Source organism: Dipodomys merriami, unplaced genomic scaffold (genome assembly GCF_024711535.1).
Source record: "Dipodomys merriami isolate MVZ:Mamm:240054 unplaced genomic scaffold, mDipMer1.0.p SCAF_15, whole genome shotgun sequence".
Classification (NCBI taxonomy): domain Eukaryota; kingdom Metazoa; phylum Chordata; class Mammalia; order Rodentia; family Heteromyidae; genus Dipodomys; species Dipodomys merriami.
Window position 1 is genome coordinate 4,359,914 of NW_027202826.1, and position 280,683 is coordinate 4,640,596.

The window sequence follows — 280,683 nt, forward strand, 5'->3', positions numbered from 1 at the left end:
GGCCGATCGCTTAGCCCTTGCAGGAAGCTTTTCATTCGTGACCTATTTTCTATCACAGAACCCAAAATCCCTGCTTACAAGGAAAACGGAATTCGGCCAAGGGCCCAAATAAACAGGCTAGGTTTAAAACCCAGACGGGCAAAAGCAATGCAAGAGCTTCACCTGGGCTTGCCATAACCCCTGAAAAGAAACGTCACGTGCAATGAGATGCCATGGGACGGGCAGATGAGCACCGGTTAATAAACATACTAAAAACGGACACTCTCCCCACCCCCACCCCCGTGGCTGAGTCCAGTGTGCCTCCTGCTTCCAGTCTGTGTGCTGCTAGAAAAAGTGTGACTGGTCATGAATTTATGTGGAGCAAAATACAGTTTAAATACATTGAGAGAGCGCGCGCTGCTCACTAAAGAAATCTCCCCATGAATTCTTTCATAATGTAAGGACCCCGTTTTTAATTTCTTTTTGATGAAAATCAAGATTCTTCCTATCCTATTTGCAGAAGGAGAGAGGAGGATTTACAAGTACAAATGCAAGTGAGTTCTGCTCCACTGCCAAGGTTAATTGCCGTCCTCCTTCCAAGGAAAGCGAGGAGCCGAAGCACCACAAGCTACCCTTGCAAGTATCAGCTTGCCTGGCCCTCACAGGGCTCCCGTAGCAATTTCCACATCTCACACCAGAGCAAGGAACATTAGGACCACTGAGGTGGAAAATCAGGGACCCCACAATAAGAAAATGGAGACCGCAGTGCGCAAATAATAAAAGGTGATGCTGACATTGATAGGAGACAATCAACTCGCAACACTCTGATGCTGTAATAACTGGTTGTGGAAACAAGAGAGCGGGGAAGAAAAGGCTCAAAATAGGAAGAGAGGTGGAAGGATGAAAGAAGACCAAAACACGTGAAGTAAGAGGATTAAAGGAGGAAAATTAAATAGGAAGGAGGGATTCAAGGTGGGTCTCAGTGGTACAGTGGCAGCATGCATGCACCCAAAAATCAAAATACTTTGTTGAGTAAAAGCCATGAGGAGAAAAAGGGACAACGGACAGACTCTGAAAATTTAGAAAAATCCCCTTTGTCCCCGGTCCCAGTGGCACCCACCAGCGCCAGGTTTCACCATTTCCACGCCACCCTTCCTGTAGTTCTCACCCCATCGCAATGGCCGTTCCATGTTACAATCAAGGAATCCCCAGCTGGTTCTTCTGCTCCCCACAACCACAAGTGCAGAGCCCGATTTTAGGGCCCCGGCTCCCAGCAGACTGTCATCCCCGTGGTCTTAAAGCACAAGAGGGTACACATGCACCCAGTCATGCTCACCTGCTTCTTGAATATGTGTGTGAGCAAACACTCTGTAATCATTCTCAACCCATTTGTGCTAAGCTATGTGTATCACACCTCTTAGCCAGTTCAGGCTGTGGTTACAAAATGCCTTAGACTCCGAGGGTGGCTTACAGGGCAGACGTTCACCCGTCGCAGTTCTGAGAACTGCAAAGTCTGAGATCAAAACATCAGCATATTGGTCCCTGCTGGTACCTGTAAGATGGCATTAGCTAGGAGTATGGAGCCCTTACAGAAGTGATTGGAGACAGCTTGCTTCCTCTTCTTGTTATGTTTCTGCCATGTGAAGAAACCATAAAAAGAACCCTATTAGGCCAGGACTCGGATCTAAGACTCCTAACCACCAGGTCTGTGAGAAATAATTCCCTGTTCCTTGACACCACTCTAGGATCTTTTCCTACAGCAGTGTAAACAGATACTCTTTTAACCTACAGACAAACATCTTTGCCTGTCCAGTCCATGACAGAAGATCCATGGTGTGGGATATCTCCATTCCTGGTTGCTTGGCCCTGTTGCTCTGGAGCCTGTGGCAGGCAGAACACCTGGCGGCTATGCATGCTGAAGCAACCAACTCAACTCATGGTGGCCAGGAAGCAGGGGGAGGAGGCGGGTCAGGGACTTCCTGCCCCTTAAGGGTACCCAATGACAGGACACCCTCCCACCAGGCTCCGCCTCCCAAAAATAACTAGCCTCCAGCCTGTTGGCCTCTGGGGAACATTTCAGACCCAAACTGTACCTTTGTTTCTAATGGAACTTATTTAATTGTAAGCTTATGGATTTTAATTCTTAATAACAGTGCCTGTGTGTAACCACCGGTTACCATAGTTCCCAAAAATCTAACCAGAGGCTCTCAGCAGCCAGCAACCAGCCTATAGCTGCCCTCCATCACCTCCCCCGACCCAGGCCTCACTCCTTAGGTGACTGCCCCAGTGAGTGAACTTGTGGGAACACGGCAGGTCTGTGATGGAGGTGTTTCCTGGTGTCCTCTTGAGTTATAAGGACTTGAGAACTGACACCCAGTACAGACAGTGACAGGGCACTCACAAGCTGTCCCCACAACCCGTTTGAGTGAGGAGCACATACCCCCAAACTCAACGTGCATTCCAAGCACAGGGACAAAAACAGAAACCTCAAGTCCGTCCGCCTGGGCTACACGAGGCTGAAAGGCTAACGTAACTGGCATGTGTCTCTCTGAATGACTGGCCACTTGGCTGTTGCATAGACAAGACATCCCCCCCCCCAAACAGCGACTCCAGTGCCAACCGTCAGGTTCTCTCCAAGAAGGATTCACGTAGCCCTGGCGTCGGGGAAGAAAGAGCAGGTTGCCCTGGACTAGCGGTGGCGCTTCCTCAGATTTAGTTTCCAGGCACACACCATGTGGATAAAGGACAGCGGAGCCCATAAATCCTCCCATCAAAGCAGCATGGACTTTTCATTTACAAATGTGGCTCCTTCCGGGGAAAGAACAGAAAGGACTTATTAGTGATCCGACCTGGGAGACTTAATCCACCTCATGTCTCTTTCTTCTGGCTACTGTATAATTATGCCCCAGATTTCTGATGATAGAAAGCTTCCCTTTAACTGCTAGACAATTTTAGAATCTCCCCCCACCCCTTCTCCTATCCCTCCTTCTCCAGTCAGCTTTTAAAAAGAGAGGAGATGGGAAGCAGGCAAAGAGACGTATGAGAGTGGGTACCAACATGGTCATGCTTTCAATCATGGAGGATGCTTGTACAGAAGCTCTGGGTGGCAGGCAGGTGCTAGAGAGCCATCCATACCTCTGTGTGTATGTGTGAGTGAGAGAGAGAGACAGACAGACAGAAAGACAGAAAGACAGAGAGAGACAGAGACAGAGACAGAGAGGCAGAGAGAGAGCACGCATGTGTGTGCCAGTCCTGGAACTTGAACTCAGGCTCTGGGCCCTGTCCTTGAGCTTTATCCCTCAAGGCTGGCATACCACCACTCAGTTCCATTTCCAGTTTTTTTTGGTGATTAATTGGAGATAAGAGTCTCACAAAGTTTCCCGCCTGGGCTAGCTTTGAACTATAAAGCTCAGATATCAGCCTTGTGAGTAGCTAAGATTACAGGTATGAGGTGTCAGCCCAACCCAGTTCTAATGTGCATCCTTCTGGCAATGGGACAGAAGCCATCTGAACGGTCCCCTTGGGGACAATAACAGGCAATGAAAAGAAGCTCATGCAAAGCACGCAAACCCCACATGGACCAGTTTGGTTACATAGCCCAGCCTTGTAAATAACCCCACATGTCACAACCTGCTCTTAGCGTCACTGAGGCAGCTGCTGAAATACAGACAGAGATGGCACCAATCAGTGGCAGTGACGACTGGCCCCAGAGAAATCCTTCCTCAGATGGAGGTTCAAAGCCAGCCCAGGCAGGAAAGGCCATGAGTCTCTTATCTCCAACTGATCACAGAAAAAGCTGGAAGTGGTGCTTTGGCTCACGTGGTAGAGTGTTAGCCTTGAGCAAAAAGAGCTCAGGGACAGCGCCCAGGCCCAGAGTTCAAGCCCCAGGACTAGAAAAAAAGAAGAAGAAGACACCCTCAGCTGCCACAGAAGCAAGGTCACTGCTGACAGGGCTGTGGACCGGGGCAGCTGGTGGGTGCACTCCGGTGAGCGGTTTCAGAGCTGAGCCAGGGGAGGGGGGCCTGGAGTGAGGAGCTAACTCAAGAAGGGGCCGAGACCCCAGCTCCACCCACGTGACTCAGAGGCCTCCGCCTGCTCCTTGCACAACAGCAGAAAGAAGAGGAGAGAGGTGAGCCGTGTGTCTCCTGCACACAACCCGATTGCTCTGCCCCTCTGCTTTCTGCTCTCAGCCTCCCGCAAGGAACTCGAGGTGGGAAATGCTGAGAAAATACAAGGCTCGAATTATTATTCCGTCCTGCTCTCGGTCGCTCTGCATTCGACATCGAAGGCCTGGTCCCATGTGTTTTCCCCAGTTCAATCAACTGTGCTGAGAACTGTCACAATAGCCTTGACGATGAGAAAATAAAATCTGGGGGCGAGCTGGAACCCTGACTTGCATGGTAATTCTGGTTTGCACCTGGGACCCCCAACTTCCGTCCCCCACCTTGTTGACAATGTTGGCAAACCTTTTCATCTCCCTTAATGGCAAAGGAAAAGCCTGGGTCTGTTTTTCCAGTTTGGATAATTGCTTGTGAAATGTTGTCACAATCTTCCAAATGACTATATTTCTTTCATGTCAGACACTGTGATCCCTGCGAAGCCCGGCTTCGGGGCTTGTTAGGGTTCCGGTCTGCAGAGAGCGTGGGTAGTTACGTGCAGGGTTTGGTTTGGTTTTGTTTGTCTTGTTTTAAGACAAAGCCAAAACCAAATAAGTCACAATGATAACTTATGACAGGCAAATCAACACCTGAATGGAATGATAACAGCAGCCCACAGTCAGAAGAGAATGTGCCAGAAGAAAGGGAAGGAGAGTTATTTAAAACTGATCCTCCCTCCCTCCTTGCCCCCACCCCGCCACCACCCCGGGAACCCAAATCACATCATGGTTTCCCTTTGGAAAAGCAGTTTTCAGAAGCCCCAATTAACCTTAATTGAATTCTGCCTTAGTAATATCTGGAATTTTAATTCACTGAGAAGTTGATCATAAATCTCCATTCATAACACGGCTCCACCATTAGCGAATCCCTGCGGCACCTGGCTTGTCTTGTAAGAGGCTGAGCCATTTTCTGGGTGAGGCCACAAACAGAAGCACCAGCCACACCCCAAGAAAGAAATTCTTCTAGCCATGTTGGATAAATCTCCTGTCGTTTGTTTTTCTACTTTTAGAAAATCAACTATCAGACCACACATGGCAGGGCACCCCTGTAATCCCAGCTAACCAGGAGGCAGGGATAAGGAAGATTTGGGGTTGAGTCCATACCAAGCAAAATTATCTGAGACTCCTTTTCAACTAATAAGCCAGGCATGGTGAGTATACCTGCCATCTCACTGTGATCTGAGGCTGTAAGACCCTATTCCCAAAATAACTGAGCAAAAAAGGGCTGAAAATATTGGCTTATGTGGTAGGATACCCCAAACTCAAACCCAAGTGCTACCACACATAAAGAGAAACCATCCGTTCTCCTCCTTTTTTTCTTTTTCTTTCCTTACTTTTGGTCAAAAAGGGTTGTCATAGTAGGCCTTCCAGATCATCTGACTAACTCGAAGGGTCTTGACAGGGTAGAGAGGCTACCAGAGCCTCCAGATTCCTTTCAGAAGCCAGGGACTGAGCAGAAAAGCCCAAGAGTGTGAATTTTGAAGAAGAGAAAAGAAAGGAGACTTTCTGGAAGGTTCTGATTTGGATCATCTACCAGTGCACCAAACTTACCAACTCCTTCCTGATGAAAATCTAAGGACAAATCCGTGGGTCAAACAATCAGACGGCTTCACTGAGCAGAGGGGGTGTTTGGATTACGTCAGTTCATATTTACCTTGAAGCCATCAAGCAATGCCTGGGATCTGACGTGACGTGTGGGAGAAGCTGTCTTACCTGGAGGCGCAACTCTCCTCTTCGTGTTCCTGGGTGTGTTTATGCCCTGCTTTTCCTCCTCTTGTTTAGACATTCACAAGGGACGTGCAAGAGATACCATCGCAGCCTAAGAAGCCATCAGTGGAGCTGGGAATGCAGCTCTGTGGTAGAACTCTTGTCTAGCATGCCCAAGGCCCTGGTTCCATCCTCAGAAATACACACACACACACACACACACACACACACACACACACACACACACACACACACACACACACACACACACACACACACACACACACACACACACACACACACACACACACACACACACACACACACACACACACACACACACAGAGATGGAACAAAAAGTCTATAGCCCAGTCAGGTAAGGAACTAAACAAACAATTAAAAGTAGAGTTTTTAAAAATCTTAGCAGAAGCAGAGGGAAAATTAGTCACTCTTCTAAAGATGCCCAATTCTCTCTTCTCACTTCAACCCTGTCACTTTTAGGGACTACTGAGTCACTCTTGATTAAACTGACCAAACAAGCTACAGAGACCACATGATGCAAACTCCAAGTATCCAGTCATCCCTTCAAGCCCTAATTTAATTTCAAAGCCATGAGGAACCCACAGCAGTAAACTAGACTGTAATACATTTTCCTGAAACTTAAAGGGAAATTATAGTTGTGAATATTTGTCTCTGTGTGTTGTGTGTATATGCCTCATATACAATTTGAAGCTTTCTCGTCTAAACTATTCTTTTCCAGGAAAGAAACTGAAAGAGAGAGAAAGAGAGACAGAGACAGAGACAGAGAGAGACAGAGACAGAGAGCACTTGTTGTTAAGAAAACCAATTAATTTTGCCCCCTGCTTGCTCTATAGCTTTTCAAGCCTTCTCTGTCAATGAGAATAAGAATGTCAGTGATTACTTGACAAATGAGATTACATCAAAATAAAGTTTCTGCAGAGCAAAGAACATGGTTACTAAACTAAAAAGACAGTCAACAGACTGGGAGAAGGTCTTTACCAGCAATATATCAGGCAAAGGCCTAATATCCAAGATACACAAGGAACTCAAGAAACTAACTTCTAAAACTAACAAACAAATCAACAAATGGGCAATGGAGCTAAAAAGAGACTTCTCAGAAGAATGGCAAATAAACACATGAGGAAATGCTCAACTTCTCTGTCAATAAAGAAAACACAACTCAAATGATCTTTGAGATTCCATCTCACCTGAGTTAGATGGTCAACAGCATGAATTCCAGCATGAGACAAAGGAACCCTGGTGCATTTTTGGTGCGAATGTAAATGAATACAACCACTCTGGACAGTAGTCTGAGGCTCCTCAAAAAAACAAACTTCCCTACCACCCAGCTATACCATTCCTGGGCATCTACCCAGCACATCACAAGCCATGTTCATTGCTGCACTATTCACAAGAGCCACGTTATGGAAACAGCCCAGATGCCCTAGAGTAGACAAGGGAATCCAAAAGACGATGTACATATACACAATGGAATTTTACTCATTTATTAGAAGAAATAGATTACGTCATTTGCAGGGAAATGGATGGACCTAGAACAAAGTATGCTAAGTGAGGCAAGCCAAGCTCAGAAAGGCAAACTGTCGTATGTGGAGGCTAGTGCTAAAACATATCTGGACATGTAAGCCACGTAGGGCTCTAGGCACATACACACACAGTCAGAACCAAGGGGAGTATCTGAGGGAATTCTCCTGAACATTTAAATACTATGGATAGAAATAAATTCCAGGAAACAGAAACTTGGGTTGTTTATGTTGCTGTTGGTGGTTGATGGTATACGCTTTTGTTCTTTTGCTTTTTCTGCCTCTTGGGTGAGGGGGATAAAGAGGGGGGACAGGAAGGGCTGGAGCAAGGGTGAACAACAGCAAGCATGGTATTCAGTGTACGCTACATGGCAAAAGAACTGTGCAAGTTGTGAGCAGGAGCGGGATAAGGACCTTGAGGGAAAGTAGAGGAAGGGGTGACATTGTCCAAAAGAGAGATGTACACACGGTGATTGATGAAAGCTAAAGAAGATGTGTGCAGCCCAGAGGCCAGGTGCTAGTCACACTAATTCCCTCAGTGTACCCCATGTGGGGTGTGAGGGGTGTGCAGGAGTGGCCCTTGTGTCTGCCCAGCACGGAGGTCGGCATGGCAGGCAGAGGCCCGCATCCACGCGCATTACCAGCTGTGTCTACAGAGGGCAAGGCCGGAGAGGGACGCACATGCATTACTTTGGAATCACTTTTTAATATTTAAGCCAACACTCCCCAAGGGTGCTCAGTGAAATGTCTCTGTCGACACTACCCTGAGCCCAAGGCCCACGGAGTGCAGGCCTCTGCACACTTTGCCCTTGAGGGGCGCCGGCTTCTCCCCGGGTGACAGGGACCCACGAGGAAAGCAACGGTGGCCACCTCCAGAGGATTTTCGTATCAAGGGTAGTCAAGAGGGCTCTAATTATCTAAAGATTTGATCCAGGGGGGAAAAGGTTTTCCCAGATCCAGTAGAGTTGACTAAATCTGATTTCTTACATTGTGCTACCGTGAAACCAAGAAGAGATGAGCGTAAGCTCCGGGCCTGCAAGGTCGACCGTGTCGCTGTGATGGGTTGGACTGCCCCTTTGGGTCAGTTGGGAGACTAGAGCGCCAGGGGGTTCCTGAGGCAGAGCCACACACCCCACAGATGGGGTGCAGAGCAGAAACTCACTTCTCACACTTGTAGAAACCCAAGACCAAAATTCCCTAAAAACCCCAACACCAGAGGTCTCTGGTAAGGCCCGGCCTTCTCTTCCAAGATGGCGCCTCACCCACCACATCCTCCAAACAGAGACGCGCTGGTCCCCGTGTGGCTGGCAGAGGACTGGGCATCCAGCACACTCTTAGCCGTGTCTCAGGCCATTAAAGCACTTGCCTAACAGATCCCTCGTGCCCCGCCCCCCCCACGAGGCCCCGCCTCCCAACCTGTCACTGCTGTGACGTTTCCTGATGCAGAGAACAGGTGCTCAGATCCTCAGGTGTGAAACCTCCTGGCAGGGCCTGTGCTAGAGAGTTCTGAGGCTCAAACACACCCCTGCTGCTATCCCATTTCTCATCCTCCATTCTATAACCTGGCCTCAGATGACCCTCTCTTCCTTTACATAGCCAAAATGTGTCTTCTCATGACCCTTCCCCGTGGAGTCTAACCTCTGACACTGGCGGCACATCCTACAGCTACCCAGCTGCTCTCCGGCAGTGCCGTGCACGTAGCCACCCCTCTGTTGGCATTTTCAGAACAAAGAGGCAGGACTACCCTGGCATTAGCAGCACCCTGAGTTCACAGGAGGCAGCATGCTATATGGTAGCCCACAATTGAGCTGATAGGATCTATACAGCATCCTAACATTATCCGTGCAAACCCGCACCGGTCACTACCGCGTCCCAGATTCCTTCAGGAATCCAGTCCTGGGGTTTGAACTCAAGGCCTCACGCTTGCTAGGCAAGTGCTCTACCACTTGAGCCATGTCTCCAGCCCCTCCTCCCCTGTGCTTTTGGAATCTTTGTGGGAGCGTGAAGTTGTCGAAGACCCTGCCCACTCTTGTTTAACTTCCCCTTCTCACAGGATGTGTGGGTACACTCTTATAGGATGTGTGGGTATGCTCTTATCCCTGACTGATGGTGTTTTAAATTTACCCAGTGGTATTTAAATTTATCCAATAGCCTTTTAAATTGATCCCATTTATTTAATTTACTTAATCTAACTTAATTAAACATCATCTCCACCTGATGTTGTTTAACTTCGCCTAATGATATTTTGCATTTATCACAGTCCGAAGTTAATTCGAATCAATGGAGCTGGTTTGGGGCAGTGCTTCTCAAAGTATTGTCCACGGACCGGCCTCAGGACCGTGTGCAGGCTTCGCAACGCGACATTTCCAGGTCCCAACCCAAAGCCTCTGGCCAGGAGACGCCGTGGACCGCCGCCACCCAGCTTGACAAAGCCTGCCTGTGATTCCGAGTTCATTTAAGAACCACAAATGCAGGCCTGGGAGATCGTCCTGGACAGATCAAGGGGTAACCGATGGAATTCCGCGGGAGCTTCTCAGATGAAAACCAGGCTTTCTGGGTACCGGTTGCACAGATTTGCAGGAGGGCAGCCGGGAGAGCAGGTAAGAGCAGTGGCCGCACCCCAGCTCTCCGGTTGGCCAAGGTACAGATACGGCATCTGTTCCCTCCGCACCCCAGGGGACGCGGGCTGCAGCACGATGTGGCACTCACTGTCAGCACCCAGGTATTTTTAGGGCAGGGTTTTCTGCTTCTTATGTGAAAGAAGTCCAAAAGGTTGAGAATGTATGCCAAAGACTGCCGTGTAAATGCCTTCTGATCTGAGTTTTCCCTTCACAAAGGGAGACCTAAGCAGAAATAGAGATCCATGGATCGCACCACGTCCTCACAGGGGCAGCCGGCCTGGCCTGCGGGAAGCCAGGCGAGGCCGGCCGTGTGCTCAGTGCTCCGTCTGAAGCCCCGACCCCGCCAGCGGCTCCAGCATTCCCACACACCCGGGCACCTCCTTCACCTCTACAACACGGCTGGAGGTCACATTCTTAATGTGTTTTCTGAGGCGCTAGGGTTTGACCTCAGCACCTCAAGCCTGCTAGACAGGCACTATACTACTTGAGCCATGTCACGGCCCTTTGGGCTTTTATTATTTTTCTTTTTTCTTTTTCTTGTTATTATAAAGGTGATGTACGGAGGGATGACAATTACGTAAGTCAGGCAAAGAGTACGTTACTTTCTTTTTTTCTTCTTCATTTTGCCAGTCCTGGGGCTTGCACTCTGGGCCTGGGCGCTGTCCCTGAGCTTCGTTTTGCTCAAGACTACCACTCTACCACCACTTCTGGCTTTTTCAGGGTAGTCTATTGGAAATAAGAGTCTCACAGACTTTCCTGCCTGATTTGGGAGAACTCAGGCTTCTGAGCAGCTAGGATTACAGGCGTGAGCCACCAGCATCTGGCTGGTGGACAAGAAGACATTTCTTTTTGGACATTGTCATCTTTCCCCTCCATCTCTCCCCGTTTTTCCCTCATGTCTCTACCCACAAGATGTATAATAGTTCCTTTCCACCATAGTGTCTAGTACCACTGCTACATTTGTTCATCCTTTGTCCTTCCACTTCTGTCCCTCCCATTACCCTCCCAAAGACAGATAAACCAACAAAGAGACAAAAAGAAAACAACAACAACAACCTTCTTGTTTCCATTTCCTGGAAGTTATTGTTCACTTAGTGTCTTGCGAATGTGCAGACCAGCCCCGTGCCTAACAGGTGCCTGCCACCAGGCTCAGACTTTAAAACCCAAGAGTATACACACATTCTCAACAGAGATGTCTCTCTTATCCTTCCCAAAGCTTCAAAAGAGCTCTTGGCACAGTTAAGAACAACACGAAATCTTGGGCTCACGGAGTGGCTTAAGTAGTAGAGTACCCACAATGTGTGAGACCTTGAGTTCACACGCCAGTTCTGTCCAAAAAATAAAGACTATGAAATGCTTTCTCGGATTTTCTTCCCTCCCTTCTGACCTTCCAGATTCAAAGTGATTTACCCAGTACACAAATATTCATTGCGCTTCCAGGAAGTGCCAGCCACGCAGCCAGAAACTAGAGATAGAGAAAACAGTCCAAGAGTTGGCGATCTGGTGCAGTGGAGTCGACAGGCATTTGAATCGCCTTAGGTGCTCGTTGAAGTATTGATTCCCAAGCCCCACCCAAAACCTGAGGCCCTGGGAACTTTGAATTGTGAGCCTCAGAGATCACAGGAAGTCTGTGTCCAGGAGGAAAGCTTCCAGTAGCTTCCAACTCAGCCAGATGGCTACTGTCATGTGGGTACTTCACATTTTAAAGAGAGTTAATGATTGAGTTCCGGTTCCTACCTTGGAATTAGACCAACAGAAGAGACCTTATGTCCTATGTTGGGATACCTCTGAGTTGGTGTTTTGTCATTAGATCTCAGCACTGTTAAATCTCCTTCCAGATTCTCCAGTGAGCCATGTGAAATGACCAGGCCAGAGAAAGGAACTGCTTCCTGGGTGCTCTGGTCTTCAGCAGCCTGGGGTGTAGTCATCTTTCCAGAACATCACTTCCACACAGAAAGTGGTACTCCAGACTCACACTCATGTAAGTGGTCATCCAAGTATGGGCTGGGAAGCTATCCCAGAATACAAACTAGCAGCAACAAATATCCCTGAAACTATTTACCTGTGTGGACTGCTTCCTGGCAAGACAGAGAAACAAGGGAGTCTGGGAAGCCAGACTTGCTTGAGTCCTGGCCTGCCTACCTACTAATCGTGTGGCTTTGGATGAGCCTTTGGCCTCTTGGTACATCAGCCTCAGCATCTGCAAAATGATAATAAGAGAAGCCTGCATCCCGGGGATGTTGTGAAGATTAAATACACTAATCTATATAAAGACGTGGATGGGAAAGGGAATCCAGAAACAGCAGGACAAAGGATGAACCAATGCAACAATGATACTCGCTGGACACTATAACTGGGGGAGGGGGGAAGAGGGGGTAAAAGGGAGAAAAATAAGGGAGGGGGTAACAGTGTTTAAAAAGAAATGTATTCATTACCTTACTTAGGTAACTGTAACTCCCCTGTTCTTCAACTTTCAATAACGATTTTAGAACATGGCTCAGCCCCAGTAAGTGCACAATTAGTGTTAACAATCAAGCAGGCCAAGCAACCTCTCTCAACCTCAGAGCCTCATCGTCACCCCTACTAAGTGATAAAAGGATACCCAGGTTAGCGAATGTAAGGATTCATGGTGACATTGCTGGGACTTAGTGGGTATTAGCATTAGTACGTATTTGGCCTTTAAACAGCAGTCCCTGGTGAGCCGAGTCCCCTCCCCCTCCCTTGTCCACATGACAGAACTGTGTGGCTCCAGTCTGTGGTCCTGCGCCCACCTCGCCAGCCTGTGAGCAACAGGACTCTAACATTTTATGTCTTTCATGGTCTTTCTTTCTCTTCTCTCTTTCAAGGTTGCAATGCTTAGTTTATTTTCCTCTGTAGAGGAAAAAATGAGTTGTTAATTGGCATGCCTGGGATCTCCCCATGCCTAGAAATTAAACGATACACCTGGGTCCCAAGAAGAAATGGGTATTGATCCCACGTTAACTGTCCAGGTTGCTCTCTGCCTTCCAACAACCCTGCCCCCTCTCCCACAGGGGAGAGAAGCCAAGGTGAGGGTCGCCTCACCTGATAGAACCACACAAGCCTTCCTTTGAAGAGCAAGAGCCCTCAGAGAGACGGCATCATGCCTTCCCTCGTATGCAGAAGCTAGATCTAAAATGTAACTGGGCCTGATAACCTATATAAGACCCTAGGCATTCACAGTCAGTCTAAAGGGGAGGAACCCAAGGTGTAACTCCTCTGAACATTTAAAATACTGCTCATCAAAATGAACACCAGAGAAACAGAAATGTGAGGGGTTGGGATGGTGGTGGTGGTGTCCCAGAAGTGGAGGGAAGAAGGGGGACCAACACAGCTGTGGTAATCAGTAGCCATTACGTGGAAAATGAACCATGTAACCTGTGGGCAGAGATGAAAGGGGAGGACTGGGAGAAAGCAAAGGAAGGGCTAACATTGTCCCCAAAAAAGAAATGTACTCATTACCTGACTTATAAAATGGTAGCCCCTCTACACAACATTATATTTAAAAAAAAAAAAAAAAAAGGCAAGTGCACTACCAGGGGCCGGTGGCTCACACCTGTCATCCTAGCTACTCAGGAAGCTGAGATCTGAGGATTGTGATTCAAAGCCAGTCAGGGCAAGAACATCTTCCAGACTCTGGTCATCAGTTAACTACCCCACAAAAAAATAGCAATTGTGCTGTAGTTCAAGTGGTAGAGCACTAACTAACAGGACAAAAGCTCAGGGACAATGCCCAGGCCCTGAGTTCAAGCTCCAAGACCCAGCACACACACACACACACACACACACACACACACACACACACACACACACACACACACACACACACACACACACACACACACACACACACACACACACACACACACACACACACACACACACACACACACACACACACACACACACACACACACACACACACACACACCACCCTAAAGTGAGATCATTTCAATATTGCACTTGGAGGAAACTATGAAAATCCTCTAAAGTCAGTGTTATCCATTCAGATTTTTATTCACTTCCAAATACCTAAGGTTGTACGTGTCTCTGATGAGTACGCCCCCCATTCAAGGCCAAAGAAGCTGATTTTGCTCCCTGACTTTCTGAATTTAGAAGCCTGGTCAGTGAAAAGAGCCCAAGATCTAAAAAGGAGAAGAAACAAGAAAGAGAGCACACAGCAGGAGAGGCGGGGAGGAGTGGTGGCATTGGAGGAGTCTTTGTCAGCATTCATCCATCTATCCGTCTGCAAAAGAATACTACTGCTGGCTCTCAGCCCATCTTTGGGATGCCTGCCCAGGTAGACTTTTGATTTCTGTTTTGTTTTGCTTTGCTTTGTTTTATTTGAAACTGATTCTAATAGAACTTACTCCCAGAGGGAACATAACCAGCTTTATTATCCCAGGTTACTGCAAGGCATTGTTCCATTAAACAATGCAAGCTACAACTCCAGATGAGGTCGATTCATTGCTCAACTGTCTGGCTCAATGAGGCAGATCCCAGGCCTGGCCCACGACCCACATCCCCCGTCAGCCCTCCAGGGCCCCTTGCTGCTCCTGGACCCCCAGCCCAGCCCCATCTTACCCCCCGCTGTGCTTCTCTACCTCCGTGGGACTCAGTGTCACTCACTTGGGCCTATGTGTGCCACCAACACTGCTTTTGAATGACAAGCACTTTAAAGCCTGCTGAAAAGCTGCCTTCAAGTTGCGTGTCATTTTGGTAAGAAGTATCATTATAAGCATGTGTGTTTCTTCTTTTCGGAGTCTATTTCGGGTTCAGCTGCTGGATAGTACCCATGCTATCGAAGAACTATAGGAATTCCTGAAGCTTTGCCTTTGTTGTGTTTTTGAGAATACTAGAGTTTGAACTCACAGCCCCAAGCTTGCTAGGCCAAGTGCTCTACCATTTGAGCCAACATCCTCATCCCTAAGTGACAGAAAGGCCTGGAACCTGCTGTCTAGCTACTCTGGAACTCTAGGACCCCCAGGCCCTAACAGCTCACAAAGCAGGCCTTTTGATTCCAGCCACAACTCCAGAAGTAGGCCTGAGTCCATGACGGGCAGATCCAAGCCAGACACCCGCAGTGGCCCATCGCCAAGCGTCCCTGAGGACCGCTCACCACGCGGAGAAGTCTGTGCACTTCATCCATCAATATCACGGAGATGGCTCATGGCTGGTAAGGAAAGTTGAGGAGTAGCTTTAGGATCAGGCAGACTTCGACAGCCACTCATCACTTCTGTGATTGTGGAGGACATGACCTCTCTTAGCCTCCACTTCAGTAGATGGACCCGTGGAGGACCCGGTGGTACCCAGCTCTAAGGCAGCCAGTGATCAGAAGTACCTGCCAATATAAAAGACGGTGAGCTATTTCTATGGCAAAGCAGCTTGCACCCAATATGGAAGGAAGGTTAGTGTCCTTGGCAGGTGTCCGGGAGGCTGAGCTTGCACCTAGTTCTCCACTGTACGGCTTCCTGCTCCAGGCCAGGTCACCGCCCACTTTAGACCCCATCGCTGCCTGCGACTCCTGGACTCCGATTTACCAACCAAGAGGCCACTGCTCCCCAGGGCACCAGCAAAGAGGAAAGCGGGCAGAAGTCCCACCTCTACTGGGCCGGGCTACGTAGGGGTACGTGTCACATTTCCCCTAAAAGATGAAGACGCTGGGCGCAGGTGGCTCACGCCTGTAATCCTAGCTACCCCAGAGGCTGAGACCTGAGGATCAAAGTGCAAAGCCAGCCCATGTAGGAAAGTCCATCTGACACTTAATCTCTAATTAAACACCAAAAAGCCAGACGGGGAGCACAATAAGCCCACATACGAGCCCAGGCCCTGAGTTCAAGCCCCAAAATCAGCATCTTTAAAGTGAGGTCAGGAGAGCAGTTACAGCATTGGCACCGTCAGCGCACGCACAGCCGCGGGTCGCACACGCGTTGCTACAGGAGTGGAAGGCCCCACCTCCGTCCGCGAGGCTGTGTGCCGCCCGGGTGGGCAGCCCCCTGCTGTGCGGGAGCCACGGAGATTCTGGGGTGCAGTGGCACACAGCGGAGCGTTCATGACCACACGTGTGCACATGCGGCCTCGGACGCGGACGCTCCACCAGCCCTTCACACCAGGCCCAATTTTCTCCAAAATTGAGCTCCTTCTTCCCAGCAGAACATCTTACTAAGTCTGAATTATTCATCTTAAATAACGTTCCGAAGACAGACGCGAAACTCGAGTGGAATCGTAAGCCATGGCTTTGGCCCTTCAAGCTCCCCACGAGAGTCTGACAGGTCAAGGGAAATATGGGCGTCCTGGCACCAAATTCTTTCCATTTTCCCTCACTGGGGGGATGGGGGGGTCCCTCTATTCTCCCAACATTCTCACAAACCTGCACGCGTGCATGCACACACACACATGCGCACACACACACACACACACATGCGCACACACGTGGGTTTCTACGGCTGTGACAAATACCTGAGACAGGCAACTTTAAGGGATGTATTTGGGCTCGTGGTACCAGAGGCTTCAGACCATGGCAGGCTGGCTCCATGGACATCATAGCTAGCAAGAGCCGTGATAGACGGGAGGGAGGGAAGGAGGGAGGGAGGGAGGGAGGAAAGGAGGAGGGAGGGAGGGAGGGAGGGAGGGAGGGAGGGAGGGAGGGAGGGTGGAAACCTCTTCCTGCAGGCTCTTTGGACAGGCCCTCACAGACATGCCCAGGGATGAGCTTTCCTACCCAGATTCTCTCTCAATTCAATCAAGTCAAAAATGCAACTTAACCACCACACCCCAAAAGGATGGACCTTCTCAGTCCAGGGGACACAAGTCACCCTGGTGACGAGACAGGACATAGGTGAAACTTGGTATGAGGGAGGTCTACCATGGTGACAGGAAGCGGCTTCTCACCAGCGGACACCAGACGGTGGGGCTGTGTAGCCAGATCTTCGATTGCCTAAAGGGGACCGCAGGGTAGGTCCTTATGTAAAAGCTCCTGTGTTTGATCATTTGGGAACTACTTCAAAATAAAAACAAACATGTGGGGCTGGGGGTGTAGCATACACAGAGCTCTGGGCTCTAGTCCCTAGCACTGCAAAAATAAGAAATAAAAACAAAAACAAACATTCCACCTGCCAAACAGAACGGGGCTTTCTGGCAAATGGCCTCCACGGTCAGGCTGGCCTGGCGCATCGCCTCTCTCCAAACCATGGGCTCGTCCGTTTCCTCTCCTCACCTCGCACAGTGAAGCAAAGACCACGTGACTATGCACAGACACATCCCCTGAACCCCCAGTCCTCCCACCCCCCCCAAAGGGCCAGATGGAAATAAGAAATGTGTGTGTCTCTGAGTGTGTGCGCACATGCATGTCTCTCAGCCATACCACAGTCATATGCAGAACTCTACCCAATTCTCTCTCTCTATCTCTCTCTGTGTATCTGTCTCTCCCTTTTCCTTCTGTGTCTGTCTGTCTGTGTGTGTATCTATGTCTCCCTGTCTCCTCTCCTCTCTTCACCCTCTCTCTCTCTCTCTCTCTCTCTCTCTCACTTGCTCGCTCTCTCCCTCCCCCCCCCCACACACACAGATAAGAACCATCAGTAATGATGGCCACACACTGATTTGCCTCTCACTCATCCAGATACTCGGTGAGCAGCAGCCTACAAATGTGAAATAATGGTCAGAAATTAGAACCATTTTTGGTGCCTGTGTTACAATTTTTCTGAGAACAAGGCAAGCCAGCTTTTAGCAGGATCAAATAGAATTTGAAAATCACCCTGCTTTCTGTGGCCAGGGCTTTAGGAATATCACAGATTTCTTACCATTCACAAGCAAATGGGTCAGAAGATTCTCTGTGCTTATGTCTTCCAAAAGGGGCCGTTTGAAACCAGAGGAAAGGAGGCTACCAAGAAAAAGTAATAATAATAATTTAAGGGAATGGGAAAGTCGGACCCTGAGATACTAAGGGATGGAGGCAGAGTAAGTTTCGTCTACCGCGTGCGTGAGCTCCAGCCCAAGAGAAGTGTATTTCAAGCAGAAAGCTCTTTTCAAAGCACAAATACTGGAAAAATAGACCAAGACATCAGCACATTCTAAACACAGCTGTGTTTGCCCACAGCTCCTGCCTGCCAGGCTGTGTTTGATTTAACCTGGCAGCTCTGGGGGGTGAAAGGCTCTCGCACCCAATTATCCGATCTCTGTGGTTTCTCTTCTCCCGCCATGGTGACTGTGAGTGCCAGATCCAGCATCCACACTGCAGCCAGCACACAGCGTCAGAGATCTGTGGAGTTCTACACTAGACGTGGTTTTTGAAGGCCCTAATTAGTATTCATTCCAGAACACTCCACTGGTGGGTGTGTAGCGGGCTGCATCATAGCAAGGCTGGGGAGTGACCTCCCCTACACACACACACACACACACACACACACACACACACACACACAAACACACACATACACACACACACACACACACACACACACACACCTACCTCCAGGATCATCTATTTGCTAGTACTGAGCTAAGGGAAACCGAGCATAGCACTTGCCAGGTATGTGGAGTCGCAGAGTTCTACAAGTCACAGAGTCCCACAGATTCTTTTTGAGCGCTCAGAGTCACCTAAGAGGAGGGGACGCGGAAGTGGCTGGGGAAGTGTCAGACCCCCGCTGGTCGTGGGGATAATGAGCTGGTGTCCTGGCTGGGCTGGTGGCCTTCCCCTGCGTCCCCCAGGCTGGCGGGGCTGGCTAGGGCCGGAGGGGACAACGGATTGAGCAGCAGCCGCCAACAGATAACAACAAAAGCCATTATCTCTCTCCGGCTGGGCTGCCAAGTGCCCGGGCTAGGATTGCCTGGTGTTTGCCGTTTCCATAGCAGCGCTGTTTTGTTCTAGCTGGCAAAGTACACAGAGAGGAGAGGATCCTCGTTACAGCAAATGACGGGGCAGCCCGACTCGGGGCCTGGGGCCTCGCAGCTGGCACTGCCCTTTGTGGGTTCGGGGTGAAGGTGCTCTTCCGGAGATGCCTACAAGCCACAAGGCCTAGCTCTGGGCATGACCCTGGTGCCAGGGCTCTGGGCACCTCAACCCCACTTCTCAGAGCACTGGCAGGATGCAGGACACTCAGGGTGGCACTCGATGCTGTGAGACCCCCCCCATCCCCACCCCCAACAGGAGGAGTGAGGGAAGGGAGCCGGGCACTGGAGCTCTCCTGCCTGCCAGCTCTCCACGCCACATGCCCACGGGGTGGCCTCTGAACTCTGTTCTCCATGCACTCAACGCACCTGTGCCAGGGCCTGAGGACTCAGAGGAGACCGCCGGGGAAAGGCAGAGGGGCCAGAGGTCTCAGATCACTATCAGCTGGATGTGTTCCAACCACCCACTGGGTGAGGGAAAGGAGCCTCAATCCACCAAGGGTACTAACTACAGCTCTGCTTACGTCCACTTCCCTCCTCGCCACTGGAAGAAGCCGAATGAGCTGTCTCGTGGGAGGCAGAAGTCAGGCCCATGGCTCGATAGTACCCTAGCCAACACCTCAGCAGTATGTTCAGAGGTTGACGTCCTTTCCTTTCAAAATTATTGATGATGTAGGCCCTCCCTGTCATCGTCATCATCATCTCAAGCTGACAAGCAGGGTACATTAGAAGGGCCACTAGTCTCTGTGTCTGCTAAGTTCATAGATATGGGGCTAAGGGTGAGAAGTCAAGCCAGGCACTGGTGGCTCACATCTGTAATCCTAGCTACTCAGGAGACTAAGATCTGGAAATCACAGTTCAAAGCCAGTCTGGCCAGGAAAGTCCTTGAGACTCTTATCTCCAGTTAACCAACAAAACACTGGAAGTAAAAATAAGGCTCAAGTGGTAGAGTACCAAGCACCTGCTTTGAGAAAAAAGGAAAAAAAACAGCCAAGAGAAAGGATGAGGCCCTGAGTTCAAGCCCCAGCACCGACACTAAAGACCTGCTAGTTTGGTAACATTGTTCTCCCACCCCGAGTACAAATGGAGGACTTAATGGAAATAACTTGGCACTTCTTCTCTCCCTGTTCTAGTATGCAGCCACTGAAATGTGCCTTCTCTGATATGTGGACCATGCTAAACACATCCTGCCACCTAGTGCCTGTCTGGAGATATGTACGTGTCTACCTGCCACCTTAAATGTTTTCCATGCAGAATATATTGCAGATCCATCTAGATCTCAGTGTTGATGTTGAAAGGAATCAGAGGACAGATCTGAAACGGAAGGAGTTGTAGGAAACCCACACGTGGAAACCCGCACAGCAACTGCAGGTCAGCTGCAACAAGAACTGGGCTCGGCTTTGACCGAAAGTCAGCCTCTGTTAGTCTTTGTTTCTCTCCAAGCATGGCCGCCTCCAGGTACTTAGCAGGCATGCACCATTTTGTATTAAATTAACCATGTTCCCTGGTCCTCAGCATCAGAACGAAAAGAAGAAGCTGGAACCCAGCTAGAGTCCCTGAGGCCCAGCTGCTCTGCCTCCCTCCACTGAGGCCTGGTGGGGAGTCCTGCCACTGAGCGCTCCCTCCGCCCTCCTGCTCCCCCCTCCACCCCGATTTTACAGGTCACTGTCTGTTGCAACCCCAGGATGCTAGAAGCACAGCAGGTCAGTCCTTGAGAGTAAAGGCTGCAGCTCTGCCCTGGGATCCAAGACAGGGTGAAGACCTGTGTCCCTAATTGTGACTTGAGAACAGAATGCTTGTTCCCCGGCTCCCTGGGAGGTGACATGCCACTTCCCCTGTTATTCTGTGCTCCGCACGGCCCTCAGAGCTTGCACAACACCCTCTTCAAGGCTGCTTTGGTGGAAGAAAATAAAACATGACAAAAAGATCCCCAACATCAGGGCTCTTCGAGTTCCACATTAACCATCAGGGAGCAAGGATTCGCAGCACAGCACCATGCTCAGAATGTAATTAGCACCTCATTCTTTTTGTGCAGGTACTGGGGCTTGAACTCAGGGCCTCATGCTCTTGTTTGGCTTTTTGCTCAAGGAGAGCACTCTACCACTTGAGCCACAGCTCCACTTCCAGGTTTTTGTATTGCTTTTTTTTTTGGGGGGGGGGGTTCATTGAAAATAAGAGTGTCAGGCTTTCCTTCAGGCTGGCTTTGACCACAGTCCTCAGATCTCAGCTTCCTGAGTAGCTGGGATTGCAGGCATGAGCCACCCTGCCGTGCAACTAGCATCTCCTTTATTCTTCGCTCTTACAAATGGACAGAGCTCAGAGGAGGTGCGGCTAGGCCTGGATTCCAGAGCTAGAATTCACAGCTAGAAAGTGAATGGAGCTTTTCCAGGCTCCAAGTCCCCGGCGGGCCCCTCCTGTTACAGTTAAGTTACCCTCCAGCTGCAGGCAAGAGACAAGCTTGCTGCAGAAATGACAAATGAGACTACAGAAGGCTCTGGCTGTCACTTCCTGACAGGCGGGGAAGGAAGCATTTGAAAGACTCAGAAGGTTTGGTGTGTGGGGTTTTTTCTCCAAATCTTTTTTGAATCAGTAAAACATTTACAGGTTTTAAAACTCAAAACCATCTAAGAGGCTCAGAATGAAATATCTCATTCCAGCCTTCCCTTGATCGGCTGGCTAAGAAGCTAACCACTCTTTTGGATTTTAAAGTCTCTTCCAGCATTTCTTTATGCAAATAGGGCACACATGGGTGCATGTTTATCCTAGTTTTCACAAAAACAATGCACTCTACATAGTGTCTGTGTAGGGGGAGGGGAGTTTCATTTGACACTTTATTTTATCAAGCACTGTCAGAATTCCCATACAGAGACTTTCTTTAAAGTCCGCTGTCTGGTCTGAGATCAGGAGGATTGCAGCTTTAGGCCAGGCCAGGCAAAGAGCAAGACTGTATCTCAAAACTATCCAGAGCTGGCCGAGTGTGAGTGGCTCATACCTGTAATACGCAAGAGGCTGAGATCTGAGGATTGCAGTTTGAAGCCAGCCCAGGTAGGAAAGTCTGTGAAACTCTTTAAGGAATCACAAAAGGTCAGAGGTGGAGCTAAAAAGGACTAGAGCTATTGCTCAAACAATAAAACACCTGCCTAGAAAATGTGAAGCCCTGACTTAACCCCAGTCCCATGAGAGACAGAGACACAGACAGACAGACAGGAGCAGAGAGGGACATTCTTTCCGGCTGCAGTACTGTCTGGCCAGGCCTGCGCCCAGTGGCTCGTCAGCACAGACCAGCAGCTTTAGGGCCCGGCCAGGCCCCCAGCAGCTCCTCCCACAAAACAGGAATCTGTACCATCTTGAGTGCAAGCGCTGGGCAAAATGACTGTGCATTGTGTGTGTGTAAGTGAACAGTCACCATCTGTCAGCACAACCCAGGAGGCAGGCGGGTAAACCACTTATCTCCATGTTGAAAGATCACCACCTATGGACTTCAGCGCACTAAGTAAGGAGCGTGCCAGCATGGGAGTTATCGGCCCCACGTCAGGACGACGGGGGCCGTGAGCTGGCTGACCACACCGGACCCTGGGGCGGACACCTACCTCCATCAGACCACGTGAGCATGTGTCACAGACTGACAGGTGACAGACTCCTGACTCCCCTCCGCACCCTGGCTGGCAGATCCCCTGCAGCCGCTCTCCTTCCTTCTGGCCCAGCCAGACCCAGGCATGGGTCCAGCCTGCCCTCAGCCTGCACAGCACTGGGACTGGGTTCCTTATTAGAGATCAGCTCTTCTGCAGGGGTTGGTACCAGCTCTCTGGCCTCGTCCTCAGCAAGGCCTCTGTCAACCCTGCCTTAGCCGTCTGTAGCCCTTCTGCCATTGTTAAGTGTACTATGAGATCGGACAGCATCCGTCATGAAGACTAGAATAAACCAGGCTCCCGGGGCTCCTGCCTGTCACCCTGGCTCCTTGGGAGGCTGAAATTGGGAGAATCATAGTTGGAGGCCAGCCTGGGCAGAAAAGTCAGACAAACCCATCCTCAGTGGAAAGCTGACGGAGTGGTGCACACAGGTATCTGCACTGCTTTGAGGAGCCTAACATAGGTGGACCATGTCCAGACACTGAAACTCTATTTCAAAAATAAGTAGCAAAGCAAGTAAACAAATCAACAACAATGACAAATAACTACCCATACCAAAGTCCCTGCGGTCTCTACAGCCACTAGGAGGCGCCCTGTGCCAATAATCTGGGTGGAACTGAAAGGCGGATTCATCCTCAACTGAGTCTCAGAGGGAGCCAAGTCCTGGCCCGCACGGTGGCTGCGGCCTATCCCGAAGACCCAGCCATGCCATGCCACATTCTGTGGGTCAGGAGACCCACAGAAACCGAGACACGTAGCGTACGGGTTTCTAAGCCAGGGAGTTGCAAGAATGCCACCCCTCAGCAGTGGACAACACGAAAAGCCATCTCCCCCACCCCCCGCCCATTCCCATGTCCATCCTCTCAACCTCTTCCAAACTTCAACTTCCTGGGGGACACCAGCGGCTCAGGCCGGCCATCCCCGCTGCCCAGGAAGCGGAGATCTGAGGATGGTGCTTCTGCTACTGCAGCTTTCACAGAGCCAAGCAGAGGCCGCTCTGCCTCCACCGCTGCGGGCCGGAATCCCCCAAAGAAGTCTCCCACCCCTAGCCACCACGGGAGGACGGCTCCCTGCAGCTATATTCCCTTGACTGGGCCTCTCGAGAATGCCTACTGACACCATCTTTTATGTCCAACTTACAAAAGCATACTCAGACACAACTGAATCCTTGGTTTGTTCTCTTTCTGAACAAACAACTCCATGAACAGTTTTCCTCTTCAAAACTAGTTGGAGCTGGATGTGGGGTGGCTTAGGTTGATAATCCTAGCTACTTGGAAGGCAGACATGGAAAGCGGTCTCAATCATGGTTCAAGGCCAGCCTGGGAAAAAAGTTCAAATGACGTCATCTCAACCACCTGCTGAGTGTGGTGGTAGGAGGATCATGATTCTAGGCTGGTTTGGGCAAAAATATTTGTGAGATTCCCCCTTCTCAAAAGGAAAAACAGGGTACAGTGCTATGTGCCTATCAATCATCCTAACTATGGCAAGAAGTGAACATAGGATGCCACCTGGCATCCTAGCTACGGTGAACATAGGAGGATCTCAGTCCAGGTCAGCCTGGGCAAAAGACCTTACCTAAAAAATAACCAGAGCAGCTGGGCGCCGTGACTCACACCTGTAATCCTAGCTAATCAGGGGGCTAACATCTGAGGATTGTGGTTCAAAGCCAGCCCAGGCAGAAAAGTCCCTGTGAGACACTTAGCTCCAATTAACCACTCAAAAAACGAGAAGTGATGCTGTGGCTCAATGGTAGAACACTACCTTTGAGCACAAAGAAGCTCAGAGACAGCGCCCGGCCCTGAGTTCAAGCCACATGACTGACAAAAAAAAAAAAAAAAGAGCAAACCCAGTATCACCAAAAAGAAAAACAAAAGGAATATCAGCCATATTGGTTAGGATATCACCCCTACCACCTCGGTGAACCTTGATTATCTCCTTCAAGACCTTATGTAGGGAGAAGGAAGAGGGGGGTTTGCTGAGCTTGGAACTCATGGCCTTGAAAGCCATCGGCCACCGAGTTGGAGCATGGACACACCCGTCCGTGGCCACAGCCTGGCTAGCTGGCGGTGGGGCTTCGGGGGACCGGATACAGTCCACCACAGAGGAAACCTCCCCTGCGCTCTGCCGGCTTCTCCCCAGCCTCGCCTTGCCCTCAGGAGGGGCAGGAAGAGGGCACCCCCCTTCTGGGTGGGCTCACACGAGGCGCTGGGCACAATCACGGGCCTGCGTGCGGGCCCCTGTGTGTGGCATGCAATGCTGCAGCCCTGTCACACAGAAGATGTCTCCCATGGAAGAAAAATGGCAGTGAGGAGGAGAAGACGAAGCCTATTTGTCACTGCCTGCAAAGCCTGATGGTGCGGCAGCCTTCCCTGGGGATTAATGACAGCTCCACCGCGCCCTCCTCTCCCCCCTTATTATACACAAACACGCTGCTGCAGCAGCTGCAGCCGGGGCACAGATCACACCCACCACACCCACAGGGGGGTGGACAGGACATCCCGGGACCACGCTGGCCCACACAGGGGGTGGACAGCACATCCCAGGACCACGCTGGCCCGTGCTGGGGTGGACGGGACATCCCGGGACCACGCTGGCCCTTCACAGCTCCAGCAGGGCTGCAACCCTGCCACATGCTCTCAGAAAGAGAAAGGTGGCCGCACAGCGCCAGGGAACAGAAAATGAACCCCTGGACCCCTCCTCGGGACTCATCTCCACGAACACTCAGCTCTGCGTGCCAGCCTGGATTGTCTCAGGTGGCCACGCCAGCCCAGCACTGGGAGCGTCTCCCTGGCCTCCCAGCTACACTGGAGGCTGAGGGCAGGAGGATGGCGAGTTCAAAGCCAGCCCGGGCTACACAGGGAGACTCAGCCTCTTTAAAACTAAAAATGAAGCTCAGCAAAAGTGGCTCATATGTGTAATCCTAGCTACTGGGGGGAGGGGGGGGGAGGGCGCTAAGATCTGATGTTGGTGGGTCAAAGCCAGCCTGGGCAGGAAAGTCTATGAGACTCATGTCCAATTAAACACCAAGAAAAACTGGAAGTGGAGCTGTGGCACAAGTGGTAGAGCGCTAGCCTTGAATTGAAGAGCTGAGGGACAGCGCCCAGGCCCAGAGTTCAGGCCCCAGGAGGTACACAGATAGATGGATATAGAGCTAGGTAGGCGTAGATATTGATACTGATATTGATGATATTGATATTGATACTGATATAGTTATGAGGGGCCAGGCTGGATTTCTCCTCGCCCGCTGCCTGAGTAGGATCAAGGATCAAGATGGAATGAAGGCTCGCCCTTCCCGGGGGCCTGGCCCTGACCCGTTCTAGCTGTCAGGGAGGGCGGCCAGTGAAGAAGTCATTTCACCAGGACATCCGGAGTGGCTGTTTTCTATTTATTTCCGTATGCCCTGCGTTGCTGCAAGACTGGATTTGATCTGCCTGCAGAAAGATCTATTTTTTCTTCATTTCCGCGCCTATTGGCTGGCTGTCTCCCGGAGCTTCCTCCCCGCTCCATCTTCTCCACCTCCTCCACCTCCTCCACCTCCTCCACCTCCTCCACCACCTCCAGCTCCTCCACCTCCTCCAGCTCCTCCACCTCCTCCAGCTCCTCCACCTCCTCCACCTCCTCCTCCTCCACCTCCACCTCCTCCACCTCCTCCAGCTCCTCCACCTCCTCCAGCTCCTCCACCTCCTCCACCTCCTCCACCACCTCCACCTCCTCCACCTCCTCCTCCTCCTCCAGCTCCTCCACCTCCTCCAGCTCCTCCACCTCCTCCACCTCCTCCTCCTCCACCTCCACCTCCTCCACCTCCTCCAGCTCCTCCACCTCCTCCAGCTCCTCCACCTCCTCCAGCTCCTCCACCTCCTCCAGCTCCTCCAGCTCCTCCACCTCCTCCAGCTCCTCCACCTCCTCCACCACCTCCACCTCCTCCAGCTCCTCCACCTCCTCCAGCTCCTCCACCTCCTCCAGCTCCTCCAGCTCCTCCACCTCCTCCAGCTCCTCCACCTCCTCCAGCTCCTCCACCTCCTCCACCACCTCCACCTCCTCCAGCTCCTCCACCTCCTCCACCACCTCCACCTCCTCCAGCTCCTCCACCTCCTCCACCACCTCCACCACCTCCACCTCCTCCACCTCCTCCACCTCCTCCAGCTCCTCCAGCTCCTCCACCTCCTCCAGCTCCTCCAGCTCCTCCTCCTCCTCCAGCTCCTCCACCTCCAGCTCCTCCTCCTCCTCCACCACCTCCACCTCCTCCAGCTCCTCCACCTCCTCCACCACCTCCACCTCCTCCAGCTCCTCCACCTCCTCCACCACCTCCACCTCCTCCACCACCTCCACCTCCTCCACCTCCTCCACCTCCTCCACCTCCTCCAGCTCCTCCAGCTCCTCCTCCTCCTCCAGCTCCTCCACCTCCAGCTCCTCCACCTCCAGCTCCTCCTCCTCCTCCATCCCCTCCTCCTCCTCCAGCTCCTCCAGCTCCTCCTCCTCCTCCATCCCCTCCTCCTCCTCCTCCTCCTCCAGCTCCTCCAGCTCCTCCTCCTCCTCCATCCCCTCCTCCTCCTCCAGCTCCTCCTCCTCCATCCCCTCCTTCTCCTCCAGCTCCTCCCCCTCCTCCATCCCCTCCCCCTCCTCCAGCTCCTCCTCCACCTCCTCCAGCTCCTCCATCCCCTCCTCCTCCTCCAGCTCCTCCTCCTCCTCCATCCCCTCCTCCTCCTCCACCTCCTCCAGCTCCTCCAGCTCCTCCATCCCCTCCACCTCCTCCAGCTCCTCCAGCTCCTCCATCCCCTCCTCCTCCTCCAGCTCCTCCAGCTCGCTCCCTGTAACCGGCCCGGGAGGTTCGGCCTCCCCCGGGTTCCGACGTGACGCGAGTGCCCTCTGCTGGTCGGAGTGGAGCCCTTCCGGGGCCGGGGCGGGGCCGGGGCCGGGGCGGGGCCGCGCACGCGCTGGGAGCACTGTCACAATGAATAATTTATTGAACCGCTATTGTTTGTTGACCGCCCTTCCATTATTGACTCCCCAGTTACAAGCGCACTGGCGGGCGCCGGGGTGCCAGCCTCCCTCGCCCCCCGCCGGGACAGCCGCAGCCCCTCCGCCGGGGTCAGGGGTCAAACTGCAAACTGCGGGCGCGGCGCCGTCTCCCTCGAGCCTCTGACTGAGGGCGGGAAATGGAACGCGCTGCCGCTGCGCGATTGGTGCGGAGCGCTGTCAATCAGTCCGGCCGCTCCGGGCTTCCGGACGCCTCGGGAGGAAATGCCCGCCCTGCCGCCCGGAAGTCGGCGGGGCCTGCTTTGCATGGTCGAGCTAACGGTGCCCTTCACCTGGATGGGGGGGAGAAAATTCTGGAACTCCAGTCCACGGCCCTCCCAACCCCTCAATGCATCCCGCACTGCAGGACTGCAGGGCTGCAGCGGTGCGTGTGATGTCCGCCCAAGAAGGAAACAGAGCGGAGGCGGCCCGACGCCGGGGAGGACGGACGCCGGGGAGGACGCGGGGAGGACGCGGGGAGGACGGACGCCGGGGAGGACGCACGCCGGGGAGGACGGACGCCGGGGAGGACGCACGCCGGGGAGGACGCGGGGAGGACGCACGCCGGGGAGGACGCACGCCGGGGAGGACGCACGCCGGGGAGGACGCACGCCGGGGAGGACGCCGGGGAGGACGCACGCCGGGGAGGACGCACGCCGGGGAGGACGGACGCCGGGGAGGACGCACGCCGGGGAGGACGGACGCCGGGGAGGACGCACGCCGGGGAGGACGCACGCCGGGGAGGACGCACGCCGGGGAGGACGCACGCCGGGGAGGACGCACGCCGGGGAGGACGCACGCCGGGGAGGACGCACGCCGGGGAGGACGCCAGGAAGGACGCGGGGAGGACGGACGCCGGGGAGGACGGACGCCGGGGAGGACGGACGCCGGGGAGGACGGACGCCGGGGAGGACGGACGCCGGGGAGGACGCGGGGAGGACGGACGCCGGGGAGGACGGACGCCGGGGAGGACGCGGGGAGGACGGACGCCGGGGAGGACGGACGCCGGGGAGGACGCGGGGAGGACGCACGCCGGGGAGGACGCTGCCGGGGAGGACGCCCCACCCCACCCCAAGCGTGAGACTGACGGGTGAGGTGACCACGACGCTGGGACGAAGGACAGTCTCCCCCTCCCCCATCACACACACACACAGAGACACAGACACAGAGAGACACACACAGAGAGACACACACACAGAGAGACACAGACAAAGACACACGCACACACTAATATAGTTTCCTTCCAAATAACTTATTAGGAATTTATGTCTGAATGGGGGGGGGGGGTAATCTATTACCAGATGTTGGAAGGAGGAGGGAAGCAAGGAGAGGGAAGAGGAGGAAAGGGAGGAGGAAGGAGGAGAAGAGAGGAGGAAGGAAGGAGGAGGAAGAAGGGGAAGCAGCAGCCAGCCTAGTCAGGAAAGTCCAAGAGACCCTTATCTCCAATAAACCAGCAAAACACCAGAAGTGACACCGTGGCTCAAGTGGTAGAGGCCTGGCCTTGAGCACAAAAGTTGAGGAACAGCACCCAGACCCTGAGTTTGAACACAAAAATAGATCAATAAATCAGAAGAAAAAAAAACTAACAGTAAATAAAAGTAGAAATGTCGTAAACCCATCAAAGTCTTCTTCAAGCTAAGTATTATTTTGCACGCGCACTTTCCATCAGTGCTGGTGCGTGTCACACACCCACGAGGGGCCCGCTGCGGTCACTGCCACGTGTAACGGCAAGGATGCTTTCGGGGAGGAAAGATATTTTGTAAGTGGACTTACAAATGGATGCTCTCCTCCTCCCTCGTTTTTAAGGATCCCTCTGGGTGACCATGGAGATGGACACCACGCTCAGAATCACCCCAAGGAGCCAGCAGAGCACGCGGCATGATGCCACCTTCCCCCAGGCAGAAGTCAAATCACGTGTCCCCCGGCTGGGTGTGTGCGTGGCCAAGGCCAGTGTCCCCGGAGCACAAGACGATGTCAGGTGCTCATGTAATGGTCACAGGCCACGTTTCCTGTCTGTGGCAGATGCAGAGTCCTTTCCTTCCCACCAGAGCCTGATCCTCAAGCCACGCCATGGCCCAGATGCCGACGCTGGAGACAGTTAGCGTGGGGATGCCACGGGACTGACTTCACGCCGCGCAGCTGACACAGACCCTCAGGCACCCACTCAGAGGGGCCTCGGTTTCGATTTCATGCTCCATTATTGCCCCTTACAACCCCTAGCAATGTTATCTTTGAACTTGCCTTACAGAACAAAGTCCTGAAGGATCACAAAGGAGGAGCATTAGTGGAGGGGAGGCCGGACATGCACGCAGGTGATCACCATCCACACACCTCGCCATCCACGCACCAAGAGCCTCGCGTTCTGCTGGGACAGCCACGCACGGGAGTTGAGCATGGCTCTGGTGAGCTCACACTCCCGGCCTGGAGGCCAGAGTTCCCTTCCAAACCCGTGGGCTTGAAGGAAGCTGCCCATGTTGCAGGCAACAAGAATGGCCGGGGGGCTGGGAAGGTGGCTCCGTGGTAGAGTGCTCACCTAGCATGCATGAAGCCCTGGGTTCAGTTCCTCAGTACCACATACACAGAAAGAGCCTGAAGTGGTGCTGTGGGTCAAGTGCTAGAGCACTAGCCTTGAGCACAGAGAAGCTCAGGGACAGAGCCCAGGCCCTGAGTTCAAGCCCCAGGTCTGACACATACACACACACAAAAAACAAAACCGCCAAGAGACCACTCTTTGCCATTCTTGCTCCAGAATCATCCCACGATCGGCCCGCTGCTCGGGTTTGGAGGCTTTGTGTGAAGGTTCACACATCAAAGGCTTGCTCCCAGGGCCGAGCTGGAGGTCTTTAGGTCATTGGTCACCAAAGGGGAGAATGAGGCCCCATCCTTCCTCTCTTTTGCTTCTTGACCACAAAGTGAGTGGTTTTGGTCTGCCATGGTGTGTTGCTTCTCCACAGGCCCAAAGCACCGGGGTGTCAGCGGACTGAAAACTCTAATGCTGAAGGCCAAAAGAAACCTTTCTCTTTATTAGTTGGTTTAACTGAGGCATTTGTTTTTAGTTGACTTGCCTGGGGAAAGGTGACTAACACACAAGCCATCCTCAAACTGACCACATGAAGGACATGAAGGGAAAAAAAGTAAAACCAGGAAACGCACGATTCCTTGTCTGAGTGAGTAGGCAGGAGGAGGATTAGAATGTTGAATATCCAGTCTGATTTTTCTTCCCTGAACCACAAAAGGCAACAATATTTATCACATCCTTAAAGCAAAAATCTCACAAGTCGATAAAAGGACAAACATCCCAATAAAACGGAATTCAAACACATGGAGGAACTTCAAAATGGCCAACAATGAACACTGTAAAATGTTCAGAAACTCAAAGCAACCAAAACAGCAAGTTCATCCCTAATCTATTCAGGCATACATTTTTGAAGGTTAACTTAATACATCTTTTCTTAAACTTTTCTTTTTTGGGGAGGGGGGGGTGCTGGTTATGGGACTTGAATTCAAGGCCTAAGCTTGTTTTCAGACAAGGCTAATGCTCTACCACTTGAGCCATACATAGCTCCATTTCTGACTTTTCTTGGTAGTTTCAGTTGAGATAAGAGCCAGCCCAGGCTGGTTTCAAACTTTGATCCTCAGATCTCAGCCTCCTGAGTAGCTAGGAGGACAGGCGTGAGCCACTGGCACCTGGCCCAAATCGTCTTAATTGTCCATTCATCTCTTAGACGCTTGTTTAATGGTTGATAGAAGTGCTGTCCTGACCTGGTGTCCACGTACGTGAATATGGAGGCTCACCTGCCCAGCCGTGTCCTGATAATAATTACTTCAAACCGGGCTGAGACCTCTTTACCCGTCTTCCCACTCATTCTCCACAGCTAGCCTGGCACGTTTGTCACTCTTTTCCATCGAGATTTAGAAGCCAAGAACAAGAGTGAATTCTCACCTGACAAAGAGTTTACAGCGTTTTTCCCAATATACTACAGGGCGTTTATTAGGAGATGATGAAGTATTTATAACCAGTAACTAAAAGTGAGCTGTTCCTATTCCAGTCAATGCAGGGTCGGAGAGGCAATCCGGACACTTTTTACTGTGGATCTGCTCCTTCTTTAATCTGTTACAAAAGCTCCTTCACTAATGTGCTCAGGCTGGCACTAAACAAACCTGTTTGTTGTGAGAAGCATCTGAAGTCACTACACACAGGTTTCTAAGGCAATCATAGAAAGACCCAGAAATGTTCGTGGACTGCTGACAGGAGTACATGTAAATTGTCTTTACAATTAAAAATCGAGGCATGGCTCAAGTGGTAGAGTACTTGCCTCACAAGCACAAGGCCCAGAGTTCAAACCCCAATACAATTAAACACACACACACACACACACACACACACACACACACACACACACACACACACACACACACACACACACACACACACACACACACACACACACACACAGATGGCTATTTGCTGCTCCAGCAGCTCAAGCCTATAATCCTAGCTATCCAACAGGCTGAACCCAGAGGATTACAGTTCTAGCTCAGTTTCAGGCAAAAACAGTTCTCACGATTGATTTCAACCATTACTAGGTATGGTAGCCTGAGCCAGGTACCCAAGCCACTGTGGAAAGTAGCAGTAGAAGGGGTCTGTCCAGGCTGGCCTGAATTAAAAGTTCCATCTCAAAAATAACCAGAGTGGATGGGCACCAGTGGTTCATGCCTATAATCATAGCTACTCAGGAGTCTGAGATCTAAAGATTGTGGTTTGAAGCCAGCATGGGCAGGAAAGCGTGTGAGACTTTTATCTCCAATAAGCTACTCAGAAAAAGCCAAGAGTGGTGATGTGGCTCAAGTGGTAGACTGCTAGCCTTGCTCACAAAGAAGCTCAGGGATAGCACCCAGGCTCTGAGTTCAAGCCCCAGGACAGGCAAAACTTAATTAACCAGAGTGTAAAGGACCAGAAATGTTGTTCAACTTGCAGAGTGCCTGCCTAGAAAGCTCAAAGCCCTGTAGTTGAAACCCCAGTACCACCACCAAAAAGGAGTAGGAGGGGGAGGAAGAGGAGGAGGGAAGAAGGAGGAAACTGCCACATGGAGGAACATTTAAAAATACACATTTGAACCTAAAGATTCTCCTTGTAGTTTTCTATCAAACAAGTCAGCATGCAGTAATCATGAATGTACAACATAAAGTGATAGCTACAAGATTGTGCATGGAGTGGGAGGGGTGAGTTTTGTTGTAAAAATTATCCAAATCATAAAATGAAAATGTGTTGTAGGGCCAGGCACAGCATGCCCACAATTACAACTACTCAAAAGACTGAAGCAGGAGCTTACACACCCACTTGCACACACACTCATACACAATTTAACTACAAGAGAAAACAACAAAGGCTTACAAAATAGTATACACAACATGCCTGAAGGCCCATTTGTATTACCCAAGTTCCTGCAATGTGCTTGTTCTATTATTATAACAATAATAATAAAAGTTCCTATTGAGAGATAGTAAGTATTGCCTAAAAGACTGTTGAATGACTGAACTCAAGTTTTCTTTGCTTATGTATTTCTCCTGCTTTGAAGACTCTTCATAGATGCAAAGTTGTAATCTGGGAAAGAAAGACTTCAGGTATAATTCGAACTCAATCTGAGACCTGAACAAACAAGTAAGAAATGGGCTCCGAATGTCTTCACACACACCACACAACATGCACACATAAACACAGAACCCAGCACATGCTCACATCCGTGGAATGAGATGATTCAGAAACAGTGGTTTAAGGGTGGTGGCTCATGCCTGGAAACCTAGTTACTCAGGAGACTGCAGACCAGTTTGAAATCAGACTAGGCAGAAAAGTCCATGAGACTCTTATCTCCAATTAGTCACAAAAAAGCCAGAAGTGGAGCTGTGGTTCAATGGGTAGAGCACCAGCGTTAAGTGACAAAGCTAAAGAACAGCATCCAGGCCCTGAGTTAAAGCCTCAGTACTGGCACAAAAGAAGAAGAAGCTGCGGGAGGGAGGGGCGAAGGGGAGGCGGGGGGGGGGGGGGAGCTAGGAAGTTGTCTCAGTGGTAGAGCACTTGCCTCGCATGCATGAGGCCCTGGGTTCGATTCCTCAGCACCACATAAGCAGAAAAAAGCTGTTTCTCAAGTGGTAGGGCGCTAGCCTTGAGCTGAAGAACTGAGGGACAGTGCCCAAGCCCAGAGTTCAGCCCCCATGACCAACAAAAAGGAGGAGGAGGAGAAGGAGGAGGAGGGGGGGGGGGCGTGGGGGAGGTTGAAGGAGGAGAGAGTGAAGGAGGAGAATGAGAAGGTTTAGAGTGAGGTGTTGCACACCTGTAATTCCAGCACTCTGGAGGCAGAAGCAGGAAGATGGAAATTTCAAGACCAGCCTGAGCTACAGAGTGAGACCCTGCTCTCCCCCCAAAAAACAAAACAAAGGGAGGGGAGGGGAGGGACTTTGAACAGTCACAGATTAATCGACCTCCACTGAGACCAACAGACATCTGAGTGTTCTACATTCTAAGCACTTAATGATGGAAAATGTAGTAGACATCATTTCTTGCACAGACTACATGTGTGGTGCGTTGACATAGGTGCCAAGCAGATTCAGTTCTCTGAACTCATCTTCGCTAGATGAATCTCTTTCCACCTGTAGTTGGAAGGAGGTGCAGTTCTGTCCAGACCCAACCTCTCCGGTCCACAGTCTCACCCAGCACACTTGGGAAGAGTGATGCTTTGAGAGCACTAGTGAGAGAGGAATACTAAACACACCAGATGGCCCTGAAACGCGGCTTGTGCTGCGGCTTACGCCGGCTGACAGCAACGCACATCTTTTCTGAGTGGCTTGCACACAGCTTACATGACAGAAAATGCACATTAAAGCGAGATTGACTCCCGTCCAGGAGGTCTCCTTGCCTTCTCCTCGAGGACTGGGGGGAACCCTCATCTCTGGGGACAGATTCCAGTGCCAGCCCCTCCTGCAGCTCTGTCCTCCCCTGAGAACATCTTCAGGCGGCACGTGGAACGTGCATTTCAGCCAGCCCCTGTCTCCACACGGCCTGGGCTGGCAGGAGAAGAGGCTGCCTGTCACCAACTCTACTCCTCTTTCCAGTAATGAGTTCTGAAGGGTTTCTTTTTATCAAAGAAATAATGAATGCCTCTTGCAAACTGTCGGGGAAAATGTCCTATTTGGAAGTAATTGAAAATATGTTTTGCAGCCACTCACAAACCCTTTTCCAAATCGCTTTCCTTTCTAATTAAGTCACAGGGCTTGGCGCTGCCGCTCCGTGGGTACACAGCGCCACCTTGTGTGTGCAAGCCGAAAGCGGGCCACGGGGCTGGCACGGCGTAATAACAATAGCGAGAAACACAGTAATAAATACTAAGGCCACAAAGCAACTCACTGCTAGATGGAAATGTGAATTTAGTGTCACGGGACTTTCACAAACACTTGAAATGATGAGTTTTTTTTTCTCCTTAAGTATCTGGGAAATTTTGAATACATTTAAGACATGTTTTGTGTAAAGAAACATGGCCACTGCCGGTGGAGGAGGTGAGGGCTTAAACCCCTGACAAATGGCTTTCTCCAGAGGTCAGAAAAAGGAAGGCAAACTTTAAATTTAAAATTGAAGGGATTTCCAGCTCTCAGGTGTAAGTTCTATTACACTTCACGTCCCAATATCACACCCGTGAATCCTAGCTACGCAGGGGCTCAAGATCTGAGAAGCTCGGTTCAAAACCAGCCAGGGTGGAAAAGTAGCTTCATCCATATCAATTTAAATGTTCCAGAGTTTTCTTTTCAATTTCACTTCTTACGATATCTTACTATTAGAGTCTCCAGTTATGAAAGCAAAAGGGCAAACACACACACTACTGAGATACCGAGTGCCTGTGGCCTAAGCTTTTGGCTTCACAGTAAATCCGTCTCTGCTGAAGTGACAGCGAGCTGGGATTTTGCGGATAATACAAGAAAATCCTCTGATCCCTGTCAAGTATGGGGTCCAGGGGACTCTGAAGCTTGGTCCAAATGCAGACATATTCAAGACACTGGCCAGCTTCTGAATACCCTTACGTTTATCCCAGAGGTCAAGAATGGACCACACCCTCCTAGAACAAGAAGGTCACGGATGCCTTCGGAATCAGCCTGCCATTACATGTGACCAGCTGCCTGGGAAAACGGGGGGGGGGGGGGAGAGAGACAGAGACAGAGACAGAGAGAGAGGACTTATATAACTGTGGGGACAGTTAAGCAAGTCCAAACTCCAAAGGACAGGTGTGGGGCTGGAAACTGCAGCTCTTGTGGAAACTTTGGTGTGGCTCTGAAGACTGATTAGGCCAGGCCACACACACGGCCAGGACAGCCTGCTTCATACCCACTGACCATAGATGTTGCCTAGAAAATCCCTCCCCACAACACGCTCCTATTGGGATGAACAACTGTGTACAGGTCTCACCAAGCTGACGCTAACAGGGAGGCCATGCACCGACAAGCCGCCGCTCATCCCGCCGAGTGCACTGCCCCAAGAGGGTCGCAAGGACATAAAACAACAACGGAGCACAGGGCCGGGGGGGAGGGGGTCTTCCAGTAACACAGCAGAGCTCAGCTCAGCTCAGACTGGCTTCCTGGTGCTAAAATGTGGATAATGGTAAAATACCTGCCTTGCACCTGCTGGGAAAACTTTAATAAAAGTATTGACCTGGTAAGCACTTAGGACAGAGTCAGGCCCTGCAAGAGCTGAAGCACTAGCTCCTCTCTGGCATCGCTCCGTCGAAGCCTGAGAGGATGAGAAACCTAACCCAGGAGAGGATGTGCGTGTCCGGCATGGAAAACATAAGCACCAAGGCACAGTGGTGTGAAAGCGCCCGTCACCCCTGGACAAGAGCAATTCACAGGGCACAGCCAGAGCACAAAGCTGTGGGGAAGAGCAGTCAGATCTGAACAGTTGGCTCCAGTTCATCCACAAGAGGCTGAGAATAGCACAGAAGAGCATCTGCTTTAGCCTGGCAACACAGCAACAAGAGAGACCGGAAGAGCTGGAGGTACTGCTCCAGTAGCAGAGGGCTTACCTACCAAGCGAGGAGGTTCAGTCTCCATCAGAAAGGAGGAGGAGGGAGAGGAGGGAGAAAAGAGGAGAAGGGAGAAGAGGAGAAGGATGAGGAGGAAGAAGATAGACAGATGGACAGACAGACTGATAATAGAGATAGATGATAGACAGATGGATAGACAGATAGATAGATGGATGGATAGATAGATAGATAGATAGATAGATAGATAGATAGATAGATAGATAGATAGATAGATAGATAGATAGATAGATAGATAGAATCTACAAGTCCCTATAACGTCCAGGCTTCACTAGTATGAGTCTAAATGAGGCCACAATTGAATAATTACCCCCCCCCCAGCCTTAATGCTCTTAGTATTCACTGCTTGAGCAACAGGCTTCCTCTTCCTGTGGTATCCAGGACAGGTTCCAGGGCCTCCCATGCATGGAAAAACCCTCAGGTGCTCAAGTCCCTTACATAAAATGGAGTAGAATTTGCATTGATCTACCCACATCCTCTTATGCCCTGTAATCATCTCCAGATTACCTCGAGCATGCACTAGGATGTAAATGCTATTCAAATAGCTGTTGTGTTCTATTGGCCCAGTGGCAACAGAAAAATTCTGTACACATTCAGTAGTTTTGGGGGGAGGGGAGTTGTTTTGTGGTTTTGGTGCCAGTTCTGGGTCCTAAACTCCGATCTAGGCACTGTCCCTGAGCTGTTTTGGAGCCACAGCTCCATTTCTGGCGTGTATGTGCCTCACTGGAGATTAAACTTTCCTGGGCTTGCTGCCGGGGCTGGCTTTGCGCTGCCTCTGCATCCTCGGATCCCAGCCTCCCGAGTAAGTAGGATTTTAGATGTAAACCGTTAGTGCCACCTCAATACAGATACATTTTTTAAAAAATGTTTTCCAACCAGTTTGGTGAACCCATAGATAAGAAACCGTGCATCTCTAGGTGAAGAGGCACACTGTATTTCCAAGAATTCCCTACGGGGATTTAGAGGTTTTTCCATCAATCCTGGAGGCAATTTATTGCTACCATCAAAGGTGGAGCAGAACTTCCAGAACAGACTCCATCCTTGCTAAGAGATATCTAAAATCCAGTTGTGGTGTCTTATGACCTCAATCCTAGCTACTTGAGGCACATCTGGAAGAAACAGGGAATGAAGCTGGCTGCATTAAAAAGTGTGACACCCTGAAGAACAAGAACAGCAAAAATAGATGGGGACCTCACTCCAGTTTAGAGAGCGTGAGGCCCTGAGTTCAAACCCCAGCACAACCAACATGCAAAGGGACAGAAGACAGGGAAAAAAGAAAAAGAGAAAAGAGAGATCTGTCACCTCCTACTGAAGAGAGAGAGAGAGCTCGGTGCAAGACTGCCCAAAGTCACAATCATCTGGATCCCCAAGGATGCTAATCTGATTGTACAAATATATTCAGCAAACCAGAGAGCTGATTGCCTCCAAAGCCCATGCGCTCGATGTATTGGCCACAGTGACAGTGTTTAACCTTAGGCATACAGCACCTAGCCAGGTAGCACCGGGGGCCCTGCCCCGTCATGAGGAGGATTGCAACCTATGAACTAGTCCGGCGGCCTCGGGGAAGGCAGGGCCCTATTCAGGGGCCACCTGAGGAGAGGGCCCCGAGGTCATGCCACCATTCCAGTCCTTCTCCCCGCCCTCCCCTCCTGCACCACCATGGCCTCCCCGCAAGGCTGAAGGCATTGTTCGCCCCATCCAACCCCTGAGACATGGCAAGTGGCCGTGGACCGCAGCCCTTAATGACGGAGCTCACGTGGGGGGGGGGGGGTCCACAGGACCTGCGCCCCGGGAGACAGCACACGGCCACAGTGGACGTGAAGGGACACTATGGCTGCGGGCCAGGAGCCTCCTGGCTCTGATCTCCACCTCAGTCCTCACGCAGCTCCCCCATACTACGTAAATGATGACTGAGAGAAAAGATCAGGCATCTCATCTCACTGAGGGCAAAGGCCAAAGAAAGAATTCACCCCGGTTTCAACAGCATGAGAATGAAAAGTAGAACACAGCATTCCAGCCCTGGCATGCAACGCTTCTACAAACCTGTGGGGGGCAGCAGCCGTCCCACTGCCCCTTAGGTTTGGGAACCATGGTAGAGGCTCAGCTCCAGCCATTGCAATACTATTTCACTCAGGAGGAGTGAGAGAGAAAAAAAATAAAGCTACTTCTCAGGAGCCGTGTCTATCTGTTTATATTTATTTATATGCTTTTGTTTCTATCTCACAGATCAAAATTAAGTCACGTTAGAACTTCCAAAGGAGGCTAGGAAGGCGCGAGTCAGTTGAGGGGGTAAGATGTGCAACAGATGAAGGAGGGTGAACACCGGTGGAACTCAGCTCTCGGCCTCCCGTCATCAAGTAGTAATCTTTTCCGGTAGAGGACGGCAAGACCGAGGCTAGCCGGGGCCTTGCCCAGCCGGGGTGTGGCTCACCAGGGTGCTCAGCACCAACCACGCAGGGCCCGGTGCTCACAGACTGCCAGACACAGTCGCCGCTCTGAACAGCAAAGCCACCTGCTTAGTGCACCGGCTGCATGATCAGATTCCATATTTCATGCAAAAACAATAATTTGTGTGCCACACAAAGAAGGGAAATGTACTGTAGCATTCACCTAAAACTTTGGCAGAGATTATGTCTTAGGTAGTAGAATCTCTTTTTGCTTTTCATTCCTTTCTCTGGATAACGTTCTTTCAAGGTATAGTAGTCAGCCAGTAATTCCCCTGAAGAGGCCAGCCTTACCGTGCTAGCATTCATTCATTCTGTGATTCATTCATGGCCAACGCGCAGCAGGGACAGCAGCAATAATGAGGAATCACACCTTGGCCCTTCCCCCTTGCTGCTGAGTGAAATAGAGCACAGAAGTTACATCATGACCTTTCTTAACATTTCCAAACTGTGCTTTGTGGCCTGCACAGAACCCAAAAATAAATGTAACCCACAAACATCTTTGAAGACTAGCCAGTCAAGTGCAGACCCAACGGAGTGAGTCAGGGGAAAGGGAAGAGGGGAGCTCTACAGTTTGGCTTTATAAGGAAGAAGAAGAAGAAAAAACGGATGCTTTTTGTCCCTGAGGCCCCTGGTGAAATTCCCCGTCTGTGGGTGTGACTGTCACCCTGGGCTTCCAACCCACAGGTCTGCTCTGCAGCTCAGACTCCATCCAGCCCTTCACTGGCCAGGCTGGAGCTATAGGAAGGACGGTGGCCAGCATGGTTCAAAAAGGACAGCGCAGTTCCTTGGCTCCCAGAGGGAGTTAATTACTTACCTCACTACTACTCCACACAGCTTTTGTCCATAAAGGGCAATTGCTGAAAAACTGAAAAGCAGTTGTTCTTGATTTTTCCTTTTATTCTTGTGTTTCTTACTTTAGAGCCAAAGACTGACAAGCCAATTTAAACATATCAATTTTTCTAGTACAATACCTAAGGACACATGATACACACACACACATGCACACCCACACACACTACTCACAAAGAGTAGTCCAGCTATAACCAGCTACATTTACTAAAGTCTTGTGTTCCACAATGGATCTAGACTAGACCACAGACTAAATCACTAACCTCAGCAAAATAAAGGAAGGGCTGGTAATTACATGCACTTGGGTCTAATCTATACCCAGCCATTGATCAGCACAAGAACAATGGTGGATCCTATAAGCCCCTGTGTAAGAGAGCAATCTGTCACTGGTTTCAATAAAAAGGCCCTCAACTTCTGTAAGCTTCAGGCTCCACAAAGCCTGGATTCTCTCCAAGTAAGGCAATGGGTCACATGTTCTTCCATTTTCTATTTGGTTCCCCCCCCTCCTTTATTTTAGACTGTGATTAAACCACATAATCCAAGGAAGGCTTTATGACATACATCTGTCACTCCAGTCCTCAGGAGGCTGAGGCAGAAGGATCAGGAGTTTAAGATCAGCCTGGACTATGAAAAGAAAAAAAAAACAGAGAGGGAGGGAGAGATAGAGACAGAGAGAGGAAAGGAAGGAAGGAAGGAAGGAAGGAAGGAAGGAAGGAAGGAAGGAAGGAAGGAAGGAAGGAAGAGAGGGAGGGAGGGAGGGAGGGAGGGAGGGAGGGAGGGAGAAAAGAAGGGAGGGGGAGAAGGAAGGATGGAAGGAAGGAAGGAAGGAAGGAAGGGAGGGAGGGAGGGAGGGAGGGAGAGAGGGAGGGAGAAAAGAAGGGAGGGGGAGAAGGAAGGATGGAAGGAAGGAAGGAAGGAAGGGAGGGAGGAAGGGAGGAAGGGAGGGAGGGAGGGAGGGAGGGAGGGAGGGAGGGAAAGAAGGGAGGGAGGGAGAAAAGAAGGGAAGGGGAGAAGGAAGGATGGAAGGAAGGAAGGAAGGAAGGAAGGAAGGGAGGGAGGGAGGGAGGGAGGGAAGGAATGGAGGGAGAGAGGGAGGGAGGGAGGGAAAGAAGGGAGGGAGGGAGAAAAGAAGGGAAGGGGAGAAGGAAGGAAGGGAGGGAGGGAGGGAGGGAGGGAGGGAGGGAGGGAGGGAGAAAAGAAGGGAAGGGGAGAAGGAAGGATGGAAGGAAGGAAGGAAGGAAGGAAGGAAGGAAGGAAGGAAGGAAGGAAGGAAGGAAGGAAGGAAGGGAGGAAGGGAGGGAGGGAGGGAGGGAGGGAGGGAGGGAACACCGTGTAGTTTCTTGCCATTCCTAGCTCCTAGATGTATACATTTCATCGTGCTGTAGCTGGAGAGAGGAGGAAAGAGCACAGGCTGTGTCAGACCCAGCTCCAGGACTGTGTAGCTCAGTGGTGGAGAGTTTGCTTGCATGTGCCAAGCCCTGGGTCCATCCCTAGCACCACAAAAGAAAAAATAAGATTCATCCCTGGTTAAGCCCCAGAATAGTCTGGACAAATGGCATGAGAGCCCAGCCTTCTCCACAAGTGAGCTGGACGGCAACGCGTCTGCACTCGCACAGAGAGCACACTCGCATTTGTGTACACAAGCAGGCATAAGTGTACATATTGTTTTAAAAACAGAAGGTAAATGTGGCTGACCATGCAGAAGCCAGAAGCCAGAGAAGGGAAGCTTACTGGTGGGGCAGGGGTTTGTGCCAGCCTGTCTTTGATCATAGAAAAGGGACGGAAAGGAGACTGATATTTCTAAGCTGGCAGGAGGGTGCCAGCGAGTTTAAAAAGCAGAAGCAGGTTGGGCAGAAGATAAAGAGAGCAGGAAACTTGGTACAAATAATTCATGTAAGAAGTCAGCTTGGAAAAGTGTTTTGAGACCAAAAATAAAGAGAAGACTTTGGAAAGATGTGTTTGAGGACTGTGGGCAGACATTGCCGGGAACGAAGCGGGCGGGAGGTGCATTGAGATCTCGAATCAACTCGGAACCTTAGGGAGATGAGTTTGAGGACGGACAGCAGACGTTGCGGGGAAGAAAACGGGGCTAGAGGCCCCGCTTCCTGGCTAGCACACACGAGGCTCCGAGTCTACCCTGCCTTCAACATCGTGTCCCCACTGATTCCTTCTAAACCTGCTCTCATCCTCTAAAATTAAAAATAACTTGGAGCCTAGGGGTGTAGCTCAGCAGTAGAACACTTGCTGGGCATGCATGAGGGCCGGGGTTCAATCCCAATACTGCGTCAAAAGAACAATAGAAAATGAAAAAGGGTCTTCTGCTAGAACTCTTTTCCTTGCTGATTGACACAAGAATTCCTCCAGGAGGGGCCTCGGGATCTCAGAGGTGGTGACTGGCCAGCCAAAGTGGGAGCCCAACGCTTGACAATGTGGGGAAAATTAGAACTATCAAAGGGTGGCTGTTGTTCAGAGTCTGAGAAGCAAAACATCCGTAGAAGAGTAAAGAGTAAATGGAGAGGCTGAATGCCGCAGGAAATCAGAACCCCTGCTGGTGTTGTTTTAAGATGTGGGAATCGCCAGGGGTGATAGAGATGTAAGTGTGCTGGGACACATTTTATGCATGTATGGAAATCACAGTGAAACCTCCTTGTTTGACTAAAACAACATCTTTTAAAAGAGAAGGTGAGGATAAAGAGCAACACTTAGTAGCCCTAAGTTAAGGACTTGTTATCTGAAACAAAGTAAACAAATGTCTTCAGCAGCTAGCGCTGAGGAAGTTGTCTATCTTCAGATCCCAGAACACCTCCTTCCTAGGAGCCAAGGCAATGATGACCAAAGAGTCACAAACATACAAAAAATACCAGGTCAGCCAGAACCAACTGGTTGATCCATGATCAATACCAAGAGCCATCAATATGTGGTTAAGCAAGAGCCAACGATTGACCCACACTGAAGCCTTGACAATCAGAAGGAACAAGATTTATACCTCAATATTGTTGTAACGATATTTCAACATCCCTGCCAGCCTTATGGGATGGTAAATAGATATTGCAAAGAGTAATAACCTGACTGCTAGAATCCTCCACGTGTGGGAAGGAGGAAGCCGGGCACGCCGACACCCTGGGAGAAAGGTGTTATAAAGCCGGAGTCCAGAAAGAGATTAATGCTACAGTGTTATAGAACAAAACACTCCAAGGATTGCAAGCTGATGGCCTGGCGCCCTGTTATTGGGAGCTTGTAACCTATAAAGAAACATAACAGGTAACAAGTAACTTGACATGAGAAGCTGTGAACTACCTGCCTTAAGAAAAGAAGGATTCGGAGTTAGGCATGGGAGCATCTATTCTGACCCTTGGGAGGTAGAGGCAGAAGAATGGAGAGTTCAAGGCCAGCCTGAGCTATGTAGTGAGACCTTGTTTCAAAAAAGGGGAGGGAGGGCTGGGAAGGTGGCTCAGTGGTGGAGTGCTTGCCTGGCATGCATGAAGCCCTGGGTTCAGTTCCTCAGTACCACATACACAGAAAAAGGCGGAAGTGGTATTGTGACTCAAGTGGTAAAGTGGAAGCCTTGAGCAAAAGAAGCTCAGGGACAGTGCTCAGGCCCTGAGTTCAAGTCCCAGGTCTGGCAAAAAAAAAAGGGTAGGGATGGAGAGAAATGGGTAGGGAAAGAGATAGATGATAGATAGATAGATAGATAGATAGATAGATAGATAGATAGATAGATAGATAGATAGATAGATAGATCATCAATTGATCGATCTAGGGAAGGAGGGAGGAAGAGAAAGAGAGAAGGAAAGAGGGAGGAAGGAAAGGAAGGAAGGAAGGAAAGAAGGAAGGAAGGAAAGAAGGGAGGGAGGGAGGGAGATAAGGAGGGAGGGGAAGGAAGGAAAGGGAAGGGAAGGGAGAGAAAGGAAGGGAGGGAAGGGAGGGAGGGAGAAAGGAAAGAAAGAAAGAAGGAAGGAAGGAAGGAAGGAAGGAAGGAAGGAAGGAAGGAAGGAAGGAAGGAAGGAAGGAAGGAAGGAAGGAAAATAGTTCTACACAGTCAGAAAAGGCAGACATCCTCCTCTCATTTCTGAACCCTCTCATTCTGACTAACCAATGCATTTTCTAGATGAATTTTGAAAAGGTCTGTTTCAAGTTAGCAGAGTGTTTCTGGGGAACAGACACGGGTGTGGAGGAAGAGTCTGGCCTGTGTTTGGCTTATCTTCAGAGAGTGCCCATCTCAGCCTTCCTCAGCCACGCCCCCGCTCCCTTCCAAACGCACACGTACTTGTCATAGCCACAGCGAACTGTGCTAGGTTTGGGTTAAAAGTAATGGATAGGACTGAGTGCTGGTGGTTCACACCTGTAATCCTAGCAATTCAGGAGGCCGAAATCTGAGGATCACAGTTTGAAGCCAGCCTGGGCAGGAAAGTCTGTGAACTCTTACCTTCACTGAAACTACTAAAAAGCCAAAAGTGGTGCTGTGGTTCAAGTGGCAGATCACTAGCCTTGTGCAAAAGCAGCTCAGGGTCAGTGCTCAGGTCCTGAGTTCAAGCCTCACAACCAGCACCAAAAAAAAAAAAAAAGAAGGAAGGAAGGAAGGAAGGAAGGAAGAGCCTAATGGGTAGGAATTCCATTTTTGTTCTTTTGTCTCATGGGAGCTATAGGTGACACTTGAGCTGTTCACTAAGCTTTCCAAGCAAATTAATGCGTATTGACCTGTTTCTGGTGTGCTCAATGAAAGTCCCGGACATGAATGTCTGCTTCCACTTCCCCCAGTGCTTCCTCTGCTCACACAATGGGTGTCTAGGTAGCTAGCACCTTCCTCCATTCCCCCAAGAAACTCCAGGCCCTCTGTCTACCCCCCAGCTAGTCAGCTGAGGTCCTGATAGGCACCTGCCCTTAAATGTGTAGCCAGCCAATGAGCTTCTCCTCGGCGCTACATGCTTAGTCCACATCCCAGACCCGCAGCGCTCTGGGTATCATTTTTGCAGTCTCCCTTGCCACAAGCCAGCTTCTCACACACACCACCCCAACCTTATCACTTCATCATCGGGACATTCTCAGTGGGCTCTTGTTCGAGCCAGATCCTTTCCTGTCCCTTGTCCCAGCATCCTGGCTGGCTGGCTGGAGACCAAGGTCATTAGAGCATACTTTGGGGTTCTAGAAAGGAAGGTATCTGCAAGGACACTGTGAGACTGGCCTTTGTCCTTTTATGGCTTGCTATGCACACCAGATTGTCCTAAACTCATGGTTCTGAAATGTGTCTAGCAACGCATCGCCTAGTGTTAAATCAGAAACAAGTGGCAGCTAGCCTCCCCTGGCAGGGAGTGAGTGTTCACGGCCCCATCCCCACGCAGCGCCTCCCCAGTTTGGCTCTGTTCAACTTTCCATGGATGCTACTGATGCTGCTGAGTCTGCGTGTGCGCCACGCACAGGTGGAGGGAAGTGTGTGTGCACTGCTCTCCACGGAAGGTTGCAACCACAAACACTTCCATGAGGCAAGTGTATTTTCACTTTTGTGGAATTTGAGCATAAGAGAAACACATTACTGCGTTCTCTTGGTTTTGTTCTTGGTTTTGTTTGTGGTACTGGGGAATCAACTGCAGGCCTCACACTCGCCTGTGAGGTGCGATCACTCCAGCCACATCTCCAGCCCCTTTTTGTGTTGGCTATTTATGAAGTAGGATACTCCCAGACTGCGATCCTATCTGTGCTCCCCCTCGCTGGGATACAGACATGCGCCGCTAGGTCCAACTGCTTGTGCCCGCCAATCATTGGCATCACAGAAACACACCCAGCCCCAGCTGCACGGTTCTCATGAACCATGACCTCCCTTGTGCTTGGGGTGGCTTTGGACTGAAAGGCCCCATCCCCACCTCCTGAGTAGCCGGGTTTACAGGCTCAAGCCACCATGCCAGTTGCGTTTTCCTATGTTTGAGGGAAACCCCAGGGCCCCACCTTTCACCTGTAAGCAGAGAGAAGCCATGCTTTGCTGCATAGTGCACCAAAGGCGCAATGTCAGACACTTTAACAGCAGCCCAGATTCTATTCATAAATAAGGAGCTCTCTTGGTATATTCCATACGCCTTATTATTTGTACAACTAATAAACTTTTTAAGGACAGCTGACAGGAAAGATAGTGTTAAAGAATAATAAGAATTGGCAGGCACAAGTAACATTACACAAATCAATGGACGGTCATATATGTACCTAAGTTTGTTACCTCTTCTTTGTACTCTTCTTAATGACGTTGAATGGTTTCGAAATATTCTCAATGAACTTTCACACTGGACTTAGTTCTTATGTTTACTCATCAGAATCACATCATTTTTTTTTCCTGCTAAGAAGTCAAATAATATTAACTGTTTCATTCTGACTTCATGAAAGTTGAGGCTGGAACTTCCTATATTTGTGGCAAGTTTATCCCAATACTTTGTATTAATGCATAATTTACAGATCACAGAATTTTTTCAGGCTGAATTATTTGTGGAAGCTTTTGGTAATCTTTCAATTAGTATAAATCAAAAGAGAAAGCAAAAGTAAATAAATAAATCAAAGAGAAAAGTCTCTCACAAATCTTTTCTGGAAATCACTTGGAACTTAAATAAACAAAAACTATAAAATGGTACTGAAGAAAATAAGCAAAGAAGCTACAACTTTTAAGTTCTTGGATAAGTATTTGTTACCATGGACTCAGAGTAAAGTGGAGGATGAGCAGGCTTTGAGAAAAGAGACTTTGTTGAGAGATTATGAAACTTGTTCAAAACATAATTGTAGAGAAAGAACTGAGAACCCAAGTATGGCAGTACAACCCTATAACCCCAGCACTTGGGAAGCTGGGACAAGGGGATCACAGATCTAGACCAGCCTAGGCTACATAGCAAGACCCTGTCTCAAAAAAGGAAGGGAGGCAGGAAGGCAGGAAGGACAGAGAAAGAGAAAAGGAACATCTTTTTTTGTGTCAGTGGAAGCTATTTACAAGCTATTTTTGTGTGTGTATCTTTCATAGGGCTTGAACTCAGGGCCTGGGTGCTATCCCTGAGCTCTTTTGCTCAAGGCTAACACTCTACCACTTTAAGCCACAGCTCCACTTCTGGTTTTCTGGTGGTTAATTGGAAATCAGAGCCTCAGGGACTTTCCTAGATTTGAACCACAATCCTCAGATCTTAGCCTCCTGAGTAGCTAGGATTACAGGAATGAGCCACCAGTGGCTGGCAAAAAGCCAATTTTTAAGTCAAATTTACAAAATAAATGTGTAATAAAATAAGAATATCCTCTTCTCCTCATTTGTTCCTATTCTCACTTCTCAAAGCTTCTTCTACATTTTCACATGGATCCTTCCAGATCTTTTTCTAAACAGATACAAATAGCTTCACATGTAAACATACCTCCAGTGCTTACTTTGCATATTGTTCTACAACTTTTAATGCATCAAGTTCACACAGCTGAAAAGACCTGTGACAGAAACAGAGCTCCCAGTCTGGCTGGTTCTAGAACCTACTTTGTTGCCAGTGCACAAATAGGTGCCAAGGACACCACGCCAGTTTGGACAGCCTGTCTAGAGTTATATAATACCTACACCAGCTGATTTTTTTTCCCTCTTTCAGTGAGGAGAAGCCAGAGGCTCCTCAGCTCACCAGCGGGCTCTGCCCCTGAGATCCGCCCCCATCCTATCTGCTGAATTCAGAGCTCCGACCAGACAATCCTGACTACAGACTAGAAAAAACCACTTAGCCCTCTCAGTACAAGAGAGGTGCAAGAGCTGGCGCAGCTGTGCACATCCGGAGCGCTGGTGACATGGGTTGGTGCAAGCAGAAGGATCCCTGCTCAGGCATAAAATGAGATCCAGCTCAAAAAAAAATGGACTGGGGGCGGGGAGGTTAAACCTGTGGCTTAAGCAGCAGACTACAGGTCTTGCAAGCAGGAAGCTCCTCATTCAATCCCCAACTACCTAAACTCAAAACAAAACAAAACAAACATCTGCCACTCATCTGCAAAAGAGCTTGGGAAGTGTTAAGATGTGTGTGTGTGAGTGAGTGTGTGTGTGTGCGCGTGTGCGCGCTAGCACTTGAACTCAGGCCCTGGGCGCTGTGCCTGAGCTTTTGTGCTCAAGGCTAGAGCTCTACCACTTTCAGCCCCAGTGTCATTTCCAGCTTCTTTAGTAGTTAACTGGAAGAAAGCATCTTAAAGACTATCTTGCCTGGACTGCCTTCAAACCTCAATCCTCAGATCTTAGCCTCCTGAGAACCTGGGATTCCAAGTGTGAGTTACCAACAGCTAGTGGGAGATGTAGACTGTTTAACTCCCCATCAAGGCCAGGAGAAAGAAAAGTCAAATCATCACCTTTGGAGTAAATTGAAAAGAGTACCAGAAACTCAGTACTATCAAGATAAATTGTGTCTTGAGGCCATATTGGAACTTGAGGAAAGGGGAGGAAACATACTGCTGAACCTGAATTTATTTAAAATATAATTTTGTTCATTGTGCTTTTTTAAATAAATGTTGATCCAGAAGAAAAAAATTTAAAAACTAATAAATAGACCAGCTGGGTACTGTAATCCTAGCTACTCAGGAAGCTAAGATCTGAGTGAAGATCACGGTTCAAAGCCAGCCCAGGCAGGGAAGGCCGAGAGATTCATATCTCCAATTAACCACCAGGTAACTGCAAGTGGAGCTGTGGCTCAAAGTGATAGAGTGCTAGCCTTGAGCAGAAGAGCTCAGGGACAGTGCCCAGGCCCTGAGCTCAAGCCCCACAACCAAAAAAGAAAGAAAAGAAATATACCAATGGTAAAACTTACAAAAATGACATTTCAACTTGGGAAAGTGATTGTGGTAAACATCTTAGGTAGAAAAAGATGGAAACTTTCTAATATTTTTTCCTAAAACAAGAGCATTTTCCCTCAAACCCATTGATCTCCTTTCTTTAATATAATCTTCACCTAGTTTTAATGGAATTTTCTCCCTTATAAAAAATATCAAGGCTTGTCTTCTTGGGCAGAGATAATAAAAGTCCCCTAGAAACTGAAGTCACTATATCTACCATGATTAACATTGTTATAGGTAGAATTGTGTCCCCCAGAATAGGCTGACGCCTTCACCCTTGGTACCTGGAAATCAGATCTTTGTGGCTGTCAGCAAGGTGACATGAAGTGATTAGGATGGCTTTGATTCGGTATGGCTGCTGTCCTCCAGGAGGGGACACTTGGTCAGGGACACACAGGAAGACCACCACGTAAAGGCATAGGAAGGAAAGCCAGCCACGTGCAGACCACAGCAAAGATGAGTCTCTACAACACAGAGAGGTTCCCAAGAGACTGGAAGAGGCAGAAGAGGCCAAGAGCCAGACACCAGGGGCTCACGTCTGTAATCCTGGCTACTCAAAGGCTGAGATCTAAGGATCAGAGTTCAAAGCCAGCCCAGGCAGGGAAGTCCAGGAGGCTCTTACCTAATTAACCACCAAAAGGCTGAATGAAAGTGGAGCTGTGGAGCTCAAGTGGTAGAGCACTAGCTCTGAACAAATAAGCTAAGAGACAGTGCTCAAGCCCTCAGTTCAAGCTCCAGTACCAACCCCCCAAAAGACACCGGGGAATGTCCCCTCCCTGGATATCTCTGGAAGAATCATGACCCCACCAACACCTTACTTCTCAGCTTCCAGCTCCCAGAACCATGGCAGGACAACTTTCTGTGCTCAAGCCATCTAGTTGTTGAGGTCTGGGAAAGTGATACCGAAATCTGCTTAAGATTTATGCTATTTACCAACAGCCCACCTTCCAGGCTCCGTGCTGTGTGCCTTACTTATTCTACTTAAGGCCAGCAGCCCACAGAGAGACAGCACTGTACAGCTGAGAACAGGGAAGTCCAGGCTCCGAGACACAAGTTCCTGTAGCTGGGGAAGGCTGGAACCTCTCCCCCCCCCCGTCCCCACACCACCCTCACCCCCACCCTCTGTAACCCAGGTTTCAAGGACACAGCAGTGGCCTGAGAACCTGATTCAGCAGAACAGTGTTCACAAATGTCACACACCGGTCACCATGCAACCTTTAATCAGGTGAGCGAGTCCTTCACCCTCCCTGGCAGATACGTCAACAGCCCTTAAGCCCTGAACATGTTGCTTAGCACCCGAGCACCACAGTCTACCAGCTGGCCATCAAACCCTATGGGGCTTGGGGTGGTTCTGTTTCTTTTAAGAAACTTTATGTACACACATCACTGCCCAAAGGGAGTTTCACCATAAAATTTCCCTGCATGCTTACCATGTACCCCCACCCACCTCGCCCCCATTACTCTCCTTTATCCCACCGTACACCCCCCTCCACCTTTTTTATGGTGTTGGTCCTAGGACTTGAACTCGGGGCCTCAGTGCTATCCCTGAGCTTCTTTTGTTCAAGTCTAGTGCTTTGCCACTTGAGCCACAGCACCTCTTCTGGCTTTTTTTTTGGTAGCTTAGTGAAGACAAGAGTCTCACAGACTTTCCTGCCCAGGCTAGCTTTGAACCTGAAACTCAGATCTCAGTCTCCTGAGTTGCTAGGATTGCAGGCGTGAGCCACTGCACCCAAACCTCTAACCCCTTCGTAAAACAACGTCAACAGGCGCCACTATTCCACCTTCACACAAGGCAAACAGAGGACTTTGACCACATTCACCTCTTTCTCCCCCTCCCCACCACTGATCCCAACCTTCAAGAACATCTGTTTAACTAGCCTGTCATTTTTTTAGTATATATTAATTGTACCAAAGGTGAACCCTGTGGAGGAGGAAGTTATCAGAAATTAACTTCTGAGCTGACGTTATGAATTTATCATCACATCTATTGCTGATAGACTTTCACACAGAGTGGCCTGCAGCAGTAAATGATCAGTCACCAACAATATTCCAACATATAACTTCATTTTTCATCTTAAAATAAGGTTTGCTTTCAACCTTCACAGCCTCCAAAGGCTTCAAGAACTGCTGGCTGGTAAGTAATAAAATTGCTGCCAGAATATGGCAAGTTGGTATAGTGTCAGTATATAAGGTATCGTATAGCACAGTGTATAGTACAGTATGTATAGTGTGTATATATATACATATACTATATACATGGTATATAAAGTATGTATAGTATCAGTATTGTATAGTATCAGTATGACATGCAATTAAGAATTCTGGAGCCAAATGGGCTGGGTTCTGGGGTGTGCTCACAGAGGAGAGTAACAGCACACACCTGTAATCTCAACACTCACCATGCTTAAACTTAAATGTTGTTAAGTTTGTAGCCAACCTGGGCTCCATAATGAGACCCTGTGGCTGGACTGCAGGTCCTACTTGACTCTTAGATTGGGGGCAACCTAGTCCACCTCCCTCTGCACCCCTGCAGGAAAGCTGCCCCCCTCCACCATGCACTGTTGTCCATGCTGCACCAACGGACTAAAACTTCGTGCAAGCAAGACAATCTATGAGTTCAAAATCGTGTGGCCTATCTGACCCTTGCAACAAGGCTAAGCAAACTGGACATCTTCCAGAAGGGAAAACCCAGCCTCCAGCTATGGCCCAGTCTCCATAACTGGGGCTCAAGTGCTCAGCAAGCAGCCATTGGGACTGGACACCGCAGGGTGGCTGCTGGGCATGCGTGTCTGCAGAAGTAATTAGGAGTGCCTAGAGAAACACCTGCTCTGGGCCCCACCCATTGCAGCACTCAGGGCCCTGCTTGAACACCTCCACACAGAGAGGCCACATCTGGTGCTGCTTGTCAGTCTGGGTGAAATCTTACCGGGGCTCGGGGTCATTCCTCAGTAATCACCCCCCACCCCAGAGGCTGGTCAGCTACCACCCGGAATATTTGAGTGTGGTAATTTGCAAGACTTATGGCAAACAGTTTTTCAGAAATGTGCTCTCAATTTTCTTTTTTTTTTAATTTAATTTTATTTTATTTGTGAACATACTGTACAGAGGAGTTACAATTACATGGGCAGGATAATGCGTACATTTCTTACCAAGCATTGCAGCCTCCTCCTTTGTTTACTGTGCTCTCAATTTTCATTGGGCAAATTCCTCTTTTCCCTGACAAGGGCTAGAGCCTATGGAGCAGGTACATGTTTTAATGGGCAGCATAAAAGTACCATTTTTTCCTCCTCAGGTGGATGCTTTGTACTGAAGAGCTCCCAAGCCCTTTTTTTTTTGGCTACAGCAAGTGCTCAGTGTGAATTAAAGAGAGGAAAACTCGCAGGCCCGGCCTTGCTCAGTCATGGCCGCATCCTTTCTCAGACTCATCCCATCCACTCCAGCAGCCTCATCCCTGGGGAGGGAGCTGTGATTGAATTTCTCGCCCCCTAGGGTTCTGTTTCCAACCTGTCTCTTCTGTTATATTGGACACGTTCCTTTCCAAGATTTAATACAATAAGATGAAAATGGCCAGAGGCAGTCTTTCTAGTCTCAGGAAGGAAAGATTAATGGCAGAAACAATCACTAATGAAAAGTTAGGGGGAAATAGAGTAGAGGTAAATATCACCCATGTGAATGTGAGCAGTGTCTGGCTGCTCTTTAGAATCAGAACAATTATAGCTACTATTAATTGTTTTGTTTTTATGGCAAGAACAAAATAATCCACTTGAAGCCAGCCATCAGGCAATTTGAAGGTTACGGTAAGAGCAAAACCTTCATTCAGCCATAGCCACTTACAACGTAGCTATGACGTTTTAAGCACTCACTTATCCATACCTCTGAGTGCAGCGGCTGCACCTGCACCTGAATCTGTCCATCTGTGTTGCAATCGCCCAGCCCCATGTTTGCCTTCTAACCTGACCATGGGCCAGGGGAGTGGGGCACAGGCCTTGTTCTTTGGATGGTTCAGCACACAGCCTCGTTGTTGAGCAAACGAAGGTCAGCTGTGTTCAATAAAACAATAGAACCTATGTGATGGGAAAATGAACTCTGTTCTCCTAAGGTCTGCTCTGAGCACCAACAAGATAGATTGGACACTGTAAGGAGTTACAAAGTTATAAGAAATTTGTCTTTTAAGAGGAAAATAACAGAAGACTCCTTTAAAACATGCTCTTAAAGGCCAGGATCATGGGTCATACCTGTAATTCCAGCTAATCAGAGGTGGAGACAGGAGGATCGTCATCTGAGGCTAACCCAGGCAAGGTGAATGATTTTCTAAAGATTCATACCATCTACTCAGGAAGCTGAGATCTGAGGATCACAGTTCAAAGACAAGCCAGGCAAGAAAGTCCAGGAGACTCTTACCTCCAATAAAGCACCAAAGAAAGCCAAAAGTGGAGCTGTGTCTCAAGAATACTAGCCTGGAGCAAAAGAAGCTCAGGGACAGGGACAGGCCCTGAGTTCAAGCCCCAAAACTGGCTCCCATACACATGTTTACACACATACATACACACATACATACAAATTTAGACTTTATCTAAGACAAGAAACAAACAACAAAAATAAATAAAGCAAAGGTACTGGAGGTGTGGCACTAGTAGTAGAACACCTATCTAGCAAGTGTGAGGCCCTGAGTTCAAACTTTAGTACAATGGGCTGCACCACAGAGAGTGTTTCAGTGGAAAGGTGGCAACAGACTGTTCTTATAACCATATATGTTGGCTCTAGTCTGTAATCCCAGGATACTCCCTCAAAACAAAATAAAAAGATCTAGGGATATAGCCTAAGTACAATCACCCTGGAAAGCAGGGTAGAGATTCCTCAAAAAACTAAACTCAGGGGCTGGGAAGGTGGCTCAAGTGGTAGAGCGCTAGCCTTGAGCTGAAGAGCTTAGGGACAGTGCCCAGGCCCAGAGTTCAGGTCCCACGACCGGACCCCAAAAAAAAACAAAACTAAACTCAGAACTACCTTATATCCAGCAATACCACTCTTGAACGTTAATCCTAAAGACTACAGATCTTGATACAGTAAAGCCACAAACACAAGCATGTTCATTGCTGCACTATTCACCACAGCCAAGAATCAGACCAGATGCCCCTCAATGAATGAATGGATCAAGAAAATGTGGTATATCTATACAATGGAATTTTAGTCTTCCATCAGGAAAAATAGTATCATGTACTTTTCAGGGGAATGGATGGACCTAGAAATAATTATGTTAAATAAGTCAGACACAGAGAGACAAAGGGTACATGTATTCTCTCATATGTGGGAGTTAGATCTAAATTACAAGCACATAGCGTCATATGAATATGTACACAAACAAACTGAATATAGTGTGCACTGGGGAGGATTCCAATGGTGTAACTCCTTTGAACAACTGTTTAATAAAATGAATGCCAGGGAGCTGGAACATGTGTTCTCCTGAAGGGGGTGAGGCCAATGGGGAAAGGAGAAAGGAATGGAGAGAGGAGGGGGGGCAAATATGGTCGTGATATTCGATATAAATATGTGAGAATGGGAGCAGGCAGCTTGAGGGATTGGAGAGAGGAGGGAGAATGATGAAAGGTTACATTGATCAAGCTGCATGGTACTTATTCACAACCTGATTTATAGACTTGTCACCTCTTTGTACAACTACTTATTAATTTTTAAGATGTGTTATACTCAGAAACTGACACGTCGAATTGAAACCCATTTGTACAACTAAAGATCATTTTTAAAAGTTTAAATAAGAGAAAACACATATTTTACTAAGTACTAGCAGCACCAGGAATTTACGTTTGCATTATTAAATCCATGAAATGATGCCAATTATTTATGACCTTTCTTCTGATGTGGGGTGACGCTATGTCCCTACCTTTGGAAGTAGCGTTCAGTTCAACAAGCCTAGATCAGATAAAAAAAGAAAATTAATATTTACCCACAGTGCCTAGGTTTAAATCCAGACTCTACTACTTAAGTAGCTTATGTAATCCTGAGCAATACATTCTTGGTATTGAGTTTTCAGTCCACAATCTGATGGTGATTATACTACATCCTTGGACGGTTGTGGAAATTTAAAGAGAAAACAATGTTGAGTTCATAGTACATGCTCAATAAACATTAGCTGTCCTACTTCCCAAGATAGATACGGCTTGACTCTTAAAGCTACTATGTACAAGCTATGTTTTTCGCTCTACGGTCCCCCGAGCCTGAGCAGCAGCCCCATCCCACAGCTGATCAGCTGACAGACATGAACTTCCCACTACAGCCTGCTCTCTGAGAAGCTGGAACTCACAATAAACAGAGCAGTAATTGTGAGGTGGCTTATCGATGTTGCAAATGAGTTTTAGAGCTACTTTTGCTCCAGATTCAAAGATGGCCAAACGAATGTGACTGAGCCCTGTGGGCACCTTTTGATGGGGAAGCTCCATTGGCACTTCCTGGAGCAGGAGGGGAAAGCACTCCCTGGGGATAGAGGGCCAGCCTTTCCTGCTGGGCCTGGAACCCGGGCCGGCCGGGTCCTACAGGCCCATTGTGCAGATGAGACATTAGATATCACACAGCTTATCCAGCTCTTCTCAGCTAAGAGCAGCAACACCACAGCACAGATTCGCCTGGTTTGAGACCCCTAACACTTCCATGAATACGTGCTGTCTCTCCATGGCATGATCTCAAACCTCTGGCTGAGATTCTAGCAACATTTGGGTTTGGTTTGGTCTTACACCAAGTCTGTTCGTTCCCTCCCAAGCTCTGGGAAATATTGCTGAGAACCTGAACTTTCCTTCTCCGGAATTCTCCCCGGGGAATCCGGGTGACAATGCACTCACGTCCCTGTTGGCAACTTGAACCACTTAAACTTACAGAGGAGCAGAGAAGGCCTTTGACACACTTAGAAGAGGCATCAGGGAAGGCCTGCCGCCTTCCCTTCCTGGGCTCAGAGGACAGAATCTCCCTCACACACCGTCCAAGGAAAATTCCCAGGACAGGGGGGTCCAGAGGGGCCTGAGCCTGGCAAGCAGCTCTGGGCCTCCTTTTTATTTTTTGGCTTAATTTTGTATTTTGAGACTGATCCTGTTTACCCTTCAACACAGTTTTCTCCAGAAGGGAATTTTTTTTCCAACATTTATTTATTTGCTTCTTTATTGGAGGTGCTGGGAATTGAACTTAAGGCCTTGCCTTACATTTAAGGTCATTTGTACATCAAACTATGTAATAATCAAGTCTTCTGGACATTTTAAATTCCACTTAGGTGTCTGTTCTAGTTCAAAACAGCTTACAGGACCTCTTCCTATTACCTAAAGTTTTTGTTTGTTTGATGCTGTTCATAATTTTTTTTTTTTTTTTTGTCAGTCATGGGGCTTGAACTCTGGGCTTGGGCGCTGTCCCTCAGCTCTTCAGCTCAAGGCTAGCACTCTACCACTTTAGCCACAGCGCCACTTCCGGTTTTCTAGTGGTTTTTTGGAGATAAGAGTCTCACGGACTTTCCTGCGCGGGCTGGCTTTGAACCTCGATCCTCAGATCTCAGCCTCCTCAGTAGCTAGGATTACAGGCGTGAGCCACCTGCGTCCGGCTGTTCATAATCTTACCTGGTACTTTGCCTACACTTCATTAATCACTGTCCTTTTTTTTTTTTGAACATCTGTTCCTGCTAGAGACTCAGTTTCCCTATGGCCCCTCTGTTCCCTGCACCCTGTTCTCAGGGCTCCCCCGAGGACTGGGGTCCCATGGCTGTGAGGGGCCAAAGGTAGAGCCCCCTCCCTCCCTGACCTGCTGTTTGCTCAGCATCCTCCGTTCCTAGCATGGCGGAGAGCCAGCCAAGTCTGATTCCATTCTGACCACGTCCCTCCCTTCTCACCCGTTCCTTGCCCGTGGCCACGTTTTCAATTCATAGGTTGTGTTAGTAAGGGTTCCTATTTAAGAACACCCATGATATGCCGTCACCCCTGTGTCACTTACCCTCCAGTGGCTTTCTATCGCTCTTAGAATAAGATCCGCACTCCTTCTATACCGGCGTGACTGACCCCTGCCACACTGCCTCTCTCTGTGCCCCAAGCACACCGAATGCTGTGCCATCTCCTCGTCATGCCCTGGCCCAACTCCTCCTCTAGGGACCTCGCTCCCCTTCCACAACTTCAGGTCAAATGTGACACGTTCCTCTGCGTCCTCGTTCCTTCCTGCCCAGCACTGGCCTGGCAGCGATCCTGTTTTCCTGATTTCTCATCTCTCCTCCTTCAACTACAGCACGGGCTCCCGGGGCACCCGGTCCGTGCAAGCACTGCGCGACCCCAGCCAACAGCAACGCCGGCTGCAAGGCGACAGGATTCAGGGTGAAGATCTGTGGGATGAGCAAAGGAGTTCCTGCGTAAACATCTCAATAACCCCTGCCCAAATCAGACTTAGTGGCCATGAACCTGAGCTCCCCAGGCCTGCTGCCTGCAGAGACACCAAGTTCCCTGTCATCAACTATTCCCCCAAACACCAACAAACAATCCTTCCCTCACCAGTAAGCCACGGGCCATGAGTGAAAGACCTCATCTCTAGCACCTGCTCGCCCTCAGCCGCGCCCAGCATCGAAGCCTCCTCTTCCCCCAGGTGCTCTGGTTCACCTTAGTTTCCACAGAGCGTGTTTTCTGTCTTACATGGAAGCTAGATCTAAAATACAACCAGGCATGACAGCATACACAGGCACGACGATGCGTTTACACACAAACTGACTGAAGGAGGGTACACTGAAGGGAGGAATTCGAAGGCATAACTCCTCTGAACAACCAAAATACTATTCACCAAAACAGATTCCAGGAAATGGAAGCATGGGGGCTTTGGGACGGGACACAGGACTGAGGCAGGGTGAGCGAATGCAGTCATTGTAGTCAATGTACATCCTGTAGAAAATGAACCATAACCTGTGGGTAGGCACAGGAGGGGAAAACAAGGGAAGGGTGGCATTGCCCAAGAGCACTGTCCTCACAGCTGACCTGTGGAATTGTAGCCCTTTTTTGTCATCCTTAATATGACCATTTTTTAAAAAAGAGTTACGAGGAGGCAGATCCTAATTCTTCTTGAAAACAGGTGAGGGTTTGCAGTAGAGTGCTTGCTTAGCATGTGCAGGGCTCTGGATTTAATCTCCAGCTCCGCCCAAAAGAAAACTATTAAAAATAAAAACTTACCTTCTCAGAAGAAGGTTCTTTGTCTTCCTAGATGAAGACCATGTGAAGGAGAGTTTGTTGTTGAAGTTGTTGCTGCCGCTGTCTTCCCCGTGTTTTCCTATGCGTTTGTTCTTTCTCTTTTTAAGACAGAGTAGTGTCTCTTGGTATAGTCCAGCCCAGCCTTGAATTCCTGACCCTCCTTCCTCAAATGCCTCTGGTGGTCGTGAAGATTTTTGCGTCATCGGGACATGGTGGCTGACCGCCACCCTTCCTCTCCGCTGCGGGATAATTCTGCAAAGCAACCCACCTCCACAGGTGACCGTGACCAGCCTCATCCTCACAGCGCCACAGCCGCACCTTGTGATGTTGTAGCACAGCTGAGGGAGAGACCTTTGCTTTGCTTCAGTTTTGATCTAAGCAAAAGGTGCCTTCTGGAACAACTATTCTGATAGTCTTTGGAGCACCCTACATTCTCCTTGCATTGGGTGGTGCTTTGCCAAAGGTCTGCATTAAGTTCCGGACCCTGCCTGGGATGGTACACTTCCTTCCTTTGATCAATCGCATGTAGGTAACATATTAGTCTTATATATCTCTATGACACGGATAATTGTTATGGAACAAGTACATTGTATATGTAAGGACTCAGCTGGATATACACAATCCTTCCTCTCACTGTATGCTTTAATAGAAGCCTCTTCTCTCTAATGTAGGAGACAGTCAAGCATTTCTAGGACACCATACCAAAATGTGACGCGTCCGAGGATCCAAGTTCCTTCCCACCTACGAAGTGTAATTCAAAATGAATCCAGACACCCAGTCCACATTCATGAACCATTATAATTAGAAGGAGCGCACCTTTCTTGAGAGGGGGGGTCTCAGAACTACCACAGAACACCAGCTCTTACACCTTGTCAGCTAGAACTGACATGTTCCACCGTCCTGAAACATCTAGAAACTGTACTCACTTAACTGCTTAAGAAACTCAAGGGAGGAGAAAAATACATGACATGGCTCCCTCTGCCACAGGCACTGGTAACACCATCTTAGAGCTGCGGCAATTGAGGCTCTGCTGATGAATAAATTGCCCACACCCACGAGGCTGAGATGCAACTCAGCTGAGAGGAAACCTCCGCGCAGGCCCAGCAACTTCCCAGCACCCAGCAGTAGGCCTACTTATTCCAAGGCTCTGGTCTCAGGAACATGATGCGAAATACTTGGAAGCCACAAATAAACAGACAGTTGGAGAAAGAGAGACAGAGGGAGATGGAGAGAGAGGAGAGAGAAACAGAGAGCAGGGCACAGGTGGCTTGTAATTCTAACTACTCAAGAGTCTGAGACCTGAGGACCATGGTTCAAAGTTAGCCCAGGCAGGAAAGTCTGTGAGACTTTTACCTCACAGAAAATGGAGCTGTGGTTCAAGTGATAGAGCACTAGCACTGAGCAAAAGTACTTAGGGACAGGGCCCAGGCCTTGAGTTCAAGCCCCAGGACCAGCAATACTTATACATATACATATATATTCATATATATATATATATATATTCATATATATGTATATATTCATATATATGTATATATGTATATATATGTATATATGTATATATATGTATATATATATATATATATATATATATATATATGGATTAAAGTCCTCATAACGTGCCACCTACAAATGGGTGCAAACTAATGTAGACAGAAGTAAAAGTTTATGTCAGGGCTGGGAATGTGGCTTAGTGGTACAGTGCTTGCCTAGCATGCATGAGGCTCTGGGTTTGATTCCTCAGTACCACATAGACAGAAAAGGCCAGGAGGGGTGCTGTGGCTCAATTGGTATAGTGCTAGCCTTGAGAAAAAGGCAGTTTAGGGACAGCACCCAGGCTCTGAGTTCAAGCCCCAGGACCAGCATACACACACACACACACACACACACACACACACATACACATACACACACATACACACACACATACACATACACACATACACACACACATACACATACACACATACACACACATACACATACACACACATACACACACACATGCACATACACATACAGTTTGTGTGTGTGTGTGTGTATTATCTTGCATTTTGAAGGCACTATGACAATAAATCTACCAGATGGAAACTCCTATTGGAAAGTAGCAAAACTCTAGTAGTTTACTCAGTTGGTGGTTTTCTTTCCTTGTTTCTATTCGCTTTCTTTTTGCCTCCTTTGTCTATAATGAAATCGTTTTCATAGTTCCACCGCAGTACTGCTAAAGGAGAAGAGTTGACTTTCTCCTGTTCATGGACCTGCGCTAGAGTTTGCAGGTGTATTACATGTATTATTGCCTGAACGTCCACAAGGACCAGCACTTGTTTCTTTTATACAGCAGCCTGTGTGAGTCTGTGTCGTGCCAAGGATGAAATAAGCTGTGAAAACCCAAAGGCCCCGCCCCGCCCCCGCGTGCAGCCTGTGTGGGTGACTTATTAGTCCATGGCCTTCCTGATCAGGATTTTACGATCCCACAGGCTCCCTTGTGTGAATGCTTCCACAAGTCCACAGCAGCTTTCCCGCCACGTCTGGACTCATGCCCTCATCATTTTCCGCCTTGCTTTTTTGTCAATCTTTTTTATGACCCACGTCCTTTATTTGCATCGGTAGGTGTACAAGGGGGTTCCATTCTGACGTGTCCACAGAGGCACATGGGCGCCTTGATCAGACGCCTGCCCTCCATCCTTCTCCCTCATCTCTCCTCCCCTTCACAAACCAACCCCAACAAGCCTCCACTGCCCTTCCACGCCCGGTCACCTTGACCTTGCTGTACACTGCGTGTTTCACTGGTCCAGGTTCACTTCCTTCACGGTGACGGCGATGGCACCACATGTGTCCTGGTCATCTATCAGCATATTCATCTACACAGGCCCTTCCTGAGACCCCGACTCCACCTGCGGTCCAGTGTCCTTGCCTCTCCTTCTCTCTTCCCTTGGCCCTGAAGACAGTCTGCCTCCACATCCTCCCCTCTTTCTTCTCCTCCCCTTTCTTCCCCTCCCTTACCCTCCCCTCTCCTCTCTTCTTCTCCCTTCTCTCTCTCCTTTCAATTCCATTCCCTTTTCCTTTTTATTCTTTTCAGACAGAGTCTCGTCCGGGCTCTTCAAGCCTCCTGCCTCTGCTTCCTGGCGCTGGGATTCCAGGCTGTGCCACCAGCTCTCCTTCTCAGAAGCAGGGAGGTGTGCAGAAGTGCAATGCCCTGCCCCGCCTCCATAGCTTCCCAACCCCGACACTCTTTCTGCCATGTGGTTCCTCTCCACCAGCCTCTGCTCCTTCTCCCAAACAGCCCACACCTTCCTTTGCAGCAGGACTGCGTGCAACCTCTGTGCTTTGTCTTTCCCTGGGTCTCCAGAACCTTCTATCACACACACACACACACACACACACACACACACACACACACACACACACACTGCCACCTGCCAAGGTAGCCAGGGCCTTGAACATGCTAAATTGGTGCTCTTCTACTGAGCCCACGCCAGTAGCCCCACAAGTCAGCCCAGTTTCCACCTGGAGCCCCGCCCCAGCTGACTGACGCCGGCCAGAGCCTTATCAACAGCCACGAGTACTTGATGTTCCCAGAACACCTTCTGTGGCTGCCAGCCCCTCTTCCGGAGAGCCTCCCACCCCTTGCCACTGCCAGCCACTTTATTCCGAAGCCTGTCCTGATTCCGCCACATAAAGGATTTCCTCGTCTGCCTCCTCAGCACTTCATCCATATTGTGATTTCTGCATTTACTATCAGATAATTAAAAGTATACCTTCTAGACTGCCAACAAGCTTTGTTCAATTTTTAGTACAAATAGGTACTCAACAATGTGTTTGTGAGGCAGGGGGGTAAATTGAGGAAAGCTCTCTACCACTGAGTTTTAACCCCGGACCCTGAGTAATTTTTTTTGAGACATGTTCTGTCTCCTTCCCTTTCTGTATGTGTGTATAGCTATGTGTATAGACACATGTATACGTTCTATTACATGTATGCATTTCGTGTTACATAGACACATGAATGTATACGTGTGTACGCCTGTACACACATTTGCACGGGTATTGCAGGCCGCCTGGGCTCAGCCTCCGCCTCTGCTGGGATTACAGGCAGGTGCTGTACCAGGGCCTCATCTAGCTTTGGTTTCAGTGACTCAGGTAAGATGGTATCATAGATAAGGAAGGAGGCTGACTCACTTAGTCCTCTGGGCATAAGATTTAAAACCCACGTCTGAAAAAATGTTTTGAATATCCTTGGTGACCAGAATCTTCCAAGTTCACAGACAATCAGCAAAATCACGAAAGGCATTTCTAATGCATGAGCATTCAGAGACAGATTGGCTGGTGTTTCCCCACCCTTCCACGCATTTCCATTTCTTCTATCCAGTCTGAGATATTTTCTCCACCCATCCTTTTCAGTGCCATGAACCTGATCTTCTGCCTTTTCATTGGCCAGAGACACCACAGCGGGCTGGGGCAAAGCCTCCCAAACAAGAACAATGAAGCCAGGAGTTCAAACTCTGTGGCACTAAAACAACACAAGAACGCAGCCCAAACCAAATGCTGGAGGCCATGGACCAAGTCACTCAGTCCAGAATAGCCTCTGCCACGCTCAACGAATCCAGGCTTCTGTCCTCTGACTGCTCAACTTTTATCTTACCTAACGAGCTGTCTGTCCAAAACACACCCAGGGTTTTCCTGCTTGTGTGCTTTCTTCGAGCGCAAGGCGGCAGCACTGGGCTCCTGGGAACGCACAGGTGTAATCCCAGCACCTACTTGGTGGCCTAGCTCAAATGCCAAATCTAGGAAACTCTAAAGCTCTTCAGTCTGCGGCAACTTCTGCCACCAATCCTGTGAAATCAGTCATAACCTACCTTGTAAAGCTTTCTGGTCTAACTGTTCTCATCACCCTCCACTTCCTCTACAAGTAAGGGATGGCTTAGTAGCCACCATCATGCCCCACCGCGCTTCATGGAGGACCAGATGAACTCAAGACACTCTGCCATGTGGTAGAGACGGTGCTCCCTTTTCTGACACTGCCACAGACAAACGCTCACAGACACGGATCCTGACACAGACACGTGCTCACATGGATCCTGACAGATACACACTCCCACACACAGATCCTGACACAGACACATGGATCCTGACACACACGTGCACTCATACAGATCCTCACACACACATGGATCCTGATTCATTCACTAACACAGACATGTGCCTATACAGATTCTCACACACACATGACACACATGGATCCTGACAAACACATGCTCACACACATTCAAACACAGTTGTACACACACACATATGGATCCTGACACAGACATATATGCTTGCATGCATGGACATTCACACAGACATGCACTCACATACAGGGAGTCTCTCTCTCTGTCTGTCTCTCTCTCTCACACACACACACACATACACACACACACACCAAGAGATCCTGACATACATGCTGGCACATACAGTTGCTAACAAGCTCACATAAATGCTGACACAGACACATGTTCACACATATGGACACTCAGACATGTGCTTGCACACAGGGAGTCTCAAAGACACACACACACTGACGCAGGGCCCCTACACTGACGCACGGCCCCTCACACTGACGCAGGGCCCCTCACACTGACGCACGGCCCCTCACACTGACGCACGGGTCCTCACACTGACGCACGGGTCCTCACACTGACGCACGGCCCCTCACACTGACGCAGGGCCCCTCACACTGACGCACGGGTCCTCACACTGACGCAGGGCCCCTCACACTGACGCACGGGTCCTCATACTGACGCACGGCCCCTCACACTGACGCAGGGCCCCTCACACTGACGCACGGGTCCTCACACTGACGCACGGGTCCTCACACTGACGCACGGGTCCTCACACTGACGCACGGCCCCTCACACTGACGCAGGGCCCCTCACACTGACGCACGGGTCCTCACACTGACGCAGGGCCCCTCACACTGACGCACGGGTCCTCACACTGACGCACGGCCCCTCACACTGACGCACGGGTCCTCATACTGACGCACGGCCCCTCACACTGACGCAGGGCCCCTCACACTGACGCACGGGTCCTCACACTGACGCAGGGCCCCTCACACTGACGCAGGGCCCCTCACACTGACGCACGGGTCCTCATACTGACGCACGGCCCCTCACACTGACGCAGGGCCCCTCACACTGACGCACGGGTCCTCACACTGACGCAGGGCCCCTCACACTGACGCACGGGTCCTCACACTGACGCAGGGCCCCTCACACTGACGCAGGGCCCCTCACACTGACGCAGGGGTCCTCACACTGACGCAGGGCCCCTCACACTGACGCAGGGCCCCTCACACTGACGCACGGGTCCTCACACTGACGCAGGGCTCTCCCACGGACCCCGCGGGCGCCCGCACCTGTGTCCCCCGCGCCCCGCGGCGCCTCCCCGCCCCACGTGCCGGCGCGGAACTGTGGGATCCCGGCCGCGGGCGCGCCCATCCCGGCGGCGGGGGACGCCGGCTCCCGCACGGGGCTTCGCGGGCGCTCCCGGCGCCCCGCCGGCGTCCGCTCGCCCCATCCCCGACCCCTGCGTCCCAGGCCCGCCCAGCGCGGAGGGCCCGCGAGTCCCGGCCGAGGGCGCCGCCCCGCCCCGCCCCGCCGCCCGCCCCGCCGGCCCCGCCGCACTTGGTAGCGCCCGCCGCCCGCCGCCCGCGCGCTCAGTGCGCCGCCGCCTCAGCCGCCGCCGCCTCGCCGGCTCCGCGCCCGGGGTCCCCGCGTCCCCGCCCCGCGCCCTCCCGGGACGCGCGCCGAGGGGGCCGGAGCCCGGCCGCCGCCGCCCCGCCGTCCCCGGCCGCGTCGGCCCCGGCATGTATCAGAGCCCGCGGCGGCTCTGCTCGGCCCTGCTGCGGAGGGACGGCGCGGGCCTGCGCCGCCTGCCCGGCCCCGGCCTGCCCGGCCCCGGCCCGCGCCGCCAGGCGCCGCCACCCCCGGCCCCGCGACTGCTGACGGCGGCCCCCGGCGCCGCGAGGCCCCGCTCCCCCACAGGTGAGCTGTCGGCCGGCCCGGCCTGGCCGCGTGAATGAGAAGCCGGGGCCGCGGGGCCCGGACCCCCGGTCCCCCGGTCCCGGGCCCCGGTTCCCCCCCGGCCCCCCGGTCCCCCCGGCCCGGGCCCCGGTCCCCCGGTCCCCCTCTCCCAGTCCCCCTCCCCCATTCCCCCTCCCCCGGTCCCGGGCCCCGGTCCCCCCCGGTCCCCCTCCCCGGTCCCCCGGGCCCCCGGTCCCGGGCCCCGGTCCCCCTCCCCGGCCCCCCGGTCCCCCCGGCCTGGCCCCCGGCCCCCGGTCCCCCCCCCCTCCGGCCCCCGACTCCCGGCCCGGCTCGGCCGCCGCGCGGGCGGATTCGCTGTGCCCGGGTTCGGAGTCGCTCCGGTTGCGGAGAGCGGAGCTGGCCCCGCCGGCCCCGCACCCCGAGCCGCCCCGGCCGCGAGGAGCGCGCGCATCCGCCGCGGCTCTCACACCGGGCGACGCCGCCCGGAGCCCGCCGCGGGCCCCGCTGCCCGGGAGGAAGTCGGCGCAGGCCCCGCTGCTCGGGAGGAAGTCGGCGCGGGCCCCGGTTCCCGCTGCCCCGGGAGGAAGTCGGCGCGGGGCGCGCTGGGTTCCCGCTGCCCGGGAGGAAGTCGGCGCGGGGCGCGCTGGGTTCCCGCTGCCCGGGAGGAAGTCGGCGCGGGGCGCGCTGGGTTCCCGCTGCCCGGGAGGAAGTCGGCGCGGGGCGCGCTGGGCTCCCGCTGCCTGCGGCGGGTGTGGAAATGCTGCTTTGCGAATGCCCCGGTGCCTGGGGGAGCTGGGTTCTAGAACACTCTGGGGTTTCGTCGTGGCCTTGTCAGGGAAGCGATCCCTGCGTGGGGCTGAGCCCGGCCTGGGGGCTCTGACCCCCGCGTCGGGGGCATTTGCTCCGGGATGTGTTTGCAAATGGAGACGTTGGAACCAGGGGTGATGAGCGCGCGGTCCCCCGGCTCCTGGAAGCTGAGGGTCCACGGCTGCGCGGTGTGCGTGTCGAGCCGCCACCACAGTCCTCGCTCTGCTTTCTCTAGAACAAGGAGCGTGACATCCACAGGGGTTTACCTTGGTGCGTGGCTTGGAGATCAGAGGGGCTAGCACGCGCATCGCGTTCTCTGTTCAGCCCCTAAGTGGGTGTTGGGAAGACGCGAGGCTCGTGTGAGTAACTGTTGGTCCGCTCACGCAGACAACTTACAGTGAAGCCTAATCAACTTTTAAAAAGTCGACATCCTGCGGTTTTGCAAATAAATGAAGGGCTTGAGCGGGGACGGGGGAGCGGGGACGGGGGAGCGGGGACGGGGGAGCGGGGAGCAGCGGGGACGGGGGAGCGGGGACGGGGGAGCGGGGACGGGGGAGCGGGGACGGGGGAGCGGGGACGGGGGAGCGGGGACGGGGGAGCGGGGACGGGGGAGCGGGGAGCAGCGGGGACCAGCGGCTCCGTGCTGCAGCCCTGCAGTGAGTCCCCAGTCAGAGGACGTTTACGGTTCTTAATGATTATGGTAGACAGCTCGTTACTATGGCTACCAGACAGCTTTCCTTTTCCCTGCCGCTCCCGGTGGGAGGGGGAAGAGGTGTGTGTTCACCAATTCATTGCTTCAGCCCCCTTCATCCGGGATCCTGACACATCTAATGCCGGCAGACGTGGGTGCCTGATAGGAAGCGCAAGACTCGCACTTGAGTTTATCTGGAGCACGTTTGATTCTTCCTGATTAAAAACTGTTCAGTAGCATCGGGGTGGGGAGAGAGTGAGGTGAGTCTTTTAGCATATGTGCTACGGAAGTGTCAGTGATGAGTCTCTGTAGACGTGAGGAACTGTTTGGAAGCCGGAGAGTGCCTGCACCCTGGATGACAGGTTGAAGGCCAGCCTGGGCTACGCAGCTAGACTCAGTCTCAAGGGGTTGATTAGGATCCAAAGAGATTAGTATAAAGCATTTACTTAGGGAAAAGCAGGAACAACATTGGAAGGGTCAAGGCGTGGCTGAGGAAGGGAAAAGAGGCACTTTGAGTAGTATTTCCCCACAAGTCTTAAACCAACCTTAGCGTATTTAAAAGTGCAGGTACTTGGGCTGGGAAGGTGGCTCAGTGGTCGAGTGCTTGTCTTGCATGCATGAGACCCTGGGTTCGATTCCTCAGTACCCACCGTAAGCAGAAAAAAACAGAAGTAGTGCTATGGCCCAAGTGGTAGAGCACTAGCCTTGAGCTGAAGAGCTGAGGGACAGCGCCCAGGCCCAGAGTTCAGGCCCCACAACTGACAAAAAGTGCAGGTTCTTGAATTCCTCTGTATATCTTTCAGTGTGACTGATTCTCCCCCCCCCCTCCCCTCCCCCTTGATTCCATTAATGAAAAAAATAAAGTCCAAATTTACTTTTATATTTTGAGATAGGAATCTCTGCCATGTAACCCAGGTGCCCTTACATACCCGGCAGTGTTGCAGTTTGAACTCAGGACCTGTACTTGCTAGTCAGGAACGTTGCCATTTGAGACACTTGTGAGATGGGGCTTGATGGAGCTGGCAGCTGCTCTGTTCACACACACACACACACACACACACACACACACACACAGTCTATTGAAGGAGACAGTAGTGAGTCCCCACACCTGTCCCATTTGGTAATCTCTTCCTTATCTAACATAGGCCCTGTGGCCACTGGCAGTTCAGGAAGCTGAGGACAATCCCTCCAGGGAAGGCAACTGCAAGGTGAATAGAATCTGAAACTCCAGCAGAGATAGCAGCAGGTCCTTGCGAAGCCTGCGGGTACTGCACCCAGGGCACTGGATGGACTGCGGGCAGGAGTCCTCCCAGCCCTCCTCCCCACGCCATCCTTCCAGCCCTCCTCCCCACTCCATCCTCCCAGCCCTCCTCCCCACTCCATCCTCCCAACCCTCCTCCACACTCCATCCTCCCAGCCCTCCTCCCCACTCCATCCTCCCAACCCTCCCCACTCCATCCTCCCAGCCCTCCCCACTCCATCCTCCCAGCCCTCCTCCCCACTCCATCCTCCCAGCCCTCCTCCTCACTCCATCCTCCCAGCCCTCCTCCTCACTCCATCCTCCCAGCCCTCCTCCTCACTCCATCCTCCCAGCCCTCCTCCCCATGCCATCCTCCCAGCCCTCCTCCCCACTCCATCCTCCCAGCCCTCCTCCCCACGCCATCCTCCCAACCCTCCCCACTCCATCCTCCCAGCCCTCCTCCTCACGCCATCCTCCCAGCCCTCCTCCTCACGCCATCCTCCCAACCCTCCCCACTCCATCCTCCCAGCCCTCCTCCTCACTCCATCCTCCCAGCCCTCCCCACTCCATCCTCCCAGCCCTCCTCCCCACTCCATCCTCCCAGCCCTCCTCCCCACTCCATCCTCCCAGCCCTCCTCCCCACTCCATCCTCCCAGCCCTCCCCACTCCATCCTCCCAGCCCTCCTCCCCACTCCATCCTCCCAGCCCTCCTCCCCACGCCATCCTCCCAACCCTCCTCCCCACGCCATCCTCCCAACCCTCTTCCTCACTCCATCCTCCCAGCCCTCCTCCTCTTGCCATCATCAAGAGTTGGCTGAGTCGCTGCTGAGCACCACATGTTGCTTTTTCCCTGCACAGTTTTAGAGGCAAAGAGGAGGCGGCTTTATTTCGTAGGTCCCTTGACTATGTGAGTAAGCGGCTTAGGAGAAGAAAGCTTGTAATTACCCAGCTTGTCTGTGGGCGGCTCGGGCATTAGGGTCTCATTGCCCCGAAGGATGTGGGGGAGCAGTGTAAGTGCAGAGCACGGGCCTCGTGAGTCACTAAGCCTCCAGCACCCATACACACCGGCAAACCATTTAGCTCGGCCTGCCTTTGCTTCATGCCAGACATCACCAGGAAAGAGCAAGTCAGGTGACCTGGCAGTGCCCGTCTACAGCTTTCCTGAGTAACCACTCACTGCTGACCACCGTCCAGTGGTTCCAGGGTAGGAGTGCACCAGGAATGGAGATAAAAAATCAGCCTGGGGCTGGATGTGCCTGGAATGGGGGGGAGCCGTGGAGAGCACCTTCTGACAGGAGAGATGGCGCTCAAGCCCCTGTCATGGGGATGTATCCTGTGGAGAGCTTGTGCCATTCAGAGTGAGTGAGCACGCGGGCTGTTGGAGGCGGGCTGATGTGGAGGCGTGCGGGGCTGTCCGGGCTGAGCTGGGCCTCGGCAGAGGGACGGCAGGGCGGGAGGGCTCTTCCCCGGGCTGGAAGCAGCAGCTCGGGATGGGGATATAGGACCGGTGGTGCTGTTGCACTCGGTATTGCACTTCATTTTGCTTTTCTGTTGTTCATTTTTGGTTGCTCCCAGCTCCTCCACAGTGCCTTCTCCCGGGATCAGGCCCGGGTGGGTGACGTCTCTATACATTTTGTTCTCCTTCCACTAGGGAAAGAGCTTGGGAATTTTAGAAGTCCTTCCTAAGTTTCTTACTCAGGCCTCCGGCGTTTAGGGTGTGGTGAACTGTGCAGAAAGGGAACACTGAAAACCACTTGTATTCCATCGTTAGCAGTATGAGAATCCATGAAAATAAGTGCTTCGAGGCTGGTGGTAGCCGTACATTGTAACCCCCACATTTGGGAAGCAAAGCATGAGGCCAGCTCAGGCCCCGAGGTGGGACTCAGAAAATGACTTGGGCTGTGGGTGTGGCTCCGTGTGGAGCCCTTGCCTGGCACTCGGCAGGCCCTGGGTTTGAATCCAGTGAGACCTCTTGGGTGCAGCCTTCCTCACTGTGTTTCGTGCTGGGCACCAAGCCTAGGCCCACAGACAGCGAGACAGGTGCTCCGCCCCTGGGCCCTGCGCCTCCCTTGGGCCCCCTGGAGCATGCTGGGGGCAGGGCGGGGGACCCCTCCCCTCAGAGCTAGCTCTTGAACTGGTCTGCATCTCTTTTAGGCCCATACCGCCCACTGCCAGAACCTTCTCAGAAGCGTGTCTGTGTGAAGGGCGGGCTGTGAGGATGATCTCTTTCCAGCTTCCTTGCTGAATGACTGCTCTAGAACTCCCGGCTTGGCCGGGCTGAAGCGCCTTGGTGGAGCAGCGTTTTGCTTGGGTACTTGTCCTCTGCCCCCCAGCTCCTCGGCTAGTTCAGACTTGTGCTGTCTTCCTGGAATTCCTCACAGATTTGCTTATTGCTGGCAGAAACCTTCTTGTTTGGGGTTTTCTTGAGATAGGCTCCCAGAAGCTCGGGTGGGCCTGGAACTCCCCATCCTGGGGACTCAGGCTCCAGACTGCGATGGTTACAGGCATGTGCCACCACGCCCAGCTCTGTATTTTATGAGTGCAAATACTTTACTCCTAAAAGAGCTCGGGAAACAGGAAGAAAATGTATGTTCCTATTTACTAGTATGATCAAGAACCAACAGACCCGATGAACTATTGATGATGTCTAAGATATCAACTCCATTTTAAGAATGGGAATTGGCACTTGGCATAGAGATTTTGAAACCATTGGCATTTCTACTTTAGGCTTTTTTTTTTTACCTTAATTCAGCAAAACTCTGGAAATCTGTATATAAAAACTTTCTCCCCTCCCTCCCTTTTTTTGGGACAGTCATGGGTCTTGAACTCAGGACCTGGGCGCTGCCCCTAAGCTCTTTTGGCTCAAAGCTAGCGCTCTACCACTTTGAGCCACAGCCCCATTCTGGTTTTCTGGTGGCTAACTGGAGATGAAAGTCTCACGGACTTTCCTACCTTGTAGACTGGCTTTGAACTGTGATCCTCAGCCTCCTCAGTGGCTTGGATCACAGGCGTGAGCCACCAGCACCCAGTTCTCCCCCACCCCTTTTTGTGGAGGGGGCATCCTCAGGCTTGAACAGGCCTGGGCACTGACCCTGAGCTTCTTTTTGCTCAAGGCTAGCACTCTACTACTTGAGCCACAGCACCACTTCCGGCTTTTTCTGTGTATATGGTACTGAGGAATGGAACCCAGAGCTTCATGCATGCTAGGCAAGCACTCTACCACTGAGCCACCTTGCCAGCCTCTCCCGCATTTTTAAGTGACTGAGAAATCTTTTATTGACTTTTCTGATGCATATATAAATTAACCATAATTTTGTTTTAATAAAAACTTACAGAACAGGTTGGTAAGCCGTCTGTAAAAAGCCAGCTACAGGGGCTGGGAAGGTGGCTTAGTGGAAGAGTGCTTGCATCCCATGCATGAGGCCCTGGGTTCGATTCCTCAGCACCACAGAAAAAGCCAGAAGTGGCACCGTGGCTCAAGTGGTAGAGCACTAGCCTTGAGCTGAAGAGCTGAGCCCAGGCCCAGAGTTCAGGCCCCAGGACTGGCAAAAAAAAAAAAAAAAAAAAAAAGGCAGCCCCATCTGGGCTCTTGGGCTGTATGTTGTAGTCTGAGAGCAGCGTGGACGCACATGCCACACACGGAGGTTCTGTAGACACTGAGATTTCAACGGTGCTGTCCGCCTCCCGGTCACTCAAAAGTGTGCAAGAAAGTTCATGGTTCCCAGCTCGCCAGCTGCGCCAGGCGGGTGCTGGCGCCGGGTGTGGACGCGGCTGTGGCCCCCTGAGCCGGGGGAACTCGGCTTCCGGCTTCCGTTCGTGGCTGTAAAAGCAGGGCAAAGCTCACGTCCTCACCTACGGATGAGGTGCCAACAGTTTTTTTTTCTTTACATCTCTGAGCATTATTCTGGAAAAGTCCAATTTGTGGGACAACAGATGGGTGAAGGAGCATCTGAGCACCCATCAGATGTGTTCAATTAAGGGGGCAGGGGGTTCACTCAGAGGTTTTCTAAGTAAGTCTCTTGACTGAAGGCACAGCTCAGCCTTTTCTGGAAAACAGTTTCGCATGCTTGGCTAGTGTGCCCGCCCTGGCAGGGACAGGTCGCCCGGCTCCCCGTCCTGGGTCTAAATGCTTGTATTTGTAGACACAGCGATTGAGCGTTGACCTTCACTCGATATCTCTGCTAATGCCATATGACTGGCGACACTGATTTGAACACTGTGTGCTGCACCAGCGTGCTGTCAGGGCCGAGGAGCTGGAACTTGACCTCTGTCTGGGCTGGCAGGAGGGGGGGCGCACTGGGGCCGTCCCGGCTGCTCCCTGCCGGGGCCGGGCCGGGGCCGGGCCGGGGCGGGGCGGTGCTGTCCAAGGTGCACCTGGCTCCAGGCCTCAGGACCCTGTCCACAGAGCCCTGAGACCGTGCAGGGCTGGAAAGTTCTGGTGAAAAGACACTGAATCAGTCTTCATGTTCTCTCACATGTGAACATTCAGCTCTGAGCCCAGAAAGCCGTAGTGGCTCAGAAAACGTCAGAACAGCTAACAGAGCTGTTAGACCGTGTGGCCTGACCCAAACTCCCAGTGAGCAAGTGAAGAAGGGGACGTTTATCCCCACGGGGAAGGAAGGGAGGTAACTGTTGTCTGGGCTCTGTCCGAGGTGGAGCTGGGGCCTGTAGCCAGTCCCTGCGTTGAAGGCCTCCCGACACCCAGCTACAGCCTGAGCTAAGGAGGACAGTAGTGGCTTTAGCTACCACTTCCACACTCAACGAGCTAAGGCTTCCCAACATTCCTGTTGTCTTCAGTCACCGGTGCTAGATCTCTTCCTGAATTGGAACCCTGCTGGGTGCCGTGGCCCACGCCTATAATCCTAGCTACTGGAGGCTGAAATGTGAGGACTGCAGTTCAAACTCAACTGGCAGGAAAGCCCTGACTCTTTATCTCCACTGAACTACCAAAAAAGCCAGACATGCTCCTGTGGCTCAAATAGTAAAGCGCTATCCTTGAGCAAAAAACAAAATCTCGGAGACGGCACCCAGGTCCAGAGTTGAAGCCCCAAAGCGAGTGCACATGCACACGTGTGCACACACACACACACAGCGCCTAGGATATGGGGATTCATATCCCAAACATCCATCCTGTGTAAGGTGTAAAGATAGTGCCACTGCTTGCACCTTCAGCCCACTATGTGAGTTTTGATTTTCTCACTCGTGTACACCAGTCTCACAGGAAGGTAGAGTTGTGTCTAGCCAGTGCCGCTGCAGAACAAGTCAGAGCCTTATCTGTAAGCTTGCTTAAGCAGCCTGCAGGCTCTGAGAGAGCACAGTCACAGACAAAGGCAGTCTTGTCAGCTCAACACAATTCCCCAGCACTTAGTAATCTACCCTTTGTATCTTTTCCTTCTTAACTTTAACTTTGATTTTGTCATGTGTAAGAAAGAGGAGCCAGACATGGAGGGCTTCAATAGTTGACTCCTTCGATCTATATCAACTAAATATGCATATAGTCTACACCCAAATTGTGTTACCAAGGTTTTTCTGACTTTCTACTCATTTGGCCACATTTATTAAGGACTAACGAGATTAACTTTCTGAGGCAGTTCAGCGCCTGGCCAGTAGGTGGCAGCATTGGACTGCCTTTTCATTGATGCCTTGCTGTGCTGCTTACCTTTGAGAATTCTGGACACACTATCATTCTTCAGAGTTTCCTTGCATCAGCGTTGGATTGGCTTCGTCAGCTTCCCATGTGCATACCCAAATTCTCTGGTCCCAAGCTCAGACTTGTGAGAAAGGTGACGGCAGATGCGGCAGGCAGAGCCAGAGGAGCGCTGTGTGGAGAGCGGCTTCTGTGTCTCTAAGTGCCGTCAGTTCGGGTCTCAGCTGCCGGAAGCGTGGTCAGTGATCTCGCTAGTGAAGGTCTTCTGTTGAAGTCAGCATCGTTTCCCTCATAGCCAACACTGGAGAAGTTGTTCTGTGACCTGCAGGTGCTGTTAGGTGTAGATGGCGCTGCTGTAGAAGTTAGTGTAGGTGGCACTAAGATGCAGCCAAGGCAGAGCTCCATGCAAGGCCCTGGCTTTCATTCCCCGACCCCAGATTCACCATCATCCTGGACAACAAAGCCAGATGCTAGGTCAAAAATGAGATGTTTTCCCTTTGGCTTCATGTTAAATTTCAAATTAAAATTGAAGTGTGTTTCCTTTCCAGGAGGTTGTCTGCTGTCAACCTTAAGGAGGCTCGAGGCTCCTTCTAGAATGGAAAGTCTCGCTTTATCCTCCGAGGGCCTTTATATATTCTTACCTGTTAAGGGCTTTTGTGCACAAGTTCTCCATTCTGCCAGTTTCACAGCTTTTTAAGTTTAAAATAACTAGAGCTTTCCTTTTGTGGTAAGCAGAGTTACTGTGGAATTTTGCTGTCTTTAACTGCATGTCAGAATCACCTAGCTCCAGGAATATAAGATACACATGCTACTAAAAGTATTTTTTTAACCCAAAAGGGAAACTTGCAGCATATACTTTTCAGTTCTAAGAAAGTAAGAACAGAGTTTGCTTACCTCACTCTCCTGTTAAAGACTTAAACTCGGATGAGGTGTGGCTCTGTGGAAGCCTGCCTAGTGTGTGAAAGGCCCTGGGTTCAGTGTTCAATCCCTAGCAGAAGGCCCAGGGTGTGTGTGTGTGTGTGTGTGTGTGTGATAACTGGGGATTGAACTCAGGACCTGGTACTGTCTCAAGGCTGGCACTTAGCACTTGAGTCACATCTCCATTGGAGATAAGAGTCTTTCGGACATTCCTGCCTTGGCTGGCTTCCCGACACCAGTCCTCAGACCTCAGCCTCCTGATAGGCGAGGATCAGGTGTGAGCACCGGCGCCCGGCTACACACACGCCTGAGTGTCGCAGTCTGTGTGTCCATCTCTGGAACACTGTCTTGGTCTCTGCAGCGCTCACAGCCTGTGTCCGCTTCACTGGAGAACATTTTTTTATTTGAAAAGTCGCTCTGGGCCTGCGGTTTCTGGGGGCCGGGGGGAGCGTGGGGGCTCGCGCTGGGCGGCGTGGGGGCTCGTGCTGGGGGCTCGCGCTGGGCGGCGTGGGGGCTCGCACTGGGCGGCGTGGGGGCTCGCGCTGGGCGGCGTGGGGGCTCGCACTGGGCGGCGTGGGGGCTCGCGCTGGGCGGCGTGGGGGCTCGCGCTGGGCGGCGTGGGGGCTCGCGCTGGGCGGCGTGGGGGCTCGTGCTGGGGGCTCGCGCTGGGCGGCGTGGGGGCTCGCGCTGGGCCGCGTGGGGGCTCGTGCTGGGGGCTCTTGCTGGGCGGCGTGGGGGCTCGTGCTGGGCCGCGTGGGGGCTCGTGCTGGGGGCTCGTGCTGGGCCGCGTGGGGGCTCGTGCTGGGGGCTCGTGCTGGGCCGCGTGGGGGCTCGCGCTGGGCGGCGTGGGGGCTCGCGCTGGGCGGCGTGGGGGCTCGCGCTGGGCGGCGTGGGGGCTCGTGCTGGGGGCTCGCGCTGGGCCGTGTGGGGGCTCGCGCTGGGCGGCGTGGGGGCTCGCGCTGGGCGGCGTGGGGGCTCGTGCTGGGCCGCGTGGGGGCTCGTGCTGGGCCGCGTGGGGGCTCGTGCTGGGCCGCGTGGGGGCTCGTGCTAGTGCTGACCACCAGTTGTGCATTGCGCGTGCGGGTGCACACGCGTGCGCTGTGCGAGTCCCGACTCAGAGGTCACACCTCGTTTGTCGGTGTCCTGACGGGCACGCGCGCTCCCGCAAGGCGGGCTCGGTCCGCGCGGCTCACGGGGCGGCACACCGAGCAGCGCGGCCCGCTCGTGCGCACGCGCAGGCGCTAGGAGGAGGCGGCCGGCGCGCAGGCCCCGTCCTCGCCGGCCACGTCTGCCGGGCGGAAGCCTCTGGCCGTTCAGGGCCCCCGCCCCGGGCCTCCTCCCAAACTCCGGAGGGAAAACCGCGCGAGACCCCCCAGAACCCGGCTCAGACTGGGCTAAGGAGATTAGCTCTGCCAGTGGCCGCGCAGCGCCCTCCCTGACAGCGCCATGAGCCCGCGGCCCAAGCACGGAGGGCGGACGCCCTGCCCTTCACCTCCCGACGCACCCCACGCACCGCTGCTGCCACCTCCCGACGCACCCCACGCACCGCTGCTGCCACCTCCCGACGCACCCCACGCACAGCTGCTGTGACCTCCCGACGCACCCCACGCACAGCTGCTGTGACCTCCCGAAGCACCCCACGCACAGCTGCTGTGACCTCCCGACGCACCCCACGCACAGCTGCTGTGACCTCCCGAAGCACCCCACGCACAGCTGCTGTGACCTCCCGACGCACCCCGCTCACAGCTGCTGTGACCTCCTAATACCCTCTCCACGCACAGCTGCTGTGACCTACTTCCTGACACACTCCACACACAGCCCCGTCCGGCGCTTGGCTGACCATGCCGGACCATGTGCTTGCATGCTGACACTCAGTTTTGCAGGGCCTCCTTGTTTTTTGTTGTTTTGTTTTGTTTTTGTCAGTCAGGGGGCTTGAACTCTGGGCCTGGGCGCTGTCCCTCAGCTCTTCAGCTCAAGGCTAGCGCTCTACCACTTGAGCCACAGCGCCACTTCAGTTTTTTCATGGCTTATTGGAGATAAGAGTCTCTTGCCTGGGCTGACTTTGAACCATGATTCTCAGATCTCAGCTTCCCGAGTAGCTAGAATTACAGGTGTGAGCCTCTGGCCCTCCTTGTTTTCTTGTTGTTTGTGGTCTAGACCAGGACTTGAGCGCCTTTGCTCTCACGGGCTGTAGCCCTCCACCCCTGAGCCGCGTCCCAACCCCTCCGCTTGCGCTTGTGTCTGTAGAGTCTTCTCAACCACTGTCTTTGGTGAGATCTGGGAGGTGAGGAAGGGGGTGGCAAAGGCGGGGTCAGCTCATTGGTTGATGACTGTTCTTGATGAGTTAATAATAAAGGGGTAAAAAAGCAGCATTGGAAAGCACTTGTGTACCTTGCCTACCTCCCTGCTTCCCTCCTCAGCCCCCACCCCCAGGCCCCACCCCAGAGTTCCAGGGAATCTGGGAAAGTCAGGACATTTTTCCTGGATGGAAAACAGCTGAACTCCCTCCCTGTACCAGCCCATTTTCTATACTATCTTGTGCTGGGATTTGAACTTCGCACCTCATACTTGCTCAGCTGGTGTTTACCACTTGAGCCCACCTCCAGCCCTACTTTTACTATTTTGGAGATATAATCTAGCAAGCTTTCTGCACAGGCTGGCCTTGAACCACCTATCACCACGCAGCTCATTTTCTAGATTTTTCAAGGTCTAGCACTTGGTGTAATTGCACTGCTCAGTAATGTTCACGCATCCCACAGAGAGCCCAGTCCTGAAGTACCAGACAAATGGGGTGCAGGTTTCAATCGTGTATCACCCCACAAAGGCGGTCAGGACTGAAGACATGACAGCCTGCCGCCGCCTCGTGTTGTACTCTGCAAACGAATCAGGTTCCTGTGAAGACGGGAGGGAAAGGATGTGGCTTTGGCAGGCCAGGTTTACAGAATATAAAATGCAGATACAAGGTGTCAGGAGGAGCGCGTTCTCCCTCGGAGGAATCGGGGTTTGTTCGAGGTGCGCTGTGGGAAGGTTACCTGGTGGTAGGTGGTAGAAGGCGGGAACCTGGCCGGGGTGGAGCTGGACGCGGGCGGTGGGGAGCTGGCCGGGGCGGAGCTGGACGCGGGCGGTGGGGAGCTGGACGCGGGCGGTGGGGAGCTGGCCGGGGCGGAGCTGGACGCGGGCGGTGGGGAGCTGGCCGGGGCGGAGCTGGACGCGGGCAGTGGGGAGCTGGCCGGTGGGGAGCTGGCCGGGGCGGAGCTGGACGCGGGCGGTGGGGAGCTGGCCGGTGGGGAGCTGGACGCGGGCGGTGGGGAGCTGGCCGGGGCGGAGCTGGACGCGGGCGGTGGGGAGCTGGCCGGGGCGGAGCTGGACGCGGGCGGTGGGGAGCTGGCCGGGGCGGAGCTGGACGCGGGCGGTGGGGAGCTGGACGCGGGCGGTGGGGAGCTGGCCGCGGCAGAGCTGGACGCGGGCGGTGGGGAGCTGGCCGGTGGGGAGCTGGACGCGGGCGGTGGGGAGCTGGCCGGTGGGGAGCTGGACGCGGGCGGTGGGGAGCTGGCCGGTGGGGAGCTGGACGCGGGCGGTGGGGAGCTGGCCGGTACGCGGGCGGTGGGGAGCTGACCGGTGGGGAGCTGGACGCGGGCGGTGGGGAGCTGGCCGCGGCGGAGCTGACCGGGCCTCCGCCTCCCCAGCCTCTCCCATGGGACACGGCACGAGCCGGCTCTACAGCGCTCTCGCCAAGACGCTGAGCAGCGGCGCCGCCGCCCCGCACCCCGAGTACCTGCTGTCCCCCGACCCCGAGCACCTGGAGCCCATCGATCCCAAGGAGCTTCTGGAGGAATGCCGCGCCGTCCTGCACACCCGGCCGCCCCGGTTCCAGCGGGACTTCGTGAGCGTGAGCAGCGTGAGCAGCGAGTGCCCCGGCAGCCACCCGCCCATCAGGGTCATGCAGTGGAACATCCTCGCCCAAGGTGCGCGGCCCCGGGGACAGGGGACAGGGGACAGGACAGGGGACAGGGGACGGGACAAGGGACAGGGGACAGGACAGGGGACAGGGGACAGGACAGGGGACAGGACAGGGGACAGGGGACAGGACAGGGGACAGGGGACAGGACAGGGGACAGGGGACAGGACAGGGGACAGGGGACAGGACAGGGGACAGGGGACAGGACAGGGGACAGGACAGGGGACAGGGGACAGGGGACGGGACAGGGGACAGGGGACAGGGGACAGGGGACGGGACAGGGGACGGGGGACGGGGGACGGGACAGGGGACAGGGGACAGGGGACGGGACAGGGGACAGGGGACAGGGGAGGGCAGCCAGGCACGGACAGGCCGAGCGGCCTGCGGGGCGGGCAGCTCAGAGGATCGGCCTTCCACCTCCAGCCGCCAGCCCCGGCATGCGGCCCGAGGCGCATTTTCAAGGGAGGCGGGGGCCTGTGTTGCGGCTAGACCCTCTGCAGATCCATGCGCACATGCTGCTGCTGCGCCGCTCCGTCCACCACAGCACTGTCAGATTTAAACGCCAGGCGTCCGTCTGCGGCGCTGCTTCGAGGAGCAGTTGAAATTTTAGGGGAAAATTTAAAAAGCAAGGACCTATTTCATGTGTTCATGTGTCAGTTTCCTGGGAAAGGAGGGAACATGCTAACTTGCTGATCTCTTTCGTTCTTCCAGGCAGGTGTCGTGCATTAAGTAAGAAAGGCTGCCCATGTATCCTGAGCAGGGTCTAGCTACGTCGTCCGTTCCCACACACTTAGCTGACACAGATTTAGCTGACACAGTCTTCCAGCACACGAATAGCTGTAACATAAAGGAGGCTGTCCCTGACCCCACGCAGGTCGTGGATCTGCCCCGGCTGACAGCTGACCGGCTTTTTCTTTTCAGCCCTTGGAGAAGGCAAGGACAACTTCGTGCAGTGTCCGGCGGAGGCGCTCAGGTGGGAAGAAAGGAAGTGTCTTATTCTGGAGGAGATCCTGGCCTACCAGCCCGACATCCTGTGCCTGCAGGAGGTGGACCACTACTTCGACACCTTCCAGCCGCTGCTCAGCCGGCTGGGCTACCAGTGCACCTTCCTCCCCAAGCCCTGGTCGCCCTGTCTGGATGTGGAGCACAACAATGGGCCCGATGGCTGTGCCTTGTTCTTCCTCCAGAACCGGTTCAAGCTCATCAACAGCGCCAACATTAGGCTGACAGCCATGACACTGAAAACCAACCAGGTGGCCATCGCGCAGACGCTGGAGTGCAGGGAGTCTGGGCGGCAGCTGTGCGTGGCGGTCACACACTTGAAAGCGCGCACCGGCTGGGAGCGGTTCCGGTCGGCTCAGGGCTGTGACCTTCTCCAGAACCTGCAGAGCATCACGCAGGGGGCCAGGACCCCCCTCATCGTGTGCGGGGACTTCAACGCGGAGCCCACCGAGGAGGTCTACAGGCACTTCGCTTCCTCCAGCCTCAACCTGAGCAGCGCCTATAAGCTGCTCAGCGCCGACGGGCAGGCGGAGCCGCCCTACACCACCTGGAAGATCCGGACCTCGGGGGAGTGCCGCCACACGCTGGACTACATCTGGTACTCCCAGCACGCGCTCAGCGTGCGCTCCGCTCTGGACTTGCTCACCGAGGAACAGATCGGACCCAACCGGCTCCCGTCCTTCAATTACCCCTCAGACCACCTGTCCCTCGTGTGTGACTTCAGCTTTAAGGAGCCGCCTCATGGACTTCTGTAAACCGGCTGCACACCGTCTTAACCACTCCAGTCTTTAACTGGGGTGTTGCGGGGAACCAGACAAGAAGGGGCCGGGGAGGGGCCCGCCAGGTCCTTGGAGAAGACCCGCCGCACTCCGCCGGGCTGGCCCCCCTCCCTTCCCTCACCTTCTCAGGCAGCCGCTGGGGGGCATTCAGGCCTATTTTGAAGCTTTTTCAGTTTGAGGATGCTGTAAAACTCAAAAGTTGCTTGAGTCCTTCATAATTAACAGTGAGTATGCAGGAACAAGTTCTAGAGAGAGCGTTTCCATTATTTATTCATTTTCTTGATGTCAATAAGATATGCATGGCAATATTTATTTTTTTATATCTTCTTGTAAAACTTAAGTAAATCATAGCATTGTGCAAAAACATAAGACACAGACACAGTGATTTTCTTAAATCTTGGCGATGCTGTCATTTGCTGGTTTAACAGTGTACACAGCCCTGTCTCCATGAGAGCAGGCTCGGCTCCCCGATCACACACAGCCCTGGTACCTACACGGATTCAGATTGTTTCTTAAACAGATTCCAGTTCTCCATTATTTAGTGACTGCTGTGTATTTAGACTTCGTTAGGATAATTTGGGTGTACATCTGTCGATTACTTGATCTCCCTATTTGTATATGGCTTCTTTCACAGTAGGGGATGTTGCCCACTTACGGCAGTGCCTAAGAAAGCGGTAAGAGACTACAGATGAAGCCTCTTCTAGACAAAACCTACTGGCGATTCACTGTAAATAGTGAAGAGGAATAAATACGTCTTCTAAAGCTAGTGCTCTGAATGGCTTGGGTTTGGGTTTTGGGGTTTTTTCTAATGGCACCAGGTTGGAAACATTCTCGGATGATGATTTCCTGCCCTTGCCTGACACCAAGACAAACGTGCTGCTCCTGAGCATTTGGAAACTTACAGGACTACCTCAGTCATCTGATCCTTCTCTTTGTCAAGACACTCGAAACCAAAGCTTATTAATTATTGTGAAACATTACAGCATATTCTGTGTATAAATTTACTAGATGGTAACCTATCTTTTATCTTTGCCTACATGTTTTATACTGCAACACAAATCCTAAGGGACTCGTAATGTGGCTGCCATCTGATTCTGGTTCCCATCAATTGGTAAACCTTACAAAGCACCCAGTCAGTTGTCCATCATTCTAAAATTGCATTTGTGAGAGCGTAAGGACCACAGAGTAGGCTGCCTGGGACATTAGCCTTCACAGACCGCCCCTACCTTTGCTGGGAGGGAAGGCGGAAGGGGCATGGTCTAAAACTAATCTGGGAGCCAGAAGATTAATTCAACTTGTAGGTCGGGTCTTCAAACAACAGCGGGCTGAACTGAGTGCAGTTACTCTAAAACTGAAACCCTAATTCTGTTTCTTAAATAGGATTTAAACTTCAAACTCATTGCTGCACTGTTGATAGATGATAGTCTTTTTTCCATTAACAGTAAAACTATTTTTAATAGTTTGGGAACTGTCTTGATCCTCCCAAAACAAGGGTTGACTTCATTATAGCCCTACCATTTTGAACCAAGTATGGCCTTTTCTAGGTTACTCAACTAATGTGGCTCTATTTTAAATGGCAATCTTTGTAACAGGAAATTGGTCTCCGTTAAATGTATTTTCAATTTAAATTCTGCTCTCTAACAATCAGCCTGCTCCTGTGACTAGCAGCACCGCTGGCATTGGGATCTTGCTTTCTGAAGCAGTGTCTTTGAAGAGGCAAGGCTCGCTGTGCTGTCCCATGAACCACCGGCTCGAGCCACCGGGCTCCCAGAGATGGAGGAGGAGCAGGAGCAAGTGCCAAAGTACACAGGATGAGGTTTGGGGTCTCTCAGACAAGAGTCTCAAGATTTGCCCAAACTGGCACCCGTGAGAGGTTTGGGGTTTTTTGCTGTTTTGTTTTGAGAGGAGAGGGTACTGAGGATTGAATTCAGCCTCATGATTGTTAGACGGGTATTTTACCACCGGAGCCACTGCACCAGTAGGCGTAGCCATTTGCAATACTTAATTATCTCAGACTATACTTTCCCAATGAACATCTTATAAACAAACACGCAAGTTCAGATACAAGTCCCTAAATACTTAGGCTCTTCTGTGGCTTCGTGGCGGTGGTTCTCAACACCGCTGTTCAGTAGCGCTGCGGATGTCTGGTCCCTGCCCCAGACATTGTCATTTGAGCACAGTGAGTGACTGGGGACCCCGGTGACACTGATGCATGGCAGTTGGTTCCTCATGGCCTAGAACTCACACCATCTGCCTGTTGTGTGCTCTTGGGACAATGATGGAATCCGTTCATTCAAATGATGTTGATAAAGCCAATTTTCTCCAAGTTAAACATGCTGTAGTAGGGAACAGAATCTCAGAAGGTAACTTTGCTGTCAGGTTTCAGACTACTAAGCAGCAGTCAGGTTTTTGTTTTTTTTTCCTTGGTCAGCCATGGGGGCTTGAACTCAGGGTCTGGGCACTGTCCCTGAGCCTCTTTGTGTTCAAGGGTAGCATTCTACCACTGTGAGCCACAGCACCACCTCGAGTAGTTAAATGGTGACCGGTTTCACGGGGCCTGGGCACTGTCCCTCAGCTCTTAAGCTCAAGGCAAGCGTTCTGTCACTTGAGCCACAGCACCACTTCCAGTTTTCTAGTGATTTACAGGAGATAAGTCTCAGACTTTCCTGCCTGGGCTGGCTTTGAACCGCGATCCTCAGCTCTCAGCCTCCTGAGTAACTAGGATGACAGGCAGGAACCACCAGGCCCAGCCTGGGCTGGCTGCGTCCAGAAAGACTGCGCTTGAATGTTCGGAAAGGTAGCCAGCAGTGATCGTCTGTTTACTTCTGTACTTGAGCCTTTCAAAGGCCTGCAGTCTCAACACAGGAGCAAATCCAATGTACTGACTCTTGCACAGAGCAGACAATCTCACCATTAGGGCTGCCTTCCGTGTCCTCAGTCCCTACAGCCTAGAATCGATTTTAATTTGGGGGGACAGAGTATAAAGTACATGAGCCCTCATTCCAGAGGACTTGCAGTTCTGTGAACAGAAAAGCTGTTAGGTGCAGGGAAAGAGAAGCTGCTTTGATAACTAGTTCCACTTGGGGTGTGCAGTGCCGAGAGAGCAAGAGACTAAAACAAAAGGGGTGTGGCACGCTTTGTAAGCAACCCCAGAGGCAAGATTTTGTCTAGAAAGTTGACCTGATCATTAACCTGGCTTGTTTCTAGCGATCAGAAATGTGTGTCCCTCCCAAGTGCAGTAGGCAGTGGGGTTAGCCCCTCGCAGGGGACCAGGTCTTCAATACTCATCACTTATCACGCTACCACCAGTGCACTCCCTCTCACATCGCAATCAGTAATCTATCTCAAAGGATTATGGGAGCATGGCCACATGTCCTTCTTGCTTGTTCCCTACCAATAGTGCTGCTATGGTGGACTGTGCTTTCTCTTCCCCAGTGTCTGTGTACTTACTCCTTCCAGTCTTCATATTCAGAGTTCACTCCACGCCGAGTGGTTTTGAAGCCCATCTCAGGAACTTGTTTCAATGTCTCAATACATTGAAATGGAACTCGTATCTAGACAGAGGAAAGAGGCGTCCACGAGAGGCTGTCAATGGAATGGCATCATGAGGAATGGGTATCTGGAATAGTGGGGAAAATTACCTATTACCTTATGTCTGAAGCCCAGAAATGTTTGGAAGAGAAAATAACTTCAGAGTGATGAGCACAGTCCAGGATTTGTATGCCGCAGCCTTGCCTTCATCAAAATGCCACTGCATTTGAAGTGGCCACAGTGCTGTGGTAGAATTTGTGGTTTAGAAAGCTCATGGTTCAGAAGATACATTGGCAGCAGGCATTGTGAGAACCGTAAGGACAGGGAGGAGGGAGGACTACAGAAGACTCAACTGACGGGACCTGCTGGCGAAGAGAGAAGCCCCATCCCTCACCCCAGTGTCCTCCTGCAGTACGTACAGATTGTTGAGCTTAGATCAACAGATTTTGAAGGGAAAAGTCTAATTGGACACAGTAGTTAACAGTAAGTTAGCAGTTAGATAAACCTAAGACTGGAGAGTCAAAATCTAGCCTGGAATACCAATAGATTTGGTAGTAAAAACTGTATGTATAGCAAAAACTAACTACATTAAAATGCAATCATCTTGGTAAGTGTTTGTGCCAGGCATGCATCCCTAATCCCTAACCGTCTGTCTGCATCTGTGCCTGTGTGCGGGGGTAAGTTTCAGCTCTGCATTTGTGCCTGTGTGCTGGATAAGAGTTTCGGCTCTGCATCTGTGCCTGTGTGCTGGACAAGAGTTTCGGCTCTGCATCTGTGCCTGTGTGCTGGATAAGAGTTTCGGCTCTGCATCTGTGCCTGTGTGCTGGATAAGAGTTTCGGCTCTGCATCTGTGCCTGTGTGCTGGGATGAGTTTCGGCTCTGCATCTGTGCCTGTGTGCTTGGCTCTGAGCCTTGAGCTTTTGCTATTTTTTGTCGGTCGTGGAGCTTGAGCACTGTCCCTGCACTCTTCAGCTCAAGGCGAGTGCTCTACTGCTTGAGCCACAGCGCCACTTCCAGTTTTCCAGTGGTTTATTGGAGATAAGAGTCTCACGGACTTTCCTGCCTGGGCTGGCTTTGAGCTGGAATCCTCAGATCTCAGCCTCCTGAGTAGCTAGGATTACAGGTGTGAGCCACCAGCTTTCTTGCACCTGGCTAGCATTCTACTGCTTGAGCCATACCTCTAGTACAGCGCTTTGCTGGCTAACGGGTCTCATAGACTTCAATGCCAAGCTATCGTAGGTAAACCTCAATCCTCCAACGTCTCAGTCTCCTAAGTAGCTAGGATGTGACTACAGGAATGAGTTCTAGTGCCCAGCTTACTCCTTAATTCTTACAAGTCCAATGAAATAAGCCTCACAGACAAAAACCTTTCTTAGGAAACCAAAAAACAGTAGATGAGTTATTTAGGCGTAAAGTAAAGCAAAGAAGGGTATCATGGACAATCAAATGAATTTTTAAAAGTAGAATGAAGATCATATGAAAACAATGGAACTGTTTTACAATGGAAACAAAGCCAAGGCCCTGAATTCTCCATACAATACACCCCCCCCATGTGTCTCAAGTGGTAGAGCGCTTGACTTCATGCATGACGCCCTGGGTTCAATTCCTCAGCACCACATTAGCAGAAAACACCAGAAGTGGTGCTGTGGCTCAAGTGGTAGAGCTCTAGCCTTGACCTGAAGAGCTGAGGGACAGCGCCCAGGCCCAGAGTTCAGGCCCCACAACCAACAAAAAAAAAAAAAAAAAAAAAAAGTTGCCCAGCAAATGGGCAGACTGGTCCTAAAGACCTAATGAGGCAGGAAAAAGCAGCGCTTTAAGCCATGTTCACACAGCTTTTCTCCAATGTTAGAGTGATGATAGTTTGGAGGGGCTGAGTACTAATCAGAGAGGGCACACACTGAGATATTAGCAGTCATCAGTACAACCTGTCATCATGTATGCTGCCAAACGCAGGCTTTAAATGTACTTGTTCTTTTAGAGCAAGAATACAACATAGAGAAGGATTTACTTAAATGTTAATTTTTTTATTTTGAAAAAAATCTGATTTTCTGAATCAAAGTCTACCAGAGTTAAATTTTGAATATTTTGTTTTCCACTGATCTTTCTAGATACAGTGCTCAGAACTGTGCAGTTAGCATCCAATACCACATTTTCTAAGAACTCCTTCATGGCATTGGTGATTCTGATTTAAACCAAAGAATTTAATCATCACAGAAAATCTAAGCAACAATGGGTTTCAAGAGTTAAAAACCAAATCTCTTTTAAAAACAGATTTTTTTTAAATTTCTGGGTGACTCCTGTGTGACAATTCCAACTGAATACAAGACACATTATTTCACCTTTGATTAAAATTTAAATTTATCTATAGCTGTCTTCTACATATAAAGTCTTAGCAAGTGTTAAAAAAATCTACAAGTGCCCGTCTTTGCTCAAGAAGTATGGTCTAACAGTCTTTGGGGCTAGGAATGGGGCTTAGTGGTAGACTGCTTGCCTGGTATGCATGAAGCTCTCAGCACCAGAGAAACAAAAAGCCGGAAGTGGCACTGTGGCTCAAGTAGTAGAGTGGTAGCCTTAAGCAAAAGCTCAGGGACAGTGCCCAAGCCCTGAGGTCAAGCCCCAGGTCTGGCCAAAAGGAATATTGGAAAAGACAAGACTAAAACAAGACCAATTTTGAAAGCTGGGAGATTTATTTAGGAAATGTTTCTAAAAGGTTATGGAATAAGATTAACACCCAAATGGGACAAAAATCAGTGAGTTTTCTTGAGGTATTTATTTTTAAAATACCATGAAGCATGTTTATGTAAAAATAAACAATTAAAAATGCAACTATTGTAAAAAGTATTTGTCAACCTAAGTAGAATATTAAATGCACACTTACAGCCCCCAAACAATAACAGTTCATCCAAATTTCTAATAGACTTCTCTTTAGAGCAGAAAACCATTAAAATTTAGAATGCTGACATAATTGGAAGTATGACATTAGGTAATGCCATGTAACACTTCTGATACTTTTTCTTAATCTGTAAAAGGTCTAGAATATTCTTTTACCCTGAAAGGTCTGATTGGGGGGGGGGGGGGGGAGAGCTGGGGAAGGTCTCATCTGAAAGGTTTTTGTCCGTGCTATGACTCAAACTCAGGGTCTTGTGCAATGTGAGGTAAGTGCTGTTCTGCTAAACTGCTCTGAGTTCACACTCTTCAAGTATGACCAACTAAAATAAACTCATTTTGGTAGGGAGACCATTATAGTTAATAAAAAGTAGAAGAAAACAGCAACATGCAGATACCAGTCAATGTTAACAAAATGGAAGAATAGGATATGTAACTAAAACAGCGTTCTCTATTTTGGCTTTGGAATATTGCTAAAAATGTCACCAGACAGAGCACTAGCCTCAGGGACAGCATGCTGGCCTTGAGTTCAAGCCCCAGACTGTATACACACCACACACACCACACACACACACATACATACACACACACACACACACACACACGGCCTTGAGTTCAAGCCCCAGACTGTATACACACCACACACACCACACACCACACACACACACACACACACACACACACACACGCACACACAGAAATCACCAGAGACCAAAACTCAAGATAAATTTCATATCTATATTTCAGAAAACCTACTTGAATACACTTTGAAACAAGAGTACAACAAAATAGAATATACTTCAAATGTTGAATATACAAACTATTATAGTTCAAATCTGAACACTGGTACTTTCCCTCTTAAACATCAACTAAAAAAGAAAGAAAGGAGGAGGAAGGAAAGGCAGAAAAAAGAATGAGAAAGAAAACAAACACCAGGTATTAGGACTACCTGACCAAAATTCATGCTGAGCCTGAACTTCCAAGGGACCGGAGACCTGAAACTGACAGCGTGGCAGGGGCTGAGGAGGGACACAGCCAGGTTACAGGAAAGGCCAGCGCCAACTGTTAATTTGTCCACAATTAAGAAACTGACAGAATTAAACTACCATATAAAATGTTACATGTAAATTCTATAACAATACTGTGCTAGGTACAAGATTTTTAAAATTTTTCTTTTAATAAAAAAGCTTTACACAAACAAGCCATTAGCTTATTTCAAGGAAAAAAAAAACAAAAATTAGTCTAAGGCCTTTGTTTTAAATCAGCTTAAGCTATATGATATATATATATGTATAGATATATATATATATATATATATATAAATCGCACTAGATCTTTTTTGCTATCCTCTTTCTTAAGCTTTTGGATCCATTCTTCGATTCACATTCTATAATACCTATTATTAAGCAGAGTCTTCACATAGCACCAGTTAAGTGAGTACTGTGCGAACACAGTAATAAATGCTGGTATGCATATGAAATGCATCAAGAATTGCTCTATGTAACAAGATCACCCATCCCAACCCCTCCCACTGAAAACCATACAACCTCTTACAGATGTTAGTGTTCCAAGTCTTAGTGTAACTGACAGTGTAGTGAGCTGCTTGGTCCCTTTCAGTCCTTTTTCTTATTGGCAGGTTCAGTTGTTTCCTACTGTAAGAGGCAGTTTTCTGTCAGCATCTTAATTCCCCACTGAAACATGGGACAGGGAATTTACTTCCAGGAAGTCTGATTGTTTCTCATACATATTAAAAATGTTTTAAAGTCTTCCCTTGACTTCTTGACACGCGCCCTCGCCACTGTTCGCGTCCGAGCTAGCACTGACATCACACTCCGAGGCCAGCGGCACTCATTTCTCACACGTCACCAGTCCTTCAGTTTTCATCGTCACAGGAAGGGCGATGGCCGAGGGCGTACTGACCACCACTACATGCGTCACTGTCTTATTTCCATCCGCTGGTTTTTCTTCTACCAACTGCAAAGTTTTCACATCATGTTCTTGCTTTTTCGCCCCTGCTTCCGATTTAACCTCTGGCCCTTTTATGACAGCACTGATCACTCGAGGAGGAGTCTGGCCGGAAGCCTGTTGGGCAGGCACTGAGAGTCGCATGACAGGGGTGCCGTGGGCTATTGAAACAGGGGTCAGGGCTCTCACGGCCAGGGGGGTTCCAACAATGTTAATGCTCCCTGAGCCAGTCAGATTTGACTTTGTCTGTAGTTGACACTGTGCAAGTTGTGCAGCTGGGATGGTGATGATTTTGGCAGGCTGCATGGTGATTTTATCTCCGCTTTCAGCAGAGGTTGGCATCACGGCAGGGATTGTCTGAATGACTACCTTGGAAGGGGCTGACGGTGTGGGACTAGTGCTGGTTATTAATGGTGCGCCTGCATTCACAGACTGCACTGCTACCGTTGAAATCTTCTGACCCAGTGATGTCATTACAACAGGTACTTGCATTGCCACACGAACTGTCCTAGTAGATGAAAAAGAAAAAAGTTCATTACATTTAATGCTGAATTAGAATTTCTCTTGTGCAAAAAAAGACCCAATAAAAACTCTAAAATGGAGCCAGGCACCAGTGGCTCAGAGCTTGTAATCCTAGCTATGACAATTGCAGTTCAAAGCCACCCCGGGCAGGAAAGCTCATAAGACTCTTCTCTCCAATGAGATAAACTGAAAGTGAGCTGTGCCTCAAAGGGGCAGAGCATTAGCCTTGAGCAAAAAAGCTCAGAGACTGCACCCAGGCCCTGACTTCAAGCCCTACAACTGACCAAACCCAAAATAATAATAATAGCAGCAGTTGTAGTAGTAGTAGTAGTAGTAGTAATAATAATAATAATAATAATAATAATAATAATAATAATAATAATATGGGCTGGGATATAATAATAATAATATGGGCTGGGAAGGTGGCTCCGTGGTAGAGCGCTTGCCTTGCAGGCCTGAGGCCCTGGGGTTCGCTTCCTCAGCACCACATAAGCAGAAAAAAAAAAAAAAGCCAGAAGTGGCGCTGTGGCTCAAGTGGTAGAGCGCTAGCCTTGAGCTGAAGAGCTGAGGGACAGCGCCCAGGCCCAGAGTTCAGGCTCCACGACCAGACCAAATAATAATAATAACCTAAAATGCATAAAACTAGTGCTCACAAACTTGTATAGATGTACGAATAACGACTGAAACTTACAATATAAAATACCATGACGCAAACATTGAAAACCTCACATTAAGTTGGGTCCTGATGGCTCACACCTGTAATCCTAACGACTCAGGAAACCGAAATCCGACAATCATGATTGGAAGTCAGCCTGGGCAGAAAATTACCTAAAACTCTTATCTCCAATTAACCAGTAGCAAGCAGGAAGTTCAGGTGTAGCTTAAGTGGCAGAATGACAGCCTTGAGCAAAAAAGCCAAATCAGAGTTTGAACCCCAGTACCAGCACATACAAAACACATTGAAGTCAACCTTTAAAAACATAAAAACCAAATTCAGCTTAGTCATAACATCTACTTCAACAGCACAATATACATTGAAAAGATCAAGCACTTTTCCAAGTCCTGACAATGGTGGATTCTTAAAATGTGTGTGTTTAGGGGGAAAAAAAACATTTCAGCTTTACCACCAAGCTATTTTGAAACACAAACGAAAACTCAAAAGTCAACACGCTCTGCTGAATGGTTTGCCCCGGTTACCTTGGAGCTGCGGCTGCTGGTAGAGATGCAGTGGTGGTGGGGGACCTGGACGAAGCATCTGGCCCAGGAGAAGTGAGGTTCACCACTCTAGCCACGCCCTTCTCTGCCCGGGAGCAGTTTATAGAAGAGGAGCTTTTTCCACCTCGAACAGAAGTCGCCGCTTTCAGGAGACTTTCTGCCGACAGCGACACTCGTTCTAACGACTTCTCATCCGCAGCAGCTGCTAACTCTTCACTGCAGGGCTCATTCTTGTCATCATCTATGACCACTATGTTTTTCGGCATGTCTTTGAACTGATACACAAGTCTCTGTCCTTCCACTTTTGCAAGAATTCCCCTTTGGTAGTAGTATCTGGAAAGGAAAACATTATTAAATGAATCCAGTGTATTATGCCTCCCTCTCCCCCACCAAAACAAAAGCCCACATAGAGCAAATACTACCAGAAGCATTGATTCACATTTGAGATTAGGAAAGAGCTCTTACTGCTCTGAGTCTGTTGAAAGGCAATGCATCTGGAATGCAGTGCCAAAGGCTTTCATGACTCAGGAATATATAAAAGTCACGTAGCTCCTGTTAATTCTCTTCATTGCTTTGGCTTTTAACAGTCTCACAAGGTAGCCCAGGCCACCCTCCAATTTTTTATTTGTTTGTTTATTTATTTATTTATTTTGCCAGACCTGTGCCTTGAACTCAAGGCCTGGGCACTGTCCCTGAGTTTCTTTTGCTCAAAACTAGCACTCATCATTTGAGCCATAGCAACATTTTTGGCTTTTTCTGTGTATGTGGAACTGAGGAACTGAACCCATGGGCTTCATGCATGCTAGGCAAGCATTCTCCCACCGAGCCACATTCCCAGCCCCTGACAGACTCCAATTTTAAATCCTCCTGCTCTACATCCCAAGTGCTGGGATTATAGGTATGCACCACTATACACAGCTTATTCCCGTTCTTACAGAAAACAATGTACAGACAGAATGATTTACTGAAACCTGTGGAATACGTGAATACTGCCACATGAAACCCAGTGTGCAAACCCCTTTACCATGGTCCACTACAACCAAAGTTACAGATTTTTCCAACTGACAAAACTTGGAAGACTTTTTCATATCAAGACAAATCCATTCATAACATTCACAGGAATCAAAAACAGAAATAATTTTAAGAACTATTTCATTTGAGTTAGATTTTTTTTTTTTTTTTTGGTCGGTCGTGGGGCTTGAACTCTGGGCCTGGGCGCTGTCCCTCAGCTCTTCAGCTCAAGACGAGCGCTCTACCACTTGAGCTACAGCGCCACTTCCGGTTTTCTGGTGGTTTATTGGAGATAGGAGTCTCACGGTCTCTCCTGCCCGGGCTGGCTTTGAACCGCGATCCTCAGATCTCAGCCTCCTGTGTAGCTAGGATTACAGGCGTGAGCCACCAGCGCCCGGCTTTGAGTTAGATTTTTTAAGGCAACAATTTAATAATTTCTCAGGAAGAATCCTAAGAACCAAAATCACATTTTGTAAAAAATTTAAAAAACATTTTAAAGCACTTTTCAATACTGCTGAACTGCAGTCATGCTCTTTCGCTGTCTACCAGACAACCTGAAGAGCCGCGTGCGCTGTATTTGAGAGCTCACCTCAAGGCCCGTCCCATGGTCTCGTAGTTCATGTCTGGCTTGTTCTTATGTTTCCCCCAGAGCTTAGACACAGCTTTCGAGTCCACAAGCTTAAAGATGCCTTTCTCTCTTTGAGTCCACTTAATATACCGGGGACAAGTATTTTTATCTTGAAGTAGATCTAAAAGAAACTCCCATAGATAGGTCGTGTTTCCTTTAAAAACAACAGTAGACATGTATCATTTTAAAATCTGTTGACAATTTTTTTTGGGGGGGGGGGTCCGGTCATGGGGCCTGAACTCTGGGCCTGGGCGCTGTCCCTCAGCTCTTCAGCTCAAGGCTAGGGCTCTACCACTTGAGCCACAGCGCCACTTCCGGCTTTTTTCTTTTTGCTTATGTGGTGCTGAGGAATTGAACCCAGGGCCTCATGCATGCAAGGCAAGCGCTCTACCACTGAGCCACCTTCCCAGCCCCAATTTATTGACAATTTAAGAGCAAATCTTTTTATAACAAAAATGCTCATTATACTTATATGCTGGCTTTTACAGTTTCCAGTTAACACACTAAGAGAGGTCTTGGGTTTAGTAGAAGGTACTGCCACCTTCTAGATTGTGAGTTCTTTCAAGGCAAAGGCACAAGACTTAATTCAGTTAAATACAATCACATTTATTATCACAGATCTGAACTAAGTTAAATTACTTTGGACCTTTATTATACTTTTAAGCCCAAATTCAACATGAAGCTTATTATAAGGTACTGAGTTGTAATAATACAGTACAGCAATATCCAATGCAACGTGTGAAACATTCTGGCATATACTTTTCTTTAATTCCCTAGGGTCACACTCTAAGGTCTATGCCTTCGTTCTAACTGCTTTCCATCCTTGAAGCAATCTAACCATCTTCCTTTGGACTGCTAATAAATATACATAAATATATCAATAAAATGTATGGCCTCTGTAAACAGATTTTTCTCTAAATTCTTAATCTCTTTCTACTTTGTTTGCAGTAAAGTAAGATAAGTAGGAGTGGGAAGGTGGCTCAGTGGTAGAGTGCTTGCCTCACATGCATGAGGCCCTGGGTTCCATTCCTCAGCACTATATAAGCAGAAAAAGCCAGAAGTGGCGCTGTAACTCAAGAGGTGAGCGCTAGCCTTGAGCTGAAGAGCTGAGGGACAGCGCCCAGACCCAGAGTTCAAGCCCATGACCGACAAAAAAGAGAGTATCACTGTCTATTAAAAACAAAAAACAAAAAACAGACACTTGTTGGGTGCTTGTAGCCCACACCTGCAATCCTAGCTACTTAGGAGGCTGAGATCTGAAGACTCCAAGGAAGCCTATCTCTAGTTAACCTGCAAAAAGCTAGAAGTGAAGCTGTGGCTCAGGTGACAGAGTGCCAGGATAAATGTAACCATGAAATCCTGCCCACCCCCACCCATCTACAACTAATGTAAGCTAATTAAAAAAAAAAAAAAAAGTCCATGTGTGTGTATCTAAGCTTCGGCCAGAGTGGTGGAAACAGTCCATGTGTGTGTATCTAAGCTTCGGCCAGAGTGGTGGCTCATGCATGTAATCCCAGCTACTTGGGAAGTAGAGGTAAGAGGAGCAAGAATTTGAGGCCAGTCCTGGCAAAGACAGAGAAAGTTTGTCTCAAAAACCAAATGCAAACTGGCTACTGGTGGCTTACTCTTATAATCCTGTCTACTTGAGAAATTGAGGATGGAAAGACCAAAGTTCAAGGTCAGCCCAGGTAAGATCCCTTCTCAGTGACAAGTTGCACACGATGGCAAACACTTGTTACTCTAGCTATAGGGAGACCTGCCTGGGGTCAAGCCAGGCTCTTGTGTCCAGGCAGAATGCATTTGAGACCCCATCTCAAAAAAACAACAGCTAGCATCAGGTAGCTCAGGCCTATAATCCTAGCCACTCAGGAAGCTGAGATCTAAGAATCACAGTTGCAAACCAGCCCAGGCAGGAAAGTTTGGGAGACTCTTATTTCTAAAATAAACTATTTAAAAAGCCAAAAGTAGAGCTGTGGCTCAAGAGGTAGAGCAGTACCCTTGAGCAAAAGCACGGCCAGGTACAGTGCCCAGGCCTTGAGTGCAAGCCCCAGGACTGGCCTACATACAAAACAAATAGAAACCCAAGGGCTGCAGCATAGCAAGCACAAAGCCCTGAGTTCAAAACCCAGCACTGAAAAACAAACACGGAAGAGCTCAGGACATGGCTCAAGCAGCTGAGTGCTTGCCTTGAATGAACAAGGCCCAGGGTTCAATCGCCAGTACTACCTCCCTTCCCCTACCAAAAGAAAAGAAGAAATCTGGGCAAGTAAAGAATTTAATCTCTTAATGGGGACTAGTCATGAAAAGACACTAGGCTTTTCTAGCTGGTTTTTTAATTCCCTCAGAATCTTATTCTAGAAGCACAGTTTCTTAAATTGAGTCCTGAGAAGAAAAAGACAATTCATATGCTCCCAATGAGTCGCCACGCCATTTCTGTACACTATACACCCTTAAATCCAGACACAAGGCACGGGCTTGCATGGGAAACCTCCAAAGCAAGCCATCACTGCCTGGTCTCTTTCAGCTGGAACACTGATACTCTCTCTCCGGCATTACCTTTCCATTCTAGATTTATCCTAAAATTCAATACATTCATTAATAACCCATTGTTGAGCCCAGTGTGCAGCTCCTGACCTAAAAAGATTGGCCTTCAACCTCCCAATATTACAACATCTGTCAGGATCTACTGCATCATCATTTTGACCAAACAGTACAGAAAATATGTAGCTTGAAACTTGTTTGTTTTGTTTATAGTAAGGAGATAATGATGTCTTTTGTGTAGGTACACTAAGTGAGCAGAGGGCTGGGGGTATAGCTCAAGTGGTAAAGCATTTGCCTAGCAAGCACAAGGCCCTAAGTTCAAACACCAATACTACAAACATAACACACACACACAAAAACATCTGTATAATTTTATCCTGGAAATTTTTGTATAACACAATTTGTTAATTAGCCTTATCAACATTCATTATCTTTGAATACTCTACACAATCTTCCATCTCTGACAATTCACTTCTAATTTAAAGAAAAATAAGCCTGGCTGAGCCAGTGGCTCAGCCCTGTAATCCTAGCTACTCAAGAGGCTGAGATTTGAGGATCGCAGTTTAATGTCAGTGCGGGCAGAAAACTCTGTGAGACTCTTATCTCCAATTAATCACAGAGCAAACCAAGAGTGGTGCTGTGGCTCAAGTGGCAAGAGTGCTAGCCTTGAGCAGAGGAGCTTAGGGATAGCACCAAGGCCCAGAGTTCAAGGCCCAGGACTGGCAAAAAAAGAAAGAAAGAAAAACTCAGAAAAGGAAGCTTTCTTTGTCAAGTAAGGATTATGCCTCATCATTATTTTGCAACAGAAGTAACATGTCTAGATTTTGAATCCAGGCTTAACTAGCATTAACTTGAATCTTCACTTTACAACAATTTGGCTTTCTAGCATTTGCTAGTACTACACTAAAGTTTCCAACAAAAGTTAAAAGACAAAATCTAAGATATTAGAAATGAGAAATGTCCAAAGAGAGACAAGTATATAAAAATATCTGGGGGCTGAGAAGGTGGCTCAGTAGTAGAGTGCTTGCCTTGCATACGTGAAGCCCTGGGTTCAATTCCTCAGCACCATGTAAGCAGAAAAGGCCGCACTTGCCTTGAGCTGAAGAGCTGAGGGACAGCGCCCAGGCCCAGAGTTCAGGCCCACAACCAACAAGACAAAAAAAAAAAAAAAAAATCTGAAGTCTGTGTCAAATGCAATCATCTGTCCCTAGAAAAGTACTCAATGCGAGAAGTGGAGCTTTCTGGCCTAACTAAACACTCAATCTCTTTTATAAATTTATTGGGCTTTAAGAAAGCACAGAATGGAAGAACCTGCTGCAGTTTTTATTTTTACTGAGGATATACATAATTAAGCAAAAATGTAAGTTTTGACTCTGAAACTTTTAAACTAGATAGTTAAATTTGGCCTCAATTCCCATACAGATTCAAGCATGTTAAACAATTATGTATGAGAAAGCAAATCTCCTCCTTTAATTCAAGTGGCTCTATGGGGGGATGTCACTAAATACAGGGCATGGTACAACTGTAGCTGCAGACTCTGAACACATTCTGATAAAACTCCTCACATGTGCCTGCACTAGAAATAATTTCTTTCTTTCTTTCTTTTTTTTGGTCGGTCGTGGGCCTGAATTCTGGGCCTAGGCACTGTCCCTCAGCTCTTCAGCTTAAGGCTAGCGCTCTACCACTTGAGCCACAGCGCCACTTCCGGCTTTTTTGGCTTACGTGATCCTGAGGAATCGAACCCAGGGCCTCATGCATACAAGGCAAGCACTCTACCACTGAACTACCTTCCTAGCCCTAGAAATAATTTCTTTACAAATATAAAAAGGCCCCCAATTAGAAAATACAATTTCATATCCAAAATAACCTTTAATTACCTTTTCCTTCTCTGGGCTTCTTCTTGATTCCTAACTCAGGAGACCCATTGGGAATTGGTGATTGCTGGGTCTTTGGTTTACGGCCAACTGAAAAAGATATTGGAAAAACAAAACAAAGCAAAACAAAACATCAGCACTCTGATAACACATTACTCATTAAAGAGACAGTAATATGTGAACTAAAATACTCAGTGTAGATATGAAAAGTAGCTCTTAAAAGGAGCCAACACATGTGCAATTTTAAAATAAGGCAATTCTAATCCCAACGTACACAGCAAGTCAGTTACTACTAACCTTAGGTCCATGTTCAGAACTTCCATTTGCTAACGTTACATTAGTACAATAAAAACAACTCCTGTTAGCAAAGTTTTCTGTAGTACAGCTTTTCCTATTTATTGCAGATTGGATAACCTGTGAAGCCCTTTCAGTCCACAGGAAGTAAAAAATATTAAACAGTACTACTCTAAGCTAGTTAACTCAGAATTCAAGTGTTTAAATGTCCCCACTTTAATTTGTAAGGGAAAAAAACCTTCCAAGTGATTAGATGTCTCAAACGCTTGCCATTCTCTTCTGTTTGTCCTCATTTCTGTCACATCATCATCCACAGTAAAGGGAAAAGCAAAGGCTCTACTCTGTACGACGGAGGGCCTAAGTCTGAAAAGGTCAGATGGATGAACACTGGCAGGTGAGGAGAGCCTCACAAAAGGAGTTGGAGTGTTCGAGCCTATCACATTTTCAGGTTAACTCTATTATTACTGACTCAGGGATTATCTCATATGTCCTACATTAAAACCTCAATTTAGAGTATGTTTTTGCTAGACTCTCACTTTGGAACCAAAGGGAGCCTTAAACACAGTGAGTTGATTATGCTTAGCATTAAACTCCTGATCTTCCTACCTCAGCCTTTAGAGTGCTGGAATGGTGAGATTACAGACATGAGCTACCGCACTCACTGAAATGTCTTAGGTTTTTATTACAAGATATATAATCAAGGATTTCATTCTGCTACTTCTGACCAGTAAAATCTGCTTGGCAAAAATTAAAACATCAAGTTTACCGGTTTCCCTGTTAGAATTGACCTTAATTTCTCAGATTCAATAATATTTATATGTATGAAATAAGTCAGTAACAAAATTAACATCACCACTATCACCTAATAATTCATGAACAAAGGCCCAACAACCAAACATTTAAAAAAAGAAAAAGAGCTAAGCAAGCATGGTAAGTGTCTGCTTGTAGGACAGCCGCTGGGGAGGCTGAGGTGGAAGGATCATATAAGATCAGCACACTCCCTATTAGAAAAAAAAAAAACAGAATGCCAGGAGCTGGTGGCTTATGCCTGTAATCCTAGCTACTCAGGAGGCTAAGATCTGAGGATCACGGTCCAAAGCCAGCAGGAAAGCCTGGGCAGGAAAGTCCGTGAGACTCTTATCTCCAATTAACCACCAGAAAACCAGAAGTGGCACTGACTGAGGCTCTCGCCTTGAAGAGCACAGGGATAGTGCCCAAGCCCAGAGTTCAAGACCCATGATCTACCAAATAAAAATAAATAAATAAATAAAAAACAAAGAGAGAGAAAGAATAAGGAAGATTAGCCTAAAACGTCTTAATTTTCTTAGAAAATAGCCTTTCTTTCTTGAAAAATTCAGAACATTATTCTTCAGTAGAAAAAAGGGTTTCTATAGTCAAATAGATTTTTAAAATACTGAATGCTAGCCAGGTATTGGTGGCTCACAACTAGAATCCTAACTACTAGGGAGGCTGAGATCTGAGGATTGCAGTTTGAAGCCACCCCAGGCAGCGAAGTCCACAAGACTTTTATCTGTAATTAAGTACCAAAAGTCTATAGTGTTGCTCAAATGGTAAGGGTGGTAACTTTGAGCAACAAAGCTCAAAGACAGCTCAACCAAGCTCCAAGTTAAAGTTCGAGGACCAAGACCAAAACAAAAGTACTGTATGCTATCCAAATCTAGAGTCATAACACACATCAGTGTATTAAAGGTTATAGAAATAAAAGAGCAGCTCTGCTATTAAAAATAACAATAATCTATTTCTGCTTCTTCGGGGATCCCTGACACTGGAAAGAGGTCCGTGGGGCAGGGGTGAGCACCCGGACTGTAGGTGATGGGCTAGCGTAGCTCTTACAATGCTGCTTCTGTCCCCACCGTTGCCAACACCTGTAAAAGACATCCACATCCGAGTCCAGACCCAAATGTTAGTTCACCTGGGGTTAAAAGCATGGCTCAAGTGGTAGGGTGCCTGCCAATAAGCATGAAGCATCAGATAATGAATTTGAGTCCGTCTCCCACAAAAAAAAAAAAAAAAAATTAAAATTGAAATTAAAAAAAGGCAGAAAGAACCAAATGTTACTCTGTCCACAATCAACAACTAACCAAAATCTTCAAGATTAAAGCTGGGACTGGACCGAAGTTCAAAAAAGTCAGCTGAGCAATAAATAAAAACACTTATCTCCAATTAATCAGCAATAGGCCAGAACTGGAGTTGTGGCCCAGATGGTATAGCTCCAGCCTTGGGGGAGGTAGGGAGAGAGGTGAGAAAAAAGTGAGGAAAAGCCAAAAGCTCTGAATTCAAGCTCCAGTAGTTTATAATGTAGTGACTGGCCATGTAAACTGTCCAGTTCATTTACCCATTTATTAATTGTATTATTTATCCTTTCAGTGATTAATTTTTTAAGTTTTTACTTTGTTTTGTTTTGTTTTTGTCCAGTCCTGGGGATTAAACTCAAGGCCTGGGCACTGTCCCAGAACTTCTTTTGCTCAAGGCTAGCACTCTACCACTTGAGCCACAGTGTCACTTTTGGCTTTTTCTGCTTATGTGCTACTGAGGAATCAAACCCAGGGCTTCATGCATGCTAGGCAAGCACTCTACCAATAAGCCACATTCCCAGCCCTTTTTAAAGTTCTTTATGACAAAGATTTCAAGGGACAGTAGGTAAATAAGACTTTTTTTTTTTTTTGGGTCCGGTCATGGGGTCTGAACTCTGGGCCTGGGCGCTGTCCCTCAGCTCTTCAGCTCAAGGCGAGCACTCTACCACTTGAGCCACAGCGCCACTTCCGGCTTTTTTCTGCTTATGTGGTGCTGAGGAATTGAACCCAGGGCCTCATGCATGCAAGGCAAGCACTCTACCACTGAGCCACCTTCCCAGCCCCAAATAAGACTATTTATATGTACCTCTTTGTTTTCAAACCTTTACAACAGGAAACCACATATAATCCCTGTGTTATATAGAAGAAGGCACTCTGTGCTTTCACTTTTTCTTTTTAATGGTGCTAGAGACTGAACTGAGCCTTGCACAATGCCAGGCAAGCTCTGTACCACTGAGCTATGCTTTGCTGCCTTGATGATTTTCACGCTAAAATGCAATGAAAGAGATAGTAAAGACTGGAATGAACGGACTGGAGGCTCATGCCTGTAATCCTGGCTTCTCAGGAGGCTGAAATCAGGTGTCACTAAGAAGCTAGATGTCACTACTGGCATTCTGAGAAGGGAAGAGTATTCGCTTTTTTTAAATGTCCCCTAAAAAGGGGAATCTAAGACTACGAAAGATAGAGAGTAAAATTTCTTTCAAGTAGTCAAGCTGGCTTCCGAGGTACAAGCCTGTAACATCGGCTCTCAGGAGCTGAGGCAGAGAAAGAGCAAGGCCAGAGGAGGTCTAGGCCACCCCATACCTACCGAGATGAAATCCACGCCTCATGAAACAAAAATCAAGTCCAAACAGAACAGTTTAAGAGTTACCAACTACACAGGTGTAGCTCAGAAATTAGGAGGCAGAATGTAACAAATGTGCAGGGACTCTCTACAGTCTGCTACATGACCAGTACCTGTACCTGTTCCAAAAGGGTCACCGTAAGGGAAGAAACTACAGGGCTTAAACGCAATCTTCTTTAAACAGTATTAACATATTACAGCACTAAATAAAAAACACCGTAATTTGTTATTTCTTGGAGACTAGCTAACATCAATGTTACACCGACAGCAAATTATTTCCTATGTCCCTTGATGGGGACCAAAAACAAAGACATCAGAAAAACATTTGTCTGCCTTCTCAGAAATTCATGAATATACTCCACCTTTTTTCTTTTTCATTGGTTCATGGCTGTCTGGAGATGTGGGGATAGGAGAGGTATCCATTGGCTCAGACTCTTCAGTTGACACCTCCACTACAGTTTCTGTAATGACATCTGGCCTCATAGCAGCATGGATAAACTCTGGAGTTGATACACAAGGAGGAACAAACACTTCCACTATAAAAAAAAGTTGAAAAATTAACATTTCCCACCCCATTAATGTCTCTAATATGGTAGTTCAATATTTAGAAGATATAAGGCTTACTATGTACTAATTAAATTAGGCTAAGAACTTAATACTACAGAAACCAAGCTGTAATACTAAAAGAGCTGAATATGATCTAAGGTAAACAAGAAAACAGATAATAAAGGAAACCATCTTGGCTGGGCATTGGGTGGCTCATGCCTATAATCCTAACTACTCAGGAGACTAAGATCCAAGGATCACGGTTCAAAGCTAGGTGGGCAGAAAAGTCCATGATATTTTTCTCCAATTAACCACCAAAAAGCCAAAAGTAGAGCTGTGGCTCAAATGGTAGAACACTACCCTTGAGGAAAAATAAGCTCAGGAGCAGCACCCAGGCCCAGGTTCAAGCCCTAGGACAAGAGAATCATTTTGAAGGCCATGAGTGTTCCCCCTGCCCTTCATACTATTAAGTGGATTGTAGGGAAACTAAATTGACAGCTGGCAAAACATCTGAAAATAATTATAAAATAGCTTTTGAATGATTTTCAACATATGTATCATTATTATTTAAGTTGGTTACAGATGTGTGATACAAAATGGAAAATTCACAAATACTCAACAAAAAGTATGCACCTTTAGCTTATTTTCAAATATGAAAAAAAAATTTCCTTCAAGATTTTCTTGCACTGAATCTTGTAAAACTGCTTTCAATTGGGGGGAAAATATCCAGTTCTTTTTTTTTTTTTAATTGTGATTGTTAAGAAGTTTTACAAAGGGGTTACAATCTTAAGTCACTAAAGCAGTAAATACACTGCTAATATTCACATTGTATAATATTGTCCCTCGGGCTTCTAACATGTATGAGTCATCAGGATATGACATTTCTACTTCAAATTAGATAATTAATATACACTAACATGGATATACTAACAATAATGCCATAATTTCTGAATGCATGGGATCCCTACTCCAATTAAGAAATTTGAATGTTCTTGGCATTTACTGCAAATTCATGTAAGAAAGGCCAACCAATAAAGCAAGACAACTAATATTTGAACATTAAAATAAAATTAAGGCAAACTACAATTAGTATAAATTAACTGTTGAAGTCAGTCAAAAAAGGGACAAAAGGGTAACCCAAGGGCTAAAAGGAGCATGAAGAAAATGGTATATGTATGGTATATATCTAACATGGATGGTTCCAGAAGTTACTGCCTATCCTACTTTTAAGAACTGCAAAAACTTACAAGTTAGCCAGAATTAAGGAAATAGGACAACACAAATAGCTATTTAATAAAAATTGTATGAGTATGGGCTGGGAAAGTGGCTCAGTGGTAGAGCGCTTGCCTTGCATGCCTGAGACCCTGGGTTCGATTCCTCAGCACCACATAAGCAAAAAGAAAAAAGCCGGAAGTGGTGCTGTGGCTCAAGTGGTAGAGTGCTAGCCTTGAGCTGAAGAGCTGAGGGACAGCACCCAGGCCCAGAGTTCAGGCCCCACGACCGGACCCAAAAAAAAAAAAAAAAAAAAAATTGTATGAGTATAGTGGGTCCTTCTGTATCATTTATTATAAAAATTAAATACAATACTTAAAGTTGTGATGAGATCTTAACAAATAAAGATTAATACATAATATACTCAATAGTAACATTCTTACACTAAGAAAAAAGGTACTCTAATCCCTGGATGAAGCAAGAGGATCCTAAATTCTAGGCCAGCCTGAGCTACAGAGGGAGTTTCGGGCTACCTTAAGCTGAACTGCCTAACCCTGTCTTAAACAAGATAAAGGAAGTCTTCATACTAATATGAAGCAATGTGATGTGTTTAATATAAAAACGGATGGTTCACATACCAGGACTTCTTGAATCTCTCAAGCAGGTAGGAGATTCCATATGAAGCAGCGCTTCAGCAGCTTCAATTGTCTTATCTGTACAGTGTGCATTACTGCTGTGGACTGATGCTTCCACTGGGGAGAAAATAATTTCTACTCAATTAAAAATGAATGAAGCACAATACGATAACCAAAACATCACTGAAATATAAATTAACTTCCATGTGAATCACTCTGTAATATTTATTGAAATAATTTAAAATTTATTAAAATAACAAAAATCATTTGTAACCTAATTGTTGATTTAAAAACAACCAATGAGACACGTGTAGTGCTATACTCCTGTAATCCTGGCACTGGAGGATTTAGTTTGAGACCAGCCTAGACTATCTACAGAAACCCTCAACAAAACAAAACATGGTAAAGTTAACTAGAAACTAATGAGAAGTTTCTACATCATATTCAAAGGAAAACTAAAGACCCTTGAAATTCAAACCCTGCAACAATTTTAGGCCAAAACTAACTGGGGCTGGGGGGGGGGGGGGAATAGGGGTGGCAAGGGATGGTTATAGATTAACTTAAATCCTGGGAGCTCAATTATGTATTCTGATGTGTTACCACTAAGTAAAAATAGGGATGAGATATCTAGCAGAATTAGCCACCATTAACATATTAAATAGTTCAAATCTCCAGGTTCTTCTGGATGAGTAAACAAACTCTAGGCAGGGCATTAGCAGCAAAATTCAGGAACTTTCTTCACAATAACCTTGGTCTTGTTAGAACCTCATTAGCTTTCACTCGGATTTTACCTATACTATTTTTACTGGAATATTTTTCATTCCATTAGGCCCTTGCTAATTCTACTGTCCTTGTATCTTTCTCTTTGCATTTCCTTTCTGCTTTGCTGTAATTGCAACTGACAGAAAAACATGCAAGCAGCGGTTTGTACTCTCAGGTCCCACAGCTTGGTTTCTGGTCTCTGCTACTTAGACAAGCCTTTCACCAAACAGGATACTAATAATACTCACCTCAAATTAGCTGTGGAAATAAAGTGATTCCCAAAAGAAACTTATTAGCATAAATGGTGAGTTCCTTAATCCAACCTTCTATGGCTACAGTTCCTAAGGAAGGTGAAGGTGTTTGCTTGGGGGGGGGGGGGGGGGGGAGGAGAACTCTGCTGTGGACCCAGGGCCTCAATCTAAGCAAGTACTACTCTGCAACCATTCACACTGTTCATATTGGTAAGGCACACAGATATTTATTTCATGTATTTTGGATAACCCACTGGTCTTACAGGAAAAGTGGCAAGTCAAAAACATACTGATTAATTTTACATTGTGACTTAAATTACTGATTATTTCAGAAGTCCTAACTCATTAAATTCATAAAGTTCTAATTTAGTAGATTTTTCTCAAGATGGGCCCTTAAGGAATTAAATGTAAATGTTTATAAAATTTCATAAAATCATACTATAAATTTATAAAAGCTACACTGAATCTTCCAAAATAGTTCTTTGAACTGGAGAAAAATAATGCCCAAATAAGTCTTAAAATTCACCAAATGCTAAAGCCTCAGCCTTCACACTATTCATTTGGAAAGCATTTAAAACTCCAGGGACTGTTTTACCACCTGCTGCATATCATCCACAGTCTTAACCAAGGTACTAGTCTCTCCAGTTGCTCTTTCCATTTATGGAAATCTGCTCAAAGCTAACTGGTTCCCAACAGGCAGCCAAACCTCTAAGTCAATCTATCTTTAGGTGACCCTGCTTACTCTTATCTGCAGCTACACTGGAGCTTCAGAGAGCAGCCCTTCTGGCTCTACATTCAAAACTTAGTATTGAGTAAAATGTATTACTAACATCCTCAAGTATCATTTTCAAAGTACCTCCCTACAATACTCACATGCAGGTGGAAATCATTCTCTGGTCTTGAAAGTTTAAAATACAACGTAAGAACCATTCTCTCTAAAGTATGCTTGGTGTTGCAATTCAGTTGCTGTCTTAGGTGCTATTAATAAACCATACGGGATAAAGTAATTCCTTACGTAACTGTAGTAAGATATACCCTAACAACTCTACTACAAAGTAACTGAGTTTCATGTATTTGGTATCTGCGTAGAAATAGAACTTTACCAGACTTCTGAATATTTAAGTTAAAAACAGAATAAAAACTGCCCAGTTACATATTAAATGTCCTAAATTCTTAAGTAGCTTGACGTATGTCTTCAAACGCACGATTTTATGTTAGTACCAATTTTTTTTCTTTCTTTTTTGGTCGGTTGTGGGGCCTAAACTCTGGGCCTGGGTGCTGTCCCTCTGCTCTTCAGCTCAAGGCTAGCGCTCTACCACATGAGCCACAGCACCACTTCCGGCTTTTCCTGCTTATGTAGTACTGAGGAATCGAACCCAGGGCCTCATGCATGCGAGGCAAGCACTCTACCACTGAGCCACCTTCCCAGCCCCAAGTACCAATTATTTTTAAATGTATTTTTTCTGACCTCAACTTTCCCTCCCTGTTAAATTCAACATTATATCTTCTAAATATTTTATTTATACTTGTTCATGCCTTAAAATTAGGATGGGAATATATCTAAAAATCCCTCATGAATTATCAACTAACGATCGAATATGAATGCAATCAATGGGTGGCTGCTGAGTATTGGGCCCTGTGCTATCAATTTTGATACCAGCATGAGTGGGTTCTGGGCCTTCAGAGAGCAGCAGGGAGACACAGACTAGAGGAAGGAAGGTGAGCAAATGCAGTAACTATAGTCAATGTACAAATCAGGGACTGCAGAGAGCAGCAGAGAGGGAGGAAGGTGAGCAGTCACTATAGTTAATGTATATGTATTATGTAAAAAAAAAATGTAATTTCAGGGGAGGGATGGGAAAGGAAAGATGGGGGACAACAAAGGAAGGGATGACATTGAACAAGTCGCATGGTACTCATAACCTGACTTATGGAACTATAACCCCTCTGTACAGCTACTTAATCATAATAAATAATAATAATAATATTCTAAAAAGAATTCAGAGAGCATCAAAAAGTGCAAGGCAGGCCGGGCGCTGGTGGCTCACGCCTGTAATCCTAGCTACTCAGGAGGCTGAGATCTGAAGATGGCGGTTCAAAGCCAGCCCGGGCAGGAGAGACCGTGAGACTCCTATCTCCAATAAACCACCAGAAAACCGGAAGTGGCGCTGTAGCTCAAGTGGTAGAGCGCTCGCCTTGAGCTGAAGAGCTGAGGGACAGCGCCCAGGCCCAGAGTTCAAGCCCCACGGCCGACAAAAAAAAAAAAAAAAAAAAGTGCAAGGCAGGCATAAAATAAGTGAACTTGCTATATGAGAGCAGTGAGTTCTTCCCTTTTGGGGATGTGTACTACACCTCTGTGAACTGGTGCTTTTATTTACCAAATCTGGGCTAAGCATGAACAAAAATCTGTCAACCTCAGGTCACTTTTACAATAATGCAACAATGACAGTGTAAAATGGTGTAAAAATGAATAATGTATCTCCTTATACTTTTATTTTAACTTAAGCAGAATTGGAGAAGGGGAGGGGGAATGATACTACAGAACTCAGCTATGACCCAACCAACAAGTAACTTCCAATAATGGAAATTTTTCTTCCAAAGTGGCTCAAAGTGGTCGAGCACTAGCTTTGAGCAAAAGAGCCTAGGGACAACGCCTAGGCCCTGAGTTCAGCCCCACAACCAACAACAACAAAAACAAATGCTTTAAAGCTGGGCACCAGGGGCTCATGCCTGTAATCCTAGCTACTCAGGAGGTTGAAATCTGAGGATGGAGATTTGAAGCCAGCCCGGGCAGGAAAGTCCTTGAGACTCTTGTCTCCAATTAATCTCCAGGAAAATGGAAGTGGCATTGTGGCTCAAAGTGGTAGAGCGCTGTATAGACTTGAGCACATAAAGCCCAGGGATAGTGTCTGGGCCCTAAGTTCAAGCCCCATGACCAACCTCCCTCCCCCCAATATCTTCTATTCATTTTGATAGTTTTCAGAAATTTCAAAATTATTCATTCTATTTAGATTAACAATTCAAACAAAAATTTAAAGCTGCACATTATAAAATGTAAACAATTTAACGGTGCTGTACAAAGTAGCTGAAAAGTAAAATCTGTTCCTCTTAAAATTTGATTAACAAGTACTCTATGTAGACTTGTGTAAAAACTTTTTTCGTGCCTATCCTGGGGCTTAAACTCGGGAGCCTGGGTGCCCCAAGCTAGCGCTCTACCACTTGAGCCACAGTTCCACTTCCAATTTTTTTGGTAGTTAATGGGAGACACAAGTGTTGTTAACTTTCCTGCCCAGAGTAGCTTTGAAACATGATTCTCAGATCTCAGCTGCCTAAGTAGCTAGGATTACAGGTATAGGCCACAAGTCCTCAGCTTTGTGTATAAAAATTTATAAGACAAATAAATGAGCAAATTATTTTAGGGAAAAAAAAACAAGTTACACGTAGTTAGTTGGCAGTGCTAGTCAATGCTCCTTGAAACAGGGGGTGCATCAATAAATTCTACAACTATTTCAATTTTAATCATAGGGCCAAAGATAGGATTTGCTTATGTCTTCATTTACTATTGGTAAAAATAAGCGTGTTCCATTTCTATCTTTCTCATCAGCTAATGTTTGTATGGTAGACTATTCTTGATTCACTTAACAGCTGTTACAAAATACCAAACTTGGTAATTAAGTCTGACAAGAGGCATACCTCTCAGCTTTGCCTAAGAGACTGCTGGCAACAGATCTAGTCCTTAACAATGTTCTCAAGTCAAAAATAAAATTTAATAGCAACTTAGTTTGAAAGCAATGGGGGGCAGAGGGGGGGGGGGGAGAGACCAGAAAACACTTCATTGGGTGCTACATCATACACCAAGATTACAAATCCACCATTCAATCTCTGTGCTCATTTACCTCAGTTTATCCTCCAGAGATGAGCCTCAAGACTACAGCAGAAATAACAAACAATACACATGAACAAAACAAAAATTAAAGTCTGAGGTACTCTTTCTTCTCCCTTAATCTTCAATTAATACAGCTATATTTTAAAGTGAAAAATGGGAAAAGAACAAAATTATTTTCTAAATCAATAAACTTCAAAGGGTTGTATTTCTTAGTAGATACATTTTTAAAAGTGCAAAAGTCAAATGAACACCTTCTCTTTAACCCAGTATCCAAAATTTTGCCATCTCAATATGTAACCAATGGAAGAAGGTGGCTCACGCCTATAATTCTAGCTACTCAGGAGGCAGAGATTTGAGAACCACACTCCAAAGCCAGCCAGGCAGATAAGTCCATGAGATTCTTATCTCCAATTAACTACCAAAAAATCTGGAAGCAGAACTATGGCTCAAGAGGTAGAGTGGTAGCCTAAGCAAACAGTGCCCAAACCCTGAGTTCAAGCCCCAGGACTAGCACACACATATAACCCCCCCAAAAAATTCCACTTTGCTTGCCACAATTCAAGTATTGAAAAGCCACTTGGGACTAGAGGCAATCATACACGTGACCTTCGCAACACTTAATTCAACCTTTCTCAAACTTTTTCTGGACAGAAAACTCCTTTGCCATCAAATTAAGGAGAGATTCAAAGAGATTTTTGAGACTATTAAGTGCTTAGATATTTATTTAAACCAAGAAAGCTGTAAAACACTAATACATTTTAAAAATAAATCTAATACTTATTTAAATATTTTATATAAATAGCTTTTTAGGAAAAATTTTAAAGAATAGCTTTTTGTTTTCCATTTTTGCACATTTTTTTGATGGTGCTGGGTTTGACAACGGGGCCAAGTACTGGCTAAGCAGGTGTTCTACCACCGAGCTACATCTGAAACCCTGTGACTCTTCTTGATATTTGATTTAATAGAAGGTAGATGGAGCCAGTAGCTGGTGGCTCACACCTGTAATCCTAGCTATTCAGGAGGCTGAGACCTGAGGATCTCGGTTAGCTAGACCAAGCAGTAAAGTTCACGAGACTATCTCCAATCAACCAGCAGAAAATTGGAATGAAGCTGTGGCTCAAAGTGGTACAGCACTAGCCTTGAGCAAAAGAGCTCAGGGACAGCACCCATCCCCAGAGTTCAAGCCCCATGACCACCCAACAGAAACAAAAACAAAACAAGAAGGTAGATGAAGTTATTTATCTCCTCTTTTATTCAGTATGGTGGTGGAAAATCATGATTTAGCCTCTAAAAAACTCATTCTGAGCAGGGCACTGGTGGCTCACAGCTGTAATCCTAGCTACTCAGGAGGCTTAGATCTGAGAATCATGGTTTGAAGCCAGCCAGAATAGGAAAGTCTGTGAGACTCTTATCTCCAATTGAACACCAAGAAAGCCAGAGTGGAAGTATAGCACAGGGATAGCATCCAAGCCCTGTGTTCAAGACTCAGGACCATGGGGCAGGGAAGGTGGCTCAGTGGTAGAGTGCTTGCCTTGCATGCATGAGGCCCTGGGTTCGATTGCTCAGCACCACATAAGCAGAAAAAGCCAGAAGTGGCGCTGTGGCTCAAGTGGTAGAGTGCTAGCCTTGAGCTGAAGAGCTGAGGGACAGCACCCAGGCCCAGAGTTCAGGCCCCACAACCGACAAAAAAAAAAAAAAAAAAAAAAAGACTCAGGACCAGCACGTGCACCCACATCCACACACAAGTCTGTGTCGGTGCCGGTGACTCTCACCTATAATTCTAGCTTCTGAGGAGGCTGAAATCTAAGGTCTGCGACTCAAAGCCAGTCCAGCAGATAAAGGCAAGGAACTCTTATCTCCAACTAACCAGCAAATAGCAGAAGAAGCAGTGTGACTAACGTGGTAGGACCCAGTTCAAAGCCCATTGCCAGAACTCACACACGCACAAAGACAAGCAATGCCTTAATACTGTATTATTTAATTAGTTATTCTGAAGATCCTCCCAAAGCCTGTGAAAGACTCTCAACTTCCAGAATCCCTAGAAGCTGGTGTTTGAGAAGGATAGCTGTAGTTCACCCTCAAATGTGATCATTTGTTGAATGCCAGTAGCTCACACCTGTAATCCAAGCTACTCAGAAGGCTGAGATCTGAGGATGGCAGTTTGAAGCCAGCCCTGACAGAAAATTCCCCAACAAGGCTGAGATTTGAGGATGGCAGTTCAAAGCCAGTCCAGGCAGAAAACTCCCCATGAGACTCTTAACTCCAATTAATCACTCAAAAACTAGAAGTGGTGCTGTGGGGCTCAAAAGGTAGAGCGCTAGCCTTGAGCACAAAGAGGTTCAGAGACAGTGCCCATGCCCCGTGCGTTCAAGACCCACAACTGACAACAACAAAAAATAATAATTACTAAGTTATTTACTTATGTTTAAGTTTTAGCTCCTTAATATAAACATAAGTATGTAGACAAAAAACTATATGATTATGTTCCTAAAGTACAGTTATTTGTCTACTTACATATAAGGGAATTTTTTTTAATAGTATTGGGCTTCAACTGGGGGCCTTGTATATCTTAGGACCACATTATAGCACTAGATTTTTTTTTAAGCTTTTGTAAATATTTGTTTGTTTGATGTCTTTTCAAACAGTATCTCTATACAATCTAGGTTGGCCTGGAACTCACAATCCAGCCAAGACTTGAAGTATTTACCACCACACATGACTTCTTTGAATTTTTGAACATTTAAACTATAGATTTACATGAAAAAATATTTTAAATAAAGTATGACAACATTCTGCTACTTGCTCTTCTCTACCAATCAAATTTGCTTCTAAAGAAAAGTGTTCTGTATTGGAATTGTGCTGATTTTTTTATACTTTGGTATTACTTTCTAACTCGTGTGTGTGTGTGTGTGTGTGTGTGCGCGCACGCGCGCGCGCGCACGCATGCGCCAGTACTAGGACTTGAACTCAGGACTATACTCTCTCACTCAGTTTCTTCTTATGACTGCCACCCTACCACCTCACAGCCACTCTTCCCAGCCAACTTATTTGTGGATTAACTAGAATTATTACCTCAGACTTTTCTGCCCAGGCTGTCTCTGAACCTTAGAGCTCAGCCTTCTGAGTAGTTAGGATTACAAGCATTAGCCACCAGCACTCAACTTTGCAACTCAAAATTTTATATAAACTTTATAATTAATGCTGCAATGAATTTTGAAGGGTAATTTCTTCAATACATTTTCAAATAAAAATTCCTTCCAATATTTGAGATAGAATCCAGAGCTTCACATGTGCAAGACAAGCAATCTACTACTAAGCTATCACCAACTTTATTCAGAATAAAAAACTAGTATCACTCCTGTTTGTATTTGAACAATTTCCTATTTTTTTTCCACTAATCTATTTTTCACTGCTTTTTTTGGTAGTGGTAGTGGTGTTCAAATCGATGGGCCTTTTCAAAATTGATACAAATTGAGCACCCCCAAATCAGAGAATGTGGAGTCTGAAATCCTCTGGAGTTTATGAAAATATTACAAAATCTAAAAAATCTCTGAAATCCAAAATACCTTTGTTTCAAGTACTGTGGATAAAGGATGCCAAATCTTACTAGATATTCCAGAAACAAGATTTTCACTTGCAAATTTCATGATAAACTTTGACAAACTTACAAAAATACTGTGAAAGTCAATGAAAACTTTCAGGGTAAATTTCCAGAAAAATTACCTCCTCTTTTAATAATTTACTTGGTACAAAATTTATTTTTTAAATTTGAAAAGAAAAATAAAAGGAAAAGGTGAAGGACTGTGTATTTGGAGATAAAATTCTTCTGTGTGAGCTGGTGCTGGGCCTTGAACTCAAGACCAAGGGGCTCTCACTTAAGGCTTGCACTCTACCATTTGAACCACATCTTCACTTCTGGCTTGTTGCTGGTTAACTGGAGGCAAAAGTCTCGTGGACTTTTCTGCTTGGGGTGGCTTTGAATTAAGACATTCAGGTCTTGGATTCCTGAATAGCTAGGATTACAGGCGTGAGCCACTGGCACTTAGCGCAAAATACTTTAAACTGAAAATTCTCCAGAAACTCCAGATCATACATATAGAATACTTTCACAACAAACAGAACTGAATCTAAATTATTAAAATTGTATCACACAGCTGGGAATGTGGCTCAGTGGTAGAGTGCTTGCCTAGCATACATGAAGCCCTGTGTTCGATTCCTCAGTACCATATAAACAAAAAACGCTGCAAGTGACACTGTGGCTCAAGTGGTAGAGTGCTAGCCTCGAGAAAGAGAGTGAGAGTGAGAGAGAGAGAGAGAGAGAGAGAGAGAGAGAGAGAGAGAGAGAGAGAGAGAGAAAGAGAGAGAGAGAGAGAGAGAGAAGAAAAAAGTTCAGGGATGTGCCCAGGCCCTGAGTTCAAGCCCAGGACTGCAATATTAATAGTAATAAAAATAAATAAAATTGTATCATGGACTTACTCAACATGTAAGCCTCAAGTTTCAATATGGCACGCATTTGTATTTTAAGACTGAAAATCCAGGTGTTCCCAGATCAGGCCTGTAATCGCAGCTACTCAGGAAGCTAAGATCTGAGGATCCACTGTTGCAAGCCAGCCCACGTAGGTGAGTCCAAGTAACTTTTCTCTCCAGTTAACTACCAAGCGGAACTGTGGCTCAAGTGGTAGAGCAGAAGAGCTCAGTTCAAGCCCCTGGACCAGCACACACGCACGCACACACGCACACACGCACACACTCACACACACATTCAAATATACATATGACCGGAATTGTAAAAAATAATTTTATTGTTAAAGGTTAAGGAATTCATAAGCAGTGTAGACCAAGATAATGATGGCTATCATTGTGAAGATTAAAAGGTGTTTGTGACTTAAAAAAATAACAAGCAAAAAAATTAACAGGTTTCATTTTTATTTTCATATTCATTTCTCCCTGAAGTCTCAACCACAAATTATTTTTAAATGAAAATGACTTACAACAAATAACTGTTTTTTACTCGAAACTTTTCTGGCAGCATTAATATTGGCAACTAAAGAAATACAAATACATAATACTTACATTTTAAAGGCGGAAAATAAAGCAATATGTTCTTTAGCGCCTTAATATATCCAATATCAGTGATATTAAGTGACTTCTACCTGGCTTGAAAAAGTTAAATGAGCCACATTCAACTGAAAGCACATCTCCTCTACAGATTTTCATGAATATCACTCATTCTATGCTAATCATCGACACATTACTGCCATAACTATAGCTATTTTTACATTAGATTTCTGTCTGTCTCCACACACTTAATGACTTCCCTTAAGGAGATAAACGAGTTCACTGTGTCGATCTTACAAACATAAAATTTTCAAACATTACTCTGCTCATATTGGTGGAAATTAGCAGCAATAAAATTTTAGCGCCATGAATCCTACTTTTTTGGATCACCTTTCCTCTCTCAACTTTTTAAATTCACTGAATAAAACCAGTCTCGAATTTCCTTTTCTACAATCAAGCCTGCATAGGCGCTTCAGATTACATGAGCATGAGTGAAAAAACAATCTGAAAAGAATTATATGCAAAATGTTTACAATATTACTATAATCAAATGAGAAACCTTAACTTGTGTATTCAGCAGTGCATTGGGCAGGGCGAGGAAATGGATTCATTTTAGAAAACCATTTTCAGAGCCTGGCATGTACAGCTTACTGGTAAGCTTACTGTAAGGAGAGCACTATGCGTACAGCATGCAGGCGAGATCCGGGGTGCAGATCCCAAGCACCTCAAAAAACTAATTCAGAACCCTTATAAAAAGACAAAACTTTGTATCGTGAAACTAAAAGGTGCCTTTATAATATCCATTCCAAGCAAAGTATCTACAGGTTACATTTGATCTGTTTCAAGAGCTGGTTAAAAAAAAAAAAAGACATTCGCAAAAAGTAAGCTCTCAACTTGACAGCGTTTCTTTAAGAGTTCTGTCTTCAGGGGCTATGTTAGGACAGTGTCAGAAGTACACCTAACCACTGGAAAACAACACCTTTTGAAAAATACACGTTCAGGCCTCACCAACATCACGGACCCTTGCAGTCGTAAGCATGGAGAACCAATACTACAAAGCCAAATAATACACTAATTCATGCCACAGCATTCCCGAGTAGTACAAAGGAGCCAAGTCCTCACTGGGCGGCTCACGCTGCAGCGGCTCAGCTCTGTGCGGATCCAGAGCCGGTCTGCGCGCTGCAGTGGGCCGTGACTGCTAACTTGGGGCTGTGGCAGCGAGTGCAAGGTGCCAAGCGCCACCGAGTGCGGAGCCGTTCGCCATTACTGTCGGGCAGGACAGCTGGCAGTGCCCGAAGCTCCGGGGTGGTTTTAGGAAGCACGTGTCGTGGCTCCCCGCCGCCTCGGGGCCGCGGCCGCCGGTCATTCCCAGACCCCGGCGTGGGGACAATGGTGGGGGAGCGCGAGGTCCTCCACGGCACTACTGCCGGGGGACTCCTCGGCTCCCCGGTCCCGCGGGGGGCGGCGCGGAGAGGGACGCGGACGCCGACTTCGGTCGGACCGAGGGCCCCGGAGCCCCGCCGCCAGCCGCTAACTCCCGTCCGTGCCCTTCCGCCGCGGCAGGGGCGCCGCACATCCCCCACCGCGGCCACTTCCGTGTTTACACTCCCTCTTCCCTCCAATTCCATGCGTACATTGTCAGCCCCACTCCCGCCCAGCCCTCATTGGCCGTCGCGGGCCGCTAGTCCCGCCCCCGCAAGTCAACGTTCTTATTTGGAACCTCTCTGCCAGCAGATTGGAACCCCGGGCTGTCAATCCCGGGCCTCTGTCCTCTCCCAGGCGCTTCCGCTATGGTGGGAGGTTTGGGGGAGGGGAAGGGGCTACTCGAAGCAGAGGCGAACCTGGGGCCGGGACGCCCTCAGCCCGCTCCTTGACGTCCACCCGTGTTTACAAAGATGAGCGCCCGCGGCCCGGGACGCAGGCACAAAGCATGCTCCGCACCCTCCCGCTCCCCTGGGCGACAGCCCGCTCGGGAAGGGCAGACCCCGGTCCTCCCCACGCCGGCGGCGCCGAGGGAGGCGGGCCCGGACCGCGGCGCGGAGGTTCCACGCCGGCCCTTCCCGGGACCGTTACTCGGGACCGCGTCCTGCGCCGGGTGGCGGGTCGGGTCGCCGGCCCCGTCCACGCGGAAGTGCCGGGACGGCCGCGTCGGGGCGGCCTCCCCGCAGACAGCGTGGCAGGCGCCGCCGGCCGCTCACTTCCTGGTTCCTGGAGGCGCCACCGCGCGCGCCGTCCCCGTCCCCAACTTCGCCGCGCCCCGCGGCGGCGCCGGGCCCGGGCGCGCGGTCCCCAAGGTGATCACTTCCTGACTCGCCGCCTCCATTACGACCCCCCCCCCGCGGCGGCCCGGCCCGGACGCGGCCCGGCCTGACCGCCGCCGCGGGGACGCCGCCCTCGTGCGCCCGCCCGCCCGCCCGCTGCACCGCTGCACCGCGGGAAGTTGCCCGTCCTTACCGGCCCGGATGAGCAGATCCAGCTGGTTCGTGGGCCCCTCATGCAGAGACGTCGCCATGTTTACCCCGGGGCTGCAGCTGCTGCTTCACATTGACTTCCACGGCGGGCGGGGAGCGGGCGCGGGCAGCGGGCGCGGGAGGAGGCGGGACCGCGGCCGGAGACACACGCCGAGGGTCCGCACCACTCACGCCCTCGCACACGCCCCGACGCCCGGATCCTTGCGCGTCCTCCGACAGGAAGCGGCGGCCGGCCCGCCTCCCGCCGCCGGGCTGGAAACCCCACCACCTAACGGCAGGGCCGGGCGACGGCAGGGCCGGGCGGCGGCGGCTCCGCTGGCGACGCGATCCTTCCGCCCCGCGCCCAGACAGGAAGTGCCGAGGGCGCCGCGCCGACACCTGGGGCCGCGGCCGTGCGGGGAGGGCGCCGGAGGCCCGCGGACGCCCGCGCGCCGCCCGGGACCGGGACCCGCCGCCCGGCCCGCGCCCGAGGACGGGGCTCGGTAACGGCGGCGCCGGACCCGGAGAACACTGCCCGGCGCCGACTCCTCCCGGGAACAGCCGCCAGCCCGGGACGGCTGGCCCGGGAGACACCCCGGGAAGACGCCGAGCGGCACGTCGGGAAGGGACGGCGGTACCGGCCCCGAGCACGGAGACCCCGCCAGCAAGATGAGGACCGGCGCCGCGGAGCAGGAAAGCGCCTCCGGTGTCTCCGCTTCCGTACACACAGATTGCGGGGATCAAAGTTACCGCAAACCGGGCGCCGGTGGCTGCTCGGGAGGCTGAGACCTGAGCGTCGGGGTTCGAGGCCGGCCCGGGCCGGGGAGCCCGGGAGCCTCTCACCGCCGATAAACCACCCAAAAAGCCCACGCGGAGCCGCGGCCCGAGCGGTGGGGCGCGAGCCCGGGGCGCACCCTACCTGAGCGCGCTGGCACACGCACGGAGGCCCGGCCACCACGCGGCGGCGCGGCGCGGGCGCGGGCGCCCGAGCGGACTGGGGCTTGTAACTCAGAGCGGGCTCCGCGGTAACGACGATGCCGACGCCGCAGCGGTGCGCGCGCGGCCCGGCCGCCGCCGCTCAGCCCGGTTCTCCCTCACCTGCCTGCGGCCCCACTCACACCCACACCAAGCAAGGGCCCTTCCCCGATGCATGATTCATAAACCCCCGTCACGAGGCACCAGAGCCCACGGCGGGCAGCCTTTTACCGCGACTAACTGGAGGTAAAGATCGGTCCCTGACTGGCAGGCCTGCCAGGTCTCCGTGTGCGACACAGGACTAACCGCCAGCGCGGAGCAGACAACAACTCTGAATTTCCTCTTCGGTACAGTTTTTCGCGTTCTGTTGACTGGGAAAAAGCAATTAGGCCACAGGTGTGCTTTCTGTGGGGCCACAGCAGCAGGCCTCGCTCCTCAGGCACAGGAAAGACCCTCTGACGCGGGATGGGCAGCCCTGCTCAGACTCTGCCTTGAACAGTGTGTGTAGATGTGTTCGTCCCGAGTGTGCGCACCCGCGCTGTCTTAGGTTTTAAGCTCCACGGGAACAGAGCAGCACACTTTTCTCCACTATCCCTATTGATACACACAACACCTCTACACAAAGAGAAATTAGTGCAGAAAGTCTGGGAAACATTCCTATCTACTTACAGTCCTTCTAAACCCACCTTCCCCGGCGTAAGGTTAGCCTTGCTACCATAAGCAATCTACAGAAGCAGACACATTCTAAGTATGAAAACGCCGAGGATAACGAGGCTGCTGGCGGTGTCGCTCGGCACAGCCCTCCAGGAAAGCAAGGGGCAGACGTGGGAACTAAAAGAAGTTCATGTTTTCTGACATACAAACTTCCTTCTTGAGGACTAGCGTGAAGAAAGTAAGAAAGATTATCAGTGGACTTTTCTTTCCTTTTCTTTTTTTAAGCTAGGCTCAGTAGTACACCCTGAAGTCCAGACCCAGGAGTTCGTAGGCACACGGAACACAGTAGACCCCACGCACGCACCTCCTACCTACCTGCCCGTCTGGTCTATCACCTGTCTATGTGTCACTTCGCAGTTCAACTTGCTAGATAGGTACTTTACCACATGAGCTGAGCCCCCCCATGCCTTTCTGATTTTACTTAATTTTCAAATAGGGTCCCCCATTTATGCCTGGACCACAATCCTATTTGTTTCCCGTACTTCTGGGATAACACACACACCTCCACCTTCAGCTTTTTATTAGTGGAGATAGGGTCTTTTTTTTGTGCAGGCTAACTTTGAATCATGATCCTCCTAATCTCCTTCTCCCAAGTAGTTAGAATCACAAGCATGCCGCAACCAGCTAAGACCTCATTTCTTTAAAGATTATATCTGAAGTTTCCAGAGTTGGTCTGCAGATCAAACCCAGAGCCACACTTACACAAGCTAGACATGCACTCTACCACAAAGCACCATCCCAGTCCCTAGAATTTTCTGACAATGTTAAAAAATATAGATGCAGGGGGCTGGGGGTTTAGCCCAGCGGAAGGGCGCGCCTGGCACGTACAAGGCCCTGGGTTCGGTTCTCAGCCCTGGAAAAATATATAGGTAGATAGATAGATGCAGGATTTTTTGTTGCTAAAGCTGGTCTCAAATTCCTGCACTCAAGTGAGCCTCCCACTTAGCCTCCAGCCTAGGAGCTGGAATTACAGGCATTCACCACTGCACCTGGCCAAGGCATGGATTATCAGAGGTTGGTAATGGCAAATTTTTGTTAGTGAAACGTGCAAAATGGCTATTAGATTCTCAATGAGGGCCAACACTCTAAAAATTGTTACCTTGTTCTATACATCACAACATTCATTTTAGGACATAGACCATGCAACTCTTTTTATACATAAGGGATGCATACCTAGCTTAGGTATAATTTAACTTTGATTTTTTTTTTTTTTTTCTGTCCTGGGGCTTGTACTCAGGGCCTGCCCACTGTCCTGAGCTTCTTTTGCTCAACACTAGCACTCTACTACTTGAGCCACAACACTATTTTGATATTTTATTGGATAGAAGAGTCTCGAATAGAAGCCTGCCTGGGCTGGCTTCAAACCGAAATCCTCAAGATCTCAGCCTCCTGAGTACAGGGTTACAGATATAAGCCACTAGCACCCAGCTTAACTTTGATTTTTTTTTCTCTTTCCTTCTTTTTTCCTGACCTGGGGCTTAAACTCAAGGCCTGGGCACTGTCTCTAAGCTTCTCTGTGCTCAAGGCTAGCTCTCCAACACTTGAGCCACAGCACCACTTCTGGCTTTTTCTGAGTAGTTTATTGGAGATAAGAGTCTCATGGACTTTCCTGCCCTGGCTGGCTTCAAACTGTTATTCTCAACAGTCAGCCTCCTGAGTAGCTAAGATCACACACGTGAGCCACTGGCACACAGCTTAACTTTGGGTCTTGTTCTCAGCATTTGACTGGACTCTCAGTCTGTTGGTTCTTTGCTTTATGTTTTATGCTAAGGAGGTACACCCTCAAAAATTCTCACCATCACTCTTAGATTGCCAACTAAATATTACAATTAGTCTTTTCTAGTGGTGTTAGACAAATGATTGTGAAAATCACATTGATGAAGCACTCATATGTGTAAAACACTCTGCAAAGGGTTAAAATAGTGTCCCCTATATTTTAAGTAAAATTTTAGCAACTGACTTCAAGGGTTAATTATCATTAAGAGAATATATGTAGTAACGAGTACAGTGGAATTTTTTAATTCTGAAATTTTACATGAACATGTAAAATTCTAATTTGGCATTTTTATAGAAAAATGGAGAGAGAGTATTCTGGAAAAATGACCAAACTTGTTTAATTCTAAAAGTGATATTTAGGTTGCATAATTTCTTGCTTCTGCTCTTTCAATAATGCCTGTGCATTAGGATGCCTAATGCATCCTACCTACCAAAAATTTCTGTAACATTACTGACCATGCCTTATGGAAATCCTTCTCTTCATTTGATTTTTGTGATGGCAAATTGGCTGTGTGTTTTTCCTATTATTTTCTTCTCAGCTATCTTTATTTGTGTCTACAAGACCCTTAAGTGTGGGCTGGGAATGTGGCTCAGTGGTTGAGTGCTTGCCTAGCATGCATGAAAGCCTGGGTTCAGTTCCTCAGTACCACTTATACAGCACCAGATGGTGCTGTGGCTCAAGTGGTAGAGTACCTTTAACAAAAGCAGCTCAGGAACAATGCCCAGACCCTGAGTTCAAGCCCCAGGACTGACCCCCCCCCAAAAAAAAAAGACCCTTAAGTGTATCTGTTCATTCAAAGTACAATCCTCAGCCATCTTCTCATCTTCTCTCTTCATTCCTTCATTCTCCACTCTTTGTACTGCCTACCCAGAGCTTTTAGGGTTATTTCTGTGTTGACTCAAAACTCTTCATGGCCAGTCTTGACTTAAAAAAAAAAGAAGAAGAAGCTATACATCTTAATTTCCGCCGTGCGGTATCTTTATATGGATAACTCACTTACATGTAGCACTTTCATCTACACAAATGTCCTTTGTTTCTGCTTTCAATAATACCACCTCTGCAGCCTTACTCCTAACTTCAGGAACCCATACCGTTTTTGAGAGATTCTAAACATATAGGAAAGACTGAAAGTAATATTCTGAACAGACATATTGTCCCTTCTGAAAGGTTGTAACTCTTTTAGCATTTTCTCATTTGTCTCTTATTTCCCTAAGAAATAACACACCTATAGATAAAAATATTATACTGGAATACTAATCCTGAGCCCTCTACTCAGCATTGCATCTAGAGTTCAGTGTATATACTTCCAATCTATTCTTTATGTTTTTGAATATATGTACGCTTACATAGGATTCATGTGTTTGTATTATGTACATCATTGAATAATATAAAGTAGTAATTTCCATGTTTTAGATAAATGTCATTATACTATATATGCCATTCTTAATTGTATCTTTATTCAAACTCTATTCAACCCATATTCATACACAGAGATATTAGCTATTTACTTTACAAATTCTACAAAGCATTCCAGTGTATGAACCCTGTTTAATTCATCAAATTTATACTGGAGGTAAATAAAGTTGTTTCTAGCTTTTACACTTATAAATTATGCTAAAATTTTTCTTATCTGTGTTTAGTCAAGTGGCACTGTGGCTCAAGTAGTAGAGTGCTAGCCTTGAGCAAAAGGAGCTCAGGGACAGTACCCAGGCCCTGAGTTCAAATCCCACGACTGGCAAAAAAAAAAAAAATTATGGCTATGAAGACACACATTCTTGTCAAACAAGATCTAATCTAAAATTTCTGCCTCTTGCCAGGCACTGGTAGTCCATGCCTGTAATCTCAGGAGGCTGAGATCTGATGATTAAGGTTCAAAGATAGCCAAGGCAGGCAAGTCCAAGAGACTCTTATCTCAAATGGTAGAGTGCTACTTTTGAGCAAAAACAAAAAAGACTCAGGGACAGTGCCCAGGCCTTCAGTTGAAGCCTAGGATTGGCACCCCCCCCCAAAAAAAAAAAAATCTAGAATCCAATGGCGCACACCTGTAACCCTAGCTACTCAGAAGAATGAGATCTAGGGAGCATGGCTCAAAGCCAGCTCAGACAGGAAAATCTGAGACTCATCTCTAACTAACCACCAAAAAGAAATAAATGAAGCTGTGGCTCAAGTGGTAGAGAAGTAGTCTTGAGTAAAGCTCAGGGACAACACCCTGTCTGAGTTCAAGCCCCAGGATTGACACCAAAAAAAAAAATTTTTAAATATGGATTGAATGTACATATATAGAGAATATAGAGTATTGAAAGGGAGAGATAACCCCAGATATGATTTAAAAAAAAACAAAAATAATAAAATAGCATTACAATGACCAACAAAAAAGATGAAGCATTACAAATAATTATATATATACTAATAAAGTTGACCCAAGTGTTGGAGGCATGACTTAGTTGGTAGAGTGCTAGCCAATGAGCGAAAGCATCAGGTACAGAATTCTTGTCCTTATCTTGGACAAGAAAAAAAAAAGAAAAGTTGATACACATGGAATGTACAAGTTTCTAGAGAATATGAAATTTCCTATACTACACACACAAATAGAAAATAAGTACTGGATGGAAATGTGGCTTAGTGGTAGAGTACTTGCCTGGTATGCATGAAGCCCTGGGTTGGATTCTTCAGTACCAAATAAACAAAAAAGGCCAGAAGTGGTGCTGTGGCTTGTGGTCGAGTGCTAGCCTTGAGCACAGAGAGGCTCAGGGACAGTGCTCAGGCCCTGAGTTCAAGCCCAGGACTGGCAAAAAAAAAAAAAAAAAAAAAAAAAAAGCTCAAATAAATAAATATATTTATATATATTTATATATATATATATATATATATATATATATATATATATAGTCTAAACCATCCTTTCCAATAAAAAAGAGTTGAATAAATTTTTAGAAAAAATCTAGCAAATGTTTATAATCTTTTTTTCTTTTTCTTTCTTTCTTTCTTTCTTTTTTTTTTTTTTGGCCAGTCCTGTGGTTTAAACTCAGGGCCTGGGCACTGTTCCGGGGCTGCTTTTTTGGCTCTACCACTTGAGCCACAGCACCACTTCCAGCTTTTTCTGTGTATGTGGTACTGAGGAATCGAACTCAAGGCTTCATGCATATTATGCAAGCACTTTACCACTAAGCCACATTCTCAGCCCTAAAATCAATTATTTTTTTTATTTAAACTTTTTTTTGGGGGGGGGTCTGGTCGTGGGGCCTGAACTCTGGGCCTGGGCACTAGCGCTCTACCATTTGAGCCACAGCACCACTTCCGGCCTTTTTCTTTTTGCTTATGTGGTGCTAAGGAATTGAACCCAGGGCCTCATGCCTGCAAGGCAAGTGCTCTACCACGGAGCCACCTTCCCAGCCCCCTAAAATCAATTATTATACAAGAATTAATGACAGAAAAATAGAAGAGAAAAATAAATGGAAGGCACCGGGATTATTTTATGAGTTGCATAATATTTTGTTTCTAAAAGGACATAAGGATAATACAAATAGTAAGATTATAGTTTCATTTATGAATGTACATGTGAAGGCCTTTTTATTTAAAAGAAGCAAAATGACAAACATTCTCAAACTACAAGGGGAGGTCAACATCTGAGAATGTTTTACTAATCACAGAAGGGGAATGTATTGAAGAATGCTCCAAAAACATTTCATAAGACTCAATGAACACAAAAAACAAAACAAAACAAAAAACAGAGGAATAGGAAATAATCCCTTAAATAAGAGGACATTACTAAAACTTGTAAGTAACACTAAATTTAAAATGGAAATTTCAGATACTTCCTTCAGCGTTAGAAACAAACCTAGGAAGTCCAGAGGTAACACCACTCCTAACAAAATACTGGAATTCTTCACCAACAGCATAAGAAATAGGGGGGAAAAAGACAACTGGAAAGAAGAAATAGGAGGGCAGTTGTTCCAGCTGAGCTGGTCTTAGACCAACGAGTTCCCAGCTGACCCACAGATGATCACAGATAGTAGAACAGGCCATGTCCAACTCAGCATAACCATATAACCAAAGGCCCAAGAGAAAAAAAATAACTGGTTCTTGTTTGAAACCAATACATTAATATTTCTTATTTTCCAAGATGTACATTTAGAGCAATGATTTTTTTGTTTTTTGTTTTCCGGTCCTGGGGCTTGAACTCTGGGCCTGGATGCTGTCCCTGAGCTTCTTTTGCTCAAGGCTAATACTCTACCTTTTAAGCCACAGTGTAACTTCCGGATTCTTGAGTAATTTATTGGAGATATGAGTCTCAAAGACTTTCCTGACTATCTCAGCCTCCTGAGTAGCTAGGATTACTGGCGTGAGCCAAGCAATTGAACTTCCCAGTGACTTCTGCTTAAATCAAATCCCAAGTTTTTATATGCAATAATTTCATATTGTTCATAGCTGAAAATATTTTATAACTTTCATTTTTCCTAAATTGTAATGTGTTTTTGTTTCCAATTTGATAAAGCAGGAAGTGGCGCTGTGGCTCAAGCAGTAGAGCACTCGCCTTGAGCTTAAGAGCACAAGGACAGCACCCAAGCCCAGAGTTCAAGGCCCTCGACCGACCAAAAAAAACCCCAATTTGATAAAGCATTCTCATTTTTTTCACTGTTTTCTAATTTTATGCATCATAATGAACTATTTTTATACATGATACTGATTTTCTGGGCATTGCTAAAGGGGAGATCACAGCAAAGAACTGACCTGTAAACAACAGAAACATTTTATGGTCCTACTTTAATAGGTCAGACTCAACGTTCTATAGATCTCCAATTCATGAAGTTTGTGAATTCTATGGCTCACTCTTTTGAAGTTATTTTAAATTTTCTGTCTTTTTTCAATTTATAGAAGTGTTTGAGTCCAACTTTTGCCTTAAATGGTAGTCAAAGATGCAAATATGCTAATGACAATTATACTTTCTGAGCTGTTTACCAGTTTGAAGAGTCTACCTTCATTCACTCTATTCAGAGCTGTTCACTGTAAACTCTGTTTCAGTCCTCCAGGTTCTTTTTGTTAGTATCATTTTTAGTAAACTTACTTTCCAGTATTTCAACTTAGCTTTGTTTTGTCTGTTACTATGTTATCCGCTTCCACTAATTTGATTTGCTTTTGCTTTTTGAATTGTTAAAAATACAACAGATGACTGTAAAATGGTTTCTGACAGGCTCTGGACTTACTTCTACTCTGGCAATTTATGATTTGTTTCTTTTCTTTTTGTTTGTTTGCTGGTCCTGGTGCTTGAGCTCCGGGCCTGGGCATTGTCCTTGAGCTCCATTTGCTCAAGGTTAGTGCTCTACCACTAGAGCCACAGCCACTACTTCCAGCTTTTTTTTCTTTGTCCATCATGGAGCTTGAACTCTGGGCCTGGGCCCTGTCCCTGGGCTCTTCAGTTCAATGCTAGCGCTCTATCTCTTGAGCCACAGTGCTACTTCTGCCCAGGATGGCTTTGAACTGCCTCCTGAGTAGCTAGGATTACAAGCATGAGCCATGTGTGCCAGACTTAGTTCATGATTTCTATTTCCATCACTTTATTTTATTTTTTATTTTTATTTATCTATCACTTTTTGCTCCTTTGTTATCTTTTATTAAGTTGAGTCAAGTTCAGTTGGATTTACTCTCTAACCTGCACCCTAGCACAGCATTTTGGAAGCCAGACCCCTTTCTGTTTTCTTTTTCACATTTTTCAGACAAGTTCCTGAGTAGCCCAGTTGCTCAAACTCATACTCATCGGGCCTCAGTCTAAGTGCTCAGAAACTAGGTGTGGGACACCATACTTAGCTTGGAAGCTATGCCTTGTATTGATTTCTTTTTTTGTTAAGCTTACATTCATTACAGGGAGAGGCGTGTCTCTCACTCCATTTTTATTATTTTTATTTACATAACATTATTATGCACATTGTGTCTCCTGTTTGTCTTTCAGATGTTTAAATCAATGTTCTTCCTTCCCATCTCCACATTATGTTTCTATTTTGTTGACATTACTTTATTTAAAGGCCAACACAGTCTAGCACCACTGAAGTTTCTATTCTTACCTCCTCAACCACACCTATTGTCTCTAGAAAACTTAAACAATTCTGGTTAAACTACACTGCTACTCAGTCTTTAAATAAAATGCAAAAATATCTGCTCTCTGGTCTCATTCATGTTGTCTTCTCATTCTCTATTTAACTAATTCTTTTCTGAAAACGTATCAGGTTCTTGATTCAGCAATTCCAGTAAACAACCTATTTTTAGAGCACACTGGAAATATTAACAGATACAAATATAAATACAGCAAGGCAAAATATTGTGAATACATAAATTGAGAAAAATCCAGTGGTATTGCTGGCCCTCTGTGACAGGGAGTTCCACCTCCTTGGATTAAACCACCCATGGATTAAAAGTTTTGGGAAAACAATTGCACCTGTTCTGAACATGTACAGATTTTTTCCCCTTTTTTCCTCACCAATACTCTATAAACACTGCAATACAACTTTTTTTTTTTTTTTTTTTTTTTTTTTGTGAACTCTGGGCCTGGGCGCTGTCCCTGACTCTTCGGCTAAAGGCAAGTGCTCTACCACTTGAGCCAGTGCCATTTGGGGTTTTTTCTGGTGGTTAATTGAGTTAATGAGTCTCACCGACTTTCCTGACCAGCCTGGCTTTGAGCCACAATCCTCAGAACTCAGCCTCCTAAGTAGCTAGGATTACAGATGTGAGCTACCGATGCCAACTCAATGCAACAACTATTTACAGAACTTTTTGTGTGTATGGGTGTGCCTGTTGTGGGGCTTGAACTCAGGGCCTGGGCTCTGTCCCTAAGCTTCTTTTGCTCAAGGTTAGTGCTCTAGCACTTGAGTCACAGCTTCCCTTTCAACTTTTCTGGTAGTTTGTTGGACACAACAGTCTCACAGACTTTCCTATCTGGCTCCAAACTACAATCTTTAGATCTCAGCAGTCTGAGTAGCTAAGATTGCAGGTGCAAGCCATCAACTTCCTGCTTATTTACAGAACATTTATATCAAGGATATTATAAGTAGTTACCTAGACACAGTTTAAAGCATGCAAGAGGATGACAGGCATAGTTTACATGAAAACACAATGGCATTTTATATAAGGAACTTGAGCATTCACAGATTGGGGTATAGAACAATGGGTCCTAGAACCAACAAGAAGACAACTCAAAGTATCTCCTACTTTCTACCCAGTCCTCAAACTGCAGTTACAGAAACATCTAACTGCCACCAGGTGGCACCAAACTACAGCCAGAGTTTTTGTACAAACTGGGATACCTTAAGAGTGAATGCTGGTACCAACTGTACACACACCTCTTACTCCTCACCTATGCAGAATGACTCAGGTCACTTCATTAAATTTACAATAATGCTACATTCTGTGTGATTAAAATTCTTGGAATGTACTTACTACCTCATTTAGAAATCTAGTGTATGGGGCTGGGAAGGTGGCTCAGTGGTACAGCGCTTGCCTTGCATACCTGAGGCCCTGGGTTCGATCCCTCAGCACCACATAAGCAAAAAAGAAAAAAGCCGGAAGTGGTGCTGTGGCTCAAGTGGTAGAGCGCTAGCCTTGAGCTGAAGAGCTGAGGGACAGCGCCCAGGCCCAGAGTTCAGGCCTCACAACCAGACCCAAAAAGTAAATAAATAAATAAAAGAAATCTAGTGTATCACAAGTTGTAGGCACAAAAAGAAAGAAGGGAAGGGGAAGAGAGGAGAGGTTGTTGGTATAACGGAATAAAAAGCTCCCAAGATCAACAGTAACAATAAAGCTCTTCAGGTATCAAAATAAGATGAAGCTACTAGCTTTCAGTAGAGCACAAGTTTTACAGTACCAATCCTTCCCTCAAAGGTAGGCTTATGCCGTATTTTCCTACCCGGTTCCTGTGTATATGGGGTGGGGGTGGGGGGTAATCTAGCTATCTAGAGACAAAACATTTGCATGCATCATGAAATAAAGCTAACAAAAGATTAAGCCTGGTTACTAAAAAAAAACAAAAAACAAAAACTGCTCATCTCTTTTATAGAACACCTTCCTAATTAGGAGAATGAATCAGACGTGTATCAAAATTAATTCATGAATTTACACTTATTATAAAATCTAGTCTGTATACCTATCTTTTTATCCCCACTAATCAGTATGTTAGTTCAAGGTACTCACTCCACTTTGGAACAAATGCTTGCTCCAGGGGTATAATATGAATCACTATCCATTTAAATGTCTATAAAAATGAGAATAACACATAATAGATTATGTCCAAAAAAATTGTTAAGCTCAAAGATCACTTCCTTTTTGATAACTAAAAAGCATTCTTTTATTATAAAGATTGTATTATGTGATTAAAATAAACAACCAGAATAGTAGGTACCTTAAGGAAGAAGAGTAGGAAAACATCTTAGAATTAGATACACAAAAAGGTCAAATACTGGCCAATGTTTTGTTAATTTTTTTGGAAGTAAGTACATGCATATTTGTTGTGTCATTTGTATTTTTTACATGCTATAATATTTTATGACCTATTTTTAAGTATTTTTCATATTTTTACATGCTTTAACTATTTTGTTGTATTTTTAAGATACACTCTTCATAAACCCTCTTACATATATTCAGTTGTACAGGCTGAAAGTAAAGCAATTCCATATATAATTATGCTTATGGTATCCACCATGGTGCTCAAGGCCCAGACCCTGACTGTTTGTGATAGCATTATATTGTAAGTAAACCAGCAAATGTATGTAGTGATGAAGAATACAAAAGGGTTTCATGATAACTTTTCCTTACAAGTTAGTTCTCAAAGACATCAGAACCAAAAGAAATACTTTAATTTATGCTTCATAGTCCAAATGATCAAAACAGCATTCCCACTATAAAGTTAGAGGCCATCAGCTTAAATACCTAACAAAGTCAACTAACATGCATTATGTTCAATCAAAACTGGCTATTGTGAGTCTCATGTAGGTCTTTAAGACCCACACGTTACACAGATGGGAATGAAGAATGGATAGGGACAATGATTCCTCCTCCACTTGAAACAGCACTGCACCAAAGAACCCAACTTTTTAAGCCTAAAAAGAAATCATGGCTGGCCAATTATCTATCTAAATCTCTATCACTTTTAGCTTATTGTAGCTATACATTAAGAACACCTATAGCCCAAACTACGAGTCTATAGACACTAATTTAGTGGAACAAAAATAGTAACTATTATGAAGTTGTGAATGAGGTGCTAAGGAGTTCAGTTGGTTTTAGGTAATTTTATTTACTGAACCCAAAGCCTTGGGCACACAAGGAAAGCTCTTTGTCACTTGAGCCATCCCTCCAACTAACTCTTTTGTTACTATTTTATTTTTGAGACAGGGTTGCATTAAGCTTACTAGTCTGCTTTTGAACTTGCCAACCTCCTGCCTCTAAGTTCCAGATAGCTAGGATTATTAACATAAACCACCATAACTGACTTAGATAATTATTTGAATGTCTTCTGTTTTCAAATATTTTGAAAACAAGTTTTTATTTTTACTTCTTATTGCTATTATAAAGGTGATATACAGAGGGGTTACAGTTACATACATCATGTAATGAGTACATTTTTTTTTTTTTTTTGGACAGTCATAGGGCTTAAATTCAGGACCTGGGCACTGTCCGAGACCTTTTGCTCAAGGCTAATTAGGTTTACCACTTTGAGCCACATCTCCACTTCTGGTTTTCTGGTGGTTAATTAGAGGTAAGAGTCTCACAGACTTGCTGGACGCCAGTGTCTCACGCCTGTATAATCCTAGCTACTCAGGAGGCTGAGATCTGAGGATTGTAGTTCAAAGCCAGACCAGACAGGAAAATCTGTGAGACTCTTATGTCCAACAAACCACCAGAAAACCGGAAGTGGCGCTGTGGCTCAAGTGGTAGAGCAAACTTGCCTTGAGCTGAAGAGCTGAGGGACAGCGCCCAGGCCCAGAGTTCAAGCCCCACAAACAAAAAAACAAAAAAACAAAAAAACTCTCTCAGATGCCCAGGCTCGCTTTGAACCAGGATCCTCAGATCTCAGCTTCCTGTATAGCCAGGATTACAGGTCCAGCATGAATACACTTCTTTTTGGACAATGTCACCCCTTCTCTCACAGTTTAAATGTGTATTTTATTTTTTTAAGTTTGCTTAAAACTCCATTTTTTGTGTTTTCTTCTTCAGTATGATCAATTAGACACAGGACCTTACAAATGAGAGGTAAGTACTCTACTACTAAATTGTATCCCAACCTTTGGGGTTTTTTGTTATCATTTAAAAATTTTTTAATTGTAATTATAAAGAAGATGTACAGCGGGGTTAAGTTAAATAAATCAGGTAGTGTACATTTCTTTTTTCTGATTTTTGGCTGGTTGGGGGGCTTACTTAAACTTTGGGCCTGGGTGCTGTCCCTGATCTCTTTGGTCAAGATTAGTGCTCCAGGGGCTGGGAAGGTGGCTCAGTGGTAGAGTGCTTGCCTTGCATGCCTGAGGCCCTGGGTTCGATTCCTCAGCACCACATAAGCAAAAAAAAAAAAAAGATTAGTGCTCCACCACTGTGACCACAGTTCCACTTCCAGTTTTTGAGTGGTTATTTGGAATTAAGAGTCCTACAGGAACTTTCCTGCCCAGCCTGGTTTTGAACTGTGATCTTAGCCTTCTGAGTAGCTAGGATTACAGGCGTGAGCCCAAGAATGACTGGCATCTGTCAAGTCCTGGGGTCCCAGACAAGGGCTGCCATCTCAAGCTTGCTTCAAACTCTTTTGCTGCTGGGTTTTTTGTTTTTTTGCCAGTCCCAGGGCTTGAACTCAGGGCCTGAGCTCTGTCCTTGAGCCGCTTTGTTCAAGGCTAGCAGTCTACCACTTGAGCCATGGGGCTACTTCCAGCATTTTTTCCTGTTTATGTGGTACTTACTGAGGAATCAAACCCAGGGCTTCATGCATGCTAGGCAAGCACTCTACCACTGAGCCACATTGCCAGCCCTCTTTCAAACTCTTAAAAGCCCAACACACTGAGACAATGCTTGAAAAGACCACAGCAGTAAGATTTTTCTTGCCAGGTGCTAGTGGCTCATATTTGTGCTTCTATCTACTCAAGAGGCTGAGATCTGAGGATCACAGTTCAAAGCTAGCCTGAGTAAGAGACCTATGAGGCTCTTATTCCCAATGAACCACCAGAAAACCAGAAGTGGAGCTGTGGCTCAAAGTGGTAGAACAGTAGCCTTGAGCACACAAGCTCAGGGACAGTGGCCAGGCCCAGAGTTCAAGCCTCTTGACTTCCTTAATCTTACTAGTCTCCTTTTCCCTCTCTTCCTCATACTCCAAATTCTAGCCATACTGAATCTCTTTTGGCAACTTAAATAACCCATTTCGACCTGCCAAATGCTTCAAACCCCTTCCCTTCCTATGTCACACTCTTGGGGAGGCATTCTGTGACCTCCCTGCCATTCCTATGCCATTTTCTCCCATAAAACTTAGCTAATCTTATCATCATAATCATTCCTTTTCATTGTAATAACTTGTTATCTTCTCACAAAACAGAAAGCCCACTGAAGAAAAATAGTGGCTCTTGTCTAACACATGAAAAACCACTTCTACACATGGCACAAGGCAAATCCTCAGAAGTCCTAACAGATGGCTGGCTGAAAAAATGGGATGGATCTGCCTAGGATGTGTTTTAAGTAAACATCCAGAGCTGCACTATTCACATATGTGATCTGTCCTTACCTGAGAACACTTGTAAGACTAGCAAACCAAACAGTGGGTTAGGGTGATGAATGAGTAGGGAAGAGGTTGATATCAAAGAATGTGAGAAATAATCTGGGTGCCAGTGGCTCATGCCTATAATCCTAGCTACTCAGGAGGCTGAGTTCTGAGGATCGTGGTTCAAAGCCAGCCCAAGCAGGAAAGTCCGAGAGACTCTTATCTCCAACAAACCACTCAGAAAACCTGAAGTGACACAGTGGCTCAAGTAGTAGAGTGCTAGCCTTGAGCTGAAGAGCTGAGGGACAGCATTCAGGTCCAGTGTTCAAGCCCGATGACAAAAAAAAAAAAAAAAAAAAAAAGAATGTGAGACGTTAATAAAACTACACTATATTAGAAATTTTTGCTAAGTAAGTTTGTTTTATCTGCTGTTTCCATAAAAAAGTAAGTATCAGTAGGGCACCAGTGGCTCACACCTTTAATCCTAGCTACTCAGGAGGCTAAGATATAAGGATTGCAGTTCAAAGACAGCCTGAGCCAGTAAGTCTATGAGATTCTTATCTCCAACTAATCACCAAAAAGCCAGAAGTGAGCTGTTACCAAGCCCTGAGCTCAAGTCCCAAAACCAGCGCGCGCCCATGCACACACACAATATCTAAGATGACAGGTAAGTTAATCTGTTTCATCAAAGTAACATTTTACTATTTGTAGCATATATATCCCATAATACCATGTTGTAAAACTCAAAAAAACACAGCAAAAAAAATTTTTAATTCTTTTTTCTGTGTGTCGGTCATGGGGCTTGAACTCTGGGCCTGGGTGCTGTCCCTCAGCTCTTCAGCTCAAGGTGAGCGCTCTACCACTTGAGCCACGCGCCACTTCCAGTTTTCTAGTGGTTTATTGGAGTTAAGAGTCTCACAGAGTTTCCTACCCAGGCTGGCTTTGAACCGCGATCCTCAGATCTCAGCCTCCTGAGTAGCTAGGATTACAGGTGTGAGCCACCAGCACCCGTCTATTTTTTTAATTCTACACAATTCACATTTAGTTTCTCCTCAGTCTGAATTAATAAAAATTATATTAGACAAATTGTTGGATAGCAAAATTTAAATTAACTACTGCTAAAAGTCTAAATAATAAAGGAATGAATGCTACTAGTTTTCAAAACAAAAATCTTTTAATGATCTAACCTAGATATACTTTTTCCCCTTTATGTAAAGTATATTTTGTAAATGGTATAAAAAAGTATTTAAAATAATTTCTGCTTTATTAATTGAAAGAGCCACTCCTTACTTTTGGCCACTGTTTTCTCCTTTATATAATCAGTCAGTGAGACACATAGCTGAGAGCAATAAAAAATCAGTGGCCTTTTTTTTTTCAGTAGTGGAGCTTGAATTCTGGGCCTGGGTGCTGTCCCTGAGCTCTTCAGCTCAAAGCAAGTGCTCTAACACTTGAGGCACAATGCCACTTCTGGTTTTCTGGTGGTTTATTAGAGATAAGAGTCTCACGACTTTACTACTCCAGCTGGCTTTGAACTGTGATCCTCAGATCTCAGCCTCCTCAGTAGCTAGGATGACAGGTGTGAGCCACCGACACCTGGCTCAGTAGCTATTTTAAAGAGAGAGATGTTGGTTGGTTGGCTGGTTGGTTTTCACCATATTGAGGACTGATCCCACAAGGGCTCTAAACTTGCTAGACAAACACTTTATTATATAAGCTAATTCCCAAGCCTCTGTTTTAAAATGATAGCTTGAAAAGCAGGAGCTTTGTTTTGTTTTCTTTTTAGAGCAGAGGATGCATTAAAAAATGACATTCTACTAAATAAAACTCTATTCATTAAATGTCATGTTAAATTTACACTCTTCTATATCTCCATAATCAAATACCACATGGTTTATTTGAACACTCTTTTAATATGGTCTAATGGTTTTTTGTTTGTTTTGTCAGTTGTGGGGCTTGAACTCAGAGCCTGGGCACTGTCCCTGAGCTGGTTTTGTTTTGTTTGTTCTTTGGGGGGGTTTTTTGGTTTTTGGTTTTTGTTTTGTTTTGTTGCTAGTCCTAGGGCTTAAACTCAGGGCACTGACCCTGAGTTTTTTTTGCTCAAGGCTAGCACTCTACCCTTTGAGCCACAGCGCCACTTCTGACTATTTCTGTGTATGTGGTACTGAGGAATTAAACCCAGGGCTTCATGTATGACAGGCAAGCACTCTACCACTAAAGCACATTCCCAGCCTTGTTTTTTGCTTTTTAAACTCAAGGTTTGTGCTCCACCACTTTGAGCCACAGCTCCACTTCTACTTTTATAATGGTTCATTGGAGATAAAAGTCTCATGGCCTTTGCTGCCTAGACTGGCTTCAAACAGGGATTCTCAGTTCTCAGCCTTATGAGTAGCTAGGATTACAAGTGTTAGCCACTAGTGCCCAGCTTTGGCATAATGATTTTTAAATGACAGTTAAGAATTTAGAGAGCTTAGTAACCAAAAGGACTTCTATACTGTAATTCACCCATACTTTTCTCTATGTTAGTACCTAAAGGCTATAGATATATTTTAATATATAAGTCCAAGTAAACAGAGATGTTGAAGAAGATTCTAATCATTGAATTGATTTTTTCACACTTGAATTATCTAAAACGAGGCTGTATCTTAAAATTTACAGTGTTTTAAAATGTTAAATAGGGCCATCATTTTCCCCTACTGGTATAAAAGTAATGTTTCTTATGAACATTAAGATACTAAAACATCCTTCCAATAGTGTTTTCTGATTTGAGTCACAATACAATTAAAATTCAAATTATTCTAGAATAAAAACTAGAATAACTATAAAGTTAATATTTTGCCATTTTAGAAAACCTACAACTAATGGAATAAAATAGATAACTGGGAAAAATCATTCTTTAAAACTTTAAGAAAATGCCTATATTTTAGAAGAGGAAATAAAAGGAAGGATAATGGGGGGGGGAGTGGGGAAAGATAATGTGCAGTCAGCAGTAGCTTCAAGGAGTTAGATCTAGAGCTTTATCTAAAGAAACAAATGTCAGGAGCAAGGATAACTCAAATGGCGAACTATTTAGGAGGAAAAATACTATTTTATATTTCTTTTCTCTTTAAGGAGGAATCATTGTCACCCTTCAGACAAAATTATGATAATACGTAGATGAAATAATTGTTATGAAATACAAAACTGCAAACATTCTTAATGAATTAAAAACCAACCTACCAGTATTGTCTTCCTTCTGGCTCAATCTGTTTCACCTGCAGGGATCCTAGGATAGGGGCTCCTTTTCAGGTCCCCAGTTTTTCATGTCGATCTTCTACCTCCCTGTGGCAACAATATTTTATAATTAAGAGTCCTTTTGTGCCACAGGGAGGATTTCTGAAGGTATAACAAATACAAAAGTTATCACAGCTCAGCATGAAGTCAAATTAGTCTTGACATTTTTCAAGAAAGAAATTTGGCTTCTTATTTTTCAAAAGAAAACCTGATTGGATTTTCTTAAACTGCATTTCAAAACCTAAACTTTCACTTTTTTACAGTGCTACATTTTTATTGAATCATATGGAAAATCCCTGCATTTATCTATCCTGTATCTTTAAATACAATTCTGTTGTTCACTAAGAGGTTTTTTTAAAGTTTACCTCATAATTTAACTATAAGAACAACACTGTAGAGTGTGTATGCACACACACATGCATGAACACACATGTACTTGCTTTGGTTTGGGAGTTTCATTTGGAGAATTTTTTGGTAGAACTGGGGTTTGAACTCAGGACCTTGAGCTTGCTAAGCAGTCCCAACCCACTTTTAATGATGCCTCATTAAGAGTCAAAGTCCTGCCAATACTGATCAGAACAGATATAGGCAGCTTAAAAGATTACTTCACAGCCAATGTTTATTAATAAAAATTAGTAAGTCTACTTGTATAACATGAGGTAGTAATCCTTAAAATATATCTTTAATGGGACTGGGAATGTGACTTAATGGTAGACTGCTTGCCTTGTATGCATGAAGCCCTGAGTTTGATTCCTCAGTACCACATAAACAGAAAAAGCCGGAAGTGGTGCTGTGGCTCAGGTGGTAGAATGCTAACCTTGAGCAAAAGAAGTACAGGGACAGTGCCCTGAGTTCAAGCCCCAAGACTGGCAAAAAAAAAAAAAAAAAAGAGGGACGGGGGAGGGAGAAAATGTAAAGGAAAAAAAAAAACAGCAGTCATCTGGGCATGGTGGTACATGCCTGTCATCTCAGTCACAGCCAGGGCAACATAGAGAGACAAATCTCTAAAAAGAAAAAGAAGGAGGAGGAAAAGGAGGAGGAGGGGGAGGAGGCGGAGAGAGGAAGGAGGGGAGAGGGTGGGGGAGGAGGAGGAAGAGGAGAAGATGATCAAATGTTTCCTTGCTAGTAAGATTTCGTTTTGCCAAGCACTGGTGGCTCAGGCCTATAATTCTAACTACTCAGGAAGCTGAGATCTGAGGATTGCAGTTTGAAGCCAGCCTGGGCAGTAAAATCTATCGGATTTTTATCTTCAAAAACCTACCAAAAAAGACGAGTGTGGAGCTGTAGTTCAAGTAGTAGAGCACTATGGAGCAAAAAGCTAATGCCCAGGCCCTGATGTTTAAGCCCCAGGACTGATACACACAAGTGCACATGTGCAGGCACACACACACACACACACACACACACACACACATAGAGCCTGGGCACTGTTCCTCAACTCTTCAGCTCAAGGCTAGCACTCTATCACTTGAGCTACAGTGCCACTTCTGGCTTTTTTCTGCTTATGTGGTGCTGAGGAATCGAACCCAGCAACTAATGTATGCAAGGCAAGCATTCTACCTCTGAGCCACCTTCCCAGCCCTAATTAAAAATTTTAAGACCCAATTATGACTTTGAGGCAAAACTCATCTCTAAGTATGACATCAGTATGGGTCTGACATAACACTTTAGATAGCCGTATTTATTTTTGATAACTACTTTTTTAATTTAAATAACATTAAGGCATATAACACTTAGCATATAACAAAAGAAAATATACTGGAAATTTTACATAAATTGTTTCTTCTCTCTCTCAGGGTCTATGTAACCCAGGCTGACCTTAAACTGGAAATCCTCCTGCCTCAGCCTCTCAAGTGCGAGAATTACAAGCAAGGGCCACCACAACTAGCCAGTATTTCCTAACTGCAATGTACTTAACACTGCATTCCACAAAAGAAAACAATACAGCTGTGTTCCAGGGTGATCACATGCTAAGTGGAAATACAAAGAAAAATAAGCTCCATAACAGAAGACTGGAAAAGAGAGTCTTTAATGCAGCAGCAGCTGTGGAAAGTTTGAAGTAGTTGGGCCTAATGAATAATACCTGAGCACACTGTGGATCCAAGAAATTGAGGGGAAGCTCAGAAACATCAACAGCCAGCCCATGCCTGGCAAAAGGGCAGCAGGCAAAGAGCTAAGAGAACGCAGTGCTTGAGTAGACTGGGCCACATTATGAAAGGTATACTTCTGGATGATTCAATGAGTAAATCCCACTGCTTTTAGCAAAAGAATGGCTTTTGAAATCTAACAAACAGTCCAACTGGATGAAAATGTACATGCCAGAGCACATTGAGTTTAGAAGGAATAACAAGAAAAAGAGTACATACTGAGGGTATGAAGCATTTGATTTTTTTTAAGTAAAAGTAAAATAAAGGAGGAAAATGTTAACAGAGATGTAAACAAAATTAAACAAATGTTCTGCTTAAATGTATAAAAGACCAGTCCAAATTTGAATGTATACAGAAGGTGCTAATGAAGTCAAGGAAAACTGTGTAACAAGAACTGTGCTTTAACTTTTATTTTATGGAATCCTCACAATATTGAATTTCTACTTAGGACACTAGAATCCGAAATAAATCTGCCAAGTGATAAAAAGTGAAATTTGAAACCAGAACACATGACAATATTTTTTCCTTTGCTACTCAAGAAAGTCACTTAAAAACTAAAAAGAATATGTAACTCAAAAAGTAACCAAGGAGGGGCTGGGAAGATGGCTCAGTGGTAGAGTGCTTGCCTTGCATGCCTGAGGCCCTGGGTTCGATTCCTCAGCACCACATAAGCAAAAAAGAAAAAAAAGCCGGAGGTGGCGCTGTGGCTCAAGTGGTAGAGCGCTAGCCTTGAGCTGAAGAGCTGAGGGACAGCGCCCAGGCCCAGAGTTCAGGCCCCACTACCGGACCCAAAAAAAAAAAAGTAACCAAGGAATTCCCTAACACATTTGACTACTCAGACTCTTTTCTGTTTTTCAAAATACAAGCATTCCCTAAGGTTCATTGCTTAACTCTATGTCCTTTTGTTCTCTAACACAGGGAAACAAATATAAAATTTCAGTATCTTCCATCATAGGAAAATCTCTCAAATCCCTTTGCCCTTGGAGATCTGATTTGTTTCCATGGCTTCAAATGAAGATGAGTCCCACATCACCCTCAAATCATCCAATCTCCCTGACTTCAATCACCGGGCTTTACTTAGATACCTGGACATCTTCCATTTGCCCCTCTACATCTATTCTCCACCTGTTTCACCCTTCTCTCTGTCCCAAGAGACTGACTTCATCAACAGGGCTCATTTGGCTTCAGACTGGGCTTGGTTAATGGAGTGTTTTAGCCAGGGGTTAGAGAGAGGGAGGAGAATAAAACCAGGGAACTTAGCCCCTGGACCAATTTCTGTGAAATGCCTGCCAACTATCTGTGTCCTTTTTTGGCATTTTAAGTAGCCCTCCCCTCTTCCTGGACCTGGAGGCAATAGACAGAAACAGGTCTGTCACTGTCAGCAGGAGTGATTCCTTCTCCTATGGGATCACTGTGCTTACCCACAAGTTCCTAACAAGCCCTTGATCACAAATTGCCCTCATCTGGGCATGCCTCCTCTTCTGTAATAGGATTCAGACTGTACCGTTATGTATCTTTAAATACTTAAAACATTCCTTCTTAGATGCTTTGACTCAACTCAAAATGAACCTATTACCAAACTTATCAGCTTCCCTCCTTCAAATCCTAAGATAACATCATCACTTGTGGCCTAAACAACAAGGAAAACTTCCTATATACCTCCCTCCCTTGTTATATCCTGGCCTGCTAGACCTTACATAGCAGTACGCTCCTCTGTGCCTGTTTCTACTACTTTGTTTTAATATTTCTCAGGGGCTGGGAAGGTGGCTCAGTGGTAGAGTGCCTGCCTTGCATGCATGAGGCCCTGGGTTCGATTCCTCAGCACCACATAAGCAAAAAGAAAAAAAGCCGGAAGTGGCGCTGTGGCTCAAGTGGTAGAGCACTAGCCTTGAGCTGAAGAGCTGAGGGACAGCACCCAGGCTCAGAGTTCAGGCCCCACGACCGGACCCAAAAAAATAAAATAAAATAAAAAATAAAATATTTCTCAAATCATCCTTCAATGCCTACAATAGCTAGTCTCCCTGTCTCATCTTTTCCCTACAACTTAACCTATATCCACAGATAGTAATTCCACAGTACTTCCTACCCACAACCTTCTAAGTCGTTCGGCTTATTTCTATGCTTAATTACCAACTCTTGAGATCTAATCAAGTTTGTGTCCTTTGTTGTTGCTGGTTTTGTTGTTGAACTCAGGGTCTGGGCTCTATCCCTTAGCTTTTCCGTTCAAGGTTAGTGCTCTACCAATTTGAGCCACAACTCCACTTCTGGTTTTCTGATGGTTAATTGGAGACCTTCCTGCCCTGTCTGGCTTTGAACCACAATCCTCAGTAGCTAGGATTACAGGCAGGAGCCAGCAGCAGCCAGCTATTTATAAAATGTTTATGTTCAAATCTCTAGCGAATCTAAGATGTACTCTCACCACACCACTCTCCACACTCATCTATAGCAGGCTCCCAGGCTGGAGGGTCTCCGCAGGTACTGGGAAGATGTGGCAGGCACTGGGAAGATGTGGCAAGATCACTATCGTTCACTACCACTCCTCAGTTACTAAGGCTGATGTTCCTGTCACAAGCAACTCAGCACAGGTTTACGTGAATTTGCCTGCTTTTAAACTTTCAAAGTATTTGTTTTCTCCTACAAAATGTAAGCCACAGCTGTGAAAAGAAATGTAGACTTTTAGTCTACAAAGAGGTAAATAAAGCAAAATAGCTACAATTCCTTTAACAAAGTGAGACTCCCTTTTATACAAGAAATAATGAAGATGATTAGATGCAAATCACTGTGTGATTTTAGGACTGCCAGCTGGATAAGAAATGTTTTTGGTGTGGACACATACATGCAGAATGAAAGAAGAAATACTTCACTGGAAACTCAACAATGATGTAACAAATTAGTAAATTTAACACGGAACACTTTTTATAGTGATATAATCTAAATTATAATGTAGGAGCATTCCAGGAAGTGTTTCCAAGATGTATTCAAGAAAATTTTTTTCTATATGAGCATTTGTTATTTGTTTTGTTTTTTGAGACTGGGTCTCGCTGTGTAACTCAGACTGGTCTTCAAACTGGACTTAGCCTCTCAAGTGCTTGGATTACAGGCATTTACTATCATGTCTGGCTCTAACCAGAATTTAATTGCCCTAGTTCACTTTGCTTTTCTTCCCAGTCACTCTCTTTTCCAAAATGTATGCACATTTGGTATTTGGTTACATATGTTCATCACCACACTGACCCAATTACCTAACAGGAAATACCCATCGGCTAAGTCAAGGTAACCTTTATTCTTGGTACATGTTCTAGAAATCTGACACATGAAAACTGATTCAGAGTTGAATTCATTCAAAAGTGCACAATTCTTTAAGATAGAAACAGAAGTTCATATTTCCTGATTTAAAATCTAATCTATGACTATTAGCAATCCTTGTAAAGTAACATTAACTTACAAGCCAGAATGGAACTAAACAGGTAAGATAATCTTTTGAGGTATTTTAATATAATCTTAGAGTAGCATATATGATTTGCTAACATTTCCTTCTATGGTTTAAGAAAAACAAACAAAGCACATTACCAATTTTTTTTAAATCACAAAGTTTGTTGACCCAAATTGCCCATATCCCCTTTGATGGAAATAACAATCACTCTCATCTCTGCCCTGCAAATTATATATCTCCTTCCAAGTCTAAAATGACTGAGAAAATTAAAGTACTTCAGTAGATTATATCCACTGTCCATTGGAAAAAAAAAATGTTCTTAACCTAATTAGTTTAATAAAAGAAACACTGTAAATTATAAAACATTTGGTCACTCTGCTCTGGCATTTTAATATGCTAAACATTCCAATTTTCCTACTATGCAAAAATGCTATTGTAATTGGTTGTTGTTGGGTTTTTTTGGGGGGAGGGGAGAGGGTCAGTCCTGGGGCTTGAACTCAGGGCCTGGCCACTGTCCCTCAGCTTCTTTGTGCTCAAGGCTAGCATTCTACCACTTGAGCCACAACACCACTTCTGGCTTTTTCTGAGTAGTTTATTGGAGATAAAAGTCTCACTGACTTTTGTGCCCAGGCTGATCAAAACCTCCTGAATAGCTAGGCCTGAGCCACCAGTGCCTAATGGTATTATAATTTTTTAAGTTTCCAATTTGCTGCCTAAATTGTTCGTGTGTGTGTTTGTGTGTGTGTGTGTATGTGTGTGTGTGTGTGTGTGTGTCTGTGTGTCTGTGTCTGTGTCTCTGTGTCCTGGAGCTTGAACTCAAGAGCCTGGGTGCTCTCCCTGGGCTTTTTTGCTAAAGGCTAGTGCTCTACCACTTGAGCTACCAGCTTCACTACCAGCTTTTTGGTGGTTCATTAGAGATAAGAGTCTCATGCGCTTTACTGCCCAAGCTGGCTTTGAACTGTGATCCTCACAGATCTCAACCTCCATGTAGCTAGGACTACAGGTGCCAGTCACTGACACTTAGCTGGTCTTTTTTGTTTTTCATCAAAACATCAAAGAAAATTCAAAAACCTCAAAACTTAAGCCTCAACTTAAGCTTTTCCATTTTTTTTGTGAGTTATGAGTGTTTCCTTTGCAATAACATGAACTCCAACAAACTACTCTATGTAATAATAAAAGTAGCTGTTCTACCTACCTTTTTCCTCTAGAAGAAAATTAATCTCCGAATTGACACTTCTATCTTCACAGTAGGAAACTTTCCAAACCCCAAGAAAGTATATATAATAACTACTGGGAATCAAGCATTAGTCAAGACTGTATAGTCATGAAGCCTACGTGAAGTGATTAGCTTCCATCTGATAAAAATGAGCTGATCACTGAGTGCTTCACCTGGTGTCTGGCACAGTCATCATAACTGCTCAGACAAGAAAGGTAACTCTTTTTATCCCTCAACTCAACAAAAAAAATGTTAGGGAAAAACCAGTTTAAGGTGAAGAGGCCAGCACCACAGGTCATGCCAAGATGGCAAATACTCAAAACTTGTCATTGTAATAGCTTGCTACACTTATAGAAATGTATTGAAACATTTAAGAACGTTCTTTCTAGTTGTAAAGCAATTTTAATGGTTCTTGTTTTAACATTTACACAGCTTAAGATAAATTTTTGTATTCATTGTTTATATAAATCACTATGGCTCTTCTGTGAAGATATTCGCATTTTCTTTATGGTCATGGCAAAACTTTATAAAGATTTTCCAGAGAATTATGCATGCTAATCCCAAATTAAACATACCACCATCTCACCACAGATGGAAACACCAAGATGTCTAAGATGACAGAAAAGGAAGAGGAATCTTACTGATCTCTACAAAGATACTTCTGACCTAAGGAACAAAATTCATACTGCTGCACCAGGATTAATTCAAAGAAAATGTTATAAAATGAGAAGACCATATTTATTTTTTAATTAAAACGTTAACTTATAAACTAACATACTGACTTCTTAAAGTAAATGACAACTAGGATTTGTACTAAAAAAATAGCAGCTGAGCACCGGTGGCTCACACCTGTAATCCTAGCTACTTAGGAAGCTGGTATCTAAGGATAACGGTTCAAAGCTAGCCCAGGCAGGAAAGTCCATGAGACTCTTGTCTCCAATTAATCACCAGAAAACCAGAAATGGCGCTGTGCTCAAAGTGGTAGAGTGCTAGCCTTGAGCAAAATTTGCTCAGGGACAGTGCCCAGTCCTTGAGTTCAAGCCCTACAACCAACAAAAAAAAAAAAATTATGTAACTTTTTGTTATATACAGCAATTCACTTAAATAGTTCACTGGCTTCCTACTATACATTATATACGTACATATATATGCATATTATACATATACAACTATACATTAAAAAGAAGTTCTTCAATGCAAGGTTCACCTAGCATAGCAACACTAAAGCTTAAAAAATAAGGGCTTAAAATAATCGATGCTTTGAGATGTCTACCTGGCTCCACGTTCTCGGTCTCAACTTCTTGCTCTTCTGCCACATCTTGCATCATGTAAGTCTCATCATCATAAACCAGAACCTGGGCCGCATAGCCCTGTTCCAATCTGGCACTTGGAACTGGTTCCACAATCACTGCTGGATATTGAGAAACTTTTTCATTTTCCTACAAGAGCACATTTTAAAAACAATCATTTTACTCAAAAATTCTGGATTCATGTATAAATTCTTAAGTTCATATAGTCCCAAGCAACCCACAGTTTCATGTACTATACATATTTTTTAAAAAAGAGATAGACAGGACTAACTTTAATAGACTAAACATTTTAAATATTCAGGACTAACAAATTAAGACAGCTGATTAAAATCATGCATATAATTATACTACTGCCCACTGAAGCAGTAGTAAAAAAACTTTATTTTATGTGTAATTCCAGAGGGAGAAAGATAAGGACAACAAATAAGTGGTAATAGTGGTAGTAGATAGTTCAGCAAGCTTAGTAAAGCCAAACCATAGCCTGACAGCAAAAAGAAAAAGCTGTAAGGACACACGGTGCAGTGGAGAATCCACAGAAAACACCACCGATTGCTTCTGGAAATGGCATAGCAAGTAGAAGGGAAAGAGGAAGAATTATAAGAAAGTCCATGTAAAACTGTTAGGACCAACTCTTTCCCGCCATGATACAATCATCTGCTTTTACTTTATAGAGAGGAAAAAACAAAATATTTGAAGTATAATAGGAACATTTGCTATTATTAATACCAGTTTCCAACATCAAAAAGTTTCCAGTCAACTTTTTCATCCCCTACTTCAATAAGCAGTCAAATGTTACTAGACATTAAAGGAAAGTCATTTCATAAAATACATATATATATTGGGGGGGACAGTCCTGGGGCTTCAACTCAGGGCACTGTCCCTGAGCTTCTTTTGCTCAAGGCTAGCACTATACCACTTGAGCCACAGCGCTATTTCTGGCTTTTTCTGCTTATATGGTACTGAGGAATTGAACCCAGGGCCTCATGCATGCAAGGCAAGCACTCTACCACTGAGCAACCTTCCCAGCCCCATAAGATATATATTTTAATGTTTATATTCCTAACAGAAATATAATGTCTACAAAGCAATTTAGTAAAGAACATCCAAAAATAAAACACAAAATCACCCTTAGAAATTATGACAAAACAGGGCTGGGAAGGTGGCTCAGTGGTAGAGCGCTTGCCTTGCATGCATGAGGCCCTGGGTTCGATTCCTCAGCACCACATAAGCAAAAAGAAAAAAGCCGGAAGTGGCACTCTGGCTCAAGTGGTAGAGCACTAGCCTTGAGCTGAAGAGCTGAGCGACAGCGCCCAGGCCCAGAGATCAGGCCCAACGACCAGACCCCAAAAAAAGAAAGAAATTATGACAAAACAGCTAAAATGAAGAAGGCCAAGAGATAGCTCAATATTAAGGCACCTGCCTAGAATGCATGAGTCCCTAGTTTCAATCTAAGAGGAAGAAGAGGAAAAGGAGGAGGAGGTGGAGGAGGACGAGGAAGAGGAGGAGAAAAAGGAGGATATAGTACAATGTAAGACAAAACTGAGGTAATCATCTGATGAAAAAAGGCGAAAAAAATTTTTAGAAAAATAGAAAATAGGGTTGGGAAGGTGGCTCAGTGGCAGAGTGCTTGCCTTGCATGCATGAGGCCCTGGGTTCCATTCCTCAGCACCACATAAGCAGAAAAAAAGCCGGAAGTGGCTCAAGTGGTAGGGTGCTAGTCTTGAGATGAAGAGCTAAGAGACAACGCCCAGGCCCAGAGTTCAGGCCCCATGACTGATGGGGGGAAAAAATTCATTTCATGCATTGATTTCTATGAATGAAACTGAAATGTAAGATACTGAATGCCTAACCTCTTGATTTTCTACTCCATCGCTGGAAAGATCCAAAACAGAACCCCCACCATCAGCCACTGCTGATGACATTGTTCCCTGAGGAAACTTCAAATGCTATGCATCAGTGTCATTAAAGCTTCATAGATAATGACCAGGCAAAGAGATCTGCATCATTATGTGGGAAAAGTCAGTAGTGATGGAGTATAGTAGAGATCCAGAAATCCAGTCTTCTAAAGATGATTAATTCAAGAGCCTAAAAAAAGGAAAAGTTTGAACAGTTATCAAAAATACAAAGGAATGGTATATAAACCATAACATATTTTGCAGTCAAATAATTTATTAATAGTTTAGCTATGAAAAATAATGGATTTTACATCTCTAACTCAAAAGAGGGCTGTAGTGAGTATTCTAATTCTTAAAATACTAATATGTTAAAGATTAGTAAGAGTTTAATATTCAAGCTCAGTTACTAACTGAACAAGTGCTTATCATGTAAAAGTGAAATTATTAGAGGAGATAAATTGTTACAACTTCCTTTACAAACATACAAATTTTATATAACAAAGAGCCAAGGGCCAGTAGCTCATGCCTATAATACTAGTTATTAAGAAGGCTGAGAGTTGAGGTTCAAAGCCATCCAGGGCAAAAAAGCCTGTGAGGGCTAGGAAGGTGCCTTAGTGGTAGATTGCTAGCCTAGCATACATGAAGCCCTGGGTTTGATTCTTTAGTACCACATAAACAGAAAAAGCTGAAAGTGGCACTGAGACTCAAGTGGTAGAACACTAGCCTTGAACAAAGAAGCTCAGAGACAGTGCTCAGATCCTGAGTTCAAGCCTCAAGATCATTACAAAACAAAAACAAGGATAAAACAAAAAAAGACAACAATAATCCCATAATTCTACTCCATGAAAGCTCCTTGTTACCATATCAGATAGAATTTCTAAAATTTCTTCTCTAAACATACAAACAGTAATAGTAAAATAAACTTTACTTACAATTTGAATATTAACTGGTCTAAGCATCCTTTACGATTTTCACAAGTTGCCAAGAGCCAAAACCTGAACTAGCAGTTCTCTGGAACTACTAGTAGGATGGGAAAAGAGTATTAATATAATTCTATTAAAAAGCATTTTGTCCCAAATAGGGATGACTCAAGATAATAAATGCTTATTAAAGCAAATCATCACTAAAGCCTCATAACACACACTTACATGAGTATGGAAAAAAATCTTTCTAGGCTGGGCACTGGTAGCTCACACCTGTAGTCCTAACTACTCAGGAGGCTAAATTCTGAGGATCACAGTTCAAAGCCAGCGCAGGCAGGATAATCTGTGAGATTCTTATCTCCGATTAACTAGCAAAGTGAAGTGGTGACATTGTCCAAAAAGAAATGTACTTTTGGGCTGGGAAGGTGGCTAACTGGTAGAGCGCTTGCCTTGCATGCCTGAGGCCCTGGGTTCAATTCCTCAGCACCACATAAGCAAAAAAAAAGAAAAAAGCTGGAAGTGGTGCTGTGGCTCAAGTGGTAGAGTGCTAGCCTTGAGCTGAAGAGCTAAGGGACAGCTCCCTGGCCCAGAGTTCAGACCCCATGACCAGACCCCCCCCCCAAAAAAAAAAGAAATGTACTTTTTACTGACTTATGTAACTATTAACACCTCTGTACATCTTTATAAGAACAAGTAGTAGAGCACAAGCCTTGAACAAAAAAGCTCAGGGACAGAGCCCAAGCCCTGAGTTCAAGCCCATGACTGACACAAAATAATACTAATAATAATTCTTTCTAGATAACTTGAGGAGTCAGAAATTTTTGTCACCACTAAATAGCAATTACCAAGTAAGGACACATCCAATATATATAGCCTATGACCAATATTATGAGCTATACTTCAATCAACTAACAGATTTTTAGTAAGTGGTTACATGTATAGCACCTTCTCCCCAGAAGTATGAAATTTAAGTTTAAAAAAGGAAAAGAAACACAAAACCCAACCATAAAACAATGGTAGTGATATGTGATTGTCCATTCAGTCATCTTGCTACTTTCTCACTCCCAAGCTTAGCATTAATGACAACAATATCTGCCTCCTCAAATATCCTTCCTCCTTTTTTTTTTTTTTGTCGGTCGTGGGGCCTGAACTCTTGAGTCTCAGCTCTTTCTGTTTATGTGGTGCTGAGGAATGGAACCCAGGGCCTCAAGCATGCAAGGCAAGTACTCTACCACTGAGCCACCTTCCCAGACCTCCTTCCTCCTTTCTAAAACTAGTGTACTGCTGTTGGTTACTGGTGGCTCATGCCTGTAATCCTAGCTACTCAGGAGGCTGAGATCTAAGAATCACGGTTCAAAACCAGCCCAGGCAGGAATGTAAATGAGACTCTTATCTCCAATTAACCACCAGAAAACCAGAAGTGGCACTGTGGCTCAAGTGGTAGAGCACTAGCTTTGAGCTGAAAAGTTCAGGGACAATACCGAGGCTCAGAGTTTTCAAGCCCCACGACCAACCAAAAAAAAAAAAAAAAAAAAAACTAATCTCCTGAAACATGCACTGGATCCTAGAACTTGCTCCAAAATCTAAAAATAGAAATGATTATTTGTAAAATCCTCATCTTAAATGGAAAAACACTTCCATGGTCCAGTTACTACTCCAATTCCTCCCACTTTCAGATACAGTCTTAGAAAAGAAGCCTTCCATAAGGTCTCCACTTCCTCATTTCTCAGCAACTCTTCCTGCTACAGAAGTTTGACATCTATCCTTGAACAAATTAAATTTTTACTAAATTCTACTTTTCCAGTTCAATGGATACTTTATTCTTCAAAGAACTTGCTACCTCTGAAACACTTGACAGTTTATCATCCTTTTCTTAATTTTGAATTTCCTCCTTCTTCTCTACTCCACCTTGCAGGTCCTACCCTTAATTTCAAGGTTTTGGGAAAAGAGTACAAATGGAAGCCTATATTCCATTTTTCTAGATATTTTCAAGGTACAAATCAAGCGAAAAAATTGTTAGTACTTTTTTTCTTTTTTCCTATGTACCTTATAACAACTTGACTGAGCAAGTTCTGGCTTTGAATTCTCAAGGTTCACTGGAGTTCTGTAGGGGCACTGAAGCCATGCCCCTCCCTTCACATATACCCAACCCCTCCACCTTAGGCTCCACCTCAGACCCCACCTTTGGCTCCAGTGAATTCTCTCATGCTGTGGGCACCCAGCCCATGCATCCCAGCTCCAGCAACATGCCTGCAAACAACTCCTCCTTAAGCCATCCTTTAGACAGAGAAGAACCCATACAGAAGCTATGGTCAAGGGAGGGAAAATTGGGGAAGATACTCATGAAGGAGTACATGGGCAGAGAATTCTGGGATCCAAATACTGATTAAGGAAAAGACCGCGTGAACTTGGTACCTTGACTCCTCCACATCCTAAATACTCTGTAAGGTATGACATCTATTCTCATAGCTTCACCCAACTCTCTCATCTAGACAAGTGCTGGTGACTCATGTGGGCAATCGTAGCTACTTCAGAGAAGGACATTGGGAGGGCTGTGGTTCAAGATCAATCCAGATATACACCTAAGACTCATTTCTCAACCAAAAGCCTGACAGTGCCCATATGTCATCTTGGCTACAGAGAAGGAAGAAATAGCCAGGTGTCAGTGACTCATGCCTATAATCCTAGCTACTCAGGAGGCTGAGATCTGAGGCTCACAGTTCAAAGACAGCCTGGACAGGAAAAGTCCCTGAAATTCTTATCTCCAATAAACTACTAAAAAACTGAAAGTAGCTCAAGTAGTAGAGTGCTAGTCTTGAGCTGAAAAGCTGAGGGACGGCGCCCAAGCCCGGAGTTCAAGCCCCACAACCAAAACAAAAAACAAAAAGAAGGAAGAAGTACAATTCCATGGCAGCTTGGGCAGAAAAATCCACAAGACTCAATCTCAATGGAAGAAGCTGGGTACAGTGGCACATGTATGTCATCCCAGCTACTGTGGGAAGCCTAAATTAGGAAGACCTCAGTCCCCACATCTGGGCAGGAAGCAAGACCTCATCTCAGAAGTAACCAGCACAAAAAATGGGGTGCTAGATGTGTTGCTTGGTTGATCATTGCCTAGCAAGTATGAGGCCCAGAGTTCAAACCTCAGTATCAATGAAAATATATTTTCCAGTTTAAACCATTTTCATGGGCTCTAAAATTTGCCTAACAAAATGATAAATAAATAAATTAAATAAAACAGGGAGCACTGAGCAGAGAGAAAGGTATAATTTCAAGTTCGGAAGAGAAAGATTCACTGAAAAAGTAACCTGAGTAAAAGTGTGAAAGTACTTTGCAGAATTAGCAAAATATTAGATTCAAATGTCCAATTTTCAAAAAAAATCATGAAATAAACAAGTACCATATAAAGGTTTAAAAAAAAATTTTTTTTGTCCGTCTGTTACCTCACTTAATTAACACTTCTTTGTGCTGGTAGCAGTCAAAATCACTTTAAACACTGTCAGGCATACAGTTAATTATTGTCAACCAGTTACCCTACTGTGCCATAGAATATCAGAATTCATTCTTCCTGTCAAATTGCATTCCTGTACCTGTGAGCCATCCTTTCTCCACTCCCTTTCCTCTTTCCATCCTTCATAGCCCCTGATAATACTTATTTTATTCCCTAATTCTATGAAGTACGCCTTCTTAGCTTCCATATGTGAATGAGAGCATGGAAAAGACCGAATGCTAATCAATAACTCTCAATGTGTTATCAACAATCATTCTAGATTTACCCAGGAACTCTTTCCAGACACATTAAGTTCTGCAAACAACTTACTTTAACATTCTCTGATTAAGCAAATTTTCAAATGAAGTAAGAACTAGACAAAAGACACAGATGGGGAGGTTCAGAGATTAGAGAAAAACTAAAAATGAAACTCAAGGTTTATGTCCTGACCACTATCAGATGATCAGAAAGTCTAGAATCTGCTCACAATAACCTTTAATTCATTAAAACACATACACTGGGGCTGGGAAGGTGGCTCAGTGGTAGAGTGTTTGCCTTGCATGCATGAGGCCCTGGGTTCGATTCCTCAGCACCACATAAGCAGAAAAAGCCGGAAGTGGTGCTGTAGCTCAAGTGGTAGAGTGCTAGCCTTGAGCTGAAGAGCTGAGGGACAGCACCCAGGCCCAGAGTTCAGGCCCCACAACTGGCAAAAAAAAAAAAAAAAAAAAAAACACATACACTGGGATGGGAATGTGGCTTAGTGGTACAGTGCTTGCCTAGTATGCATAAAGTGCTGGGTTTGATTCCTCAGTTCCACATATACAGAATAAGCTGGAAGTGGCGTTGTGGCTCAAATGGTAGAGTACTAGCCTTGAGCAAAAGAAGCTCAGGGAGCCGGGCACCGGTAGCTCACACCTGTAATCCTATCTACTCAGGAGGCTGAGATCTGAGGATCTAGGTTCAAAGCCAGCTGGGGCAAGAAAGTCCATGTGACTCTTATCTCCAATAAACTACTAGAAAACCGGAAGTGGCACTGTGGCTCAAGCAGTAGAGCGCTCGCCTTGAGCTGAAGAGTGCAGGGACAGCGCCCAAGTCCAGAGTTCAAGCCCCATGACTGACCAAAAAAAAAAAAAAAAGCAGCAGCAGCAGCAACAGCTCAGGGACAGTGTCCACGCCCTGAGTTTAAGCCCCAGGACCAGCAACATACACACACACACACACAGCCTTAAAGACAGCTTGAACAGGACATGGAGGCTCATGCCTCTAATACCACCTACTCAGAAGGTGGATTTCAAGAAGACTGCCAAGAAGCCCAGGCAAAAAAATCCTGCAGACCCATTTCAAATAATGGGTAGGCATGATGCTACACACCTGTTATTCCTGCTACATGGGAAGAATAAATACAAGAATCATGGCTTGGGCCAGCCCAGGCAAAAAAAATTATACCCTATTGAAAAAATAAGCTCAAATGGTAGAGTACCTGCCTAGTAAGTGTAAGGCCCTGAGCGTGAACCCGAACACCACCAAAAAAAAAAAAAAAAAAACTTTGTTTCAACTCACACAATTCTTTTATAAGAGACTGGTACTAAAGGTGATCAGAATTAGATTCTGCCAGTTATTAAGAAAACCTAAAATCCAGTTAAGTTCTGTTCAACAAAGCAAACCAAGAATCTTTGCTGAGAGAGAAATTTCCAGACCATAACTGCTATTCTAGAAACTCTAGTGCAGAGAAGTTTTGCAGCTTTTCTTTTACATTTTAAAAAGGACACAGGAGGGCTGGGAAGGTGGCTCAGTGATAGAGTGCTTGCCTTGCATGCCTGAGGCCCTGAGTTCGATTCCTCAGCACCACATAAGCAAAAAGAAAAAAGCTGGAAGTGGCACCATGGCTCAAGTGGTAGAGCGCTAGCCTTGAGCTGAAGAGCTGAGGGACAGCGCCCAGGCCCAGAGTTCAGGCCCCACGACCAGACCCAAAAAAAAAAAAAAAGGACACAGGAAACAACATCCTCTTAATATTCTAATATCTGAAGGGGAGGATGCAGTCACAATGATAAATATGTACATCCTATGAAAGTAGGAAAATTGAGGGGTCGGGTGGGCTAACACAGATCAAGATACATTGTACTCAAACTAACATGGCAAAATGTAACCCTTTTGTTATAGTTACTTAAATAATAAAAAGATAATTTAAAAATTGTGAAAAAAAATTCCGGTGTGATAAGGCATTTGGAGTGAATTTATCCTACAGAAAGGTCAACAAGTACCTTAGTTAAGAGAATTAGCTCATCTTGAGAACGAGCTCATAAGAGAATTAGCTCAAACAATGAAGAGATAATAATAGCTAACCTTCATAGACCACTTACTCTGTGCCTGGGGTTAGAGATTTAGTTACAAGAGCCTCAATTCTGCAAAAAAACTCATACGTACTTAACCTACATAATCCCACAAAACAAACAGTATTGCTCTCATTTTACATGTGGGGAAACAGAGGTACAGGATATCTGAAGTAGCTTGCACAAGGTCAACTTGCTCCAAAGCCAGTGAAAGTAAATTTCAGCCCCAGTAGTCTGGCTCCACAGTCTACAAAGTTCTGCCTGGTGATTATGCAAGTTACCTGTGTTGTTTTAACATGGAAACAATGCACTTAGAATTAGCCAGCTGGTCTGTTAAGATTATCTCAACTTTGTTGGCAACATCCAAAGTATCATCAAGAGTGTCTTCTTCTCCACCAGGGTATTAATTGTCCTTGGCCCACCGACGCCACAGAGCTTCTTCAGTCTGTTTGACCCTGTTCGTTGGCTCAAACCCACAAGACACACAGTATGTGCTATCTTCTCTCTTCCTGGCCAGCTTGGGTGGGCAGGGGAACCTGACTGACTGTACAGTGGTTAAGCCTGTTTCAACTGAGGCCCTCTTCCTTGGGGATTCCTATTCGTGGCCAAGCAAGCACTTTAGCATGGCCCTCTTCCAAGAAGAAACTGGCCCGGTGAGTACACACTTCACCTCTGCCCTCTAGGCATTTTGGCTTGAACTCTGGAAGGGGCAAAAGCTTCCTTTGATTTTGGTGCAGTTCTGGTGAAACTTTTTTTTCCTGCAATGCTGAGGATCAAATTTTTAAGACTTCACACATGCTAGGCAAGCCTCTACCATCTAGTCCTACAAATAGATTTTTTTTCTTTTTAAAATTAAAACTGTAAAAGAATCACACAAGACTTCTCCCACTCAAGCATGAGATTTTTCTACCTACTTCCTTATTGGCTTACAACTCAGTCTGATTAAAAATCTTAATAACTACATATATCTTTATCTATGTAACTATATAGATTTTTCTTCCTTCTCCCCCCCCAAAATGAGGAGAGGGGCCATATGTGAATTATGTAAATCATAAATTCTCTCATACAAATTCTAATGGCTTCAGGGAAAAAGTGGCATTACTAACAATACCATTCTCATTTGCTGGTTTGCAGAAAGAAATATTGGCCTGAGATTCTGGTGTTATTTTTGTGTTTGTTATTCTGTTTTTCTGCCAGTCCTGGGGCTTGAACTCAGGACATGGGCACTATCCCTGAGCTTCTTTTGCTCAAGGCTAGCACTCTATCACTTTAGTCACAGCACCACTTCTGGCTTTCTCTGCCTATGTGGGACCGAGGAATTGAACCCAGACCTTCATGCATGCTAGGTGCGCACCCTATCACTAAGCCACATTCCCAGCCCCCTGAAATTCTGTATTACCAAAAAATGAGCCTTTAGGCTTATGCTCGTAATCCTACTGACTCAGGAAACTGAGATCTGAGGATTGTAGTTCAAAGCCAGTCACTGACTCTTTTTTTTTTTTTTTTCATTTTTGCCAGTCCTGGGGCTTGACACTGTCCCTGAGGTTCTTTCACTCAAGGCTAGCACTCTTACCACTTGAGCCACAGCACCACTTCTGGCTTCTTCTGTGTATGTGGTACAGAGGAATGGAACCCAAGGTTTCATGCATGCTAGGCAAGCACTCAACCACTGAGCCACATTCCCAGCCCTCAGTGAGACTCTTATCTCCAATTAACCACACATACACACACACACACACACACACACACACACACACACACACACACACACACACACACACACACACACACACACACACACACACACACACACACACACACACACACACACACACACCAGTTGTGCAACTACGGCTCAAGTGGTAAAGCACTAGCCTTGAGTACAAAAGCTCAGGAACAGCATCCATGCCCTGAGTTCAAGCCCCAGGAGCGGTACCAAAAAAGAAGAAAAAGGAAGCAAAAGCAGAAAAAAGTTTCCCCGTAGAAAGTACTAAGGAAAATACACCTAGTTTCCCAGTTGTGGGCCTGAACTATTTACAAGATTACCTCCCTTTACCAAAGTTTCTCCACAAGGCCCTAAACATAGACCAATTATGGGTGTGTAGACTATATGAGGAATGAATGAATGAATGCTTATTTTCATCTGAAAGACTAAATATCATCCTCTCTATTACATCGGGGACTCCAAATTACTAGACAAAGAGACATTAACTTCTTTCATAGAAGTTAAGTAAATCTTCAGCCTTAGCAGAGATGACTCTTTTTCCACTGGGGATGGGGGAGAGGGGTCTTCAACATCACCGGTTCACCTGGAGATTTTGTAGGAGTCAGAAAATTAAGCACAGAATTATATCATGGCTAGAGACTTCTGTGTCCATCCTGAGGAGAAAAAAGGAAGCAGAATATGGAAGATTCTTGCCAGGGGACGGGGGAGTCGGCTCCCAATCTTGCTCCCACGACCCCACACTCACACCTACACACCTGCAGGGATGCAGCCTCTCGTGTGCTGCGTTTCTACACAGGAACGCTCCACAGTCAGTGCTTAACCTTCGGTTTGGATGTTTGGATGTTTTAGGCGGGCCAGAGGGCTGGTCACAAAAGCATTCTGCCTCCTGTGTGCCAAAATTCCAGGGCTCCAGGAGGAAACCAGGTGTTCGCCATAAACCATATTGTTTGCACAAAATTGTAGGCACAATTACTGGAAACACTATGAGAGCCAAGGACAAATCTTGAAAACTACCCTTCCTTTTTTTCTGTTTTTTTCTTTGTAGTACTGGAAACTGAACTCAGAGCCTTGGGCTTGTACCACCTGGGACATGACCCTGGCCCTTTTACTTTCTTAAGCTTCTTTTCTAGATAGGTCTCACACTTTGCCAAGACCATCCTCAAACCATGATCCTCCAACCCAGCCTCCAAAGTACTGGGATTACAGGTGTGTACCTTACTAAACATAGCCATCTCAGATCAACCATGTTATCTCCCAACCTCACTCACTGGTAAACAGGACAAACAGTAAAACCAATTTCATAGCTACAATTGTCATCGTATATGAGCAGTCATTATTGTTACCCAATATAACAAGACATCATACCTAAAGATCAACTGATGGCAGTGATGAAGAACTCTATCAGAAATTGTAGACAAGGTCTACGTCATCACAGAATTGGTATAACTTCAAAATCCCTTCCAAATTATGGTGTATCTACTTTATTTCAAACATATCTGGCTTCCTTACAGAAAAGTAAACTTTGAATACAATATATATAAAACATTAAAATGACATAAAAGTCAAGTTTTCTTAATAGTCAAATTTGTACTTTGAAAAAGTAGTTCATCTCCAAAAATTTTATTTGCATGTAAAGTTTTCAAAGACTATATTCCACACTATCTAATCTGAAATAATTAAGTTTTACCACATAAAAACAACATCGTTCACTAGTGAGATCATGAAAGGAAAAAAAAAACACTCATATGGCAATTCTTTGGAAAGTCAACCATTCCTCAGGTTCTCAGGAGGGACAAGTGGAGGATCATGAATTAAAGGCCAGCCCAGGCAAAATTATCAGGATCTTACCTCTAGAGCAAAACACAAACATAAGAGCATGCATGCTGGGCACCCTACCATTGCACCACACTCCCAGGCCTTTTTTGCTTTAGTTACTGTTTAGTCTTGTGGCTTTTACATTTGACCTCTTACCCAAGCTTCTCACATAGCTAATATTACAGAAGCACCCCACCATTCAAAGCTTGTAGGTAGAGATGGAGGCTTGCTACCTTTTTGCTGGGGTGACTCTAAACATTGATCCTACTGATATGTGCCTCTCAAAAATTGGGATTACAGGTGTGTGCCACCACACCCAGCTTCTTGGGAAATATCTATTAACTCCAAAAGAGACAAGGGAGAACAAACAAAAACAAAATTTCTTTTACAAATTGAAACATGGAAAATAACCAGCAGAACTGCACTCATAAATCTATCAATTATTGTATTAAATATGAACAGACAACACTCTAACCAAAAGCAGGTTAAAGCATCCGAGGAAAGCAAAAGCTTTACCTAAACTGGGTGCCGGTGGCCTACACCTATAACCCTAGTTACTCAGGAAGAGAGCTGAGGATCATGCTCATCATAGCTCATGAGCTAGCCTGAGCAGGAAACTCTGTGAGACATTCCTCTCCACCAGTCCTAGGGCTTGAACTCAGGAAATGGGCACTGTCCCTGAGTTTCTTTTTTGCTCAAGGCTAGCATTTTACCACTTGAGCCACAGCACCATTTCCAGCTTTTTCTACTTAGATGTTACTGAGGAATGGAACCCAGGGCACCATGCATGCTAGGTGAGCACTCTACCACTAAGCCACATTCCCAGCCCAATTCTTTTTTTATTATTTTCTTGTTGTTATTATAAAGGTGAGGTACAGAGGGGTACATAGGTCTAGTGAGTACCACTGCTGCATTTGTTCACCCTTTATCCTTCCATCTGTGAGACATTCTTTTTTCCAATTAACCACCAAAAACAGAAGTGGAGCTGTGGCTCCAGTGGTAGTCTTAAGCAAAAGAAAAAATAAGAAGTTCAAGGACAGCACTTAGGCCCTAAGTTCATGCCCCCCCCCCCAACAAAAAAAAAAAAGAACATTTATCTACGTGTTGTCTGCAGACACACTTCAGATTAATAAATTTGGCTAGGGTAGGGGAATGGTAGTTTAGAAGATAAGCCATGCATGCATGGAAAGCTGATGGCTTAGCTGGTACCTGACAAGATAGCACTAGGGAGAGACCATATATGTTAACAAGGCCAACTTCTCAGGAGACACAATAACTATGTAACTGTACATACCTAACAACAGAAAACAAAAACAAAACACTGGAAAATTTAAAAAATTGGTATTCACTGGGGGAAAGTAAAGGAGAGCTAACATTGTCCAAAAGAGAAATGTAAGCATTACCTGAATTGTGAAATGGTAACCCATCTGTACAGCACCTCAGTAATAACAACACAGTTGTGTTTTTAAAAATATACTTCAGGGGCTGGGAAGATAGCTCAGCGGTAGAGTGCATGCCTTGCAAGCATGAGGCCCTGGGTTCGATTCCTCAGCACCACATAAGCAGAAAAAGCCGGAAGTGGCACTGTGGCTCCAGTGGTAGAGCGCTAGCCTTGAGCTGAAGAGCTGAGGGACAGCACCCAGGCCCAGAGTTCAGGTCCCATGACCGGCAAAAAAAAAAGAAAGAAAGAAAGAAAGAAAGAGAAAAAAAGATTATAAACATTTGCTAGAATTTTTCTAAAATTTTCTTCAACTCTTTATATATATATATATATATATATATATATATATATGTATATGTATATACTTCAATGAAGATTGATATAATGGCTTGATAGGAAATCATCACAAATAAAAAGTTAACAGTGGCGGTACATACCTAAAATCCAAGCACTCAGGAAACTGAGGCCAAAAAAAAAAAAATTAGACCCTATTTTACCTCATGTACAAAAAATTCAAAATAGATCTGAATGAGCTCAAACTGTAAAACTTTTACAAGGAGAAAATCTTAAGATTTTTGATTATACAGAGTTCTTACAGATTGCAACAAAAACATGATCTATGGAAACAATACTAAAGAAATTGGACTTTACCAAAATTCAAAATACCAAGTAGGCCAGGTGCCAGTGGCTCCCACCTATAATCCTAGCCACTCAGGAGGCTGAGATCTGAGGATCAAGGTTCAAAGCCAGCCCTGGCAGGAAAGTCCATGAGACTCTTATCTCCAATAAACCACCAGAAAACTGGAAGTGGCACTGTGGCTCAAGTAGCAAAGTGCGGGGCTGGGAAGGTGGCCCAGTGGTAGAGTGCTTGCCTTGCATGCATGAGGGCCTGGGTTCGATTCCTCAGCACCACATAAGCAAAAAGCCAGAAGTGGCGCTGTGGCTCAAGTGGTAGAGCACTAGCCTTGAGCTGAAGAGCTGAGGGACAGCGCCCAGGCCCAGAGTTCAGGCCCCACAACCGGACCCAAAAAAAAAAAAAAAAAAAGTAGCAAAGTGCTAGCTTCAAACTGAAGAGCTGAGGGACAGCACCCAGGCCCAGAGTTCAAGTCCCACGACAGACAAAAAAATATATAGATATAGATAGATAGATATACCAAGCAGAAAAATAAGATATCCATCCAGACTAGGAGGAAATATTTGCAAATCATGTATTTAGTAAAGGATTTACATCCAGAATATGCTATGGGGCTGGGAAGGTGGCTCAGAGGTAGAATACTTGCCTAGCATGCATGAAGCCCTGAGTTCAATTCCTCAGTACCACATAAAAAGAAAAGGCCAGAAGCAGCACTGTGGCTCAAGTGGTATAGTACTAGCCTTGAGCAAAAAGAAGCATTAGGGCCAGTGCTCAGGCCCTGAGTTCAAGTGCCAGGAATGGAAAAAAAAAAAAAAAAAAACTGGAAGTGGCACTGTGGCTCAAGTGGTAGAGTACTAGCCTTGAGCTGAAGAGCTGAGGGACAGTGCCCAGGCCCAAGCCCCACCACCGGCCCCTCCCTCTCCCCCAAAAAAACAGAATATACTACAAACTCTTTACAATTAAGTAAGTCAAACCACCAGTTTTTAAATAGGGAAAGACTGGAATAGCTATGTTAACAAAAAAGGTATATGAGGGTTAGGAATGTAGCTTAGTAGTAGAGTGCTTGTCTAGCATACATGAAACCCTGAGTTCAATTCCTCAGTACCACATAAACAGAAAAAGCCAGAAGTGCCCCTGTGGCACAAGTGGTAGAGTGCTTGCTTTGAACAAAAGAAGCTCAGGGACAGTGAGTGCCCAAGCCCTGAATTCAAGCCTCAGGACTGGGCAGAAGAAAGAAAAAAAAAAAAGAGAAGGGATGTGTAAAAAGGTATGTGAAGGTCAACACAGTAAGGCAGAAAACTTCAAATTAAAACTACAATGACCCAGGTGCCAATGGCTCATGCCTGTAATCCTAGCTGCTCAGGAGGCTGAGATCTGAGGATCAAGGTTCAAAGCCAGCCCCGGGAAGGAAACTCCGTGAGACTCTTATCTCCAATAAACTATTAGAAAACAGGAAGTGGTCATGTGGCTCAAGTGGTGGAGAGCTCACTTTGAGCTGAAGCGGGCAGGAATAGCACCCAAGCCCTGAGTTCAAGCCCCATGACCAACAACAACAATGAGTTTGTCATTTCAACTCCACTAGAATGGTTATAATTTTTAAAAACAGACCATAACAAGCAATGATAAGGACATGAAAAAACAGAATTAATTCTGATACATTAGTGTTAGGGAAAGAAAATGGTACAGCCCCTTTGAGAAATAGTTTCTCAGAGGTTAAGCATATGAGGTACTAATTCTACTCCCAAGTATTTGCCCAAAGAGAAATGAAATCATCTTTTCCTAAAAGACTTTCCCTCAAAGATCTAAGAGTATCATTACAAATAGTGCAAAACAATCCACATAACTTCCAACTGTTCAACAGATAAACAAAATGTGGTGTATCTACAGAAAGGATTACTGCTAACAATAACAAGGAACAAAATCCTGGTACATGTTACAATACGACTGCATTTAAAAAATTAGGCCAAATGAAAGAAGACCAGATGCAAAAAAGACTATAAGATTCTGCTTATGTGTAGTATCAGAGAGACAGACAAAGACAGACAGGCAGACAGAGACAGAGACATAAACCTGTGAAGACAAATTGGAAGCCAGCCAGTACTCCTGTAATCCTAGCTACTCAAGAGACCGAGATCTGAGGATCAAAGTTCAGAAGCCTGCCTGGGCAGAAAGTCCATCAGACTCATCTCAAATAAGCCAGAAGTGAAGCTGTGGCTCAAATGGTGAAGGATCACTCTTGAACAAAAAGCTTAAGGCAAGTGCCCTGGGCTCAGAGCTCAAGCCCCCCACCCACCCACAACCACCACTACCACCACCCCACACAAACACACAAAATGGTGATTACCTATGTCTGGGATGTGAGGAGAATGGAGATTTGGAAGCAGGAAAATGTTCTACAGTTACGACAGCTTCACAACTCTATTGTCTGAAAATTACTGAATCACAAACTTAAAATTGAGCAATTCTTAGTATTATGACAAGAAGCTAGCTCTTTAAAACTGCACACTCTCACAAGAAATGACAAGCCCACCACGCCTCGCACATCCTCCAAGAATTCCTCCTAAGAGCACCCAAGTGGACACTCAATGTCCACCAACTGGTGAACGAATGATAAACCCAAGGAAGTACATCCACACAGGGGAGCATTACTGGGCAGTAAAAATTAAAGTTTAAAGCATAAAGGGGAACATGCTGCTAGACCATGCATACATTTTGGAAAGGTACTACTTTCTGCAAGAGGCCAGCCACGGAAGCCCACAACAGGCAAATCTAAACGAGAAAGTGGATGCGTGGCTGGTTACCGCGGCCAGGGAGTGCTGGGGTATGATGGGTGTGGAAGGGGTTCTTTTCCTGCGGCGATCAACATATGCTGAAGCTGATCACGGTGAATTCTCGTATCAGTACTGCTCTTTCCCCCCTCTCTCCAAAAACAACGCACACAACTTGTGAGCAGATAAAACTCAACCACTGAACAGAGAAATCGCAGAGTCCTTCCCACCACACTCAAAACTCCTCGGCAAATGGGTGTGGCGATCCGAAGGGAGGCACAGTAACTAGCCGGTGAGGAAGTTCTGTGCGCGTGACGCTCAACATTCAAATCTCAAAGGCCCAGCCAGTCCGGGCGGCGCGGCACGTGTGTGCGGGGATGCTCCCGACTGCGTTCCAATGGCTCCACGCGGTACACGCAGCCTCCGCGCGTCCCGGGTGCTGGGGAGTTGTTCCACCTCTGGAAGGAACCAAAACACTCTCGCTCCCCCCCCCGCCCCGCCCCGGCCTCGGAACGGCGGACGTCGTTCCGGTTTCGGCACCGGAGGGGGGGGGGGACGGGGGGGGGACACTGCACCAATTTGCCCGGTCGCCAGAGGCTCGGACGCGGAGAAAGCACATCAGATCACCGAGCCCAGGGTCGCGGCCGCCCCGCGGCGCGGGGAAGCGAGCCCGAGTTTGCGCGCACGGGAGAGGGGAGCGACCTCCCCGCGCTCCTCGGACCGAGTCCCGCAGAACTTCCAGAGAGGCTGCGGCGGGCGCCGGCGGGGAGGGACCGGCCCGGGCCGAGCTCCCTCCGCAGGGGACCCGGACGGCGGGCGCCCGACGGGCGCGGGGCGAAGCCCGTTTTGTTTCACAAGCGGATTCCCGTCGCCGCCCGGCCCCCCGGTGCCCGCGGGGATCGGGGCGGGGGGAGGTGCGGCCCGGCGGGGGCCGCGTGCGGAGGGCGAGGAGGATAAAAGAAGGGCAGAGCGCAACCTGCCGTGCGGGCTAGCGGCCGGGGGAGGCCCGCCGGGGCGCGGCGCCGGCCGCAGCCCCTCCCGGGAGCCGGACCCCGCCGGGCCCCGCACGAGCCCGGGCGAGCCGGCGCGGGGCGCTCCCGCTGAGGTGACTCGCGCCGGGAGGTAAACACGGCGGGGCCGGCGGGCGGGAGGACGCGCCCCGCCGCGCGGCCCATCCCCCGCGGGCCGGCCCGCGCCCCGCCGCCCCGCCGTGTTTACCTCTGCCTTCCTGCACGTCCCGCTCCCCGACCGTTGCCCGGGCCGCTCGGCGCCCCTGCCCCCCAGCGCCCGGCCCGTGTCACCGCCGCAGCCTCCGGAAAACCCCTCGCGAAGCCCGGAGCACACAAGGCGGGCGCGGGGCGGGGGCGCGGAGGCGGCGGCGACACTCGGGACGGGCCGGGTCCCGCCGCGCTCCCGGCGGCCGCCGCGCTCTTACCTGCGCTCCGCGTCGGCGGGAAGACCGCGGCGTCCCCGGCCCTCCCCGCAGGCCCGCAGGCCGGCCCAGGCGCCGCCGCCGCCGCCGCCGCTCCGCCGGCGCGGAGTCCGGAGGGAGCCGGGGCCTCCGGCAGCCCGAGCCGCTCCACAGGGAGAGGAGGAGACAAAACAGAGGCGCGCCGCCCCGCGCAGCGCCGCCCCGCGCAGCGCCCCGCCGACCCCCCAACCGCCGCGGCGACGGCGGCGACACAGAGCCCGGCGCGGGGAGCGCGGCGGCCCCCGCCCCGCGGCCGGCCCCCTCCCGCCGCCGCCCGCCTCGGCTCCGCCCCCTCGGCCGCCGCCGCCGCCGCCCGGGCCCCGGAGCCCGCCCCGCCCGCCCCCCGCGCCCCGCCCCCGGGGCGGCCCCGCCTCGCCGGTCACGCCGGGCGGGCTATTTATACCCCGCGGGGCCCGCCGCCCGCGGCCCGACCTGCCTCCGGCGCCCTCGAGTCCCGCTCCCCCTCGGCGCCCAACTTCTCAGGTAGACGCTCGCCCCGGGGCCGGCGCCCGCCCGGCTCCCGCGAGCCTGTCCGGCCGCGGCGGGCTCTGCTCGGCCGCGCGGGGGCCGCGGGGCCGCGCGTGCACCTGCCGCGCCCGCCCGCCGCTCCTGCAGCCGGCCGGGGCGCTCGCCCTCGCCGCCGACCCTCCGTGAGCCCCGCGGCCCCCGCGGTCACCTGGTCCTGCACTTGGCACGCCCGCCCTCCCCCGAAGGTGCGGCTCTGACAGCTGAGGGACGGGCGGCAAAAACTCTGAGACCCGGTCCGGGCGGACCCCGGCTCCGCCGGGGCTGAGTGAAAGCCGGGAGCGGGCGGGGGGGGGGGGGGGCGCGCCGGCGAGCGGCCGGGGGCGGGGCGAGCGGCCGGGGGCGGGGCTGGCCGGGGGAGCGGGAGCGGACGCCCGCCCCGCCCACCGGTGACGCACGTGGTGCTCGTCCCGCCCCGCCCCGCCCGCCGGCCTCGCGCCCCTCGGCGCCGCCCGCTCCGCCTCCCCGCTCGCCGAGTCCGGGGCCTTGTGCACCCGCGGGCCCGCCCCGTTCCCAGAAATTGCCGCCCGCCCAACGGCCCCGCGGCGCGGCGGTTGGCGCCCGCGTTGGCTGGCGGCCCGGCGGCGCGGCCCGCAAGGAGCCTTCGCGGCTCCTCGTGGGTCGGCGACAAGAGGCGGCCGGGGTCCCCGCGGCGCCGGTGCGGGAGCCGGGGCCCTGCGGGTGCGTGTTCGGACACGGGTGGGGGGGGGAGCGCGGCGTGGCCGCCGCCCCGCCCTCCGCACAAAGGGGCCGGGCGGAGCGGACGCCTGCGGGGCGGGGGACCGGGGCCGCTGCGGGACGCCCCGCGGCCGGCCGGCCCGGGACGTGCGGGCCCCGCCGCGTGTCCGGTGTCGGTGTCCTTAACAAAGAGCTGCGGCCGGCCCGGGGCCCCTGCGGGAGACCGTCACCGGCCGCCGGGACGGCCCCGCGCGGGACCGCGAGCCGTCCGCGCCCTGTGGTCGCGGTGCGTGGGGGGGCGGCCTCCGGGGGCTGGGGAGACCCGATCGCGCCGTGGGTGCGGGGCGATCCCGCGCCTGAGGGGGTTCGGAGCAGGTGGAGCCGCGGAGCGCACCGCTCCTGAGGACGGTCGGAGCCGTCGCCGGTGACAGGACACACCGCCGCGCGGCGCCTCCGGGAGCGGGAGCGCGCGGGAGCGCGGAGGCACAGCCCGACTCCAGTGGTGACCGACAGGGCTAACTCGCTGGGTTGAAAAGAAACTTACCTCCCAGCGCCCAGGGGAAGTACGCTGGAAAGTCCCGCGCCTAACACCCTCTGTTTTCCACCCTGCTGCTGGCCGGCAATGAAATGTAGATTTCTACTTCCTCTCGTTTCTGCGGTGCTTAGGTGTGCCCCCAGGCCTGGGGCTTAGCGTCGGGGCCTCGCTGCTGTTGCTTAGCTTTGTCTCCCTCCCTTCTTCCCTCCCTCCCTCCCGGCTGGCACCCCATGTTTTGAGCCACACCTCCATTTCCAAATTTCTGCTGGAGATAAGAATCTGCAGGATTTGACTGGCTTTGAACGAGGATCCTTAGATCTCAGCTTCCTGAGTTAGGATTACAGGCATGAACGACCTGGTTCTCCACTGGGTTTTGGTGAAAGGACTATGGGTAGAAGCGGGGCTCTCCAGGCTTTGAACGCGGGCTCCAGCGGTTTTGCACGTTTCTACTTGCCTCCCTGGCACTCCTGTCTGCCTCAAGGTGAAGAACATGCCTGCTGGTCCACGAAAAGTGAGGCGGGGCGCTGGAACCGGTCTGGAACCACCCTAACCTGGAACCAGTGACCTGTAGTTCAAAGGTGGGGTGCGTTTCCTGGGAGACAAGGTTTCACTCTGTAGCCTAAACTGGTCTGGAACTTGAGATCCCCAGCCTTTGCCTTTCAAGTGCTGAGATTACAAGTGTGAGCCACTAGGCACAGCAAGATTGCTGTGTCAAGCCCTTCAGTTGGGCGGTGTTTGCGTCCCAGAACCGGTGTTGGAGGTCTTTGCCTGGTACACCAGGTAGAGAGTTAAAGGTGCTCAGGACGATTCCCGTGAGATGGGAAGAGACAGCCCTTGGAGAGGCAGGCCAAGTAAGACACCCAGAAGGTTCTACCATAGAGCACGACAAAGGCCTCAGAGCTGTAAGGAAAGGTCTGTGATAGCCAGAAATCCCAGCAGTGATCATGTTCTAACTGCATTGCTTTCACTTTTGTTTCTGTGTCACATCATTTAATTATACAAAGCGTCCATTAATACTTTTCATGAAATACAAAATAAATGTGTAAAGCCAGGTGCTGAGCTGAGTACTCACACCTGTACTCCTAGTTACTCAAGAGGCTGAGATCTCTGGATGGCAGTTCAAAACCAACCCAAGCAGGAAAGGCCATGATACTCATCTCCAGGTAACTACCAGAAAACTAGAAGGGTTGCTGTGGCTCAAAGTGATAGACTGCTAACCTTAAGCAAAAGAGCTCAGAGACGACCTGTGCCCAGACTCCGAATTCAAGCCCCACAACTGAAAAAAATAAAGCTTGTAATCCTAGCTACTCTGGTGACTGATGAGGACCACTGGTCAAAATAGTCTGTGAAGCTGGGTGCCAGTGGCTCACCTGTAATCCTAGCTACTCAGGAGGCTGAGATCTGAGGATCCAAGGTTCAAAGCCAGCCCAGGCAGAAAGTTCAAGAGACTCCAAAGTGGCTCTGTGGCTCAAGTGGTAGAGTGCTTGCCTTGAGCTGAAGAACTGAGGGACAGCATTCAGGCCCAGAGTTCAAGCCCATGACTGACAAAAAGTCTGTGAGACTTTAGGGGGGAGGAGCATCCTGGGGCTTGAACTCAGCTCTTCAGCTCAAGGTCAGTGCTCTACCACTTGAGCCACAGCTCCGCTTCTGGCTTTTTCTGTGATTAATTGGAGGTAAAAGTCTCACAGACATCCTGTCCAGGCTGGTTTTGAACTGGAATCCTCAGATCTCAGCCTCTTGAGTAGCTAAAAATCCTGTACCTCTTCTCTCACAGATATAGCTTCCAGACTTGTCTTCTGGGTACTTATATCCATGTGTATGCATCTAAGAAAACTAAATAGATAGGGTATTATGTAACATTATTTCCCCTGTGTTCTAATTATATAGGAAAGTCCTTAAAAATTTTAGCCTGTCTGCAGCATGACAGGCTAAGTGAAGAAAAAAGCAGTTTTCCTGCTTGTGTATTGGAGTGTTGTGTATTGGAGGAGGTCCTTTCAGGCCCGGGGACCCCTGTGGGGGTGGCTGTGACAAGAACAGAAACATAAGAGAAAACTGAATTCTCTGCCTGGTGGCCAGAAACCAGCAGATGTGCTCTTGGGCCAACCCTAGGGTGTTTGGGTCATCAGTGGTAAAAAGAGAGCACAGCCCGAATAATCGAAAGTCAATAGCCCAAGAGAGCACACGTAAGCCGTGTCCAACCTCCCCCCACACTAGGAGTCCCACACCGTTCCATCTGCGATACACAGTTGATCAGCCCACCACATGAATCCCAGGGAATGGGCCTGGCTAAGGGGTCTGCAGACAGCTGGCCGCCAAGAGCACTCCCACACATGACCCACACAGCAGCAGACTCATGCCTCATTGCAGGTTGGCAAACTCCCTGCCTGCCACTGACTGCAGACTTCACAAGAACAGTCAGAAAAATCTCACCCGTGGCCTCTCAAGAGCAAGTGGTTCTGGTGGTAATCCAGGCTGGTGTTTGCCTGCCCCTTTGTGAGCCTGTACACCCATCCCTCCCCTCCCCTTTCCTGGGCTGTCACAGTCAAGGTGTGTAGAAGTCTCCTATTCTCTGGCTCCACAAAGAAACCTGGTTCTGGGCTGGAGGTGTGGCTCAAGAAGTACAGCGCCTGCCTAGCAGTTAAAAGGTTTGAAGTACCACCCCTACAAAAAAGAGGGACCTACCAGAATACATGTTACTGACTTTACGAATTTATATATCTGACTCAAGTATGCCAAAGACTGATTAAAATAGAATTAGATATACTATAATAGTGCCACAGTTAGCCAGGAGCCAGTGGCTCATGCCTGTCATCCTAGCTACTCAGGAGGCTGAGATCTGAGGATTGCAGTTCAAAGCCAGCCCAGGCAGGAAACTCCGTGAAACTCTTATCTCCAATAAACCACCAGAAAACCGGAAGTGGCGCTGTAGCTCAAGTGGTAGAGCACTAGCCTTGAGCTGAAGAGCTGAGGGACAGTGCTCAGGCCCAGAGTTCAAGACCCATGACCAAAAAAAAAAAAAAAAAAAAAGTGCCTCAGTTAACTGTATTGACCACTTTTCATACAAAGGCAAATGCCTTTGAAAATTGTATGAAAATGATCACATTCATTGAAACCCTAAAGTAATCTCACTATAAAGGTTGTACAGTTCTATGAAGTTAGTAAAATGTTCCCTTAAAAAAAAAGGGGGGGAGAATGGGAAGGGATGGGAAGGGGAAACCAAGGAGGAGGTAACAATGCTTGATAAGAAATGTACTCATTATCTTGCCCATGTAATTGTAACCCCTCTGTACGGTATTTTCACAAAAAAAAAAAAAAAAGGGACCTATTTCCCAAACTCCTCCTTGATTTAGGTAATATCTTGCCTTTTGTGAACCATAGTCATTTATACATTGTATACTAAACAAGTTATAAAAAGATCTATCCACTTTAATCACTACAAACAAAATTTGGGTCAGGAGACATGTGAAGTTTCCAGAATCCAATAAAACAATTTGTGTGTCGGGCTGGGAAGGTGGCTCAGTGGTAGAGCGCTTGCCTTGCAGGCTCAAGGCCCTGGGTTCAATTCCTCAGCACCACATAAGCAAAAAGAAAAAAGCTGGAAGTGGCACTGTGGCTCAAGTGGTAGAGCGCTAGCCTTGAGCTGAAGAGCTGAGGGACAGTGCCCAGGCCCAGAGTTCAGGCCCCACAACCGGACCCAAAAAAAAAAAAATTAAAAAAATTTGTGTGTGTATATGTGCCCATGCATGTGTGTGCGTGCACGCACGTGCACCAATACTGCAGCTTGAACTCGGGGCCTGTTCTTTAGGGTTTTTAGGCTCAAGATTAATGCTCTGGGCTGGGAGTGTGGCTCAGTGGTAGAATGCTCACCTAGCATGCATAAAGTCCTGAGTCCGATTCCTCAGGACCACATGAACAGAAAATATGGAAATGGTGCTAAGGCTTAGTGATAGACTGCTTGCCTAGCATGCATGAAGCCTTGGATTCAATTCCTCAGTACTACATAAACAGGAAAAGCCAGAGTGGAGCTGTGGCCAAAGTGGTAGAGTGCTAGCCTTGAGCAAAAGAAGCTCAGGGTCAGTGCCCAAGCACTGAGTTCAAGCCCCAGGACTGGCAAAAAATTAAAAAATAAAAATCTCTTGGATTAAAAAAAAAAAGACATGCTCTACCACTTGAGCCACAGTTCCACTTCCAGCTTTTTGGTACTTGATTGGAGATAAAGGTGTCACAGACTTTCCTGCCCTGCTAGCTTTGAACCATGATCCTCAGATCTCAGCCTCCTGGCAGTTAAGATTACAGGCGTGAGCCACAGGCGCCCACCTCAAACAATGCCTGTAGCAGACATTATTCTCAGTGCTTCTGTCCAGGCTGGCCTTGAACTTTGATCCTCTAGATTCCAGCCTGGGCAGGAAAGTCTGTGAGATTCTTATCTCCCGTTAACCACCAAAAAGTATGAGATGGAGCTGCAATTCAAATGGCAGAGTGCTAAATATCAGCGCAGAAAATCATATTAAGAAGAAAGTATACAGTTTTGAAGAAACATCATGTACAAGGAAGTTAGGTCCTCATGAGTTATCTGTGGAACTTCACAGAATATTTTCAAGAAAAATAAGTTCATTATGTGATTTGAGTTCTTTATATACTTTAAAGCAGTTTCGTCTTTAAAACAGTGTTTTAGTTGGAAGTTGGTTTGGTTAGCTTACAATTTTCTGCCTAGCTGACAAGGACTGCAAGCTTCCAATTTGCAGTTCCCACATGGTTGCTACAAATGCACATGGCCATGCCCACCTATTTTTTACTGGTTGAGATGAGGGGCTTGTTAACTTTTTACCAGGCTGGCCTTGAACCAAGAAACAAGAAGCTAAGATTACAGATATGAGCCACTGTATGTGGCTGAAATTTTTCTTTTCTATTTGTACATTAATTGCTTTTAAAGAACATTTATTATTATTATTCTCATTATTATTACTGGTCATGGGGCCTAAACTCTGGGCCTGGGCGCTGTCCCTCAGCTCTTCAGCTCAAGGCTAGCGCTCTACTACTTGAGCCACAGCACCACTTCTGTCTTTTTCTGTTTATGTGGTACTGAGGAATTGAACCCAGGGCCTCATGCATGAGAGGCAAGCACTCTACCACAGAGCCAGCCACCTTCCCAGCCCCCATTTTATTATCTTATTGAAATATTTGAAGCAGTAGCTCACACCTGTAATCCCAGCTACTCAGGAGGCTGAGATATGAGGATCTAGGTTCAAAGCCAGCAGGGAAGCAAAGTCCATGAGATTCTTATCTCGAATTAACCACCAGAAAACCAGAAGTGGTGCTGTGGCTCAAGTGTTAGAGCACTTGCCTTGAGCTGAAGAGCTCAGGGACAGCACCCAGGCCTGGTTCAAGCCCCACGGCTGACAAAAAGAAAGAAAGAAAGAAAGAAATTAAGAAAGAAAGAAAGAAAGAAAGCCAGGTGCTGGTGGCTCACACCTGTAATCCTAACTATTCAGGGGCCTGCAATCTGAAGATCCATGTTTGAAGCCCCCCTAGGCATGAAAGTCCTTGAGACACTTATCTGCAATTATCACAAAAAGTCAGATGTGGAGCTGTGGCTCAAGTATTAGAATGTTAGACTTAAGCCAAAAAGCTTAGGGACAGCACCCATGCTTGAGTTCAAGACCCAGGACCTGCAATGAATGAAAGAAAACCTACATGAAGATATTTTGTTAGTGATTTTTTTTTTTTTTTTGGTCCGGTCGTGGGGCCTGAACTCTGGGCCTGGGCTCTGTCCCTCAGCTCTTCAGCTCAAGGCTAGCACTCTACCACTTGAGCCACAGCGCCACTTCCGGCTTTTTTCTTTTTGCTTATGTGGGGCTGAGGAATCGAACCCAGGGCCTCGAGCATGCAAGGTAAGCACTCTACCACTGAGCCACCTTCCCAGCCCCTATTTTGTTAGTGATTTTAAGTCACTAATAAAATTCTTGAGTTTGTAAATGGGATTGATTTGTTGTTGCTTTTATTTTTCTAAAAGAAGTCATGGGCTTTATTGGCTTTATTTATACTAGAAGTATTTATGAGCTCTTAAAATCTGTCATAAGTAAATATATTTGCCATTTTAAGCCATGCTTTTTACTTTTAATTTGGGGGAGGTATTTTTTGAGTCATGAGTTCAGGTCATGTCTGCTTCTTGCCTACTGAGGTTATAGACGTGAGTCACCATGCCCAGGAAAATCTGTTGTTTCTTAATGATTTATTTCCCATTCTAAATAAATATTCATACTCACACTTATTTTTGGTGTTATAATTTCCCAGTTTTGTTTTGTTTTTTTTAAAGAAGGTCCATCCAAATAGTTTTAAACTCAAAGCTTTCCAAATTTGGAGTCTAGCCACGAAAACTGGATTGAGGAATCCACCCATTTCCTTCTTGTTCTCAAACCAAAGTATCTCATTTAAAGGATCCATTGTGTTTTGTGCAGATTACTAAATAACACATTGAAACTCAAGTGCCTTTTATACGTCCCTCCAGGGGAAGCTTGGGTCTGCTGCTGCCTGATGATGTCTCCACACAGGACCTCCCACATGGAAAGCCTGCAGAGCAGCCCCTGTCTGCCTGCATCTTTGCACAGGAATCTGTGCACAGCCATAAGTGACTACTCATTGGTCACTTCCCCAGCTAGGTTTCTTTGCTCAGAATGATCCTCCCACACAAAGCTCCCTCCTAATCCAGTGCCGGTGGCTCACACCTGTAATCCCAGGGACTCACCCGAGATCTAAGGATCTCCATTGAAACCCAGCCTAGGCAGACAAAACCAAGAGACTCTTACCTCCAACTAACCAGCAGAAAGGCCAGAAGTGGAGCTGGGATTCAAGTGCTAGAGTTCCAGCCTTGAAAAAACAAACAAAAAAAAAATCTTAGGAACAATGCCCAGGTTCTGAATTCAAGCCCCAAGGACACTCTGTCTCTCTGTCTCTTTCTCTCTCTCCTCTCTCTCCCTTTCTCCTCTCTCCACACACACACACACACACACACACAGCTCTCTCCTTCCTGTCAGGCCTAGCTAGCCATTAGAGTCCAGAGTCCAGCTCACACACAATCTTCTTGAAGTTTTGGGGTTTCCCAACATACTCCCCATCCCTCCAAAATGGATTACACCCTCTAGCTCCGTGCAAACCTTATATTCGGCTTTAGCTTATAATTATTGCAGACAGTAACTTTGTATAATTATTATAATTATTGCAGACAGCAACTTTGTATCTTCAGAAGGGTTAAAGTCCAGAGTCAACAAGCAAGGCCCAATTAAAACAATGTTTTGTTATATTCAAAACAGTTCCTGAAAATGTCTTAAGAAGATGCCAATGTAGAGAGAAACCTTGTATCCTCCCTGTCTCCCACAGTCCCTGCCACAGGGCAAAGCACTAATGGAAAGATGAGGCCTGCTGGAGAAGGACCCTAACAAAATAACAGTAAAATCTCCAAAGCAACAGGGAAGGTGGCTCAGTGGTCGAGCGCTTGCCTTGCATGCATGAGGCCCTGGGTTCGATTCCTCAGCACTGCATATGCAGGAAAAAGTGGGAAGTGGTGCTATGGCTCAAGTGGTAGGGTGCTAGCCTTGAGCTGAAGAGCTGAGGGACAGCGCCCAGGCCCAGAGTTCAGGCCCCACAACTGACAAAAAAAAAAAAATCTTCAAAGCAATTTCACTCCAGCTAGGCAAGAAGTCCAAGCTAAGAGGGGCACAAGGCCTGAGCCAGACGGGCCATGTCTCTCCCTCCTCATGAACAAGAGAGTCTCTTCCTGTCCTTCCCTCCATCTGCGTCCCAATAGAATGAGAAGAGCAACTGCCCTATCTATCTCAATTCTCCCCTCACTGTGTAAGACTGAATCTAGAATGGGATTGCATGGTACAAACAGATTTAAGTGTGTTTAAAAGACGGGCTCTAGGGGATGGGAAGGTGGCTCAGTGGTAGAGCACTTGCCTTGCATGCCAGAGGCCCTGAGTTCGATTCCTCAGCAAAAAGTAGAGTTGTGGCTCAAGAGGTAGAGTGCTGGCCTTTAAAGGACAGCACCTAGGCACTGAGTTCAAGCCCCAGGACTGGCTGGCGCACGCGCGCACACACACAAACACACACACAGAGTTATTACATGGAAAGAGTAGCAGCTGTAACCTATATAAGTTCACCATGCTGTCATTCAACTGTTGGGCATAATTGTTAGTGCCTTAATGGCACAGTCTACAGATGGCAAGCCAAGATTGAATGCTCTGTGTTTCAAGAAGTGGTCTGTGCCTACCTCAGTGTTGTTTTTTCTTTTTTTTTTTTTCTTTTTTTTTTTTGGGTCCGGTCGTGGGGCCTGAACTCTGGGCCTGGGCGCTGTCCCTCAGCTCTTCAACTCAAGGCTAGCACTCACCACTTGAGCTATAGCACCACTTCCAGCTTTTTTCTTTTTGCTTATGTGGTGCTGAGGAATCGAACCCAGGGCCTCAGGCATGCGAGGCAAGCGCTCTACCACTGAGCCACCTTCCCAGCCCCCTCAGTGTTGTTTTTTCATTTCCTCCCTTTGAACATTACGAAGCAATGGTTTTTATCTTCCCTCCACCATTGTACATGTGCATTGAATTTATTGCTTATTGATAGGTGTTAAGGAGATAAATAGCCTCCTCCATCTTGACCATAGATTGATGTGATGTAAAGTTTCTAGAGAGGGAACAAGGATGTATGTGGCCACACAGTGGCTAGGCAAGATCATTTTTGAAACTGTATTGTGATGGTTAGTCTTTTTTTTTTGTCGATCGTGAGGCTTGAACTCTGGGCCTGGCGCTGCCCCCACGCTCCTGAGCTCAAGGCAAGCACTCTACCACTTGAGCTACAGCACCACTTCCAGTTTTCTGGTGGTTAATTGGAGACAAGAGTCTCATAGACTTTCCTGCCCGGGCTGGCTTTGAACCACAATCCTCAGATTTCAGCCTCCTGAGTAGCTAGGATTACAGGCGTGAGCCACAAGTGCCTGGGTGCTGGTTAGTCTTTTTTTTTTTTTTTTTTTTTTTTGTCGGTCATGGGGCTTGAACTCTGGGCCTGGGCGCTGTCCCTCAGCTCTTCAGCTCAAGGCGAGCACTCTACCACTTGAGCTACAGCGCCACTTCCGGTTTTCTGGTGGTTTATTGGAGATAGGAGTCTCACGGTCTCTCCTGCCCGGGCTGGCTTTGAACCGCGATCCTCAGATCTCAGCCTCCTGAGTAGCTAGGATTACAGGCGTGAGCCACCAGCGCCCGGCCTTGCTGGTTAGTCTTGACTGTCAACTTGATTGGAGTAAGAGACACACACTTCTGGGTGTGTCTGTGAGGGACTTTCCAGAGATTGCTGGCACAAGGGACAGCAGCTGGGCTGGGGGCCTAGATGGAACAAAAGCAGAAGTCCGAGGAAGCGCACCCGGAGGGTCTGCTGCACCACAATCTTCCTTAGCCACACAGCACAGACTCACCCCAGCGGCTCCCCAGGGAGCTTCTAGGTTTACAGCTTCAGATGGGGGCCACATCTGCGGTTCCTCAAGTTCTCATTCCCAGAGTCTTGAACTGAGCTGCTGCATGGTTCTCTAGCTCTCCAGTATACAAACATGGGGCTAGCAGCCTCCAGTAGTGTAAGCCAGTCTAATAAATAGCCTCTAATAACTGCGCAGTTATGTATGTATGCACTTTCCTCTAGTAACTTGATGTACACATAAGAGTAGGATAAGGAATATGTAGTTGACCCCTCTGTACAGTATGTTCACCAAAAAAAAAAAACAAAAAGAATATGTAGTTGAGGCTGGGGGGGCAGGCAAAATGAACTTCCCCTCCCTCCCACACATTCTCTCTCTTTTAAAAACAGACTCCTGCTTTGGTGAGGGTTGATGCATCCTCACTCTGCAGATGAAGTTGCCACCATGTGGTCTGAAGGCCACAACCTCTCTCTTTTTTTTGGGGGGGGGGTCCAGTTGTGGGGCCTGAACTCTGGGCCTGGGCACTATCCCTCAGCTCTTCAGCTCAAGGCTAGTGCTCTACCGCTTGAACCACAGCGCCACTTCCGGCTTTTTTCTTTTTGCTTATGTGGTGCTAAGGAATCGAACCCAGGGCTTCATGCATGCAAGGCAAGCGCTCTACCACTGAGCCACCTTCCCAGCCCCGCCACAACCTCTCTCTATGGCAAGCTGGCTTTTCAGTTTAACACCTTAAAATGTGGGCCAACACAATCATTTTAGAAAGTTTTACTTTGTAGAATAGAAACTAAAAAAGTCCTCTGACCCTCCTCCTAATAATTTACCCAATGTGGAACAAAACCATAAATTATCCTATTTCCTGTCTAGCATAAAGTGTCTAGAACATACTAAAAGACTTTCATGTTTAAACAAAATTGATGACAGGAAGTGTCAGTCTGATTCAAATTATTGGTCCTGTTGTAGACTAGCCTATTTAGAGAAACACACGGAAGGATCTAGTCAGTGAGTGTTTCTTGTTGTTGTTACACTGAGAATTTATGTCTATTACACCACCTCCTCTTCCTTGAGTACCACTCACAGATTCCCACTCCAAGTACCAAATTGTGCTTTCCAGAATGAAAGAGAAATCACATGAATTATTCACTTTCTTTTTCATGTGCAATTCTCCTTCTCAAAATGAAAATGAGTTTAATTATGAATCCCCGTCAACCATCATTCAATTGTCCCTCTGTCCTGCTCCAACCATTTCCCTCTCCTGGCCCAAACTTCCCGTGCTCTTGGTCAGCACCTCTTTATTTTACCATAAGAGAGCAAGTTGTTTAAAACTCTTGACTGTGCGCCCTCTTCTGTTTAATATGTTTAGTGCACCCTGAAGCCTGAGAGCTAGAAATGGGAACAAACCTAAAAGAATCCAAAAGGATTTCTGTTCATTTCCCTGAGAAAGTATACCTGAACACTGGATTTATCTTGTTTTCATTTTCCAAAACCATTGCTTAATATCTCTTAAATTCCCAATACTTCTGATTAAGAGAATATTTATAAAAGCAACACTTTTATAAGTCAACAAAATTGTTTTAAAATGAGAAAAAGGGAGAAAGGGTGAGATTGATTGGAATAAATTGTACACATGTGTGGAAAGGCAACGATTAAATCTTCCCTGTATAACCAATCAGTCACAGTTACAAAGGTAAGGGGCAGCCCACATCAGAGACTGAGTTATGTTTTATTTGGGGGAGGGAGGGCAGTACTGGGCCTTGAACTGGCACTGTTCTTGAGCTTGTTATTGTTTTGGTATTTATTTATATATTTATGTCAGTTGTGGGGCTTGAACTTCTCGGCCTGGGCACTACTCTTCAGCTCTTCACCTCAAGGCTAGTGCTCTACCACTTCAGCCACAGCGCCACTTCCGGCTTTTTCTGCTTATGTGGTGCTGAGGAATCAAACTCAGGGCACTCAACCACTGAGCCACCTTCCAAGCCCCTGAAATTCTTTTCTTTTTTTTGGTTTTGTTTTGTTGCTTTTGCCAGTCCTAGGGCTGGAACTCAGGGCCTGGGCACTGTCCTTGAGCTTCTTTTGCTCAAGGCTAGCACTCTACCACTTCGGCCACAGCGCCACTTCTGGCTGTTTCTGTTTATGTAGTACTGAGGAATTGAACCAGGGCTTCATGCAGGCTAGGCAAGCACTCTACCACTAGGCCACATTCCCAGCCCCTGAAATTATTTTCTTTGTGCTGGCCTTGGGGCTTGAACGTGGGGCATTTGGACTTTCAATCTCCAAAACTGAATAAAATCAGCTGCCTTACTTCATTTTATTTTATTTATTTTTGTCAGTCATGCTGTCCCTGAGCGATTTCACTCAAGTCTAGTGCTCTACCATTTTGAGCCATAGCATCACTTCCAGTTTTCTGGTGGTTACTTGAAGATAAGAGACTCACAGGGACTTTTCTGCCTGAGCTGGCTTCAAAGTGGGATCCTTAAAGCTCAGCTTCCTGAGTAGCTAGGATTACAGGTATGAGCCACTGGTGCCAGCTAGCTGCCTTACTTTATAAGTTAGCTTTTCTCAGGTATTTCATTGCTGCAATGAAAGGCTGAGAAATACATATTAAGACCAAAATTTTATTTTTCTTGCTTTCACTCATGTTCTAATTTGTAGTTCTAGAGCTATTCATGAACTGGTGTTTTTGGTTTGTTTGTGTTTTTTGTTTTTTGTCGGTTGTGGGGCTTGAACTCTGGGCTTGGGCACTATCCCTCAGTTCTTCAGCTCAAGGTGAGTGCTCTAACCACTTCCAGTTTTCTAGTGGTTTATTGGAGATAAGAGTCTCACAGACTGCCGGGCGCTGGTGGCTCACGCCTGTAATCCTAGCTACTCAGGAGGCTGAGATCTGAGGATCGCGGTTCAAAGCCAGCCCGGGCAAGAAAGACCATGAGACTCCTATCTCCAATAAACCACCAGAAAACCGGAAGTGGCGCTGTAGCTCAAGTGGTAGAGCGCTCGCCTTGAGCTGAAGAGCTGAGGGACAACGCCCAGGCCCAGAGTTCAAGCCCCACGACCGACAAAAAAAAAAAAAAAAAAAAAAAAAAAAGAGTCTCACAGACTTTCCTGCCTGGGCTGGCTTTGAACTGTGATCCTCAGATCCTAGCCTCCTGGGATTACAGGCATAGGCCAGTGGTGCCCGGCTTTGAACTGGTGTTTTATTTGTAATCACAGCACATGACAGTTATATTTGTATACGGGTGATTGTATTCATTGTGGAATGTTGTGAAACAAAATCATCTAGGACAAGGCAGACTGAGGGAGAGTAGAAGTTTGATCATTTTCAAAATGAAACGCCCTTGTACAACTATCTGATGCTAATAAAAGTATGCAAAAATCACGGGCTACTTAATACCTTAAAATATCCATAATCACGTATCAGTTCTCACTGTTTCTGTTGATCAGAAGTTCAGGAGTGGCTGGGCTGCTCTGCCCCTCAGTCTTCCATGATGTTGTCGTCAGCGGTTGGCTAGGTGTGTAATTGGAAGTGCAGCTGGTACAGAGGGTCTATTTCCAAAATGCTCAGTCCTGTACCCGGCAAGAGTACATCTCGAGGTGAGGCCTTAGGGCCTTTCTGTGAGGGCCTGCTTGATCGTCCTCAACAATAACCTGCCGGTTTTACCCCAAGCACCCTGCTGATATCCAGAAGTTCAATGAGTTCTATGAGCTACATTCAGAATTGTTCAGCATCTTTCCCACCACCATCTACATACTGGTTATGCAGCCCAGCCATCTTATAGTCAACCTGCATAGTTTTGGATAAAACATGTGTTAATCATGTGATCAATGTTCTTTGGAAAATTAAGTAGGTAATTGAAATAGTATGGATGTTGAATGTCCCCCCGGAAGCCCATATGTTGAAGGTTCAGTTCTCAGAATGGCACTGTTGGAGGGAATGCAGTCTTTAGGCTGGAAGGTGGCTCAGTGGTAGAGTGCTTGCCTGGCATGCGTGAGGCCCTCAGCACCACATAAGAAGAAAAAAGCCAGAAGTGGCACTGTGGCTCAAGTGTGGGGGGGGGGCACTAGCCTTGATCTGAAGAGCTGAGGACAGCACCCAGGCCCGGAGTTCAAGCCTCACGACTGACAAAATAAAATAATAAGAGCAAAAAGGACTAGGGGCATGGCTCAGGTAGTATAGAATGCCTGCCTAGCAAAATTGAGTCCCTGGGTTCAAATCGCAGGACTACCAAAAATGAACTCTGTGTGTGTGTGTGTGTGTGTGTGTGTGTGTGTGTGTGTGTGTGTGTGTGTGTGTGTGTGTGTGTGTGTGTGTGTGTGTGTGTGTGTGTGTGTGTGTGTGTGTGAGTGTATGCCTGCCTATACAGATGCCAGTTATGGGGCTTAACCCAGAGCTTGCATGCTGTTCTTGAGCTTTTGTGCTCAAGGTCAGCACTCCATCACTGGAGCTACAGCTTCACTTGCAGCTTTTTAGTGGTTAATTTGGAGATAAGAGTCTCACAGACTTTCCTGACCAGGCTGGATTGGGACTTTGATCCTCCAATTTCAGCCTCCTGAGTAGCTAGGATGACAGGTGTGAACTGGCAGCCAGGTTTTTATTTATTGTTAAAAATTATTTAGGTAGTTGCACAAAGAGGTTCCGACTCAGCATGTCTGTCTCTGAGCACAGTGAGTCTAGGTCAATGTCACCCTTTTATCATTCCCAAAAGAATTAAAAAAAAAAAAAGGTGAGTGCTAGCAGGTCCCTGAAGCAGTGGCCTGCAAAGGGCGGCTGGGGCTCCACACCACTGCTCTTTGTCTCCTCTGTGTCCTGTCCAGGAAGTGAGCAGCTTGGCTTTACTGTGCACTCCTCCCATGCAGTGCTGCACCCTCAAATCCCAAGCCTCTGGGACCCACCAGCCATGGACTGGGATCCCCAACCTGTGAGCCAAACAAATCTGTCTTCTGTTTAAGGTGCTCACCTCTGTTATTTCTTATAGTGACTGAAAGCACAATAATAGGTGGTTATTTACCTTTATAGAAACACTTAAAGCCTGGTGCTGGTGGCTCACGCCTGTAACCCTAGCTACTCAGGAGGCTGAGATTTGAGGATCATGGTTCAAAGCCAGCCCAGGCAGAAAAGTCCATGAGACTCTTTTTTTTTTTTTTTTTTTTTTTGCCAGTCATGGGGCCTGAAATCTTGGCCTGGGTGCTGTTCCTGAGTTCTTCGGCTCAAGGCTAGCACTCTACCACTTGAGCCACACTGCCACGTCTGGCTTTTTTCTGCTTATGTGGTGCTGAGGAATCGAACCCAGGGACTCATGTATGCAAGGCAAGCACTCTACCACTGAGCCACCTTCCCAGCCCCTTCGGATGCAGCTTTGCTTTATTTTTGAACTTAGACTCATAACATTAGCAAACATCATTGTGAAAATCTTAATTACAACTAAATAACTGATGGTTTATTGAAATGAATATCGTGAAAACATAAATATGAGTTATGATTGTCTTTACTATGCATCAGTAGAAAACTGGAGTAATTATTATATGTGCAGTAATGATTAAATTCATTCATTTTAATATTTTACCAATTTTTAGTCATATGAAACATCACAGCTGTAAACATATTTCCATTACATTGCTCTGAAGGTTTATTTTTCATGGTGGTAGGAGGACAGAATAGACTTCGTTAGCTTGGCAGCTTGGTTTGTCATTTACTGTGGTGTAGATAGCCCGTGGGTTCTGTTTGAAGTCTTGCTGCTTGTTTCACTAAGATTGGGACCCTGGCAGCCCCTGGGGGCCTGGGGGGGCACGGGTAGAGGGAGCTTATCCTGGTCAGTTTACTTTGTGTGAGTGAGGGGGGGGGGAGAGTTGTAGAGTTGTTTTGCAGGAAGATTACAACAGAGAGAGTGAGGGAAGGGTGACACTATTCCAAAAGAAATGCACTCTTTACCTGACTTACATAACTGTAACTCTTCTGTACATCACCTTTATTACAATACATTTTTTTGTAAAAAAAAAAAAAAAAAAAAGAGGTCTACAATAAACAAAAAAAAAACTATGCTTACATGATATTCCAAAGATAAATGCCTTTCATTTCAGAACTTTTGAGGAATCTGCGATGCAGTTGGTTTTTTTTTTTTGTCAAAAATGAAGTCTTAAAATTTATTTATCTGTTTATTTTTGTGTCAGTACTGGGGCTTTAACTCAGAGCCTATGCTTTGTCCTTTAGCTTTCTCTTTCAAGGCTGATGATCTACCACTTGAGGCATAGCTTTTTTTTTTTTTTTTTTTGGTCAGTCATGGGGCTTGAACTCTGAGCTCAAGGTGAGCTCTCTACCACTTGAGTTAGAGAGCCACTTCTGGTTTTCTGGGGTTAATTGGAGATAAGAGTCTCACGGACGTTCTTGCCTGAGCTGGCTTTGAACCGTGATCCTTAGATCTCAGCCTCCTGAGTAGCTAGGATGACAGGTGTGAGCCACTGTTGCCTGGCGAGCCACAGCTTTTTGCTGGTTAATTGGAGATAAGAGTCTCATGGACTTTTCTGCTTGTGTTGACTTCAAACCATGGTCTTTCAAACCATGAGTAGCTAGGATTACAAGTTATGAGCCCAAAGCATCCAGCAAATTTATTTTTAATTGATAAAAAATAACTATGTATAGGGAACACAATGTAATATTTCAATCTAGGTATATATTAGAGAGTCAATAGTCAATCTAACTAGATAACCTATCACCTTACCCAATTTTTTTTATTGAAAGCATGTTGGAAATATATATATATATATATATTTTTTTTTTTTTTTTTTTTTTTTTTTTTTTTTTGGTCAGTCGTGTGGCTTGAACTCTGGGTTTGAGCGCTGTCCTTCAGCTCTTCAGTTCGAGGCGAGTGCTGAACCGCTTGAGCCACAGCACCACTTCCAGTTTTCTAGTGGTTTATTGGAGATAAGAGTTTCACAGACTTTCCTGCCCAGGCTGGCTTTGAATCACGATTCTCAGATCTCAGCCTCCTGAGTAGCTAGGATTACACATGTGAGCCACCAGTGCCCAGTGGAAATATATTTTTTTAATTAATTAATTATTATCTTTTTTTTTTTTTGCCAGTCCTGGGGCATGAACTCAGGGTCTGTGGATTGTCCTTGGCCTTTCTTTGTTCAAGGCTAGTGCTCTATCATTTGAGCCACAGCTCTACTTCTGGCTTTTTTTGGCAATAAGAGTCTCACGAACTTTCTTGCTTAAGCTGGCTATCATTTGAGCCACAGCTCTATTTCTGGCTTTTTTTGGCAATAAGAGTCTCACGAACTTTCTTGCTTAAGCTGGCTTTAAACCACAATCCTCAACTCTTCTGAGTAGCTAGGATTACAGGCAGGAGCCACCAGCTCCCTGCTTTAGAAATACATCTATTATTTTAGCATTTTTTTTTCTGGCCACTAGGGGGAAGAGTAGGATATCAGAAAACTCAGAACCCAGAGATTCTCATTGTATCACAGTGCATGCTGCTTCCTTCCCTGGCATGAGTTGAATATAAACCTTCTTGTATATTCTTGAACTTGGGAAAGATTGTTTTCAAATAAAACTCATTCATCAGCCACAAATATTTCTCTCCAGGTTCTTTCTAAAAAATAACAGCACTATGCTGAGTGAAAGAAAGTAGACACCAGTGTCCACACTGTATGCTGTAGTTCCCATGAGAGGGCTGAAAAAGAGGCTCCGTGCAGCCCTTCCTGGCCCCATGGTTTCCTGGGCAGGGGCTCTAGGGACCTGGCTTCACAGTGACTACGCTCGAGGGGTTTTGTTGAGTGACAGAAGTGTTCTAAAACTGTCTTATGGTAATGGTTGCATGTGTGAAATAGTAAAATGTGTATAAAAAATCATCACTGAATTGTATACTTGAAGGTCAGGGAATTATATAATGTGTATAGTAAGATCACATACAGTTGGAAAAAAGGAAATGTGACTTTTTTTTTTTTCCAGTCTTGGGGCTTGAAACCAGGAAAATACAAGAAAGAAGAAAGTATAAAGACTATGTTGAAGATCTGGGCTCTTTCATACTCTCCTAGGCTTAGGATGAATGACACATTCCTAATTCTCTTGACCGCCCCCCCCCCCCCGCAAAAAAAAAAGTAAGAACCTAGCTTCACACCTGCAACACTGATGGCTAAGGAGAAAGTCTGTTCATAAATTTCCATTTGACAGAGAGATACACATGCGAAGCAGTACAACAGTCAGTCTTCCATCTCTTAGCAAATCACAGAGCCAGGAACAAAATCAGAAGGGAACCAGAGCCAGTGGGTGTTTGGTCCTATAGCTCAGGCAACCTCAATTCATCTGGAACCCTGTGCCATTCTAATTATTAAAACAACAACAAAAACAGGAAACAACTTTTTTTTTGCTTTTTAGTCTAATCATTAAAGCCAAATACAAAAGAGAGCAAGTGCATACTTTTTCTTGAGCTACTTTAGCTGGAGCCTTACATAAGTATTATTTGTCCTAAATTCAAGAAGATCTTTCCTTATCCCCACCACATATTTGACATTTCTGAAAATAAAACAGGAAATTACTCCAAAAAATGTCTGAAAAGAAAGAAGAATTATTTTCAAACTATTTGGAGGAATGGGATTTTTTTTTTAATTATCTGTCCTCCTCCCCAGAATTGTGTTTTTTTTTTTAATTAAAACTTCCCAAAGAGGACAAAAAACCAAGTAACGCTGATGCTTTAAGACTCAAGGAGGAAGGGTTGTTTTTTGTTTGCTTTAAAGCTATTATTCTTATCATTAAGCTGTGGAGGCTACCATATCTGGACGCCCTTTTTGTGTCTTGGGACAGACAAGGTCCTGCCCCGCCCTCCTGTGGCAGCAGGCTAAAGGAGAGGGAAAGCCAGTCAGTACCCTTGACCGTGTCTCCTGCTGGTGATGTGTACATGCTGCCCCTGCATGAGAGAGAGAGGAGAGAGAGAGAGAGAGAGAGAGAGAGAGAGAGAGAGAGAGAGAGAGAGAGAGAGAGAGAGAGAGCATCTTTATATGCTTGGCAACATTTGGAGCCAGACCAAGGACTTTGTGTGGAGCAGCTGAGTAGTCACTGGGAGGCATTAGCTACTGCCGCTGAGCACAGCACTGCCCTTTCCAGATGGGACTCAGAAGGTCCCTGTCCCTCTGTGTGGATGAACTGCAGCCTTCGATATCTCCCACCAGCAGCTGTCCATCACCTTGAATGCCATGAGTCACTGTCAAGGTAATGTCTCAAACCCACGTCTCTTGTTTCACGGATAACTACATCCAAGAGAGCTTTCCCAGTGGGCAAACTCTTGGATCTGAAGCCTGGATTCAGTGCCAACCTTCCAAGCCCACACGGTCCTGAGGATGCTCCATCCAGCTGCTCTTGAGAAATGTGCAGGACAAGGCCACATGAGCCTGTCTGCTTGCTACAAACTCTGTCTTTGACATGGTTAATGTTTGTGGGAAAGAATTCAGTAAGTTCATTCTCACATTCCCCTGCAGTATTCTCACACAGATTTGGGAGTGCTACTGGTTTATGATCAGTTAAGATGTCCACTAGGTCCAGCTCATTGGGTTTTTCCTTGTGCTGCTCCATACACGTGGGTGGTGAACAGTGCTCCCATCTTCCTTCCTCTGGCCCCTGCCTCCTCTAGCAGCCCTGGGAGGGGCCTCTGAGCGGGGATGTGGCACTGTCACCACTAGCTGGTGCTGTGGGGAAGAGGCCACATCCTCTTGGGGTTCATGTGGGAAATCTCCCATTCTAGTTCATCCACCAGAGCTCGAAAATTCCACAGTGTAGATCCTGGCTCTTGGACTCCTGGATTTTTAGCAAGGCCTCCCAGGAGCACGCTAGCCTTCATCTTTAGTATAAAGGGGCTGCCCACCACGGCCCAGGCCATGCAAGACGTCACGTGACCTTGGCCTCTCCTAAGTTCACATCTAGCTGTTGGGAGCAAGGCTTTCCACATTTCTTGGGCGAGCTGTGATGCTTACACTCAGTGTCTGGCTACCAACTGAGCCATGCTTCCAACCTCCCATACTATATATAAGCTTTATCAGGGTTTGTTCTCTCCGGGCCTTTTGTTTGTTAGGCAAGTTCCTTTGCACCTTATCTTTATTTTTACCAGATATGTGTGTGTGTGTGTGTGTGTGTGTGTGTGTGTGTGTGTGTGTGTGTGTGTGTATTTTTTTTTTTTTTGCCAGTCCTGGAGCTAGGGCTTAGGCACTGTTCCTGGAGCTTCTTTTGTTCAAGGCTGGCACTCTACCACTTCTACCACAGCACCATTTCTGTTTTTTTGTTTTGTTGTTTTTTGTCTTTTTTGAGTAGTTTATTGAAGAGTCCCCACAGAGAGTTTCCTGCCAGGGTTGGTTTCGAACCACGATCCTCAGATCTCAGCCTCCTGAGTAGCTAGGATTACAGGCATGAGCCACCAGCTTTACCACGTTTTTGTTTTGTCATGGAGCTTGAATCTGGACCTGGGCGCTGTCCCTTAGCTCTTCAGCTCAAGGTGAGCACTCTACCCATTTGAGCCACAGCACCACTTCTGGTTTTCTGGTGGTTTATTGGAGATGAGCCTCATAGACTTTCTTGCCTGGGCTGGTTTTGAACCTCTTATCCTCAGATCTCAGCCTCCTGAGTAGCTAGGCTTACAGATGTGAGCCACCGGTGCCCACCTTACCATTCATTTTTAACTATTTATATAGATTTCCATTTGAGACTGGATTAGACAAAACTCATCCAGTCCTGACGCTGGTCAGCTCTGAGTGCCAACAAAAACTCTATGAGCAGTTCTGCCAACAGTCATGAAGAAACAGGAAATTGAGTTTTGAGAAAATCAGGAACTACTACTGTCATCAAAATAGCCAATAGGTAAAAACAAATTAAGGTGGTATTGTTATTCTCATGAATAATTCCTTTGAAGTGAGACTTCAGTGGGCAAGAAAACTAGTATCAGTGCAAGCACTTACAAAAGCTCTCATACCAAACTTACTGTACTGACCGGATTCTTGAATGCATTTTAAGGAATGAGTTGGAGCGACTGTTTAACTTTCAGCTTGGGAGAAAGCTGGTCACTCTGATTTGAAGAGTCAGGTTTGAACACTTGGGAACAATGCTTTCCTCAGGCCCAGTGAAGCTGCACTAACGTGAGGCGGCACATGTAATTGCACTGGAATCTGCCTGCAGCCGCAGTTCTCACGGAAGCTGACTGTGTGATGGTGCTGGGCCTGAAGCATGGAAGGCACACGCGGCCGGCCCCAACCCCCACGTCCCTCTCTAGTTTACTGCTGCTGAAGGTGGAAAGGGCAACGGCTGAAGACCTGAGTCATAGATGAAGTACAAATAGAATGAACATGCCATTTACAGTACTAAGTAGGCTTTCAACTGAGAAAAATAGATAGGTTAACTCATTTATGAACATTATGTACCTGGAAATTTCATTACTCTATATAGCCCAAGTAAGTTCTGTTGCTACTCATAACTGTAATTTTTTGTGTGTGCTGGAACTAGGATTTGAACTCAGGGCCTGGGGACTGTCTGCCAGCTTTTTGTTCAAGGCCAGTGCTCTACCAAGTGAGCTATACTTTCACTTCCAGCTTTTCTGCTGGTTAAAAGGAGCAAAGAGGGGCTGGGACGGTGGCTCAGTAGTAGAGCACTTGCCTTGCATGCCTGAGGCCCTGGGCTCGATTCCTCAGCACCACATAAGCAAAAAGGAAAAAAAAAGCTGGAAGTGGTGCTGTGGCTCAAGTGGTAGAGTGCTAGCCTTGAGCTGAAGAGCTGAGGGACAGCGCCCAGGCCCAGAGTTCAGGCCCATGACCGAACCTCCCCCACACCCACCCCAAAAAAAAAGGAGTAATGAGTCTGATGGACTCCTAGCTTGCTGTGATCCTCAGACATCAGCCTCTGGGGTAGTTAAGGATTACAGGTGTGAGCCAGGGGTGTAAGGCTGCAGCTATTATCTTGTTTGTTGTTGTTGGAGGTGGTGGTGACTGCAGGGCTTGAGCTCTTTTGCTCAAGGCTAGCACTCAGCTCCTTTAAGCCACAGTTCTTCTGGTTTTCTGGAGGTTAACTGGAGATAAGAGTCTCATGGACTTTCCTGCCTGGGCTGGCTTTGAACTGCAATCCTCAGATCTCAGCCTCCCGAGATCTTACAGGCGTGAGCCACCCGTGCCTGGCTGGTAACTATTATTTTAATGAAGTTAACTAATCTGCATTTTTCTCAAGATGCAATTTTTCTAATGTATTTAGCCTAAGCCCAATAAAAATACTCATTTTGTAAGATAAAAAAACATGGCCAATGGGCTTGGAAGCCTTGAGCTGAAGAGCTGAGGGACAGCGCCCAGGCCCAGAGTTCAGGCCCCACGACCGGACCCCCCCCCAAAAAAAAAAATGGCCAATGAAACAATTGGCTTCACAGGTTTAACCCTATTCAACAGGCTGTAACACCCTAAGTATCACCATCCTACTCAGAAGCCATTTGTGGGGCCCTTAAACAGTCTTTGTTCACAAATCTTGCAACTTGTTCACTAAAGACTTGACAAACTTAAAATATTCTCCTGACATTTTAGTGGCTTCTGAGAAACATTATTAAATGTGCTTAATCATTTACTGCTGGATCAGTGGTTCTATCTGATTGGGCAAATAGCTGGCACAGAAACTACTAACACATTCAGAATCTAATCTTCCCTGAACCCAGCTTCAACTCTCAAATGCTGGCTGTGGAATATACCATGCTTTGCAATAGAAAATTCTCATTAAAAAAAATGGACAGAAATAGTATGAGACAACTTTCTGTCCATTGTTTTAATGAGAATCTCAAAATAACTATTCAGGATTGCTCCATGCATTTTTGATAACCAATATTGATTGGAAAATGTTGCATTTTATACCTAATCATCCTTTAAATTCCTGACATACATCCAAGAGAATTACTTTGTCTAAGTGATTCTGCCAGTTTTCATCCTTTTTTTTTTGTCAGGCATGGGACCTGAACTCTGGGCCTGGGCGCTGTCCCTCAGCTCTTTAGCTCAAGGCAAGCACTCTACCACTTGAGCTACAGCACCACTTCTGGTTTTCTAGTAGTTTATTGGAGATAAGAGTCTCACGGTCTTTCCTGCCCAGGCTAGCTTTGAACCGCGATCCTCAGATCTCAGCCTCCTGAGTAGCTAGGATTACAGGTGTGAGCCACCGGCGCCCAGCCAGTTTTCATCCTTTGCAAGATGCTTTACAGTAAAGCTCTCATACTTTATCCCACTCTGGTCCACAGTGGGGCTTGAACTCAGGGCCTAGACCCTGTCTCTGAGGTTAGCTCTACCACTTTGAATACAATGCCACTTCTGGTGTTCTGGTGGTTAACTGAAGATGAGTCTCATGGACTTTCCGCCTGGGCTGGCTAATCACTAAAATGTTGCTTAGGAGATATTGTGGTTAAACTTTCATTATATTGGTTGTTAATTTTTTTTGCTAGTCCTGGGTCTTGAATTCAGGGCATGAGCACTGTCCCTGAGCTGCTTTTGCTCAAGGTTTGCACTCTCCAACTTGCGAGCCACAATGCCACTTCTGGCCTTTTCTGTTTATGTGGTACTGAGGATCGAACCCGGGACTTCATGCATGCAAGGCAAACACTCTACCATTAATCCACATTCCCGGCCCTGGTTGTTAAAAGAGGTGAAAATACAGATTTTAAGAATTTCTAGCTACTACTACTGGAAAATATTTAAATGTGTAATTACTATTTAACATTTAGGTGTCATAAATAAATACTGAATTTGTTTTGTGTCAGTCTGCCCTGGAGCTTGAACTAGGGCTAGCTTTGAACCAAGATCCTTCCATCTTAGCCTCCCTAGTAGCATTACAGCCAGACCAGGCAGGAAAAGCCCATGAGATTATCTCCAATTAAACACTAAAATACCAAAAGTGGAACTGTGGCTCAAATGGTAGTGTGCTAGCTCTGAGTTAAAAAAAAAAAAAATCAGAGATAGCACCCAGGCCTTGAGTTCAAGCCTCAGAATATACACAAAACAAAAAAGATACCTTAATCAGGCTTTCTCTGGCTACCCTATATAAAAATTACAACTTCTACATAAGTCAGCGTTTACAATGTCTATTTTCTTTTTTTGGGGGAGGGGGTCTGGTCGTGGGGCCTGAACTCTGGGCCTGGGCGCTGGCCTTCAGCTCTTCAGCTCAAGGCTAGCGCTCTACCACTTGAGCCACAGCACCACTTCTGGCTCTTTTGCTTATGTGGTACTGAGGAATCGAACCCAGGGCCTCATGCATGCAAGGCAAGCGCTCTACCACTGAGCCACCTTCTCAGCCCACTACAATGTCTATTTCCATTGACTGTCTTATTACCTATTCCCACTCTAGAGCATAAGCTGGGGGAGTACATAAAACAGTGTCTCATAAGTAGTAAGCAGGTGCTGTTAATCTTTGTTGAATGCAGGCATGCATGCACGGCATGAATGAATCCTGACATGAATGTAAACCCGCATTTACTGTTTGACCTGAACTGGAAGCATCTGTACAACCCCTTATGTAATGCAGATGGGAAAGGGACATAGATTATTATAACTTGAGTTATCCTTTCAGGGGCTGGGAAGGTGGCTCAGTGGTAGAGTGCTTGCCTTGCATGCCTGAGGCCCTGGGTTCGATTCCTCAGCACCACATACATAGAAAAAGTCAGAAGTGATGCAGTGGCTTAAGTGGTAGAGCACTAGCCTTGTGCTGAAGAGTTCAGGGACAGTGTCCAGGCCCAGAATTCAAGCCTCATGACTGACCAAAAAAAAAAAAAGTTTAATTTCTTCATGTGGTATGTGTATTCATGTACAATACAGTGTATTTTTCTGCACTGTATGTCTTTGTGGATAAAAATAAAAACACTATAAACAGTTTCTCTTTTTATTAAATGAGTTCAAACCAAACTCAGTAATTCAGATCTACACACAATAAAGTAAGGCAAAGATAGAGCAGAACGAATCGAAGTTGCGTAGTTAACTCAATTCCAATAATATGAAATGTGAATTTAAAGGTAAAACTATGGAAGCTTTACTGCAATGACCCAGTCTGACTTTAGACAGTAGAAAACCATGTAACATCTGGAATCTCTCAAGTCTAAGAATCAATCAGCAGATACCCCTCATCTTCAAGGCACAACGATGTTTTCTACAGAGAAGTCTCTAAGAGCTAAGGTTATTGAGAGCACAGGAGAGGCAATCAGACTCGGGGTGTTTCTGAGGACCGTTCTCTGAAGCAGGTTACTGGTCTCGAGCGGAGGCCACCTCGGGTTCCACACGGGCTTCTCCCTGGAAGCCATGCTGAGCGCAGGGTTTGGAGGCAGCCCACAGGGCTTCCTTGTCTGGCCCGGGACATCCCCCGGGGCCGTGGCTCTCCCGGGCCATGTGGCTGTGGCTGTGGCTGTGGCTGTGGCTGTGGCAGTAGGGCCCCCCCTGCTCTGGTGCTGGGTGACTCACCCCGGGGCTCATTCCAGAACTGACCTCCACGTTTCCGCCCAGGGCCGCAGCTGTAACCTCGGGCCGAGTCTCAGAAGCCACAGCCATGGCCTCCCCTGGGGTGGCCCCCAAGGCCTCTGCCACCGGCCCCTTCGCTGCCTCTGGAGTCTCTTCTGCGCTTTTCACCTCAGCACCCGCGTCACACTCTTCAGTGGCTCCTGAATACTCTTCCTTAGCTTCTGGGGTGTCCTCTGGCACAAAAAGGAAAACCAGAAAGCCAAGAAGATTTAGCTCTCAAGGCAGAGTGCTACCTCAGAGAACCCGGGGGCAACAGGACACTGTGGTCACTGCGCAGAGCACAGCGCAGGCAACAGACAGCAGGATGGACTGCAAGGTGCAAGGCAAGCAAGAGAATGCTTCTACAGAGCTCTGTGAAGACTCTTCAGGATTCAGAGAAGTGGGGGTTCAGGCCTGCCTCTTGGAAGGAAAATGGAGAGCTTTCCCATAATTTTTTTTTTTTTTGGTCAGACTTGGGGCTTGAACTCAGGGCCTGAACACTGCCCCTGAGCACTGCCATTCAAGGATAGTGCTCCACCACTTTGAGCCATAGCCCCACTTCTGGTTTTCTTTCTTTTTTTTTTTTGCCAGTCCTGGGGCTTGTACTCTGGGCCTGGGCACTGTCCCTGAGCTTCTTTTGCTCAAGGCTAGCATTCTACTACTTGAGCCACAGCACCACTTCCAACTTTTTCTGTTTATGTGGTACTGAGGAATTGAACCAAAGGCTTCATGCATGCTAGGGAAGCGCTCTACCACTAAGCCACATTCCCAGCCCACTTCTGGTTTTCTTGTGGTTAAGAGTCTCATGGACTTTCCTGCCTTGGCTAGCTTTAAACCATGATCCTCAATTCTCGGCCTCCTGAGCAGCTAGGATTACAGGCCATGAGCCACTAGGCACCCAGCTCCTATAAACGCTTTTTTTTTTTTTTTTTTGTCGGCCGTGGGGCTTGAACTCTGGGCCTGGCGCTGCCCCCACGCTCCTGAGCTCAAGGCAAGCACTCTACCACTTGAGCTACAGCACCACTTCCAGTTTTCTGGTGGTTTATTGGAGATAGGAGTCTCACGGTATCTCCTGCCCGGGCTGGCTTTGAACCACGATCCTCAGATCTCAGCCTCCTGAGTAGCTAGGATTACAGGCGTGAGCCACCAGCGCCCGGCTTTTTTTTTTTTTTTTAATGGGATTCATTCATCTTTTATTAGTTAACTTAGCACATGTTGAAGTTTTTTTTTCTTTTCTTTTTTATTGTGAAAACTATAAACGCTTTTGAACTTAAAAAATGTACATAGGCTGGGAATGTGGCCTAGCATGCAGGAAGCCCTGGTTTGATTCCTCAGTACCACATAAACAGAAAAAGCCAGAAGTGGTGCTGTGGCTCATGGTAGTGGTAGCCTTAAGCAGAAGAAGCTTAGGGACAGTGCCCAGGCCCTGAGTTCAAGCACTAGGACTGGCAAAAAAAAAAAAAAAGGGCATAGATTACTTCTTACTCTCATATTAAGATTGTGAAACTTGCTGGCCAGTTGGTGGCTCACCCCTGTAATCCTAGCTACTCAGGAGGCTGTGATCTGAGGATCATGATTCAAACCAGCCTGAGCAGGAAAGTCTGAGAGACTCTTCTCTCCAATTAACCCACCAGAAAACCGGAAGTAGCAATGTGGCTCAGGTGGTAGAGCCTTGAGCCGAAGAGCTCAGGGACAGCTCCCAGGCCCAGAGTTCAAGCCCCACGACCAACCAAAAAAAAAAAAAAAAAGATTGGGAAACTTTAACCTCCTATGATGTCACCTTTCTAGCTACTGACTAAGGAAATCACAAATCCTCTCAACCTGTTTTTATCATCTGTCAAATAGGAATACTGAGAATATCTACCTACCTCACAGGGCTACTGGGAAAATGGACTAGAATGCTAGGGGCCAGGGGCTTAGGTCTGTAATCCGAGCTACTCAGGAGGCTGAAATCTGAGGACTGTGTTTCAAAGCCAGCCTGGGGAGTTCAAACCCAAGAGAATTTTATCTCCAATTAAACTGCAAAAAGCCAGAAGTGGAGCTGTAGCACAAGTGATAGAGTGCCAACCTTGAATGAAATGGCTAAGTAACAGGGCACAGGCCCTGAGTTCAAGCCTCTAGAACTGGCAAAACAAACAGACAAAACCCCCACAGGTTATAATATCTAGTGTGCTTTGTACAAAGACCCTGGGGTGGTCTTAGTGAAAATATAGTAGCAAGATTTAAAACAGTAATGAGGAGTATGAAAGGTCAGGCTGCTGAAAGAGACAGATACTAAACCCAGCTTGCATGAATGGATGTCTGAATAGGGTAAAGATAACACTGCTTTGCAAAGAAGTCAAACCACTGGTCATCAGTATACATTAACACTTTCATTCATCAAGTGCACTCATCCGATAACCCTGAAAACATTCTTTGGGTTTGGTTGGGTTTTTCCTTCCTGAATGAACTTCTGCACAGAGCCATTCCAGCTTAAGTTTGCAAGCCACAACAAATGTTCGTTGCCAGGCTAAGATGATGGTAATTAGTGCCTCTCCAAAGAATAGTATAAGCTGGGCACCAGTGGCTCATGCTATAATCCTAGCGACTCAGGAGGCTGAGATCTGAGGATCATAGTTCGGAGCCTAGGCAGGAAAGTCTGAGACTTTTTTGAACTCTGAGCCAGGGCGTTGTCCCTGCATTCTTCAGCTCAAGGCGAGAGCTCTATAGCTTGAGCCACAGCACCACTTCCAGTTTTCTAGTGGTTTATTGGAAATAAGAGTCTCACGGACTTTCTTGCCCAGGCTGGCTTTGAACTGTAATCCTCAGATCTCAGCCTCCTGAGTAGCTAGTATAACATGCATGAGCCACCAGCACCCAGCTCCATGAGACTAAAAAACTAAAAAAGAATGGTATAATTAGAAATTCACTTTACCTTGAAGTGGATGTGACCCTGCTTTTGTTTTTCCTTTTAAACTGGTAATATGTGCTGTGTGTTTGGCTGGCTCTGATATGACAGTCTTATAAGTCTGAAAGAAAGAAAAATATGTGTTTAGTTTTACTTCTTGAGCTCTAAAAATCATTGGGTCAAATTCAAAATCATTTATAGTTCTTCTCCATGTGATCATCATTAGAAGTTACAACTACAGTCCCAGCGCGGCAAAGAAATCTCTGCATGCCATTTGCTCATTTACTCTCCCTTTACAAACCTTTTGCCATTAAGTACAATGTTCTAAAAGAGAACCGTGCTCTAAAAATGGTAATCAGAGTTAACTGAAAATACAGTGAAGACAAAGGAAGGCAAGCTGGTGCTGGTGGCTCACATTTATAATCCCAGCTACTGGGGAGGCTGAGATCTGAGGATCATGGTTCAAACCTAGCCAACTAACCAGCAAAAAGCCAGGATGGAGTGTGGCTCAAGTGGTAGAGCAACCAGGCTGAATGATAAAAAATAAAAATCAAGTGATTATGAAGCCGTGAATTCAACCCCTCCTCACACACAAGTTTTTAAAAAAGATTCCCAAGTGCCATAGCTAGAGCCTAACAAAGATACCTTCATTAAGATAAGCTGGGGTTCATCATAAAAACAACACTATTACCTGGATGCAGATTATCCAAGGAAAAAGTATGGTGCAGAAACTACCTTAAATAGACCAATGTATAGGTTACTTTGCATTTCACACTCAATCAGTCTCCCTGGCCTGCATTCACATCTGAAAACAAAAAGTTAAAGCTGGAACATGTGGGAAGCCAGAGTTTAATTCCTAATACCAAAAATAAATAAACAAAAATGAAAATCTCAGCCAGGCACTGGTGGCTCAGGTCTGTAATCTTAGCTAAGCTGAGGTCTGAGGATCCTGGTTCAAAGCCAGCGGGGCAGGAAAGTCCATGAGACTCTTATCTCCAATTAACCACCAGAAAACCAGAAGTGGCACTGTGGCTCAAATGGTAGAGTGCTTGCTTTGAGCTGAAGAGCTCAGGGACAGCTCCCAGGTCCAGAGTTCAAGTTTCATGACCAAATAAACAAACAAACAAAAAAAGAAAATCTCACTCCAGATATTGCTGAGTATATTGTCTTAGCTCTCTTTTTGCCAGAAGGTTTGGGCTTGGTTACTGTAAAGGTGATGTATAGTTACATAAATCAGGTACTGAGCACATTTCTTTTTGGACAATGTCACTCTCTCCCTGTTTTTCCCTCCTGCTCCCACCCACAAGTTGTATCGTTCATTTTCAACCAGTGTTTAGTGAGCACCACTGCTGCATTTTCTCCATTTCTATGCACCCTCCACCCCACCAATGACAGAAATAGAACAAGAGAAAAAGGAAAAACAGAAACAGCAACAAAGAAAAAAACCTGTTTCCATGTCCTGGTGTTCATTTCAATAAATATTATTTTATAGGATCAGATGCACAGTGGCATTGTACCTTTGTGTTTGTCTCTTTAAACCTGTAGGCACGGCTCTCCTGTTGGCCAGTCCCTCTGTACTGGTCTTAGGGAAGACCTGGCGTGCCAGGTCAACTTCCATATAAACAGTGCAGGGTAGGGTGTAGCTAAAATTTTGCACTCTGATACTTTCATCTCTGAGTGTCTTATAAATACTCTAATAAAGAACATGAGGGCTGGGAATGTGGCTCAGTGGTAGAGTGCTTGCCTTACATGCATAAGGCCCTGGATTCAGTTCCTCAATGTGCCCACATAAACAGAAAATGTTGGAAGTGGTGCTGTGGCTCAAGTGGCAGAGCATGAGCCTTGAGCTGAGGGACAGCGCCCAGGCCCAGAGTACAAGACCACAACCAACAAAAAGGAAAAAAAAAAAAAGATGTGAACCTTGAATCTTCCATGTAAGACTTTAAGCTGGGTGCCAGTGGCTCATGCCTGTAATCCTAGCTACTTAGGAGGCTGAGATCTGAGGATCACGGTTCAAAGCCAGCCCAGACAGGAAAAGTTCATGAGACTCTTATCTCTGACCACCAGAAAACTGGAAGTAGAGCTGTGGCCCAAAGTGGTAGAGGGCTAGTGTTGAGCAGAACAGCTCAGGGACAGTGCCCAGGCCCTGAGTTCAATCCCCACAACTGACAAAACAACAAAAATCTTCATAATCATCTAGACACTAAATTCTCATGAAAACATGACAAGATATTCTCTGAGTACATTAATCCAATGTCCTGATCTTAACACTGTTTTGAGTTTTACCAAACTTTGGATTATCAATCTTTGGATTCCTGAACACTACTTACATAATATCCACCGGCACTGACTGTGACACCAACAACCAGATAATAAAGCATATTGGATCTCGATGTTCCAGGGATTTTGTTGGATGACATCTGGCGAAGGGATGCTATGGAAAGCAAGTTTGAACAGAGTCACCATCATTTCAGCAGTCATTTCCAATACATCTTCAAAAAAAATCAGCACAGAAGCCGGGCGCCAGTGGCTCAAACTTGTAATCCTAGCTACTCAGGAGGCTGAAATCTGAGGATCACAGTTCAAAGCCGGCCAATAAACCACCAGAAAACCATAAGTGGCACTGTGGCTCAAGTGGTAGAGCACTAGCCTTGAGCTGAAGAGCTGAGGGACAGCGCTCAAGCCCAGAGTTCAAACCCCATGACCAACCAAAAAAAAAAAAAAAAAAAATTACAGCACATGAATCTAAACAAATGACTTAGAGTAAGAAAGGAAACAAAATAGATCTACTTAAATGTTTATTCTGCAGTGCTAGAATTTGTACATACTATAATGCCCTGGAATTAAAATTTTACAATAGACTCAAAGTTAGGAGCTTAAGTTTCATAGAGCTTACCATTTTTAATTTAAAGAAAAAGCAGAGACATTTACGCATTCAGTCAACAAATACAGGTGAGCACCCACATGTTTGTAATTGTTATAAACATAAAGGATACCACTGTGGACCAGACAAACACGGTCCCTAATCCCTTAGAAGCTCAAGTCTAGAAAAGAGAGAGAGAGAGAGAGAGAGAGAGAGAGTGTGTGTGTGTGTATGTGTGTGTGTGTGTGTGTGTGTGTGTGTAGAAAGGATTATAGATGGGGCTGGGAAGGTGGCTCAGTGGTAGAGTGCTTGCCTCACATGCATGAGGGCCCTGGATTCGATTCCTCAGCACCACATAAACAGAAAAAGCCAGAAGTGGTGCTGTGGCTCCAGTGGTAGGGTGCTACTCTTGAGCGGAAGAGCTGAGGGACAGCACCCAAGCCCAGAGTTCAGGCCCCACGACCGACAAAAAACAAGAAAAAAAGACTTATAGACAAATAATTGTGATACAGTTTGAAAAGAGTTGTAATAGTTGTTCAGTAGATTAAAATTGCTGAGAAAAAAATCAGCTAGCTGGCTCAAGATAACTGTTCAAAGAGACTCACCTCTTCATTTCAAAAGTAAGCAGGAATTTGTCAGATAAACCGAAGAAAAATGGCACAGGGCTGAAGGCTGTGCGTGCTTGCTAGCATGGGGTGGTGTGTCTGGAGAAGGTCAGAGTCACCCGAAGTGGCCCAACACCGAGCATGACAGATGACAACTGCACAAGGCAGATCTTAAGACATCTGCACAGTTTCAAGCCTTCATAGTAGCAAAATCACAGTTTGGATGTAAATGGCAGTCTCTTGGAAACCCCCTTCCCGCGCACCCCTCACTGGCACACACAAAAGGGGGCCCAGTAGCCTATGATGAAAGGTTATGGCTTTGACTTGCGCTTGAAAATAAGTGCACACAGAGTGCTAATGGCCTATGTCAGCTACTCAAGAGGCTGAAATCTGGAGGATCTGAGTTCAAAGCTAGCCCAGGCAGAACTGTCCAAGGAACTCCATCTACAAGTTAACCATCACTAAGCTGGACAGGTAACATGGTACAGTATCAGGCATGAGTAACAAGAAAGCTGAGTGAGAGCATTTGGCCTTGAATTCAAGCCCCAGTACTGGTGCACGCGCGCGCACACACACACACACACAAACACGAAACAATTTAATTTATCCAAGTAGGAAGTACCAATAAAACATTCATTAATGCTTTCAAATGAAGACAAATTTAAGTGTTATCAATGCTATGTCTTTAAGATACATAAATCAGTGCTACAAAAATATTAGACAAAATAAAAGAAGAATCAATATGGTTAGCATCAGTACTGGTAATGATGCATTCAGAAATGTTTTAGCTGCTTGCATTTTGCCTCAAGCTGGAGAAGGAATTCTCTAAACCTGCTCACCTAAGCAAACAAGGCGCATATGAGGGTATGTGAAGGCTCAGAGTAAAGGAGTTCATCTTTCTCTTCTCCTTCCCATCAAAACAGCCCAGTTATTATCAGTACAAAATAGTCTGGCACCAGCACCCATGGCTCACGCCTGTAATCCTAGCTTTAGCCAGGAGGCTGAGATCTGAGGATCACCAGGGCAGGAAAAGTCCATGAGATTCTTGTCTCCGATTAGCCACCAAAAAGCTCTAAGTGGAGCTGGGCTCAGGAGGTTAGAGCACTCACTGGCCTTGGGCAGAAAACCTCAGAGACAGCGGCCCAGGCCCTAAATTCAAGCTCCAGGGCAGGCACAAAACAAAACAAAAGATGTAATTAAATGAATGTTTTCCCTCTATTCTTGGGGGGGGGGGGGAGAGGACACCAACTCTCTTGCTGGGTATAGAGACTCAGGGAAGCGGGAGGAACCCTAACCTCACAGCCCACCAACACTTCCAAGAAAAATAAGAGGCAGACAGAGTTCCCTCTCCACCCCCTCCTCACCTGGGCCTCACCAAAACCCAAAGCAGAGCCCCTGGCAGGGGGGTGTCCTGGCCGGGGAGGGGTGTCCTGGCCGGGGAGGGGTGTCCTGGCCGGGGAGGGGTGTCCTGGAGGGGGGGGTGTCCTGGCAGGGGAGGGGTGTCCTGGAGGGGGGGTGTCCTGGCAGGGGAGGGGTGTCCTGGAGGGGGGGGTGTCCTGGCCGGGGAGGGGTGTCCTGGCAGGGGAGGGGTGTCCTGGCCGGGGAGGGGTGTCCTGGAGGGGGGGTGTCCTGGCAGGGGAGGGGTGTCCTGGCAGGGGAGGGGGTGTCCTAGCGGGGGGTGGGGGGGAAGATGTCCTGCAGGCCCTTTTCTGGCTCCTGGGAGGCTGAGCTTCCGGGGGACTGCCGTTAGAGGCCAGCCTGGGTAGAAGCCCTGGCAGACCCCCACTCCAAACATCAGCCAGTCTGGCCCAGGTGTGCGGCGCCGGAATCGCACACAACCTGCCAGGGGAGCCCTCGAGGTCCGTCCTCCACCCAGCGACGGGAAGGGGGGGCGGGGCGCTCGCCGGGTCCCCCGGCCCGGGCCGCGGCGCCGACGCCGGTGCCCGGCGTTCCAGGCCCCGGGCCGGTCCGCGCTCACGGCTCGGCCCGCCGACGGAGGAGGGTGCGGGCCGGACGGCGGCCAGGCCTCGGGGAGCGGCGGGCTGTCCGTCCGCCCCGTCGGGCCCTCCGCGCCCGGCCCGCAACGGCATTTAGCGACCGCCCGTCCGGCCGCCGGGCCCTCGGGCTCACCGGGAGCCCCGCCCCGCCGGGCCGCCCCACGCCGCGACGGCCGCGGGTCCGCGGCCCAGCCCGCGCGCCGGGGCCAACCGCAGCCCACGGACGCGGCCGCCGGGGTCCCCAGCGACGCGGGGTGGGCCGGGGCCGGGTGCGAGCGGGGTCGGGGCGCCTCTCCTCAGCCCGACGCCGGCACTCACCGTCCTTCCCGAGCGGCGCGGGGCTCGGGGGCGCCCTCCGGGGCAGCGCCAGGGTCCGGGAGACCGCCCGGCGGAGATACATCGCGTCCCCGCGCGCTCCGCCGCCGTCCCGCGCCGCGCCGCCCGACGCCCAGGCACGCGGCCCCGAGCGCCGCGCCCCGCCCCGCCCCGCCCCGCCCCGCCCCGCCCCGCCCTGTCCGACCCGACGCCCCGCCCGACCCGACCCGACGCCCAGGCACGAGGCCCCGAGCGCGCCGCCCCGCGCCGCCCCGCCCGCCCCGCCCGACCCGACCCGACGCCCCGCCCGACCCGACCCGACGCCCCGCCCCGACTCGACGCCCAGGCCCCTCGCGCCCTGCGCCCCTTCTGCCCGCCCCGCGCCGCCCCGCGCCCGGACGCGCGCGGATCGCCGGCCTCAGCTAGCCGGCACCTCGCACCTCGCACCTCCGCCCGGGCGCTCTCCCGCCGCTCCCGAGCCGGTGGACGCATCTCAGGGATACCGTCCGGCATCTTGAGGTGCACCCCCCGCCCCCAGGCTCCGGACTCAGTTTACCTCTCCCGCTCGGACCAGGCGAGGGGAGGGGCCGGAGGAAGAAGCCCCAGAAGCCGCAGGCACCACGGACGCGCCGGCTGTCCGGACATGACCAGCGGCTGCCGCGGTGCCCATGACGCCCGGGGCTGGGAAGGGGCCGAGTGGTAGAGTGCTCGTCCGCATGCTTGAAGCCCTGGGTTCGAGTCCGCAGTACCACATGCACAGGAAAAAGCGGCAGCCTTGAGCACAAGAAGTTCAGGGTCAGCGCCGGGCACTGAGGTCAAGCCCAGGACTGGGTAAAACGGCGTTTCCCATGTGGTCACAGGGAAGGGACCATTTCCTAACGTGAGATTCTTCCTGTGCGTCCGACACTGAAGCCTAAGATGTAGCCTGGCGGTAGAGCATGTGCTTACAATGCTTGAGGCCGGGGAAGAGAGGGAAATTATTCCTAGTGGTTAAAGTCATTACACTGTCCCCCCATCTCCCCCCTCCCCCCAAAAAAAGCATTACAAGAAGAGGTAGCTGAACATCATGGCTCACACCTCGAATCCTAGCTGCTCAGGAGGTTGAGACCTGGAAGGCTGGTGTTCATAGCCTGCTTGAGAAGAAAAATCCTCTAGACTCCATCTCAACCTGCAAAAAGCTGGATGGACTGGAGGCATGGTTCAAGTGGTAGAGCTCCAGCCCAAAGCGAGAAAACCAAGTGAGCTAGAGGCCCTGAGTTCAAGTCACAGTACTGGCAGGTCTATGTAAATCATTGAACAGCTAGGGAAGCCCCTTTCAGGGCTCCTCAGACCCTTCACCAAGAAGGTGGTATTCCTGAAAATAGGAAAACAGATTGGTACACTTACCACATTTGACCAGCACCTAACTGTTACTGAACCGCTAGGAGCTAGGCCAGACTGACAAGTCAGACCACATCTATTTACTTCTGCAGCTCATTCTTGCCTTGGTGTACTTGGGGACGAATCTTGACTGGCTTTTCATCGACAGGAAATAATCAAAGGCAAGTAAATGGACTTGAATGAATGCATATATGCCTTTTATTGCTATTTCTCCTGTTGTAAGCAGCAGACCCTAAAGCTGTTTTGCATTCTGAATTCCCAGCTGTTTCTGGAACCCCAGTGTAGTGTGACATTGGCCTTTACTAAAGAGGACTCTTTCAGGCTCCAGCTAGCTTCCTAGCAGCTGGCTGGTCCCCTTATTCATGAGGCTGCCCTTGAGCACATCCTTGGCATTTTTCTTGTCTGGAAAACAAGAATCTGGGGTCAGAGATAGCTTGCTTACCTCAGATGACCTTCATCTAACCTGCTTGCTGATGAAGATGGTATGAATTCTGAAAGGATGTTGTAAGATCCTCTCATGACAATCTTGGCGATTCTTTCACAGTTTAAAAGCTATGCAATTAAAAGCAATTTTGATAGAACTAGTGATTTCCTAGACTCCACATGAAGCTTGAAAGCAGCTGAGTTTCTCTTAGTACTCAGTTCGTAGGCTGCAATACGTTTTGTTTGTTTTGCTTTGGGACAAGATTTCATTGTATAACATGGGCTGGCCTCAAACTGGCAATGCTTCTACAGCCTCCTGAATACATATATCTAGATTTACACATATATCTATCTACCTATATGTCTATGTAGATATATGTATTCAGGAATGCCTATTTTTTTCTTCTTTTGAGAGATCAATATTGACAGAAAGCAAAACAATTTAGGAGTGCACAGGAAATTTAAAAAAAGGTAACCATAAAAAAGTCCTAAAAAGAACCCTGTCCTGGGCTGGTAAGGTGGCTCGGTGGTAGAGTGCTTGCCCTGAATGCATGAGGCCCTGGGTTTGATTCCACAGCACCCCATACACAGACAAAGCTGGAAGTGGTGCTGGGGCTCAAAAAAAAAAAAAAAACCAACCCTGCCCTAAATAATTTACATAAAATGGAGAGTTTTTTTTTGTTGTTGTTGTTGTTTTTATTTTTGTCCGTCATGAACACTGTCCCTATGCTCTTTAGCTCAAGGTGAGTGCTCTAACACTTGAGCCATAGCGCCACTTCCAGTTTTCTGGTGGTTTCTTGGAGAGAAGAGTCTCAGGGACTTTCCTGCCCAGACTGGCTTTGAACCTCGATCTCAGCCTCCTGAGGAGCTAGGATTACAGGCGTGAGCCCCCAACACCTGCAGAGAGAAGGTTTTTGTTGTTGTTGTTGGTTTTTTGTTTTCTGTTTGGTGGCAATCTTGGGGCTTGAACTTTGGCTCAGAGCTAGTGCTCTACTACTTGAACTGTCCAGCCCTACTTCCCCACTTTTCTGGTGACTACTAAATGAGGTAAGAGTCTCACTGACTTTCCTGCCTGAGCTGGCTTTGAACCACACTCTCAGATCTCAGCCTCCTGAGTAGCTAGGATTACATGCATGAGCCATTGGCACCTGGCTGAAAAGGTTATTTTCTGTTGTTTTTTAAGAAAGTATCTTACAGCCGGGTACCAGTGGCTCATGCCTGTAATCCTAGCTACTCAGGAGGCTGAGACCTGAGGAGTGTGGTCCAAAGCCAGCCCTGGAAGGAAAGTCCATGAGACTCTTATCTCCAATAAACCACTAGAAAACTGGAAGTGGCGCTGTGGCTCAAGCAGTAGAGCACTCGCCTTGAGCTGAAGAGCACAGGGGCAGCGCCCAGGCCCAGAGTTCAAGCCCCACGACTGACCAAAAAAAAAAAAGGAAAGAAAATGTCTTGCTATGCATCTGGCCTAGAATCAATAATCCTTCCCCATCCCCCCAAGAACTGGTATTTAAAAAATGGTGAATGAAGCTGGGTATTGGCAGGTCACACCTGTAATCCTGGTTAATCTTGTAGATGAAATCTGGAGGATCAAGCTTCCAAGCCAATTTGGGCAGAAAAGTCCAAGAGATTCCATCTCCAATTAACCAGCCAAAAGCAAGGCTAGAGGTATGGATCAAGTGGTAGAATATCAGTTAGGAGCAAAAAGGCTGAAGAAAAAAAAAAACAAAAAACAAAAAACAAAAAACAAAAAAAAAGCCGGGCGCTGGTGGCTCACGCCTGTAATCCTAGCTACTCAGGAGGCTGAGATCTGAGGATCACGGTTCAAAGCCAGCCCGGGCAGGAGAGACCGTGAGACTCCTATCTCCAATAAACCACCAGAAAACCGGAAGTGGCGCTGTAGCTCAAGTGGTAGAGTGCTCGCCTTGAGCTGAAGAGCTGAGGGACAGCGCCCAGGCCCAGAGTTCAAGTCCCACGACCAACAAAAAAAAAAAAAAAAAAAAAAAAAGGCTGAAGAGCACAAATCCTGGAATTCAAACCCCAATAACAGGAAAAACAGAAAAAGAAAAAAATGATAGTTGATAGTAATTTCTTATATTATTCTTAGATGTCACTCTGTAGTATCTCTATTCATTTTCTCTTCTGTAACAAAAGAAATACTTCTGTGCTCTTCCCTAAGGATATCATAACAAAGAACAAACTTGTTTTAAAAGAACAGAAGTACTGGCTCCTCTACTCAGCGCCCCCACCCCCACCCCGCCCCAGCCCCTTCCTTAGGGAGAAGTTTCCTTGCATCTTTTTTTTTTTTTGTCTTGTCGGTGTGGGGCCTGAACTCTGGGCCTGGGCTCTGTCCCTCAGCTCCTCAGCTCAAGGCGAGCACCCTACCACTTGAGCCACAGCCCCACTTTTTTGCTTATTCTGCTTTTTTTGCTTTTTCTGCTTATGTGGTGCTGAGCAATCGAACCCAGGGCCTCATGCACTCAAGGCAAGCACTCTACCACTGAGCCACCTTCCCAGCCCTCCTTACATCTTCTAGCTGTTTGGAAACACATCACTCCAATGTCTTCCTATATGGCTCTCTTCTCCCCGTGTCTGTGCCTCTCCTCCCTCTTCTGCCTCCTTCCTTCCCCCATCCAGGCTGGCCTCAAATTAATAGGTTCCAGTGACTTTACTGTCTCAGTCTCACGAATAGGCACATTTGCCATGCTTGGCTGTGTGTCTCTCACATTGGAATTAGTGTCCACCTTATTAGTGTCCACCTTTCTCCAGTATAAAGTAAGTTGTCATAATGAATCCACATCTGCAATGACCCAGTTCCCTTTTTGGGGGCTGCTAGGTATGCAACCCGGGGCCTCACCCATGGAAGGCAAGCCCTTTAATGAGCCACACCCCAGCCCTGCAATGACTCTGCTCCCAAATAAGGTCACTTACAAACATGCCTTCAAAGCTGGGCACAGTGGCCCACACCTGTAATCCTAGCTACTTAAGAGGCTGAGATTTGAGGATCATGGTTCAAGGCCAGCATGGACAGACTCCTTTTTTTTCTTTTGTAGTTCCTGAGGCTTGAATGCTGTGTCCAGGCATTATACCTAAGTTCCTTTGTTTAAGACCAACACTGTACCACTTGAACCACAGCACCACTTCCTGCTTTTTCTGTGACGTGATTGGAGATGAGTCTCACAGACTTTCCTACCCAGGCTGGCTTTGAAGTGCAATCCTCAGAGCTCAGCCTCTTGAGTAGCTAGAATTAGAGGAGTGAGTCACTGGGACCTGGCCTAGGAGACTCTATCTACAATTAACCACCAAAAGCAGGATGCGGAGATGTTGCTCAAGACACAGAGTATTTGCCTTGAGCAAAAATGTTCAGGTTCAACACTCAGGCCTGAGTACAAGCCCCAGGACAAGCACCAAGAAAGAGGCTTTCAACTTTTAGGGTTTTAACTCAAAAGAGCCTTTTGCTTGGCTTTTTCCACTCACAACTTAAGCCAAGCCTCCAGTTCTGGCTTTTTGCCATTATTGGAGAGAATAGCCTCACAGATATCTTTCCCCAAGTTGGCTTTGAAGCAAAACCCTCAGACTGTAGTCTCTTTTTTCTGTCGGTCGTGGGGCTTGAACTGTGGGCTTGGGCGCTATCCCTAAACTCTTCAGCTCAAGGCTAGTGCTCTACCGCTTGAGCCACAGTCCACTTCCGGTTTTCTGGTAGTTTATTGGAGAGAAGAGTCTCACGGAATCTCCTGCCCAGGTTGGCTTTGAACCGTGATCCTCAGATCTTAGCCTCCTGAGTAGCTAGGATTACAAGTGTGAGCCACCTGTAATCCTGTTTTTGAGGATCATATTCAACCTATAACTACTTTGTATACTAGAAACTTAGTTAAGTCTTGTGTATTTCCATAGTAACCTAAAAGAAATAATTCTATAATTGTCTCTAAGATGCTGATCTTGTCAGTATTTTCTGTACCTGATGTGATAACAACTTAGCCGTACTGGTACTGGATGTGACTGTTTGTATCCTTCTCTGTATGAAGGTTCTCCTATATTATTATCTCCAATTAACCACAAGAGAGCCAGAACTGGAGCTGTGGCTCAAGTGGTAGAGGGCTAGCCTTGAGCACAACGCAGGGACAGTGCTCAGAGTTCAAGGCTCAGTACCACACTAAAAATTTAGTTAAATCATATTCCAAATGCTCATTAAGTATGTAGGATTGGTGGCCACTATACTGGATACCAGGGAGCACTTGCTTCATCACAGAAAGTTCTTTAGACAGCCCTAGTCTTCAGGAATGGCTCCCTCTAGTGTTACGCAGGCATAATCGAAGAAAGGTCCATGTAAGAGTGGCTATATTCTCAAAACCCTATGCGGTACATTATATATACTACAAATTATAGTGCATTACAAATTATAATATACACTAATCTTATAATATTAGTATATCTTATAAATTATATATATAATATGTGTATATACACATACATATGTATATACACATATAATTATGGATGTTTATATATAATTTCTAAAGATGTTTTAAAAATTTCTGTTCTCGGAGATATGAATTTTTGTTTCATTGAGTGAGGAGTCCTTAATTGTCCCCAATTTGGAGTTATCTAGTTTCTTGGTCTCAGTTTCTGTACTATCAGCTTCCCATTATTACTCTAACAAACCCAGTAGCCTAAAATGATGCACATCTACTTATGTGCTTGTTTATTAATCACGACAGCATGGGGTTTGAAAGCAGGGCTGCTATATACCCAGGCAGGTGTCTTACTATTTGGGCCACACCTCTAGTCCTTTCTGCTTTCATATCTGGGTAGGAAATCACTTTTTGTCCAGGCTGGCCCGACTGTGCTCATGCTGCTGGTATAACTGAGATTACAAAAGTAAATCACTTGATACAGTCTCCCTAAATTTCTGTATGAACTGACCTTGAATTGCAATCCTTCCATCTCTGCCTCCCAAGTGGCTGGGGTGACAATCATGAGCCACATTTTTGGCTCTGCAAACTTATTAACTTGGTAGATCTATATGTGTCTCGCTGCGGTAAAATCATTGTCAGCAGATTTTACCCCACAAAGACAAACTCTTAAGACACAATTTATTTTCCTGGGATTCTTTAGCTCTTGGCCTTGACCTTCAAATCATCAATGGCATGTTGATTCTTTCCCGTATTCTATTACTCTGGTACTTGTGCCTGTGTTCCTTTCCACTTACAAAGACTCTTGCAATGACACTTGGCCCACCTGGATAACCCAAGGAAATCTCCCATCAATGCTGGCCTGTCAGAAACCTCCAAGCCTGCTGTAACCCTCACCCCTCATCAGATAACCTAACTAACTTGGTTCCTAGAGAGGACTAAGCACCTCTGCTGGTGACCATTCCACTACCACAGTGATGACTGGAGATCACTCTTCACCTCTGCTCTGGTTTTTGTGTGAAATGGGTCTATGTCACTGCTACGGTCCTTTCCAACAGCCAGGAATCCAAACTGAATCCAGGTAATAGTCACCATCAATATCTGCCCTTTCATTGAATTTACATTAACTAATTCTGAAATAATGTAACTGAACTTAGGTTATGCGTTGTTCAAAGATATGGGGCCATGATTTTCCCACAATGAGTGTTGGCCAATGCCCCAAACACATACAATAACAATTACAAGACAATGGACTCTTCTACTTAACATCAAGAGAAGACATGACTTACTCTCAACTATGTATTAACCCTCTTCCTTCCTTTTCTTTTCCCCTCACCCCATCAAGGCACTAGAGACTGAACCTACGGCCTTATGCACACTAGTCAAGTACCTTACCACTGAGCTACTTACCCAGCCCTTTATTTATTTTTTTGAGATAGGTCTCAAACTTTCAATCCTCCTTGCTTCATATATATAGTAAAGGATAAGTGTTTTGATTAGAAATTAAAGTTGTAAATAGTATATCGGGAGTGATTACTGAATCCATTTTTGTACAAGTTTTCTTACCAGTGTGTATTTAAATACTATTAACCTGAAATTAGATGTCTTCCAATATTAAATACTTCTAGTAATGTACCTTAGAATTGGAATGTTTACAAGTTGTCACCACGTGCATTATTTGAAGAATAAACAAGCATTTTTATTTCTTTCATTTAATGATGCAAACACAAATGCTGACTTGATACACATTCATATATAACTTCTCTCACACTCCCACCTCAGTAGATGGGAATTCAGAAGGACTTCCATACCTACAACGAAGAAAGAAAAAGTTAAACTACAGAATTAACCAGAAATAGCAAATTACACTACTTTCAAAGTCTACAAAATAAGCCTAAAAATAGTACCAATACTTCATTTTAAGGTTTTTGCTCAAGGCTAGTGTCCTACCATTCTGAGCCACAGCTCCACCTCTGGTTTTCAAGTGGTTAATTGGAGATGAGTCTCTTCGGGACTTTTCTTCCCAGCCTGACTTCAAACCATGATCCTCAGATCTCAGCCTCCTAAGTATCTAGGATTACAGGCTCATGACACTGGCACCTAGCACAGTTGAGATTTTTTTTTAAAGGCATTTTCACTTGATAGGATTAATAGCTGGATATCAGTGTTTCTGAGATCTGAGGATCAAGGTTCAAAGCCAGCAGAAAATCCTTACAACTCTTATCGCTAGTTAGCTAGCAAAAAGCTGGCAGCAGACACCTGGCTCAAGTGGTAGGTCATTAGTGGTAAACAAAAAACTAGAGTTTGAGGCCCTTAGTGAGGCCGAATATGGGTGTATATACATTAAGGGAAAAAAAAAAAAGACAATGGAAAACTTCAAACATTTTTTGCCAGGTGCTGGTGGCTCATACCTGTAATCCTAGCTACTCAAGAGGCTAAAATCTGAGGACTACAGTTCAAAGCCAGGCAGGAAAATCCATGGGAATCTCATCTCCAATTAAACACAAAAAGCTTAAGTGGTACAGAGCCAACTTTGAGCCAGAAAGCTCAGGGACAGTTCCCAAGTCCTGAGTTCAAACCTCAGTACTGGCTAAGCCCCAGGATTGGCATACACACACACAAAACTTGTTAATGTGTTAAAGATGTTTCAAATTAAAAAACAAAAATCAACTAACCAAAGTACTGCATTTAAAAGAGGTCAATTTAACTTGTACAATCTAATCACACTATAAAATTGAATACTTACCATATTAGCATTTCCAGTTTATTCTAATCCATTTCTCCTTTTATACTCTAACTCATCTTCTTGATGTTGTGTGATAAGCTGCAAATTAAAAGCTAAAATTAGGAATGCAATAGTCCTGGAAACTCAAAGAGAAAGACACTAAACAGTTCCAACCCACTCAGCGCCTGGGCACTGCCCCTGAGCATCTTTTGCTCAAGGCTAGCATTTTACCACTTGAGACACAGCGCCACTTCTGGCTTTTTCTGTCTGTGTAGTACATTCAGAGCAAAAACTCAATCTCGCTTCTTGAAGTGCTCAGCAGTAACCAAACTGCTTTTAAGGAAAAACTTTAACTAATGAATTTGTTGTTGTTGTTGTTGGTCGTGGGGCCTGAACTCTGGGCCTGGGCGCTGTCCCTCAGCTCTTCAGCTAGCACTCTACCACTTGAGCCACAGCGCCACTTCAGTTTTCAAGTGGTTAATTGTAAATAAGAGTCTCACGGACTTTCCTGCCTGGGCTGGCTTTGAACTGTGATGCTCAGATTTCAGCCTCCTGAGGAGCTAGGATTACAGGCATGAGCCACCAGCACCCAGCTTGAGAGAAGAGTTTTTAGAGCTGAAGATGGATGGCAATGGAGGAAGTCCCAAACACGTCATTACAAAACATCTTGGTTGTTATTAGTTGGGTTTTGAATCAGATCCTCTGCTTGCCTTCTACCACTTGATCCATGCTCCCGGCTCTTTTTGCTTTACTTATTTTTTCAGTTATGGCTGCACATTATGGCCTGGGGGCCACACTTGGACTGGGATCCCTCCTTCTGATTTGGGAAGAGCAGGACCACAGGCAAGTACCATCATACTCTGCTTATATAGGTATAAGCAATTTGAGGGATAAACCTCAAACCATGATTCTTTGGATCTCCACTTCCCAAAGTAGCTGGAATCACAAGGGTGACCCAGCACACAAGGTATCAAAATAAATATACTTTCAGTCAATTAAAAAAAAATTTTTTTTTGGGTCCAGTCATGGGTCCTGAACTCTGGGCCCGGGCACTGTCCCTCAGCTCTTCAGCTCAAGGCTATCGCTCTACCACTTGAGCCACAGCACCACTTCCGGCTTTTTTTCTTTTTGCTTATGTGGTGTTGAGGAATTGAACCCAGGGCCTCAGGCATGCAAGGCAAGCGCTCTACCACTGAGCCACCTTCCCAGCCCTAAAAAAATTTTTTTTAATTTTTAGAGAGGTGGTGTTTCATAGTGATCTACAGTACAATATGGCCTTTGAAATCAAGAGTAACTGGATTCAACAAGCTAGAGGTGTGGTTTAAGGGATTAGAGCTCCTGCTTAGCAAATGTGAGGCCCTGAGTTTAAACTCCAGTACTAACAAGCCAACAACAACAAAAAAATAAACCCCTCACATTTCCAAGTATTCATCTGTAAAGGGCCAGCAACAATAGCACATACCATATAATGGTGTTATGATAGAGTGCCGGCCAACCATGCCAACCCAGGCCTGAGCAGAAAGACAGCAAGAAGCTGTACAGTCTCCCACAATGCATTTACATGAGCACTGTTTTAAAACAAATGTTTGGAAAATCTATTGAGTTGTAGAGCTTGTTCACTGCTGGTTTGCGCCTATGGCATCTGAAAGTCATCCTATGGTTTTCGGGCACCATGAAGCTCTGAAGGTTGAGGTGGGCTCAAGTGGTATACAGCGCTGGCTTGTCAAATGCCAGTCTCTCAGCTTCGATCCGAAGAATCACAAAACACTCAAGAGTGTCAACGCTCACTAACTGCTGGTGCTTCACACCTGTAATCCTAGCTACTCAGGAAGCTGAGATCTGACAATCACACAATTGGAAGCCAGTGAGGGCAGGAAAGTCCCAGAGGGGCTTTTCTCCAATTAACCACCAGAAAGCTGTTTGTCCAAGTGGCTCAAGTAGAAGAACCACCAGCCTTGAGCGAGAAAGCTCAAGGGACAGCACCTAGGCCAGGAGTTCAAGCCCTACTACTGGCACCAAAAAGAAAGAAAGGAAATGGAGACTAGTGCATGGCACTGTCCAGCTCGTCTGGGTTTTCCCACGGGGCTGCGGTCTTTCTTCTTGGTCCTCCTCGGGCTCTCCTTCGGGGAGGCCTAGGCGGTCGGCCATCCCTTGCACACCGTTATCGTGGAGCAGCTGCCAGCACCCAAGCTCCGGCGCTACCCAGTCGCGAGCGGCCGGGGTACAGTACTCACTTTGAACCACAGGAAGCCCGTGGTGGCGAAGGTCAGCACGACCTTGGGCCAGTTCGGCTGGGCGTGCAGCGGCTCCCGCACGTAGAACTTGGACCGCGCGGCCGCTGCAAGGGGACAGAGACGCTGGAACCGCGGCCGGGGCGCAGGCGCGCGCAGGCGCAGACGCGGCCGCTCCCCGCCCACCCGCGGCGTGGGGGAGGACAGGCACTCGGGCCGGCCACGAGCAGGGTCAGACCCCCTCCCCCGCCCCGACGGCCAAGCCGGCTGACTCCGCGAGGCCCCCGCGGGCCGCGAAGGCCACCGGCCGGCACTCGCAGCCGAGCCGGGACTGGGCTCGGGCCTCGGCCGAGAAAGGTCAGGGCAGAACCGGGCTCGGGTCACCGTCGTTCCGTCCCCGAGAGCCCGAGGCGTCCTGACCCGCTTAGATTAGGGGTGTGACGGACCGGCACCGGTAAAGACACTCACAGCCGCTCGGAAGCCGGGCGGGAGCCAGCAGCCGCGACAAGGGCCGCAGCAGCGCGGAGGGCGCCATCTTGCCAGCCAGGCCCCGCCCCGTTCAGGTGTCAGGTGTCCGCGCGCAGGCGCAGACCGTGCGCCCCCTGGCGGCCGGGAGCCGCACGGCCCGGGCGTCCCGAGGGGCGGCTGGCGTCCAGCGCGCAGGCCCGCAGGCCTGGCTTCTAAGTAGGTCAGGAAGGCGGCGTTGGAAAGGGGACGCGTGTGAGCGCGTGTGGAGTTCAACCAACAGTGTTACACCTGTAACCTACGCCTGTAAGACCGATCCTTTACGTTTGTTGGGAAGCTTTGGAACTGCTTATGGAAGACGATATGCTTAAAAACAAAGATCTTACACTGACCAGCTGGGGGTTTTCTTGGGCAATTGAGGCAGATATTTGGGCATTCGAGTCCCTAAGCAATCTGGAGTCTGAAGAGCAGGTGTATATGTAGCATGATAGATTCTGACCCTTTAAGGCCATTTCTTTCTATGTAATGTGGGCTGGAGGTGTGACTCAGGTGGTAGAGTGCTTGTCAGGCAAGTAACAGGGCCCTGAATTCAAACTCTGACCCCCCAAAATTACAAACCTAACGCCATGTAGGTTCATTTTTTTTTTTTTATTTATTTATTTTTTTTTTTTGTCGGTCGTGGGGCTTGAACTCTGGGCCTGGGCGCTGTCCCTCAGCTCTTCAGCTCAAGGCGAGCGCTCTACCACTTGAGCTACAGCGCCACTTCCGGTTTTTTTCTGGTGGTTTATTGGAGATAGGAGTCTCACGGTCTTTCTTGCCCGGGCTGGCTTTGAACCGCAATCCTCAGATCTCAGCCTCCTGAGTAGCTAGGATTACAGGCGTGAGCCACCAGCGCCCGGCAGTAGGTTCATTTTAAAGCAGAGCAAGTGTTAGCAAATACACAACACTTTTTAAAGTTTAAAAAAAAGTTATTTACCAAAGTGAGAAAAAAAAAAAAAGACTGCTTTGCGGCTCATTTTAAAATGCAAATGATGGCTAAACAGGTTGCTAAAATGGCGAGTCACTTTAGAGTGACTTTGTGCCTCTTGGACTCATGCTCAAGTAAGCAAAGCACCTAACTAGCGCGCTGAGTCAGTTGTTGCCTGTCAACTTCTTGGCTTCTTGTCTACTCAGCAGCCGTCAGTCACATATCCTGTCAACACCACCACTTATAAGCTTGTCCTGACACTTTTGCCAGTCTCCAACAAGTTAAAACAACATCCACATTTAGTCAAGAGTATGTGGAACTAGTATGCAAATGACTAAGCTCAGTACCTACGATGGGAAAAAATTTTACTTTGTTCTTATTCAGGCTTTTTTGGTCGCTGTATCCTTTTACTAGTGTATATTTTGGGAAAGTGATGAAGTATAAGAACACTGCTCTCAGCACTGGAGCTGATGGAATCCTACACTTGGAGTAGGCAGCTGTATGTGAAACTCCATCTTTTTTTGTCAGTTGTGGGGCTACAAAGTCCCTGAGCCTGTCTGTGCTCAAGGCTAGTGCTGTACCACTTGAGCCACAATACCACTTCCAAAGCCCCATCTTGGAAGGAGTCCCAAAGAACCAGTTTCAGCCAGAAGCTAATACTATTACATTTTGGTAGGAGTTGCTTCATAATATTAATACAAACTATATATGTATATATATTATATATATTATATATATATATATTGTTGTTGTTGGTGGTGGTCTTGAACTCTGCCTGGGTGCTGTCCCTCAGCTCTTCAGCTCAAGACTAACACTCTACCACTTGAGCCACAGCACCACTTCCAGTTTTCTGGTGGTTAACTGAAGAGTCTTATGGACTTTCCTTGCCCACGTTGACTTTGAACCACGATCCTCAGATCTCAGCCTCCTGAGTAGCTAGGATTACAGGTGTGAGCCACTGGCACCCAGCTTTATAAGCAATATTTTAAAATTTGAGTGCTAAGACCATTATTCATGACCCAGGTAAATAGAGAGGGTATTTGAGTTAGCATCTAGAAAACCAGTTTTAGTCCTAGATTGTTCCAGTAGGAAATGTTTTACTTAACTCACATCTCTCAGGGAGAGCTAGAGAAAGGAACAGTTGGAAAAAAAAAGTTATATGAAATGCAAAACACTACATGTGGTTATTATGACAATAAAAGAATTGTACAAATCAAATTGAGGATCTGGAGAGGGATGGACTTCCTCTGTATCTGCAAGTAGCACAACAGAGTATGGGGCTAGGTGTGATGCTGTACACCTGTAACCTCAGCTGCTTGGAGAATGAGAGGTAGGTTCAGGCTGGAGGCACGTCTCTAGTCCCTGTCCAACAAGCATGAGGCCTTGATTTCAGATTATAGTAATGACAAAAACATGCCTTCAAAACAAAATGCAGAAGCAAAAAAAACCCCACAAAAAGCTCAGAATAAGGAAATGTTATTTATTTATTTTTTATTGTAAAGATACTATACAGAGGGTTACAGTTACATGAGTGAGGTAATGAGTACACTTCCTCTTGAACATTGTTACCCCCTCCATTGTTTTCCCCCTACCATCCCCTCCCTCCCTCCCGGTTCTTTTTTTTTTTTTTGATTGTGATTAAGTGATTACATAATTTCCAGAAATTCACAGTATTGTGGAATAATGATGCTCATTTAAAGTCACAAGTTCATTCTATCTTTCCTCGAGCAAATTGTCTATCACAGTCTGTAATATATATAATGGTGCTCACATGTTATATACCATATATGTGATCAACAGCATGGGGATATTTAGTAGTGGTTCAACCAGATGAGTGGGAGTTCTTTGTTTCTTAAGTCCTGTTAGTTTTGTCATATCACCTTGTTATTATTTATTAAATCTGGGTGACAAATACATAAATTTCTTTGGTTGTTTATAAAATGTATTAAGATGTAAAAATATCAATAGAAAACATCTTAGAAAACACATAAAGGGCTGGGAAGGTGGCTTAGTGGTAGAGCACATGCTTTGCATGCCAGAGGCCCTGGGTTCAATTCCTCAGCACCACATAAGCAAAAAGAAAAAAAAAGCCGGAAATGGTGCTATGGCTCAAGTGGTAGAGCGCTAGCCTTGAGCTGAAGAGCTGAGGGACAGTGCCCAGGCCCAGAGTTCAGGCCCCATAACCGGACCCCCCAAAAAAAAAAAAAAAAGAAAACACATAAAGATGGAGAGAAATTTCACTCCATCCCTTTAATGGAACGAAAGTTTGCAAGCTGAAATGATTTCATTTTTGGTTAATGTTTTTGGAGGTAGCTTCCCCTTCTCCTGCCCCAACCCCTCAGGGGTTGGATCAAACCTCTCTGGGTTCTTCAGACTAGATCTCAGTATCTAGCTCAGGCTAGTATAGAACTCTTGCTATGTACATTTGGCTGACCTCCACACTGTCAATATTCCTACCTCAGTCTCCCGAGTAGGAAGATTACAGTCATGTACCATCAACAGAGAGAAGCGTTTTGCCATAAGAGACCTGGAAGTAAACAGGATACAAGGATAATTAGTTCATTTATCTTACCAGGAAGTATGAAAACTTCCTGGAAACTTAGCTGTTATAACTCAAGTAAATCTAAGTCAAATAGTATTAATTAGAGAGAAGATATTTAATTATTGAGTCTGTGTGGTCAGACTGTTAGCTGTTGTAAATTTTACCTTGAAAAGGAATGTTGAAATTAAACTAATCATCACTGAACCTTAAAAATTGGTATTTAGGGTTGGGAACTATAGTTTACTGTGTAGAAACACTTGCCTAGTATACATGAGGCCCTGAGTTCAATATTCAGTAGAAAACAAGAAAAACATTGTTATCAGCCAAAAAGAATGAACAGTTGCCAAAGTGGTTTTGTCTCAAAGACAAGAAATTTACTTTTGCAAGGAAAAGCATATTATTATATACAAGAGAAATTTAGGAAACCATAGTATTACTGTAGATTTATCTATGAAACCAGAGATAGTAGTGACTGAGGTAAAATTATCACCGACTTAAACAATTATCTTAATTTTTCATATAGTTGAAAGGTCTCTAGGACACTGGATCTGCAGATTACATTTAGATATTTTATTTTTTTGGGGGGGGGAGAGGATGCTGTGCCTGAGCATTTTGCTCAAGGCTAGTGCTCTACTAGTTGAGACACGGCTCCACTTTTGGCTTACTGGTGGTTAATTGGAAACTGAGACTCACAGGCTTTCCTGCCTGGGCTGGCTTCTAATCAGGATCCTCAGATCTCAGCCTTCTGAGTAGCTACGATTACAGGCATGAACCATGGGTGCCAGGCAGGACTGGGGTTTGAACTCAGGTTCTCATGCTTAGCAAGCAGGTATCACTGAGCCAGGCCTCCAACCCTGTTTATCACTAGTTATTTTTAATCAAGTTTTGTTTTTGTTTTTGTTTTTTTGTCGGCCGTGGGGCTTGAACTCTGGGCCTGGGCGCTGTCCCTCAGCTCTTCAGCTCAAGGCGAGCGCTCTACCACTTGAGCTACAGCGCCACTTACTAGTTATTTTTAGTATAAAGTCTGCTTCATACTTAGGCCTGTTTGAACCCCAAGCCGCCTTTAGGCTTTGGTCAATTGCTGAGATGGTAGGCATGTGCCATTGTGTCCAGCTATAGATTGAGAAAGAGGTCTCAAGAGCTTTCTTGCCGGGGCTGGCTTTGAACTGAAGGCTTTCAACCTTGCAAGCAGCTCTAGGATTGTAGACATGATTGACAAATGCATGGCTACAGATTTTTTAAAAGATGAATTTTTTTTTTGGGTCCAGTTGTGGGGCCTGAACTCTGGGCCTGGGCGCTGTCCCTCAGCTCTTCAGCTCAAGGCTAGCGCTCTACCACTTGAGCCACAAACCCCACTTCTGGCTTTTTTCTTTTTGCTTATGTGGTGCTGAGGAATCGAACCCAGGGCCTTATGCATGCAAGGCAAGCGCTCTACCATTGAGCCCTCTTCCCAGCCCTAAAAGATGAATTTCTAAGTCTGTTTTTAATTTTATATTTACTCTAACCAAGCTAACAGTCAAAACCTCCCCTCCCCCCTTTCTGTGGTGGCACTGGGGGCTGAACCCACTTGCTAGGCAAGTTCTCTATCATTGTGCTACAACCCAGCCAAGCCCCTAAAACTGCCCATTTTTGATACTAAAAACAGGACTTCTTGTATGTACAAGTTTCCTAATTAAATTTTTTCTTGATGGCACCTGGACTTGAACTCAGGGCCTCGTGCTTTGTCCACTGGAGCAGTGCCTTCTAATTTTTCTTTTTTCTTTTTTTTTTTTTTTTTGGGTCCAGTTGTGGGGCCTGAACTCTGGGCCTGGGCGCTGTCCCTCAGCTCTTCAGCTCAAGGCTAGCGCTCTACCACTTGAGCTACAGCGCCACTTCTGGCTTTTTTCTTTTTGCATATGTGGTGCTGGGGAATCGAACCCAGGGCCTCAGGCATGCAAGGCAAGCGCTCTACCACTGAGCCACCTTCCCAGCCCCTAATTTTTCTAATTGAACTTTTAAAGAGAGATTACAGAATACAAGGGAATTTCAAGATTTGACTTTGGGAAGCCCCATTTTTTGTCCCAGGTGAAAGTAGAGGGTCATAGCAGAGAGAAAGCCCATGTTTTTAGACTCCAATTTTTCCAGTGGGAAACATCTTAATGGAAAAAAAAAGACTGGAAAATTTGTAACTGTGTAAATAAATTTAAAGAGCACATTTGTGATTTATGATGCAAAGAACAAAGATCGCTACAGGTCAAATTCAGGACCTGAAGAGGGATAATGACTCTTCTGTGTGGACCTAGAGGGAACTATTCAGTATCTGGTATGACCTTGCTTTCCTAGGGCAGTTCCTTTGTAGCATTCTTGCCAGATTCTCTTCTGCTAAAGGTCTGAAGAATTCTGGCCATGACCCTACAGTCGCAGTATCCAACACTAGTGGGAAGCCACGCTCCCGGGGAGTCGTGACTGTGAACCTGTTCACCAAACCAAGTTGACTCACAGAGCTGGTTCTTCAACCTTGCATTGCATGGCCTTCACAAAGGGAAAACTACACACTGTGACCTCCACCTCCAGAGACTCCTTTGGCAGGACCAGTATGCCACTCACTTCTGATCTAGCTAAGCACCTTTCCAGGCTCAACTTAGCTCATATGCACTGAGACGCCCAGTACCCCCGAATCAAGCTCCTTCACACAACGCCTCTTTTCCAGACCGGGTCACATCCTGTTCCATTCTGCCTCGGCCTCGGGGTCGACGAAGCGTTTCAGGAACACTTACACCTGCACTTCGACACCTCAGGCTCCAACCAGGGGCCAGTCTGGGAGAAGTCAGGCGTAGCAGGCAGGAGCACATAGGCTAGTTCTGACCCGGAGGGGGGTCCCCATCAGCACCTTGGGGGGGGCTACCCTCTCTCCTGGCTCCCAGGTGTCGGTCTCCGAGGGTCTCCGCGCCCCAAGCTGGGGGCAGACCCCCAGCCCCCGCAGGCGTCCCGCCCGCGCAGACCCCCCACCCCGGGTCAGGTCGGCCCGCGCAGACGCTCACTCCTCAGGCCACCCGAGCAGACCCCCACCCCAGCCCCGACCCTGCAGGCCGCCCGCGCGCGCAGACCCTCACCCTAGCCCGCCCCCAGGCTCCCGGCATGCTCCGGGACAGGGAGGGTGGGGAGAGAAGGTCACCGCGCCTGCGCAGTGGGAGGCGTGACCCGGGTGGGAAAGCCCTCCGCGGCCGCCATTTTGGCTGCCTCGGTCGGTCTGTTCAGTTACCACGTGAACCGCCGACGGAGACCCGTGGGGGAGGCGGCGGCAGCATTAAGTGAGAAAGGGGGGGGGAAGGCGACGAGGAGAAAGGGTGTCCGGGCGGGCGAGGCGGCGACCCCGAGGCCTCGTGGTGGCGGCGGGCCGGGCTCTCCGAGGCCGAGGCGGCTAGGGACCGGCGGCGGCCGGACAAACGGACTGACGGGGCCGGGCGGCGGCGGGAGCAGCGGGAGCAGCCGGAACGATGCCGGCCGTGAGCCTCCCGCCCAAGGAGAACGCGCTCTTCAAGCGGATCTTGGTAAGTGGGGGCTCCGCGGCGGCCCGCGCGCGGCCTGCCGGACCCCGCCTTCGGCGTTCGGGCGAGGCCCGCGGCGCCCGCGTCCGCCGCTCCGCCGGGACCCCGCCTCGGGCGTGCGGCCCGCGGCGCCGCGTGCGCCCCCGGCCGCGGTCCCCGCCGCCCTCCGCGCGCCCGGGGCCGCGGGCTCCCCGGCCGTTCCCCGCGCCGCCGGGAGGCCGGGGCGCCGCACTAGGCCCCGGGCGCCCGGCCCGCAGCTCTTTGCCCTCCGCGCGGGGCGAAGCGCGGCGGCCCGGCCGCCGCGGGGAAGCCGGCCCCTCGGGCGGCAGGCGCGGCCGGGCGGGTGCCGAGCCCTGCGGGCAGGCCGGGCGGCAGCCTGGGAAGGAACAGGTGGTGCGGACGCTGCGGGACTCATTCATTGCCCGCACGCGTCCCTCCGTCCCTCCTCCTCCCCTCCTGGGCTTCACCTGTCCCCGCCCGGCCCGGCCACGGAACGACCTCGGAGGAGGGAAGAAGGGAGGCGAGTCCCAGGGAGGGCAGGAAGCGTTCCCGGACCCCAGCGCCCCGGCGACGCGCGTGCTCGAGCCCCGGCCCATTCCGGAGTGAGGAAGAAGCGTGTATTTTCTGGTGTCCGCACCCCTCGGCCCTCCCGGGGAGGCGGGGTCCGCTGCGAGGGGCGGTCGGGTCGGAAGCGAGAAGTTCGCTGAGTTGAGACTTCTCCCCTAAGCCGAAGTGTCACACACCGCTGCCGATAGAGGAACGTGGGGTGTCTGCGCTCCTAGCTGCTCCGAGGGCTGAGGGCCGCAGGGCAAAGCCGGCCCCGCGCAGGGCCGTCCGCGGGGCTCCGGAGCAGGGCTGGAGATGGAGCCGTGGCTCGGATGGTAGAGCGCCACTCTTGGAGGCGGGCTGGGGCGGGGGGTAAGGGACAGCACCCCTCTGAGTTCAACCTTCTAGCACCGGCACAGAAAGAAAACTTTTGAGACGGATCTTGTCGATTGTAGTTCAGGCTCATTCCTTCCATTTCAAATACGTGCAGTCTGCATTTTTTAGAAACCATCACTTCATTGTAGTTAGTAGGGATTGTGTACATTGTAATAGGTCCTTGTAGCCTTTACGCTATAATTAATACATTGTATCACTTTTTTTGTTTTGTTTGGTATTTAGTGTGTGGGCCGCCCCTTTCTTGCATACCTTTGAGAAAGAATTAACTATATTTGCCAAACTTCAGAGTTAAATTTTGAGGATGTGTGTGAAAGTGGTAACCCTTTTCTCCACCGCACTTGCTTGTGAAGGACTCTGAATTTCAGAGATGCAGCTTTTCGGAAAACATTCGTGTAAAACTAACTTTGATTAGTTCATGTTGAAACACTCACATGTCTGATATTACATGAAATCCTTGTACTTTTGTCAGAAGATTAGTTGGAGTGTTAGTGGGATTGTAGCATCATTTTATAAGAATGATAATCTCACCCAGGGCCTTGTGTTGCAAGCTAAGCTCCACCACTGAGTTACACCCCAGCTCTTTGTAATCCATTTTCTTTCTTTCTTTTTTTTTTTTTGGTCCGGTCGTGGGGCCTGAACTTTGGGCCTGGGCGCTGTCCCTCAGCTCTTCAGCTCAAGGCTAGCGCTCTATCACTTGAGCCACAGCGCCACTTCCAGCTTTTTTTCTTATGTGGTGCTGAGGAATCGAACCCAGGGCATCATGCATGCAAGGCAAGCACTCTACCACTGAGCCACTTGCCCAGCCCCTGTAATCCATTTTCTAAAGACTGAGCTGAGTGCCAGTGACTCACATGTAATCCTTGTTGCTCAGGTGAGTGAGATGTTTAAATCAAGGTTACAGGCCAGACCTGGCCAAAAAGTCCATGAGACTCTGTCTACAAAATAACCAGCAATATGCTGGTCTGGAGGTTTGGCTCAAAGGGTAGAGTACCAGCTTAGCTGTCTTAACAAAGTTTTATCAAGCCAAAGCCCTGAGTTCAAATCCAAGTATTTCAGCAAAAGTAATTGATAAGTGGGTAGAGCTATAATATAATCATAATTTCTCTTCAACAACCTATTTTTTTCTTTTCATGTTTCATTTTCTTAAAATTTCATCATTAAGGTGTGAACAAAGGGGTTGCAGCTTCACAATTCATAATGTGTACATTTCAACTGGACAGTGCCACTGCTTTTTCTTTTTCTTTTTTTTTAATAGTGCCAGGAGTTGAATTCAGAATCAAGCATGAGCAACACTGATTTATGTCTCTAGCCCAGTTGTCCCAACTCTTTTCCCCCCGAGTTGGCTTGCTGGGCTGGGTAAGCTACCGCTTGAGCCCCGCCTTCAGAACTGGTTGGTTGTGTTTTGAGACAGGGAGGGTCTTGCTTTGTAATTTAGACTGGCTGGAACTCTCCATCCTCCTGAGTGCTGGGATTAGAGGCATGCACCTCTGGCTCCAAGTCTTTACATTGAAAAAATAAATCAGGCTAAAAAGTTGAGATGAGAGTACCAGAAGCACTCAGACATGTTTACTTGTATTTAACATTTGGCCATATTTGCTTTCTCTCTCCCTATATGTATGAAACATAAGTAAATTGTTAAGCCAGGCAGAGGTGGCTCATGCCTGTAATCCAAGCTGAGATCTGAGGATATCGGTTTGAAGCCAGCAGGGACAGAAAAGTCCCCTTGAGACTCTTAAATCTAGTTAACCACTCAAAAACTGGAAGTGGTACTGTGGCTCAAGTGGTAGAGCACTAGCCTTAAGTACAACAAGGCTCATGGACATTGTCCAGGCCCTCAGTTCACGCCCCAAAATTGACTCCTCCCCAAAAAAGTAAATTGTATATATCCCTAAATACTTCATCCCTAAACACTTCAATAAGTATGTCATGTGTAAGGACATTGTCTTGTATACCGTATAAAACCATACAGTCATTCTCTAGTATTGTCTAATATTTGGTTCATATTTAGATTTTTCTCAACTGTGTGTATTTTCTCATATGTGTATTTAGTTCTGTGCAGTGCTATTGCATACATAGATTCTACAATTCAGAGAATCCCTCTATTGCCACTTTATTTTATTTTATTTTTTATTTTTTTGGGTCTGGTCATGGGGCCGAACTCTGGGCCTGGGCACTGTCCCTCAGCTTTTCAGCTCAAGGCTAGCGCTCTATCACTTGAGCCACAGCGCCACTTCTGGCTTTTTTTCTTTTTGCGTATGTGGTGCTGAGGAATCAAACCCAGGGCCTCATGAATGCAAGGCAAGCACTCTACCACTGAGCCACCTTCCCAGCCCCTCTATTGCCATTTTAAAACAAACCAGTAGTTTGTCCCTTTTTACTGTTTGGTAGTATTCCATGAATTTACCACAGCTAGTTTTACCTTTCATAGAATTGCAGTTCTCAAGCATTTTTTTTTTTTTTTTTTTTGTCAATTGTGGGGCTTGAACTCTTGGCCTAGGCACTGTCCCCTAGCTCTTCAGCTCAAGGCTAGCGCTTTACCATTTGAACCACAGTGCCACTTCGGTTTTCTGAGTGGTTTATGGGAGATAAGAGTCTCTGGAGAAAACAGTCTCAGGGAAGCCGGGCGCCAGAGGCGGTGGGTCTCGCCTGTAATCTTAGCTATTCTGGAGGCTGAGATCTGAGGATCGAGGTTCAAAGTCAGCCGGGGTAAGAAAATCGTGAGACTGTTATCTCCAATAAACCACTAGAAAACTGGAAGTGGTGCTGTGGCTCAAGTGGTAGAGTGCTCGCCTTGAGCTGAAGAGTGCAGGGACAGTGCCTAAGCCCAGAGTTCAAACCCCACAACCGACCCGCTCCCCCCCCCCCCAAAAAAAAAAAAAAGAGTCTCAGGGACTTTCCTGCCTAGGCTGGCTTTGAACCGAGATGCTCAGATCTCAGTCTCCTGAGTAGCTAGGATTGCAGGTGTGAGCCACTAGCACCCTGCTCAATTAAGCATCCTAAGCAGTTTACTTTGTAGGTGGTGATAATGGAGCAAAACCTTTTAATTACATTTTGAAATCACAGTGCAAACGAAATTGTGAAGTTGAAGACTATGCAAAACTAACGTGAGAAATCACATTAAGAAAGAAGAAATATTACCAAACCAAAAGGATTATATTGCCTTTTTTACAATTGCTTCTGCTTCTTCAGCATTTCTAGCAAGTTAGCTCTTGATTTGATTTTTTTTTTTCCTGTTAGATACAGGAAAAGATGGAATACTCTAATGGTTTATAATCAATGTTGGTAGTTTCCACCATTCTCTTTTCTTTTTTGTCGGTCATGGGGCTTGAACTCTGGGCTTGGGCACTATCCCTCAGCTCTTCAGCTCAAGGTGAACCCTCTACCACTTGAGCCACTTCAGGTTTTTTGAGGGGTTTATTGGAGGTAAGAGTCTCATGGAGTTTCCTGCCCTGGTTGGCAGATCTCAGCCTCCTGAGTAGCTAGGATTAAAGGCATGAGCCACTGATGCCTGGCCATTCAATTTCCTTGAGCTACTTTTATTGTGATTGTAACTAGTTTAGGAAATAGTTTGTGTTTTCCAAAAGTTTGAGACCCTCAGTTTCAAAACCATGAATTAATTTTTTCAGAAGAAACCTGGTTTATATATTAGTTTGCAAAAATTTCAGGTTTTGTAGTTCAATTGCCTAGGATAACTTTTAACTTGTGTTGTGTTTTGACCTTTTCTTATAAATTCATTTGTTTTAATTTGGTTAAAATATCTGTTTATTGTCTATAATTTATCTAGAGAAAGGGAAAGATATGATCATGTAAGATTTTTGTTTAGAGTTGTTCGACAGAAACTCTTCTTCCCTTCTCTCCTTTCTTATAATTTCAGACTGTTTAACTTACATTTTTTTTTTCAAAATTTTTATTGTGATTAAGTGGTTACATAATTTCCCAAATTTCACAGTATTGTGGGATAGTGATACTCAGTTAAAGTCCCAAACACATTCTAACTTAGATTATTAAGTCACTAGAAAATTGTGAGCTTTGCTTAACCTTGGTGCTACTGGTAGTCCTGATAGTTGAGAGTTGCCTCAGACTATCATACCACCTTATGATTGAGGTTTATGATAAGTAACATGTGTTTGTCAGGTTAGCCTACTAGGAAAAGTTGGACCAGCCCTGATTCCTGCAGTCAGCTCTTGCTACGATACTTGGCTATCGCTACTTTAAAAAGAAATGGAATATTAATGTGAACTATAAAGAAAAATAATCCAGGTTGAGGATACTTAAAATATTGTGTACTACTAATAAATGTGGTCTTTGACTCTAGCTTGGGTGATGTATGTTGTTATTTCTCTCCTGGAAAGTGGTAAGAGAGCCAGGTACCAGTGGCTCATGCATGTAATCTTAGCTACTCAAAGAGGCTGAGATCTGAGGATCACAGTCCACATCCAGCCCAGGCAAACAAATCCACATGATTCTTATTTACAGTTATTAAAAAGAGCCAGGAGTGAAGGCATGGCTCAAGTAAGTGGTGTAAGAGTGCCAGCCTTGATTTTGGAGTTGAAGACCCAGGCTCGCATGTCTACACACATAAGTGAAACTGGTAAGAGGGATGAACATAGCATGGTGACAATACTCTTCAATTGATTGAAGCCCTACCATTTGCCAGTTCTGTCTTAGAGGCTGTAAAGGAACAAATCAGAGTGGGATTTTTTGCAATCTTGGAAATGCTCTTTATCAGCTGTGATATACATAGCCATTGGACAGGTGTAGCAGTGGTACACTTCAAATGTGACTAGTGCACTTGAGAAACTGAATTTTTAATTGATTTGAATTTTTAGTTGATTGGAATATATCAAATAGGGTGAATACCATTTTTTTATTTTTATTTTTTTTTGCTGGTCGTGGGGCCTGAACTCTGGGCCTGAGCGCTCTTCAGCTCAGCTCTTCAGCTCAAGGCTAGCTCTCTACCACTTGAGCCACAGCTCTGCTTCCGGCTTTTTCTGCTTACGTGGTGCTGAGGAATTGAACCCAGGGATTCATACATGCAAGGCAAGCACTCTATCACTGAGCCACCTTCCCAGCCCTGTGAATACCATTTTGTACATGCAACAACACTTTTGTTGGAGACAAGATCTCCTTATGTTGCACAGGCTGGCCTGCAACTCAAGATCCTCCCGTCTCCTCTGCCTGCTGAGTGCTGGGATTACAATGTACACTACCATGCCCAGCTCTAAAAAGAGCACTTTCTAGACTCCTTTTTTAAATCTTAAACTTTTCAGTGTGGGCTTAAAAAAAATTGGTGATAGTTTACTTTTTTTTTTTTTTTTGTCGGTCGTGGGGCCTGAACTCTGGGCCTGGGCGCTGTCCCTCAGCTCTTCAGCTCAAGGCGAGCGCTCTACCACTTGAGCAGCGCCACTTCCGGTTTTCTGGTGGTTTATTGGAGATAGGAGTCTCACGGTCTCTCCTGCCCGGGCTGGCTTTGAACCGCGACCCTCAGATCTCAGCCTCCTGAGTAGCTAGGATTACAGGCGTGAGCCACCGGCACCCGGCGGTGATAGTTTACTTTGAACAGAGAGCCTTGTACGTGTTAGGCAGGTGCTCAGCCTCTTGAGTAATTCCATCAGCCCTCTCTTGTTGGCTATTTCAGGATAGGGTCTCATTTTAGGCAAGGGCTAGCCTGAACTGTGATCTTCCCTATTTCTGTGTCTCAATAGCTTGGGATAACAGGAACCCAGTCATTGGTCAAAATGGTCTTACAAACTTCTTTTGGGGGGCTGGGAAGGTGGCTCAGTAGTAGAGTGCTTGCCTTGTATGCATGAGGCCTTGGGTTTGATTCCTCAGTACCATATAAGCAGAAAAAGCCAGAAGCGGTGCTGTGGCTCAAGTGGTAGAGCTCTAGCCTTGGAAGTGGTGCTGTGGCTCAAGTGGTAGAGCTCTAGCCTTGAGCTGAAGAGCTGAGGGACAGGGCCCAGGCCCAGAGTTCACGTCCCATGACCGGCAAAAAAAAAAAAAAAAAAAAAAAAAAAAAAAAAAAGAGTTAAGAATCAAAATTTTTTTTCAGGGCACTTACATTATACTTGTCTAGGGTTTATTTTAAGGGAGAGCTATAGGAGAGGGGAGAGGAAGTTCTCTGAATGGCCTGTGATTTATAATAACTGTTGGGTAGTTGCGCTTACCATAGGTAAATTATTTTACATATGGTTTATTGCTTTCAGGAAAAGTGCTGGTTTTATTGTAATGACATTATATTAGCTTTAGATACCAATGAAATTCATATCAGGAATTGTTACCAAGTAGGCACATGATAAAACGTCAGCTGATACTTTTTTTTCTTTGGTCATGCTGGAAATAAAATCCATGGCTGTACACATGCTAGGCTTAAATTAAACTTCTGTATGACAGATTTCTAGCTTTGTGATTTTGCTTGTACTGCATATGTGTAGAATATATAACAGAAAAATAAAGTGAAAATGAAAGTTTCATTTGCTGTGATATCTTGTGTAGCTAGGAGGGCATCAAAGTTGGAACTACAAGAAATTTCTTTCTTTCTTTCTTTCTTTTTTTTTTTTTTTGTGGGTGTTTTTTAGGATCAAACTCAGGCATCATGCATGCCAGGTAAGGACTCCACAGCTAAAGCTCTACTCCCTGCTCTAGAAGAATAAATGTCTGGGGGCTGGGAATGTGGCCTAGTGGTAGAAGTGCTTGCCTAGCGTACATGAAGCCCTGGGTTCGATTCCTCAGTACTACATATACAGGAAAAGCCGAAGTGGCGCTGTGGCTCAAGTGGTAGAGTGCTAGCCTTGAGCAAGTGAAGCTCAGGGTCAGTGCCCAGGCACTGAGTTCCAGTTCTAGAACTGGCAAAAAAGAAAGAAAGAAAGAAAGAGAAAGAAAGAAACAAAAAAGAAAAGAAAAAGACTAAATTTCTGGTACCAGAATGGGTATGTCTCTAGCTTGGTGGCACATGCCTGTGATTGCAGCACTCTAGAATCTGAGGGAGGATCACAGGTTCAAGGCCAGCCAGCCTAGGCTATCTAGTGAGATTTTCTTGTTTTTTTTTTTTTTGGGGTCCGGTCATGGGGCCTGAACTCTGGGCCTGGGCGCTGTCCCTCAGCTCTTCAGCTCAAGGCTAGCGCTCTACCACTTGAGCCACAGCGCCACTTCTGGCTTTTTTTCTTTTTGCTTATGTGGTGCTGAGGAATCGAACCCAGGGCCTCATGCATGCAAGGCAAGTGCTCTACCACTGAGCCACCTTCCCAGCCCCTCTAGTGAGATCTTAATAAAAGAAGCCATTATGATTAGCTGGTTGGTTGAGATGCAGGGAAGTCTGGCTACATCTTGATTCAGGATGATCTGGAGCTACATCTTTCTTTCTTATTTATTTATTTTTATTTTTTTATATATTTTTTTGTCGGTAGTGGGGTTTGAACTCTGGGCCTGGGTGCTGTCCCTCAGCTCTTCAGCTCAAGGCAGCACTCTACCACTTGAGCTACAGCACCACTTCCGGTTTTCTAGTGGTTTATTGGAGATAAGAGTCTCACGGTGTTTCCTGCTCTTTCCTGCCCGGGCTGGCTTTTCGATCCTCAGATCTCAGCCTCCTGAGTAGCTAGGATTACAGGCATGAGCCACCAACACCCGGCTTATGGAGCTACATCTTTCTAGTAGCAAGGATTACAAGCGTGAGGCACTATAAGAACCTAGGGCTTGAATTCAGGTACTCTCTCCTTGGACTAGAAGTCAGCCTCCTGAGTAGCTTGGCATAATCCATTATAGGCATAATCCATTGGTGCCCAGCTTAATAAGTATGTTTTAATTAGTCAATAAATTATTTTCATTTTTTTGCCAGTCCTGGGGCTTGAATTTGTGGCCTGGGCACTGTTCCTGAGCTTCTTTTGCTCACTTTAGCCATGGTGCCACTTCTGGCTTTTTCTGTTTATGTGGTACTGAGGAATTGAACCCAGGGTTTCATGCATGCTAGACAAGCAGTCTATCATAAGCTTCATTCCCAGCTCTGCATTTTTATTTTAAATTGACAAAAACATATATTCTAAAATGATATGTTAGAACTCTGGGATGTTTTTTGAAAATTACTCTTTCAGGTCTAGAGTAGGTTTAAAATATATATTTGGTAGATTATGGGGGTGAATAGGATATCCTAGTAAAATAAAGAATGACCACAATTTAGTTTTTCGTAGTAATAGACAGCAACACTACATTCTCAGAAAAGCAGACAAAAGCCTTGTAGGGAACTGAATTTAATGTTAGATTCTGAAGGTATTTCAAAGCTTTACAGTCGTTTTAGGTGATTGTTAAGGTTCACACATACTAGTTACTTGGTGATAATAGAATTGCAATCCAACTATTGCTTTGAAGCATTGACTAAAGGGATTGTTTGCAGAGGGGTACAGGCTCCCTGAGTGAATGGTAGACTGGAGAGCTAGTGACATCCAGCTTCACCTGAGTTGGTATCTTCCCTTAATGTGTGTCCTTATTTCCTTTAATACTTCTGCTTTTGACAATGCAGTTCTGTCAAGAGCATTGATTCAAATATATCTTCCTTTGTTCATAAAAGGGTCTTTGGACATAAAAAGCCAGGTCATATAAGAGATCATATGCAAAGGACTGTTTGTTCAGAATTTTCTCCTATATCAGTGCATGGCTATTTTATCCTACTTTGTACAGGACAGCACTTGTGTGTCCTTCTAATGTTTTAGAAGCTATCTCTCATCAGGAGTACTCCTCAGCCTTATTTTTTCTTTTCTCCTGCTTTATCTTCTCCAATATAACTTAACAGCATTTTATATTTTTCTATATATTTATCGTAAAAGCTTCAACAATTAAAATGTAGGTCCTTTTTTTGTTGTTGTTGGTTGTGGGGCTTGAACTCTGGGCCTGGGTGCTGTCCCTCACTCAGCCCTTCAGCTCAAGGCTAGCACTCTACCACTTAAGCCACATCGCCACTTCTGGCATTTTCTGCGTACATGGTGCTGAGGAATCGAACCCAGGGCCTCATGCATGCAAGGCAAGCACTCTACCACTGAGCCACCTTCCCAGCCCATCAAAAATGTAGATTCTTTAAGGATAGAAACTTTCATATTAAATTGCCATGCTCACATTTATTAATCTACCATTGTTGCTGTTTCGTAACTCACTCCTTCCTTGCTTCCTTCCGTTCGTTGTGGGCCTGGGCGCTGTCCCTCAGCTCTTCACCTCAAGGCTAGCACTCTCCCACTGGAGCCACAGTGCCCCTTCGGTTTTCCAGTAGTTAATTGGAGATAAAGAGTCTCACCAATGTTCCTGCCTGGGCTGGCTTTGCATGATCCTCAGATTTCAGCCTCCTGAGTAGCTAGGATTACAGACATGAGCCATTAGCGCTTGGCACAGTAACTTGCTTCTTACATGAAATGATTTAAGCAATGATTTCAGGGCAAGAGAGAGAGGAATTTGGATTGTTTGCTTGTGTGAATATTTTTGGAAAAGGGAGTTAACTTGGATTTGTTTGTTTATTGTCGGTCTTGGAGCTTGAACTCAGGGCCTGGGCATTGTGCCTCAGACTGTCTGTGCTCAAGGCTATCACTCTACCACTTGAGCCATAGTGCCACTTCTGGCTTTTTTTTTTTTTTTTTTACTTCTGGCTTTTTCTGTTTATGTGGTGCTGAGGAATCGAATCCAAGGCTTCATGCATGCAAGCACTCTGCCTCTAAGCCACATTCTTTTTTTTTTTTTTTGGGTCCGGTCGTGGGGCCTGAACTCTGGGCCTGGGCGCTGTCCCTCAGCTCTTCAGCTCAAGGCTAGCGCTCTCCCACTTGAGCCACACAGCGCCACTTCCGGCTTTTTTCTTATGTGGTGCTGAGGAATCGAACCCAGGGCCTTGAGCATGCAAGGCAAGTGCTCTACCACTGAGCCACCTTCCCAGCCCCGCCACATTCTTTTTGGACAGTGTCTCTCCTTCCCTTCTTCCCAGTTTTTCCTTCCAGTTCCCACCCACAAGTGTATAGTTATTTGCCACATAGTGTCTAGTGAGTACCACTGCTTCATTTATTCACCCTGAGTTGCATGATGAATGGAGACCTCATACTAGTTAAGTGGCCTTTCTCTTGTTAAAGAACATAGTAAGAAACTTTCTTAGTTGCTTTAGTGTTAGGGGAATTTAGTAAGTTTGGTTATCAGAGACGAACAAATTAGAATATTCAGATAGTCATTTGTCATGTGTGATTTCATGGAGTGCTATAATTGATTTTTTTTCCCCTTTTTTTTGTGTCAGTTCTGGGGTTTGGACTTCCTAAGCTTTTTTGCTCATGTCTAGTGCTATACCACTTGAGCCACAGCTCCACTTTAGCTTTGCTGCTTTTTTTTTTTTTGTAGTTTTTTGGAGTTAAGAGTCTTATGGACTCCTCACCCTGGCTGGCTTCAAATATGATCCTCAGATCTCAGCCTCCTGGGTAGCTAGGATCCTCAGATCTCAGCCTCCTGGGTAGGCATGAACCACCAGTGTCTGGCTGTTTCTAACTGATTTTTATACCAATTAGGGTTGAGGATCATAGTATTTATTATGAAATAGGAAAATAATACGTTGGGGGAAATTTTGTAGGTTAGATTTGCTTTTTTGTTTTTCAGAAAATTTAAAATTCAGGTTGAGCTGAATTATTAGAATTTAGAAAAGTGTCCAGGAAGTCAGTGTAGGAAGCAACCAAGTCACTTAACCAGTGAGTTTAGCCAGCTATCAACATTGACAAATATCTAGATATAGCCCCACTGTTTACAGGCAGTATCTCTGTGGAAGAGAGAAAACTTTAGCTGCTGAATGAAAATGGGTTCTGAAAAGAAAGTTCTAGTGCTGCTATTAAAGCATACAAACGAAGTTTAAAGAGTGATAGTAGTATCAGTGTTAGAATGTGGAAGTGTATTTTTGATGATCAGGGAAGTTCCCCTCCAATGTTGGCAATAAACTTTAACTGCCAGCCTCTCCTTCTCCTGCAATACAAGATAGACAAACTTGTATTAAAGTTGTAACTTAAAAACTAAAAAACTAGTGTAACTAGTTTTTTTTCTCCTAGGTAAGAAGAATTAAGAATCCTAGGTATGAATTATGTTGATCCCTCCTCACTGTGATATGGAAAGATCCTTAAATTTTTAATGAAAGCTTTTTTTGCTCTCGAAGTAAAAGTGACTGTAGAAATAAATGGACTGTGATCTTTCTGATCTCTGCTTCCTAAGTAGCTGAGATCACAGGTCTGACCCAAGGTGTGCCTGACTGAAACTGTGTCTGTCTGTCTGTCTGTCTGTCTGTCTGTCTGTCTGTCTGTCTGTCTGTCTGTCTGTCTGTCTGTCTGTCTGTCTGTCTGTCTGTCTGTCTGTCTGTCTGTGTCTGTCTGTCTGTCTGTCTGCCTGCCTGCCTGCCTGCCTGCCTGCCTGCCTATCTATCTATCTGTCTGTCTGTCTGTCTGTCTGTCTGTCTGTCTGTCTGTCTGTCTGTCTGTCTGTCTGTCTGTCTATCTATCTATCTGTCTATCTATCTAGGTTGTGGGGCTTGAACTCAGGGCCTGGGAGCTGTCTCTGAGCTTTATTGTTCTAGGCTAGTGTTCTACCCCTAGAGCCACAGCTCCATTCTTGACATTTTCGTTGATTAATTGGAGATGAAAGTCTCACAGCCTTTCCTGCTTGGACTGGCTTTCAACCACACTCCTTGGCTCTCAGCCTCCTGAGTTGCTAGGATGTGAGACATTGGTGCATGGCTTCTTTTTATTTTTATTTTATTATCACTTTCTATTTTTATTTTTGTCAAGGCCTGGCTGATGCTCCCGAGCTCTTTTGCTTATGGCTAGTGCTGTACCACTTTGAGCCACAGCCCTACTTCTGGTTTTCTGGTGGTTAATTGGAGATAAGAGTCACCTGGACTTTCCTGCCCTGGCTGTTGTTAAACTATGATCCTTAGATCTCAGCCACTTGAGTAGCTAGGATTACATGTGTGAGCCACCAGTGGGTAGTTCTTTTTAACTTTTTAACTGTGAACAATTTTTTAACTATTTTTTTTTGTCTTTTCTTTTTTGGTACTGGGGATCGAACCCAGGACGTTGCACTTGCTAGGCAAGCGCTTTGCCACTGAGCTACATCCCAGCCCAACTGTGAACAATTTTAAACATCAAAATACAGAGATTAATTAATGACTCCACCTCCTAACATTGTTAGTAATCTACTCCTGTTTCATTCTTTTCTAGCTGTGCCTTCTGTGGATTTTGTTGAGAAATCTTGTTTATCATTTCAAGTTTGACTTTTATTACTTGCCTAGATTTGAGGCTTACCTCCTTTTAGGCAGTTTGTTTTTTATTAGCTGAAGGCAAATAATGGAAAGCTGAAGAAAACATATAATCTTAATGCAAAGTCTAAATTGTGTGTAGAATCATGTGTCATTTAATGATGAGAATGTGTTTTTAAAATGTCATAGATGATACAGTTATTTGAGCATCGTAGTTTTATAGAAACCAGCTGGTATAGGTCAACCATTCATGCTTCTTGGTACAATCAAGAGAAGTGATAAATACAAGGTATATGAAGCTCATGTTGATGTACTGAATTTTTTTTTTTTACAAGTGGGAGTGCACTCTAAAATAATGATTAAATATAATTGATGGTTGATGGTTCACACTTGTAATTCTAGCTACACAGCAGGCTGAGATTAATGGTCATGGTTTCAAGCCAAATTGGGCAGGAAAGTTGGTGAGAATATTATCTCCAATTAACCAGCAAAAATCCTCAAGTGGAGCTGTGGCTAAAGTAGTAGAGCACCAGGCTTAAGCAAAATCTCAGGCCTAACACACAGGTCCTGAGTTCAAGCTCCCAATACTAGCATGCATATATATGCCTGTGTATATGTGTATGTAGAAAACATAGTAGTTTAATTTCATTATCAAGTATTAGCTAATGTACAGACTGGCCACACACAGTAGGTTTCTTTACATCAGTATTGTTGCACATTAAATAATGCATTGCTCTTTGATGTTACCACAACTATGATGTCATTAGGACATAGGGATTTTCCCATTCTGTTAAGATCTTAGGGGCCATTGTCATTGATCAAAATGCTATGTAGCACCAAAATTTTTTTGTCCTTTGTTTATTTGGTGGTAAGGATTGGAACCACAGGCCTTGCATATTTTGGCAAAATGGAGATACATGGTCCCTCCTTAATAATTCTTGTTGGTGAACTTAGATTGTTTTCCCTGAAGCATCAGTGAAATGACTCTCATTCTTTTTCTTCACAAGCTAGTTTCAGATGCTTGTTCTCAAGGTACTAAGAGGGGGTAGGATGACTACGCCCTCTTTTGGGATTCCTGACACATCCATCTACCCTGTTTGGGTTTTTAAAAAAATCTCCCCTCTTTCTCTGGATTGGATAAACTTAGTTAATGTATCCAATACACTGAGTTTTCCCATTACTTTGATTTTGCAGTTGAACATAAGTTATGCCCTTCATCTTCCACCTTGGGAAGAAGTATTTTATTTGATAAGTGTTCGCTGTTGCTGCTTTGAGCATTTTCACAAGAGCTAATATGGAAGTCCTAAATAGGCCTTTCATTTCTGGTTGGCATCTATTGATTGTCTTTTTCCGGATGAGAGTTTCTTGCTTGAATATCAGTTTGCTAGACTCGGTCTTGTTGAAATGTTGTGAAGAAGATGGATACTTTTATTCACAGGTTTAATTTCAGTTAAAGCAGCAAAGTCCTCTTATTGGATATGATCCTTATGCCAGTTCTCAAAATCTTTTCAGTCCTGTTTGTATCTATCGTGGGTATGAACCACCCTCTCATCCAGTCTAGTTCCTGTTCAGTTCTCATAATCTTCTATGTTGGGAGTGAGATTAAGTCTATGCATGTGCAATTCAGGGGTGAGCGCAAAAGTTCACAGCAACTTTGTAGGGTTGCTCTCCACAGTTCCTCTTTTTCTGTGATTTTACTGAGTGATTTTTCAGGGTACTTTTTTCATCTTCTGGCTAGGAATTCTATGGGGCTTTAGTTTTTTTCTGGCTAGGAATTCTATGGGGCTTTAGTTTTTTTTTTTTTTTTTTTTTTTTTTTGTCGGTCATGGGGCTTGAACTCTGGGCCTGGGCGCTGTCCCTCAGCTCTTCAGCTCAAGGCGAGCACTCTACCACTTGAGCTACAGCGCCACTTCCGGTTTTCTGGTGGTTTATTGGAGATAGGAGTCTCACGGTCTCTCCTGCCCGGGCTGGCTTTGAACCGCAATCCTCAGATCTCAGCCTCCTGAGTAGCTAGGATTACAGGCGTGAGCCACCAGCGCCCGGCCTGGGGCTTTAGTTTTTTTCTGCTGGGTAATATTCTTTTATGACTAAGTACATGTGTGCTTAGAGGCTTACTAATTTATGCTTCTCAAATAGCAGCAGCTCTTGTTTTCACAGATTTTCTCCTTTAAAAAAATTTTCATTGACCTTCTTACCTTTCTTTATCTTTAAATCTTTGGGTTTAATATACTCTTTTTTTCCCCATGGGTCTTTCTTAAGGTTAAAGTAGAGGTAATTATTTGGAACCTTTTATAAGAGTTTTTTTTTTTTTTTTTGTCACCCTGATTTAGTAGTTTTTTTTTTTTTTTTTTTAACAAATTTGGGTTGTGTTGTAACCTTTTTTTTTTTTTTTTTTTTTTTTTTTCTTTTTGGTCAGTTGTGGGGCTTGAATTCTGGGCCTGGGTGCTGTCCCTCAGCTCTTCAGCTCAAGGCTACCACACTAGCACTTGAGCCACAGCGCCACTTCCAACTTTTTTCTTTTTGCTTATGTGGTGCTGGGAAATGAACCCAGGGCCTCATGCATGAAAGGCAAGCGCTCTACCACTAGCCACATTCCCAGCTACAATGTCCGGCTTTTTCTGCTTATGTGGTGCTGAGGAATTGAACCCAGGGCCTCATGCATGCAAGGCAAGCACTCTACCACTGAACCACCTTCCCAGCCCACTTTTTTTTTTTTTTTGTCGGTCGTGGGGCCTTGAACTCTGGGCCTGAGCGCTGTCCCTTAGCTCAGCTCAAGGCTAATGCTGTACCACTTGAGCTACAGTGCCACTCCAGTTTTCTGGTAGTTTATTGGAGATAAGAGTTTCAGGGATACAATTACAGGTTTGAGCCACCGGCTCCCTGCTTGTGTTGTAACTTTTTTATTTATACTCCTTAGAGTTTAAGACTCTAGTTGGTTCTTTGTGTTCATATTTTTAAATAAAGTTTGACCGTTTGTCAGTGCGCATGCTAGTCCTAGGGCTTGAACTCAGGGCCTGGGCACTGTCTCTAAGCTTGTGTGACTACTGCTCTACTACTTGAGCCACCACTTCTGGGATAAGAGTCTCACAGTATTTCTTGCCTGGGCTGGCTTTGAACCATGATCAACACCCTGAATAGTTAGGATTACAGATGTGAGTCACAGCCACCTGGCTTAGAATTTTCTTGCTTTATCTGCACATTTTCTACTTAATTTTGCTTACCTTTTAGCTCTTAACACATTTCATATTTTGAATACAAAGTTAATACCATTCTTATTTTAATGCTTTTTACGTGATTTTCTCCATGTTAATTTCTTAGAATTTTTTGTTGTTGATGTTGTCATTGGTATTGGTTGTGGGACTTTAACTCAGGGGGTTGTGGGACTTTAACTCAGGGTCTGAGAACTGTCCTTGAGTTTTTTCTCTCAAAAGCTGGTGCTCTGCCACTTTGAGCCACAAGTGCACTTACAGTTTTCTAGTGGTTAATTGGAGATAAAGTGTCTCACAGACTTCTCTGCCCAGGCTGGTTTTGAAACCAGATCCTCAGATCTCAGCCTCCTGAGTTAGGATTACTGGTGTGAGCCACCAATGCCTGGCTGCAGAAAGTTGTATTTTGTTTTGTTTTTGTTTTGCCAATCCTGGGGCTGGGCCTGGGCACTGTCCCTGAACTTCTTTGGCTTAAGGCTAGCACTCTACCACGTGAGCCACAGTGCCACTTCCATCTCTTTCTGTGTATGTAGTATTGAGGAATTGAACCCAGGGCTTCATCCATGCTAGGCAAGAACTCCACTACATTCCCAGCCCCAGAATTTGATTTTTTAAGTGTACTTATCTCCTTTTTTGTTGCTCTTACTTCAACAATCATCAGATTTTTGGGAGTGGATTTATGTTTTTTTCTTAATCTATACTCCCATTAATTTTACTTTTTGTATATTGAGCCCCTTCCCCATCCCCCCAATCTTGGGCCTTGTACTCAGAGCACTGTCCCTGAGCTTCAGTGCTCTACCATTAATGCCACAGCTCCACCTTAGGCTTTTTTCTTTTGTGTTGGGGAGAGTGCTAATTGGAGATAAGAATCTCCAGGGGGCTGGGAAGGTGACTCAGTGGTAGAGTGCTTGCCTTGCATGCATGGGGCCGTGGGTTCAATTCCCCAGTACCACATAAGCAAAAAGAAAAAAGCCGGAAGTGGCTCTGTGGCTCAAGTGGTATAGTGCTAGCCTTGAGCTGAAGAGCTGAGGGACAGCGCCCAGGCCCCAGAGTTCAGGCCCCACGACCAGACCCCCCCCCAAAAAAAAAAAAAAAAAAAAGTCTCCAGGATTTTTCCTGCCCAAGCTGGCTTTAAACTGAGATCCTCAGATCCCATTCTGAGTAGGATTATAGGGGTGAGCCACTGATGATCAGCTATATATTGAATTTTTGGTAATCTTGAGCAGACTTTTAGTGGGACTTAGGAAAAATAGGGAAATAACATTTTATAGAATAAACACTTGACATTGAGTTTAAAGGTTTTGCTTTTGTTAATCTCACCTTTTTTGTTGTTTTTACAGAGATGTTATGAACATAAACAATACAGAAATGGGTTGAAGTTCTGTAAACAAATCCTCTCTAATCCCAAATTTGCTGAGCATGGAGGTAAGAACAAATAGTGTTTTCTTTAAGTGTAAATAGATGAAGATTTACTGCATATCTATCTAGTTTCTCTATTGGGCTCTTATTTTCCAGAGAATTTTTAATCTAGTGTCAAGAAAAGAATAACATATTCTGCTGAAGTGCTGGTTTATTCCTGTTTTGAACTTAAATGGAAAAGGCAAGGCCTAATAGGGCAACAAGCTTGTTCAAGTATGAAATGAACTGGAATTACTTTTCTTTTTTAAAAAAATAACGTTATACAGAAAGTGACTGATAAGTTCTTGCTTATGAACCATTTATTTAAATTGTAGTTTTTCAAAATTGAGTCATTTTATTTATATTATAATGGACAGTTACTAGCTTTTGCCTATATGAAAACAAATGGTTTGGATGTTTGTAAGGAAAGGGTGAGTGGGGCATACAGACTTGGAAACAGACGTAAGAAATAATGTCTCCCAACTACTTAACATTAAGTGCTGAAAAGGAAGGGGAATAACCGTTCTCTACTAGCTTACTTCTTTGTTAAAATTCTTTTTACTTTTGTCTACATTTAGTATTCTTCTCCTAGCATTTCAGTTTTAACTTATTACAGCAATTTGGAGACAGAAAACAACAAGAACAAAAGTATTTAATATTACTCCCTTTTCCTTATTATTTCCTTTTCATATTGTTGTGCTGGAAATGTGGCTCGAGTAGTAGAGAACCTGCCAAGCAAGTGCAGGCCCTAAATTCAAACTACATTTCTGAATGAATAAAAATATCTTGTCATTTGGATATTAGTCTGTTTTATAGCTGTTTTTGAAATGTATGTATCCTGGTTAATTTGAAATTTTAATAATATTTATGAAATGTTATCAAATTACTGTATTGTATTGTTTCTAAAGTACAGTTTTCCGCATTTTATTTCATTAGTTCTAAAATGTAACCCCTCCCATATTTTAGCATATCAGAAAACAAGTTGGATATGAAGTGAAACTGTTTGAAGTATGTTGAACTTGAATTTTTCTTTTTATATTAGCTTACATTAGTTATACAAAAATTTTAAGTTCCCACATACTAACAAAAATTAAAAGTAGTACATGCTGTATCTCCCTTATGATTATATTTTTATTTATCTTTTCTTCCAAATAGCTTTTTTTTCCTATAAGTTTAAAATTATGGCCTTCAATATTAGGCAAGTCATGAGAATTTTCATTTCTTCATGCATCATAGGATACACATTATATTTACACATTGAATTTTTTTTTCTTTTCTGAAAACTTTCTCAACTCTTTTATCTGTTGATGTTCTAGCAACTTGTGCATTTAATAATCCACAGAATTATTTTAAAACAATGATAGAAATATAGATAATTGTGTATATTGACGATTGGAAGGTTAATTTAAGCTTTGTATAACAGGTTTATAGAAAGTTTTTTTTTTTGTTCATTTGTTTGTTTTTTTGGGTCTGGTCGTGGGGCCTGAACTCTGGGCCTGGGCACTGTCCCTTAGCTCTTCAGCTCAAGGCTAGCGCTCTACCACTTGAGCCACAGCGCCACTTCAGGCTTTTTTCTTTTTGCTTATGTGGTGCTGAACTTCTGGTTTTTTTCTTTTTGCTTATGTGGTGCTGAGGAATCAAACCCAGGGCCTCATGCATGCAAGGCAAGCGCTCTACGCTACCTTCCCAGCTCTAGAAAATTTTTTTCAAGATAGAAATTTAATTTTTTTTTTTTTTTTGCCAGTCCTGGGGCTTGACTTCAGGGCCTGGGCACTGTCCCTGAGCTTCTTTGGCTCAAGGCTAGTGCTCTACCACTTGAGCCATAGTCTCACTTCTGGCCTTTTCTGTGTATGTGGTATTCGGGAATTGAACCCAGAGCTTCATGATGCTAGGCAAACATTGTACCACTAAGCCACATTCCCAGCCTCAAGATAGAAATGTTTGCTGTTTTTAGTTTGGTTTGTTTCTGTTGTATGTGAGTATGTGTAGGGGGAGTGGGGGGTGGGCGGAATTGGAGTTTGAACTTCACACTTTGTGCCTGCCAGGCAAGCACTCGACCTGAGCCATGCCCCCATCTCTTTTATTAGCTATATTTCAGGTTGGGTCTTGTACTTTTTTTTGCCTATATTAGCCTCAGGCCATGATAGACCTTCAAGTACCATCATACCTGGCTGGTTTGCTAAGGAGAAGCATCTCTAAACTTCTTGTTTGAGCTGTTTGCTCTCTCTCTCTCTCTCTCTCTCTCTCTCTCTCTCTCTCTCTCTCTCTCTCTCTCTCTCTCTCCCCCTCTCTCTCTCCCTCTCTCTCTCTCTCCCTCCCTCCCTCCCTCCCTCCCTCCCTCCCTCCCTCCCTCCCTCCCTCTTGCTCTCGCTCTTTCTCTTCCTTTTCCTCTTCCTCTTTGTATAGGTACTTAGTTTGAACTCAAGGTCTATACCTTAGCTTTTTTTGTATTCAAGGCTGGTACTTAACCACTTGAGCTACAGCTGCACTCCACAGCTTTTGCTGCACTTTTTGACAGTTAATGGGAAATAAGAGTCTCATGCACTTGCCTGTCTAAGGCTGGCTTTGAACAACAGTCCTCAAATCTCAGTCTTTTGAGTAGCTAGGATTACAGGCATCACCACCTGGCTTCTTTTCATATTTTCATGGAATTTCTCTTAAGAATAGTAATAGCCAGACTCGGTTGGCTCATTCCTGTAATCTTAGCTACTCAGGAAGCTGAGATCTGAGGATCACAGTTCAGAGACAGCCCAGGCAGGAAAGTCCGTGAGACTCTACCTCCATTTGACCACCAGAAAACCAGAAGTGGCACTGTAGCTCAAGTAGTAGAGCACTTGCCTTGAGCTGAAGAGCTGAGGGACAGTGCCCAGGCCCAAAGTTCAAGCCCCATGACTGGCGCCCCCCCCAAAAAAAGAATAGTAATAGTTACTGTATGTTAGTAGATGAATCATTAACTTATCTTTCTAGACATGTATGTTAGTAGATGAATCATTAACTTATCTTTCTAGACATAGGAGCTTTTTGTGTTTTTATCTAAAAAAAATGTAGGTGAGCCTCTAAGAAAAAATCTAGAAATTTCTGTTTTTGTTGGGTTTGAAAAACATATTAGTTCCATATAAACCTTTAAAATATCAATAATATTGAAAATATTAGTTCTAAACATAGTATAGTCTTTGGTTTTGAAAGTATTACTGTCTGTTGCTAACTTTTTATTTTTAATGTTTAATTTCTTTTATCTTTCTCTTTCCCATTTGTTATTAAAAATAGAAACTCTGGCTATGAAAGGATTAACTTTGAACTGTTTGGGGAAAAAGGAAGAAGCTTATGAACTGGTTCGTAGAGGTTTGAGAAATGACTTGAAGAGTCATGTGTGTATCCTTTTTGAAATAAATTTAAGAATTGCGTTGGGGTGCTTGAATTAAGGCCATAATTTCAGAACCGTAAGTTTATATGCCTCTTACTGTGCAATTCCAGAGGAAATTACTTATTTTTAAATGAGTACTACAAGCTGCCTTCATGTTTTAATGATGTTTCTATCTCTCAGAAAAATGGGACTTGCCTTTTAAATTATCCATGATAGCTTTTCCCAGCCTTAATGAGAGGGGCTTTGCTTTGGCCTAAGTGTTCCTGCACACTTAACTTCATGTGCTAAATCCTAATCACCCCGGATGGTGTTGATACTTGATGTTATTAAGGAGGGAGAGAGGAAAGAGGCCTTCATAAATGGAATTAATGAAATTTGCCCCTTTGGTCATTTGAGGAGGTAGCTAGTGTGTCAGCTTTAAAGCAGAGACAAGCCTTGGCCATTATGGAAATTTTTTTTTTTTTTTTTTTTTTTTTTTTAGTTGGTCTTGGGGCTTGAACTCTGGGCGTGGGTGCTGTCCTTGGGCTCTTCAGTTCAAGGCAAGTGCTCTACTGCTTGAGCCACAGCGCCACTTCTGGTTTTCTAGTGGTTTATTGGAGGTAAGAGTCTCACGGACTTCCCTGCCTGGTCTGGTCTGGCTTTGAACAGCGAGCTCCAGATCTCAGCCTCCTGAGTAGCTAGGATTACAGGCGTGAGCCACTGGCACCCAGCTCCATTACTGAATTTTATTGTGCTTTAAATTTTGGTTCTCTACCACTTGAGCCACTTTGACTTATTTTTTATTTTTTGGTAGTTATTTGGAGTCTCACAGACTTCCCTGCCCTGGCTGGATTCAGACCACTCAGATCTCATCTTCCTGAATAGCTAGGATTATAGGTGTGAGCCCCCAGCACCCAGCTTTGAATGTTTTGACATTGTGTATAATAATAATGTGTAATTGGTTTTTTGAAACTTTTATTGTACTAAGTGCTGTCCTAAAGATGGTATTGTATTTTTCTTTTTCCTTTCAGTAATAAAGATAACTCCTTAGACTTACTTCACATTTATTTTATATCAGCCAGTGTACATTTCATGTATTGTATCCTATTTAGTCATTACTACTTTGCTTTCATGTATGGGTCTTCTAACATAAATGATGAATCAATGAGACTAACTTAAGAGGTCTTGCAGAGTTAATAAAGCAGACTTCTGCATCCTTTTCTCTGGCTCTAAAAGCTATGCTCTTTTCTGTTTTGTTCCCTTTTATCTTTGTATCTCCGACCTCTTTTAAGTTCATAATTTTGGAAATTGCTATAGTTTTCCAAGGTTCCGGGAAAATGATGTAGAATAATACTTGTCTTGTAGGTTGTACCCTTAACTGAATTTCTTCAGGTTGGCATGTTTATGGCCTTCTTCAGAGGTCAGACAAGAAGTATGACGAAGCCATTAAGTGTTACAGAAATGCACTAAAGTGGGATAAGGACAACCTTCAGATCTTAAGGGACCTCTCCCTGCTGCAGATTCAGATGAGGGACCTTGAGGGGTACAGAGTGAGTGATTCGAGGAAACTTATTTTAAGCTGAAGAATTTGTTTAGAGCTTCGATTATTTCTTCATTCATTTTCCATATCATTTTTCAGTTTTTGGGTTTTTTTTTTTTTTTTTTTGTTAGTCATGGGGCTTGAACTTTGGGTGCTGTCCCTCAGCTCTTCAGATCAAGGCAAGCGCTCTACCATTTAAGCCACAGCACCACTTCCGGTTTTCTGGTGGTTAATTGGAGATAAGAGTCTCATGGACTTTCTTGCCCAGCCTGACTGTGAACCATGATCCTCAGATCTCAGCCTCCTGAGTAGTTGGGATTACAGGCGTAAGCCACTGGCACCTGGTCTTCCATATCATTTTTAAAACTTTTTTTTTTTTTTTTTTTTTTTGGTCCAGTCGTGGGGCCTGAACTCTGGGCCTGAGCGCTGTCCCTCAGCTCTTCAGCTCAAAGCTAGAGCTCTACCACTAGAGCCACAGCGCCACTTCCGGCTTTTTTCTTTTTGCTTATGTGGTGCTGAGGAATCGAACCCAGGGCCTCAGGCATGCAAGGCAAGTGCTCTACCACTGAGCCACCTTCCCAGCCCCATTTTTAAAACTTTTCATAGTAGTGAATAATCTATTTCCACTATATTCAGCCTTTTGGAGTTCTTCATTAGCCCATTCTACTTTTAAAAAATAATTTTATTGGAAAGCCCCCACACCTACTACCTTAGTTATTAAAGTATATATTATATATATTTTGGTGAGGCAAATTTGAATGACTATAAGGTTATTTCACTATGTTAAAAAGTAGACTGTGATGCCTTTAGCAGGGTCTGTTTTCATTATTGATGTTGTATTTTATGTTGGAACTGCTGAGGTTTTTTTTTAGAGTCCTGGGACTTGAACTTAGGGCCCGGGCACTGTCCCTGAGCCCCTTTACGATCATGCTAGTGCTCTACCACTTGAACCACAGCTCTTATTTCCAGCTTTTTCTGAGTAGCTTATTGGAGATGAGTCTCATAGACTCATCTTGCTTCAAACCACTATCCTCAGATCTCAGCCTCCTGAGTAGCTAGGATTACAGTCATGAGCCATGGCGCCCAGCTTCAACTGATGAATTTTATTTTATTTTTTTATTTTTTGGGGTCCGGTCATGAGGCCTGAACTCTGGGCCTGGGCGCTGTCCCTCAGCTCTTCAGTTCATGGCTAGCACTCTACCACTTGAGCCATAGCGCCACTTTCGGCTTTTTTCTTTTTGCTTAATGTGGTGCTGAGGAATCGAACCCAGGGCCTCAGGCATGCAAGGCAAGCGCTCTGCCACTGAGCCACCTTCCCAGCCCCCAACTGATGAATTTTAAAGCTTCAATATTAATTCTCAAATCAGTCTTGGATTTATTTAGTCCCTCTTTACTATTATTCCTTCCCCACCACTACCCCACCTTCCATGGGTAACCTGTTGGAATTGTTTTTCCTGTATATCTTATTAATTAGGTGTTATATTTTCTAAAGAACTTTGGAATATTTTTTCCTTTGTACTGTCTTCATCATCCAGTCTCTTTTTGGAGTAGAAAGATGAAGAAATGAAGGATACTACCTGGTATTGAGTTAAAATTTCAACATTAGTTTATAAGGCTTCATTGTAATTCTTGAATAAAAGTATTCTTTTGCCTCTGTCCAGCTACTACATGGTATGGGTTAAACCTTTCTGTCATTGTTTTCAGCATTGGGTTGCAAAATACATAGTACTGTGGAATGAGTGGATCTGATGTTCCAAAGGAGGATTGCTTTGACTGAAATCTAAGAGAATATGTTTTTTCTCTTGAAAGGAAACGAGATATCAGTTACTACAGCTTCGACCTGCACAGAGAGCATCATGGATTGGTTATGCTATTGCCTATCATTTATTAGAAGATTATGAAATGGCAGCAAAGATTTTAGAAGAATTTAGGAAAACACAACAGGTAATATCAAGAAGAGCGTTTACTAAATAAGATTCTGTATGTGATTCAGAAAAGTATACATTGTCTGACTAACCTTTTATTTAGGAACAACTTAAAACCTGCAAAATGTGTGAGAGTAGTACAAAGGAACTCAATGTAGGAATTCACTTTGATATATTTGCTTTAAAATCCCTGACCTATATTTCTATTTAAATTTTCTTCATTAGAAGAGTGAATTTAACTCATTGGCAAAGTGCTTGCCTTGAATACATGACATTCTGTATTTGGTCCTCAGCACATGCAAATGTATTAATAATAAATAATAGTGGTTAATAACTATAGAGGTATTACTGTACAGACTGTTAAAGTTAGTTTTAATATATAGAAGCTATGAAATCCATATTGAAACTATACTAATTGTGCTACTTAAATATCTTCTAATAGCTTTTACCCATTACAGTTTCCAGTTGGGAATCTGATTGCATATAGTTAGCTCTATTTTTCTCTTTCCTTGTCCCTGTTTCTTTGCCTTTGCCTTTTTCTTTCTTTTTCTTTTCTTGGTTGCTGTTCCTGAGCTCTTTTGCCCAAGGCTAGTGCTCTACCACTTTTGAGCCACAGCTCCTTTTCTGGTTTTATGGTAGTTAGTTGGAGATGAAGAGCCTCACAGATTTGTGTGCTGGTGCTCAGACCTGTACTCCTGGCTACTCAGGAGGCTGAGATCTGATGGTTGTGGTTCAAAGCTTATCCAGGCAGCAAAGTCCCTGAGACTATTATCTCCAATTAACCATCAGAAAAACGGAAGTAGTGTTTTGTTCAAAGTGGTAGAGCACTAGGCTTCAGCATAAAACCTCAGGGACAGTGCCTAGGCCCTGAGTTCAAGCCCCATAGCTGACAGAGTAAGTCTCATTGTCAAGGCTGTCTTCTAACCGTGAACCTCAGATTCCAGCCTCCTGAGTAGCAAGGATTATAGGTGTGAGCCACCAGTGCCCAGTGCATTATTTCTTCTTCTTTTGTGTGTGTGTGTGTGTGTGTGTGTGTGTGTAAATCACATTTTTTTTTCCCATTCATCATTGGATGTGTACCTAGACTGCATCCATCTATGAACCAATAATTTTAGTATTCGTTGGTTCCCCCCCCCCCCCAATTGTTTCTGTAGTGGCTGCAATATGGGAGTTCTCTGACTGTTTTCCTTACAAATTTTTTTCCTTTGTAAGTTGTAGGGCTTGAACTTAGGGCCTGGATGCAGTCCCTGAGCTCTTTTTGCTCCAGGCTAATGTTGTACTACTTTGAGCCACAGTGCCACTTCTAGTTTTTGGGTGGTTAATTGGGGATAAAGAGTCTCATAGACTTTCCTGCCAAGGCTAGCTTTGAACTGTGGTCCTCAGATCTCAGCCTGAGTAGGGTTTCTGGTCTTAGCCACCAGTGAATGTGCTTACTTTTTCTTCTTCCAGCTTTTTGGTGGTTGATTGGAGATAAAAATCACAGACTTTTCTGCTTGGGCTGGCCTTGAACCATGATCCTCAGATTTCAGCCTCCTAAGGAGCTAAGATTACAGGGGTGAGCCACTGCGTGCCAGCCCTCCTAGATTCCTTAGTTTGCATCAGCTGTGAAGAGCTTTTACTTGTTTCCATTTACTGATTTTTCTTTAAGGATTTATGGGTTTTTACTCAACTAATATTAGAAGATAATAATTAAGAGTTACATAGACAGGTATTTAAGAATTTCTAAAAGTTTTTTTCAATTTGATATCCTTGTACTTTATATTTTAGTGTATAAATTAATTTCTAATAGGAAAGCAAATTCTTATTGTTAGTATTCCTTATATCCTTACACAGACATCCCCCGATAAAGTGGATTATGAATATAGTGAACTCCTTTTATATCAGAATCAAGTTCTTCGAGAAGCAGGTCTCTATAGAGAAGCCTTGGAACATCTTTGTACCTATGAAAAACAAATTTGTGATAAACTTGCTGTAGAAGAAACCAAAGGTATTTTAAAGAATATCACTTATTCTAATATTTAATTATAGCAAAGACAAGACTGAAAGATAATTTAATTGCTACTGAATATCTTTAGCCTTTTTTTTTCTTTTGGTTGCTCATGGGGTTTTAATCTGAGCCTGGGCGCTGTCCCTCAGCTCTTTAGCTCCAGGTGAGTGCTCTACCACTTGAGCCCCAGTGCCACTTCCGGTTTTCTGGAGGTAAGAGTCTCAAGGACTTTCCTGCCCAGACTGGCATAATCCATGATCCTCAGACCTCAGCCACCTGAGTAGCTAGGAATACAGGTGTGAGCCACCAATGCCTGACTATCTTTAGCCTTTTATGGTAGAAAATTGTTGATTCACTTAAAAATTTTTTTTTGGGGGGGGGGCTAGTTTATTGGAGTGGAAGAGTTTTTTTGCCTGGGGTGTCTATGAACTATAATGTTCAGAGTTCAGGCTCCTGTAACTAGGGTTACAGGCATGACCACTAGTGCCTGTCCTTACACTGTGTAATTTGTGAAGTGAGAAATGCTTACTTTCACAATGGGTATAAGAGATGAGAACTGCAAACACAATTCCATAGAGTGATTTAGTAAAGCATCTTTTTTTAATTGTTGAGTTGAACTTGTGAAGAATTGAACTTGTGAAGATGAAGTTTCTTAGCTAGCCTCTTTTTTTCTTGAAGCGTACTGGTCCTTGGGCTTGAAACTCAGGACCTGGGGCTGTCCCTGAGTTTTTTTGCTCAAAGCTAACTCTACCATTTGAGCCACAGCTCCCCTTGTGGACATGGTATTTCTAAACAACAAGACAATAAAATCAATATGATAAACAATCGTTTTCAGTGGAGTTGGGAATTCAGCAGGATATCAGCCCTATCTCCTTCCCTACATTGATTCAAAATGAGGTTTTAAGAGAAACATTTAGGAAAAGTTAAAAAGTTAAAACTTGTAAGGTTTTTCCATGGTCATTTTGGTTGATGTTTCTGTTTGTTAATCAGGGGAGCTTCTCTTGCAATTATGCCGTTTGGAAGATGCTGCTGATGTTTATAGAGGATTGCAAGAGAGAAATCCTGAAAACTGGGCCTATTACAAAGGCTTAGAAAAAGCACTCAAGCCAGGTAGAGTTGGTTAAAGTTAAGCTTTGGTAAACTCTTTTGTTAATGCTTGTTAACTCAGTAAAGCACAGCAATAAAAACAGTAAGTAACCATTGGTTCAGACCCTGAATATAAAAGTATATTGCTTGTGTTTCATGTTGCAGATTGAGCATGTTTTGAAATCTCTTTTTTTACAAGTTGATAGAAATGATATAGAACAGAATTGCAGAAATAACTCCAGGAAAAAAAATTAAAAATTCATAGTAGCATTCAAAATATGTGTTGGGAATTCAGTGTGTTATTTCCAATAATGAATGAGATGTATCTTACTGACAGAAAAAGAGTGGACTCCTGTAGTCATGAGTATAGCCAGCCTGGAAGAGTAAATTTTGAAAAGAGTAAATTTTTACCACTGAAACTCAAAGGCTGTCTGTGTGCCCTTTGCTCATTACTGTCTCCTACGAGTAGGTATACACTGTGGAGACAGATCCAGAAACAAATAGGAAGTATTCTTTCTTGCTCACTGATGTGGTATGGCACACTTGTTTTCTTCAAGGGTGGTAGTAAGCCTTTTAAATTCCATTGGTACATACAAGAGAAGCCTTGCTGGAGATTACTTTGAAAAAAAAAAAAGATTGATGTTTTCATAGGATTTAGTGTCTATCTGTGCTAGTAATGTGGTGGTGGAGGTGATAGAGGAATAAGATAAATGGGGAATTATAACCATGAAACAAATAGCTAGGAGAGAGTTCTAAGGAGGAATCTGGGCAATGTAAGGCCTACTTACTGAAATAAAATCTTACTAGACTGAAAGTGAGAGAGATCACAATAGAGGACAGGGAAAATGAGTGAAGGGAAGATTAAACTGGAGACAGATTTTAGCACTTGCACTTGAGAGTAAAAGAAACAATATATGAAGAAATGGAAGGTAGATCCAGAAGTTCCAGGTCTATTCTGCTATTCCAAGTAATGCATAGTAACTGAGACTCAGAAGTTTGCAGTTTGAAAGCTTGCCTAAATCAGAATAGGATAAAATAAATTATTTATTTTATATGATTATTGAATTGTGATTTTAAAAAATTATTTTGAGAAACGTGATTTGCTAGTAAAATACAACTATTTTTCTTTGTCTGCAGCTAATATGTTAGAACGGCTAAAAATATATGAGGAGGCATGGACTAAATATCCTAGGGGATTGGTGCCAAGAAGGCTGCCATTAAACTTTTTATCTGGTAAGTGAGAACACTTTGAAAGAAGGAAAGTGCTGTTACAATTTAAAGTTACTTGGAGCTTGAACTCAGGCCCTGGGCACTATGCCTGAGCTCTTTTGCCCAAGGCTAACACTCTACCCTTTTATTTTTTTGTTGGTTATGCTGCTTTAACTCTGGGCCTGGAATTGAACCCAGGGTCTTGTGCATGCAAGGCAAGCACTACCACTAAGCCACCTTCCCAGCCCCTACTCTACTGTTTTTGAGCCACAGCGCCACTTCAGGTTTTCTGGTAGCTAATTGAAGAGCAGAGTCTCATGGACTTTCCTGTCTGGGCTGGCTTTGAACCTTGATACTCAGATCTCAGCCTCATGACATGAGCCACCAGTGCCTGGCTCAAGTTAATTTTATTTTGGTTGGTGGTACCAGAGTTTGAACTAGGGACTCATGCTTGGTAAGTAAGTACCACTTGGGCCATATCTCCAGCCCCCTTTTTAATAGTTTTGTTTTTGTTTTGGTCAGTCGTGGGGCCTGAACTCGTGGTCTTGGCACTGTCCCTCAGCTCTTCAGCTCAAGGCTAGTGCTCTACCACTTGAGCCACAGCCCCACTTTCTGCTTTTTCTGCTTATGTGTTGCTGAGGAATGGAACCCAGGGCCTCATGCATTCAAGGCAAGCACTCTACCACTGAGCTACCTTCCCAGCCCTTTTTTTTTTGGTCAGTCGTGGGGCTTGAACTTTGGGTCTGGGTGCTGTCCCTGTACTCTTTAGCCCAAGGCAAGTTCTCTAGCACTTTAGCGACAGCATCACTTCCAGTTTTCTGGTGGTTATTTGGAGATAAGAGTCTCATGGACTTTCCTGTCCAGGCTGGTTTTGAACTGCCCTCCTCAGATCTCAGCTTCCTAAGTAGCTAGGATTACAGGAGTGAGTCATTGGTGCCGGCTTTTTTTTTTTTTTTTTTTTTTTTTAATATACTGGTCCTGGGGCTTGAATTTCTGGCCTGGGCCCTGTCCTTGAAGTTCTTTTGCTCCAGCATAGCATTCTACCACGTAAGCAATAGCCACTTCCAGTTTTCTGTGGTTAATTGGAGACAAGAGTCTCGTGGACTTCCCTGCACAGGCTGGCTTTGAACCTGGATCCTCAGCTCTCAGCCTCTGATAAGCTAGAATTACAGGCGTGAGTCACCAGCACCTGGTTTCACATTGATACTTTGTAAAAAGTGGTCTTCTTTTTGCCTAGACCAACCAGAACTTTGTTCCTCTAGTGTATACTTCTTGATGTCATTGGGGATCACAGGTGTGTGCCTTTGTACCCAGCCATTGTTGTTCTTTCATAGATAGAATGATAAGCATGGGCCACCACACCTAACTGTTGGTTTGAGTCTAGCCTTGAACTGCCAGTCTCTACCTCCCAAGTGCTAGACTTGAACCACTACCCTCCCTAGGCTAAGGTTTCCTTTCTTGTGGGGCTGTGGAAGGCTGATCTTGGGACTTGAACTCAGGGACTGGGCACTGTATTTTTTGTGCTTCAGGCTAGCCCCTCAACTTCAGTTTTTTTGATAGCTCATTGGATTTAAGAGTTTTACAGGCTTTCCTGCTTGGGCTGACTTCAAACCTCAATCCTTAGATCTCAGCCTCCTGAATAAGTTAGGATTACAGGTGTGAGCCATCAGTGTCCACTTTTCCTTGATTTTTAAAAATGTGCATTGCATATTGAAGTCTCATGATATACATCATTGTATGGATAAATGTAAACCAACAGATTTTTTTCTCTCCAAGGTGAGAAGTTTAAGGAATGTTTGGATAAGTTTCTGAGGATGAATTTTAGCAAGGGTTGTCCACCAGTCTTCAATACCTTGAGATCACTATACAAAGACAAAGAAAAGGTAAAAATCAAAACAATGTTTTCTTTCCTTTTCTATTATTCCATTGCTCAGTATGTTTAGTTTTTGATTATCTGTGTCCAGTAGTATATGTTTTGTAAATCTGATACTGTTTTCCTAGAAAGCAGTTTAATGCCTCTATGTATACCTCTTTCTTCCTTTTCACCATTTCTTTTCTTTCTGTCCTCAATAATTATTGTTACTATTCTTTCCTTGGTTTTAGCTCTATGCTGTAATGAATCAGTGTAGTTAATGAAGTTTTCCGCTGATTCTGTCCCATGTCCAGTTCCCTAACAGGACTGTTTTTTTTGTTGTTGTTGTTGTTTTTGTTTTTGCTTTTTTCCAGTTGTGGGGCCTGAACTCTGGGCCTGGACGTTGTCCCTCAGCTTTTCGGCTCAAGGCTAGTGCTCTACCACTTGAGCCACAGCACCACTTCTGGGTTTTTCTGCTTATGTGTTGCTGAGGAATCGAACCCAGGGCCTCATGCATGCAAGGCAAGCACTCTACCACTGAGCCACCTTCCCAACCACTGTAAATTACTTTTTATTGCTTTTTTTTTTTAAAAAAAGTGGACCAGACATATATTCTCCCACACTTCAGATACCCTACTCTTTAATGATTAAGTTTTATTAATTCTCTTGATTTTGAAATTGAGAATTGACTTACCATGTACTTACAGAAAATGCCCTTTTCGCAAAGCATTTTTTTAGATTCTTGATTCTTAAAGAGCAGATGATTAATTATGGTTGTTATTTATATAGTTTGTGGTGGAAATGAATGAAGATATAAATCATCTACAACACTGATTCTGTCTTACCCCTTACTAATTTTTGGTTCTGCTGATGCATTCTTTTGTTTAAAAAATTAAAATAATTATTATAAAGGTGATGTGCAAAACGGTTACAATTACATAAGTCAGGCAAAATACATTTCCCTTGTCCTCTCCCAGGTTTTCACACCCATCCCCACCCACAAGTTGTATAGTTCATTTTCAACATAGTGTCTAGTGAGCACCACTGCTGGTTTGTTTACCCTTTGTCCCTTCATTTCTGTGCTCCACACCCTTACCATCTTAACGACAGATAAACAAAATAAAAAGAAAGGAAAAACAGCAATGAAGAATAAACTTTGTTTCCATTTTCTGGAGTTCATTTCCATGAATATTGGTTTATGTGATCACATGTACATAAGCACTGCACCTTTTTTTCCCTTTCCTAAGAATATCCTCCTTTGGTCTCAGTGTGTGTTAATCACTAAAATCTTATATAATGTATCATGACCCAGTGTAATTTAGATCTAACGTGCACATGAGACAAAATGTGCCATTTGTGTCTCTGAGGTTGACTTGACTTATTTCACTTAAAACCATTTGTTCTACGTCCATCTATTTGTCTGCGCATGCGTTATTTTCTGACAGGGAAAAGGAGTTCACTTACAAGTTTTTAGAAAGTCATATCCTACTGTATATCTTCAAAATGATTATTTAAAACTTCTTACTCAGACTAAATTTTTTTTTTTTTTGGTCGGTTGTGGGGCCTGAACTCTGGGCCTGGGCCCTGTCCCACAACTCTTCAGCTCAAGGCTATTGCTCTACCACTTGAGCCACAGCGCCATTTCCGACTTTTTCTGATTATGTGGTGCTGAGGAATCGAACCCAGGGCCTCATGCATGCAAAGCAAACACTCTACCACTGAGCCACCTTCCCAGCCCAGAGATTAAAATTTTATAGGAGAGCTCTCGTGACTCACACCTGTAATCCTGGCTACTCAGGAAGCTCAGATCTGAGGATCATGCTTCAAAGCCACCTGCGCCAGAAAATTTGCAAAAGAAACTTAGCTCTAATTAGCCACCAAAGAGCCAGAAATGGAACTGTGGCTTAAATAGTAGAGACCAGCCTTGAGGGAAAAAAAAAAAAAAGCTCAGTGACAGTGCCTCCAGGCCATGAGTTCAAGCTTCAGGACTGGCACCTCAAAAAAATTATATAAGGGGGCATTTGTGTAAATAGCACATTTTGCACAAAAATAGTAACCATCTATTTTTTCTCTATTAAAGTGTGCTTCTGTCTTTGTACCGTAGGTGGCGATCATAGAAGAATTAGTTGTAGGTTATGAAACTTCTCTGAAAAGCTGTCGTTTATTTAACCCTAATGGTAAGTGTTCATAGTTTATACCTTAAAAATATGCTGAAATTTTTTAGTACATTATGAAAGGGTTAATGGGTCATTGCTAATTGTTCGATTAGCGTTGTATATGTACTTTTTTTCTCCCAATATGATGGAAACTCACTAATTTGCATATTGTGTAATAGTTGACTGAGAGTGCAACTAGTTGGGATAAAGTATCTCAATTTTGAATGAAACTAAAAGTGAAAATACAAGCTTGACAAGCTTTGATTATACCTAGACATAGTTCATCCAAAGGCACTAAGCTTCTAATCTTACATTCTGATGAAAATCCCAAAATAGACATAATTTCATTTATAAATATTTAAATGTGTCTGAAAGACTTAAAACATAATCATTATACAATTGTCATACTTACATGGCTGTAAGTTCCTCTTTTTTCCTTCCTATAATTAATTTTTTTTTTTTTTTTTTTTTTTGTCATTCATGGAGCTTGAACTCTGGGCTTGGGGCATTGTTCCCCTGCTTTTCAGCTCAAGGCTAGGATCACTTGAGCCATAGCACCACTTCCAGTTTACTGGTGGTTAATTTGAGATAAGAGTCTCACAGACTTTCCTTCCCTGGCTGGCTTTGAACTGCGATCCTCAGATCTCAGTCTCTTGAGTAGCTAGTATTACAGGCGTGAGCCACTAGTGCCCCACTGGTGCCCGGCTAGAAATTTTTTTTTTTGTAGAAATTTTTAATGGATAGGTCCAATTCCAAGTTTGATGAAATTTGATGTGATTTTTTTTTGGTTTGTTCATTTGATTGGTTTGATTTTTGTGTTCTAAACATAACAAGGAATAATCAAGATTACTTGCTTCTATCACTTGGCAGTTAGTATTTCTATCTGACAAGAGAATTTCATGTTATATATGTTTTTGACTCAGGATTTATATAGGAAGAACATGATAAGTACACTTTTTTTCCTCCTAACGCCTAAAATTTAAAACATTCTTTAAAAACTGCACGACGCTGGTGGCTCACACCTGTAATCCTAGCTACTTAGGAAGCTAAGGTCTGAGGATCCAGGTTCAAAGCCAGCCCAGGCAGCAAAGCCTATGAGAATCTTACCTCCAATAAACTGTCAAAATAAACTGGAAGTGGTGCCATGGCTCAAGTGGCAGAGCACTTGCCTTGATTTAAAGAGCTGAGAGACAGTGCACACAGGCCCAGAGTTCAAGACCCATGAACAGTGCCCCCCCAAAAAAAATTCTTTTTTTTTTTTTTTTTTTTTTGGGTCCGGTCATGGAGCCTGAACTCTGGGCCTGGGCGCTGTCCCTCAGCTCTTCAGCTCAAGGCTAACACTCTACCACTTGAGCCACAGCACCACTTCCGGCTTTTTTCTTTTTGCTTATGTGGTGCTGAGGAATCGAACCCAGGGCCTCATGCATGCAAGGCAAGCGCTCTACCACTGAGTCTTCCCAGCCTCCCCCCCAAAAAATTCTATAAAAGCACAAACTGTAGACGTATTCTTTAAAGATTACAAATTATATATATAATTTATAGTCAGTTGTGGCGCTTGAACTCGGGGGCCTGGGTGCTGTCCCTGAGCTTTTTCATTCAAGACTAGAGCTCTCTCACTTTGAACCACAGCACCACTTCTGGCTTTCTGGTGGTTAATTAGAGATACAGGATGGCATTGAACCACTATCCTAAGATCTCAGCCTCCTGAGTGGCTAGGATTACAGGTGTGAGTCACCAGTACCCGGGTCTAATTTTTATTTAAGCTCCAGGACTGGCACAAAAAAAGCAAAAAATTAGGAACTCAGAGTTAATTGTACTCAGTAATTTATTTATTTATTTATTTTGGGCCCGGTCGTGGGGCCTGAACTCTGGGCATGGACACTGTCCCTCAGCTCTTAATCTCAAGGCTAGCACTCTACCACTTGAGCCACAGTTCCACTTCCGGCTTTTTTCTTTTTTGCTTATGTGGTGCTGAGGAATCGAACCCAGGGCCTCATGCATGCAAGGCAAGCGCTCTTCCACTGAGCCACCTTCCCAGCCCCTGTACTCAGTAATTTAAATACCAAATGGTTCCATCTTTCTACCATGGTACAAGCTGATAGCATTTCTCTTGTACATTGTAGTACACTGCCTCAGAAGATCTAGAATTGGTTGTTTTTCCTGAGGATCTCTTGTTCCTTCAGTGGGGAAGCTACTTTTGGGACCTGAAGCTTTCATTACTATTAAGTTGCTCCTTGTTTCTAGGTCTCAGACTAAATTTAATTGTACTTTTTGAAAGGGGTTAGCCATGTTTTGTAGATTAATCATCATTGTGTTCCTTTGATGATGAGCATTTTCCAATTACTTTTCCTTATAAATATAAGGACTATATTCATTGGGTTTTGAAAAATTTACACAATACGTAATCTTGATTTCTTTTCTCTCCCTCCCTGTGCCATGTATTTTAAAGATGATGGAAAGGAGGAACCACCAACTACATTACTTTGGGTCCAGTACTACTTGGCACAACATTATGACAAAATTGGTCAGCCATCTATTGCTCTGGAATACATAAATACTGCTATTGAAAGTACACCTACATTGATAGAACTCTTTCTTGTTAAAGCTAAAATCTACAAGGTAAAAGTCTTTCAATTATATTACGGTCTCCTTCTCTCTCCCCTACCCCTCCCTCCTTCCCTCCCTCTCTACCTCTCCTGCATCTCATTTGTATTTTATAGATTTTAAATGTAAGTAAAATGACATGACTAAAAGAATCAAAAATATGGAATAAAATTCATGTTAGTGTGATGATTTTAGAATGGTCATGGTTAACCATATGTGTATGTGTAAGACACACATGACACTAATCATATATATATATATATACATATGTGTGTGTATATATATATATATATGTATATTCCCATGTAGTCAGACATATCTACTGATTCCTCCCTTGAGTAAATAAGGATATAGCTAATCTAAAAGTAATTTTATTTATTTATTTATTTATTTATTTATTGTTGGTTGTGGGGCTTGAACTCTGAGCCTGGGTGCTGTCATTCAGCTCATCACCTCAAGGCGAGTGCTCTACCACTTGAGCCACAGCACACTTCTGGCTTCTGGTTTATCTGGTGTTTATTGGAAATAAGAGTCTTACGGACTTTCCTGACTTGGGCTGGTTTTGAGCTGTGATCCTCAGATCTCAGCCTCCTGAGTAGCTAGGATTATAGGTGTGAGCCACTGGTCCCTAGCCAAAGGAATTTTATTTACTGCAAGTGTATCTGATACTTTTGATAAAGCAAAAACAGTGATGATTTTCATCTGAATACTAAGTATTATGATCTTTTTGGACTCCTTAATTCCCAGGCATGTAGCCTGCCCTCCTAGCTTAGCTTTACTCTGTGTTCTTTGGAGGTATTGAGGTTTGAGCTTAGGTTCCCATTCTTGGTAGGCTGATAATCTACCACTTGAAGCCATAGTCCTGGTCCTTTTTGTTTTTTAGATTACTTTTTTTTTTTCTTTTCTTTTTTTTTTTATTGTAAAGATACTATACAGAGGGTTACAGTTACATGAGTAAGGTAATGAGTATACTTCCTATTGAACATTGTTACCCCCTCCATTGTTTTCCCCCTACCATCCCTTCCCTCCCTACCTTCCCCGAGGTTTTTTTTTTTAATTGTGATTAAGTGATTACATAATTTCCCGAATTTCACAGTATTGTGGAATAATGATGCTCATTTAAAGTCACAAGTTCATTCTAACTTGCCTGGAGCAAATTGTCTATCACAGTCTATAACATATAACGGTGTACACATGTTATACACCATACATGTGATCAGCAGCATGGGGATATTTAGTAGTGGTTCGACCAGATGAGTGGGAGTTCTTTTAGATTACTTTTTAAGAGAGGTATTGATTTTACTTGAAATTTACCTTAGAAGTCAATTTTCCCAAGTAGCTAGACTTATAGGAATGTACTATCATTCATGTGTCCTATCATTTCTTTTAATTTGACCATTCTCTTCTTGCAAGTAATTAATCAAATCTTTGAGGGAGTGGTTAGAAATTAATAATTTAACCAGGCAATAATGTCATTAACATTTTGAAAGCACCTGTCTGTTTGATTATGTTAAGATTGAACCTCAGGTTTTATTGGCAAGTAAGTGTTCTACAAGTGTTGCTTTTGTTTTGCTTTGAGACAGCTTTTCTCTGTATTTGGCTAGCATGGAACTCACATTCCTCCTGCCTCAACCTCTGGAATTGTTAGACTTTAACACAAGCACCACTTTTTATTTATTTTACATTTTTGTTTGTTGTATTTTTAAATCTTAAAAAAATTATTAGCTTAAATTCTTATACAAAGGGCTACATATTGTGATATATATGCATATAATATGCTTCTATAACTCTTAACTTGCCCCAGCTCTTGTGTGTGTATATATGCATGCACATGCCTGTGCCAGTCTTTGGGCTTGAACTCAGGGTTTGGGGGCTAGCTAGTGTTCTACCACTTGAACCATAGCTCTACTTCCTGATTTTTCTGAGTACTTCATGGACATGAATCTCCTGGACTTTTCTGTCTGGGTTGCATCACACCATGATCCTCAGACCTCAGCCTCTTGAGTAGTTTGAATTAACAGGTTTGAGCCACATGTGCTCACCCCTCAGCACTGTATTTTTGGTTTGGTTGTGGGGCTTGAACTCAAGGCTTGGGTGCTGTTGCTGAGCCTCTTTGTGCTCAAGGCTAGTATTCTACCATTTTGAGCCATAGCACCACTTCTGGTTTTGGGGTGGTTAATTGGAGACAAAAGAGTGTCACCGGCACTTTTCTGCATAGGCTGACTTCAAACTGCAATCCTGAGATCTCAGCCTCTTGAGTAGCTAGGATTACAGGTGTGAACCACTGATGCATGGTCCCCCAGGTCTCCCCCACCCCTTTTTTTTTTTTCAGTTGTGGGGCTTGAACTCTGGGTCTGGGTACTGTCAAGGCAGTGCTCTACCACTTGAGCCACAGTGCCACTTACGGTTTTAAGAGTCTCAGTGACTTTCCTGCCTGGGCTGGCTTTGAACTGCGATCCTCACATCTCAGCCTCCTGAGTAGCTAGGATTATAGGCATAAGCCACTGGTATCCAGCTCTGCCCCCCAGCACTTTTTTTTTTCTTTTTCTTTTTTTTTGTCGGTCGTGGGGCTTGAACTCTGGGCCTGGGCGCTGTCCCTCAGCTCTTCAGCTCAAGGCGAGCGCTCTACCACTTGAGCTACAGCGCCACTTCCGGTTTTCTGGTGGTTTATTGGAGATAGGAGTCTCACAGTCTCTCCTGCCCGGGCTGGCTTTGAACTGTGATCCTCAGATCTCAGCCTCCTGAGTAGCTAGGATTACAGGCGTGAGCCACCAGCGCCCGGCTTCCCCCCAGCACTTTTTAAAGCCAATTTTTACCCTTTAGTTTTGGGGCATGGCCAGGGCAAACAGTTAGATGAATTAAAATGGGGATCACTGGGAATGTCCAGTAGTAATGTTTCCTTGATTACCTTAGAGTATCAGTTTCCCTTTTGTGACCTTCATATTGAAGGTTTTTTTTTTTTTGTCGGTCGTGGGGCTTGAACTCTGGGCCTGGGCGTTGTCCCTCAGCTCTTCAGCTCAAGGCGAGCGCTCTACCACTTGAGCTACAGCGCCACTTCCAGTTTTCTGGTGGTTTATTGGAGATAGGAGTCTCACGGTCTTTCTTGCCCGGGCTGGCTTTGAACCGCGATCCTCAGATCTCAGCCTCCTGAGTAGCTAGGATTACAGGCGTGAGCCACCAGCGCCCGGCATATTGAAGGTTTTTTATTTGGTGTTTTGTGAGTGCCAGACCTGGGGCTTGAACTCAGGGCCTGGGTACTGTCCCTTAACTTTTTTTTACCTCAAGGCTAGTGCTCTAGTAAATGACTTATAACTCCTCCACTCTGGCTCTTTTGGGTTGGGGTAGGGAAGATAATGGGAAGATAAGAGTCTAATGGACTTTCCTGCATGGGCCAATCACCTATTTGGTTTTGCTGGTAGTGGCTTGAACTAAGGGCCTCATGCTTGCTTGGCTTTTTTGTCTGGGTTGGTTTCAAACTATGATACCCTGGAATTTAGCCTCTCGAGTAGGATTATAAGCATGAACCACTGGCACTCATTCTTGACTTAATAAGGTTACTAGGTTATTAATTAGGTTATTAGGTTATTCTTGACTTAAAGATTCTTTTTTCCTTTGGTCTTTTTTTTCTGGTATTTCCTTTGTGCCAGGTAGTATTATTTATGATAGGAATATAACAGTAGATATTTCTCCTAATACAAATCTTTATTGTTAGCCTACCTTCTAGATTGCCAGAAGGTATAAAACTTTACAGAGGAATGACTTTTTGCTTTTCTATATTAATTTGCATGTTACAAGTCAAAGGTATCTTTTATTTGGTTATTTTAATAATTTATCAACCGGAAACAAATTGCTGACACAGTAAAATTAGTGTACTTACTGGTTTATTTTGTATTTGTACCTTGTAAGCATGCTGGGAATATTAAGGAAGCTGCAAGGTGGATGGATGAAGCCCAGGCCCTGGATACAGCAGACCGATTTATTAACTCCAAGTGTGCAAAATATATGCTAAAAGCCAATCTGATTAAAGAAGCTGAAGAAATGTGCTCAAAGTTTACAAGGGTTTGTACTGCCATTGTTCTTATGAATAATCAGGATGTGAACCAATTTGTACTTTAGTTTATTCTGTTTTCAAAGCTTTTAATATTTTAATGTTAGAAAATATATTTAATATTAGAAAAACATTAAATTCATTTTTAGTATAAAATTTTTTTTTTACCTAGTTGTGCAGTTTTTTTTCCTTTGGTACTGTGGTTTGCACTGAGGGCTCCATACTTGCTATGCAAGTGCTCTACCACTTGAGCCATACCCAGTACTTTTTGCATTAGCTGTTTTTTAGGTAAGGTTTCTACATGTTTGTCTAACTAGCATCAGCTCTCCTTTATCTTAGCTATTGTTCAGGTAAGGTTTTTTGTAACTAGCGTCAGATCTCCTTTCTTACCTGTGGCTTCTTATGTAGCTAGGATGACGGGTAACTACCACCAACCCCAGAGTTTAGAGTAAGATGGCAGTATTGTTAATTTTTGCTGGAGATATCCTCAAACCACAATCTTCTTGATCTTTGTTTTCCAAGGAGTGGCATTACATTCATGAGCCACTATGCTCTTGTATTATAGGAGTTATGGGAACTAGTAGTAAATAGAATGTGGTGGTTTCTGTTTGTTTTTTGTCAGTTGTGGGGGCAGAGCTCTGGGCCTGGGTGCTGTCTCTCAGTTCTTCAGGTCACAGCTAGCATTCTACCACTTGAGTCACAATGCCACTTCCGGCTTTTTTTTCTGCTTATGTGGTGCTGAGGAATCAAACACAGGGCCTCATGCATGTGAGGCAAGCACTCTTATCACTGAGCCAACTTCCCAGCCCCTAGAATGTGTTTCTGTGTGCTAGTTTTTTTTTTTTTTTTGGAGGGGGGGGGTCTGGTCTTGGGACCTGAACTCTGGGCCTGGGCACTGTCCCTCAGCTCTTCAGCTCAAGGCTAGTGCTCTACCACTTGAGCCACAGTACCACTTCTGGCTTTTTCTGCTTATGTGGTAGTGAGGAATTGAACCCAGGGCCTCATGCATGCAAGGCAAGCGCTCTACCACTGAGCCACCTTCCCAGCCCCTAGATTTTTTTTTTTTTTTTTTTGGATCCAGTCGTGGGGCCTGGGCGCTGTCTGTCCCTCAGTTCTTCACTCCAGGCTAGCGCTCTACCACTTAAGCCACAATGCCACTTCCGGCTTTTTTCTTTTTTCTTATGTGGTGCTGAGGAATTGAACCCAGGGCATCATGCGTGCAAGGCAAGTGCTCTACCACTGAGCCATCTTCCCAGCCCTAGGTTTTTTTTTTTTTTTTTTTAAATGTTAGTCCTGATTGCCTAATTACTCCTCTTTTTTTCTCTTCTCCCATCCCCAGTTATGGTCCTTGATTAAACTCTGGGCCTAAGAGCTTCCTCTGAGCTCTTTTTTTGCTCAAGGCTAGTGCTCTAGGACACTTTGAGCCACAATCAACCCTTCAGTTTTCTGGTGGTTAATTGGAGATAAGTCTCATGGAGGTGGCTTATGCCTGTAATCATACCTACTAAGGATGCTGAGATCTGAGGATTGTGGTTCAAAGTCAGCCTGGGCAGGAAAGTTCATGAGACTCTTACCTCCAATTAACCACCAGAAAACCGGAAGTGGTGCTGTGGTTCAAGTGGTAGAGTGTTCGCCTTGAGCTGAAGAGCTCAGAGACAGCTCCCAGGCTCAGAGTTCAAGCCCCACGACTGAACCCAACCCCCCCGCCCCTCCCCCCGAAAAAAAAAAAAAAAGGAAAGAAAACAACCATGGACTTTTCCTGCTTGGGCTGGCTTTGAACCAGGATTCTCAGATCTCAACCTCCTTGAGTAGCTAGGATTATAGGCGTGAGCCACCAGTGCCTGGCTTAAATGTCTATTTGGAAGTATTATTTTTCAGTGGTGTATAGAGAATTTCAGTTTCATACATAAAATCAATTCCTCCTTTCCATATAGTTAGTTTTAAACATTTTTTGAAAAAATTTAGTTGACCATCTATCTTTTCCTTCTTTGCTCCTGTGGTGGAATGATGTATTTTGTGAGAACTGGTCTTGAATATGATTTTCACGTAGGAAGGAGCATCGGCAGTAGAGAATTTGAATGAGATGCAGTGCATGTGGTTCCAGACAGAATGTGCCCAAGCATATAAAGCAATGAATAAATTTGGTGAAGCACTTAAAAAATGTCATGAAATTGAGAGAGTAAGTACCTTATACATATGAATTTCTTGTTTTATTCTATTAGAAATTCAGTGGGGAAAATAATTTTCCCCCCTTTTTATTTTCACACTAGGTGGTTGTGTCTCTGTCTGTCTGTCTGTCTGTCTTGTCTGTCTTGGTAGTGGTAGAGGTTTATTGTTTTTTTGTGCTGGTCCTGGGACTTGAGCTCAGTTCAGTGTCTGGGCATGGTCCCTCAGCTTTTTTGCTTGAGGCTGGTGCTTTACCATTTGAGCCACATCCCCACTTCTGGCTCTGGCCTGGTTAATTGGATTTACTGACTGGCTGGCTTTGAATTGTAATCCTCAGACCTTAGCCTCTTAAGAAGCTAGGAAGCTGGATGCTGGTGGCTCACGCCTATAATTCTAGCAACTCAGGAGGCTGAGATCTGAGGATCATGGTTCAAAGCCAGCCCGGGCAGGAAAGTCTGTGAGACTCCTATCTCCAATAAACCACTAGAAAACGGAAGTGGTGCTGTGGCTCCAGTGGTAGAGCGCTCGCCTTGAGCTGAAGACCACAGGAACAGCGCTCAAGTCCAGAGTTCAAGCCCCACGACCAACCAAAAAAAAAAAGAAGCTAGGATTACAGGCATAAGCCACAGTCACCTAGATTAGGTGATTTTTAAACTCATTATTATACTTCTCAATTTTTTCAGTGGATATGCTATATTTTCAGACACTTCCAATGTTAATTCTTTCTTTTAGGAGTTTTTTAGCCTTTATTAAAATCCTGTGGCTATGTTTTTAGTGATTTTTAATCTTTTTTGGAATTGCAGCTGCCTGTTCTATACTATGTAAGATTTCATTAAATGATCCTAGAATACTGTTTACTGTGGGGTTGTGTGGTCTAACCCTAAAGAGCCTAACTTTAAAACCTTTTTATAAGGTCTTTGTATCCTGTTCATTTTCTGATAAAATTTTCTTGATTTCCTTTATAGATTCAAAAAGTCAAAAATCTACATATTTTAATCCTTTATAAATTTTTCTAAATAACAAAATCTCACAATCCTGTGTACTATATTGCTCTATTTTAGATTTTGATCAATTATGGTTGGCTTGTCAGAATAACTTTCTTAAGTATGATTTAAGGGTAGGGTAGGATGAATATATACTTATAGACAAATGTGTTTTAAGTATTTTTCTGTATTTTCAGCAATTCAGTATCTGTCATATAATGTGCTATATAATCGCCAACTGTTTTGCTTATTTGATATGCAAAGTGTATGAAATAATTGTAATTTTAATTTTAAAGTGTGTGTTTTGTGTTTTTACAAATTTATCATGCCAATGGTACAATTATTTTCAAGCTTTTCAGTTTTATAGTTTTCTTATACGTTGCTATAGTTCACTGTAATAATAAGGTAATTTTGTTAGCATTTTATAGAAATCACTGATGACCAGTTTGACTTTCATACATACTGTATGAGGAAGATTACCCTTAGATCATATGTGGACTTATTAAAACTAGAAGATGTACTTCGACAGCATCCATTTTACTTCAAGGCAGCAAGAATTGCTATAGAGATCTATTTGAAGCTTCACGACAACCCTCTTACAGATGAGAATAAAGAACATGAGGCTGACACAGGTATAAGATTCAGATTTCTTGTTGACTCTGGTGTGTATATGTAGATACTGTTTTGAGGGTCCCCCCCCCTCTGAGTTTCTTGTTTTTCATCTTTATGGGAAGATATTATATAGAGGTAGGAAATGATGAATGTTGTTTGAATTTTTCTGACCAACAGAAGAAAAATATTTTATACTTTCAGATTCAATTAAGGATTTAGTTTTTTGTTTGTTTTCTGTGGTGCTAGGGATTAAACTCATATCCTTCAGAATGTCAGTCAAGTGCTCTGCCAGTGTGCTACATCCCCACCCCATAGATTTCATTTGGAACTAGTTATTCCTCTTAAGTAAAAGTAGGTATTTCATAAATTTTTGCATTAAACACAAAATTTACACAGCTAATTATAGTACTTTGTATTGTAATTACGCAATTAGTCTATTGACTGTTAGTGAAACTAGTTACTCTTTTTTAAAATAGTAACTTATGATTAATTTAGTAAAATAGGTTAATTTTGTTTGAACATGAAAAATCATCTTGGGATTAAATTAGAAAAATGCTGTTGTATAGCAGGATCAGCATTTTAGGGAAGCCTTCCCTAGACATATCTCAGAAAGTGGTTTCTCATAAAGGAGAATATAAAGTAATTGTGTGTATAAGTATTTTGTGACTTGTGGCAACTACTGATTGAACTGACAAGTATCATTTTAAGATAGTGGAAGTTGCCAAGTGAGGTAGCTAAGCCTGTGATTGTAGCAGCTTGGGCAGAAACCTGGGTATGCCTGCCCCACCAAAAAACAAAAAAGGTTTGCAACTGATTCCGTCTCAGCCAGTGGCTAGGCCTGGGCCTAGGCTGCATACCCTACCTGGAAAATAACCAGTGCTAGAAGGGTTGAAGAATGGTTCAGTACAGCTCCAACCTAGCAAGCACAAAGCTTGAGTTCAATCATCAGTACTAAAAGAAAAACAAAACAAAAATAGTGTCAGGTAACAGAATACAGTCACTGCCAGATGTTATGGTGCATGTACCTGGGAGGTAGAACCAGGAAAGAGAATTTGAGGCTAGCTTGATCACAGAGTAAATTCAAGCTAATTGAAGAACATAATATAAGATACTACCTCAAATCCAAAAATGGAAGATTAAAGATGTAGCTCAGTGGTTCTTTCTTAGTATATTCAAGGCCCTGAGTTTGATTCCCAGGAAACTGTGGCCCCTCCCTTTTAAAGGAAAGGAGAAGAGGTAAGGAAAGAAGGTCCACACATGGAACACTGTCCATTGAGTCAAATCCAAACAGCAGTCTTGATTTGGCAAATGAAATTTTATTGGAATAAAACAAAACCCATGTTTATATTATTTATGCTGTCTTTGTGCTAAGGCTGTTCAATTGCAGCAGAGACCCATCTCTGGCTTAAAAAGCTAAATGCACTCTTGCAGAAGTTTGCTGACCCTTTGTGTACTGTAGCATAATCAAAAAGCTAAAGACTTTGGAGTCACAGTAGATTTAAAATTTTACTATGTCTTTTACTGTCTTGAACTGTTAAAGACAGTACAAATTTAACCCTCTTCAATCCTGTGGTACTTGTTTTTTTTTCTACTAGTTGTCTCTTAGTGTCCTCAGGATGGGTTCCAGGAACCTCTTCTAGCTGACTTAAATCTACTACAGCGATATAAATGCTATATAGACAGTTGTTGTATTGTTTAGGAAATACTCAGAAAAAACAAAGTCTACAAGTTTAGAATTGAGATGAGATTAGTTTTATTCTGGCATAGAGATGTAGATTCTGGAACTGTGTTCTTAATTCATATCCTGTTGGAAAACATTAGGTGTGTATGCACTGTATGTAACATGGCAGGGTTGCAATTTACAAATCCTTCAGGAGTTAGCATTGCCAGCCTTGAAAGTGCATACTTGTAATCCCAGCTGCTTGGGGTCACGAATTTGAGCCTAGTCCAGGGAACAGTGAGGCCTACCTCCTAAATCCATCCCCCATAAAATTTTGTTGTGTTTTGTTTTAAGTCAACATTTATGTGGTCATACATTAATAAGGTCTTGCTTTTAAAATGCAATTTTTTTGTCTTTAATTTTGTGTTTTTAGGGATTCTTTACCATAAAAAAACCCATACATTTTTTCTTGGTGATATATGAATATTATATATTGCTGGATAATAAATCATCCCCAAATCTGGCATCTTAAAACAACTGTTTTGGTGGGTCAGGGATTAAGAAGCATCTAAGTGGTTCTAGCTTAAATTCTTCCATGGAGTGTTTTATATTACTGGTTTTATTTTGCTGGAGATCCAACCCAGAGCCTTTGGCATGGTAGGCAAGCACTCTGCCACTGACATCCATCCTCAGTTGTGTGTTTTTTTTTTGAAACAGGCTGTGCTACATAGCTTAGGCTGGCTTTGAACTCTGGATTCTCCTGAAGCTTCTGCTTCCCCTGTGCTGGTACTACAGGTCTGTGCCACCACACCAGTCTCTTATGAAGTTGTAGTGTTGATTTGAACTGAGCCTGCAGTCTCCTGATGGCTTACTGGGACTGAAGGGTCCATGTCCTAAGTGGCTCACTCACATGGCTGATGGTAGTAAGCTTTAGCTACTAGTCTTTACAGAGGGTTTCTAGAATTTCTTGCCTCATTATGACTAGCCATCAAAAGAACATGAACAAAGCCATAATACTTTTTAATTAAAGTTTTGTACTTTTACCATATCCTCTTACTTTTTTTACATCTTAATTGGTTGGAAAGAAGTCCCCAAGTACAAGGAAGGAAAACTGAAGAATTTTTTATGGACATTTTAACTACATGCTACAAATTATTTGCATTGTTCTGTATTTACAAAATACAGTCACTCTTCCCACACTTACCAGAAGTTTAATCCCATATAGCATTATTAACCTGACCAGAATGTTATCAGAATGTTACGATATAAATCAAATATAGGTGCTGGTGGGACACCTTGAGTATAGCCCTATTTCCTTTAGAGTACAGCTTCTCAAGTATAACCATTGATGTGAACTCCTATGAACTATACACCCAGAATAAAATGTTTATACAAGCAACAAAAGTTCACAGAGGTTGCTGGTTCATATCACAGTTCAGTAGAGCACAAATTAAAAGTTACTTGAGTACACTGAAGATGTTAGAGTTACTTTCTATAGCTCTTGGCTCTGCTGTCTGAGTTCTTTATTCTACCTTCTGAACCAACTCTTCATTTTCCTTGGAAGTACATTTGTCTGCATACTTTCGCTGTGTTCTGCCAGTAAAATTGTGCCCTTTGTACTATCTCTAAAAGAACATCATATCTTTTTGTGAATTTTGTTGGAATCAGAATGCACATTGAGGTTTTGCTAAGGGAGCAACATCTTTAAATTTCTTAAAAAATTTTATTGTTACAGCCAGGCGACAGAGACTCATACCTATAATCCTAGCTTTCCAGGAGGCTGAGATCTGAGGATCACAGTTGAAAGCCATCCTAGGCAGGAAAATCTGTGAGACTCTTATCTCCAATAAACTACCAGAAAACTGGAAGTAGCACTGTGGCTCAAGTGGTAGAGCACTTGCCTTGAGCTGAAGTGCTGAGGGACAGCGCCCAGGTCCAGAGTTGAAGCCTCTTGACAGACCAAAAGTAAAAATAAAAAGTTTTATTTTTTGATTGAGACCATCTTTGAATCACACAATTAAAATTTTAGAAATCCTTCCTTCAAAGCAGACTGGTCCTCAGATGTGCCATCTTTCTGAGTTCTCTCTCTGTGTGTGTCTATTTGATAGTACTAGGGTTTTAACTACTCTGAGCTTCATGCTTGTTAAACCAGCATTCTACCATTGAGCCATGTCCCCAGTCCTTAAGTTCTGAGTCTTAAAAGATTTTAAAGGCAAACTTCTTGTTTTCCTTCTTGAGATGTTTTCCTGACAGTGCCTTGGGTTCCCCCCCCCCCCGTCATCAGCCATTTTTCGACAAACAAATTACTTCAAAATTTAGCACATTTACACAGCAAAGATTCTCAACTGTTTCTGTGGGCCAGAAATTCTAAATCCTTTGGCTATATGACTCAGGAACTTGAGGGCAGTTGCCAACAAAGGTGTTCAAAGAATTGACTTGGGCTGCTTCTGTGATGGTGTACTCTTATTGTTATAGCCCACAGTTCTTGGTCCTTTGGGTCTTTCCTAAAGTTTGGTTGGATCTCCTGTTAGCATAGCAGCTAGTTTCTCCTCTGAGTAATCCAAAAAAAAAAAAAAACTAAAAACAAAACCATAGATAAATCTATAGTCCTACTCTGGTCAAATACTAGGTTTTATGAACTCAGGGCCTCTGGAGTGCTCTACCACCTGAGCCACAGCGCCACTTTGGCTTTTTCTGAGTAGTTTATTGGAGATAAGGGTCTCATGGACTTTTCTGCCTGGGCTGGCTTTGAACCACAAGCCTCAGATCTCAGCCTTCTGAGTAGCTAGGATGATAGGTACAAGCCACCAGTGTTAGGCTTGTACTTTCATTTTTAAATACTTTCTAATTTTATAGCAAGTGAGTTACTTAAGAATGTAGTCCACATTGAGGAGGGGAATAGTCTTTACCTTCAAGATAAGAATTTCTAAACATCTTTTGGAAGCACTACAGTTGGTGAGGTATTTTGGAATGACATTTTTCAATACTGACAAATGAGCAAGTCGTTTTCCAATTTGTTACTTGTAATTTAAACAGTTTACAACTTTCCTTTTATTATAACATTTGTTATCGATGTCCAGTTTTTCTTTTGAGATACTCCCAACTTTATATCGCTAAGGATAGTTTTTATATAAAAATTTAATTTATTGTAGTTATTTATTTGTTCTGTCAACAAATGTGTGCTTATGTTCTGTATGCTTTGCTTGCTGTGCTAGCCTTGAAAATATGGAGATGATGAGTAATACAGATTTTTTTTGGGGGGGGGTCCGGTCGTGGGGCCTGAACTCTGGGCCTGGGCGCTGTCCCTCAGCTCTTCAGCTCAAGGCTAGCACTCTACCACTTGAGCCACAGTGCCACTTCCGGCTTTTTTTCTTATGTGGTGCTGAGGAATCAAACCCAGGGCCTCGAGCATGCAAGGCAAGCGCTCTACCACTGAGCCACCTTCCCAGCCCAGTAATACAGATTTTGTCCACCAAGGAGTATACAATCTAAAAGAGATGAGGGAGTAATGACTTGGCTCAGTGGTAGAGCACGTGTCTGGTATACCTCTGAGGCCCTCAGTTCAGTCCTCAGCATTATACTAAAAATTAATAAAAAAAGAAGCAGGCATATCAGTAAAGACTGTGATAAGAGAGAAAGGAATGAAAGTGGACACATTTAAAAAGTACAAATTAAGAGAGTGTGCAGTCCAGAACCACAGAAGTACTACATGGAGCACCTTGCTTTTCTCTAAAATTGCAGGTAGTTTAATACTACTGGTGGAACTTAGATGCTGTGCTCTTTGCACACATGTAATTCATAAAGGCTTAGTTTGTTTGCTACCTAATACGAACCATTAGAATTCTAGGTGGTGACAGGCACGTTTATTTGCATGCTGTGGAATGTCATCTTGTTGTTTAGAATATTAAGAAATAGTAGTTGATAATTATTAATCTTACTAACTTTCTTATAATTTCATGAACACTTTTTGCCTATAGCAAATATGTCTGACAAGGAGCTAAAGAAACTACGTAATAAACAAAGACGAGCTCAAAAGAAAGCCCAAATAGAAGAAGAGAAAAAAAATGCAGAAAAAGAAAAGCAGCAGAGAAATCAGAAAAAGAAGAAAGATGATGATGATGAAGAAATTGGAGGTCCAAAGGAAGAACTTATTCCAGAGAAACTGGCCAAGGTATCTCACAGCAATATTTAGTCTGATTGAGTGACATTTCATATCCCACAATTGTCTTTTTTTTTTGGTGGGGGGTGGTGATTCATGGGGCTTGACCACTAGGGCTGGGCACTGTCCCTGTGCTCTTCAGCTCAAGGCTATTGCTGTTAGCCCTTGAGCCACAATGCCACTTCTGGTTTTCTGGTGGTTAATTGGAGATAAGAGTCTCACAGACTTTGTTGCCCAGGCTGGCTTTGGACTGCAATTCTCAGATCTCAGCTTTCTGAGTAGCTCAGATTATAGGTGTGAGCCACCAGCATCCAGCTGTGTTACTTCCATTTTAAATATTCTTTCATTATATTGCTTCCAATCATACAACCTGAAATGGTGGTGATCCTGGTATAGTATAATGGAAACAGTTTTGGCTTTTGAATTACTTTGGTCTAGATTTGGAAATCAGTTGTAAAGCTTCCACTGTGTTTGCTTGGACACTTTGGTCTAACCTCTTTTTGATAGTTTTCTCATTTATAAAACAGAATTAAGGTAAATCTTTACAAGACTAGAGAAGATACATATCAAAAGCATTTATCTTACATTTGGTATCATGCAAGTCTTTATATCTGATTTGAATTGAGCTTATTGTAAACCAACAACAACATGTGTCTCTTAATCACCCATGTGAGTTTACAGTATTTCTTACTGGTCTTCTCAATTTGAACCTAGTATCTTAAAGTCTTTAGATACATGTATGTACTTTTGATATCCTACACTGTATGAAAATAATCGTATAATTCATTATGCCAAAGCAGTATAGTTAAGCATATTAGACTTTAATTTTAGTTTTATGAATAACTAAAAATTAAAACTCACTTTCTTGACAACACTTATTTAAGGAAGAATTATAATAGCAAGCAAACAAAAGTTAGAAATTTTTTTAGTATTTTACTAGAGCAACTTGGAATGGTGGTACATGACTATAATTCCATCTACTCTGGAGATAGGAGCATTGAAAACATTGTTACTGCTTTCATGATGAGAAAATTGAATGCAGAATCACTTTGATAAGTACGGTGTGCAGTGTGCAGGAATAGTCTTGTCTCAATATTCAGCCTACGAGTATAACACTAGCACCATCGTATAGTAAACATTATACTAGTCAGGATTATAGGTGCATAACTAATAAGGAAGTTTTGTAATTATTAAAGGATGGGAAGGAAAGAGTTCTACAAATATAGGTCATTTAAGTGCCATTTCTTTTTTTTTTTTTTTTTGGTCGGTTGTGGGGCCTGAACACTGGGCCTGGGCACTGTTCCTCAGCTCTTCAGCTCAATGCTAGCACTCTACCACTTGAGTCATAGCACCACTTCTGACTTTTTCTGCGTATGTGGTACTGAGGAATCGAACTCAGGGCCTCATGCATGCAAGGCAAGCACTCTACCACTGAGCCACCTTCCCAGCCCCTTAAGTGCCATTTCTGAGCATAGTATTTGAATAAAAGTCTTGTAACCAAGATGAAATGTAGAATTTGTAGTAGAACAAAGTACTATAGAATGGATAGGATACTATTTTTAATAGCTTGATTTCAGTTCATAGTGTTCGATTATAAAGAACATTCATTTGGTAATGTTCTCTACAGTTTTTCCTTTATACCCCCTTTTGTCGTATTTTACATCTATCTTTTTTCCTTTTCACGATCTGACCTGTTTGTATGATTATTTTTCACCGGTTCTCTGTTTTTCATGTCTTGTTGGGTAGTTCCTCTCCAAAATCATGTAATATCTGTGGTTAAGAATCATTTAAGAACTATACTGTTCAGAATCTCCTTTGTTTAGATCATGGGAAGGTAAAATATGGCAATGCATTTCTGGGTGACTGGTAAGTGATTTTTTTTCTCTAACAAAAGTGTTATCTTTAGTAGAATAAAATCAATTCCTCAAGAACAATTTTATTTAGATAGTACTTTTTAATTTTTGTTAGGTTGAAACTCCATTAGAAGAAGCTATTAAGTTTTTAACACCTTTGAAGAACTTGGTGAAGAACAAGATAGAAACTCATCTTTTTGCCTTTGAGATTTACTTTAGGAAAGGTAAGTGTTTAAGAAATAACAGGTCCATATAATGCTGATAATTATTTTTCTTAGGTATAAGTCATCCAGCCTCATCACTGTAGTTTTTTTTTTTGAAATGCTTAATACAACTTCCTTACAGAAACAGCTGTTAGATATAGAATTGTGGTAAAGTACAACAATGTAATTACCTCTTCTGGGACCTAAAAGCCAACCTTAGATATACTTACATAACCAGGGTTATAATCAAATTTGGATATTAACTTGTATATGCTTTAATGAAAAATAATATTGTTGTGGATAAAACTTCAATGACTTTTTTCTTTTTTTTCCCCCTCGGTTGTGGGGCTTGAAGTCTGGGTCTGGATGCTGTCCTGGAGCTCTTTTGCTCAAGGCTAGTGCTCTACTACTTTGAGCCACATCTTTACTTCTGGTATTCTGGTGGTTAATTGGAGATGAGAATCTCATGGAGTTTCTCTCCTGGGCTGGCTTTGAACAGTGATCCTTAGATCTCAGTCACCTGAGTAGCTAAGATTACAGACCTGCACAACCAGTGTCCAGCTCTTCAGTAACCTTTTTTTGTTGTTGTTGTTCGGTTGTGGGGCTTGAACTCTGAGCCTGGGCACTGTCCCTGAGCTCTTCAGCTCAAGGTGAGTGCTCTGCTACTTGAGCCACACAGCTCCACTTCCCATTTCCTGGTAGTTAATTGGAGATATGCCTTTCACGGCTTTTCCTGCCTGGGCTGGCTTTATTTAATACTGATCCTCAGATCTTAGCCTCCTGAGTAGCTATGATAACAGGTGTGAGCCACCAGTGTCCAGCCTTCAGTAACTTTTAGCTGTTATAGGGATAAGTCGGGCACTGATGTCTCACACCTGTTATCCTAGCTACTGAGGAGGTTCACATCTGGGGATTGCTATTTGAAGACTACCTGGGTAATAAAAGTTTGTGAGACACTCTTAGCCCAATTAAACAGCAAAAAAGCTAGAAGTGAAGGTGAGGGTCAGTAGTAGAGTCTTGAAGGGAAAAGTTAAGGGACTTTACCCAGGCTCTGAGTTAAAGCTCCTGTACTGGCATGACAAACAGACTGAAAGCTTTATCTTTGTGCTCATTCTAGAAGAAGGGTCATGTTCCTTTTTCTAATGGAATAGATAAATGAAAAGGAAGAGTGTCCATTAAGGCAATTCAAGATTTTGTAATTGATATTGGTACATGTATTGCTAAAGCCGAGTAAAAGCTAAATCAAGAGTCTTGTTTTTCAGGTTTAGATGCTGGTTATATATAAATAGTTCTGAATTGGTGCATTCCAAGTGGTTCATTTAACAAAATAGTGAAAGGAAGAAGAACTGATTGTTAAAAAAGATTGAACAGAAGGTTGCAGTTTCCAGAATTAATTTTTGGGAAATTAATAGAAATTCATGCCTCAGATTCAAGCTACTTAGAATACTGAGGCAGTAGGATTGCTTCAAGCTAAGGAGCTTAAGGCCAGCCTGGACCAATGTAGTGAGGCTATCTAGGAAAAAAAATAAGAAAAAACACAAATGTGAGAAAGTTACTATATTGTTCCATTTCAAAGTAAGACACTAGCTACCAAATCTTTATTACAATAAGTGTATTTCCATATGTATATAAGACAGAAATAACTGGGAGAAAGGTACTATCTCTTGATAGAATTTTGAGTGGTTACATATATATTGTATTGTATATTTTCCACAAGTATAACTTAGAAAATAAGTTTAATCGGTAACTTTCAAACTTCTTATAAGCCCATTTTTTTGGAAGTGTTAAGGTTGGAATTCAGGGTTTCATGCTTGCTAGAGGAGCTCTAATATTTGAGATGTACCAAAAGCCCCTTTGAGGGCTTTTTTGGACAGGTCGTGTGTTTATGCCAGGGGCCAGCCTAGATGGACTTTGATACACTTCTGCTCATGTTTAGCCTTCTGATGTGCAGCCACCCCACACACTCACTCAGCTGTGGATGGTCCATATCCAGTGTGTGGTAGGGGCTTGATAACGCGTGCCCACGCTGGCCTTGACCTTGATGCTCCCAGTCTTGGCCTTTTGAATAGCTGGGATTATAGGTGTAAGCCACTGCTAGTCTTAGAGAACCTCACTTTCCAAAAATATTTTAGAATTGTGTGTAGTGTTAGGCATTTGTAATTCTACTTAGGATGTGGAAGAAAGGAAGATCAGTGAGCTGAGGCCAGCCTGGGCTACGTCTCAAAGATAAATAAGTAAATGAAGAATTGAAATATTTCTTAAATTGAACCCTGAAATAAGATTTTTAAAAAAGTTGCTTTGTTTGAAGTGGGAAGAGCCTGAGGCTGGTGGCTCATGTCTGTAATCCTACCTACTCAGGACACGGAGATTTTAGGATTGTGGTTCTAAGCCAGCCCAGGCAGGAAAGTCCATGAGACTCTCGGGGCTTGAACTATGGGCCTGGGCACTGTCCCTGACCTCTTCCGCTCACTTGAACCACAGTGCCACTTCAGTTTCCTGGTGGTTAGAGAGAAGAGTCTCATGGAGTTTCTTCCCTGGGCTAGCTTTGGACTGCGATCAGATCTCAGCCCGCTGAGTACAGATAACAGGTGTGAGCCACCAGTACCTGGCTGGGTAATTCTGATGTTTTTCTTGTTTGTTAGGTTTTTTTTTGTCGGTCGTGGGGCTTGAACTCTAGGTCTAGGCCTGGGTCCTGGTCTAGGTCTAGGTCCCTCAACTCGTCAGCTCAAGTCTAATGCTCTACTGCTTGAGCCACAGTGCCATCTCTGGTTTTCTAGTGGTTAATTGGAGGTAAGAGTCTCACCAAATTTCCTGCTTGGGCTGGCTTTGAACTGCGATCCTCAGATTTCAGCCTCCTGAGTGTCTAGGATTATAGGCATGAGCCATTGGTGCCCGTCCATGAGACTCCAGTTACCCACCAAAACGGGAAGTGACTCAAAGGGTGCTAGCTTTGAGGAAAATGCTCAGCAATGGCTTGGGTCCTGAGTTCAAGCCCCACCACTGACAAAAAAAGGTAGGGAAGGACAGTCTAAGCCTGTTGTTAGGTTTCTGTCTTGGCTGTGTTTGACCTCAATTTGGTTTCTGCACTCTTTGTCTCTTCTATAGTAGTGTGAAATGGTTAATGACAAATAGCACAGTGGTCTTTTTAGTTTCCTGAGTGTTGGGGACAAGGATTAACAGAACTGTTTTAAGAACTTGGAGTTTTATATTTCAGTCATTGGAGAATATTGAGTACCAAGTTAGGGACGTCTTAACAAAAGTGATTATAAAGAAGACTTAGAGTGCAAGTATCTACTTAAGTGCAAGTACTACAGAGGCTTTAAAAGATCGAGAATGGTAATGGGGAAAGCATAGAGAGACATTGGAAGCAACTCAACCTAGGTGAGTCAGAGATGGACAGGAGAGGAGGAATAGTGTGATAGAAGGGGGACCGTTTGAAACAAGGCTTTTAATTAAAGGCAGAAAGGAAATGAACTGGCTTTAAATTTTCTTTGTTTATATGGAAATCCTTTGAATATTACTGATTGCTGTATAAGGCTTTGACATTTTGTAAAACCTTTTTTCTTGAGAGATGTTATGAAAAATACTAGATAAAATAATGTGGAGGGTTGGCTAGGTGGCTCAGTGGTAGAGCGCTTGCCTTGCAGGCATGAGGCCCTGGGTTGGATTCCTCAGCACCACATAAACAGGAAAAAAAACCATGAAGTGGTGCTGTGGCTCAAGTGGTAAGAGTGCTAGCCTTGAGCTGAAGAGCGAGGGACAGCGCTCAAGTCCAGAGTTCAGGCCCACGACCGAACCCAAAAACAAAAACAAACAAAAATAGAATGTGGTGGTATGGTACACACCTGTAACTAACTAGCTGCTCTGTTGAAAGTGGTAGGATGAAACACAGTTTGGGAATAGCCTAAGCAAAATATTAGGCTTAATTTCAAGCAGCAAGCTTGATATAATTCCACCTGTGTGGAAGGCCTAGGTAGGCTCACCAGGCCAATCCCAGGCAACAACACCTATCTGAAAAGTAACTAAAACAAATGAGTAGGGATATAGCTGGAGTTGTAACATGCCTGCCCAGGGAGCACACATCTTGAAGTCAAACCCAGTACTTCAAGAAATTAAGAAAGAAAAGAAGTAGCTAATGTTTTTAATTGGATGAAGATTGCATGTTTCAATTAGGTGTTGTTTACTTCAATTATGTGATTGTATCTAAATTTACTTTTTCTATTTATATGGTCTCAGTAATCCAAAGGAGGGAAACTTATGTCATCTTTTGATTTTTATAGAAAAGTTTCTCTTGATGTTACAATCAGTGAAGAGGGCCTTTGCCATTGATTCTAGTCATCCATGGCTTCATGAGTGCATGATTCGACTCTTCAGTACTGGTAAGTTTGTTTACCATTACTCAGGTGTTCACTTAAGTAGTTGATGATGACTGTAGAAGTAATCTGTACAGATTTATCATAAGTTTTGTCAGTCATTTTGAAGCAAAGCTGTTGTGTACTTAAAATAGCAGAGGGCAAAATAGGGCTGTTTTCTTTAAGGTAAAGGTCTTTGAAGCTGCATAAATGTTACCTGATTTTGCAATAAAATGTTTCAGTGAAGATATTTGAAAGTTCTACCTTTGGTTCCTTCTGTTTCTAAAAAGTTACATGTAAATTGAAGTTTAGAATTACTGTTTTATATAAGCCTTTAAACTGTTTTAAAATTAAATTGAAATTGGCTACCTTTCTCCATTGTCTTACAGATCTCAATTTGCATGTTAAGTTTGCTTTGTACAGAATTTTAAGGGTTGTAAAATTGTTACCTTGTTTATTTTTTCATTTCTTCTTTTTTTGGCCTGTTATGGGCTTGAACTTTAGGCCTGGGCTCTGTCCTTGAGCTTCTTTTGCTCAAGAGTAGTAGTGTTCTACGACTAGAGCCACAGTTCCACTTTTGGCTTTTTCTCGTGTGTGTGTGTGTGTGTGTGTGTGTGTGTGTGTGTGTGTGTGTGTGTGTGTGTGTGTGTGTGTGTGTGTGTGTGTGTGTGTGTGTGTGTGTGTGTGTGTGTGTGTGTGGTCACTTTTGGCTTTTTCTGAGTAACTTACTAAAGATAAAAGTCTAACATACTTCCTTGCTCTGACTGACTTTGAAGTATGATCCTCAGGTCTTGGCCTGCTAAGTAGCTGGGATTACAGGTATGAGCCAATAGTGCCTGGCTCTACATTTCTTATTTATTTGTTTGTTTGTTTGTTTATTGCCAGTCCTGGAACTTAAACTCAGGGCCTGGTCACTGTCCCTGAGCCTTTCTGCTCAAGGCTAGCATTCTATTAGTTGAGCCACAGTGCCACTTCCTGCTTTTTCTGTTTATGTGGTACTGAGAAATCGAACCCAGGGCTTCATGCATGCTAGGCAAGCACTCTACCACTAAGCCACATACCCAGTTCCTCTACAGTCCTTCCTTCGTTCCTTCCTTCGTTCCTTCCTTCGTTCCTTCCCTCCCTCCCTCCCTCCCTCCCTCCCTCCCTCCCTTCCTTCCCTCCCTCCCTCCCTCCCTTCCTTCCTTCCTGTCTGTCTGTCTGTCTTCGGTTATGGGGCTTGAACTCTGGGCCTGGGGTGCTGTCCCTCAGTTCTTCAGCTCAAGGCAAATGTTCCACCACTTGAGCCACAGTACCACTTACAGTTTTCTGGTGATTAATTGGAGATAAGAGTCTCAAGTCTTTCACACTACTTATTTGTTGTGACATTATTTATCAGGCAGGCAAGGGACAACCTTAGGGCCTTAAAAGGCTGTGGAACTAATTTTTACATATATTTTTTAGTTCCTGGAATGAATTTATCTGTAATGAAATTTTTTTTGGGGGGAGGGGGATAAGGGAGAAGGGAGGGCAGCGGACCGTCGTGGGGCTTGAACTCTGGGCCTGGGCACCATTCCTGAGTTCCTCAGCTCAAGGCAAGAGTTCTACCACTTGAGCCCCACAGTGCCACTTCCAGTTTTCTGGTGGTTAATTGGAGATGAGAGTCTCAAGGACTTACCTGCCTGGGCTGGCTTTGAACCAGGATCTTCAGATCTTAACCTCCTGAGTGAGTAGCTAGGATTACAGGTGTGAGTCATGAGCACCTGGCTACTCTTTCATTGCTTTTAAAACAACCATTACATTGTTCTGCTGAGATATACATACACACACATGCACACACTTTAAATTTGTATGGGTAGGTTGTTTGTTTTGTTTTTTGTTTTTTTTTGGTTGGTCGTGGGGCCTGAACTTTGGGCCTGGGCTAGCACTCTACCACTTGAGCCACAGCACCACTTCAGGCTTTTTCTGCTTATGTGGTGCTGAGGAATCGAACCCAGGGCTTCATGCATGCAAGGCTACCACTCTACCACTGAGTCACCTTCCCAGCCCTATAGGTAGATTTTTAAATGCCGAGTTATTTAGTCTTTGCATATAATTGCTGTATTTTATTAGCCTATTTAAGTAGGTAATTTAATTACTATAAACCTTTATCAGAGTACCTAACTTATAAGAGATTTTGGTTTTATTTATTCAGCAGTGTGTGAAAGTAAAGATTTACCTGAAACCGTTAGAACAGTATTAAAACAAGAAATGAATCGCCTTTTTGGAGCAACAAATCCAAAGAATTTTAATGAAACTTTTCTGAAAAGAAATTCTGATTCATTGCCACACAGATTATCAGGTAATTAATTGGCCCTTCTGTTGACCATCAAAATCAGTTCCAGTATTAAATCAGTGAGTAGGTAAGATGTACATTCTCAGCTCAGAAAATGTATGCATATATGGTACATTTTAATCCTGTGGAAGTTTTTGTTACCCATATATTTTGAAGCAGTGGGCTTTAAATGAATATTATATACGATGGAAGTTGAACTTAACTTTCTGCTCATTCTTCCATCATTGTGCTTATTCCATGTGACTATCACCTTCCATTTTTCATGCTTGTCTTGAGTATCATATCTGGTAGTACTAAATAACTAAAACCACCTGTAGTTCAAAGGAGTGTAACGCATAATAAGTCTGTGGCCATGATAAAAAAGGCTAGACATGAGATCACATGGGTAGGGCTGAAGTAGTTTGTGCTTAATACCTGATTAAGAGACCCATTACTTTTGCATATCTTTGTAGAAAGCTAAATTCAGTTTGTTGTCTTAATACTATCAAGGTGTACTAGGTATTCCTCATTATTCCTTTTACAGCCTCCAGTTTTCCCCTTATCACCAAATTACTAGACAGTCTTGCTAGAATATTTCTATTCATCTTTTTGTGCACTTAATGATAAATTTTACTTGGTATCCATAATGTACCTTAATCTCTTCTACTTCAGTTTTTTTTTTAAGTAAATGGCTTTTCCCCTTTTTTCTAATAAAAACACTGCACATAATACCTTGTATTTTATATGAATAGGTAGAGGCTAATATTTTAGCTTTATCTAAAATAAATTTACTCTTTTCTTCTCATTTAGCTGCCAAAATGGTATATTATTTAGAGTCTTCTAGTCAGAAACGAGCTATAGAGTTGGTAACAACACTCGATGAATCCCTCACTAACAGAAACCTCCAGGTAAAGATTTTTTTTAATCCCTCTGTAAGAATGTAAATACATTTTCACTTTTTCCTGAGAGAAATAATTATGTATACGGCACTCCAAACTATTATGAATCTGCCTGGAACCTACCTTATTTTAAATTTATTTAGGACTGTTTGCATGTACAAATGCATGTGTATATATACATACATGTATGTATACCACTGTTTGGCTCTACACAACTAGTTTCACATTTGCAATTTGGGAGTGACTTTAAGAAATGTCTCAGTAAAATTATATGAAGACTACTTGACTTACGAAATGGTAACCCCTCTATACAGCAGTTTAATAATAACACAATTATCAAAAAGTGGTTTGAAGACTCCATAGTTGGCTTGAGATTGATTTGGGGGGGGGGGGGTCGGTCGTGGGGCCTTAACTCCGGGCCTGCGTGGTGTCCCTCAGCTCTTCAGCTGAAGGCTAGCACTCTACCACTTGAGCATCAGCCCCACTTCCGGCCTTTTCTGTTTATGTGGTGCTGAGGAATCGAACCCAAGGGCCTCATGCATGCAAGGCAAGCACTCTACCACTGAGCCACCTTCCCAGCCCCAAGAGATTGATTTTTATATATGCATTTCTCAGTAAGTAATAGCTGTAAGAGAGCTTCTTACATTTTTAAGATGTATTCACTGCTGGGAACTAGTGGCTGATGCCTGTAATCAATCCTAGTTACACAGGAGGCTCAAATCTAAGGATCCCTGTTCAAAGCCAGCCTGGGCAAAAAAAAAGTCTCTGAGACTCTTTTATCTTCAGTTAGCCACTTAAAAACCAGAAGTGGCACTGTGGCTCAAAGTGGTAGCTTTGAGCAAAAGAGCTCAGGGACATTGCCCAGACCCTGAGTTTAAGCCCCACAACTGACCAAAAAAAAAAGACAGAAGACTTATTTATCATAAGCTAAGTTCCGAACTTGAGAATAAGGCTAATATAAGTGGCTCGTTTCTGTAATTCCAGCTTCTTCTCAAAAATTAAAGCAGCCAAAGTGTTGGAGTCATGTGTCAAGTGGTAGAGTGTCAGCCAATGAACAAAAGCTGTCTTGGACAATTAGAAAAGAAAGTAAGAGAGAGAAACAGCTCAAAGGTGGGCTGAAAGCATGACTTAAGTGGTAGGGTTTCAGCCAAGCAAGAAAGATGAGTAAGCACTCTTGAGTTTTAAGTCCACACACCACTGCTAGAAACATCAAAATCTTATTAATGTAATGGAAAGTAGGTAGTGCTTTCTTACTGAAAAAGTTAAGAAAATGGGGAATGTAAGTCCACATGAATCATTTAAAAATATAAGAAATAGACTTGGTTAAAGGCTTGGGGTGTTGAAATATTGATTTTCCTGAACTTGTGTTTTGTTGCAATATAATCCTTGTGTTTGAGATCATCTTCTACTTAAGTTATAGGGTATTACTTAAGATTTCTTCTTAATTTGAATATAGAAAATTGAAAATGTTTGTAAACCTGCAAAAAAGATTTTAAGGCGTTGGTGCATATAGCAAAATTGTTACCTAGGGATGTGTACTTGTATGGCACATCTGCAGAGATGCAGCTCCAGTGACTCACTTTAGTCTTGTCTGTATTTAGCAATTTCCTCCTGCCCCCTTTTTAGACCTTTAAGAATAGACTAATGAAATAATCTGGGATAGGGGTAAATGCTGCCATCTTTCTTAGTGAATATGTCCCTTTTTCCTCTGTTGTTTTCAAAATACATTAATGTTGAAATGTGTCATGAACTCACGATGAGACAAGTCCTGATGGGGCCTTTCTCTTTGTTTAGACTTGCATGGAGGTGTTGGCAGCCTTGCGTGACGGTAGTCTTGGAGACTGTACAGAAGCTGCTGAAGCTTACAGAGCGAGTTGTCATAAGCTTTTCCCTTACGCTCTGGCTTTCCTGCCTCCTGGGTGTGAAGAGGACCTGAAGATCACGGTTAATGGAGATAGTTCTGCAGAGACTGAAGAGCTGGCCAATGAAATTTGAACATCATTAAACAAGCAAATGGGATGACTTTGGACCATATCTAGTGTATAATATTTTTGTCACGCACCTGCTGCATTGCTCTAACTTTCACAGAATGAGAGGAGTAAATGTTCTTGCCTTCAAATAGTGTTTTACGTTTTTTATCCTGCTGAAAATATATATAAAATATCTCACATTACAGGATATAGGTTCAGTTTCTTAAAAAAATTAAAAGCTGCTAAAATTGAAGGGTTAAAAAAATGATGCCTATCCTATTCCTACCTTCCCATCCATGTTTTTAAACTAATTTATATACAATTTGGAGGCTGTTACAGCTAACAAAGCAGGTGTGTGGCAGAAATATTACTTTAAGTTTGTCTTGTGAGATTTTACTATATCTCAGACAGCATAAATGCTGTTTTAGCACTGGATTCTTTCACTGAGCACAAAGAGTTGTTGGGGCTTTAGCATCTGACTGATTTTGTTACGGGGTTGGTTCTGACCATAGGAAGTACGCAATGTGAATCACTATTGACAGAATCTACAACAGTGCTTGATGTTGTAGAAACGGGGACATATAGATACCAAGCAGGATTAAAAGAAACCTAGAAGGTGTTGAATACGCTTGTTGTGTTTCCAAAATTCACTGTACATGATCAGTTTGGTGTTCTTGTACCACAGTTTTTAACCTGAAGGAACCAGTTGGAACAATCTCAATTTTAACTAAAACTTGAAGAACTAAAATAACAATGCAAACCTTTCAGCATTGTTTTGGCCAAACTTGTTAAAACTGTAATGCAAGAACCAAATGCACTGTGATGTGGCACCAACTAATAGTAAGCAGGAACTTTTCACCCAAGAGTGAAAAAAGAAAATCTACCATGGCTTGAAGTTAAAGAGCAGAACTCCTGACTACCATTCTATGACTGATCAAGAGACTAATAGTTAAAAACCTCAGCAGGCCTTGTTCACGATATGCAGAAAAAGTGCTGCAGTTTAGATACCTCTGGAATTTTTCCACAGTGTCACAGGTTTGTAATACTTGAAGCCCTACATTTCTAAGAATATATTTCTTGCTCAGTTGTTTCAGGCAAGCCCAAGACTTTGTAATTTTTAAAGGGCCCAAGATTTTTTTTTTTCCAGTAACAGACCAGCTTCTTTTTCCTGCAATTACAGATGTAATTTTTTTTTGTTGTCAAACATAAGGTACCAAATATGATGCAATAAATTGTTTTGAAAAACAGTTGTGTGAATATTTCCACTAATCCGTGTTGGGCTTCTGTGAGAACACACAGGTGGAAACAGAGGTTACAGTGTAAAGGCACTACTCCGCTATATCCTGGCTGGGAGCTTTTACAGCAGGTTAAGCGCTGGTGTCAGGGAAGTTCCAAGTGAGGTAGAAGGCTTCTCTGCGGGAAGATTGATGAGGACTAGGATGGTGGCAGGTGCTATGAATGGAATGCATAATCTGAAAAGCAAGCTAAAACTGTTCTTTTAATTAAGAAAATGAGCCTTAAACATGTCATACCTGTTCACTGAGAACTAGCCTCGGGCTCAATAATCATTGCATTTGCAAGTTCTGAGCAAGTAAAATTAAATAAAATGTATCAAATGTATATATTATCAGACCTTTTGTAGTGCTTTTAGTTTTTCGAGTATATGCTCGAAAGGGAATTTTCAAAACACCCGATCCTTTTCTTTCATAGTACATGACCTGCATTCCACATCCCAGTCTGACAGGTTAGTTAGTGATAGGAGGAGAGGTACAGACTGAATTCCAGTGCTTTCTTTTGTTTAACTGACCCTGTCTCAGGAACATCTTAACCAATGGCAAAAAACAAAGCCTTTTTTTTCCCCTTGTGAGTGGCAACTGAACTTACTGTTGGGAAAGAATACGTGCTACCTCTGCCACTGATGAGGTGTTCAGAGGAGGCACCAGCCATATAGGAGGTGTATGTGAATTTTGTTTGAACTCTACTGTGTATTAAAACAAAGCTCATCTATATGTCTTGACAATGTTCAAATGATGTAGATTGTCTCTGAATGACTATTCAGAGATCTAAGGCAGATGCCACCCATGAGGAACATGTATATTGTATTACAACCCAATTTACTGGAATTATTGAATAAATCTTATATTTTCTTTCAGGTTTACTTGATAAGTTGGATACCTTGTCTGGTGTCAGAGGACCTTGATTGGGTTCATTTTGTGTCCAGACATCACCCCTAAAACATTGTACTGTATGCTTTCTTGCTTTAAGTAGTACCACCTGGATCTGGTCACAGTTTCCTCAATCATTCTTTCATTTCCTAATAATACCATGTGGTGGGCGTGGGGGGATAGGATTAGAAACAAGTGGAAAAAAAATGCAGTGATGATGTAATCCAAACCAAGTGCCTTATGTTTATTGCTAAGAACTGGTGTTATCAACCCTTTTGATAAGAAAGGGTCCCTTGACCTGTATTAACATAGGAAAGTAAAGTTCTTTTTGTTTTCTTTATATTCAGTTACTCTTGTCATTTCTCATTGAAAATCTAGACTGACTAGGTTAGTTTTCTCCACTTTAACATAGTTGAGTCATATATTTTCACCATTTTTTGTATTTGTGCACAGCAATAAAAGTATAATTACAATAGCATGACTAATGTAGTGCCAGTGTTAGTAGAGGACTTTATCTGGGTTTAGGTTTTCACAATGTTTGTACACCATGGCATGTTGCTATTAGAGCTGTAGAGTGAAAAATGTGACTGTATGAAGGAGTTAGAACAGCTTGTTCCAGATTCAGACAGGGGTAAGTTCCAGGAAAGCTGTACAACTTCTAGGAATACTTCACTTGACATGTGTTACAGTATCCCTTTGGGAAAAGTTAAAATGTGAATGGGCAAAATGGGGATATATTTTTGTTGTTGTGCTAGTCCTGGGGCTTGAACTCCAGGCCTGGGTGCTGTCCCTGAGCTTTTCCTGCCCAATGATAGCTCGCTACCACTTGATCCACAGTTCTACTTATAGCTTTGTAGTGATTAGTTGGAGATAAGAATCTCACAGACTTTTCTGCTTGTGCTGGCTTTGAATCATGATCCTCAGCTATCAGCCTCCTGAGTAGCTAGGATTACAGGTGTGAGTCACCAGTACCTGGCTAGTAATATGTTTGTCTTAGATCATTGATAGCCTTGAGTTTTCAAATTAATCTTGAGAACTCAAAAGACGCCTTTTCAAGTAGAAAAACAGTCTTTTTATTCTAGCTTCTGCTCTCAGTAAAGGTTTCTTTGGGGAGTGTTTGACCAGTGTAGCCAAGCAGTCTCAAACTGGTAATCCTACTGAATGCTGGGATTATAAAAATGCATTATTCCCAGCAAAATGTGTGTGTGTGTGTGTGTGTGTGTGTGTGTGTGTGTGTGTGTGTGTGTGTGTGTGTGTGTGTGTGTGTGTGTGTGTGTGAGACTGGGGATCAAGCTCAGGGCTTTGCACAGGCTAAGCAAGCATATGAACTATATTCTCAGCAATCTAAAGATTTCTTGGTGTACAGCACCATTTTTCTGTCATTTAAGCTTTCCTAAATTTGGCTGAGTCTAAATTAAAAGTCAAATCCCATGAAATGGCAATGCTGTTACACTGTAGGAAACAACCAGTTTTGTTCCAGTTTTCATGGTTGGAACTCTCACCACCTATAGCAGTTAAACATCTTTGGAATATATATGTGCTCTTTTTTTTTTTTTTTTTTGTCGGTTGTGGGCCTTGAACTCTGGGCTTGAATGCTATCCCTCAGCTCTTCAGCTCAAGGTGAGCGCTCTACCATTTGAGCTACAGTGCCACTTCTGGTTTTCTAGAGGTTTATTGGAGATAAGAGTATCACAGACTTTCCTGCCTGGGGTTGGCTTTGAACCTCGATCCTCAGATCTCAGCCTTCTGAGTAGCTAGGATTACAGGTGTGAGCCACTGGTGCCCGGCATCTTTGGAAAATATTGTCTCTAATTGTACCTGTGTATTTCAGTATGCAACCCTGTAAGATGGGTATAGAAATCAAATTTTGATAGTGTCTAGGAGGTTCTGGAGAAAATGCTCTGTTTTTATTTTTATTTTTTATGGCTTTTTTTATTGTAAAGATTCTATACAGAGGGTTACAGTTACATGAGTAAGGTAATGAGTACACTTCCTATTGGAAAATGCTCTGTTTTAATGAAGCAGAATATCTTTCTATTCTCTCTAGGTTGTGAAACTATAAACTTTCACTTCCACTTCTACATACCCAATTACAACATTGAAAATGAGCAGAGAATGGCAGACTTGGTAGCTAATGGCTAGTAACCCCTGTACTGCAGAGGCAGAGGTCATGGGATCACTCATGAAGCCAGGCTGAGCAGCAAAGGCTGTCTCAAGGTAAAAATAAGCAGTATATTTTAGGGAAGTAAGAGTTTCTCACTACTGTCTAAAAGTTTATCCACTTGCCTCTGAACACATTTGGAGGATTATAGCCTGAAGAAAGAAAATACATTCTGAATAAATTAGAGCTTTTACTGACAATTATATGCAAGCTTAGATACTTTTATCATAAATTGCTCTTTATAGAACTATGTGTGCCAAAAGTAATAAGATTTTGTTTCTAGTCTGCTTGTACCAAAAGTAAATTTGATTCTTTGCAATGTATCAAAACGATATAGACAGTCTGCATTATTTCATACAAGTAGAATGATTCTAACAAAATTTGTGTGTGTGTGTGCACGCGCGCATGTGCGCATGTGTGTGTGTTAGTGATAGGGTTTGAACTCAGAGCCTGGGCGCAATCCCTAAGCTCTTTTAGCTCAAGGCTAGTGCTCTACCACTTTGAGCCACAGCACCACTTCTGGTTTTCTGGTGGTTAATTGGACATAAGTCTCACCAGGAGTTTTCTGCCTGGGCTGGCTTTGAACTGCAATCCTCATATCTCAACCTCCTGAGCAGCTAGTATGACAGGCATGAGTCACCGGCTATGATGGGGAATCTGTTGGAATTTTTTCTGTGATATAAAGATTCTATTGCTAAATCTTCCATTTGGCCCCAAGAAGTACAAATTGCCAGTTTTTTTGTTTTTGTTTTTGTTTTTTTTTTTAAACCAGGGCTGAGAACCGAACCCAGGGCCTTGGGCGCGCCAGGCGGGCGCCCTTCGGCTGGGCTAAACCCCCAGCCCCCAAATTGCCAGTTTATTTACAAATAGCAGCTGAGGAACTTCTTGGAGAATGCCTTGGATTCCATGGCCTGTTTTCAGCTAGTAACTAACTCTTCTATATTCAGTTACCAACACACTAACCTTGTTTTCTCTTAGGACTTATCTAAAATTTTACTCTGGGGGCTGGGAAGGTGGCTCAGTGGTAGAGTGCTTGCCTTGCATGCTCGAGGCCCTAGGTTCGATTCCTCAGCACCACATAAGCAAAAAGAAAAAAGCCGGAAGTGGCGCTGTGGCTCAAGTGGTAGAGTGCTAGCCTTGAGCTGAAGAGCTGAGGGACAGCGCCCAGGCCCAGAGTTCAGGCCCCACAACCGGACTCCCCCCAAAAAATTTTTTTTTACTCTGGTGAGTGTGCAAGCTTGTCAGGTGCACTATCCAGTGCCACCTGCCTCACTACAAATGGGCAAAGTATTCTTCCAGAACTCTCTTGTTAATAGCTACTGTCTCTCATCTTTCCACATGAACTACTTATTTGCCTTATTACTGATTTGAAAATGAAAAGGTGGCCATTTGAAGTAGGTAATAACACACCTAGATCTTAATTTTGCGATTCTGAAATACTAAATGCTAATTGCTTCTCTTGTTAAGGTAGTTTTTTTTTTTTTTTTTTTTTTTTTTTGTTGGTTGTGGGGCTTGAACTCTGAGCCTGGGTCATATTTAATAGTGTAGAAATATTCTGAAGCAATTGCCAAGTGCTGGTGGCTCATGCCTGAAATTCTATCTATTCAAGAGGCTGAGTTTTGAGGGTTGCGGTTCAAAGCCATCCTAGGCAACAAAGTCCAGGAGATTTTTACCCAGTTAAAGTCAGAAATGGAGCTGTAGCTCAAGTGGTTAGCATGAACATGCAGAGACACACACACACACACACACACACACACACACACACACACACAGTTAAAGTCAGAAATGGAGCTGTAGCTCAAGTGGTTAGCATGAACATGCACACACACACACACACACACACACACACACACACACACACACACACACACACACACACACACACCCCTATTC

General features: G+C 45.5%; 5 protein-coding genes and 1 long non-coding RNA gene across 16 annotated transcripts; 3 read left to right on the forward strand and 3 right to left on the reverse strand.

Moving 5' to 3' along the window:
• Positions 1-64,689: 64,689 nt before the first annotated feature.
• Positions 64,690-80,790, forward strand: Noct (nocturnin). Its single transcript, XM_070022108.1, has 3 exons — positions 64,690-64,986; positions 77,976-78,254; positions 79,169-80,790. Exons 1-3 carry the CDS (start codon positions 64,809-64,811, stop codon positions 80,002-80,004), a joined length of 1,293 nt encoding a protein of 430 aa, XP_069878209.1. The 5' UTR covers positions 64,690-64,808; the 3' UTR covers positions 80,005-80,790.
• A 5,520-nt stretch (positions 80,791-86,310) lies between these two features.
• On the reverse strand, positions 86,311-160,228 carry Elf2 (E74 like ETS transcription factor 2). 8 transcript variants are annotated; one of them, XM_070022101.1, is made up of 10 exons: positions 160,214-160,228; positions 144,116-144,203; positions 143,139-143,373; positions 141,252-141,417; positions 102,330-102,443; positions 100,296-100,469; positions 96,205-96,291; positions 91,748-91,940; positions 90,130-90,480; positions 86,311-88,918 (listed from the first exon to the last, which is right to left on the reverse strand). In XM_070022101.1, exons 3-10 carry the CDS (start codon positions 143,208-143,210, stop codon positions 88,294-88,296), a joined length of 1,782 nt encoding a protein of 593 aa, XP_069878202.1. In that variant the 5' UTR covers positions 143,211-143,373; positions 144,116-144,203; positions 160,214-160,228; the 3' UTR covers positions 86,311-88,293. The 8 variants fall into 8 exon arrangements, with proteins under 8 accessions (XP_069878202.1, XP_069878203.1, XP_069878205.1 ...); XM_070022102.1 differs by lacking the exon at positions 160,214-160,228 and adding an exon at positions 159,746-159,978 and having other exon boundaries at positions 144,116-144,200; XM_070022104.1 differs by lacking the exon at positions 160,214-160,228 and adding an exon at positions 159,746-159,978 and having other exon boundaries at positions 100,296-100,433.
• Positions 115,040-135,604, forward strand: LOC138826834 (uncharacterized). The gene is made up of 3 exons (XR_011371869.1): positions 115,040-116,055; positions 128,397-128,432; positions 134,979-135,604. It is a non-coding gene; the product is annotated as an uncharacterized lncRNA (long non-coding RNA).
• Positions 160,229-185,821: 25,593 nt separating the features above from the next.
• On the reverse strand, positions 185,822-195,239 carry Mgarp (mitochondria localized glutamic acid rich protein). Of its 2 annotated transcripts, none has more exons than XM_070021994.1 (4): positions 195,109-195,239; positions 191,656-191,759; positions 189,353-189,446; positions 185,822-186,632 (listed from the first exon to the last, which is right to left on the reverse strand). In XM_070021994.1, exons 1-4 carry the CDS (start codon positions 195,188-195,190, stop codon positions 186,187-186,189), a joined length of 726 nt encoding a protein of 241 aa, XP_069878095.1. In that variant the 5' UTR covers positions 195,191-195,239; the 3' UTR covers positions 185,822-186,186. The 2 variants fall into 2 exon arrangements, with proteins under 2 accessions (XP_069878095.1, XP_069878096.1); XM_070021995.1 differs by lacking the exon at positions 195,109-195,239 and adding an exon at positions 193,633-193,815.
• A 7,752-nt stretch (positions 195,240-202,991) lies between these two features.
• Positions 202,992-206,838, reverse strand: Ndufc1 (NADH:ubiquinone oxidoreductase subunit C1). The gene is made up of 4 exons (XM_070021997.1): positions 206,742-206,838; positions 206,277-206,380; positions 204,064-204,141; positions 202,992-203,128 (listed from the first exon to the last, which is right to left on the reverse strand). Exons 1-3 carry the CDS (start codon positions 206,806-206,808, stop codon positions 204,082-204,084), a joined length of 231 nt encoding a protein of 76 aa, XP_069878098.1. The 5' UTR covers positions 206,809-206,838; the 3' UTR covers positions 202,992-203,128; positions 204,064-204,081.
• A 6,626-nt stretch (positions 206,839-213,464) lies between these two features.
• Naa15 (N-alpha-acetyltransferase 15, NatA auxiliary subunit) lies at positions 213,465-276,630 on the forward strand. Of its 3 annotated transcripts, none has more exons than XM_070022112.1 (20): positions 213,465-213,537; positions 231,507-231,591; positions 234,832-234,936; positions 236,300-236,457; positions 238,257-238,391; positions 240,206-240,359; positions 241,350-241,469; positions 242,583-242,678; positions 244,431-244,537; positions 246,611-246,683; positions 249,112-249,281; positions 253,173-253,325; positions 255,365-255,493; positions 256,882-257,095; positions 262,713-262,906; positions 264,863-264,971; positions 269,231-269,329; positions 271,476-271,622; positions 272,406-272,503; positions 274,289-276,630. In XM_070022112.1, exons 3-20 carry the CDS (start codon positions 234,843-234,845, stop codon positions 274,487-274,489), a joined length of 2,451 nt encoding a protein of 816 aa, XP_069878213.1. In that variant the 5' UTR covers positions 213,465-213,537; positions 231,507-231,591; positions 234,832-234,842; the 3' UTR covers positions 274,490-276,630. The 3 variants fall into 3 exon arrangements, with proteins under 3 accessions (XP_069878213.1, XP_069878212.1, XP_069878211.1); XM_070022111.1 differs by lacking the exon at positions 213,465-213,537 and adding an exon at positions 213,549-213,777 and having other exon boundaries at positions 271,479-271,622; XM_070022110.1 differs by lacking the exon at positions 213,465-213,537 and adding an exon at positions 213,550-213,777.
• Positions 276,631-280,683: the final 4,053 nt, after the last annotated feature.

Excerpts from the sequence above, each read along its gene's own strand:
- Noct (XM_070022108.1), top strand. The coding sequence starts at position 64,809 with ATGTATCAGAGCCCGCGGCGGCTCTGCTCGGCCCTGCTGCGGAGGGAC. Across the intron at positions 64,987-77,975 it reads GAGGCCCCGCTCCCCCACAG|CCTCTCCCATGGGACACGGC; the intron begins GTGAGCTGTCGG and ends CCGCCTCCCCAG. Across the intron at positions 78,255-79,168 it reads GTGGAACATCCTCGCCCAAG|CCCTTGGAGAAGGCAAGGAC; the intron begins GTGCGCGGCCCC and ends TTTTCTTTTCAG.
- Elf2 (XM_070022101.1), bottom strand. The coding sequence starts at position 143,210 with ATGTCATCAGCAGTGGCTGATGGTGGGGGTTCTGTTTTGGATCTTTCC. Across the intron at positions 90,481-91,747 it reads ACCATGGGACGGGCCTTGAG|ATACTACTACCAAAGGGGAA; the intron begins GTGAGCTCTCAA and ends TTTCCTTTCCAG. Across the intron at positions 88,919-90,129 it reads CCAGCAGCCGCAGCTCCAAG|GACAGTTCGTGTGGCAATGC; the intron begins GTAACCGGGGCA and ends TTCATCTACTAG.
- Mgarp (XM_070021994.1), bottom strand. The coding sequence starts at position 195,190 with ATGTATCTCCGCCGGGCGGTCTCCCGGACCCTGGCGCTGCCCCGGAGG. Across the intron at positions 191,760-195,108 it reads CGCGCCGCTCGGGAAGGACG|CATCCCTTCGCCAGATGTCA; the intron begins GTGAGTGCCGGC and ends TGCTTTCCATAG. Across the intron at positions 189,447-191,655 it reads TCAGTGCCGGTGGATATTAT|ACTTATAAGACTGTCATATC; the intron begins GTAAGTAGTGTT and ends TCTTTCTTTCAG.
- Ndufc1 (XM_070021997.1), bottom strand. The coding sequence starts at position 206,808 with ATGGCGCCCTCCGCGCTGCTGCGGCCCTTGTCGCGGCTGCTGGCTCCC. Across the intron at positions 206,381-206,741 it reads CGCCCGGCTTCCGAGCGGCT|CGGCCGCGCGGTCCAAGTTC; the intron begins GTGAGTGTCTTT and ends GTCCCCTTGCAG. Across the intron at positions 204,142-206,276 it reads CGGGCTTCCTGTGGTTCAAA|CTTATCACACAACATCAAGA; the intron begins GTGAGTACTGTA and ends TTTAATTTGCAG.
- Naa15 (XM_070022110.1), top strand. The coding sequence starts at position 213,724 with ATGCCGGCCGTGAGCCTCCCGCCCAAGGAGAACGCGCTCTTCAAGCGG. Across the intron at positions 246,684-249,111 it reads TCGTTTATTTAACCCTAATG|ATGATGGAAAGGAGGAACCA; the intron begins GTAAGTGTTCAT and ends TGTATTTTAAAG. Across the intron at positions 257,096-262,712 it reads AGAACATGAGGCTGACACAG|CAAATATGTCTGACAAGGAG; the intron begins GTATAAGATTCA and ends TTTTGCCTATAG.